Source organism: Phragmites australis, chromosome 9 (genome assembly GCF_958298935.1).
Source record: "Phragmites australis chromosome 9, lpPhrAust1.1, whole genome shotgun sequence".
Lineage (NCBI taxonomy): Eukaryota > Viridiplantae > Streptophyta > Magnoliopsida > Poales > Poaceae > Phragmites > Phragmites australis.
This window is the reverse complement of record NC_084929.1, coordinates 36,062,191-36,336,043: the sequence shown is the minus strand read 5'-3', so window position 1 is coordinate 36,336,043 and position 273,853 is coordinate 36,062,191. Positions and strand designations below refer to the sequence as shown.

The 273,853-nt window shown below is 43.2% G+C and overlaps 33 protein-coding genes, 3 long non-coding RNA genes and 1 pseudogene across 62 annotated transcripts in view; 20 read left to right on the top strand and 17 right to left on the bottom strand.

Moving 5' to 3' along the window:
• Positions 1 to 3,856: 3,856 nt before the first annotated feature.
• Positions 3,857 to 8,360, top strand: LOC133929566 (nucleoside diphosphate kinase IV, chloroplastic/mitochondrial-like; annotated as a pseudogene).
• A 462-nt stretch (positions 8,361 to 8,822) lies between these two features.
• LOC133929563 (uncharacterized) lies at positions 8,823 to 12,649 on the bottom strand. The gene is made up of 4 exons (XM_062376370.1): positions 11,992 to 12,649; positions 10,091 to 10,609; positions 9,307 to 9,468; positions 8,823 to 9,206 (listed from the first exon to the last, which is right to left on the bottom strand). The coding sequence occupies exons 1-4, from the start codon at positions 12,202 to 12,204 to the stop codon at positions 9,111 to 9,113; spliced, it is 990 nt and encodes a 329-aa protein (XP_062232354.1). The 5' UTR covers positions 12,205 to 12,649; the 3' UTR covers positions 8,823 to 9,110.
• A 7,857-nt stretch (positions 12,650 to 20,506) lies between these two features.
• On the top strand, positions 20,507 to 21,282 carry LOC133929564 (pathogenesis-related protein PRB1-3-like). The gene has a single exon (XM_062376371.1). The coding sequence runs from the start codon at positions 20,589 to 20,591 to the stop codon at positions 21,183 to 21,185; it is 597 nt and encodes a 198-aa protein (XP_062232355.1). The 5' UTR covers positions 20,507 to 20,588; the 3' UTR covers positions 21,186 to 21,282.
• A 1,635-nt stretch (positions 21,283 to 22,917) lies between these two features.
• On the bottom strand, positions 22,918 to 26,751 carry LOC133929561 (UDP-glucose 4-epimerase 1-like). Its single transcript, XM_062376369.1, has 9 exons — positions 26,464 to 26,751; positions 25,633 to 25,682; positions 24,984 to 25,119; positions 24,457 to 24,558; positions 24,100 to 24,327; positions 23,898 to 23,982; positions 23,659 to 23,741; positions 23,427 to 23,518; positions 22,918 to 23,314 (listed from the first exon to the last, which is right to left on the bottom strand). Exons 1-9 carry the CDS (start codon positions 26,656 to 26,658, stop codon positions 23,221 to 23,223), a joined length of 1,065 nt encoding a protein of 354 aa, XP_062232353.1. The 5' UTR covers positions 26,659 to 26,751; the 3' UTR covers positions 22,918 to 23,220.
• An 18,821-nt stretch (positions 26,752 to 45,572) lies between these two features.
• LOC133929559 (uncharacterized) lies at positions 45,573 to 46,885 on the top strand. Its single transcript, XM_062376367.1, has one exon. The coding sequence runs from the start codon at positions 45,802 to 45,804 to the stop codon at positions 46,576 to 46,578; it is 777 nt and encodes a 258-aa protein (XP_062232351.1). The 5' UTR covers positions 45,573 to 45,801; the 3' UTR covers positions 46,579 to 46,885.
• Positions 46,886 to 46,914: 29 nt separating this feature from the next.
• On the bottom strand, positions 46,915 to 49,429 carry LOC133929560 (sm-like protein LSM8). Its single transcript, XM_062376368.1, has 5 exons — positions 49,268 to 49,429; positions 49,129 to 49,169; positions 48,971 to 49,045; positions 47,352 to 47,404; positions 46,915 to 47,170 (listed from the first exon to the last, which is right to left on the bottom strand). Exons 1-5 carry the CDS (start codon positions 49,305 to 49,307, stop codon positions 47,080 to 47,082), a joined length of 300 nt encoding a protein of 99 aa, XP_062232352.1. The 5' UTR covers positions 49,308 to 49,429; the 3' UTR covers positions 46,915 to 47,079.
• A 1,896-nt stretch (positions 49,430 to 51,325) lies between these two features.
• On the bottom strand, positions 51,326 to 60,257 carry LOC133929557 (notchless protein homolog). Its single transcript, XM_062376365.1, has 14 exons — positions 60,099 to 60,257; positions 59,817 to 60,008; positions 59,506 to 59,587; positions 59,321 to 59,410; positions 58,549 to 58,674; positions 57,689 to 57,816; positions 57,180 to 57,379; positions 54,644 to 54,707; positions 53,040 to 53,150; positions 52,753 to 52,890; positions 52,306 to 52,448; positions 52,166 to 52,220; positions 51,714 to 51,770; positions 51,326 to 51,620 (listed from the first exon to the last, which is right to left on the bottom strand). The coding sequence occupies exons 2-14, from the start codon at positions 59,979 to 59,981 to the stop codon at positions 51,537 to 51,539; spliced, it is 1,443 nt and encodes a 480-aa protein (XP_062232349.1). The 5' UTR covers positions 59,982 to 60,008; positions 60,099 to 60,257; the 3' UTR covers positions 51,326 to 51,536.
• A 45-nt stretch (positions 60,258 to 60,302) lies between these two features.
• Positions 60,303 to 65,612, top strand: LOC133929558 (26S proteasome regulatory subunit RPN13). The gene is made up of 14 exons (XM_062376366.1): positions 60,303 to 60,453; positions 61,446 to 61,504; positions 62,634 to 62,726; positions 62,859 to 62,918; positions 63,203 to 63,241; positions 63,337 to 63,411; positions 63,510 to 63,576; positions 63,657 to 63,732; positions 64,080 to 64,198; positions 64,293 to 64,316; positions 64,391 to 64,482; positions 64,564 to 64,641; positions 64,734 to 64,788; positions 65,305 to 65,612. Exons 2-14 carry the CDS (start codon positions 61,481 to 61,483, stop codon positions 65,427 to 65,429), a joined length of 927 nt encoding a protein of 308 aa, XP_062232350.1. The 5' UTR covers positions 60,303 to 60,453; positions 61,446 to 61,480; the 3' UTR covers positions 65,430 to 65,612.
• Positions 65,613 to 66,460: 848 nt separating this feature from the next.
• On the bottom strand, positions 66,461 to 74,113 carry LOC133929555 (CSC1-like protein At3g21620). Of its 2 annotated transcripts, none has more exons than XM_062376361.1 (12): positions 73,479 to 74,113; positions 72,225 to 72,570; positions 71,410 to 71,556; positions 71,156 to 71,291; positions 70,603 to 70,704; positions 70,044 to 70,163; positions 69,832 to 69,912; positions 68,741 to 69,081; positions 68,345 to 68,590; positions 67,484 to 67,808; positions 67,151 to 67,384; positions 66,461 to 67,080 (listed from the first exon to the last, which is right to left on the bottom strand). In XM_062376361.1, exons 2-12 carry the CDS (start codon positions 72,536 to 72,538, stop codon positions 66,823 to 66,825), a joined length of 2,304 nt encoding a protein of 767 aa, XP_062232345.1. In that variant the 5' UTR covers positions 72,539 to 72,570; positions 73,479 to 74,113; the 3' UTR covers positions 66,461 to 66,822. The 2 variants fall into 2 exon arrangements, with proteins under 2 accessions (XP_062232345.1, XP_062232347.1); XM_062376363.1 differs by lacking the exon at positions 73,479 to 74,113 and adding an exon at positions 72,780 to 72,942.
• A 1,405-nt stretch (positions 74,114 to 75,518) lies between these two features.
• On the top strand, positions 75,519 to 76,819 carry LOC133929556 (G-type lectin S-receptor-like serine/threonine-protein kinase LECRK4). The gene is made up of 2 exons (XM_062376364.1): positions 75,519 to 75,732; positions 75,820 to 76,819. Exon 2 carries the CDS (start codon positions 75,950 to 75,952, stop codon positions 76,457 to 76,459), a length of 510 nt encoding a protein of 169 aa, XP_062232348.1. The 5' UTR covers positions 75,519 to 75,732; positions 75,820 to 75,949; the 3' UTR covers positions 76,460 to 76,819.
• Positions 76,820 to 84,030: 7,211 nt separating this feature from the next.
• LOC133929552 (uncharacterized) lies at positions 84,031 to 89,484 on the top strand. Of its 4 annotated transcripts, none has more exons than XM_062376357.1 (14): positions 84,031 to 84,278; positions 84,421 to 84,634; positions 85,076 to 85,280; positions 85,379 to 85,512; positions 85,603 to 85,804; positions 85,882 to 86,120; positions 86,213 to 86,324; positions 86,436 to 86,577; positions 86,655 to 86,797; positions 86,899 to 87,068; positions 87,155 to 87,535; positions 87,623 to 87,678; positions 87,781 to 87,995; positions 88,100 to 89,484. In XM_062376357.1, exons 2-14 carry the CDS (start codon positions 84,428 to 84,430, stop codon positions 89,290 to 89,292), a joined length of 3,399 nt encoding a protein of 1,132 aa, XP_062232341.1. In that variant the 5' UTR covers positions 84,031 to 84,278; positions 84,421 to 84,427; the 3' UTR covers positions 89,293 to 89,484. The 4 variants fall into 4 exon arrangements, with proteins under 4 accessions (XP_062232341.1, XP_062232340.1, XP_062232342.1 ...); XM_062376356.1 differs by having other exon boundaries at positions 84,387 to 84,634; XM_062376358.1 differs by having other exon boundaries at positions 84,031 to 84,634; positions 85,076 to 85,199; positions 85,230 to 85,280.
• Positions 89,485 to 89,637: 153 nt separating this feature from the next.
• LOC133929554 (uncharacterized) lies at positions 89,638 to 91,763 on the bottom strand. Its single transcript, XR_009911627.1, has 2 exons — positions 91,052 to 91,763; positions 89,638 to 89,945 (listed from the first exon to the last, which is right to left on the bottom strand). It is a non-coding gene; the product is annotated as an uncharacterized LOC133929554 (long non-coding RNA).
• A 389-nt stretch (positions 91,764 to 92,152) lies between these two features.
• On the top strand, positions 92,153 to 95,968 carry LOC133929553 (vacuolar cation/proton exchanger 1b-like). Its single transcript, XM_062376360.1, has 11 exons — positions 92,153 to 92,575; positions 93,768 to 93,835; positions 93,926 to 93,954; positions 94,032 to 94,228; positions 94,324 to 94,545; positions 94,645 to 94,776; positions 94,887 to 95,003; positions 95,086 to 95,139; positions 95,226 to 95,342; positions 95,489 to 95,579; positions 95,666 to 95,968. Exons 1-11 carry the CDS (start codon positions 92,315 to 92,317, stop codon positions 95,719 to 95,721), a joined length of 1,344 nt encoding a protein of 447 aa, XP_062232344.1. The 5' UTR covers positions 92,153 to 92,314; the 3' UTR covers positions 95,722 to 95,968.
• An 11,005-nt stretch (positions 95,969 to 106,973) lies between these two features.
• LOC133929551 (B2 protein-like) lies at positions 106,974 to 109,989 on the top strand. Its single transcript, XM_062376355.1, has 5 exons — positions 106,974 to 107,872; positions 108,023 to 108,123; positions 108,246 to 108,329; positions 109,456 to 109,566; positions 109,655 to 109,989. The coding sequence occupies exons 1-5, from the start codon at positions 107,197 to 107,199 to the stop codon at positions 109,697 to 109,699; spliced, it is 1,017 nt and encodes a 338-aa protein (XP_062232339.1). The 5' UTR covers positions 106,974 to 107,196; the 3' UTR covers positions 109,700 to 109,989.
• Positions 109,990 to 110,497: 508 nt separating this feature from the next.
• Positions 110,498 to 115,290, bottom strand: LOC133929550 (DEAD-box ATP-dependent RNA helicase 15-like). Of its 2 annotated transcripts, XM_062376353.1 has the most exons (13): positions 115,212 to 115,289; positions 115,078 to 115,140; positions 114,839 to 114,955; positions 114,616 to 114,716; positions 113,405 to 113,577; positions 113,088 to 113,319; positions 112,860 to 112,978; positions 112,143 to 112,199; positions 111,880 to 112,064; positions 111,207 to 111,351; positions 111,035 to 111,118; positions 110,892 to 110,955; positions 110,498 to 110,791 (listed from the first exon to the last, which is right to left on the bottom strand). In XM_062376353.1, coding segments are annotated over exons 2-13 (1,290 nt in total). In that variant the 5' UTR covers positions 115,080 to 115,140; positions 115,212 to 115,289; the 3' UTR covers positions 110,498 to 110,780. The 2 variants fall into 2 exon arrangements, with proteins under 2 accessions (XP_062232337.1, XP_062232336.1); XM_062376352.1 differs by having other exon boundaries at positions 115,078 to 115,290.
• Positions 115,291 to 115,354: 64 nt separating this feature from the next.
• On the top strand, positions 115,355 to 118,812 carry LOC133929547 (uncharacterized protein At1g51745-like). 3 transcript variants are annotated; one of them, XM_062376350.1, is made up of 5 exons: positions 115,355 to 115,761; positions 115,874 to 116,769; positions 117,428 to 117,549; positions 117,773 to 117,929; positions 118,003 to 118,197. In XM_062376350.1, the coding sequence occupies exons 1-5, from the start codon at positions 115,355 to 115,357 to the stop codon at positions 118,050 to 118,052; spliced, it is 1,632 nt and encodes a 543-aa protein (XP_062232334.1). In that variant the 3' UTR covers positions 118,053 to 118,197. The 3 variants fall into 3 exon arrangements, with proteins under 3 accessions (XP_062232334.1, XP_062232333.1, XP_062232332.1); XM_062376349.1 differs by having other exon boundaries at positions 117,428 to 117,929; positions 118,003 to 118,190; XM_062376348.1 differs by having other exon boundaries at positions 117,428 to 118,812.
• A 209-nt stretch (positions 118,813 to 119,021) lies between these two features.
• On the bottom strand, positions 119,022 to 123,729 carry LOC133929549 (ELF3-like protein 2). Its single transcript, XM_062376351.1, has 4 exons — positions 122,989 to 123,729; positions 120,918 to 121,852; positions 120,395 to 120,446; positions 119,022 to 120,277 (listed from the first exon to the last, which is right to left on the bottom strand). Exons 1-4 carry the CDS (start codon positions 123,250 to 123,252, stop codon positions 119,273 to 119,275), a joined length of 2,256 nt encoding a protein of 751 aa, XP_062232335.1. The 5' UTR covers positions 123,253 to 123,729; the 3' UTR covers positions 119,022 to 119,272.
• Positions 123,730 to 134,051: 10,322 nt separating this feature from the next.
• Positions 134,052 to 138,680, top strand: LOC133929545 (casein kinase 1-like protein 2). Of its 2 annotated transcripts, none has more exons than XM_062376346.1 (14): positions 134,052 to 134,454; positions 134,569 to 134,609; positions 135,246 to 135,315; positions 135,410 to 135,558; positions 135,717 to 135,812; positions 135,898 to 135,968; positions 136,248 to 136,309; positions 136,467 to 136,530; positions 136,617 to 136,701; positions 136,775 to 136,901; positions 137,020 to 137,102; positions 137,172 to 137,232; positions 137,756 to 137,898; positions 138,029 to 138,237. In XM_062376346.1, the coding sequence occupies exons 1-14, from the start codon at positions 134,379 to 134,381 to the stop codon at positions 138,080 to 138,082; spliced, it is 1,182 nt and encodes a 393-aa protein (XP_062232330.1). In that variant the 5' UTR covers positions 134,052 to 134,378; the 3' UTR covers positions 138,083 to 138,237. The 2 variants fall into 2 exon arrangements, with proteins under 2 accessions (XP_062232330.1, XP_062232329.1); XM_062376345.1 differs by having other exon boundaries at positions 134,055 to 134,454; positions 138,021 to 138,680.
• Positions 138,681 to 138,831: 151 nt separating this feature from the next.
• On the bottom strand, positions 138,832 to 139,263 carry LOC133929546 (IQ domain-containing protein IQM4-like). Its single transcript, XM_062376347.1, has one exon. The coding sequence runs from the start codon at positions 139,250 to 139,252 to the stop codon at positions 138,869 to 138,871; it is 384 nt and encodes a 127-aa protein (XP_062232331.1). The 5' UTR covers positions 139,253 to 139,263; the 3' UTR covers positions 138,832 to 138,868.
• A 1,043-nt stretch (positions 139,264 to 140,306) lies between these two features.
• On the top strand, positions 140,307 to 145,271 carry LOC133929544 (ATP-dependent zinc metalloprotease FTSH 5, mitochondrial-like). Its single transcript, XM_062376344.1, has 7 exons — positions 140,307 to 140,466; positions 141,256 to 141,343; positions 141,617 to 141,880; positions 142,276 to 142,512; positions 142,598 to 142,722; positions 143,308 to 143,784; positions 143,879 to 145,271. The coding sequence occupies exons 1-7, from the start codon at positions 140,440 to 140,442 to the stop codon at positions 144,776 to 144,778; spliced, it is 2,118 nt and encodes a 705-aa protein (XP_062232328.1). The 5' UTR covers positions 140,307 to 140,439; the 3' UTR covers positions 144,779 to 145,271.
• Positions 145,272 to 151,247: 5,976 nt separating this feature from the next.
• LOC133929540 (TATA-binding protein-associated factor BTAF1-like) lies at positions 151,248 to 174,827 on the top strand. 8 transcript variants are annotated; one of them, XM_062376338.1, is made up of 29 exons: positions 151,248 to 151,369; positions 151,675 to 151,769; positions 152,659 to 152,876; positions 152,992 to 153,049; positions 153,756 to 153,837; positions 155,427 to 155,767; positions 156,173 to 156,281; positions 156,376 to 156,958; positions 157,501 to 157,633; positions 157,722 to 157,790; positions 158,072 to 158,283; positions 158,549 to 158,789; positions 159,078 to 159,251; positions 159,363 to 159,788; positions 159,868 to 160,305; positions 160,463 to 160,582; positions 160,664 to 161,152; positions 161,353 to 161,464; positions 170,217 to 170,643; positions 170,863 to 171,352; positions 171,480 to 171,548; positions 172,119 to 172,223; positions 172,307 to 172,525; positions 172,627 to 172,881; positions 173,012 to 173,061; positions 173,355 to 173,464; positions 173,545 to 173,627; positions 174,020 to 174,232; positions 174,347 to 174,827. In XM_062376338.1, exons 1-29 carry the CDS (start codon positions 151,324 to 151,326, stop codon positions 174,515 to 174,517), a joined length of 6,138 nt encoding a protein of 2,045 aa, XP_062232322.1. In that variant the 5' UTR covers positions 151,248 to 151,323; the 3' UTR covers positions 174,518 to 174,827. The 8 variants fall into 8 exon arrangements, 4 of the variants coding, with proteins under 4 accessions (XP_062232322.1, XP_062232323.1, XP_062232324.1 ...); XR_009911621.1 differs by lacking the exons at positions 174,020 to 174,232; positions 174,347 to 174,827 and adding an exon at positions 173,157 to 173,184; XR_009911624.1 differs by lacking the exons at positions 174,020 to 174,232; positions 174,347 to 174,827 and adding an exon at positions 173,157 to 173,240 and having other exon boundaries at positions 173,545 to 173,574.
• On the bottom strand, positions 161,684 to 162,588 carry LOC133929543 (uncharacterized). The gene is made up of 2 exons (XR_009911626.1): positions 162,206 to 162,588; positions 161,684 to 161,765 (listed from the first exon to the last, which is right to left on the bottom strand). It is a non-coding gene; the product is annotated as an uncharacterized LOC133929543 (long non-coding RNA).
• LOC133929542 (uncharacterized) lies at positions 168,208 to 169,112 on the bottom strand. The gene is made up of 2 exons (XR_009911625.1): positions 168,730 to 169,112; positions 168,208 to 168,289 (listed from the first exon to the last, which is right to left on the bottom strand). It is a non-coding gene; the product is annotated as an uncharacterized LOC133929542 (long non-coding RNA).
• Positions 174,828 to 175,259: 432 nt separating the features above from the next.
• On the top strand, positions 175,260 to 189,603 carry LOC133929541 (chromatin modification-related protein EAF1 B-like). The gene is made up of 24 exons (XM_062376342.1): positions 175,260 to 175,520; positions 175,979 to 176,167; positions 176,239 to 176,293; positions 176,369 to 176,466; positions 176,543 to 177,899; positions 179,213 to 179,332; positions 179,510 to 179,764; positions 180,033 to 180,218; positions 180,296 to 180,376; positions 180,863 to 180,923; positions 181,012 to 181,583; positions 181,664 to 181,723; positions 181,800 to 181,857; positions 181,989 to 182,161; positions 182,401 to 182,511; positions 182,974 to 183,012; positions 183,087 to 183,167; positions 183,457 to 183,594; positions 183,827 to 183,943; positions 185,617 to 185,717; positions 185,844 to 186,056; positions 186,149 to 186,548; positions 187,205 to 188,630; positions 189,257 to 189,603. The coding sequence occupies exons 2-23, from the start codon at positions 176,055 to 176,057 to the stop codon at positions 187,889 to 187,891; spliced, it is 5,076 nt and encodes a 1,691-aa protein (XP_062232326.1). The 5' UTR covers positions 175,260 to 175,520; positions 175,979 to 176,054; the 3' UTR covers positions 187,892 to 188,630; positions 189,257 to 189,603.
• A 2,981-nt stretch (positions 189,604 to 192,584) lies between these two features.
• Positions 192,585 to 194,378, top strand: LOC133929539 (uncharacterized). Of its 2 annotated transcripts, none has more exons than XM_062376336.1 (2): positions 192,585 to 192,758; positions 193,857 to 194,378. In XM_062376336.1, the coding sequence occupies exons 1-2, from the start codon at positions 192,602 to 192,604 to the stop codon at positions 194,156 to 194,158; spliced, it is 459 nt and encodes a 152-aa protein (XP_062232320.1). In that variant the 5' UTR covers positions 192,585 to 192,601; the 3' UTR covers positions 194,159 to 194,378. The 2 variants fall into 2 exon arrangements, with proteins under 2 accessions (XP_062232320.1, XP_062232321.1); XM_062376337.1 differs by lacking the exon at positions 192,585 to 192,758 and adding an exon at positions 192,775 to 193,040.
• A 1,385-nt stretch (positions 194,379 to 195,763) lies between these two features.
• LOC133929538 (V-type proton ATPase subunit C-like) lies at positions 195,764 to 203,571 on the top strand. The gene is made up of 11 exons (XM_062376334.1): positions 195,764 to 196,032; positions 196,107 to 196,175; positions 196,265 to 196,392; positions 196,475 to 196,574; positions 197,267 to 197,334; positions 197,529 to 197,670; positions 200,849 to 200,965; positions 201,116 to 201,241; positions 202,983 to 203,066; positions 203,154 to 203,233; positions 203,312 to 203,571. The coding sequence occupies exons 1-11, from the start codon at positions 195,910 to 195,912 to the stop codon at positions 203,406 to 203,408; spliced, it is 1,134 nt and encodes a 377-aa protein (XP_062232318.1). The 5' UTR covers positions 195,764 to 195,909; the 3' UTR covers positions 203,409 to 203,571.
• Positions 203,497 to 205,746, top strand: LOC133929536 (protein ANTAGONIST OF LIKE HETEROCHROMATIN PROTEIN 1-like). The gene is made up of 2 exons (XM_062376332.1): positions 203,497 to 203,620; positions 203,757 to 205,746. The coding sequence occupies exon 2, from the start codon at positions 204,144 to 204,146 to the stop codon at positions 205,458 to 205,460; it is 1,317 nt and encodes a 438-aa protein (XP_062232316.1). The 5' UTR covers positions 203,497 to 203,620; positions 203,757 to 204,143; the 3' UTR covers positions 205,461 to 205,746.
• Positions 205,747 to 206,231: 485 nt separating this feature from the next.
• On the top strand, positions 206,232 to 209,050 carry LOC133929537 (protein phosphatase 2C 53-like). Its single transcript, XM_062376333.1, has 4 exons — positions 206,232 to 206,859; positions 206,981 to 207,307; positions 207,424 to 207,529; positions 208,392 to 209,050. Exons 1-4 carry the CDS (start codon positions 206,365 to 206,367, stop codon positions 208,730 to 208,732), a joined length of 1,269 nt encoding a protein of 422 aa, XP_062232317.1. The 5' UTR covers positions 206,232 to 206,364; the 3' UTR covers positions 208,733 to 209,050.
• A 1,069-nt stretch (positions 209,051 to 210,119) lies between these two features.
• LOC133929535 (eukaryotic translation initiation factor 5B-like) lies at positions 210,120 to 216,688 on the top strand. The gene is made up of 11 exons (XM_062376331.1): positions 210,120 to 212,827; positions 212,923 to 213,030; positions 213,142 to 213,242; positions 213,349 to 213,439; positions 213,519 to 213,629; positions 213,718 to 213,783; positions 214,260 to 214,319; positions 214,386 to 214,943; positions 215,753 to 215,872; positions 215,956 to 216,075; positions 216,167 to 216,688. The coding sequence occupies exons 1-11, from the start codon at positions 210,347 to 210,349 to the stop codon at positions 216,230 to 216,232; spliced, it is 3,882 nt and encodes a 1,293-aa protein (XP_062232315.1). The 5' UTR covers positions 210,120 to 210,346; the 3' UTR covers positions 216,233 to 216,688.
• A 2,347-nt stretch (positions 216,689 to 219,035) lies between these two features.
• On the bottom strand, positions 219,036 to 226,417 carry LOC133929534 (uncharacterized). Of its 6 annotated transcripts, none has more exons than XM_062376328.1 (19): positions 226,211 to 226,415; positions 225,351 to 225,454; positions 224,459 to 224,545; positions 224,289 to 224,364; positions 224,108 to 224,182; positions 223,850 to 223,903; positions 223,238 to 223,297; positions 223,038 to 223,154; positions 222,748 to 222,842; positions 222,435 to 222,637; positions 222,145 to 222,242; positions 221,712 to 221,815; positions 221,465 to 221,630; positions 221,248 to 221,370; positions 221,079 to 221,161; positions 220,800 to 220,941; positions 220,570 to 220,599; positions 220,308 to 220,378; positions 219,036 to 220,232 (listed from the first exon to the last, which is right to left on the bottom strand). In XM_062376328.1, exons 1-19 carry the CDS (start codon positions 226,247 to 226,249, stop codon positions 219,623 to 219,625), a joined length of 2,337 nt encoding a protein of 778 aa, XP_062232312.1. In that variant the 5' UTR covers positions 226,250 to 226,415; the 3' UTR covers positions 219,036 to 219,622. The 6 variants fall into 6 exon arrangements, 3 of the variants coding, with proteins under 3 accessions (XP_062232312.1, XP_062232313.1, XP_062232314.1); XM_062376329.1 differs by having other exon boundaries at positions 219,036 to 220,229; XM_062376330.1 differs by having other exon boundaries at positions 219,036 to 220,184.
• Positions 226,418 to 226,592: 175 nt separating this feature from the next.
• LOC133929533 (DNA damage-binding protein 1-like) lies at positions 226,593 to 236,935 on the bottom strand. 2 transcript variants are annotated; one of them, XM_062376327.1, is made up of 19 exons: positions 236,657 to 236,928; positions 235,886 to 235,934; positions 235,744 to 235,803; positions 235,558 to 235,649; positions 235,339 to 235,390; positions 235,070 to 235,132; positions 234,853 to 234,902; positions 234,249 to 234,324; positions 233,890 to 234,102; positions 233,674 to 233,780; positions 233,477 to 233,585; positions 233,147 to 233,347; positions 232,851 to 233,066; positions 232,462 to 232,572; positions 229,309 to 229,584; positions 228,959 to 229,233; positions 227,887 to 228,238; positions 227,449 to 227,733; positions 226,593 to 227,352 (listed from the first exon to the last, which is right to left on the bottom strand). In XM_062376327.1, exons 1-19 carry the CDS (start codon positions 236,887 to 236,889, stop codon positions 226,771 to 226,773), a joined length of 3,402 nt encoding a protein of 1,133 aa, XP_062232311.1. In that variant the 5' UTR covers positions 236,890 to 236,928; the 3' UTR covers positions 226,593 to 226,770. The 2 variants fall into 2 exon arrangements, with proteins under 2 accessions (XP_062232311.1, XP_062232310.1); XM_062376326.1 differs by having other exon boundaries at positions 226,593 to 227,733; positions 236,657 to 236,935.
• Positions 236,936 to 238,192: 1,257 nt separating this feature from the next.
• Positions 238,193 to 241,025, bottom strand: LOC133929532 (plant cysteine oxidase 2-like). Of its 2 annotated transcripts, XM_062376325.1 has the most exons (6): positions 240,755 to 240,985; positions 240,365 to 240,623; positions 239,595 to 239,713; positions 239,311 to 239,473; positions 238,995 to 239,195; positions 238,193 to 238,804 (listed from the first exon to the last, which is right to left on the bottom strand). In XM_062376325.1, the coding sequence occupies exons 2-6, from the start codon at positions 240,462 to 240,464 to the stop codon at positions 238,716 to 238,718; spliced, it is 672 nt and encodes a 223-aa protein (XP_062232309.1). In that variant the 5' UTR covers positions 240,465 to 240,623; positions 240,755 to 240,985; the 3' UTR covers positions 238,193 to 238,715. The 2 variants fall into 2 exon arrangements, with proteins under 2 accessions (XP_062232309.1, XP_062232307.1); XM_062376323.1 differs by having other exon boundaries at positions 240,365 to 241,025.
• A 5,795-nt stretch (positions 241,026 to 246,820) lies between these two features.
• On the top strand, positions 246,821 to 248,362 carry LOC133929932 (ATP-dependent Clp protease proteolytic subunit-related protein 1, chloroplastic-like). Its single transcript, XM_062376690.1, has 3 exons — positions 246,821 to 247,617; positions 247,729 to 247,790; positions 247,889 to 248,362. The coding sequence occupies exons 1-3, from the start codon at positions 247,542 to 247,544 to the stop codon at positions 247,994 to 247,996; spliced, it is 246 nt and encodes an 81-aa protein (XP_062232674.1). The 5' UTR covers positions 246,821 to 247,541; the 3' UTR covers positions 247,997 to 248,362.
• Positions 248,363 to 248,534: 172 nt separating this feature from the next.
• Positions 248,535 to 250,701, bottom strand: LOC133929931 (inactive protein RESTRICTED TEV MOVEMENT 2-like). The gene is made up of 2 exons (XM_062376689.1): positions 250,282 to 250,701; positions 248,535 to 249,515 (listed from the first exon to the last, which is right to left on the bottom strand). The coding sequence occupies exons 1-2, from the start codon at positions 250,403 to 250,405 to the stop codon at positions 248,758 to 248,760; spliced, it is 882 nt and encodes a 293-aa protein (XP_062232673.1). The 5' UTR covers positions 250,406 to 250,701; the 3' UTR covers positions 248,535 to 248,757.
• A 200-nt stretch (positions 250,702 to 250,901) lies between these two features.
• Positions 250,902 to 254,547, top strand: LOC133929530 (hypersensitive-induced response protein-like protein 1). Of its 4 annotated transcripts, none has more exons than XM_062376319.1 (5): positions 250,902 to 251,038; positions 252,543 to 252,771; positions 253,379 to 253,499; positions 253,700 to 253,888; positions 253,951 to 254,547. In XM_062376319.1, the coding sequence occupies exons 2-5, from the start codon at positions 252,583 to 252,585 to the stop codon at positions 254,310 to 254,312; spliced, it is 861 nt and encodes a 286-aa protein (XP_062232303.1). In that variant the 5' UTR covers positions 250,902 to 251,038; positions 252,543 to 252,582; the 3' UTR covers positions 254,313 to 254,547. The 4 variants fall into 4 exon arrangements, with proteins under 4 accessions (XP_062232303.1, XP_062232305.1, XP_062232304.1 ...); XM_062376321.1 differs by lacking the exon at positions 250,902 to 251,038 and adding an exon at positions 251,728 to 251,804; XM_062376320.1 differs by lacking the exon at positions 250,902 to 251,038 and adding an exon at positions 251,830 to 251,932.
• Positions 254,548 to 259,973: 5,426 nt separating this feature from the next.
• On the bottom strand, positions 259,974 to 263,884 carry LOC133929529 (probable cytokinin riboside 5'-monophosphate phosphoribohydrolase LOGL8). Its single transcript, XM_062376318.1, has 7 exons — positions 263,560 to 263,884; positions 262,863 to 262,960; positions 262,326 to 262,356; positions 261,656 to 261,755; positions 261,496 to 261,566; positions 260,645 to 260,788; positions 259,974 to 260,499 (listed from the first exon to the last, which is right to left on the bottom strand). The coding sequence occupies exons 1-7, from the start codon at positions 263,782 to 263,784 to the stop codon at positions 260,404 to 260,406; spliced, it is 765 nt and encodes a 254-aa protein (XP_062232302.1). The 5' UTR covers positions 263,785 to 263,884; the 3' UTR covers positions 259,974 to 260,403.
• Positions 263,885 to 272,937: 9,053 nt separating this feature from the next.
• LOC133929528 (uncharacterized) overlaps positions 272,938 to 273,853 on the bottom strand; it is a 1,934-nt gene continuing 1,018 nt past the window's right edge. Inside the window, exon 3 of the mRNA XM_062376317.1 lies at positions 272,938 to 273,592. Coding sequence (XP_062232301.1) covers positions 273,227 to 273,592 — 366 coding nt within the window. The 3' untranslated portion in view covers positions 272,938 to 273,226. The remainder of the gene's footprint in view (positions 273,593 to 273,853) is intronic.

Sequence of the window (273,853 nt, the reverse complement as noted above, 5' to 3'; positions counted from 1 at the left end):
TAATCCCTTTGATGGAAGTGATGACGAGGATGCCAAACCTGACAGTGCTCTACTCGCTCGCTTGGTTAAGGATGTGTCGTAGGTAGATTATGATGAGGCGGAACTAGGCACAATTTTTTTTTTGACCTTATGGATACTGCTAGAAAATCTAAATCATCCTCTAAGACAAAATGACGAAAAATCCCAAACAAAGGTCTCTCCGACTTGGTTAAATATCGGTACGTTGCTGATGGTATTAGGGAACATAATTTGGATTTTGTGGCCTTATTAGAGACAGGGAAGAGTGACTTGTCAAGAACGAATCAGGCTCGCCTTTCAGGTGGCGCTGATTTTGTTTCGCATTGCCTTCCTCCTCACGGGAGGTCTGGCGGCATACTACTCGGGATTAATGCATCCACTTTAGATTTGTCTCTAATTGTGGAAGGGGAATTTTTGTCAAATTACATCTAAGCAACAAGATAGATAAATTTAAATGGATTGTTATGGCGGTCTACAGTCCGGCGCGGGACGATTTCAAATATAGCTTCCTAGCGGAGCTAGTGTGGGCCTGCCAGCATAATCACTTACCAAATCTGGTTAGCGGGGATTTCAATATCTTGAGGAATAGTACCAAGAAGAATAATAACAGATATAATGATTGTTGGCCTTTTTTGTTAAATGTTGTCATTGTTGGCTTCGATCTTAGAGAAATTGACCTAACAGGTTGACAATTTACTTGGGAAAATTCCCTTCCTAATCCAACTTTTGAAAAGTTAGATAGATTTCTAACAACTACAGAATGGGAGTCCAAATATCCATTAGTCTCTGTACACGCTCTGGATAGAGATGTTTCGGACCACACACCCTTGTTGCTAGATACCAGAATAGCGGCCTTCCTAGGGAACTGGAAGCAGTTCAAATTAGAGTTTCGCTGGTTCACTCAGGATGATTTTCATGACCGGGTGGTGGAAATCTGGAATAAGCCGGTAAAAGGACGTAACCATACCCAACGTTGGAATAACAAGATGAGGGTCTTGCACAGACATCTCAGGGGATGGGCAGCCCACACCAGTGGTACTTACAAACAAGAAAAGTGCAACCTTCAGTCCACCATAGATGAACTGGATATTGCCGCCGAGGTACGTGATCTGACCGACGTTGAGAGAGAGCAGTTGACTCAATCTAGAGATCGGTTGCTGAGACTTCTTCGTGAAGAAGAACTCAAGGTGTACCAGAGGGCAAAGATGACGGATGTCTTACTTGGTGATAATAACACCAAGTACTTCCAGATGGTTGCAAATAGAAAATATAGGAAGAAATAGATCTTTTGCCTAGATCAAGAGGAAGGTAAAATCGAAGGCGAGACCGCACTAAAAGCCTATATTACTAATTATTATGAGTCTTTGTTTGGGCCGCCTAAGGACAATTCATTCTCACTTGATGAGTCCAGAAAAGAGGATGTCCCTCAGATCTCAGAGGCGTAGAATGATTTTCTCACAGCTCCATTTTCGGAGAAGGAGGTTCAAGATGTTGTGTTTGATATGGAACACAATAAAGCAGCCGACCTAGATGGATTTCTAGCATAATTTTACCAAAAGTTATGGGATGTCATTAAGTTTGACTTGACTAATTTATTCCAAGAATTATATGTGGGCAAACTACTTTTATTTAGCCTTAATTTTTGGGTGATAACTCTACTGCCGAAAATCAAAGAGGCAAACTGGATCCAATAATATAGACCTATTTGTTTGTTGAATGTAAGCTTCAAGATCTTCATAAAGGTGGCCACAGATCGGATTAATTCCATTGCTGACCATGCTGTTAGTCCAACTCAAACTGCGTTCATGCGAGGGCAAAATATCATAGAGGGAGTCATCATCTTACATGAAACAGTTCACGAATTGCACAGAAAGAAATCGAGTGAGGTTATTTTTAAGGTAGACTTTGAAAAAGCCTATAATAAAGTCAAATGGCCTTTTCTACTACAGACTCTTCGGATGAAAGGATTCTCATCCAAGTGGATCTCTTGGATTGAGTCCTTCATTCGGGGGTAGTGTAGAAATTAAAGTGAATGATGACGTCGGACCTTTCTTTCAAACAAAAAGGTACTCCAGTAGGGAGACCCGCTTTCCCCGATGTTGTTCAGTGTTGTAGCTGACATGCTAGCTGTTCTTATCAAAAGGGCCAAAGCAGACAGGATAATAGGTGGAGTGGTGCCCCATCTTATAGATGATGGTATCTTTATTCTACAATATTCTAATGACACGATACTCTTTATGGATCATGACCTTGAGAAAGCTCGCAATATAAAGCTATTGCTTTGTACTTTTGAGTAACTATCGGGTCTTAAGATCAATTTTTATAAGAGTGAACTGTTTTGCTTCGGTGACGCCTAAGCCATGGCTGAGCAATACACCAAGCTTTTCAGTTGTGGTACTAGTAAACTCCCGTAGCGATATTAGGCATTCCAATTTATTATAGAAAGTTGAGGAATGTTGATTGGAAAGGGGTCGAGAAGCGGTTGGAGAATAGACTCAGTAGTTGGAAAGGAAAACACCTATCAATTAGTGGGCGACTGACATTGATAAATTCAGTGCTTAGCAGTCTGCCTATGTACATGATGTCTTTCTTTGCTATACCAAAGGGGTGCTTAAAAAACTTGATTATTTTTGCTCCAGGTTCTACTAACAAAGCAATGATCAAAAGAAAAAAAAATACCACCTTACTAAATGGAATATTTTGTGCCAACCCAGAGATCAAGGGGGTTTAGGGATTCAGGATCTAGATACTAAAAATATTGTCTTATTCAGCGAATGGCTTTTTAAGTTGCTCACAGCTGATGGAATGTAGCAACAAATGATTCGTACTAAGTACCTAGGTTCTAAACCATTATCGTAGGTCCAATGAAAAGCAGGGGATTCAAATTTTTGGGCCTATCTTATGAAGGTGAAGCAAGATTTTCTACGCTTCGTAACTTTCACTATCAAAGATGGCACCCAGATCAGGTTTTGGGAAGACCAGTGGTTGGAAAATTCACCTCTGCGAGAACAGTATCCATGCTTATACAATATAGTAAGGAACAAACATGATATTGTGGCAGAAGTCCTCTGAACCTTTCCTCCAAATGTTTCTTTTAGAAGGGACCTTACAGAGCCAAAATTAATTATGTGGAATGTCCTTACGCATGAGCAAGATGAGTTCCGCTGGAACTTAACCCCGAATAGGTAGTTCTCGGTGAAATCTCACTATCTTGCCTTAGTACATAGTGATGTTCCCAATCTTAATAAACGCCTTTAGAAACTAAAGGTGCCTATCAATGTTAAAATTTTCCTTTAGTACCTACGCCAAGGTGTAGTTTTGATAAAGGATAATCTGGCTAAACACAATTGGTAAGGAAATATGAAATATTGTTGTTGTCATCATGAAGAGACAATTAAATATCTTTTCTTTGAATGTTATTTTGCCCACGCTGTGTGGTCTATAATTCAAGCGACTTCAGGACTCTTTAGGCCTCATAGTGTATCATATATGTTCAGTACTGAGTTACGGGCATTAAGAGAGACTTGATATGGTGCTTGATAAAAGAAATATTTCATCTTATTTGCAGATTATCTATCTTTGTACTCACTGGCTCCATACTTGGGCCATATTACAGAATTCAGATTCTCGAGATATAGTTACAGTTGCATGTCAGTATTTGGAGAGAGTGGTGAGTGTTTTACCCAGGTGTATGGGTGGTGACCTAGTCGGAGGATCGTAGCGCCTTAGCATCTCCCTCTTTCACCTTTGTTAAATTATACTAGTGTTTTTTTCTTTTAGCTTGTGTGCATCTTGGTTATACAGAGAACGGAAGTATTTTCAGTGCGATTTTATCACTTAATGTAATTGACTGAGTTCAATAAAAACTTACTTTGTCAGAAAAAAAAATCCATCCTCAGTTTACATGCTCCAGGACCAGGAGGCTCATGCTGCTGAGGTACCCAACCCCTGCCCTGCTTCTCTTTTTTTTTATTTTCGTCTCATGTGCGTTCTTTCTTAGGTGTGGTCCCCTAATCACTTATGCTTTCTTTCCTCTCAACAATTACTACGTAACAGCACGACGATGCTATATGTCAGAGCAAGTAATTGACTGGGCGGAGCTCCCTGCTAGTAATGTCATGTTATTTTGTCATCCTCTCCTGTACCGTGGTTACCGATGGAGCGCACCTTCATCGCCATCAAGCCTGACGGCGTCCAAAGAGGCCTGGTCGGTACCACTTGTAACAGTAACAACACCCTCCCTCTCTGTGCATTTCTGGATCCTAATAACCTACTAGATCCATACTGCTTGTGCCATGCCACCACAATTGGCACAGATTTCACTACTTTAAGGCCTTGTCTCTGTTCTTGGCCATATAAATAATCAATTGCTGCTTTCAACACTCGACATGTTGACATACTTTTATTTCGCGAGAAGCGATCTTGTCCTCATGATCGACCTAGAGGTTCGCATTAACAACTGGACTAATCCATATACTGGTTACCATATGGATGCATATTAATCAATAGACCTAGGACAAGGCCAACATTTTTAAAGAGAAAGAATCCCCGTATGTCTTCTATATATTTAACTCTTCCTCTTCCAAATGGGTTGGGCCTTTCCTGAATTCTGTGGTATCGACAGTTTGGTCCTCTAGTCCACTATAATGCCTGGTTTATGAAACAAAAATATTGATAATGGTTTTATAGTTTCTATATAGTTATAGGTTTATGAACTTAGTCTAGCTCAATTGGTTAAGAATGTGGATATCTATTTAAACCATCTAAATTTGAGTCATCTTGGATGCGACTTTGTGTGCCATATTTTCAAAAAATGGCTGTGTTCGTCCTGGACTTGTTGGTGCAGAGACTAGAAATTGTACTTTCATCATCTAAAGAGCTTAGCTCAGTTGATTAAGGGTGTGCATATATAACTAGACCACCCAAAATTGACGAATTTGTGTAGTTATTTTCGAAAAAATGGTTATGTGGTGTGTGCATCGTTGATGTCTTGTTGGTGCAGAGGCTAGAAGTTGTATTTTCATTATCTAAATAGCCTAGTTCAGTTGGTTAATGATGTACGCTAAGACTATTTAAGTTTGAGTCCTTTTGGACGCAAATTTGTGTGACTATTTTTAAAAAATAGCTATGTGAATTCTGATTGTTGATGTAGAGTGCAGATGACAGAAGTTATATTTTCATCATCTAAAAAAAATATAGGTATAGGTAGGCTGACATGTAAACCATTTCAGTTATTCAGCCCATCACACGCGATTTCTCTGTTTAGTCATGTCTCTGTACGTTGGTGGTAATGGTTGTTTCCTCCAGGGCTATGATGCATCTCTTTTTTATAAATAATAGGAAACAATCTTGCAACAGATTTCTGAGATCGTGTTCCGATTTAAGAGAAAAGGATACAAGCTTGTTGCCATCAAGCTGATCGTTCCATCCAAAGAATTGGCCGAGAAGCACTATCATGATCTGAAAGAAAGACCTTTCTTCAATGGATTGTGCGACTTCCTCAGCTCTGGCCCTGTACTTGCTATGGTAAGCGGATCCCTCGTCTCTGCAGAAATTGTGCCTGCGTAAACGGTGAATGATATATAGGTTTATGTAGGTTTGGGAAGGAGAGGGTGTTATCAAGAATGGAAGATAACTAATTGGTGCTACAGACCCACAGAAATCTGAACCAGGAACCATCAGGTGTGATCTTGCCGTCGTTGTAGGAAGGTATTGTAATACCCCATAATAATAATAATGTGATTTTTTAAACCATTGCTCGGTTGGACGATCGGAGACCGTGGATGCGTAGATCTCGTCAAGACGAATCCGTTTTGCTATCTACTGTTGCGTTTGGGCACTTTGTGAATTCGTAATGAGTCCAATAAATTTAGACCGTTGGTTAAAAAAAAAGATAAGGTTCGGTGGGATCGGCTCCCACCCGATCCCACCCGCACTCGCCGCCCACGCTTCGTGGGCAGCCGCCGCCGCCTCCAGCCACTCGCCCGCCTCTGGCCGCCGCTGCAGCCATCCCGAGCCCCCCCCCCCCGGTCGCCGCGCTCCGCTGCCTCCCGCCGCCGCCGCGCCCAGCCGTCGGCTGCTGGCCGGAGCATGGTCGGTCGGTTGTGGGGAGGGAGGGGAGCAGGGGGCGTGGTGGGGAGGAAGGAGCAGGGAGGGGGGCCGGCTGGCCGGTCGGCCAGAGAAGAAAGAAGGAAGGAAAGGAGAGGAAAAGAAGAAAAGAAGAAGGGAGGAGGAGGCCGTCCGCGGGTTCGCTGTTTTTTTCTCGCCGGTTTGCGGTTCCGCTCCAAATGTGACTCCTCCGTAGTCCTTAGATGCTTGTAGGTGATTGAGTTTAGTGGTCCGCGTTATCGGTTAAGTGTATTGTTGGCCCAGTTAATGAGTAGTGCGTCATTTAAATTTGAGGTCTAACCGGTGTTGGTCGCGAGTGTATGTCTATAATGGAAGTTGTAGTTCACGTTATAGGCGTACCGATGGCGTGGGCGTTGTTCTTTTTGGGTAAGTGGTTTAGGTGCTTTTGGCTATTTGGGGTCGGTGTCCGGCGAGGTTTAGCCGTACGTTGTGGCTTATTTTTTGCTCTTTGTCTGAGCCAGGGGGGTCTTACTTGGCGTCTAGCAAGCTAGTTGGTAGATGTCTTTTTGAAGCCTTCGGTTGTCGAACGCTGGGTTTTGGCTTATTAGCATGCGTCCTCTTTTACTTCGTCGTTGCAGCGTCGTTGTGCTAATGGTGTGTTTGTTCAAGTGGTGCCACCTCACGTCACGACTAGTGCCCGGCTTCATCGTCGGTGAAAGCAAGTGAATGTAGCGAATGACTACGCTTTAACCTATTATTGGGTTGCCTATATTCTTTTAATTACAATGCATTCATCTAACCTGAATAACTGATTATGAGCTGGTTACTATGTTGTTTATTTTTCCAGAAGTTTACTCGATTATTGATTTATGAAGTGCAGTAAGCACGATATGCCATTCTGCAGTTGTTCATTGTATTATGTAATGTTTTTTTTTTTGAAGTCTCAAGCATATTCTGGGAGTTATGTTGTTGGTTATGCTTGAAGCACGTCATACATATACATCTCATGCATTGGAAGTTTGTCGTCGTCTTCTGGCCGCGACCATACCGGTACAGCACCGTATGTTACCCGAGGAGGGGTACAGTGCACACCCTTACGTTACCTGAGGAGGGGTAAGGATGAGGAGAGCATGTCATGTGCATGGTTATGTATTCTTATGAAATTCAATGAGTTATTCGCATCAAGATTTTATTTCCTTTAGTTGGCTTGTATTTATATATATATATATATATCAACCGAATGTTAAAATGATTAATGTTACCGTTGGACTTGCTTAGTCATAGTTGTTTCTTCTAATGTTGGCAGTCTGTTTCACTACTAGTTTCTATTTATAAATGTTTGCATATTCAACTGTGGCTAAATAGCTTTTTTTAAGTACCATTCACTTGCTGAGATTTTTGAATCTCAGCCATGCTTTCTTTCCAGGTTCTTTTTGAGGTGTCAATCGCTTGCGGGATGGGTAGCTACACGTCGTCTGCACGTTCACCTTCTCTCTTGGGCTAAACTTGATGTCTTGCATATATTGTCTTTTGTCCTGTAATGTATATAGTGAGTCTGTGGTGGTTAAATTGTATGGTCGAGGCATGTACCTCATTTGCTAGGATCTTTATATTGCTAGTATGATATTCTATATCTGTTTTGTTTGGATTGTTGTTGTCTGTTATACCTCCACTTTCAGATGAGGTGCTGCTAAAATTTTCCTTTACCTTTCAGCAGATATGTAGGTTGGTCTAAGTGACCTTCCAAATTTGTTTTGGTCGCCGGGGCGTTACAGGTATGCACCCATGCATCTAATCATCAGAATACCTTTTCATCGCTGCTTACCCGTAGATTAGGAAGCTGGAAATAGGATTTGATGCGCTATACTACTCAGCTTCCATTTTCGTTTCTAGCTGCACAGTCACAAAGAGAACTCAATTCTGTATTTCTTTGATATCATCATTCGCACTTAGAAGTTAGGATTCCTTTGTACTCACGTTCCATCACTTGAACATCAGAAACGTCATTCATGGAAGTGATGGCCTGGAGACGGCAAGGCTAAGATTGCTCTCTGGTTTGAAACCAGGGAGCTGGTCTCTTGCACCAGCAACGCGGAGACGTGGATCTACGGGGTGAATTAACCTTAACCGGTGAATCATTTTGTTTTTCTTTTCCTCTCCCTTCCCATAACTGCCGATAGGATAGACCAAGGCAAGATGTAATAATAAAGTCGTGACCGTCACTTTCGAGTTCGATCGTGACCATCTAGTGCAATAAGGCACTACGAGGAAATGTACCTTCAAATGTAGAGCGTTCACTGAGTAATCGTGCTGTTCTAATCAAACTATCATCTTTGGCCATGTGATCCAAGATGGCGATGCAGATGTTTCCTTGGATCTATTCTCCAAATCCCTATCATCATGATGGCTGAGTGTCTATTTTTCTGTCCTTTCATTTTTGGGTGTGTGAGTACGAGATGCTTTCTGGAGCTATGGGATTGGACCTTGTGGTGAGACTAGAACAAACAAATAGAATGGTGATCATGATTCCAAGCTCTTTCTATATACGTACCCTCCCCTCGATGGGTCGAGTTGGGTTCTGTGACAGCCATCAACACAAGACTGCAATCTTGAAACTCGATGATGGTTAGAAAATGAGCTGTTAGCCTGGACCTGGTTCCACATGTGAAGGCAATAGGCACTGAAACTTGATGATGGTTAGAAGAGTGCAATGCTGATAGCAGGTAGATATGATACATGCCAAACAAGAAGGGAGCTGAATTTTATTGTCATCTTCAAGCCTTTGTACAGGAGACTTCAGCTCTTCACTCCCTCGCGGCGAACGATATTATTACACAGGGCAGGGGAAATAGAATGCAGCCCGGAGGGAGGAGATTGGTTCAACAACTAAATTAATTCCGACGGGCAACACAGTGCCTCTCCACCTCCGTCGCCGAAGGTGGTGCAGTGCACCTTGATCTCCAGAAGCCGAAGCTCCGTCAAGCCCTCGAGTGGATTCCTTGCAAGCTTTGCCACTTTGCCATCTACTTCCTTGGCTTCAGCAGGACGCATTCTTCAATCTTGGCAAATCTCCCTCGCACTCTTGGCTGGCTGTCTGCTAGAGCTTTCCTGCAAGCATACTGCAAACCAAAAACATTCTGTCACTTATCCTGCATTCAGAAGCCCAGAAACTCTTATTTCTTCGTTGAGGAAAAGAGATTGCGAGCTACGGGCTTGTACCTTGATCTTCCTACCAAAGTCTCGCTTGATCTTCTTCTTTCTGTACCTCGAAAGCTTTTGCTGTCTTTCTTCGGTCTTCAGGTCACTGATGGTCACAAGCCTCTCACAAGATGTCTGAACATTTGCTGCATTCGCTGGTCGAGGGGTGTTGGCTCCAAGACTCTGTCAAAAGTGAAAATCGTAAGCCCAGTCTTACAAGAATCTGTAGAGCTTGCATGGTTCCCTCTTTTATAATAGCTATTCAGGATAAGTGTTATAGTTCACAGTTTGGCATGCATGCACCTAGTAAAAAAATTCTCCTTGCTAACATATATGCCAAGCAATTTGCCACATGAGCATCTAACATATTTTCTATTTGCACATTTCTTGATCATAGAATCGCGATAACTGATGGATCTGGAATACTAATAGCTTGCACACAAAAGTAGCTTCCAAGAAAACAGAATACTGTGCAGAATAGGTTTGTCTTGGATCAGTTAAAGTAATGACCAAATCACTAAGAAAAAGTTTGCTTTGAGCAGAAATAGTAACATGTGAAATTGGTGTCACAGCTTTAACGGCCTTTAAGCAAAGCAACGCTGTAAGCATGCCCGATGCAAGGGAAAAAGCAATGCTTTTGGTTTTGGTTTCTACCTCACCGATTCTATTCTCAGAAGCTGTGTTTTAAAAAAAGCTTTATGGTGTCAGTGCTTTCTTTTCCTCATAATAATTCCATATTTGAGTCTTCAAAAAAATATAATTCCTTATTTGTATAGTACAAGAGAAAAGGAGCTACTTATGAAACCTGAATGTCTCCTTCACTGTAAGTTCTCCTCAACCCAAATGCTGCCTCAAAGTCCAGCTCTTGGAAGTCCAGAAAGTTTGGCCTGACAGGTCCACTGATCCAATCTGATGAGTTCAGGCATCCAGAACTAACACTTTTCTGGAGTGAGCATTCAGGAATGGATGATTTCTCTTTGTCCATGGTCGGGAGTTCGACCTGTATATCTTCGACTTGCAGCATGGGAATCTTAACATCTAGCAGTTCAGAAATTGTCTCTTCGATTGCAGATTTCTCCATGAGTTCCTTCTCGCACTCATATAACACTTCACTTAGAAGAGGACCATTTTGAATGGTGCCAATGCCTGCAGTCTCGATAGTTTCATCCATTGCACTTTCGCTACCAGACATCATTGAAATGGCAGCTGCAACTGGATCAAGGCTAAGCAACCATTCCTGGATGATGGGTTCTGGAGCTTTGAACAGGTCCCCTTCTCCTCCAAGGTCATATTCTGATACCAAGGATGGATGCACCATGTTTCCCTGTTCAAAAAAATAGAGATGAGAACAATTTCCAATCTACTAAATACCTCATAGTAATACCAGGCTTTGAAACCGTGCCTAGGGGGTCCATATATGATTGAAACCGGACAAATTCGTAAGAATCAGGCAGTATATATGTCTAACTAAAATGGTAGTAGGACAAACAGAAGCGTCGAAATTTTCTTGCTAAAATGCTATCTGTAGGCCAGCCAATAAGGATATATTTTGTGGTGGGTACAATGGATCACCACTGCCGATGTTTTGTTTGTATTCATCTGCTGAACAGTCTAGCGCAATTCAGTATATAAAAAATTGGTCTCAAGGGCCAGGGTGTGAAGTTAGAGTAATAGACAACTCTTGTTGAGGGGGTGGACGTGTAAAAGCCATATTTGCAAGTGGTTAGCTGTTCTGTTCATGCACATGTCAACTTACAAGTCCCTATCATGCTCCCCGAGCGGATACTGGCGGGCAGCGGGCACTTGATCAGCATCTCAGAAGAGATAGCATCATAAATCCTGGCCAAAAACTGAACCTAATTTGATCCCTTGGCTCTCTGCTCCCTGAGCAGCAAAGTACACTAAATATCTCAACCCGTGTGGCCTTTGTGTGACTAGAAAGATGTGAATGAGAAGATTCAAAACAGAAAGCAAGGAACATGAAAAGTTGCAGCCAACATGACCGATTCTTATTCAGAATTGTGGATGTGCCTCTTACATATATCATTTGAAATGAAAATAAGATGGGCATGAGTATAAAATCAGTTCCAAATTTACCTATTTGACGCAATAAATAAACCACAAGTGACATTAGCAGTTAGGAAGCAGAGCATTTGAAGACAGACGCCAGCAGCAAGTAGTGTTGTAATTTGGTCAAGTATAAAGGCTGCAGCATCAGTCATCAGAAAAATCTCACTCTTCCATCGTCGATCGGACAGGGTGTACAGCTCACAAGATTGTTTATTTGTTAAGCTGGAGTTTCGATTAGGTGACCATCTACTGGGCAGTGCCAATTTTTTATGTAGCAGGGGGGCAGCAGCAGTCATCTTTAATTTGTCTGAAAAAGTTAAACCTGTGGTGATGATGGTAAATGAGTTGCAAGAAGAAGAGAAATCTGTTACTAAGAAATTTGATTCGCCTCGACGAGCTACCTATATCAAAGTGGGGGCGGGAAAACAGTTAAAAAGAAAGAAGGAAAAAAGCGAGTTTTTTTTTCTGGAGACGGCGGCAATTGAACAGAAATTCCTCCTCGAAGCCTTTGGAAATTGCATTAAACAAAAGGGACCGGAAAACTTGGAGGGTTTTCAATCAGAGGGGAGGATGGGGCCCAATCCAAGAAACAAATGTCAGATTGCAAGCGGAAATCACAATGAAGAAGTAGCTCACCAGGTGGGCGGCGGTGATCTCCGACGTGTCGGCGATGAGCGGCATGGCGGCGTAGTTGTCGTCCATGTAGATGGAGATGCAGGCGTCGGAGAGCAGAGGAGGGGCGGGTAGCGCGGAGGGGAAGGAGAAGTCGAGGGGTGGGGGCTGTGAAGAAGAGAGGAGCGGGGCCGGAGAGTAGGCGGCGGCGAAGCCGAAGCCGGCGTCGGCATACATGGCGGGCTTTCTCTTGTTGTGCTGTGGGTGAGATCTCACTTCTCGGTCGATCTTGTCTTGGAGCGGTTGGTGACTGCTGTGTGTCTTTACCTCGCTGGGATGGGCTCGGCGTTGTTGCGCGCGCACTAGAGTCGTCTAGATCAGTAGCTAGCCAGGGAGGAGGGAGCCGCCCCACTCTAACAGTACCAGTACCAGTACCAGTACCACTACCACTACCACTACCACTATCGGAGCAGGAGCAGGAGAAGCAGCAGCATGCCGAGCATCAAAGTAGACTCCGAACCGAGGAGAGGAGAGGAGAGGAGTGGAGTGGAGTGGAGTGGAGGCGGCGTCCGCTCGGCCGTGGGGTTTATGGCCGCTTTATAGCAAGCCAGGCCTTGCCTTGGAAGGCGAGGAAGAGGAAGAAGAGTGACAAAAGTGTTGCAGTCGCGAGCGAGCAGTGAGTGACGCATGCCATGCCAAGGCTGACTGCTTTGCCCGGCCTCCCAGTCGGCCAGTCCCCCAACCACCACCACCATGGCGATGCCGCCTCCCCCTCGCTCCCTCCCTCCCTGAATTTACCTGCGGCTGAAATGAACTTGTTACCGCCTTTCAGTAAGTGATTCTGATCATTACCATGAGTCCACACAACAGTGTGCATAATACGATTAGTAAGCAAATGGCAGCACGTACTGCAAATTCCTCCATTTGGCACGATTACATGATATTATATGGCAGATGTTGTCCTGATCTTGGGGAGATTTTGGAACCAGATAAAAATGCCCGTGAAATGAATTACCAATTAACTCTACCAGATGATAGGGACGGCAGGACTGAGCCGCCATGAGCAGAGCAGATGCGGACACGGGACGCCGATGATATTTTCATACCATCGATCAATAAGTACAAATTAATCATGGAAATCACCCTTTCAACTGAAGCCACTCTCGGTCGAGTTTGTTTAGTTTTTAGTGCTAATCAACATCTCGCTATCATCATCTGCTAGACTACATGGTGTGTTTCTTTTTTCTACATGTACCATGTATAAAGAAGACAGGACATGTGCTCCTCCTTCCTTCCTAGCCCTTGATCAGTAACCAACAAAATTAAGGTAAACCACGAGGAGCTATGTATGGCTTTCCAATCACAGCAGACACAGATTCTAGATAAAATAAATAACAGATCGAGCGTCAATCATCAGCACCAGACACTACTAGTCTATTACTACATGCAATCATGCATATACCAATTGATAAAAACCGACCGAATTCATATCAACTGCACAGTCAGGTGAACACTAAGTGATTTCATTTGCTCATTTTGTTGGACAAACAAAACTGTGATCCCAAACAAATTAATTAAGCTTCATCCTTGCAAGTTGTAGGAAACAGATTAATAGGTATGTATGTGATACCAATCCAATTAGTTGTAGCCAGCACTACTAGTAGATGCATGCATGTTGGAACAAGTCATCCGATATATAGCTTTTGGTTAGACTACTTTATAGGAATGAATGTACAGTATATATATTGTCTAAGACTATCATCATTTTGTTGGCCAAAATAACATGTCACAATGGTCGAAATGACTAGAGATATATTAAAATAAAGCATGATTGGCAACCAACGGCTTGCTTGTACTAATATCCGCATTACCACGGAAAAGTTTATCACCGCTGGTTAAAAAACGGGTAGTAGCGTAGGTAAGTGGTAGTGATACTACCCGGTAGTGCACTCGAGGAACGCCTGTAGCTTTTTTGATTTGTCACGGATTCTCGCAGCTTTTGTAGAGTTATTTTACCGTATATAGCAAATTACATGTCCGAGTAATTTATAGGAGTCGAACCTATAACCTCATCTCTCGCGCAAAGCTTCTTTGTCATCTCATCTTATAGTTTTACCTGATAGTTATGTTGTAATTTATTATTTTAACATTTACTGCTCAAATCTTTACACAATTATATGGATGTTTAGCTTCGAATGAAAATATTGTCAATTACAAAGTTGTACATCTCGTCGAGTGCAACAATTTTATATAAAATTTGTTTCCATCCAACTCCGTATGAAAAAGATATAAATTTGAGATTACCAATCCATGCGATGTCCGTATGAAAAAGATATAAATTTGAGATTACCAATCTATGCAATATTCGGTAAAATAATCATAACTTTTGCACACGGAGTTAGATTTCGATGTTTTTCCTCTATTTTCGAAGCTAATGAAGAGGCGTATTTGAAAAAAAAAATGCATGTGCTTATAAATGTACCTTTCTTGAAAAAAAAAAGCTTTAAACACTTTCGACAGGACATCTGAAGTTTTTAGTCGAAAATTAATCTTCTCTAATTTGTCTAAAAAAATTTAAGAGATGTACTGTTGCATCTAAAAGTCAGTCGTGCACATAAGTTTCATCAATCTGAGTTACAAAACTCGTGATAAAATTTTTAAGTAGCAGTTTTCAACTTTATAGCCATGTATGTAGTTTTTTCAATCATTCCTACTAGTGTTACATTATATACAATAATTTACTTTGTGATCTAGTATGTAGCTAAAGCTGATGGAATTGATCTTGTGCGCCAGGGTTCCTCTTTCTCGGCAGCCGTGAGCCTAGCTAATGCTAATGTCGACCGGCACACCGGATTCTTGCGCGCCAGCCAGCTAGGTAGCCTGATGTCGATCGATTGTTCGGTTCTGTTGGCTTTGCAACACAGCTTCTCTTGCAAATGGCGATAGATGCACGAGAGACAGACGACAGGGAGTCCAAATTAAAGTACACATGTTCAGAGGGAGAAAAAAAAAGCTAAGTACTTGGAACATCACACCTTACAATTTGTTGAGATTCCCAACACTGAAAAGGGAGCCAATAAGATGGTGCATGTCTTCCTAGCTATCCTCCATCTTGTGGCCAGGAAAAAGGACTGAGTATAGATGTGCTTTCCCTTACTAAATGGGGTGAGCAAGAAGCAATAAACAAATTAAATTAAATGGAGTACTCCTCTCCTATCAGCTCGATGGAATCAGCAAGGCCTCATGCATGGCTCATATATAGTCGATCACGTTGTGTTCTTTAGTTAGGTTGGGTCAATAGCTAGTCAGTAGCTAGAGATAGACTCGATCTATGAATCTAACTATCCATCACTTGCTCATGATTGTGCTGTGCAGCTTGTCTTGGAGGAGGATGCTGATGGATTCTCCTCCTTGGCAGCGAATGACAAGAGTTGGATGGAAAGGCGAAGGAAGGCCTGGGTGCTGCTGCTGCAGGGGTGAGGAGGGAAGGAGATGAACGAAGCTAGTAGTCATGAGTGGGAAATGGGAATCTTTCTCTTTCTTACAGCTAGCTCCAAACTCTATCGAGGCAGTGGGAATTTCTCATTGTCTCACATCGATCAAATTCTGCGCAAAAAAGGACCGTTTGCTTGTCCACTCCCAACTTGTGAATTGTCCGTCATGGATTGCTCATGGCCTCGTTTTCATACTTACACCTGATGGTGTTGATGCCCGGTCACGCTCACACCAACAATGGGCCCGCACACATGCCGTTCCTTCTATATATTTAATTATGCTCCCTCATATCATTCATCAATACTTGATATTTTGCATAATACCTGGCCAAGCTTTTAAAATTTTGACCTTCAATAACTTTTAAAATGTTTAGTTTGGAAACATATAAATCATATGTGCATATTTATCTTGAAAAATTCTTTTATAATCCCATAAATTTATTGGATTATATACATATATCCTAAAAGAAAATAGTGATCAAAGAATCCAAAACGTCATGTGTTTTTGTTTAAAGGGAGTAGGAGTATTATATATATACTCTTACGTGCCTAGGTCTCTAGCTTATGAATTATTTTGAAATGAAATTATGAGTGGATGGATATATGGCCGGACCAGTAACAGCTTGTAGTATCTCAGGCATTAGCTGTTTTGGGAATGAAGTGCTGCTGGTGATAGCTAGCTAATTATAGTGTTATAGAGCGGTGGCATCTCCTTACCTTGTGAAAGTTGCACCAAGCATGCACGCATGCATGCATATCACCCCAGAAATAAACAAGTGCAAATTTGATGCACAAGTTGCTACTACGGTTGGTGCTCTCCATATGCCATAAAGAGGAGAATTAAAGAAAGAAAGAAATGATGCACCCAGTTTCCTACAAGTGGAGAGCCAGAGACACCCTTTTCGTGTTGTGGCACTAGACCTTTTTTGTGGGCTAACGAGAAATTCTTTCTTCACCGGCAAGGGTTTTCTCTCTGTCAACGTCTCTCTCTCTCTCACCTTCTCTTCTGGTTTGGATTGGCTACCACTGTGGAGTATAACACAAACCACTTGATAAAATAGCTTTTTCCTTCTTTTGGTATGAGAGGCTTTAGTGAAGTCATATATAGGTCATCTATCACTCACTGTTCACCATTGAGTTAATTTTCTATCGAGTATTGTTGCCCAAAACATTGAGTGTTTACGCGCGACTGTGTTATAATTTATTGGCAACTAATTAACGGGTGCGTTTTCCTTCTAATTTTTTGAGAAATATAATAAGCATATATGCATGCACATGCGTTTAAATTTGTGAAAATCGTATGGTTGGGCAATGAGAATGAGCATGCCTAAATAGGAGAGGAGGACATGTTGGTACATCCATATATGGTGCACGCCAACAGAATCCATCTAATCAACCTCACTTGGTCTCTGATGGCTATGGCAACAATGGGTAGCTGAACACAAGAATTATTGGATCAGGTCGGACATCCCGTCCCGTGCTATGGCACCGATAGACTTTTCTTTGCAGCTTGCACAAAAATAACTGTCGGCAACGAAAGAAAAGTCTCATTTTGGCACTCAGCATGGCATCAAGGCAAACAACCAAAGGACATTGCGTCAAAGGTCTTTCAAGCATCCAAAGTTAAACGTCGCACTTTGAGCCAAGCCATCAGAAACAATACTTGGATTGCGACTTGGTTGTGGGCCTAGGGATAACGGCCCACTTCTTTGCATATTTTGTACACCTCTTCTTCGTCCTTGCTACGAGCCATCATTCACTTACAACGCGACGCTCAACATAGCATAACTTGGAAATTCACAACACAGCGACTACACAACAGCTTTGGCATACAAGCCTCAGTTCCTTGGCTCTATCGACACGATTTTCCAAAGCCTAAATCTAAGCTTTTTGCCTGCCTGGCAATATTCTAGAACACACTATTCACTGGGCCACCATCTCTCATAATCCTAGGTTCTTGGAAACCTAGAAGGAGAGTAACAACAAAATCTTTAACCAGACTTATCAATCCACTCCGAGGACCAGTTTGGGAACTTGCGTGAGCGTCACGCTTTGACTATTCTCAAACGAGTATTTTTAGCGTTCCAACGATTCTCCTTTACGGTTTTCGTTCTCGTCATAAATAAATTTCTATGAATATTTCCTTTTAGATGAGATTTTTTAATTTTTCTTCACAAATCTCTTCGAATAAAAACCGTTAAAGATGAGAGAAAATAAAAGAAACAAAAAACGAAAAGAGAAATAAAATAAAAGGAATATAATTGGAATGGTTGCATCTCTTTTGGAGAGAGTAGGCTTTCGTTGTATTTGGGGGCTACGGCTTCTTTTTTTGTACGGCCATTACTCTGTAATATCCTAACCCATTGGGACATTTCTTTATTAATATACAACGCAGCTCTCCTGTCTAAGTTTCAAAGAAAACATAATCCAGTATTTCCGTATATATTCTCTTGTATCGGTCATTTTAGATATGGATGCAGTCTACAATACACAGGTGTATATATATCCTATTTGACACCTAGTGCGTTAAATAGAGATTTTCCGTTTGTCAGTTTTCGGTTTCAGAATGAGTGTTTTTCTATTTTGTAATAGGGATGATGCGGTCATTAGTTTTTCTGTTTTATAATGTGTGATTTTCTGTTTTTATTAAGGATTTTACTATTTTTAGTTTTTCTATTTTTATAATGTGCGATTTTCAGTTTTGTAAAAGAGATTTTTCGATTGTGAGCTGATTCGAAGAGATTGGAATAACCGATGTGTTAAATACTTATTTAAGGTGTAGCACGTTTTTTATATATACCCCCACATATATACATATATATGTTTGTATATATACACGATAAGTCTATTTTACGCTTTGATGCAGAATAAACTTGTGATGCGCCACTGCGATGACTTATGCACCATGCTCTTCCACGGCAACGTCACAGTGCCACTCTCCATTGACCACAAGGTATTGATCTTTGTCTGGACAACGACATCTACTCAACCACTTAAATTATTATTTAATAAGTACATAGATTAATATCTAGTGCTGGACTGCAAGTATCTCCACATAAGATTAGTACTCTCCTGCCTTGAGTTGTTGTTTAATTCTGATGGATAGGATCGTTATACAATTACAATATGATAGATATTTAATTTTAATTTGTATTGTACTGTAGTTACAACTTGAGCCTAGCGTAATTGCAGTCACTTTTGTACCACGCCCAAGTTACGATAAAGAAAAATAATCAGTTACGACAGTACAAATAGTTGAATTACGATCACATGACAGAAAATACATAATTACGACTAGAAAATATATTAAATTACGACCATATATATTTATAGTAATTGATCTATCTTATGAATCATAACTATAATGTTCTTAAGATCATGACTAGAGGTATGCGCGGAGGTGAACAAATTATAATCACATGGTAAAAAATATATAATTGTAACTATAGAAGGTACTGAGTTACGATCATATATATTTGTAGTAACTGATCTGTAATAACTGAGAAGTGATGTAATAATAAACTACAGTATATCTAGACACATTATAGATATACTTATATATACAAAATGGTACAATTATATGTCAGGAGAGTAACAAAATCCATAACTAAGTACAGAGAAATGCTTCTGACAGAAACATGCTAAGTATCATCTGCATTTAATTAATTTGATAGTCTCCAACATGCTAAAAAACAATTAATTCTTGTATATATGTATGCAAGTGATGATCGTTTCCATGGGAATGTATCGTGTGCATTCCGCGGCGACAAGGCATGACGAAGAGGGAGAAAATTGGAGTGTTGCTAAAAGTAGTTGCATGAAAACAAGGCCTGTCGCTTTTTCATTGGATCAGATAAGCAAGTAGAGACGATAGCGTGGCTTGAGAGGAAGCAAGAAAATACTGATATAATGATCTGACGGGAAGAGATAAAGCAGGGGTCAATTGGGAAGCGTTTGTTTGTTCATATCCGGAGCTAGCTAAGCTAGCTAGTTTAAGTAGTAGTAGTCCTCCAATGGCAGAGTTTAGTTGTTACGAGCACTACTAGAAGCTGCTGCTGCTGCCAAAAACAGAGCAGCTGGATGCAGAGCACTTGACTCTATCAGATGGGTCATTGTCGCGACCCTTTACAGCTGTCAAGTGCAGTGCATCGGACCCGACGATGGATGCTTCCAGGGAAAGAAGAGAGTGCTTGGTGTATCTCTCACACGTCAAACACACACAAGGCCAACGTTCTCTAATCTCTAGCGAGTGACTGTAATGTTGTCTGAGCGCCCTGCTGCTGCCGCCTGCCGGTGGTGCATCTCTAATTCCTCTGCAGCTGGATCTGTTGATGGGAGCACGGAGTGACGGGGAGTGAAGTCAGGGCAGAGGATCCTCGTCCGTTGGTGGTGTTCTGGCCCGCCATTCCTGGCCTCATCTCACGATGCCACGGAGAGATAGCGAGCGCGGCACGGGCTCTTGGCCGCTTTTCACATCCAATGGCAACTTGACTCATCACCTCTTTTTTTGTCCTCGACCATGCAAACGAAACCAAGCCAAATGGGAATCATGCACTCACTACCAAATTTAGTAGCTTCTTGCTCCATCCACTGCTCATCAATGGATGGATGGATGGATGGATGGATGGATGGACACATGCAGCAGCTGGCCAGAAAAAGGAAATACTCCTCCTCCTCTACTGTCTACTCCACTCCAGTCCTTGGTATTTACATTTGGGTACAGGCGAGGCGTGGAGGTCAAAGCATGCATGGTCGTCGTCGACCTCTAGCTGTGTGGCTGGGAGGCCGGCCGGGACGACCATGCATCCATCCATGCATGGAATGGAAGATTTTTTTTTTTTTTTTAGATAATGGAACAAAGTGGAATGGAAGATGGAGCAAAGAAAAGAAAGAAATCAAGCAACGTACACACAGCGCCAATTAAATTAGTAACAACGAACAGATCGCAGCAGGTCAACGATAGATCGTCAGGTTCACCTCTCTTGTCGCTCCCAACCAGCTAGCTGTTCGATTCCCACGCTACATCGAGGAGAGCTAGCTGCTTAATCAAGACAAGAGCCTCCAAGTTTAATTAATTTAGAGGACTCACTAGTTATTCACCGAGATCATATCGGAGCAAGGGAGGGAATGGTGGGACTCACCCCGCTTCTCCTCCTCGCCGTCGACGTCGTGGTCCTGGCATGCGCCACCCTGCTCACCTCCTCCGCCACTGCCAAGTTCCACCCGCACTTGCTGGATGACCTCATCCCCTCCTTCTCCTCCGGCAACGGCAACGGCGACCACCACCCGCCGGCCGACGGGCCCGGGGTGGCCCACGAGTTCCTTGAGGCGCACAACCGGGTGCGCGCCAAGTACGGGGTGCCGCCGCTGCGGTGGAGCAGCAAGCTGGCCCGGTACGCGCGGCGGTGGTCGTCGCTGCGCCGGTTCGACTGCGTGCCTATGCACTCCCCCAACTCGCCCTACGGCGAGAACGTCTTCTGGGGCACCGGCACGGACTGGCGCGCCACCGACGCCGTCACCAGCTGGGCCAGCGAGGGCTCCTTCTACGACTGGCGATCCCAGGCGTGTCACCCGGGCCAGCTCTGCGGACACTTCACGCAGCTCGTGTGGAACGACACGGAGTTCGTTGGCTGTGGCCGAGCCGAGTGCTTCGCCGGCGGCGTCTTCATCACCTGCTCCTACGACCCGCCGGGGAACTGGAAGGACGAGGTGCCGCTCACTTAATTAGCGATCCACCCGGCCGTGTCGTTCATGCATGCTTGAGATCGATCGAGTAGATCTGCGTCCGTCCGCTCGTGTACGTACATGCATGCATGTTATTTATTAGCCTCGAATTTTTATACATATATATTTCAGTTAATAAATCATTGTTGTTCCTATGCATGGCCTGGTTTGAAATATAATATAATTTGTTTGAATATACCAACCTAATCTGAGAAAGATTATATATGCAATCTCAAATGTGCTTGAACCTTCAGTTTTTTCTTTTTCAATTTATCTTTTTTTTAAGAAATGGATGAAATTATATTAAAACAGTAGCACAGTACATCCCCACGTTACAACAAAGACTGTGAAAAAAAAACTTACATCCAAGTTCCCCAGAGTCATCTTCAGGAGGGTCTACAAGGCTGTCATCGCCGCCGCCGGTTGGAACCACCGCCTGTTGACGTCCCGCAGCACCAAAGATTGGTTGGAGGCCGAAGACAAATCTCACCCCGACGAAGGAGCATCAAAGTTTTTCGCCAACAAGTGCATCACGTCAAACAATCGACGCAATCTTGAAACGATGAACGCACCGGCATCGCTACACGACCGATAACCGTAACTTCGTCCTTGTGGATTGGATGGAACATCGAGCTCCAACACAAATCCGTTGCCACCGCTGAAAGCATATGGCCGGAAGCAGGAATCGCGACCGCCGGCATAATCGACGACCCGATAAGCAAGATCCACGGTCGTTAAAGAACTCACCGGCAAGGAAAAGGGACCCAGCACAGGGGCATCACAAATCTCCATCCCATCCACAAAAAGGAATAGAGAAACTAAACGCATCCGACCTTCACGGATCTAGCACCGCCAAGGAAGTCGTCTCCGGAGGAGTTGATGAGGAAAGAGACCGTGAGCAGCTAGGATCCGACGCCATTGCGGCTGCCAAAACCAGAACCAACACCATAGGACAAAAACTCCTCCATGCCTTCACCAAAAATAGCACCACCACCAGTGATACGCTCAGAGACGACCAAAAGAAAACAAAAGGGATCAAACACGCTACACCCCATAGCCAAATCTTGATCTAACCCAGCAAACTACCCTATACTAGGCTAAAGCTAGATATCTACAACCGACACTAGATCTTACTTCCCCTCCCCCTTCACCGGCCATAGAGGCCCTTTGAGAGGAGGGAGGAGCGAGGAGCCGGCGCTGGATCGGATTTCGATTGCTAGTCTCTATTGTAGCAGCAAGGGAAAAAGAGGAGAAGAGTTAGAGACAAATCGTCTCTCTTTTTCAATTTGTCTGTCCTGGAGTCCGTCTTGGAACGTGTTTGATGGGCCGGCTCTTTGTTCCTCCTTTTCTCTGCGATGGATCATGCCTTGTCTTGTTTGGGCCAGAGAGAGTAATCCACCATGCATTGGAGGGAGGTAACACTATTTCTGCTGAGGCTACAATTTTGGCTCCAGAGCCTGCAAGAAAGATCCAGAAGCCCCTGGTCTGGTCTGGTTTGTTCCGGGACACGAATCACATAACAAGCTACACGTAGGTCACAAACAGACAGCTCAAAACATGACACGAATCACATAACGAGCTACACGTAAGTCACAAACAGACAGCTCAAAATATGACTTTTTTCCTTAGCGACCATCCACAACGTTCTAGTAATCACCATAGCCACCATAGCCCTGTCTTCTCATGAAAATGTTTGGCGATAACACTAAAGCACAAGGACACAGTGATCCGATGCATCAAGGAAAAATTGATATAAACATATATGATTGTTATTCCACGGTTGGCAGCACAATATCAATGACACGGGGTTTATTTCTACCATGGAGATTAGACAGAAGCTAATTAAGGCTACTTACTACTAATAAGCTTGGCTCGGCCCCCTCTATACAATGAGGCTCATCCGTCGAATTAGTATACTAGTACTCAAGATTTGTTTTTTCTCTCTTCTTTTTAATGATAAATTACTGCTATTGCCCTGACCCAAAAAAAAAGTTACTGCTATTGGAGGATGGATGCACGTCCTTCAGTTTCAGTTTCAATTGGCGTCCTCGCGTGCTCCATACCCATACGGGTTCTTGCTTGCCCAGTTCCATAGATCTCTGCACATCTCCTCGATCCCGTACTTCGCCCTGCGTAAGTCAAAGCAAATCAAAGAAAGTTTTTGTTTGTTTATTACTACTAGGATCGATACCAAATCAATCACCAGCATATTCATCATATTCTCGGGAAACGACCACTTACTTCCATTTCAGTTCTTTCTCGGCCTTGGCAGTTGCAGCATAAACAATCTCTGCATCTCCAGCTCTTCGTCCAGCAAACACCAGCGGGATTTTCTGTACATTTTTCATCCATTAGCAAACACCAGCGCATGCATGGTCCTATCTGTAACGCTTTTGAAGTGACTTTCTTTTTTCTTTTTAACGAACTGCAGGGAGAATTTTGAAGTGACTTTCGTTCTGAAATTACTAGCTACCTTTCCAGAAACCTTCTCGAATGCAGCTACCATTTCCAGGACTGATGTCCCCTTTCCTGTGCCCAGATTGTATACTTCACACCCTGGAGATTATTCAATTCATTACAACAGATGAGCACATTAGCTTTAGGTGCTGGTTGAACAGAACAGAACAGCTGTTCTGTCGTCGACGTAATTTAGAATTAAACAAAAACCATGGGAGCTGCTCGTAGCAGCAAGGCTGTCAGGTTGGTCTTTACCTATTCTGTCAGAGTCTTCATAGAGCTTCCTCAGGGCTGCTATGTGGCCATCAGCCAGGTCAACAACATGGATATAATCGCGGACCTGCCAGGTGTTTAATTTACACAAATACGGGAATGAGCACTGCTCTGAAATATTCGTTTCGTTTTGGAACTAGAAATGCAAACGATGTCAGTCCAAGAACAGAGCAGATATACTCACCCCAGTTCCATCACTCGTGTTGTAGTCAGTTCCATAGACTGTAAGATGAGGTCTCCTCCCAACAGCAACTTGCTGAACATAGGGCATCAGGTTGTTTGGGATTCCGCAGGGGTCTTCGCCAATGTATCCACTTGGATGAGCACCAACAGGGTTGAAGTACCTAAGTAGTACAATCTTCCAATCAGGGTCTGAGCGATGGACATCGCGGCAGATGTCTTCAATGACAAGCTGCACAACAATATCATACAAAGGCGTTCAGTGACGAGCTGCATAATATAATAGGGAGACATTGTTTGTTTGTTTTTTTTTCTCTTTCTTTTGGGCAGAGTATTCTATCTAAGGAGACAAGGATGGAACCTTGGTTCGGCCATAGGGGTTCATGGCGCAAAGGGGGAATTCTTCAGTGCATGGCACCTCCTTGGGCCACCCATAGACGGTTGCTGACGAAGAGAACACCAGCTGCAAATTAAAGACGACAAAAACAAGTTCAGCTAGCATCCAGACTCTCTTACAGCATCTATGCAAGATAATGAACTTGGACATAGCACTGGAGACTGAAGTGTACAAGCAAAACTTGTTGAGATGAATGATTATTGCAGTTCCTGGTCCATATGTCACCAGAAAATTAAAATATCGTCCAGTCCTGGATATATATCCAAGAGCTAGCGCTATGAGTACGAAATAGAAACGCAGCCAGCAAAGCAATGGCTGGGACCATAACAGTTAAGATGAGCCCAGCCCTGTCACGGATGGCATTGCTTTGCTTTGCTCCGTGTCCGTGACACAAATTTACAACTTGGCACGATAAAGGGCAGGACTCCTGTCCCAGGAGCAAACACTGGTATCCTGTGAGCCAGCAAGCAAAGCAATGCAATGCAAAGTACCTTCTTGCAGCCATGTGCAGCCATCACCTCCAGCAGGGTGATTGTTCCGATGAGGTTGTTGTCGTAGTAGAGAAGGGGCTTCTGCACGCTCTCGCCAACAGCTTTCAGCCCAGCAAAGTGAATCACCGCCTCAAACCTGCACTTGTGTCAAGATCGATATCGATCAGAACCGAATCAATGATCAGAACCTCCTTTTAAATGGAAAACAGTGAGTGAATCATAACCTAACCTAACCTAACCACTAGAAAGAATAAACAGCTGCAATTTCCAGGCAAGCTCTCCAGAAACCAATTCAATCATTTGACAACCCAAGGAAATAAACGCCTGGTTGCAAACCAGATTCGGCTGGCAGTTTGATTTCCCACCAACCACAGCTCCAGACTAGTACTGATTTCTAGTAAGGATTATGTATGAAAATAAGAAGAAGCCTTTCAATTAGATTGATGGTCCTAAGCACAAGTACAAGTGGTGTTCTTGTGTTCTGACAACTAAAACTGCTACCCTGCTAGTCTACCTAGTATATTAGTACAAATGACTAGTGATCCAAAGGCCAAGAGCGAGCGAGCAGGGTCGGTCAACCACGAGTCCTTTTTATTATCATTTTAATTGTTACGTAGGGTAGGGTAGGACTGACTATGTTTGTTGTTACCTCTGCGAAGAGAAGATCTCCTCCAGCGCGTGCCTGTCGCGAAGATCAACCTGCAGCAGCATTGTTCAGATAAGAGAATAAGAAAATACTCATACTGACTCCATGAAGTAATTGCCGAGCCTTCTTCTTCTTCTTCTTCTTAATCAGTTGACTAAAATTGTGTAGGAAAGTTTAAGAATCAATTTCCGGTAGAATGGAAGCAAACAGCGTATGTATAGTTCCAGATTGGACGGGGCTATTGGATTGGAGCTGGGCCAAACCAAGGCAGGTTGTGCCTTGTGCGCGGCCGGTAGTGGCTGATAGCAGACCGAGGCAGGCAACAACGCGTTTTCCAACGCAACGCAGCCGCGTCGTTGTCATCCCATTCCTCGACGAGCGGCGCACGCATCCGTCGCATGGCATGGCATGGCATGGCATGGCATGGCATGGCAGGCCGCGTCAACGATGCCTGCCAGCCGCCTTGGACTCTAGTTGAGCCACGACGATGGCGTGACCCAACCGCCGGCCCAACAGTGCCGGCGCAGGAGGGAGGGAGATCCGAATATTCTTCTTTTTTACAGCAGTCTATTTCTTTTTTACTACTATACTATTGTAACCGCCATCCGAAGAAGAGGAGGAGGAGGAGAAGCCAAGTAAAGAAACCGCCCCGCGATCTAATGAAAATGAGAGAGGCGGTTTCCTTTTCCAATCAAATCAAATAGTAAAATCAAATCGATGAAAAGAAGCTTCCTGAACTCTGTTGGTGGCAACTGGAAGGAAGAAGAATCGGCCGCCCGGCGGCGAAGACCAAGAGAAAGAAGAGAACGAGTTGGAGGTACCACTACCACCTACCTTGTGGAAGACGAGGTTGGTGCCGTTGTGTCCGGCGAGCTCGGCGACGCGGATGAGGGCGACCTCGGAGGCGTTGTCGAGGTTGTCGACGACGACAACGCGGAAGCCCTGCTGGAGTAGCGGTAGCACGGTGTGGCTGCCGATGTAGCCGGCGCCGCCCGTCACCAGGATGGTCCTCAGCACAGCGGAAACCATCTGCTCGGCTCCTCTCCTCTCCTCTCTCTCTCTCTCTGTCTCTCTCGGTCTCGCTCGCTCTCTGCGTTTGTGCTGTCCGGGGAACAGAACACGGAGGCCGTTGGCTTCGCAGCATCTGATCTGCATATATAGACAAGACGGACCGGACCGGACCGGACCGCCCGTCGAACCGTGCCCATCCATCCCTGCGCCAAGGCGAGCCCGAGGATTCGGGAATCGAACCGTGTTAACGCGATGGCCGCCACGTCACTCCCGCCCCCGCGTCCTCGGCCGTCCAAGTGTCCAGGATGGATGCATGCCCACGTCATTATTTATTCCTTAATAACCACTCCTTTCTTTTCCTTAATAACTCGATCGGAGCAAATCAAGCAAGGCCCAAAATAATCCATCTCTCCAACGGAAGCAAGGAAGGAGGGAAGATCTAATCATCTATTTACTAGTCGATTTCACCACCCAATGCCATATAATCAATCCATCCTCGTTTTCACTCCATATTTGATTTGTTACTTTTATAAAATGCACGAGTTATAATAGATTCGATCGATCTCCACCGTCCACCCACGTTGATCGATCAAACGGTCATCAAGTAAAGTTGGATCTTATTTCTCCTTCCAAAAATATATTTAATCTCTCATTATTTACATTTCATATCTAGAAATCCAATATTTATCTTCTATATATTCAAAAATACATTCAATCTCATATTATTTGTCTTCTATACTTAGACGTCCAATATTTGAATTCTATACATTCATCACTGGGTTTCTCCGTCGCCTCCCACACTTTGCCTACAGCGTTGGCTTTCTAGAGAGAGTGCGCCGCCGCCCGCACTTCGTCTACTTCGAAGGTCGCTTCCGTCGTGCTATGTTTACACCAAGTTACTATACGAGAATTATTTTTATCTCATTACAAATCGTAAGCATCTTAATCCTCCTCACAACATTGCTACGAATGTAAACTTTAGATATACGGTTCTCTCCACCTCCTATCTAGTTACTTGCTATTCTCGTCCCTTGTAAAATTATATAGTTATGTTGTGAAGTTCATGTATGTGAATCTCAATTTTGTTATGCTATGTTTTATTTATTTATTTAGATTATTATATTTTAGATTGATTTTATGTGTACGAAATAAGTATGTAGATGCTAATCTTATATAGATACAACTCTTGCACACAACCTAACATTTTGGGTCCATCATCGTAGACACAACACATATATCAATTAATTGTTTTGGGAGTCTCTTAGAAACAACAATATGATACTTGCATTGAAGGGTTGTTTATACACATCAATTTAATGTTATTCCCGTAACGTGACACTATTGGATATAACAGTTGTTCGCCTAAACAACCATTGCTTGATTAAACTAATACAATAAACACCGATTAGAATAAAGCAGTGAAAGTCATTGACCTCGATTAGAAGAAGCCATTAGTCTTGATGGGTCGGTGAAGATCACGTCGAAGTCGCATTAGATCGCCGTGATGTTGCCTCGCGAATCGCGATGGTCGTCGGTCGTCAACCACCTCAACATTGCTGTTTGATCAGGATTTGGCAGGGTATAATGTGCACAGGAGCAAAGAAGTCAGTCAGTCTGTAACATCTCGAGTTTCGCATATTACTCAACTACGAATTTTACTCTAAATTAAAAAAAAATATGATTAATTTATCTAACTAAAATTAATAAAATATGTATATGAATGCATATATACCAGTATATATATATTCATATGTATTAAATGTGTTAAGTTGAGTAGGTATTCTAAAATACACTAGAATTGTTTTCAAAATAATTACTATATCAAATTGGTTCCTGTGTATTGGTTTATGATTTTTTTTAATTTATGTAGAGATATAAAATTGAATGTCTCTTAATTTTAAATCTACCCTCAGCTCAACACTAATTTGAATTCAAATCTCTTTGGTGCAAAATATCTTCCAAATCTCATAGCATTACCTCCAAATCCAAATTCAAATGTCTCCATTTGAATTTATGCTAAGACCAAAATCGAATCCAAATTCAAAAACCCCCCTTTTAAATTCATTTCACAACCCTACCTATTTTTCTTTTTCCTTTTCTCTCTCACAGGGCTGAATTTCCCCTCCCTCCCTCTCACTCGTGCGGCCCACGGTGGACAGCCCGGCCTCCTTTCCCCTTTACCCCGCACGCGTCGGCCGTCGCAACCTCGCGCGGCCCAGCTCCCGTGTTCCCAGCCCGCTCTCACGCGCGTCGGTCTACCGATCGTCACTCGCTTGCGCATGAGCTGCGTCGTACGCGTGTCGTGCATCCACCGCTCACCCACGCCTTCTCCCTCTCCTCCACCTCACCAACGCGACGCCGGCCGCCATTCCCCTCTGGGAAATATCATCGCGACCGTCCTCCGCTCCCTCACTCTCTCTCTTCTCTCTCTGCCAATGCCTGCGCACCGCCCATACCGTCTAGCACCGTGACTTTCTCGCCCCCGCACGCTCATGGCCGGCGCAGTGCACCCATGCCCTGGGAAAAGAGGTGGACGCTACCCCACCACCTCACCACTGTGCTGCCGCTGACGATAGTGTGATGCAACGACTGCACCGCCTCGTTACTCCCTTCTCGCTCTATAAATAAAGTGCCCCAGTCTCCCTCCCTCTCGGTTTCCCCATTTTGCCACCACCACAGCGCCGCCGCCGCACCATTCTTCTCCACTGCAGCTCGCCATCACCAATCTACCACCACGTGCTGCCGAGGGGCTCCAGGGCCTCACCACCGTCCCTATGCTGCTCTTCGACGACCGGGAGCCTGAAGGGAGGCTGTCCGAGCTAAAGACCGAGCAGTCCGCCACCGCCTCTTCAACGCATCGCCGATCGCTGCCCTGTCTAATGTCATTCCTGCTCTCGATGAGCATTCCCATCCCCTCACTCTCCCTCCTAGGTAGCTGGTAGCCGTCCCTATGCTTCTTCTCGCGCATAGCCACACGTAGCCGCGTGTTTTTCCTTCCGCTATCGTGTTGTGGTTACCACCTGTGTGTTGTGCCTCTGTGGTGCTCCGACCGGGGAGCCTTAGGCCCCTTTTTCATGCAAGGAGCGCGCGAGTAGCCTAGGTGATGCCCAAATTTCATGCACCGCTGCCCTCTCCTCCTACTGCCATCTAGTATCGTTTTCGCCGCCAGCAACCATCGATGAGCTCCTAGCCAAATCTGTCATATCGTGTAGATGCCTGACGTCCTTTCATCTTCGTGAAACTCTAGCAAAAACCCCGCTCCGACAAGATCCTCAGCGACGCACCACCGTGAATCACTTTTCGTCGCACGCTTTTCCCCCGTAGCCGCCCTACTCCGCTAGCTCACGCACACGCATGCACTAGCCACAGGCTGTGGCTCAGCCTGGCCGAGTGGGCCACGGCTTGGCCCACATGTCGTTGGCCTACCAGGCCAGCCTAGATCGCAACGGGCCTCACCCTAATGGGTTGGCCCAGGTCCGCTACCTTCTAAGCCACCAGCCCAAACTCAAGCAGGTTGGCACTGTGCAGCCCAAGCTTGACCTAGTCCAATTAGGCCCGAGCATGGTCCAATCCGAGCCCATCTCATCCCAGATAATACTGTTCATGTGGGTCCAAACTACTATTTAGTGGGTCCCACTTATGAATAGTGCAATTTTGTAATTTTCTGATTTAATTTAGATTAAATCTTCCGAGGGTCATAACTTCTTCGTTCTAACTCTGATTTTGGCTATTCTTTCACTGAAATTCATCTAAATTCGTGATCTACCCATCTATCACAGTGTGATATCCATTAGGATTCATTTGGCTTTCTATTTGATGTTAATTTGATTCTTCTTTAGTATAACTCATTACTGATTGTAGTCACAATTACAGAACCACCAGAATTCTACAAGTGCTGCGCATAAAGCATCAGGAGCGAGAAAAATTCTGACTACAACCAAGACTTTGAAGAAAACTCCGAAGAAGGCAAGTCATATCTCCTTGATCATACTGAACCAATATTTTCAAATAATCTACATGATCAATTAAAACTGAATTTATTATCGCATGTGATATGTATTGCGCTTTTACAAACTACTTGTAATAGTTAAATCCTATAAAACACATGTCATGCCTTGAATATTATCATCAAGAATACCTATCACCTTAAGATTACCTGTTGTTATCTATATTAACGACGGACAACACCTTAATATATAGCATGCTTAGGTTTAAATACGTCTCATCAGAGACGCCGCTTTTAAAATGCCTCTGTTCATAGAGAAGATTTACTGTTAACAATGTTAAACTCATAAACCATGGATCCTTGATGGTTGTGAATTCCATGATGGTTGTGAAATCCTTGATTTCAGGTGGGATATGGAGAGTTATATGTAAAAATGGTGAAAACTATTTTGACGGGGGCAGGTGGAGCAATACTCTAGATGAGGATGCTTCTGGGGCTTGAGTCACCTCTGTAGTGTTCATTGCCGGAAGATACCTGCCCCAGCCGTTTAAGGATCGAGTCATTGCGCCATCATGCTTAGCCACCGCATGCAACCATACGTCTTGAATGAGCAGGACTTTATTTTCCTTCACCAGACTGGGTTAGATATCATACTAGAAGGCTGATAGCAACGAGTAGTCTAATGGCCATCTATCCCTCTATTTGGAGGTTTCTAGAATCGGCCTAGGCTTAAAAAGGAGTTGGCCTTTAGTACATGGACTCTGACTCTTAGGAGTAAATCTCGTAGAAAAGCTTGATAAGAAAGGTGATTGAAGTGTCTAAGTATGATTCGCTCCTCCGCTTGCAACGGTTGGAGGCTGAGCATATCGCTGGGTAAAGCTGCACAGCCTCTACAAAATGTAAATCTATTCGAATAGCCGTGTACACAGGCTTGAAAATGCAGCATCAGTAACCGTTTTGACTAGACTCTGGGTGCATGTGTCTTGATGAGTGGTGTGTGGACTAGATACCCGTGTGATGAGGTTCCTAGCTCCATCCGCTAGAAGCTATGTAATACTAGAGGTACACCAGATGTGATGATAGGACTACGGAGTGAGGTGTAGCCCCTTCTAGGACCAAAAACCCTAGATATAGCTTGTTATCTAGTTTTAAACTGTTTAAACTGATTTAAAGTCAATCATAGATAATACAATTGAATACCTGCATAAAATTGCTTGTGTATATTTATTTTCTAAAAACTATGTTATCAAAACTACTTCCGTACTTACCTTATGTCTTTTTACTTTTGAAACCTCTTCTATTGTTGGTTCTAAGCTATCCATATTTACCCAGTAGATGGAAGACGAGGATTGGAACACGAAACATTGTCTGCGAGTGAAGGGCTTTCCCAAATTACTGTGAGAAGCTTGTTGCTACCAGGGTACAACCAGCGTCCAGAGTACACCGGACATGAGTACGACGAGAATGGATCCCATAAGTGCCAGGTTCTTTTGCAGATCTTCGACTACCCAAGGCACCCTAGCTGGCGGCTATGCACATCAACACCATCAGAGTTCGATACCTTGACACGTACCAGTTGGCAGCTTACGAGACACTTCAGCACCTGTGCGGGAGGCGTGCTAGAGAGGTGGCACACACTCCCATAAGTCACTTTCCAGCTGTCGCGGTCCAGCGAACTGCTTGGTGCACACGCTTAATTGCCATGGAGGATGCAAGACAGGAGGAAGAGGAGGACAACACCATCGTAAAAGTCACAGCGCAATACCTCCATGCCTTAGAACACATGCATGATGAGAGCTACCAGCTATTTCTGGAGAGTTGCCAGAGGGCAGAGGAGTTAGAGACGTGGGAGAGAGCCCTCTTGATGTTGGATCAGACCAGAGTCTAGGCTGCAGTTGCTGAAGACACCGCTGTAAGGAACCGCCGAGGATGACAGAGAGCAATATAGGCGCATCTCAGGGATCTCAATAAACAGAATGCCTTGAATGGCTCTCGAGTTAGGCGGACTGCCAGGAAAAGTACCTTCAGGATACCCACGAGTCAGAACCGCCACATCGTCTTGGTGAGTGTTCCTCTCCTCCCAACACATATTGCAGCATCCATAGCAGATGGAAGGATTGGCCCCTCACCAGTTCCAACGACCGGAGGAGGTTTAGTGTCCGCCAAGCCGATCCAGAAGGGAGATATAATGATACCCATTGACTACTCAGAGGAGGAGGATCCCAACGAGTGTGAGGTCATTAGTGACTACGACGGCGACAGTGGCGCCGATAGGATCTCCAACCCCACTTCTACCCTGACACCAGCCGGGACCCTCTCACCGGTTGAGTCAGCTGCTGACAATGTCGCTGACAGGTCCGCAGACGACACGTCGTGGAGAGCTAGTGGTAGGAGTATGTTCTTTAGTAACTTTTGTGTAGATAACCCTGTAGTCTAATGATTTGTGAGCATACTTTTTTCATTTGTATACCGAGAACTTTTGTACTAGTGACCTAGAAAGATGATCCTAGGTTTGTTTAATACATATTACTTGTGTTTATGTGTGGTTTTACTTCTTATTGACTCTTAATTGCATGATTGGCAAGGATTGTCCTTGCTTATATCTTGGTTGCTTCTCATCTTATAGTTGTATCTCAGCTCTTGCTTCCTCTCTTATCTACAGAAAATAGATGAAGTCATCCAGGTAGTCGTCTTGCCTATAGCAACAATGCGAGTGGGCCCTTGTCGTCATGGACCATAAGAGTGGATCTGAAATAGGAAGCGCAAGGGAATCCAGAGGGAGGGACGCTATGGGCCAAGGTAGATGCAGAGGCAAAGACAGGGTCATCAACTCTCAACCCAGCCAGGATGTCCACCAAAGCTGCCACAACAGTCAAGGGACCCCACTGCCCTCACCACCGAAGAATGACCTGGTGGCAGTAATGGCCAATCAAACCCGCCTATAAGGGGCCATAGCACAAGTAGGAAACAACAACTGAGGTTATGGACCTCGGAACAAGATATCAGAGTTCATGAGGATCAAACCTTCAACTTTCGATAGTACCGAAGACCCCTTAGAGGCTGATGACTGGCTTAGGGCCATCATCAGAAAGCTCAAAGTCATCAACTATGAGGGTCAAGAAAGGGTGAATTTGGTAGCCCATCAACTCATCGGATCAGCAGCAGAATGATGGGAGAACTATTGCGAGGCATTAGTAGATGTTGATGCCATCACTTGGGAGGAATTCTGTGAAGAGTTTCGGAAGTACCATGTGTCAGAAGGGATTATGGAAATGAAGGCTAACGAATTTTGTAGCCTAAAGCAAGGATTAATGACAGTAAATCAGTACATCTAGAAGTTCATCCGTCTTTCCCGCTATGTCCAAGAAGACGTATCAACAGACAAGAAGAAGCAGGATCATTTCAAAAAGGGACTGTAGCGCAGCTTGTAGGTCCAACTCGTACCTGTCATCTATCCTAACTTCGACACTATAATGAACAGGACCATCCTTCTAGAGGAGATCTCGAGATGAGGATCTTACACAATCCAAGCTGCAAGCTGCCCTTTTTAATATTGCGCTGGTGGACGTGACAACAACCAACCGATTTGGTTAGGCCACCGATCATGGTGTGGATGTGGGGTTATCGGTTCCCCTTAGGGCCCGGTCAAGGTTGTTAGAGCCATTGTCGAGATCACAACTAACAACAACATGATACTATGCTCAAGTCTTAATCTAAAACTTAATTAGAGCTCCAATCGATCCATGTTGAGAGCACGCACAAAGCGGTGATGTCAGCTATATGTAAGAGTCGCCACGTAAGATTTCTGGTGATGTGAAAGAGTCTTAATAAAGAGAGGGAAGAATGCCATCTCTTAAACAAAAGACATTGTAGCACACGAAAGAAACCAAATATCCCTTGTACTGCATTTATTATAGGACAATACTAATAGACTACAGATTGTACAAGTTTTTTCTCAAATACGCAGGAGAGCTACGCATAATTATATTAAGAAAGAAGAGAAAATCCCAAAGTGGACCGAGTACAAAAGAAGACACACACACTTAACCCAAGATGCACCAACACCTAGAAATCGAGAGTGCCCCCTACTATGGGTTACAATGAACTGATCTGAGCATCAAACCAAAGTGAGAACACGATCACAACGACTATGGCAATGCATCAAGGCTAGATATTGCTCAGCCCCTTTGCACCAGCCATACACCACATCTTGGTCTCATCCTCAACATCTTGCCAGATGGAACATGTGTTAGGCGAAGCTCCCTCAAAAACACATCCGTTCCTATGTTTCCACAACCACCAGGCAACCAAGATGACTAGAGAATTAAAACCCTTTTGATGTTTTTTGGGTACTTCATGTTGGGCTCTAATCCACCAATCTTGAAAAGGATGATCTTCCTGGCTGGAAGTAACATGCTGCAATCCAACAAGTGAAAGCACTGAGAACCAAACTCCCTTAGTAAACACACATGAAATTAGGAGATGTTGAATTGTTTCATCATCTTGATCACAAAGCGGATAGCGATCGAGATGGTCGAGCCCCCGGCGTGCCAACCTATCAGCCGTCCAGCAATGATTCAAGATCACCAGCCACATGAAGAATTTACACCTTGTTGGAGCCCAAGTCTTCCAAATTTCCTTCCATGGTTCAAACCTCATGGTTCCAACGAAGAAACAACCATATGTAGACTTGGATGAAAATTCACCAGAGGTCGAGGGCGTCCAACGGTGCTGATCATCCACTTCGGGAGTAAGCTGAACCTCTCCTACAATATCCCATGTTGGAGGTATTCCAACCATGCCTCAATTGACATAGCGCCCTTAATGTTCCGGACCCAATCATTGTTCGACAATACCTCCTGGACTATCTATCGCTTGCTGATCTACTTCGGGACCAACACAACTAACGAAGGTGCAAGGTTGCATATAGCTTTTCAATGTAACCACCGATCAGTCAAAAAATGCGCCCTCTCCCCACTACCAACAATGGAGATTGCTAATGAATTGGGGCGCACCTGCAGGCTGCAGCTCGAAACCGGCCAAACGCCTGTCTAGTTGAGTTTTCTTCAACCACAACCACTTCATGTATAATGCCAATACGAGAGCTTCCAGATCATATAAACCGAGCCATCCCAGCTCAATGGACATGAACTCTTGAAGCCAAGCAACCAAATAATGTCCCTCGTTCACTTCTTTTCGACCCTTTCATAAGAAAGCTCATCTTATATTATGAATTGTCTTGATTACCCAAAAACGATAAGCTGATATACAGGTATGGTTGTGAGCACTGCTTTAACAAGCGTAGTTCTCCCAGCCGGGTGCATCATGGCTGCCTTCCATCCCGTTAATTGGTCAGCAATCTTGCCAATTAGTAGGTAAAAAACTGCTTTAGTGAGCTTTATACATTATACAGGTTGTCAATAGCGTTGTCTTTAAATTACATGGAGGATGATATATACAACAACTGTCTGTAATTTTATACATTCCATAATTATATTTGAGTAGTAGTCTAGTAATTTTGGTGGAGGTAGCTAGGGGACCGGCTGCCTGCTCATCTGTTTGCAGAAGCTGTTTGATCCTCCCGGCGAGCTCCATCTTTTGGCTCTTTTAACCTGGCTAATTTGATTGCGTCAACAGAATAAACCGTCGTTAAGTCTTTATGGGGCATCTGGACAGGTGCCGCTCGCTTCCTTCTCCGTGCATGTACACCGAACAGGACGACGATATTGCATGGGCCTTCTTTTCTTTTCTTCTTTTCTTTCTTTCTCCATCGATCCATGGATTGTTTCATCAGAAAGAAAGAAATTGAAACGAGTAACCAGAAACTTCCCTCCCTCTATTTTTCCTTCTCTTCGTTTCTCCTTAATTTGTTTGGGATTAATCGTTCTCGTGGCATCTCGATAGATGAAGAGATATCTGCACTTTTCCTTTTTCTTCTATTTGCAAGAGAAACAGATGTCTGTTTCCACGAGCTACTTGGAATAAAAATACTCGTGTTCACGTTCAGTTGAGTGGTGCGCTCAAAGTAGACTAGTTTTCCTTTTCTTTTTCCTTTTCGCCGCTGCAAGCATCTGTTCTGTTGTAGCGATTTTCAGGCAGGCATCTCGCTAAATGTTCTGACTTTTTCTGGATGGCGCGTTGGAAGCAAGCTAGGGAGCCAACGTAAGAAAGCGGCCGGTTTGGAACAAGGACCGAGCGGACCAGTAAGCAAGCACCACGCACGCACCTACCTGGCTAGCTTTGCATTGTTCCCTTCATCCACCGGCGCCGACCACCATGAATCATCCATCCATCCATCACCGTCAAATTAGTACACCTAAACAAGTCACTAGTAACTCTTTTGGGATACTCTACAGCCCCTGTGATGTGAAGGCCGTGCTGTACATATGATCCGAGGAGACACTGCATACCATACTCTCGATCCCCCACAAAGAAACCGTAAAAGTTCTGAACAAATAAACAAATTATAAAGATAATATAAACAGGTCCATGTCTTCGTCTCGCGTTCTTCATATTTCTATACAGTAGCTAAGCGAAGTAGAACAAGTATTTTTTAGCCGTCGATTTCTATAATAAATACAATAGTGATATTATTATCCTGGTTGATTTTCGAACCGACAGTGATACTCAACAATTTTAATGATGCTAGTAGTTATAAACCGATAATAGTATATATTTTTTTTAAGTAGCGAGATCACCTATGTTGAAACTTGTCTATATAATTCTTAAATTTTCCATGGGAGCACTATGTAATAGCTAGTATTCTATTTGGGAGCAATATATGAGGGGACGGATATGTATGGACCGATGGAGGGATGGAATGGATGATCCGAATAGCGCGCACTTGGTGGTGTTAATCTTATGGGAAAAATGTAAAAACCCTTCCAAAAGTCACTTGGACTTTGATTTTCCCCCTCAAAAATTGTTTTGTTGCAAAAAACCCCCCAAAAATTTGATTTTGTTGAAAAAATTCCCAATAATTCAAAAAATCAAAAAAATTCTAAAAAAACTAGAGACAATTCTAAGACCTTCTGTGGAATTTTTTTTTTCAAAAATAATATCCTTTGCATCATATTTAATGGAGAGGAAGTTTGAAAAGGAAAAGAAAAATGTGCAGCTCATTTATTAACTCATGTTATTTTAACTTTGTTATGTCTACCATTATTTTTCCTACATAAATAATTATTTAAGTAAACTAATAAAAGTGGTTTCACTAATTTTGGGGTGTTATGGATTAGTTATAAATTAATCTATCTGCAACATATTTACTCAATCCTGCATGTTACAATAACTATTTCAAGATTCCATGTATTTTTAGAAGATAGAAGATCATGTAAGAAGATTTAAAAAATTTGTTTCATGATATTTGGATTAGTAAATAATTAACTATGCATTTAACTCAAATTAATAAATGAGCTACACGTTTTTCTTTTTTTTAAACTTCTTCTCCATGAAATATGATACATAGGATATTATTTTTGAAAAAAATTCACAAAAGATCTTAGAATTGTCTCTAGTTTTTTAGAATTTTTTTATATTTTTTATTTTTTTGGAATTTTTAGGGTGTTTTTCAACAAAACTAAACTTTTGGGGGTTTTTCAACAAAACAAATTTTGGTCAAAATCCAAGTGACTTAGGGTTTTTTTTTTTTTCATTTTTCCCTAATCTCATCCGATCCGGTGGTGTTGCGCATGCGTCATACGCATATCTGGATCGTAAATATATATATATAGAGAGAGGGGTAGCTATCTATATATCTATCTATGTACTGAAGAATGGATAGAGATATATACGACAGCAGGAAGGAAGCGTGATGGATGGAGGCGTGTGAGGCTTGCTCTTCGTTTCGTTGAGACCGACCTGAGCATGTATCTAGCTACCTTTCCAAGGTCGATCATATCGCCACGTCCACACTAATCGATCCGATGGATGGATAATGATACATGGACGCATCAATCTTTGATTCTCGATCTCGTGTCGCAAAACAGCTGCTGCTGCCCGCAACGGAGCGAGTAGTAACTAAAAAGAAAGGGAAAAGGGGAGGTCCCTTCTCGTGTTCCTTCCGCTTCTTTTACCTTTCCTCTTGTCGCCGGCGACCGAGTAGAAACTTCTACTTTCCTCGGGATCAGCATGTCTATACGTACTCCATGAGCATACTTTATTTTTTTCTTCTCATCGGTCACCACATGTAGTATTATGTTGGGCCACGCTAGCTAAACCTTGTCCTTTTCTTTTCTTTCCTCACTTGATACTCCATACTCCTACGTAGTCAAGTTGTTGCTTGATTTTGCATATATCCATGCATATATGTTTCAAATAATGAATGAATGGCTAAACAATATATAGAGGTAGCCACATTATTTTCAATGGAGATCCAAGCTAGCTTCATATGTCTCAACGCATACACGTGGACGCGCCGGACCTCACGGCCGATGCGTGCCCGCCCACCTTTGAGGACTACACACGCCCGCTACTCGACCTGCTCTGCGCGCTCCTGTTGGGGGAGAGGGCAGTCCCGGTCGGCCACAGCTTCGACAGCATGAGCGTCACGCTGGCCACGGAGGTGTTCCCGGAGAAGGTCGCGGCTGCGGTCTTCGTCACCGTGTTCATGCCGGACTGCACCAACACGCGCTCACATCTTCTCGACTATATGTTGGTTATCGAGCTAGCTGAAGATAGCAGACATGATGCCTGTTTTCCCCTGCTGTCGTCTTTGTGAAAGCTTCCCCCATTGGACTGGATGGACAGCGTGACGGACACAGACTTCTTCCATTTGTGTAGCTGAATTGTGGAGTGTTAGTTCGATTTTTTTTAAATTCTTATTATCAACACGAATTGATTCTAGTTGCAGTGCATGCATACTTTCATAGTGGCAGCCGAATAAGTACTAGGTACCCACGCCGGCGATCAAGCTGCTCCAGCCATCCATTTGATTCCTTATTTCTTTCTTTTCCACGGATCGATAATGTTCGCAATACTAGATCATGACGAATATTTTATATTGTTCAACCTCTTTCCGCCGCACCTCGGTTTACCGCCCAACTAGAGACGGCAGAAAACCGGCATTCCTCAATGAGATTAAAAACACAAAACCACCCGGGGACAAAAATGGCCTATTATTCTCGGTGATGTTTACCAAATCTACAAAGCAAGTGACAAAAACAACATGAATCTTAACTACAGCCTACTGGGGCAAATCTAGAAGATTGAGAACTGGAGGAAATACACCTTCAAAACCACAAATATACATGGAGCAATGAGAGACAAGATCCTCGCCTAGACAGAGTGTTGTGCAATCCCGAATGGAATACTTCCTTCAACAAACAAGTACTACATGGTCTCGAATCATTCATTGCCCACAGCGACCCAAAACACCCTAGAACCGTTAATTTCTAGATCGGGATCCCGGGATTCGTGGAAGTGGTCTCCTCTGCTTGGAATCGACCTTCCTTCCGCTCAGGAACATGGCGAAGGAAGAAGAGAGTAAAGGCATTATTGCGAATACCAAAATGCAGCTCCTCATGGCCCTCCCTATACGTCGTCCTTCGCTTGAGAGTTGAGACACCGCCCAGGGAAACAGATCGCTCTCGCTCCAAGAACGTTGCCTTCGCACCAAGCTGAAGAAAAGAATAATGGGCCTTGCAGTTATCGAGAGGGACAGAAAAAGGCAAGCGTCACGTACAACTTATCTCGAGAAAGGGGACGCAAACACCCCATTTTTTCACCTAAAGATCACTGCAAAAACAAGAAACGACCTCATCCAAAGGCTCCAAAACAACCAAGGCTGGGCCGTAACGCCATGAACACTTTAGTGGGATTATGGGTCGCCCTCCACGCCGCAGCATTGACCTCAATTCGGAGTCTTCAAACCTATCAAATGTCGACCTCCAACACTTAGCCAATTCGTAAGTCGAGGACGAAAATTAGTATGCCATCAACCAAATGGCATCCGAGAAGACGCCAAGACTGGAAGCCTCTTCTTCAAGGAGTGTTGGACTGGTATCACGTAGGACATCACGACGGCTATCATGGCTTTCCATGGGTTGCCGAGCGTTGGCTTACACTTGCTAACACACAGTGAACATCATCCTTGTGCCCAAAAAGAAGGGTAGGAGAAAATCACGGACTTCAGACCAAGTAGCATCATTCACTCTTTAGCTAAAATCATTTTCAAAATCCTTGCTATTCGGCTAGCACCTCACATGGACTCGCTGGTTTCATGTTTCTAGAGTACCTTCATTAGCTGCGCGGCATCCATGGACTTCCAACTTTCTGTGGATAAGGCGACTGTCACACTCCCAACACTTTCACAGAAACATCCTTCTTTACCCCCTATCACCGTCGGTTCAGATATAACCGGTAATGATAGTGTATTACTATCGGGTCTTATTAAAAACCGACACTAAAAACCCATTCAAAAAAGAACCGACGGTGAAAATAATTATCAATACCGGTACTTGTCAAGAATAGATACTAATACTATTATTGTTGGTTCTTGATATGAATCGGCAATGCAAAGAGATTTTTTTATATGAACTGGCAATAATAGTAGAGGGAATATTACTGTCGGTTTTTGTTATGAACCGCCAATGATAATGGTAGATATCAAGTTTTTGAAAATTAATAACTTTTTCATATATAGTTAGATAGAGATATACATTATATGAAAATTATAGTTTTCGATGAGATGTATAATTTTATAGTTGAAAATGTTATCATTTGAAGCCATATAAATTCCCAAATTGGAAAGGGGAAATCTTAGACCCTATTGGAAGGTTGACCCTCGTCAAGTCAGTACTTACTTGCAGTCTTCTTCCTGACCACACTCAAGGTTCAAAGCGGATCCCTTGGGTTGGCTCGGATCTCCCATGCTCCGCTACCGATAAGACTTTTATTCGTAGCATGTACCTCCATTGAGATCGGTAATCTGTCTGGCTTCAAAAAGAGTAGTCCAAAGACCTTGCCCCACTCATCTACTTGGCGTCTAAGGCTAAACGATGTACCGTACATGCAGCTGCCAGAGGAAATCAATGGCGGCATACTGTCACCTTCATAGCTAACATCATTGCCCAATTCCTTGATCAATTTGTCTGCCTCTGGATCACCGTTCAACGATTGGAACTATGACCGCATTCTTAGGATGATATCACCTAGAAATTCAGAGCAAACAGGGAGTACACGACAACGTCAGCTTAAGAAGCCCCATTCTTGTGTTCTTGGGAGACAGACTTTAGATCACTTATTTGGAAGGCTTGGGCTTGGAAAGCACTCTAGAATAGATTTCTGGACCTCAGATAGACTTGCTAATAGAGGGTGGCCGCACACCCCTTTATGTTCGCTTTGTAGATGGGAGCAGGAGACAGCACACCACCTCTTTGCAGGTGTTGTTCCGTCCGGCGCTTGCACCGTGACCGCGTGAAATACAGGTGTGTTGCGCCAGCGTTGAGATGATATTAGCCCGTACTTCGTGCCGTTGTGCTTTTGATTGTGCTCTGGTCGGTCTTGTTGTTGTTGTCGTCGAGATGTTTCGATTCTCTGGCCTTCGTGCCGTGGTCATCGAATTGGGTCCCGGCCGGCGCTCGTGCCGTGGCCGTGGAGCTCGTGCCGCTGTTGTGCGGACAACATTTGGTTCCTTTTGGTTTGGTTCTCCTCCGACCGTGTGCCCCTGTCGTTGTGCGACGCCCGTTGAGTTGTGGCTGTGCATCCTTTGTTTTAACTGGCTTGCGTGCTGTGCTTTGAAAGCTGGGTGGGTTGTGCCACCGGATGGTGAATCACACCACCGGTTGGGAGAGCTGTGCCACAATTGCGCGCGGCTGGTGCTTAGCTAAGATGCGTATCTGTTACCTTATCGTTGTTCTAATATTTGGGTGGGCACCTGACGTGTTGCCCCCCTTGATTACTTGATGGAGAATTGCCCTGATATGATGAGATGACAGCTTATACTTGTTGTTAGGTTTTTATGGTCTCAGTTCCCTTTTTGTAAGTTGATGGCATGGCTGTAATGTTTGTGCTCTTATGTGGATCAATGGCTCGGCTAGTGAATTGTTGGCCGGCTGTATAAAGCTATTGCAGGGACTCTATCATCATCTCTGCTATTGTGGCCTCTCATTTTGTAGCTTGTGGTCTCGCTGTGGACTCTGTGATGTGATTATTTGTCAACTTGAGGCTCTTTGTCAGTAGTTTGATGATCATGTTATTAGAGGGCCAATGATGATTAACGGGCTCGTTGTCCAGGAGTTTGATATTGTGTCATGGTTGATGATGTGCATTGAGGCCCGACAAATCTGTTGCCTCTGTGGCTTGACGCCATTGTGGCTCAGCTGCTACTACGGTTTGTTGCTACTTGCCTTCTCTTATCCGCTGACTTGGTGGCTCCCTCAGATTGAGCCCATCCGATTCTGAATGATCTACAATATTTGAAAGTCAATGGCTCTGTTATCAAGCGATTTTGTTGGCTTGTGAGTGACTGTTGTCGGCTGGGAAATACTATCTAACATACTTGTTGAAGCTATTTGTCATCTGTTGGGATACTGTTAGTCATCGTTCTGATTGACAATGTGGACTAGAAGTGTAATTTTTCACTTGTTAGCAGTTGAGGCTGGTAGTGCTTGAGACTTGGCTAATGTCCATTTGTGGCTTGCTGTTGTCTGCCCTCTGCTGTTATTATTACCCTTGTTGCATGCGTGGCCTTCACTGCCTTTGTGGCTTGTGTCTCTATGGCCTGCTGCCTTCATGGTTGAGTTGTCTATTGCCTGTGGGACAGTGCTGAGGTCGTAGATAGGAGTTTAGAAACATTGCGTAGTTCACCAGGCTCTCGCTAGATTGTAGCTGGTGAACTACCGTGTAACTAGACTCTCTCTCCCTCTACTTTTTTATATCACATGAGGCCAAGGCCGATGATGAGGGATTATATATTCTGAGGCTCTTTAGTCAATGATGATACGAGATACATAAACAGTCCATAAAGCTCATGCTAGACTATTATCCTATTTTCTTTACTGTTGTTTTGATTTCTGACGCAATCACTTTGCTTGGTCCGTGTTTCTTGTGACTACAGCCTTGCAGACTCGGAGACGACCTGAATATGATGACCAACAGTGCAGTTAAATCGGAGGTTGCCCGAGAGACAGACGTAATTAACTAGAGGTGTCCCAATGCCATGGGAACCAGGAAGACACAATCGCTAGACTGCCAGTTTTAGTCAAATAGCGGTGCATATGTGTGGAGCAAAGTGTTGTAATCCATGAAACTTGTACTTTATGAGTTCAATAATGAATGGATAAAGTTCAATGTTTATGTTACATTGCTCTGTTGTTTCTTTCGTATACATTGTGTATATTGGCACACCTGCATACATTCATATTCAAAGTTGGACGATATACACCAATTTGAAAGTCGAGTTTCGGATCCGCGAAACAGGTTTCGAATGAGCGAAACACATGTATTGCATATATAAGATCTACTAAAGCATATACTTGATACATATGTTAGTCTCATTGACTATATTGTCATTAATCACCAAAATCACATATATAACTAAAGTAAATACTATAATTTTCCTAAGGGCATATTTCCTACCGTAGACTTTGCTGAGGGCCTTTTGTATTTTTGCCTATCGGCCTCCCCTTTCTAATTAATACAATAAACAACTCTCCTACTGAATCTATTGTCTTTTTTGCGCTAATATTAATAATGAATGAATCAATCATATGTTATTTGAATGTTGGTCATGAATCGATCGATCGAGACCTGAAAAGTTTTGTTTTATTTTGAGAGTGCTCTGCATCCTCATGCAATAGGATACTTCTCAAGTTTTGTTGGTTTTTTTGTCGTGCGGTTTTGATATGGTACTTGATTGTATGAGCTAAACTTGTAGTAAACTTGTTTCATTTTGATGGAACTGAAAAAATAATAATTCAGGGGCAAGATTGATTATGGGTTACGGTGTATGTATGTACAGACCGTAATACAGACAATTATCTAGTTGGATGGAGCATCTCTTATTTCATAGCTTCTCTGCAGTAGTATACTCTCTCTAGCTCTGCATTCTTGTGCTGGAATGTACTCCATAACAAGCTATAGCTCAGCATGCCTGTATATATGTAGACCATACCAATCATGAATGGACATGTCTGGCCCAATGCGATGTTAACGGTGAGACAAAGATTAAGGCTGCATGGTTAACTGATGCATTCCCTTGAGATGATGATGATGATTCCCATATACTAAGTAATGTACGTATGATTGATCAATCCATATATAATTCCTTGGCATACCTGCCCAACTCACATACCGGACGAGCTCAAGTTGCTAGCGAACATATTAAACAGGGCCCAACTTCCTAACCTCGTTTAGGTAAGGTGGAGCAGCCGAATGAAGAACATTCTTCCATCTCCATCTCCATGGAAGAATGAATGAATGATTGCATTGCATTGCATTGCATTGCATTCAGAAACAGCCGGTACAGGAGGTTCTGACCTGTAAGGGGCCGGTACAGGAGCAGCCCAACTGATTCGATCGATCATTTGCAGCTAAGAAACCGTTCTTAATTTCCTGCGATGCTTTACAGTGCTATCTGTTTGGATCCATGCGTCGTCAGCTAATCATACATATATTGGAGAATCTGAATTCTAAATGTCTCGGCAGAGACAACACCAGATCATCTGTACATGCATCAAATCAGCACGTCCATATTACATTTCAGCATGATCAATAACAAGATCGCAGCCCACAGCAGCAGCTGATGCAACGCCATATATAGCTCAAATTGTAGCACGAGCAGAATGGAGCTCAGATGATGGCATTTTCCTCTCTCTCTCTCTCTCTTTTATTATCGAAGTGCATGGCTGGCTACGACCTACGGGGGCCATGAACCGTAGAATTGAAGCAGCAGGAAAGCATCCAAAATAAGGCGGCCGGTGTTCCTGCTTTGTCTCGGCTTCTCTTCCTCCTCCATTGGCTGGCATGCGCATGCAGAATTGCCTGGAGATGGAGCAGAGCCAAGAATGGCAACCAGCGAGGCATGGCATAAAAGGCCCGGTCGGTGAGCCGGGGCCTCATCACTCCCGGCCGGCCACCCTCGCGATCGCATCATCACATAACCCCCGGCGGGCAGTCGATCGGTCACCGGCCGCCGGCCGCACCCTCCTCTCCTTTCCAACTCCACGTTGGCAAGAGAGGAGGGCGTTGAATCGCCGGTCGAGCCAACCCAACCAATGGCCATGGCGCGACACCCCGCGCTCCTCGCGCCGCTACTGCTCCTCCTCGTTGTCTCCCACCTCCCTTCCTCCGCCCCCGCCACCACCGGCCCCACGGGCAACCTGCTCGCCAAAGCGGACGACAACGCCACCTCCTCCTCGTCACCGTTAACGCTTGCACCATCTGTCCGCCGCGACGACGAAAAGACCAAAAATGCCGCATCAAAAGAGGACAAGGAGGAGGACGATGATGACGACAAGGGCGACGACCGCGAGAAGAAGGACAAGGAGGAGAAGGAGAAAGAGAAAGAGGAGGAGGAGAAGAAGAAGGAGAAAGAGGAGGAGAATGGTCTGGTGTCGTTCACCAACGGCACGGGGTCGTACAAAGGCATGGCCCGCGAGTTCGTGAACGGGCACAACAAGCTGCGCGCGCGCTACGGCGTGCCGCCGATGAAGTGGGACAACAAGCTGGCGCGCCACGCACGGCGGTGGTCCAACGCGATGCGCAAGGACTGCGTGCTCAAGCACTCTGGCAGCAACTACGGCGAGAGCGTGTACGCGAGCAAGAACGGCTGGAACGCCACCGCCAAGGACGCCCTATGGAGTTGGAGCGACGAGGAGCCCCTCTACGACAAGCTCACCGGCAACTGCACCGGCGGCCGCCACTTCCGGGAGTGCGGCCACTTCGCGCTCATGGTCCGCGAGAAGAACCGGAAGATCGGCTGCGGCCGCGCCGAGTGCTACAAAGGCGGCGTCTTCATCACCTGCAACTACTACCTCCTCGACCACGACTGACTTTTGTGATTCACAGCCCCAAGCTCAGGCCTTTGCTTGTACTACCTACCAAAATTAAGCGATCCTTTTCTTCCTTAGCCACGTACAATTTACTTTACATCACCATCCTTTTCACCCAGTGAGCTGCTCTTCTTCGCCGCCTTTGCTTGCCTCCAACGGACAAGATGAAGGTGGTTGTTTTTTTCTTCTCCCCTTTGGGACGAATTAAGCAGATTGTATCTAGTTCACTCCCCTTGCTCTAGTTGCTATGCTTCCTTCCGTGATGCCATGGCATGGAGGATTCAAAACTTTTAATACCAGGGAAAACAGCAACACCTTGGCTTGCAATGTCCAGAATGATTCGTGCAACTCAACACACATCACTGATTCGCAATTTGCAAGATAACCACGATACATGGTCATGTTCAGTCACCTCACGCATGATGCTACACCCTGAAATTCAACAATCAGGAAACTAACTGGTCCAGTGCACGAAAAGAAGTACATTTCATCTCACAACGGTCAGTGGATGACAGGCTTGAGCGGGTGAGCTCTTAGCTTTGACAGATCCAACCTTGCATCCAGGTCTTCGTCCACCTCACCCACGACACTTCTGCAAATATCACACAAGGCCAACATGCATGAGATCGAGAATGGGATAAACTTATAAAAAATTCAGCTTCAGTTAGGTACAATACGGAACAGATCTGAAAAAGAATGCAGGCAGTACTTGACAACTCTTGAGAAACGAAGCGAGTAATAAAAATCTCAAGGACAAGGAGGAAATAACATACATGTTGTCACCCCTGATAATGTACAAACCAAGAACAAGCTGTTGAACTCCCTCCTGCAAGTACAATAACGAATCTCATGAGGCTGAATGTTTCAAATGTACTGCTAAATTCTCATGCACAGCAGAAACTAGAGAATAATGAGAATATGCAAGTACACGAGAACAATTGGGTGTCTGCTTGTGGTTTCAACCCAGTTGTGCAATCAATAATACTAGATAATTGGTTGATGACACTATCACAACCTACGAGAGAACCATCATCATCAACAGCCTACAGATCGCTCGTGCCATGATTGTGCACTGTTGAACAGAGAGGCATTTAAAAATCAGGCTTATAAGACATAAGTTGTATCATCGAAACATGTGCTGAACCAACCGTTTCTAAGAGAGCAATTCCTCCAGAATTCCCAAGGAATACATTTATTCCAAACAGGGCCAAGGCCCTTTAAAGGAAATGTCTTAAAAGATCGCTATATGAGGGTCACTGCCGCAAACAAAGGAAAAATGGAATGGGCATCTAATGAGGCAGAAACATGATTTGGTAAAGTGGCATGGTAACAGGCATATAACAGAGTAGCTAATAGTATGATGATAAGATATCTTCGGAAATGTTGAAGGTAATTACTTGAAACTTGACCAAGCGCAGCATAACGTATCAAACCATCAGACGGTATACAGTATCATTCTTAAGCATTTTAAGCAAACTTGGCACTATATAATGTTGATCAGAATAGTTGAACCAATCATTCATCAACATATCTTTTTTTAAACTAAATTCATCAACATATCTAGTTTAAGGATTCAAATGCAGGCTAACACATGGTTCACTATAAACTAATTCTGCAGGAAACTAGTGTCCAGCCTTAAGGTAACAAAATTGTGTCATTTCTTGTTTGTAACTTTTCAAGCATCATATGAAGTAAACCGGTTTACAGTACCATGAAAGAGAACTAGAGGTGCCTTGATCGGGGTTGCACAAGAGTGGTGCCTTGAGTTTGATCTGAAGCCATGCAAGGGTGAAAGCATCCTAGATCTCAAAAGAGGGGACTAAAAGGGAACCGGTGCAAAATTCTGCCTAATGAAAGCATTTCAAAACCAAAGCAAAGACAAATTTTGCAGTGTAAAATATGTACTGAACCAGCCATATTTCTCAAGCTATCCTGACAACAAAGAGTCCAGTTCTTAGGGAAATTCCAGAACAGAGCGCTTCAAACCAGAGCGCCAGTGGCACATAGCAAGGAAAAAGAATGGTTGAATGCCTAGTCAACTAGTGCTAGAGAAGTTGCCCTATTTGACGCCACAAATACAGAAGACGAATTATTAGAATGACCAAAGGACAACTCGGTAAAATTACAAGGCAATGATTTCATTAGCTAGAGAAGCGCAACAACACTTACCAGACTATCGCTGAAGGAAACCTTTGTGTAGATGAAATGGCAGTACTTGGAACTCATTGAAACAAACATTTAAATCAAGTTTTCTAATACAGAATATCGTCGCAAGGAATTTGGTGATGTTTTGAGATTATTCCTTGATATATAAAAAAAATCATAGGCTCTGGAGCAAATTTAATGTGAGTGCGTAAAGAGGTGAGTGAGTGAGCTGATTGGGGAAGCTAGCCTTTGTAGAGTAGACCCTCTCATGGGACTCGTCGAGGATAATGTTGGTGGCCTGATCGAATCCTCTCAACGTGCCCTGCATGAAGAAGGAAGCAGAAGGCGCGAATTAGCATGAACATGAGACGGCACAAGGAACACGGGAGGGTCGATTGGGGCTACCACTATGTTGCGGCCATCGTTGGTGATGACGGAGATCACCTCTGGCAACAAAGAGAAGAGCACCCATTCCATCCATCAGTAAATAAGAGGATCGGGAAGAAGAAATCATGGTAGGTCGTCGCTTGTGGTAGGTACTCACGGTCGACGAGCGACTCGAGCGCCGGACCTCCGGATGCCATCCGCCTACCTGCGAGCTCTTACTTTCCCGATGGAGTTGGATGCGGCGACGGTGGGTGCGAATGGGGACGCCTAAACCCTACTCTTAGCTGGTCTCTCTCTTCTCTTCTTCTTCTTTCGATTCCCCCCCGCCCTCCTCCTCCTCCTCCTCCTCCTCCTCCTCTTGATGGGCCGGGCCGGGCTGGGCTGGGCCGAGATTAAAATATCTAGTCCTAGATTTTTTGTTTATACATATATTTTTCCTTTAATATTTTCAAAAATACAAACCTATTTAAAAAATAGTAGTTATAACTATCGTCGTCTGTTCATCGGGTGGGACCTTATGGGCTTCGATGGTCAGTACATTAAATAACCGGAGAAAACAACATCTCACACGTTGAATGGGCGAAAACTTCATCTCATCCGTTGAGCGGGCGCGATCTCGCACGATGAACGTGTGACATGTTGTGCTTCTGCGGTGATCCTTGTAGACATCGCAAGTCTCAAGATATCTTCTACACTTATGACAAACGTTTCTTCATATGTACCAACTACTAGTACGACTCATCTCGATATGGACCGCATGAGTACACACCGGTATAGTGATATAGAACACTTTTGTGGAACTTTTCATATAATTTCATGTACTGTCTTACTAATCTTCACTCTTATTTTATTTGTTCAGACTCTTTCACCTATGTATGACTTCATAAAATGATAAGACATGGAGCATAATAAGCACCAAATACGGTGGTCGATATAGAGATACGGTGGAGGAGGAAAACTTACGAACATCAAGAGTACGAGCAATAACAAGAGGCACTACAGTTGAAGCGTCAGAAGGAGTAGCGCATAAAGAAGGCAGCAAAGGAGCACGCCGCAGCTGAAGCACGTAAAGCAGAAAGGAAGCGTCAGAGGACCCATCGCACTAAGATAGAGGACCTGTTGCACTAATAAAGATCTCACCCGTTCAACCGACGAGATGAAGATCTCACCCATTTATTGAGCGAGATCAAGTTCTCGACTAGTGAACAGGCCAAACATTGCTTTCTCTACTTATTTAATGCACTGACCGTTAGAATGCATAAAATCTCACCCATTCAACGGACGACGTAACATATACCACCTTTTTTTTCGAAAATGAGCATGTATTCTTGAAAATAATAAAAAAATTATATATATATATATATATATAAACATACACACACATATAGATCTAGTGATGGGCCCAATTCTACAGACCTAAAGGAATGAGGCCTCCATGGCTCCAATGGAAGGCCTATCACTCCGAGTGTTCCCTTTTCAAGAAAGAAAATCCTCTCCAAAAAGTAAAAATTAAAAAGGAGTGCGCATGTGCGTTTCTTACCCCCCCCCCCACCCCCTAAAAAATCCCCTTTTTCTTCGCTCTTCCGGAACCGGTACAGAAATTGGTGCCTTTTCTACTTTGTTTACGTTAGTGACTGAGGTCTATGTGGGGTACCTTTCGGGTGTGGGATGCTCGTTTAACTTCTGTATTCATCTTGTTCCTTATTTACATGGGTGCACTACGTTTTCAAAAGCTTCCCACTTAAGTTTTTTTTTCTATAGTTTTTATAAAAACCCGCTATGAGAGGTCCCTACCTATGGTGTTTGCCATGTAACTTAGAGTTGTGTATTTCAACTCTACTTGTCTCGCACCCTCCGTGTTGTTGTTCAACACAGAGAACGACCTTTTATCCCCATGTTGGAACCTTATAGAACTCGAACCGCTGACATCCGTCACAAGGTAAACCACCGCCTCTCAAACCTCCCCAACGGGTTCTACCTCCCCAACGGGTTCTACCATAGAGGCCAACGATAGACAATAACTCCCCTCCAACACAGCTTACAACTTTCATCGTACTGTGCTCTCCGAAGGTTGTTCGTCCCTTTTTAATCTTCCTCACCATATTACCCCTTGTTGCTAATTAATTAATTAATACTCATAGATGATTCTCTGCATGCCTGCCTGTGTAAACGAATGTTGTCCATGATTCGAACTGGTGTGTGATAAGGCTCCCAATACAAGCAAGACAAATCCATTCTGATTTCTGAATGGACGTGTTACATCTCTCGGAACAAAGTTTCTAACATAGCTTTAAATGTAACTACATTGGTTAAACAAGATTACACAGTGCCTTCTCCTGTCGGGAGCTTAATTTCTTCTTTTCAAAATATAGCAGCAATCCAGGAACACACAGTGTGTAGCATTGTGCAATAGAGTTGGACCTTACTCAATTCATCCATAACTTGAGGGCCCTATCCTTTCCACCAGATGCAACCTTTTCGCCATCAGGGCTCCAATCCACAGCGTAGACCTTACAATGTTCACATGTATCATGCTAACTGATCTCTAACCTTTTCTTTCTTTTTTGGCTTATGAACCCAATTAGATCAAAGAAACGACGTACCTCATCTGCGTGACCTGGTAAGTCTTGTTTCAACTTGTGTGTTCGAATATCCCAAACCTGGAATGTAGAAACAGACATTCACATGAACAAGAGATATGTCACTCTGAATTCTAACAGACAAACATGCGTAGCCAAGCATCTCGTGATACTGTGTTATCCCCATGCAAGGAGTTTCCAGAATGGAGCACAATACCTGCTGAAGGCATGCGTACAAAAACTATGGCACCCAATGGTTGGCAACTGCAACTAACATTCATGTTCGACTTCATAGTTTGGGATTACTACCCAAGCAAGATAATAAACTCCTCAAAGGCAAATTCTTTAACAGAAAATGGAAACATGAAATGCATTTTAAGTGATTGGTCGATACAATAAAGATAGAACTGAATAAAAAGTTGGTGTCAAATCAAACACAGTATTAAGCCAAGTCAGGCGGAAACATATATAGATACCTTTAGGGTGGAATCCTTGCTTCCGCTTAGAAGAAGCCTACTGTCGGCAGACCAGCTACAAAGAAACAATGTTGTCAAGGATGAAATGACCAAAAGCTGGGGATTTTTTTTTTAAAAAAAAACCAAGGACAAAATCTCACCTGATCTGGTAGACATCTGCGACATGCCCTCTGAAAGCTGCAATAAATTTACCTGTGATACCATTCCATAACTTAACAGATTTGTCAAAGGAGGCACTTGCCAACCATTGCCCATCAGGAGAAAAGTATACATGGTTTACGAGCTGCAAACAGAAATACAATGAAGGGTCATTTATAAGCATGGCTGCAACCAAAGAACTAACTCCAATTTGCTTGAAGGTACAATCTTCAAAAAAAGAAAAAAAAATTACTTGATCAAGCCATCTGGTAATTTATGGACAACTTATACAAAGTCCTAATTATTTCAAAATCTACCGTGAATTGAGTGTGGATAGAATCACCCTATTAAGTCAATGGAGGTGATTCATCATGACTTTTAGCTGTCAAGCTAATGGAAAATGAACATAAAAGATTTTTTTAATCTGTCCACACTATGAGACACTATACCTTCTGATGACCAGTCATGCGAGCTTTGGATTGTTTACTGATTGTTGGTTCCCAAAGAAACATTGTAAAATCATCAGAACCAGAAACTAGTCTCTCAGGAGCATTACCCCTCATCTTCTTGTATCTCGCAAGAGCTGCCTAAATATAAAAGGATGTCAAGCGAAAGAATAAACATTTCGAATATTTTATTTATACTTGTATCTTAAACTAAATCTAATTTGCCATTTGGATGGGCAACAAATTAAAAGAAAATACTAGCAGTAAGTCAAGAGCCATCAAGAATATACCTCTTTCATTTCCTCTGCAGTTGAATATATCTTGCCAGTATGGTCATATGCCCCAGTGCGAAGAACATATTCTGTGCTCAAGGCAAGAGAATTCACCCAGTGCCCATGACCCTGAATATGTAAACAATAATTACCTTTAGAAAACATAAGGTAAATGCCAACATGCGATATATGATTTGATACATGTGATAAAATTTCAGAAAACAATTAAGTAAACTACATGTTAAAATCACTGTGAAATTAAAAAATAATAATCAAGTGCATTATCCAGGCACATGAGCATCACAGCATGTCATGTTGATGGCAAGGATGACTAGAATCTTGTACTATGGATTGCTTGTATATAACCCTTAATACAGTGAATGCATCTTAGAAACATAAAAGCTGTTACTTATTTGGAAGTGTCATCGTATTGAAATAATCATGGTAGATCAGATATATTACGCAGACAGCATACAGATGCAGATCACATGTTGATGATAAGGATGACTAGAATCTTGTACTATGGATTGCTTGTATATAACCCTTAATACAGTAAATGCATCTTAGAAACATAAAAGCTGTTGCTTCTTTGGAAGTGTCATCATATCGAAATAATCATGGCAGATCAGATATACTACGCAGACAACATACAGATCCAGATCACATGAACATATTTGTTGTCTTGTTGATGACAAGGATGTCTAGAATCTAATGCACTTAGGTCAGTCTCCTGAATTGTTTCGCTCCTGGCACAGAAGCCAGAATGTTTAGCAGGGTAAGTTTAGTGGCTATTTGACTTGAAATCCTAAAGCTTGAGATGACAATCGATAGGAATACAGTGCTGATTCCTGTTGACAAATCCTTCTTTAAACAGTGCCGACATCATATAAACGCATAGGCAAATCCCGTATCATGATGAATAATCAGACATTTTAAAACATGCCCCACAAAGCATCACATCTTTTCCTGTCATATCTATTTGTATGAATATACCAACCCTTTAACGTTTTATACTCCAATGAGTAACGAAAAATTGACAGAATAAATGGTTAAACAGTTTCATCTAGTGATACTGTCATAAGGTAGTACATTATCAGACTTTTTTAGTACATATGCATCTACGGAACAATCAAGAAGACTACAGAAACGGGTAAAAAGTTGTCCCTGCAATTCCTTGTGAGCTTTTAGTACCTAAGCTATAACTCAATAACATAAATTAACATGTGACTGGGTAATTGAATAAACAAAGTTTTAGGGGACTCTCTGATCCAACTCAAAATCCCAACAAAATTGAACTTAATACGCAGACAGATCAATTAACAGATCAATTAAAAAGGGTAAATTGGATTGATTAGTCAGGAAGTTGAGCAAACACAAGTTGCTGGCCCTTTGCAGTATCACATGTTGGAGAATTAGGCCACTTTTAGTTTGACATTGACCTGCTCATAACTTTTCGAGGGAAAAAAAGGAAAGAGATATTCTGTGTTCAAAATATAAACCATGCATCTCAAATAGTTTACATGAGGCCATATAGACAATGGCTACTGAACAAATGTTTAACTTCGTTATGAGAACATTAACACTGCATAATTTTGCAAATATATGATGGATTGATACACTACCTGCAGTGTTTTGACCAACTTTCCCTGAGAAGTTTCCCATACTTTGATTAAACAATCTTCAGAACTGCAGTACAGGATGATCTTTAAAGAATTGTATATGTAGAAATATAACTTGAAGTAAAGAAATCCATGAAGTATGTCATCAAATACACATTCTTTTTTTTTTTCTCGAATACGCAGGAGGATTGCGTATCTTTGTATTAAGTAGGAAGGAAGAGAGTGAAGTCTTTTACAACGACCAAGATTTGGTCGGAGACAGACGCCTTCTTGGCGGTAAGCCTGAGCGATCCATACCACTGGGAAGTTCTCCGTCAAGGCCGCCGCCCCCATCGCCGGAGGAGGTTGCACCCTCGCTGCTGGGGGAAGAAGGGTTGCGATATTCCGCCAAGAAGGTGAGACAGATGGAGATCGTGTAGCGCGGAGTCCACTTCTCCACGAGGAGCGGCGGAATGTTGCCAAAGAGCTGTTGCACGGTAGGGTCTTCGTAGCGAACGGTTAGCACAAGTTCCACCACCTCCATTACGACATTGCTAGGGCAGTAGAGATGCTCCACGTGTGTGAAGGCACGCTGTGAAGGAGATGACAACGCGGTAGGCTAAGACACCACCGTCTGCATAAGCGAGCCTTGTCCATGGTAAAAAAAACCACGAGATGCGAGCTGCAGAGGGGTTGCCACTAGCCGCGAGGATGATGTCACGCACGGCTTGGGATCGGCAGACGACGAGAAAGTTGTCGGGGGCGAAGGCAACATCGTTGAACTCAATTGAGGAGACACTAAGAGCGCCGGAGATGAAAGTGGACAACTCATGAGCCTCCAGGTCATGACGAGCACGATTGGCATATGCTAGCAACGACCAGCGAAGGCGATGTTCCTCCGCGGCAAAAGAATCAGACCAAGGCACAATGCAACGATCGGGAGTTGTGCCAGGCCGAGGAACAACATCACAGATGGATGTCAAGGGCGAGGCACGGACAGCAGAAGCCGATGGAGAGCCAGGAGGGGTTGACCCCATAGCAGCAGATCTTGAAGGGGTAGAACCAACGGGTGAACGCAGCGTGATGGTTCTACTAGAGTTTGGCGGGATGCCCGCACCGGCAGCCGAGCCAACTGCAATGGAGGCGGAAGGGGAGGCACAGCGAAAGACTCGGCGGCGACCCGATGTCTCTAAACCACAAGAGGAGCTCCAAGGCCTTTTACACTCCTTGGCTTGGTGACGGAAGCCTTTGCAGCGGAAACATATTGGAGGGAGGCGACAGTCGGCACGTCAGTGCGTCCATGACAGACAATTGAGGCACCGGCCGTCAAGAGCAGCTGGCAAGCTGTGCTTACGAGGGGCAGAGGAACAACGGCCACTGCAGACCTTGCCGGCCTTAGGAGGTTGGGGGCGCCAATGGGTGACCACAGTCCATCCACCACCATCCGCCTGTGGGACCTTTGGTGGCACAGAAGGAAGTCGAGCAGGAGAGCCTACAAGGGCCCCTCACGGTGGGGAGCCCTCCTTGCAGCGGCCAAGAGGCCAGTGGTGGGGTGTCAAGGAAGAGGGGAGCGTTGCTCAGCACCGTAGAGGATGGATTTCCCTTTTTGCTCAACGGACAACTGCGCAGCGAAGGGGGCCGGAGTTGCAAATGGAGTAGTCGGCAGAGGCGAGCGCTCTGCCGAGGAGGCGAAAGCTGGGGTGTCATGAAGCCACCGCTGGACCTTCGAACGTCCGGTGGAGGCAACGATCAGGCGAAACAAGGTGGCAAAAGGGGAGAGCAAGGAGTTGGGGCCAACGGTCGCTGGCTGGGGGCAGCCGGCGAGGTGAGGTGGGTGGATGCTGAGCTCAGAGTGAGCGGCAGCGAAGAAGGAGAAGGAGGAGGAGAGCCAGGGGAAGAGGCCATCGATTCAGATTTTTTCTTCCACTACTGACCAAATACGAATTCTTATTGTGTATCATTTGCAGTGACAATAGAAGCACCTATGGTCAATAAAAAAAATATTAAGCATATGAACTGCAGCTATAAGAGATGAATAAAGTACCAAGGAACATATAAAGTAAAAAGAAAACAAATATAGGCAAACAGTTTTTTTTTCTGGTTGACAAAACTTCAACATGTTACCATCTGGTAGTAGTTACAACATCAGTAAATCTAGAAAATTATCAAACTGACACCAGGAGAGGGCTTTGGTTTCTGTAGTTGAGAACTATCTTGCTATTGTCCACAATTCTCGAAAGAAAAACCACTAATAAAGTAAGAATTGGTACACAGACAGACTTCACCTTACATTCATAGAAAAATGGAAACCCATGAGAAGAATATGCAATGAATCTATGATGAACACACAATTTGTTCCAAATCATGAAAAGACAAAGGCAGATTTTTTGCATATCATGTATCAACAAGTCCAACTGTTATTTTGCTCATACTCTATAAAATTGTATGTAGTATAGTACTGAACCATGATAGCATCATCGTATTTGTTACTAAACATCAAGCTTTGTAAACAAGTGCACTCATATTTAGGAATAGTTATTCAGTGGTGTTCCGGTCTTACCCTGTATAAATCAAACCATCTCCACCCCACTTGACGCAGGTCACTGAATTAGTGTGACCTGTAAGGGAAATAACACACTTCCTTGTGGTAATGTCCCAAATGCGTGCATCACCATCCTTGCTTGCACTTACAAAGCGGCGGCATGGAGCTTGCAAATGAACTGGCTCCCAAGATACAGCAGTAATCCATTTCCTGTGTCCCTATTTCGTAATAGGCCATGATAAATGAGTACTGGAACATAACGAAAAACATCTGAAAGATGTGAATTATGATATGACTATGTTTCTTTTATATCAAACTGAGTATACAAAATTTACAAAGAAAGAAAAAAGTTTGTGGTAGTTCTCTTCAACTATCATCTATTTCCAAGAGTGGTTAAAAAAACATGCTTGGCAATAGGCGCATAAGGCAGCCTGGACTAGCAGTTCAGAAACAAAAGGTTGACATAAATGCTGAATTCATTGTTCATCAGGCATAGAGGTCAACAGATAAAGAATGCATAATCTTACCGTAAGTGGAGAGCCCAATTGCTTCCCAGTTTTTGGGTCCCACAATATAAGTTCTCCTGACTTGCTTCCACTAACAAGATGTTTTCCATCAGGTGACCATGCAATGCAGAGAACCCAATTTTTGTGGCCTGGAATAAGCAGGGTTACAGACAACATAAGAAAAATGCGCTGTGCAGACATGCAACTGGAACTACCCAAGAGTCTCACAAGTTAAACTCTCAGGTAATGAAAGCACAAGTGAATAACACAAATTTCATGATAGTGTCACAACAGAAACTGCATACAAAAGATAAAGTTCCAATGAGTTTGAATGTAGATATAGCCATATAGGCTTAAAAATGGTTCATGTAGTGTGCTAATTACAAGACTTTACAGTTCCAAAGCACAAAGTGTGTCACAACAGAAACTACATACAGACGATACAATGGGTTTAAATGTTGATATAGCCATACAGGCTTCAAAACTGGTTCATACAAGGAATGGGATGAGCGTTCGATGTAGGATGAAAAAAATGTTCTGTGCGATGTGTTAATTACAAGGAATGTGGTCTCCAATCCTTAATTTGGAAGTTCCAAATCGTCTAATTCACATATTTGTCCCGCAAAACTAATATAAAAGGACCATCAGTGTATTCTATGATACTAATACTCACTTTGTCCATGTCCTGTTATATATTGGACATGTCATTTACTCTGCAATTAGAAAAGTTTAGTTCTGAAGGTAATTTATAAGTTTGCTGTGCAACCAAGAAGATTATATTGACCAACTTGGCTGTGGGCAATTTTATCAAAAGACCACAATTTTAGGTATGAGCAACATGATAAACAAAGCACCAATAAGCAAGGATACTAAGCATTCACCTTTACATGTGAACAATGGAGTCTGTGTGTTCAGGTCCCAAAACCGGACAGTGGTGTCACCTGAACCACTAGCCAAACATTTTCCATCAGGGCTAAAAGAAACAGCTAGTACAGCTTCTGTGTGTCCTGCATAAAAAGAAGATTATGTGAATATCACCCAGCAGTGTCTACGCAAATGTAAGATGATATAAGAGATTATTGATTAATTGACCAGTACTAAACAAACAATTGTGCTCATGAGCCACCGACCCTTAAAGATACCTTTACATGTTCTCATGTCCATCATTCAAAAGTAGATAGATAATGAACTGCTGAAATTATGGGGATGTGGTCTAACAAGTATTGATATACCAAATCAATTCTTCAATCATCCAACATGCATATTAACCATTAGAATTTTAATGCCAACAGGAAAAGTCGCGGTCATCCTTAGTTCGTTTACATTCACATTTGCCCATTGGATTATACATGCCACCATTATGCAAATACCAACGTTGCAAGTCCCTTGTAATACTAAGCTTGTTCAGATAAGCAGATGGCAATAAATAGAGAACAAAAGGCAGAACTTGGAAAGCCAAGGCCACTGATTCAAAGCACAATTATCATATGATGTAGATGTGATATCCCTTTGCTTTCCTATCAAAGAACAGTTGTAAGCTTGCAATGCTACACATGAAGCCATACTTTCATAAAGCATTAGCTATGTTCTTTCTTTCTCAACAAAAGAATGGCATTAGCTACAGATAATGAACAGAATACCAGACAGACATACCAGCAATTGTAGCGGAACATCGGTTGACTGGTCTGATCCGGAAAAGTGCTTGCGGTTGATATACTATGCGCAGAGTAACCTCAACATTGGCTTCATTTATGGAAAGGAGGGATGGAAACAGAAATTAGATGCCACCACAGCCTATATGGCTTGCCTTCGAAAAGAAGAAAACAAAGGTTTCTCACCGTCCTTTTGCTGCATGTAAGTGCCAAGCTGAACAGAGAGCTCTTCATCTCCAATGTAAAATGCATAGGGCAACTTGTCCTCCTGAATTAAAAGCTTTGCCAACATTAGCTCGTAGCATTAGTTTGTAGGATCACTGGAAATAAAATGTCTAGATGACAAGAATATTTCATGATTAATTATGCGTTCCAGTTGTGGAGTAACATGCCACTCCAGCATGCGTGTGCTCCTGTTACGTATTGTTTCTTGGACGAGTGTACCCAATTCAGTATAATGGGTAGGAGAAAGTACTGAACAAATATGCATGCCATACATTGTGTAGGAGATGATTGACAATCTCCTGGAGCTGCGGCGGGCCGACGTTCTGCGGAAGATATAGCGCTGCACCGAGATGGTCTCCTTCGGGACTCAGCAGCTGGCACATGACGCTGGTGTCGGTGCTGGAAGCAGGTGGGGCTTGGTGATTTTGGTTGTCCATCCGAAATTCGAAGTAAGCGAAGTGCACCTGTTTATTGAACATAATCGCACAATGGATTAGACTAGTCCGCAACAAACTGAATGGAAAGAAAGAAAAAGATTTGGAGCTGAGGGCTACCAGTACAAACAGAAGAAATCAATGAAGCCCGGATGGATCACCACCAGTACCAGTGGAGGCCGGGGAGGAGGAGGAAGAGGGCGGCGGCGGTGGACTGACAGAGAGAGAGAGGGAGCAGGAGAGGAAGGAAAACCCTGCCGCCGCCTGCCTTGCCCTCAATTTTGCAGCTTTCCAGTTTTACCCCTGGCCTAGACCCCACCAGAGAATACAACTGACTGCCCTAGGTTTCCTTCCATAATCCCCAGCCTCTTCGTCTTCCCCAATCCTCTTCTCCTCTGCTGGAGCTGGGCTGCCGTGGAGTGGAGATCCCTCCCTCCGGACTTGGGACAAATTTCTTCTTCTTTTCTCTTCCTTGGTAAGCACGCCCTAGCTTTCCGCGGGGTCTTTACTTTCTTCACTGCGACCAAACAAATCCAAATCCGAATCCATCCAGTTTATTGCGGATTTGTTGGCTGCGTGGAACAGGGGTAGTAGTAGCATCCTGTGTTGTCCAAAATTTTTTTTGTAGGGTTTAGTCGGCCCCTGACGCGATCGAAGCAAACGAATATGATTTGTCTTCTCCAAGCTGACCACAAGATTTTGGAATGCAACATTGTAAAGCCGCCGAGCTCATGGTCCTAAGCGATCTAGGGCTGACTCGCAAGTGAGCTAAGCAATGCCGATTTTTATAGGTCATATCTCTGACGGTGGCGAGCTTCATACAGTCTTTTAGTAGCGCATCAATCTGCTGGCCTCCTTGATTTTGTATTATGCCAAATAAAAGTCTGCGTGATCCTAAGACTAGGAAAACATCAGTGATCATCGCTGCCTTAGAGAAGTATGTATAATGTCAAGAGCAAAACTCATAGCAAAAAGGAAACATCAAAAGTAGAAAAACCGCTCATAATTTGATTCAATGAACGGGTTCATAAGTTATCTGGACTAATTAGTTGCCTTGCTTTCCTGAAGGAGGCATAAAACTTTTTAAAGCATCTTGACAACTCTGGAAGAAAAAGAGGGATTTGTGGACATGCAGGGAATTTTGTAGATATATTGACTATTGGGAAATCGATGATGGGAGAACCACAGAATATCCCTATCTTCTTTAAGCTGTTCACAAGTGCATATTTCTGTATTCCAGGAGCACATGCAGTCATGCACCCAAATTGTTTCATTGGATATGTACAGAGTTCCATCAGTAGTTACTTCGGGTCTATAGTATCTTTTACTGATCTTAGCTGTGAGGCAGGGAACAAATGCTCTTCTAAATGCCTGACCCTGACAGCTATTTATGCAACATCTCACTTGCCTAATCTAGCTCAGTGCCAGAGATTATACTGATCTGTATTAATCCTTTGCACCTTCTAGGGCCTACACTTTTGTGGTGATCACTATTTTCATCAATGGAGAGCACTGAACCCCTACAGGTAAAGCTGTCACTTTGCCTCTTGTTGTTTTTGCAGATACTGGTTTTTAAATTATAGCTTTCCTATTGTCTTTAATTGTGATGATTAATTGGCACGGGATTGAGATTGAATCTGGAAGGTTTTCAAGCCTATATTTGTTCCACCTGGAGTGGCAACTTTATGGTTCGTGTCATGATTTTCATATTGCTTGTGTACCTTTTTTGTCCTTTTACGAACATCTCTAGCACACTAGATTTGGCAGCAGTATGTTAGCAGACTGTTTTTGTGATCTTCTAGTCCTCAACTCTATGCAGACAAGTTTGTCATTATGCCAACCCCCAAGCAAAGCTGTTTCTGTTTATTTCATTTACATGATTGGCACTTGTGTTCTTTGTTTACTGTTTATTTTGGCGGTTTCCACTTCACATTGATTTTTGGGCATGTTCTCTCCAGAGAACTGATACAAGCAATATGTTGACCTTTAATTGCATTTTTAATAGGTCCAACTTTTTAAATAGTGATTGGTACCAGGTGCATTGCTTTTCCTTCAAAAGAGCAAGCATGTTTTCCCCATCCAATTTCTCTAATAGGCACATGTGCTTGTGATCAATAGAAGTAGTATTTGTCTCCGATGCTGATTTTATGTTACTATTCAAATTTAGAACCCGTAGTTGCTGCCGCCGCCTGCGGTGCTTAAACATGTGAATACGTGATGAATGTTGGTTGCTTTCATTTTGGTCTGGTGACATATCATTGAAACGTTACAAGATGATGTGCAAATAAGTGCACAATGAAAATGATAGCGAGCTTTTTGTTGTTATACGAGCTGAGTTATTATCCCTGCATCTGAATAGTCTTGTATTTTCTTTTGGTAGATAGTACTTTGAGTTCTATCTTCAGTGTCAGAGCACTGAAATCTTCTTCCAGTAGTCAGAATCTGAATGCTCTCCGTATTTCTCTGTTGTACAGGTCACTTTCTTTTTAATATATTTTCTGCAATAGGGGCTTCCCCTAGTGTTTTCCCTGTTAAAAAAAAAGAATCTGAATGCTCTCCATATTTACTTTTTTTCATCTCATTTGCTCTGTTCTTACATAACAAGTTGTTGAATCCCTAGATAATATTAATGTATTTCGTTGATGTATTTCTCAGGATATCATGTGTGAGTTTCGTGCCGGTAAGATGTCCCTTGAGCGAACACAAGTGGTTCCAGACACACGCAAAGGGCTTGTCCGTATTGGAAGGGTATGCGCACCCAAGTTTATACAAAACTCTAGTGCAAGTTTCATATCTGTCGAAAAAACTTGTAATTTCTAAGGTATTTATGTTATTTATATCTTGGAATTTCACTACAACTATTTATAAACCTTTTTGTAGGGCGAAGAAGGCTTAGTTCATTTTCAGTGGCTTGATCGCGGACAGAACATAGTTGAAGATGTATCCCCTTGCACGTGTATTTTGTAGGCATTTCCAGTACTATATTATTATCTTTCTCTTTGGTTCATGTGACTCTTGTTGGGTTTCATCTTTGGCCTACCCCAACTTAAAAGGAATTCTTATTCGCTCGAAATTTTAGTTTGCATAAAGTGCCTGTTATCACTTGTATGGTCCTTTTGTGGACTTGAAAGTTTGAATGTGAAAGTGCCTCCACTATTCCCTGCTTTTAGTCCATATCAGAACATTACTGTAGCTTTGTCTATCCTTGATTCTATCTTTCACAGGATCAAATTGTCTTCCCTGATGAGGCTGTCTTCGAGAAGGTATTGAGTAATACTAATTCAAGTTTGATATGTTCTCAAAGTTCATTTTAGTGAACTCTTATACTTCAGTGATCAACCCAAGCTCACCTCAATAGGTAACAGAATCTTCTGGAAGGGTTTACATCTTGAAGTTCAGGCATGACAACAGAAAATTCTTCTTCTGGATGCAGGTCAGTTATGTGTGAAACAGTGAAATATTCTTTTGTGAACACTGTAACTCTTTCCACATTCTCAATGATTGACTATCATTGTGCTGTTTCTTTTGCAGGAGCCAAATGTTGATGGGGACTCACAGATTTGCATCCAAGTTAATGCCTACATAAATCGACCATTTGGTATGCTCTGAATGTTAGGCATCTCAGCTATGCACTCATTTGGTTCCCGGTCAATGGTCTTAAGTTGTATTGCTGTGCAGATGGTGAGGCAGATCTTCCAGTACCTATCGAAGCAGAAATGTCCGAAGATACAGCTGATGATGATATCTCTTCCAGGTATGTAAATTGAATGTTAGATCCAATACATCCTACCAACCTGTGGATATATGGCCATTAGAAACTGCATATATATGCCCAACGCAGTGTTAGAAACAAAGTTTTAGCGTCATCTTCATCTTGCTGCATTTTATTGCCCCTTGCGCTTCCACTGCCCTTATTTGCATCGTGATATCTTTGCAGCTGTTATGCTGTATCGACGAAAGCATTACATTTTTTTACATGTTGCTTTTGCAACTATATGAACGAAAGCTTTTACCTTTTTACATGTTGTATGCAATGGATTCTACCATCTCACCTGGTAACTTTATTTGGTTCCCTTTTCCCTTCTTTTATGTATATGTCAGAGCTGGGAATTTAGTTGATCAGAGCATGACTGCTGATTTGGCTGGTGAAGTGACATCTGCTGCTGGACCTGTACGATTGGAAGACCTGCAGAGAATATTGAGTGCAATACAGCCATCAGGTATCAGCTGAAAATCATTTCCTTTTGGGCAAGTTCTTCCTTTCAATATGTTTTTTTTCTCAAACTTTTACTTACATTCTCCTGGTCATACCAGATGCTGTGGCAGACCCTGATGCTGGTAAGTGCCATACTGAACTGATGTACTTTTGTAAATGACCAACTTTCTTTATAATTATATGGTTGGTGTTGCAGGACTAGGATTAGGAGACATCTTGAAGCCTGATTTGGTCTTGCCATTAATTGAAAACTTGCCCGTTGAACAATTGGCATCACATCTTCCAGAGGTTTGTATTGTTATGATGTTATCCTGGCTTTCAGTTCAGCTGATCCTTCCGCTCAATTTTCTGGTAATTTCTCAATTCCAGGGTTCATGGACTCCCGGGGATATTCTTGAGCTACTCCAGAGTCCTCCTTTGCGTCAACAAGTAGATGCATTCACTCATGTTAGTTACTCATCCTTTCCATTTTACATGTATGTGATCATGTTGTGAGTTCACAGTGCATTGCTAATTTTGATGTTTTGTCTGTGTGACAGGTGCTACGGACTGGGCAAATAGATCTTGTTCAATTTGGAGTTGACCCGAGTAAATGTAATCCTTTTCATTCCCCCTTTATGGACTCCAATTTTGCACTTAAAACAGATTCGGTATATGTAGCATGCTTCTGATATCTAAAGAAACTTAGAAGAGATGAAAAGGATAGATCATGCAGCAATTGTATATGGTTCAATCCCGTTGTATCTCGAAAGAGGGATAATTGTTGCAACAACTTCCTCAATGACTAGTAGTGATGATACCCATATTGTGGGCAAGGTCACCTCCACCTAAGCCCTAGACAGCAAAAGCTAAATGCCAACCATCCATGATGTTTGTAGCTGAATTTTTATCCATGTAAGTTTTGCAATTGGAGTGAGATCTCTGATATCCGGGTGCAAGCTTCTTAATCTTTGTGCTTATTGGGAATGTGGCTGGGGTCTTGGAGGATGGTATACCAGTCATTACCTGTTGAAGCTACTAAATCTGTTGTGATCTTCTCCAACAATTATATGTTCAACTAGGCATTTAATTTGATACCTGAAAACTAATCTTTCGGTGTCTTTATGGCAGATAAGTTGACAGTTGCTTCATTCCTGGAGGCTTTGGAAGACTCTGTTGCAAAAGCTTCTACATCTGGAGACAAGGATCTACAGTCCCAGAGAGGCAGTGGAAATGATCCCATGGACGAGAGTTGATAACGCAGCATATGTAGGTGTTTCAATGCGAATAGCTCGTGAATGGGAATTATTCTGTTTGCAAACTGCGTGAAACACTCATGGCAGGACATGTTATTTGGCACACTGCAGGTTTCTAGATAAAATTTGTGAAAAATCTTTTCTGAACTTGCTATCAATTCATCAGATGGTTTTGACACTGAAGTTCGGAATGTGGTACCATTCTGCTTCACCCACCATATAGTACATAGTAACGCATACGGTCCTATCTTCAGGACCAGGATCCTCTTTGCAGACACTATCGTATTATTTTGATATTATCCACGGTTACGCAGATTTATCATTTCAGGTCATCAAGAATTTGATAAGTTTTCCATTAAAATTAAGGCCCCAAGTTTTCGGGCTTTTTGGTGGGCTTTTGTTTCTTTAATGGGTGATAGTTCAGAATGCAGGACCCAAAAAAATATGTTATTATCTATTTATCTCTCAAAAAACAATTGATTGTTTCGCCGTCAAAGATATGGTGGATTGAGTGCAGATGTAATGTTTCTACCTGAGCTAGCATCGAGTAACTAATTAGCGTTTTTTTTCTTCTTCTTTGTTCGGTCGAAATATGCACCGAAGTGTACCCTTTGATGTATGCCTGGATGATCTGTATGAAATTTTGCAATGGCGTGATCTGTATCAAATTCTGCAATGACAACGATTTTTTCTTGGGGCTGTGTGGTGGGCTTTTGATGGCGTGATCTGTGTTAAATTTGATGGTTAGTTTTTACAGTAAATTTTTAGCTTCTCAGCACTAAAAAGCTAAAAAAACTCCTTTTAACCTCTTTCTTAGCTTCCAATTCATTTCAATCACGACCAAAAGTTAACCCTTCTAATAGTTTCTGACTTTTTTCAAGAGAAAATCCAGAAAAAATATCTATATAGCCAGGACTAGCCTGTCATCGTCTACCCTTGCTTCATTCATTCATTCATTCATTCATTATGCTTGTATAGTAATCAATCGGGTGGAGACTGGAGAGGAAGCTCACATGCTGCATGGTTGAGCAGGACGAGGAATCGTGGAGGTTTTCACTCCCATGTCTGATCAGATGGTGCAGCAACAAACTTCATACAGTACCATATATACAGTATGATGCAGCCTGCAAGTGGCTAGCTGCATGATCAGACAAGGTAATATTCTGGGAGGACTACGATCTACTATTCTGAGCTTGGGAGCCAGGCATGGATCTCTCACGGAGCAGAGATGGTCATTCGATGCTTGTCAGGTGGCATGCCATGACTGAAGATCATCCGGTGATCAAAGTTTTGGCTTTCAGTCTGTACACCGACTAGTCGAGTAGAAATATTCATCTCTCTTCCCTGTATCAGTCTGTATGTATGACCTCGTCTAGCTGAGCTGCTACTGCTATCATCGTCGTTCATGCACAGTCTCCGGCACAGACAGCGAGTCCTGCTTGCTCTGGGCGGGCGTGGTCCGCCGGGAATGCCGCTTGGTCGGCACCATCACCTCCTCATCCATCCAGGCATCGTCGTCATCCACCACCGAGTAGTTGTGATCCTCCTCGTCGGCCTTGAACACCGGGTTCCGGTACGCCTTCGCCAGGTACGCCTTCACATCCAAGTTGGGCTCCCGAGCACGTTCCAGGGTGTCCTTCCGCATTGCTTCCTGCATCAAACATGTTCAGCATCACCCACCTATACCGAGCATGCATGTTGAGCAACAAGCACACAACCACCTGTAGGGGGTTCCTCACAAAAGCAGGCTCATAGCGGTGCTTGCAGTACTTGTAAAACCAAAAGGTCAACACAGGAAGAACAAGCAGCGCAGGCGTCGACTCCTCCGAATCTTTCGTGCCCAATAGTCCAAGGAGCAGCAGTTGTGATATGATCAACGCTGTGATTATACGACCATGGACGCTTGGCCAGAACTGTGCGCCGCTCTCATATTGCTGATTGTACACATTTATTATCTAAAACAATGCAACACCAAAGCAAACAAAAGTAAATTAAGAAAAAGTAAGCAGAATTAAGCAACTTTGACGATCCATACTCTCTTAGAGGGCCCCTACCTGGTGGCGGTAAACAACATATGCGAACCCAAAGAATACCAATATGAACGGAAGCAAGAATGGTGTCACTGCAGCATAAACAAGGCCAAGCAAGAAGTATAGCTGTATTCGAGGTTCACTTGAGTCGAAGCAGATACTACCAGGATCCATTGCCTCTTCTCTGTCCTTTTCAGTTTTTACCAAGAAAAAGTTCTTCAAATGGAAGAATATCAGTGGCCTCAATCTCAATATTTCACCAGCTATACCAGTCCAACCATCAACCATTACATACGTTATGAAAAAAGTTGCCTTCATTGGAATGGATACACCGATGATCATCGCTATGCTGCAAAACAAGCAATTTGGACACTCATGAGTCATGACCACCATTTGGTTTCAGTAAGAGAATGCAAGGAATAGATTCTTAGAAACATATGAAATAATGAAAACAAACATGAGTTGGCTCCAACATTAACCTGTTTTAAAAAGGCTCCAATAATTAATAGTATGTAATGGCGATGATGTAATGGCCATTCTAGTTCAAGAGTCAGGTCTTACTGCCAAATTTATTGAGTACGAAACAATCAGTCTATCCTCTATATTAAGCTTAATTATCACATTGACCGCATTAATCGCCTGACCTTTTTTTCTTCTAGAATGGACGCTATTGCTTGAAGTCTAGAACCTTGAATCCTTGATTAATATTAGAAGGCACCACCATTACTACTACCGTTTGTTGGACCTGTACCAAGGACTATGTTTTGTATTTTCCCCAAGATTAATCGGTAAAGTGAAATTATCATTGAAACAAAAAGACTCAACTACCTCTACAAACAAAGTGACCAAATATATATTCAGTAGATGTGATGGCACAGGACATACTCATTCGCTGACTTATGGAGGTAGGTTTTAAGCTGCTCCAAAGCAGATCCTGTAATAACGCTCCCCAAAAATACATTGAAGAACAAGAATATATAATACTTAGATGCAGATCGGCGCTCCAGTGATGACTGTGATATCAGTCCTTCAAACTTAGACATAAACATCAGTATAGTTGGAAGCAGTATAAGAAAGACCCTCAAAGCAATTCCAGGAAGAAACCCTTGGATGAATGATTTAATGAATGGTCTGCATAATAGTTGACAAGCAGAAATCAGGGGATATCATCAAAAGAACATGCAAAATACTACCATCTAAGCAATCAAACTACAGCTATGCTGAAAAGTAATGGAAATGCCATAAACACACTGAATGATCAACTTGTGGAAGTAGACTTACACTTCAATCAAGGGTTTTAGAAATGGAAGTGCCTTCTCTATTCCTTCAAGGTTTGCAAGAGACTGTACCATTGCTATTGGGATGACAAAAAAGAAGTTCAGGAAGAAGAATGCCACAGCAATTATCAACCTCCTAACTGTGAGGGAAACAAATGGGATAGATAAATTATTCCAGTACACATCACGAGGTTCTGGAGCCCATTCGGTCAACCAGACTGTTGGATTGCTGGTTTGTTGGGTCTGAGCACAAACTGCTGCACCCCACCGAGAGCGAAACGAAACAAAGGCTGCTGGCACAACTGACTTTGGATCCTTCATGACCTTTTTACGCTCTTCAGCTTCCTGTGTATTGTGAAGCATTATTTTCAAAGTTATTATCTGCATGTTAACTGTAAACAAATCTAATGCACAAAAAAAAAAATACAAAACCTGGAAACACAAAAAAGGAACCAAAAACTTCTGGTGGTCCTTTTAAAAATATATATATATCTCGAGGCAAAGTTTGTTGTTGACAAGTAGGGGTAAATCCGTACAATAGTTAATGTGTTTAATTTAACAACACCCGTCCAAAATCTATGACATGAAATCTGCCTCTGCCTTTCCTGATGATCATGTATGTTCAAGTGTTGGAGGAGATAGTGTGATAGTTGCAGTCGCCGTAAAGCCAAAATCTGAAGAACATGGCTGCCAGTGCTTGAGGCCTGCCACATATGGTTGGATGACACTTATAGCGTTCACAAATTACAAGTTAATATTGATGACCCTCATGATCACATTGCTGCAACACCTCATATGATTCTCTCATGTCCATGTTCTTCAGTGTTTTGTTAGGATTATGTTCTTCAGTGTTTAGTTAGGATCTGTTTTGATAGGAAAATCAAGATGATCAGTATTGATAACTATTGCATATTAATTTTCCTCTAGTTAGTAGTAACTAACTTTGCTTTGATATTCATAATCGTTTTAGAAAAGGGACCACTGGAGCAGCGCCCGTATATAAATCCTATCAAAATAAGTATATATGTAAACAAGTACACAGAAAAAAGCATTGATGCAAGGGATGGTTATATTAGTTCAGATGCTACAACTTACTTCCTTCCCTATCTTCTCAATCTCTGATTTGTAGTAGTCAATAGCATCCACCTTGGAACCAAAACATCCAAGAAATCCATTCTGTAACAAAGTCCAGGGAAAGGACAAGGAATTAAAACAAAGGATACCGATACAACATTCCAATTTAGAGATGAACAAATCAAAAATTATATGGACAGTAAATGGCCAGCTAATTACTCTTGCAGACTAACCTTGGTGGTGGGCCTTTCTGATGGATTCCGCTCATACTTGAGTCGGTAGTAATCGAGCCAATTCTGCATCTTCTTCTTCTCTTCAACCAGATCGGCAAGTTTATTTGCATTGTAAACGACCTACAGAGCAACAAGACATATAAAGATTATTGCCCTAGTATAAAATACTGATACTTTAGATAAGACCTCTGGGACAAAAGAAGATTCGTGAAGATAAGGCACAAAGACAGAAGTTAGTATAAGGAACAAAAAAAACTGTGGTTTTCTAATGAAGTAGTGAAATAAAATTGGCCTGATGCATATGATATTCTAAATCTTTTTTGCATCATATGATCAACATGAAACTGGAGCTACTTTCACCAGTTCTGTTTGAAACCACTCATAATTTGCAGAAACAAGAGTTCTAACAAAAAGAGCAGCTATATTTTACATTATACCAATCTACAAAGCCACAAAGCAGGTTGATAACAGGTAGAAAAGAAATTACAAAAAGCAAAGACACCTAATGCAGGGGCCAGTAACCATCTGAGCATAGTTATCCACAATTTAGTAAGGATACCTGGTGTCTTAGATAATGATCAGGATGGTTGACGAGGAAGAAATGTTCCACAAACTCACTGATTGATTCATCAGGATCTGGTGGTATATTCCGCACAAGAACCTAACAAATCCATTGGCGACTTACAGTTAACAAACTCATCAAAGGCACATCAACTTATCAAGACAATTCTGCTGAGATGATTCCCAGCTGAAAAAAGTTGACTCTCAAAAAGGGATATAAACTAAGCTCATGTGGAATTTGCAGTCACATCCTGTATATCTAATGTGGGACAAAAATGTTTGCAGAAGTAGCTTCTTGCTTGTAAAACCCATAGATCGAAGTCTTAGACCAAGTAATAGTTGGATCTGAACATAAATTTGGTTTGTCATATGATGATGGGAAATTGCAATATTTCAATCGTTTACTACACAAAGTTGGTGAATTTATTAACTAAAAGTTTGTGCCAGTGTCTTTCGACTTATCCAATTATTCGATGATATATACAACACAAACTAAACATATTTATCAAGCCATACTAAACAAGAACAGAATAGCAGGGTTAAAATCATACAGTGAACTGGTCTGGTCGGCGTTTCTCTGAAGCAAGAAAGCGCAACCTCATGTTTGCAATAATTTCATACTCCCGCAATAATACATAGCAGGTCCAAAATGTGATGGCATAAGCCATGGTCAAGTGAGCTATAAACCTGTACAAAACATGGAGAGTATGAAAATATGTGCCACACCTCTGCCGTTGGAGCTTAGTTAAAGCCTAAAAAAGGTGCATACAAGTTGGAAACAATTAATTTACGATCTATTGCTCACCTCTTTGACCCATTAGGTATATTGGATATTGAAAGTTTGTCGATATCACTGTAGATTACGTTCATGCGTTCTAGGGTGTCATTGGTCCAGTTCACTGGGACCAGGACAAGAAACGCCAAAATTGTAATTGGAACAAATATCTTGAGCCTGCAGTACTTAGTAAAAAAATCTATTAATGCAGAGACATTGGAAGACATGAATAATGGCGATGAAGGACATTAATCACACATAAATTAAATTATAACTCTGTATAAGTTGCCCAACTATCTGTTCCACACGCAATGCTAAATCATTGAGAGAGAGAGAGTCAACAGTAAAAACGTGCTTGGTTCATAAAATGGAAGGATATAAGTACAAAACTCAACTGATAATGTGTGGTCTCATTCAGAGGACCCTGTAGCTATAGTGTTATGTGCAAATAATACGATCTGACTTACATATGTGACACCTTACCAAGACAAAATAAGTAAATCCTACCTACGAAACATGCATATTTCCCACAAAATGCATGTACAGAGAACTGAATTTGGTGGTTGTTCCTCCCCTGATTTATGCCCTAGAAATTCAAAATTATCAAAAGGTCCATTGTACATAAACACTCGTGCAATAATAACCTCCCTCTAGTCCAACATGCAGATCAAAAAGTTATGATGTCCTTCCATCACCACAAATAAAACACAGTATCATAAACTTGTAAACTAAATGCCCATCGACCAACTGGCATTCTTCCGGAATTATCGAGTGACAACTGAAAATGCAATGACAAAGGCAAATGGTTCATAATAGGCGGAGTATAAAAAAGGCGCCTAGCATACCCTGTTAGGTATATCCGTAGATAGACAACAGAATCAAGCCCTGCATGGCTTATCAACTCATCCTGGGGCATCTTGAGAGCAGCCGGCATCCAATTTAAAAATTTCAAGTACGATCTGGCGTCTAAATTGACAAATTTCTGCACAGCTACACCAGAGAAAATTGGGCTGTCTCTCATCCCCCTGAGGTACCATTTTGGAAAGTAGACCCTGTCGTTGATCGGCTGCAACCGTAGGAATGCAAATGCCAGCAAGAACGCAATAGCAGTCAATACGTTGAAAGCCGCGGAGACGCCAATGTCAGTGATCGTAGCCATGTTTGCCCTCTAAATAACTTGCCAGCGAACTCCTGCACGTGTAAATGGTACAATGTAAGGGTGACTAGAACCATACGGCGCGAAAACAAGGTAGTGCCCCAAGATAAAGCATATCTGCGAGAAAAACTTGTATCACAATCACATGAATTTGTGTTTGCTTAGATCCCCACATTCAGTTGAAACATGATCAATTATGAGGGCCAATATCAAAGTTGTGAGCATGTGCAAGAGAATCTGATACCCGATTGTATGACATTATACATTAAAATTTGATAATCGAAGGTGCTGGATGACACTGACACATTCTCAATTACACTGGAAGGGAGAACGTGACAGCAACCAATGAATGGATGGCGATGGAGATTGCAACCCTACTTATGAACAGTGCACTCAATGACTGGAAGGAACAGGTAACAGAATACAGAAGTGAAAGGCCAGGCCGGCGGTTTTTTGATTGAACTGCAGCAGTTCACGCGTTTCGGACGCGGAATAGGCCATGTGAATGCTCGAAAGCTGGTAACTTTGCACATATTCCGCCCATCCCGAAGCGTGTGACTGCAGATTTGACCAAAGGAATTTGCTCGCCGACATGATATAAGTTTTGTTTTAAAAAGAGGGGAAGCTTAAAATAAGTAGGTGCTATTATCTGGTCCTTTTTCGTCTTTTGAGTCCTTATACCATATCATATCCTAAGAATGCTAGACTGCAGATACATAACAACTAAGGCATAAGATTAGCGAAAAATCTAGGATTTTTGGCGAATTGGAGCCATGCACCTCGAAAAGAGGGTAAGTAAAGTTGCGATTAAGCAGCGAAAAGAAAGATGAGGTGATCCAATCCAATCCAACAGCAACAGGGGAAAGAACGTAGCGGGTGAACAAATCTCATCTGAATGGGGAGAAGAAGAAAAAAAAGAGGATAAAAGAAGAAACATATGTACCTGCCCTTGGTTGGTTGGATTAAGCGAGGGGGGAGAAGCAATCAAAGCAAGCAAGACTCGAGGAAGGGGGAGGAGCTTGCAATCTGCTTCCTCCTCCTCCTCCTCCTTGATAGCCGGCGGCCTCCCTTGCTTCCTTGGGCCGGCTGCTGCAAATAATCTGGTCTGCTCTGGTAGCTTCCTCCGCCCAGCCCGGTTTAGGCAACCGCAGCAGCAGCGAAACTGATTTTGATGAGATGATACTCCCATCTGTCGAGTGAGTATGTATGCTGCTGCCGTTTTCTTGCCACCTCGGGAATTCAATTCAGTGAAAAAAGGTCGGTGTGTCGGGGAGCGCAACGGTCACCTTGGAAAAGAATCAATCAGCTCGCTATTTGGCATAATTATAATCAGTGACGAGCCACGGTTATCGAGACGGAGACGGTGCTGCATAAAGCGCGTATATAGATTTTTGTTCCCGTGGATGCAAATGCAACACAGCAAAGCGTCAAATTGCTGGACTGGAATGTTTCTTCTCCATCCACATTGCTGGACTGGAATCCTCTCGTCGTCGGCCACGGCGCTCTATCTGTCGGACGCCCTGCTGCGGTGCGTGGACATCTATCTGGCTGGCCGCGTGTCGGCGGCGACACCATTCCAGCAGCCAACCGGGCCGGGATGTTCCCTCGGTTTCTGGCCGGGAGTACTTATTTTGCTTCGCCACTGGTACGGGCCGACAAGACAAGAACACAACCCTCCCTCCTCACTTCCTGCGCCCGAGTAACGTCATTATCTCGCATCTACTGTTCTTCCTTTGAAGTTCTTTTCTTCTTATGCGATTCACTCTGAATCTGGGGTAGTCTCACTAGAAATATCTTCTGCGAATAGGTCACATGAAAAGCATGCAGATTTTTCAGTGTTAACCCATACTGTTTGGTAAGATGACCAATTTGTTTTATGTTTTCTTTTCTATAAAAAAGCTTTAAACCATGCGTGGGTTGACTGGTTTTTGGCCTGGTTTCACATGACAAAGTCACATGATTTGGTTCTAGGCTTCTATGAGGTTTTGTTTTTGTTATTTAGTCGTGCTATCTCCTCAACACTTGAGACGTAAGAGGATCTACATGACTTGTTGAGAACAACTCTTTATCATTAAGATTGGTCCGAGACTGGACATGAAGAACTTCCTTATTCACATGGCCTAGTTATTACCAGATAGTAATTGTTTCACCCAACAATTCTGCAAGTCCTATACTCCTATTTCCTATTCGGTTATTGTCGTTCAACTGCAATTGTGTCACCCAACCCCAGCCAGTCGTGGACTAGGTGCTAGTGCAGAGTTGCCACTGTGCCCAAACATCCGAACTGTACTCTACACTTGAGGATTTATGGCGCTCCAGAAAATTGGACCTTTCCTCTTGCTTTTTCCTTCTTTTTTGTTGGCGAAACTAATTTCCACCTTTTGTGCCTGCCACTCTCATTACATCTTGAGTGCACTACAACTTCCTCCTCCTTTGAGAACCAATCGGTTCATTCTGCAGAGGCCAAGGAACAATACTCCTACGCCCAAAAAAAATGCCACCCGATATTCTCTCTCTGTCTATGATTCTGTTCTTCAGCCGAGCTATTCCTGCTGTGGCAGATCAGGCCAACGCGACTTACATTCCTTTGGGGTCCAAAATCGATGCAGGTGGTGTGCAAAGTTGGGTCTCAGCTTCAGGGCGCTTTGCTTTTGGTTTCTATGCCGATGATGAAGGCTTCTCCATCGGAGTGTGGCTTATCGTCGGTGCATCCAGAAATATTGTGTGGACTGCCAACCGGGATGATCCCCCCCGTTTCTGGTGGCTCAGTTCAATTAACGTATGGTGGTCTTCAATGGATTCCAGCTAATGAGGGCAGCCAAGTGAAGTTCATAATCACCACCTCTACTCAGCCTGCCTCTGCCGCGATGTGAAAGGCGTTTGTGGTCCGAATAGCTTCTGTCAGGTCAGTTCTAATGGGGAAACTAGCTGCTCTTGCCTCCCTGGCTTTGAATTCTCAAGTGCTAACCAAAGCATGCAGGGTTGCTGGAGGGTGTGGACTAACGGTTGAACCCAAAAGTGTTTTCAGAAATACTGGAAGTGCTGTCTCAATTGCCATGTTGATATCAGGTGCTGCATTGGCCATTTTGTCACTTGTGCTCATAGCAGCCACACTACTCTGCAAGCATCGGATGTCATTGAGGTACACAAGGGCTCCACAACAGCAGGACTCAGAATTTGACGACGAGAGCATTTCGGTAGGTGTGCTTCCAGATATAAACCAAGTTATAGACTTTTGAAATGAAGATGAAACCTACCTAGTTATTCGATCATATTCATTCCAGGATCTGGAGTTGTCCACAGATGCATTTGCTGAAGAGCTAGGAAGGGGCGAATATGGTACGGTGTTCAAAGGTGTACTGATCAACAGCAACAAGGACATTGCCGTGAAGAGGCTTGAGAGGATGGCGGAAAATGGGGAGAGAGAGAGAGTTCCAAAGGGAAGTGCGGGCAATTGCACGAACGCACCACCGGAACCTGGTGTGCTTGCCGGGATTCTGCAATGAAGGAATGCACTGCCTAGTTGGAGCAACAGGGTTGCGATTAGATGCACTGCCTAGTTGGAGCAACAGGGTTGCGATTGCGCTGGATGTTGCAAGGGGTTTACAGTACCTTCATGAAGAGATAGAGGGCCCTATGATTCACTGTGATATTAAGCCAGAGAACATACTCATTGACAGCGTAGGGATGGCAAAGATAGCAGACTTTGGCCTGGCGAAGCTGCTAATAGGGAACCAGACAAAGACTTTCACTGGCGTCCGAGGCACGCGTGGATATCTTGCACCAGAATGGAGCAAGAACATGACAATCACTGTGAAGGCAGATGTTTACAGCTATGGTGTCATGCTTCTTGAGATAATAAGCTGCAAGAAGAGCATGGAACTGAAGCTGGCTGGTGAGGAATGCAGGCCTACGAGCATGTGATATCTGGTGACTTAAAGAAAGTGGCAGCCGGCGAATGTGTCAATGAGGTCGAGTTGGAAAGGATGGTGAGGATCGGCATTTGGTGCACACAGAATCAACCAGTGACACGGCCTACTATGAAGAGCGTTGTTCAGATGATGGAAGGAGGCGCTCAAGTTCAGCGGCCTCCGCCACCTGCATCATTTTCACAGTCACTGATGCGATCTGGAGGCAGCTGATAACTCTGACTGTCACTACAAAGGTAAGCTTCCCGTCCGGCAATCACTAGAAAGGAAGAATGGAGTGAGGAAGAGGTAATTAGCAGATGCATGTAATTTAGCAAATAGATGTTCACGAGTGCTATTGTCCTGATTTAGTTGTATGGAGATCATTTGGTAATTTGCATCACAAAATGGTATGTATCCACGTAACACCCCGAGGACCAAAACAAGTCCGAAAGATCACTCAAACCAACCTACATATCTGCCAAAAGTTAAAGAAAAATTTCGGCAGCACCTCCCCTAAAAGTGGAGGTATAACAGGCAACAACACACACAGAACAGATTATAGAATATCACACTAGCAATATGAAGATCCTAGCAAACGAGGTACAATCTTCGACCATACAACTTAACCACCACAGATTCACTATATACAATACAGGGCAAAAGACATTATCTAACCATACATTAAGTTTAGCTCAAAAGCGAAGGTGAACGCGTAGGCGACGTGTAGCTACCCATCTCGCATGCGATTGACACCTAAAAAGAACCTGGAAAGAAAACACGTGTGAGATTCAAAAATCTCAGCAAGTGAATTGTACTTTAAGGAGCTATTTAGCTACGGTTAAATATGCAAATATTTCTAAATAGAAACTAGTAATGAAACAGACTGCCAACATCAAGAGAAATGACTATGACTAAGCAAGTCCAACGGCAACATTAACCATTTTAACATTCGGTTGGTATAAACCTTCACAGCCGCATCATATATACAAGCCAACTAAAGGAAATAAGATCTTGATGCGAATAACTCATTGAACTTCATAAGAATACATAACCATGCACATGACATGTTCTTCCTCACCCTTACCCCTCCTCAGGTAACGTAAGGGTGTGCACCGTACCTCTCATCGGGTAACATACGGTGTTGTACCGGTACGGTCACGGCCAGAAGACGACGACAAACTTTCAATGCATGAGATGTATATGTATGACGTGCTTCAAGCATAACCAATAACATAACTTCCAGAATATGCTTGAGACTTAAAAAAAACATTGCATAATACAATAATGAACAACTATAGAATGGCATATCATGCTTACTGCACTTCGTAAATCAATAATCGAGTAAACTTCTGAAAAGTAAACAACATAGTAATCAGCTCATAATCAGTTATTCATGTTAGATGAATGCATTGTATTTAAAAGAATGTAGGCAACCAAATAATATGTTAAAGCATAGTCATTCGCTACATTCACTTGCCTTCACCGACGATGAAACCGGGCACTAGTCGCGACGTGAAGTGGCACCACCTGAACAAACACACAATTAGCACAACGACGCTGCAACGACGAAGTAAAAGAAGACGTACGCTAAAACACCAAAACCCAGCATTCGACAACCGAAGGCTTCAAAAAGACATCTACCAGCTAGCTTGCTAGACGCCGAGTAAGACCCCCCCCCCTCTAGCTCAGTCAAAGACCGAAGAATAAGCCACAACGTACGACTAAACCTTACCGGACACCGACCCCAAATAGCCAAAAGCACCTAAACCACTTACCCAAAAAGAACAACGCCAACGCCATCGATACGCCTATAACATAAACTACAACTTTCATTATAGACATACACTCGCGACCAACACCGGTTAGACCTCAAATTTAAATGACGCGCTACTCACTAACTGGACCAATAATACACTTAATCGACAACACAGATGACTAAACTCAATCACCTACAAGCATCTAAGGACTACATAGGAGTCACCTTTGGAGCGGAACCGCAAACCGCGAGGAAAAACCAGCGAACCCGCGGACGGCCTCCTCCTCCTCCTCCTCCTCCTCCCTTTCTCTTCTTCCCCTCCTTTCCTTCCTTCTTTTCTTCTCTGGCCGACCGGCCAGCCGGCCCCCCTCCCTGCTTCTTCCTCCCCACCACGCCCCCCCTACTCCCCTCCCTCCCCACCACCGACCGGCAGCCGACGGTTGGGCGCAACGGCGGCAGGATATCGAGCAAGCGGCGGCGGGAGGCGGGGTGCGCGGCAACCCGGGGGGGGGGGGGGGGGGGGGACGGTGGCAGGGATTGGGCGAGCGGCGGCGTCAGCCCAGGAAGCGAGGGCGTGGTGAGTGCGGGTGGGATCGGGTGGGAGCCGATCCCACCGAGCCTTATCTTTTTTTTTTGTTTTAACCAATGGTCTAAATTTATTGAGCTCATCACGAATTCACTAAGTGCCCAAACGCGATAGTAGATAGCAAAACAGATTCATCTTGACGAGATCTACGCATCCACGGTCTCCGATCGTCCAACCGAGCAACGGTTTAGAAGATCACATTGTTATTATTATTATCGGTTATTACAATCCAACAGGTGAAATCTGTTGTTGTTACATCAATTTTTTCGTTCTGGGACACATAGGCATATTATAAGCAGGCTATTACTCAAAGGGGAACAAGAAATTAAATAGAGATGTTCTATAGATATTTGAACTTGTGGGTGTGTTTTACATCTGTCTGCTCTAGTCATTGAACCTTGTTTGGCTTATTAGTTTGCCGTGGTGTGTTATACCTGGTTATTATGCGTCACCGAACTAGTTTGTATCTTAGCTTGAGAGGTAAATAGAGAGAAGAGAACAAGGGATGGTTGAATTTGAATGATTCTCCTTATTTTAGTAATTTTCTGCTGGACCTATGTGCGGTGCAAGCTTACGTTTTCTATGAGCTCAGTTTTTCGAGAAGTGATAGTAGATGGGCTCAGCAAGTCAGTAGTGGTAGTATAATTCTAGCTGCCTGTGACGCCCGTTTAAAAGCCTCGGCCCAGCCCAAATCTCCGCATGATTTCGGCCCAACCCGTGCGCCGCTGACCAGAGGGACCCGCCTGTCAGCGCTATCTTCTCCACCGCTGCGCCGCGCCCGCGCCCGTATCCAAACCAATCCCGCAGCTGCTGCGCGCCGAGTCCGATTTTGCCGGCACGTCCGCCCTACGCGTTGCTCCTGCGCAACCACCCGCGCCCGCCCTCGCCTATTTAGCCGCAGCAGTCGCCATTCCGTTCCCATCCTGCGCACGCACCGAGAAAGCCCGAGCCGCTGCCGCCATCGCCGAGCAAATTCCGCCGCGCCGAGCCTTCTCTCTTCGCATCCGAGCTCGCCGGCAGCTTCGTAGTAGCGGGAGGAGCCCGTTTCGCTGCTCGCCGACGCATCTCCGCCGCCAGACCGAGCCGTCATCGCTCACCGGTAAGCTCCGCCGCCCTCCTCCGTCGCTAGCAGCACCCGAAGACTCCCACGGCGAGCTAACCCTCCTCTCCGGCACCGCTGGTCTCCCAGGAAGCTTCCGCGCCCGCTGATTTTGCCTCTCCGCCGTCGCAGCCGGGTCCCCGTCGATTTCCGAGCGCCGCCGTTCGCCGTTGTCATCGCCGACCGCCGCCAAGACCTCCCCGGCCGTCGACAAGCCTCCGGTGAGTTTCCCCGTGCCCTCCCCGTTCGGTTGCACATTTTCCCGAAGAGTTTGGCGGCCGGCAACGTTAGTTAGCGGGTCTCCGGCGAAGTCCGAGGCGGCGCTGCCGATTACTGATCGCCGCCGGCCTGTCCCCCCCCCCCCCCCCCAATCAACCTCAGCCGTCGGATCTTTGTTGAACGCTCCCGATTAGATCGCAGAATACCCTTTCGCAGACCGGTAGAAAGCCGCCACGTGTCCTCTTTAATCCAGTCAGCAGCCGAGCCACGTCAGCGCGCCACGTGGATGTTCCTGTCCTGCGTGGCAGAGCCAAGTCAGCCCTGGATGCCCAGTCAGCTGCCCAGTCAGCCAGTGACGTCAGCCTTGCGCATTAATTAAGATTTTCAGTATAAAAATAATTCAATCTATTCTCTGAAATTAGGGAAATTTATAGATAGACCCCTAGGCTTCACTGTTTTTACATAAAGGCCCTTAGATAGTTCTGGATAATTGCAATTAGGCCCCTGGACTTTAGGATAATTGCATTTAGACCCCTGAGCTTTAGGATAATTATGTTTAGGTCCTTGAACTTTGCACATAAGCCCCTAGAACTTTCTATTTTTACAATTTAGTCCATGCAATTTTTCAGAAAAGCCCCTGTAGAGTAGAATTAGTGTAACTTTTCCATACGAACTCCGATTTAGGTGATTTTTGCGCTCCCGAGACCGTAGCAGCGTGTACTTTCCGTTCATAGCCTTTTTAGAGTTAGTTTCTCCTGTTTGGTGTGATGTATTTAGCTGTTTTGTTATTGCTTTCTGGTGTGTGCTTCGGCTTTAGGAGGAGAGCAGAGTGCCAGTATTCAGGATCAAGTTTTTGAAGATTTTGAGCAGCCAACTTACGAAAGCAAGTGTCCTTGATCACCTTGATTTCACCATATATCATTATAGTTTACTTTTCCTTAGTTGCATGCTTGTCTAATTTTGAAATCCCATGAATAGGGTTTACTAGAATTTGTATGGCCATTCCTTGTAGCCTCTTTTGGGGTCTTGGGACATGTAAAGGGTAGTCATGCTAGTGCAGTCAGGGTTTAGAATTGTTATGAAATTTGATTAATAACTATGAAACAAGTACTTGGGAGAAATGATAATCTTGTAGTCACTTGAACTTAGGGATCCCAACTGGATGGCTAGTATGTGGTGGAGCTACACAGCAGGGTTTGTGTACGTTCCTGTGTGGGATCCTAAGGACCGGTTCTTGGAGCCTGTAACCTGGCATAACAGCACAACCATGAGGCCTATATGGGTACGACCTGGCTAAGTAATTAGTGTTCTTCACATTCTGTACGCACCAATAGTTGGTTCAGTGGCACAAGAGGGGGCCTCTGCAGTGGATGGAATCCCTGTTAGCGGTGAAACCTCAGTGGGTGCTTATAGATGTGGAGATACTTTGTAACAGCCTTGTAGTGAGACCCCGGCCATACACCCCGGAAGTGTAAGGCAAAAAGGGAATCACGACTCGTGGGTAAAGTGTGCAAACTCTGCAGAGTAAATAAACTGATCGATCAGCCGTGCTCACGATCAAGAGCGGCTTGGACTTCTTCAGGATTAGATGGGAACCTTAAGGGTTGGTTTTGGGTAGTCGGGTGGTGGTACTCCCGATAAGTCGGTAGCCAGATATGGGATATCTGGTGAGTTTGGTAGTCGGATGAAATCTGATGAGTTATGTTCTTAAATTGTTGGAATAAAAATCTAGTAAATAGGTTGCTAGGTTGTTTGAGTCTGGTTTAGCTGAGCATAGTCGCAGTAACCCCCAAGTTGACTTTTCCTTGTCAATAGCCTGCATGTCATATTTTTCCTCCACTTGCTGAGTACTTTATGTACTCATGCTTGCCTTTTCCCTACCCTCGGATGCTGCTCAGAAGGTGAAGTCTTCGAGAAAGTCCCGGGCGAGGACGCTGAATTCTAGAAGGAAGAAGGCGTTGATTGAAGACTATGTCCTAGGCTGGTGTTTCCCCCGGACAACGCCTGTGGATGGATGGACGCTTCGCTGCCGTTTGAAGATTTCTTAGTATTTTTCTTTCAGACATTCGGGTTCTTTTGTAAGGAATGTTTACGTTATTTAAGACACAGTTTATGTTATCACTAATGATGTCGCTGCATCTTGATTCTAACATACATGTGGAATACATCTGTTTGTTTTCTTTAAAACCGGGTGTGACACTGCCCACCCCACCCCATGAAGAAAATGGCTTGCTCAAGGACCCGAAAAGGTTTAGTTGACATGGTAAAGACGATGACACTCGTCTAGTGCTAGTATGTTTGTTATATGATGGTGACCATTCCACTCGCGTAGCAACTTGAAAACTGGAAGCACATGAAACTTCTTCTTTCTTTCTTTTTTTGAGAGCTTGCATGAATCCGATCTGAGGTTTGAGGCCATGCATATGAGTATGAAAAACAAATTACCACTAGGTTTGGCATTACATTTTGTTGTTAATTAATCCTGGTTCCTGCAAGATCTGAATCATGCCAGTAGTTTTGTGAGAGCATCGTCCTTGTTTTGTTTTCCAGCTTCCCGCCATGTGTCTGGTATATCACTGTAACAATAGCACTAGTATAATGGAAATGTTGGCGCTGTTGCATTGGTAAAAATAGGTGACGGAGAATAATACAAAAATGGAAATGAGCTCACCTGCAATGTGGCGGCGGCTTCTGCATGTGCATTCATATCACTCCCCAGCGCCAGCGCCAGAGGGGAAGCAGATCAGTCAGTTAATTCCCATTCCTTTTTTATTTTATTTTCAGTTCATATGTTATGCTTCAGAAAAGTGTACTTGTTACAGTTTAGCTCAAAGAACACGGGGATGTGGTGTGAAATTACAGCAGAGTTTGTGGCTCACTGCTACTTATTCCTTCCATCAAAAAGCCCAGGCCCACCCCAGCTTGCAATGCATACATACACTCACTCCGGCTGGCATCCATTATTTGCTGTAGTGATTGACTCAGCTGGGATCACAGAAACTACTCCTGTCAGTAGCACTAGCTAGCTCTGTAAAAATGTTGCCTTGCCCGAGCTGTAAAAGATACAGTAGATAGTTGCATGCACAGTGCAGGGATCTGCCTTACCTAGCTGTATGACAAGACACAAGACTATGTATGTGGTCACGACTCACGAGTACCAGCTGACACTGAAATTAAGATTGGTCATGCTGGAGATAAGAATAAGATGATCCACGTTTAATATGGAGCTTAGGAGAGAAACTCTTGTGGGGGCTATAATTTTTAATAATACAAACATTGAATCATTTTTGCATGTGATCTTTAGGGATATATTGGATTCATTCTTAGGTTTTGCTTCAAAAGGAGAAAGAATACAAAATATGAAAGCTGCATATAGTCTTTTGGAGACCATAATAATAAAGATATTTGCCAAATATAGATGGAAGTTTAGTAATCGTATTTGTGTCTAGTTTTTTTTCCAGCCATGTGTAATAGCAATGTTGGATCTTTTGTTGAACAAAGTATGGTTGTTTGTTTGGTTGAGCTATATAATAAATATCGGTCACATACATCTATGAATACAGAGGCTAAGATATTTTCATTGTTTTGATAAAATAAAACTCCCTTTTATCTTAAAAAAAAACTGCTGCACAAGTCAGAGAAGCTAATCGTCATCACGTTATCCTCAATCACTGGCTCGGAGGAGAGCCGAAAGAAAAATTTAGTAACAAACGGCGGTAGCTGAGGACTGAAAGGATAGCTGCAGATTTGACGGAGCTAGCTCGTAATTGAACACAATGATCGGCACTTGAGATTGTTGTTTTGTTCTTGTCCGTCTAAGGCCTCAAGGTTGATGGTGAAAGGAAGAGAGAATACAAAGGGTCAGGAAAGGGAAGGGAGAAGAAAGTAGAAACAAAAGACAGTTTGGCTGCTCTAGTCCTCACACGCATCATCTCCACTCCAGCACAGCTCTGCATCACATGCAGCCATTGCCGTCCTCTTCCTCCTCTTCTCTTCCCCATCCCAATGGGGGTAGGGAGTTCTTTAACCTTTCACTTGCCTGCCTCTTCAGCCTCCATTTTTACCTCACTGCTACTGCTCAGGAGGAGCCTTAATAATACTAGTACTAGTTACTAGTGAGCAGTCGGCACGGCTGTGCAGCATTGCATTCACTTCCCTGTCGCACTCGCAGGGTATGTATCCCCTGCCCTCCCTGCGACCCAACGCATTCAGTAGCAGAGATGCCCTTCTCTTCCTGCAACATTGCAACTGTAGAATCTGACTCGCTTGCTAGCTCATAGATAGGCCCATCTCACATCTAGTCCAGTACCTCAGAAGAAGGATGGTGTGGAAGAGGCTGGGTGGCCTGCTGAGCATTGCTCTGCTCCTTGTGGCGTCGTTTGCCCCACTCTGCTCCGGCGCCGGTGATGTCGCCGTCAGCTTTTCCAACGCCCCGCGGCGCGTATCCAAGTCGGCGTCCGCCATCTTCGCCTTCCGAGCTGTGCTGAGAGGAGGCGGGCCTTGCGGGGACTGCACCATCACCTGCCAGGTTAGTCCTCTCCTCTCCTCGACTCCTCGTGCAGCATGCCCGCTCCCTACTGTATTACGAGTACCCGGCCGGTACCATGTATGCACACTGCAAATTCTAGCTTAAAATGGTGCACGCAATGTGCTGCTGCGTGCTCGTCACTCAAGCATGGATAGCTGCTGCTCTTCCTGGAAATGGAACCACAGGCATGTTAAAAATATGAAGTGATTTATCTTTTTATAGCATAGGTAGGCGCGCGTCTGGTCCCCTAAAAAGAAGAGAACAATTAGTCAATAATGCAGCATCTCTGTGGCAGCAGTGTTAAGGATGTATGTCGGTCAGTTAGAAAGAGCCTAAGTAAGACTCAAGGCTGTCCGTGTTCGGCAATCGAAATATATTTTGATTTTTCTTTTCTCTTGAAGGAGTTGATTAACATTAGCTGTGTGAACTGATGTCATGCAGTTGGACGGTGAAAGGGCGTCGGACTGCGGGGGATCTGCTGGGAATGGCATTGGAACGGAGAGGGTGAGCTACGCAGGACTCGAGGACGGGAACCACACCTTGGCAGTGTGCGCCAGCCGCCGCCGCCGAGGAGGAGGAGGAGGAGGAGGAGGAGGAGGAGGAGGAAGTCCAGCTCCCACCTGCGCCACCTACGCTTGGGATGTTGGTTAAGTAACAGCCTCCCCTCCCCACGCTCCATTTGCTTGCTTAGACGTACTCACATCTGATTGCTCCTTTCGATTCCTGCGTACCTGCACCGTGCAGACACTGTTCCCCCCACGGCGTCCGTCACGGCGGGGTCGCCATTCACCAGCGCGTCCAATGTGACGGCGCTCATCTCCTTCAGCGAGCCGTGCCTCGGCGGTGGTGGATTCGCCTGCAACCGCACTTACTGCGATGTACTCTTTATTACCATCTGCACTGCACTATCCTATTTTCCTATCCACACCTCAAGGCTGAAACAGCACATGCATTGTTGCCGGTTGCAGCTCATCGTGTACGGCCCCGGTCGAGTGGAGCCGTCCACTCTCGAGGTTCTCCGCCCCGGCCTTCGCTACTCCGTCGCCGTAACCATATCTTCCGACGCGCAGTACGGGCGATTGATTCTGGTGATGGGCAGGGGGTTCTGCACCGATGCCGCCGGGCACCGCTTCACAAGGACGTCCAACTCCACTTTCACCCTCCATTTCGGTTGGTTACTGCTAGATTAAGATTACTGGCTGCTAACTAAGGCTGATGCTATCTGACCACTCGCTAAAACATTTCAGACAGAAGGAATGATTCTATGAGCATCACCACTAGCATTCCTGAGAAGCTGCTTCAGATACAGGGCGCCGCAAGGGTTGTTGAAGCTACCAATGATGAAAAGGGCATAAGAATATACCTCTCTTTCGCTCAACCAGTGCTCAATTCGTCTGCACAAATTCTAACCGTCCTTAAGGCAACTGATGCCGTACTAACACCCACCAACAGAAGCACCCTCGGAAATCGCCGGTTTGGCTACGTTGTAAGCTCGAATTCTTCAGTCCTAGCAGCGTGATTTGCTATTTTGCTCCATATTTTTCAAGTGTCTGATTAAGTTTCTCGATCACTTTCTAGGTGAACAAGATATCAGACACCGCTATTGTGACTGTTGCCTGCAATACAAGTTCTATAATCAGCAGACAGGGGACTCCAGTTTATTCAGCAGAGCCATTTACATTTCTTTATGGTTAGCCACTATCTGTTCCAGCCAATATACTCAGAACCCATTTCTGAGTTTTGGGCCCTATGGTTAAATTTACCTTTTTCATCTTCCGTGTTGGGTGTCTGTCCTTGATAGATACACAAAGACCTTCGGTTAAACTCGGCACGTCAACTTGGAGGACTAGTTCTCACGACATCCCGGTTTTGATAAAGTTTGCAAAGCCTGTGTTTAACTTCAGCTCCTCAGCAGTGCAGGTTTCAGGGGGCAATCTGTTGAGGTAAGATATCCCAATATCCGGATAAATTACTTTTTTTCACCTTAAAGATAATGTCCCATGGTTAATTTTTCTTTCAGCTTTCATGAAGCTAGTAAGAGTATATACACGCTGCAGATACAAGCAGTCGAGAAGCTGGTTTCCGTTCAGGTCGCTGAAAATGCAGCCCAGGACGTGGCTGGAAACCCGAACCTAGCATCAGACCGTCTTGAAGTGAGGCACTGTATGAACGAACATTCTTTGCTTTCTAGTTACGAGATATATGACAATGAATTTCGATTTATAAACTCATTAGGTGGTACACTTGTTTTACTGCATCTGCAGATTCTGTTCCCGCATCGTCATCATCAATTGCGACACTCACCACTGTCGTATTTGTGGTAACTGCTGTTGTTGCTACGCTCCTCACTGTCTCGACATCGTCGCTCCTCGCGTCTGGAGCTATCTCAAGGCCCTCTTCTTATATGATCTCGGAGCCATCAAGAAATCTTTTGGTACGTACGTCGACATGAGCTTTTCATGCATGGTTACAGATCGAGCATAGGCTGATCCACCGACCATTTGATGTTGTGAATTTCAGAGAATGGCGTGCCACATCCAAATCTTTGCTCTGTCGAGATGGCTGTCCGTTAATTTGCCGATCGAGTACTATGAGTTTGCAAGGGGGATAGAATGGACCATCCCTTACATGCACCTCCCATGGGAAGGTCCAGCTGCAGATCCATTTCTGGGGTACTCCACAATGCCTGCCATTGCATACTCGGAGCTACTAGACAGGAGTGCTGTAGGAGCTGACATCTCCTATCCTCGTGCACAAGGTCAGCCGGCGATGCCAACGCAAATCCCAGGAGAGTCGATAATACCAATGGAAATCCCGGGAGACGGGGAGCCGACGATGCCAATACAGATCCCGTTGGATGGGAAGCCGCTGACTGCAATGGAGTACCGGTCTTTCTTTGAGGTGACATTTCATTGTTGTTTACCCTCCTTTTGTTTCAGATGCTAGCCAGAAGCAATTACTTTCGAGTAAAACATGGATGACTTGCAGAGCCCGGACATGAAGCCTGAAGCACAGATTATCATGAAGCTACAAGATTTGGACGGGTAATATGTAATCCCACTGCTGTTTTCTTTGCACAATTCAATGGCATAACAAGAACCTGGAGAGACTAATGAATTGAAGCCTTGTTATGTGCCTGGATGTAGGTGGAAATACTTCGGCAGGAACATGCTCTGGCTGGGTGTGATCGGGGGCGGTCTGATCCTTGTGCACGCTCTCACCCTTGTGTACTTGAGACTACGATACAAAGACAAGGAGCAGCGGCATGGTTACGGAGCACTAGTGCTCCCCAGGTTCGAGATCATGCTCGTTATCCTTGCAATGCCGTGCATCTCTCAAGCGGCCGCAGCACTCATCAGAGGTAGTAAGATCAGATCATCGTCCAGCTGGAGCTGCAACTGAAGGCTGAGCTCAAATTAAAAGGGAAGGGAATAAAGATATGATGCTGGGTCTGCATGCATGCAGGCGGGACGACGGGAGGGCTGGTGGTGGGGATCGCGCTGACCGGCATCCTGACGTCGTTCCTGGTGGGTCTGCTGCTGTTCCTGTCGCTGGGCATCACCATGGGCAGGCTGCTGCAGTACAAGGAGGTGCACCAGGAGGGGCAGGAGTACCACTGGTACCAGGAGCTCATCCGCCGCACGCTGGGCCCCGGCAAGCGCGGCCAGTGGACGTGGAAGGACCCGCGCCGCACCGCCTGCCTCGCCAAGCTCGGCCCGCTCTTCGAGGACCTGCGCGGCCCGCCCAAGTACATGGTCACGCAGATCGGCGGCAGAGCTGGGAAGCGCGCGGGAGCTGGAGAGCGGATCATGGCGTCAGAGGACGAGAACGAGGACGCGGAGGCGCCCTTGATCCAGAAGGTGTTCGGAGTGCTTCGGATCTACTTCACGCTCCTGGAGTCGGTGAAGCGCGTGGCGGTGGGCATCGTGGCCGGCGCGCACGCGTCGTCGGACCGGTCGTCGCGGGCGCACGCGTTGGTGGTGCTGTCGATCGCGTCGTTCCAGCTCTTCTTCATGGTGCTGAAGAAGCCCTTCATCAAGAAGCGGGTGCAGCTGGTGGAGATCGTGTCTGTGGCCAGCGAGGTGTTGGTGTTCGCGGCCTGCCTCGTGCTTATCGACAGGAGCAACAGTAGTAACGGAGGGTGGCTGCCCGACGGCGAGGAGCGCGGCGTGGGGCTGGCGATGCTGGGCGTGTTCGTGTTGGGATTCGCGGCGCAGGTTTGCAACGAGTGGAACTCGCTGTACCAGCAGCTGCGGTGCCTGAGCGCGGACCGGAGCTCGTTCCTGGAAGGCGCCAAGGCGGCGTCCGCCGGGCTGCTGCTGCTGGTGCTGCCGTCGTCGGTGCTGGGCGACCGGGTGATGATGATGAGGCAGCAGCAGGAGCAGGAGCAGGAGCAGGCGCCTCCGCCTTCTGACGGCGCGGGCGGGGTGAGGGCCGCGGCGGCGTCCCAGGGGAGCAGGGGAGGGAGCGAGGGCGTGGAGAGGGTGTCCAACGAGCGGTGGTGGCTTCGGCAGCTGCAGGAGATGGCAAGGGCGAGCTTCAGCAAGGAGGGCGGCGGGTTGGCGTTGGCGGGCGAGGCGTCGTGCAGCGGGACGAAGGCGAAGCCCAGGTCGAGGGGCCTGTACAACGATCTGGAGGCCATCTTCTCCAACAGGTGAGGAGAGGTTCATCGTTGAGGCCAGGGCGCCTCCAAAAACCCAAATGGAGCGAGCTCCAGCTCCTAGCTGAGCTTAGCCAGAGAAGAAGCACCGCCCGTTCCGTACAGGATTGGGATTATATTGCATGCATGCGTTGTATGTACGGGATTACTATGCAATGCGAATGCGATGTACATGTATTCTTTTGGTTCATGGAGATTGTTCTTTAATTTTGCACGCTTCCAATGCTTCAAATGCCTGAAATCGAGAAAGCTTTCCGGCGACGTTCACCTCCCACCAAAGTCGAGTTTAGGAATATTTCTTGGATTCGAGTTTTGGAAGAAACTCCAGGAGAGGTGGGTGAGGCTGTAACACCCTACTTTACAACCAAGCCTATTTATATATAAAAAAGGAAATTTTGGCAGTATTTCCTCTATAGAGAGGTATAACTGACCAAAAGAAATATCACAGGCAGGCAGAAACAGATATAACCAGCATATATATAGAGTCCGTCATGACGCTACCAGCGTCGTACCACAACATAAACAAAAACAAACGACGGACCATCAGACACACCACTTGTATACACCGGTTGAGCTATCGACATCGTGATAAGTTAGTGTGTGCAGCTACCGAGATCCATCCCCAAAATGCACGTCAACATCTAAACATACCTGTAAAGAAAACACGGGTGAGATTCGAAAATCTCAGCAAGTGAAAGGTACTTTAACAAAAAACTATTTAGCCACAGTTGAATATGCTAACAATTCTAAATAGAAACTAGTAATGAAACAGACCGCCAACACCAGGAGAAACAGTTATGACTAAGCAAATCCAACGATAACATTAAACATTTTAACATTCGGTTGGTATAAGCCTTCAGAGCCGCATATATATCTATATACACGCTAATTAAAGGAAATAAGATTTGATATGAATAATTCATTGAATTTCACAAGAAGACATAACCATGCACATGACATGCTCTTCTCACCCTTACCCCTCCTCGGGTAACGTAAGGGTGTGCACCGTACCCCTTCTCGGGTGACATACGGTACTGTACCGGTACGGTCGCGGCCAGAAGACGACGACAAACTTCCAATGCATGAGACATATATGTATGACGTGCTTCAAGCATAACCAACATAACTTCCGAAATATGCTTGAGACTTCAAAAAAAACATCGCATACAACACTAATGAACAACTGCAGAATGGCATATTGTGCCTACTGCACTTCATAAATCAATCATCGAGTAAACTTCTGGAAACGTAAACAACATAGTACTCAGTCCAGAATCAGTCATTCAGATTAGATGAATGCACTGTAATTAAACAATGTAGGCAACCCAATATTAGGTTAAAGCATAGTCATACAATACATTCACTTGCCTTTACCGACGATGAAGAAAATTCGATCAAGAACGTCCGGAAATAGTATCACCTGTACAGGCATACTATCAGAACTAAAACACATTTAAAACACATAAAATATGAAGCGTCAATTCTACGTCTGAAAACGTCACGTATACGCCTACATTCCGAAAAACTGAACAGACAATTGTATCACATGAAATGATACACTATTTTCAATCCAGAGTCGAACTAAAATCTCACTAATTAGACTTCGCTTCGATGAACGAAAAGAATAATTCGACTCGGATGTCGTATCTTCGAATCAATAATGATTATCGAAACGAAACAGACTATTAATCACATGAAATAATACGACAGGAATTGATTGATTTGATTTAATCAAACCACAGTCGTCCAGAAATTACCGAAAATTCGCCTTCGAAAGTTTGACGAAGAATTCGACGAAATTTTGAAAATTTCCAACTTTTTCCCCTTTTCTTTTTTTTTTCCTTTTCTTCTTCTTTTTTCTTTTCTCTTTCTTTTCTTCCTTCTTCTTCTCCTGGCTTCTTCTTCCGTGTTGCACTGGTTTTCTTCGGCCGGTTGCTGCTGGCTTGCCTATACGGCGACGCACGGCGGCGCACAGCGGCCAGCAGCGGTGCACGGCAGTGGCGGCGCGCAGTCCGGCGATGCAGGCTGCGCTAGCCGGCGGACGGCGACAGCGTCGTGTGCGGGAGCGACGGCGTCCGGTGCTCGGCGCGACGTGGCGGCGACCGGCGGCTCGACGCAGCGGCGGCCGGCGGCGGCGTGTTGGCGCAAGCAAGCAGCGGCGCCGCGGCAGGAGCAGCGCAGCGGCGGCAAAGCAACAGGAGAAAGAGAGTTCGCGAGAGAGAGAGAGAGAAACACACGACGTGAAGAGTCTGGATGGATCGATCCAGTATTTATCCTTTCTTTTATTTTATTTTTTTTAAAACAACGAACGGTCTGAATTTATTGGGCTCGCTACGGGTTTCAAAGTGCCCGGAATGGACGTATGAATAGCAAAATGGGTTCGTCTCGACGAGATGAACGCAACCACGGTCTCCGATCGTCGATACGAGCCACGGATCAAAAAGTCAAAATTTGGTCAACTCTCTCTTTTTTTTTCCCAAACAATTCAGTATTACAGAGGCGTTCTTGTCGCCTGAGATGGATGGGGTGAGGGTCAACGCGTGAGAAAGAACAATGGCGAGGAAGAAAGACAAAAAGTCACACGATTTGGTCTGATGTTGAAGATAACGTATCGTTTGTCCGATCTACATCCAATTTTATGTCTTATTTAAAATAATATGTATTTATAATCGGAGTGAGTAGTAGCAAGTAGGTAATATGGTCTGGGTTAGTCTGGAGAAAGAAAGAAAGAAACTGAGAGCCCTGTGCTGTGGCAGGCAGGCAGGCCAAACCGAGAGGCCGTGCCGTTCTTTCATCCCGCATCCAAAATAACACAACTCAACACATACAATCGACTCCAATGCCGGCAGATACGTACGAGCGAGCAAGGTCAAGGTGTGCATGCCTGAGCCGATTGGTGTGACGCTCCAACGCACTCGGCACCACAGCGATAGCAACACTAGAGGAGAGGAGAGGAGAGGAGAGGAGAGCCTCACACCATCCACTCCGACGCTCTTGGCAGTGAAGACAGGAGGTGGCGCATGGATTCCGCCGCCACCCTCCTCGACTCGGGCGCCGGCACCAAGGAGATGGCCCCTCGCCACCTCGGCCGCACCGCCCACAACATGTCCTCCTCCTCGCTCCGCAAGAAGTCCGACGTCGCCCTCCTCCGCAAGGTCCCCTGTGCCGCTCTCCGACACCTCCTCGCCAACCTCCAGGAGGTCCTCCTCGCCACCAAGCTCGTCCTCCTCTTCCCCGCCGTCATCCTCGCACTCGCCGCCCGCATCTTCCACTTCGGACAGGTTCTCTTCTCACGACTCCCTCCCATCATCTCTGCGCGCGCATCTGCTTCTTCTTTCTTCCTTCTCACGATTCCTTCCTGTCAAGACTGCATTTGCTTTGCGAGCATTGCTAATTTTGGGCATCTTCGATCCATGTTCTCAGCATCAACTCGCAGACAGAGAAAAAAAATTGCATTTTGATCACGCCTGGGGACATGATTGCATCACTTCATGTGCGGCCTTAGTTGAGTGCTCTGCATCTGAATTTTGCAAATAAATCTCTGCCACTTCCCAGCACATTGCAGTTTGATGAAAGAATAAACAAATCTCAACATACTGTGGGCGCAATTCTTAGCTAACTGTTATTACCTTGCACAAACGAGCCATCCGAGTCAAAGAAAATACAACAACGCGTGAAGAGAGCTGGGGATTTCAACTAGGAAAATTCTACAATATAAGCTCCGGCGATGATTAGATTCGCAGTATTTACATGTGACCATGTGGCCTAGCCTGTAGTTGCAGTGTCAAATTCTATTCAACCTGACACAGATGGAATCATGGAATGAAATATCAATATTAATGTTCCCCCTTTTAGTTCACTATATATTATGCAACAAATAATACGGTTACCACTGGAATGGAATGCCCTCCAGTTACCGTCAGTCACATTAACCATGTACTAAGATGTATGTTGTCACCAGATAGGCTTCAACTTTTAGCTACAGTTCACAACATGTTGGAATCATACGCCAGCATTAGGCGCAACAGCTATATTCCTCCGGCCAAAGTAGAATTTTGCAAGTTTTTTTTTTCGTCTTTTAGCACGGTCCTGTTCGGCATGTGAACTAGCTTGCACGCTTACCATGTTCTCATTTGGCGTCTCGTCCAAACACATGACATACAAACTAAAGCACACGTTGCAGTACCAGAAACAAGCTGTTGCTGAAGGACAGCTATGATTGTTCTAGTCCTCCAGATGTGGCTCGCATGTTTTGTTCCATTGGCAGTTCACCTGCACAACTCGTCAAGATGTTCTTAATTTTGACATGAGAAGAGAACTCTAGAATTCCATCTCTGTAGTGCTTTCCAACAAAACTGAGCTCATCTAAAAAAACAGCTGAAGAAAAGTATGAAAATAAATTATTTGTGGCCAATGTATGATTTTGTCGTTCCCTCTTTTCTAATGCATGCTTTCTTATTGAAACCTAAACAGGAGTGGGTCTTTGTGCTTAGCTTAATCGGCCTCATTCCTCTTGCTGAGCGACTCAGCTTCCTGACCGAGTGAGTTTCTTTTGCTGATTCATATCACGTTTTGTTCATGTTACCTGTGTGTTGTTAAATATCTTTCTGTTTTCGCTGAATTGGTTGCAGGCAGGTTGCATTTTACACAGGACCTACTGGTAATGCTGTCGATCTCAATCTTGGTATCCGGACCACAACTTAACATTGTAGTTAAACTTACCCAAGTTTGTTGCAGTGGGTGGACTGTTGAATGCAACATTTGGAAATGTTACGGAGGTCATAATTGCGCTCTTTGCGCTTCATGAAGGCAAGGTAGTGGTGGTGAAATGCTCCCTGCTCGGCTCCATCTTGTCCAACATGTTGCTTGTCCTTGGAACCTCCCTCTTCTTTGGTGGCTTGGCAAACCTTGGAACCGAGCAGCCATACGACAGGGTAACCAACTCAGCTATTTTCGGCCTATTAGACTGTCGTTTAGAACCTGAATTTATTATGTCTTACAAAAAACAGTATGGTTTTGTCCCGTACAGATGCAAGTAGATGTCAGCACAGGACTTCTGATTCTTGGTGTGCTATGCCATTCTCTTCCACTGATGCTGAGGTATGCTGTGAGCTCTGGGGAGCATGCGGTGGTCTCTTGGGACGCAGGATTGGAGCTGTCCCGAGCATGCAGTGTTGTCATGCTCCTGGCCTATGTAGCCTACCTTTTCTTCCAGCTGAAGACCCATCACCAACTCTTTGAGCCCCAAGAGGTGTGTACTGTATTAATATTGTTAGTTAGTAGCCAGCAGGAGCTGCTAGCATAGGACCAGTTGGTTAATAAGAGTATGGGATCCAACCCAAATGAATAGGTTGAAGATGATGGTGATGATTTGATCTCTCAAGATGAGGTGGTGCTGGGATTTTCTAGTGCAATGATTTGGCTGGGAGTCATGACTCTGATGACAGCAGTACTATCAGAGTTTGTTGTGACCACAATTGAGGTATGTACCTAATGCCATGTTTATACTGCCCATTTTCAATCGGCATACATATAATGTGGTAAGCTATAGTACAGCTAGCAATTTGCTGACAGTGAAAGTCATATCATCAGGCGGCTTCAAAATCATGGGAACTATCTGTCAGCTTCATTAGCATCATCTTGATCCCAATAGTTGGCAATGCGGCAGAGCATGCTGGTGCAGTCATATTTGCTTTAAAGAACAAATTGGTAGGCTACGTCAGGAATTCCTGCGTACTCTTGGAAATTTTGAGGGGGGCAACTACTGACAGAAAATTATTGGTTGTAACAGGACATCACCCTCGGAGTATCTTTGGGGTCTGCTACGCAGATTTCCATGTTTGTGGTGTGTATTACGATTAACTAGACCTGTAGACTTAGCTCCATACACTCTTTTCATTAATCATTGATGATGGAATTGAACTGTGCCAGGTGCCATTGAGTGTCCTAGTAGGTTGGATCATGGGAGTCCCTATGGATCTTGATTTCAACTTGATTGAGACTGGTTCTTTGTTGCTTGCAATATTAGTAACGACCTTCACCCTCCAGGTAAAATCTTTCTTTTGCACCCTCCACGTATCTTGATCTTGATAGCACGGAATTTTTCTCCAGGAATCAAGCCATTCTTTGATTACTTAGGGGCCATAGTACTGCTGTCACGTTGTGGTACCAGCACTGAAAGGTGTGTTTTGCAGGACGGATCGTCGCATTATCTGAAGGGACTGCTTCTTCTCTTTTGCTACGTTGTCATGGCCGTATGCTTTTTCGTTTTGAGACGGCGTGGAAGTATGTGGATTTTCCAGTCTCAACATTTTTCAGTTTTGGTCCTTAATAGTTTGATATGTTATAATCATAATATGTTGTGATGGTAGATGGCAATAGTGACGGCGTCCATCAGGGTGTAGCAAGCAACACATGGAAGATTTAGGCGGCCTGACAGGTTGGGTGCATTCTCCAGTGAGTTTTTGAATGAATGGCATGCCCTTCGTTTGCAATTTTGCATGCAGAACTGGAGAAGCTAACGCTGTGAAGCCTGACTAAAATATACCAGATGTATGAAATTGTTTGGATCATTCTTTTTCTCACAGCAAAGCATTTAGTATATATATTAACTGAAGTATGATACACCTACAGATATTGCATGAGGTGAGTGTACATTATGTTTTTTTGTTTCCTTCCGAAGGTGTCATTACTCATTATGTACGTGGATTTGCTAGGACTTTGTTTTTTCCGAAACAAACCGACAGAAAAGTTGTCCTTATTATATTAATAAGGAGAAGCAAAATTTACAGAACCGTGAGAAAAAAAATAACAAAAAATCCTACCGGAAACACCGGTCAGATAAGCTAGGACTTTGAGCAGAGAGGCAACTAATTAAGCTACCAAAATTCAATTGAGTTGTTTGAAATCGTGTCATGTAAAACAGCGGCATGTATACTGAGACATGCGAGCGATTTGCAAGTGCAGATTGTGGAGTGTGTATTAAGGTGCCTGCTGCTGTCATGTGACTTTTGGGTTTTATGGTTGGATTGGAAGTAATGCCCAACTATGCAAGCCTCTACGAGTATAGCTCTATTTGGTGGGAGGAAATTCTTGAATTTTTTAATAATAAAATAAAATATTCTGGCCTTTAGCATTAGAGTGGCCGGTCCAGCCACTGTTATTATTACAAAATTACAACACTTACGTTGCTATATCACATATCGTGATAGTGGAATAACTTAAACCAATAAATACCAACATAGTTTGGATATTGAGAATTTATTAAGCAGGAATTTTAGATACTTATTTCTCAGGAGTTTTTGCCATAAACCATCTTTATTAATTAACTCGAACAACCATTTACTTAATAAACATTGATTTTGTAAATCAATATTATGAATACCTAACCTCCTTGGTCTTTTGGCTAACAAAGGATATCCTATTTAGCTAACCTATAATTTTTTTTAGCCATCACTTTGCCAGAAGAACTTTGATCTATGTCACGTTCTAAAATGCTAATTACGGGACTAAGCATGTACAATCATCACAGCGGTATGTTTTATACGATAGTTATTATTTTGGATATTTCGGGAGTGAAAATGGTATAGTAAGAGATAGGAGACATTAAATACCTTAGAGAAAGAAGAAAGAAAAGATGGGAAATTAGAACAAAATTCAACAAAAATCCTTCTCGGTCTGATCAGGCTCAACCGTGGTCTGACTACCAGGTGGACAGCCACGTGGGTTTCTCGTAGTCTGACCGACCCTTCCCACTGTCTGACCGCTAGCGCACAGAGGCTCCCTTAAATGGTCGATCGCCTCTCTCACTCCTCTCTCATTTGCATCTCCCTCTCCCTCTCGTTCACTCTCTCATTCTCTCACTCCAACAAACCCTAGAGAGAAAGAGAGCTCCAAGTCGATGTGTCGATGGCCAGAGATGGGAGTTAGGGACTCCCACAAGCTTTCTGGAGGACTTTCCTGAGATTCTTCCCTTTTTCCTCCCCGTCGAAGGGGCTTTCTCATTGTTTCTTCCTCCACGAGTTCATTTACCCTTCAGCAGTCAAATCAGTGGATCTAAGCTTCCCTGGAGGATTTTGATCCAATACAAAATTTCTCTACGCCGAGGTAAATACCCCTTACCGTTTTCCTGTCGTTTACTAGCCCTATGCGATCTTTGATTTTTGCCACGAAACCATAGTGAATACTAGGTCTAGATATCATTTTTGGAGTTTTACGTGTTCAGATTGTGCATGTCATCCGAACAATCATAGAATATGTTTCCTTAGTCCTATGGAGTACTTGGGCGCCTTTCGTCATCAAAGGTTTCATTGGAGTCCTCGCCGGTGACTCCGCGAAGGTGCTGCCAGCAGGATCTGACGGTCTCACTATCACTAGGGCCGGTCTAACCGTCAGTAGGTCGGTTCAAAATATCTGAATTTAGGAGTCAGACCACTGTTAGGGCCGATCTGACCGTTGGTCGACGGTCTAACCGCCACCATCCCTTCGGTCTGATTGCTAGTGCCCTAAACTCTCGACACGCTTGCGGTCTGACCGTCACTTGCATGTCGGTCTGACCATCACTTGCATGTCGGTCTGACCGTCAGCTCTTCAAGGCTTTGTGCACTTAGGTTATCTCTTCCGGGGTTTCAAACTTCGGAACCTAAATCATTTGGCGGTCTTTTACAAACATTTTTGAAACACAATATTCTATTATTATCCAAGCATGTATCATTTACATATTTTTTTTATCGTTCATTTGTTTATGCAATGCGTTCTTGATTCTTTTAGAAAGTGTTGCGACGACGGTCCAAACGAGTGAAGGTAACGCTAAGCTACCGGAGTTTTGTAAGTGTTATGTGGGTGGTATCAGGCAACCATTAGAGCAGTAAGGCAAGCATCTAAGTATATTGTATCTTTGTTTGAACTGAATGAAGTCTAAATTGATATTTTGTCGCTTATGTACCTTTGCATGGTTAGTGAGTCGATATCGGGTTCATATGGATAGAACCTATATTGAATTTCATTACCTCTACCTTGAATTGTTGATTATTCATATACTTATAGCCTTGTTAACTTTGTCGATGTCTAATTAAGAGTTATTCGAAATGCTTAGTAATGCATAGGTCCTTGGTAGAAGTTGAGCGACGGTGCAATCATTGTTCGCAAGATTAGGACTTACTTATTGTTTACAAATGCAATGATAATGATGTGATTTGTATGAGTTGTGGGTATGAGATGAGATATGAGCGGTTTTAGGGGTATCTTCTTCACTGGAGGAGTTCCTCGGTGTAGTTCAGGAGAGGAACCCGGATGCTATAAATCGCTTACGTCGTTTAAGCATCGTCCGTTATTGCAGTTGGCTCTAGCACTTTCCGTATTAACCACATATTGATCTAATGGTAAGACAAGCTGATTACCATACGTTGTACTGACGCTTGCCGTGCGTCCCTATGCCGTATAAGAGAAAAAAGACTGAGAAGCAAGGTGGCAGGGAGCCGGAGGTGTCCGGAACACGCTTGTGGTAATCCTAGCGCCATAGGGGTATGTGAAAGTTGTCACGCCCGGTTTTTCAAAAGAACAACCAGGTGTATTCCACATGTATGCCAGGATCAGATTCATCATACATGCGGTGACATATCAGTGATATACAGTTCTATATCGAACAAAAACAACTTTATTGAAACAATTACCAGAGTTTTGAACAGCAGCGAAGGAACTCGAGAAAACTCCAACGAAAGTTTTAGGGCACACCACAGGCAATCGACTGGGGGCAACGTGACCTAGGACACTCCATCTTCACTGTAGTCTTCAGCTTCATTGATCTCTGTGTAGTCTTCTCCCACTGAGCATCATTTATTTTTGGAAATAGCAAGTGTGAGTACATATCGTACTCCGCAAGTGTAGGAAAATATGACATGAGGGTTTAAGTCAAGAAAATATTAGACACTGGTTTACTGCACTAAGCAACATTAACCTACAACTCCCAGAATCAGGCATCCTATTTACTAGGTGTGAAGACACAACTTAAACAAGAAGAACAGCTCATCGGATTCCATCCGACTACCAAACTCACCAGATGTCACATATCCAGCTACTAACTCATCGGGAGTTCCACCACCCGACTACCCAAACCAACCCTTAAGATTCCCATCTAATCATGAAGAAGTCCAAGCCGCTCTTGACCGTGAGCACGGCTGATCGATCAGTTTTATTACTCTGCAGAGTTTGCACACTTTACCCACGAGTCGTGATTCCTGTTTTGCTTCACACTTCCGGGGTGTAGAGCCGGGGTCTCACTACAAGGCTGTTACAAAGCGCCTCCAAATCTATAAGCGCCCACTAAGGTTTCACCGCTAACAGGGATTTCATCCACTGCAGAGGCCCCCTCTTGTGCCACTTAACCGTCCATTGGTGCGTACAGAATATGAAGGACACTAATTATTTAGCCAGGCCGTACCCATATAGGCCTCATGGTTGTGCTGTTATGCCGGATTACAGGCTTCAAGAACCGGTCCTTAGGACCCCACACAGGAACAGACACATTCCCAACGTGCGGCACAACACATGCGCCTTTATGCACCATCCACATAACAATCATCCTGTTAGTATCCCTATTCCATGTTGCTACGAAAGATTACCATACCCAATTCATGTTGCATAATCGTTAGTCATGTTTAACTTCTAACCCAACCAGGACAGCGACTAGCATATCTACCATTTTCTTCCCATGACTCATTAATGGCGACAAGGATATTCAGACAAAAGCTAGTAAACCCTATTCATAGGTTTCCAATTTAGACAAGCATGCAATGAAGGATAAACAACTAACATAAATTCCTAAAAATAGGTGCAAGATGTTCAAGGACACTTGCCTCCTTCCGAAGTGCTGCTCAGTGTTGTCGAAATCTTGATCTTGAAGTCACTCGAACTGTTCCAGAACGTCATCGACTAACCGCAGGAATTTCCGACAAACAACACAAAGGAAACACTAAGAACAGTGTACCAAACAGAAGCAAGGCGCTATAAAAAGCCTACTAACGGAAAGTACTCGCTGCTACGATCGCGGGAGCGCGAGAATCGCCTAAATCAGAGCTCGTATGGAAAAGTTACACTAATTCTACTCTACAGGGGCTTTTCTGAAAGATTGCATAGACTAAATTGTAAAAAAAACAGAAAGTTCTAGGGGCTTAATTGCAATTATCCTAAAGTCCAGGGGCCTAATTGCAATTTTCCAGAACTATCTGAGGGCCTTTATGCAAAAACAGTGAAGCCTAGGGGTCTATCTATAAATTTCCCTAATTTCAGAGAATAGGTGGAATTATTTTTATACTGAAAATCCTAATTAATGCGCAAGGCTGACGTCACAGGTTGACTGGGCATCCAGGGCTGACTTGGCTCTGCCACGCAGGACAGGAACATCCACGTGGCGCGCTGACGTGTCTTGACTGCTGACTGGATTAAAGAGGACACGTGGCGGCTTTCTACTGGTTTGCGAAAGGGTATTCTGCGATCTAATCAGGAGCGTTCAAAGGGGATCCGACGGCTAACCTTGAATCTTCCTCCTCGGGTCGGCGGCGCGAGCTCAGGGCGGCGGTACTTGACCGGAGAGTCGCCGGAGTTGAGCTCCGGTGGCCGGACTTCGACGGCGAGCGGTGGAATACGGAGAGGAGACGACGGCGAACCTGATTGAGCAACACGTTCACGTCGGGGCGGCTTCCAACGGCTCGGCGACGGTGAGAGGCGGCGGTGGGATCGGAGCTCGGTGAAGGTGCCGCTGCGACGACGAAGCGGCTCAATCGGCGGTCGGGAAAGCTTCTAGGGAGGCATGTGAAGACGGAGGAGGCATCAATTGACCGTAATATGGCTCGGGGAGCGCTGACGACGGAGAGAGGCGGCGGCGCTTACCAGTGTGCGATGACGGCTCGGTCTGGCGGCGGAGATGCGTCGGCAAGCAGCGAAACGGGCTCCTCCCGCTACTGCGAAGCTGCCGGCGCGCTTGGTCGCGAGAGAGAGGAGGGGAAAAGCTCGGCGCGGCAGCGGCTGCTCGGTCTTTCTCGGTGCGGTGAAGGGGGGGGGGGGAAGCGGCGCTGCAGGGCTTTATAGGCGAGGGCGGGCGCGGGTGGTTGCGCAGGAGCAGCGCGTAGGGCGGACGGTTGCGCGGGCGCGGATTCGGCGCGGACTTGGCGCGGGCGATGCGGCGCGGCGGGGACGACGGAGCTGACGGGCGGGCCCCTCTGGTCAGCAGTGCGCGCGCGGGTGGGCCGAAAGCAGGCGAAGGCTGGGCTGGGCCGCGGCAATAAAATGGGCGTCACAAAAGTGGTTAGTTCCGGCTATGACAAAGGTTGACACGAGTACCCCTTGTGTGGGCCTATGTGGCCACTTAAGCCGAATTATTCTCGAGTTGTGTGGGTAAAGTTGTACCCCTCTGCAAGGTGTAAGAACAATTTGAATTACCGTGCTTTGACCCGACCCGCCCTGCTCTGATTAAAATTGTTAAAAGCTCTAGATCAAGTTTAATTAGGAGATAATAGCTACCACAACATATAAATCAATAAAAAAACTGCATCTAAAATTCACGAGACCTAACAAAATATGACAATAGTTACATACATGTATTAGTTTACTAAAAATTTTATTACAAAAGGATAATAAACTTTTTAATAAACACGCTAAATATGCATGTAACATATACTTCGGAACAACGGGGCAAGGTGGGGTGAGTTAGAACTTGACTCACTCTCGCCCCGCCTCGACTGGTGCCCCTCCCCGTCTTGCCCCACCCTGACTGGTGCCTCGCCCTATCTTGCTCCAACCGGGGCGGGGCGGGGGATGGAGATCCAACGGGTCGGATGGGGACTTAGTCCTATAGTGTTCATATGTGTTATCATTCACTGTGTAGTTTCTAGCTTTGGTTAGAAGGTGATATGTTTTTACCCTCCTAACTTTCTTGTGTTGTAAATTATGTAAATAGTTAAGTGTTTAAAAACTTATAATATAATTTTAATTACTTGTTCTTTCTTAAGGTTTGTTGTGATGTTATATATTAGAAAGATATGTATTCCGATCTTAGACACAAAATACGTATCGAGACTATTGAAATTGGATTCTAGTTAATCGTTATGGAAGTGATTATGTTATAGATCATTTCTGATGATTAATTAGAATACAATTTAGACGTTTTCTTACAATCTATAATACTCTAATTTTTATAGGACACCCTTATAGACTAAAAAAAAAGAGCATAGACATTTTCAAACTAGTTAAAATTGCGTTTATTAAAATTAGTCTTCCCCATCTGACATATATTTACTTTTTCAGCTACTTAATTTTTTCTCAAAGTTATCTTTATTGATCCTCTAATCATTGTTGCATAACTTCTTATGATACATCGAAATATCTAAATATCTGAAAGGATAGGTACCCATATAGGAACCAAACAACCGAGAATATTATTTCTCGTATTTCTTATCTAGCCTATAATAGAAAATTTTGTTCTTGTTGAAATTTATTTTTAAGATCTGATAATTGTTGGAAAACACAAAGCAATAATTTTATATTTTGGCATATTCTTAACTATGATTTATAAAGATAATTGTATCATCTCTATACTGTAAGATGAACTAACCTCCTTCAACTAAATGAGATACAACCTCAAAGGAAATTTTTTATTAGAAAAAGGTTTTTATTCAGTTAGAGATGATTCTGACTACTAGTGGCTACTTGTTCGTACGTAGCGTATGGCGCCGGTCAATAGCGACGGCCTTCTAGAAAGCCTCTGCGAGTAGTTAGTTAATTGTTGAATATGTTGCAAGTTTGTTGTGAATTGTGTGAGCGTAAGGTTCGATGATGCATGGAGCTTGCAGCTGGTCGATTCCATGATGGTAGATTTGTTAGAGATCGTAGGTAGCAAGAAGCAGACACTTGAGCGGTTCTGGACGCTCCTTCCTTCGTATTAGCTTTTATCTTGGTCTCTCAACTCTTAGTTCTTGAACGGTCTACTTCTGGATGTAGAAACAATTATGTTATGTCATCCGATAATGAAAAAAATTACGTATGTTGTACGTAGCTCTCACGTCACCTTAAAAGTAGCCTAGCCTGCTGCTTTTGTTCTGTTAATATATATAATAATAATTACTATAATGTTGGCCATCTCTGCTCCAGACATCCAACCAAAAGCGTATCTGACAGGTCAAGAGGAAATAAAGGAATCGTTCAAGGACACATGGTGTAAGATGATAGAACCATTCCTCACATAGGTCGTAGGGCTGGTTTGACTGAGCTTGAGTAGTTTTTTCCGTCAAATAGTAATTTTTAGTTTCTATATAATTTCTGAGAATGATTCTCTAAAATAAATTAGATATTAAAATTAAAAATACTTTTTTTATTTTTTTTCTCTATATAGAAAATCATTTTCAACCGTATAAGTATCATTTCCTTCAATATATTTAGATTAAAAAACTACCAAACAGATCCCTAGCATCGCATCAACTAATGTTGTGTTTAGTTGTTTTAACAGGATTCCATACAGGATGAGCTCATATAGCTTCAAAAGACATGCACGTTTGATTACTTGAACTGGACCAACTCATACGTGATAAGCTTGTTAAGATTCCTAAAATATACTTGATAGATGCTGAATGAATGATACCGGAAAATCCATCGAACCATATCATACAGGACCAAACAGTAGACCTGTTGAACAATACTGAAAAATTCAAATCAAAATAATGGTCTTTTGTTACTTAAAAATCCTAAAAAAAATTATGTGATGGACTAATTTTTAAATTTATTTTTAGCCCTAAGTTATAAGTTGAAAAGACGAGTTTAGTTATAACACTCCCTTTATATGCTTTTTTATCATTTCACGTGATAATAATAAATAAAAGTTATTATTTCTATAAAATAATTAAGTTATACATAAATATAATACACGACTTTTAATAACTAAACATGTTCTCGTACCATCTCATTCATCCAATCAAATATATTCTCATACCATTCCGTATCATACTATATATTCAACCAAACACATTTTTTACCATCACATACATATAACCAAATAACCTATTTATACCACTTATTCCATATCATCCTATCCAAAACCATCACATTCAGTATATCACATCCTATTTAATTTCATTCAACCAAACAAACCAACCAAACGCTATCTAACTGCCCATTTCCATTCCACTGTATGTTGATATTGCAGCACCAACCGTTCTTGAGTCTGAAGAGATGAGAGATAGTAGCTCTTATCTGAGCCAGCTCCAGCTGGGTGGGTGGTGAAAGCTCCGCATCGCACGCGCTTTCATCGTTCTGTCTTCCCTTCCCCGTTAAGCAAAGCAAAGCAGACTAGTAAAAGCAGCAAAGGCTTCATTTAATTAGCATAGACTAACCCTTGTCCTGTTATTTGTGGTTAATCTCATTTGTTAGGCCATGACAAAACTAGGGTCGACCGCTACTGCTGCTGGTGGAATCCAACCACAAATTCAATAAAGTTACAGAAATACTCTTCTGAGCAACACAACTTCATTAGTACTCTAGAGACTGTCTAGTTATCCGTCAATAATTTAGAGGACAAAGTATATCGAATTTTTAGTCTTTGGATAAGAATCCAACTACCTAGATTCCACACCTCTTTAATTCCTCCTCCCGAGAGCCCAACTCCCTAACCTCATCCACTTCGCCCCGCCGCCGCTTCTAACGCTCTGCCCCTGCGTGCCACCACCCAGCCACCTCACTGGCTCTGTCCCTGGTGTCAGCGCGGCCCTCCCACATCCCCCTCCCCTCCCCCTCCGACGCACTTAGGGATAGTAACAGGTCTGTCCCATCAGGTTTTGCTGGAACAGACCTCACTCGAAACTCGATTCGTCAAACTCGACCCGGCCCTGAACTCAGTACTGAGCGCAAAATTAGCACCACCCCTCGCGCCAATAGGGACCCAAAACCCGATAGGGCAACCCGAAACCCGATCGGCTCGTCTTCCCCGAGTAGCCACGCGACGAGGCAACTCCCTCGCCGTTGGTCTGTCTCCCTCCGTTGTCGTGTGCATATGCCTCCCGCACCGTTTAGCAATCCTGCGCCGCTCCCTCACCGCACCGTAGCCCTCCCGTTCCACGTCTCTTGCTTTGACTGTCACGGCACGAAGGCCGGCCAGAGCACATCCGCTTCAATGGCCACAACACGAAGGCAACTCGACGACGTGATGACCGAAGACATCTCAACACCGGCACAACAGCTCGATGACCGGACAACACCCATGGCGGAGCCCACAATCGCAGATCAACAGGGGGGATAACATACCTCATTACCTTTAGAGGGAGGGGAGGAGATGGAGGAGTCGAGGAGGATGGCGACGCCTCCAGATCTACTGCCATGGAGGTGGTGGAGCCAAGGTCGCGCCGTGGCAAGATCCACCGCTTCATCGTGCCAGTGACGAAGAACCAAGGAGGTAGAGGAGAAGGGGAGAAGGAGCCTAGGGATTAGGAGGAGAAGGGGGGAACATCTTCTCCCCGGTTGGTTTCTTCTCCCCAATCGCCCCAATCTAGCTTTTGTCACATCCGCTCTCCACCTACACCATCGGACTCTACGCGCTCGACCCTGGGCCGCTATCGGCCAGCCTGTGGCACCCGTTTCTCGCCGTGTCGCAACCGTCTCGCTTGCAATTGTCACTCACCCATCTTCGTCGGCCGAAAACGCTGCTCCCTCACGTTCATCGCGCCCCCACGTCTTGGCAACCACCGCCCACGGCTATAAAACCCGAATCAAACACCCGACCGAGGTTCCTTTCGTCTCACCGCGCTCAAACCCCCTCATTCCCTCATTTTTTCTTCACCCGAGAGCTTCTACGCTGCCGCCGAAGCTTCATCGCATCCTATCACCACCGTCGTGCCGCTCAAGCCTTCCCCGACACCGATCGAGTGTACGCCTGTGGTTGTCATTTGCATCTCGATGTCCCCGACCGATCCCCATCGAGTTTCGATCGCTGCATGAAGCTCCAGCCGTCGCTGAGCCTTCATCTCCTCCCTCCACTGTCGCCGAGCCATTGGAGACCACCCCGACGCCAATGTGACCCCCAGGGAGGTTTGTCGTTGTCCCCACACCCTCTTCTGCCGCTCATCTTCGCAAATCGCCTGCCGAAGTGTGATTCTGTTGACCCTCCCGAGCCACGCCGCCATGCTCGCCCATCGTCGATGACCCCGATCGTCGAAACCAAGGTAGGCGCCTCTCCGACCGTCCGATCGTTGATGAACGGCCGAGATTAGACCCAACTCGTATCCCTTTGCTAACTAATCAGAGGATGCCACGTGTCACCTTAACTCCAATTAGCTTTGAGGGGCAGCTCGAACTCGATTCATTTGGTCTCCAAACCGAGCCTTTTTCGAGCCTGATCTAACTCGCCAGCCTTGAGTTTTATCTACTCTGCAAGCTGAGCTGAGACTGAGACCTGCTTCCCTCCTCCACTATAATAGATAATACTACTCTCCTAGTAGTAGTAAACACTGCTCCTGCCATGACGTGACGAGGGAGATGAGTTGTAGTCAAACCCAACACAATCTGATGGATCCGCTGATTCTTCTAGAAGCTGGCCGAAGACGCGTTCCAAGCCCACTTTGGACGGGAGTAGCATTTCGTCTTCCTGGAAATTTCCTTTGTGGCGTGGCCAGCTAAAAGGTTTTTACTTGGTCGCAGAGCACTCCAACTAGTCCATCCGCGTGTCCCCTCCGTGCTGCCATTGAAAAGAAAAAGAAAAGCAAACCAAAGCAAAGCAAGGCAAAGCTTGGACTCATACGAAGCTCCCATCTCCCACCCCTTTCTCTCTCCCATCAAGCTATCAAGGAAGGAGGAAGGAGCACAGAGAGAGACAGTGAGAGAGAGAGAGCACTAGAAGAGCTCAGGAGATCGAATAACCCCTATCAACATGGGGAGCTACGACCGCGAATTCTGGCAGTTCAGCGACCAGCTGCGCCTGCAGAACAACTTCTCCAACCTCTCCATCGCCGACTCCATCTGGTCCAACTCCGACTCCTTCGCCGACCGCCGCAACGCCGCCGATCCTCTCCTCTACCCTCACCAGACCAACTCCTCCTCCTCATGGAAGAACAACAACACCAACACCAGCATCGCCAGCCCCGGCCTGGTCGGCTCCGGCAAGCTCGCCTTCGGCAGCGCCACCACCACCAACGCCGACCGCTACAACTACTTCCCCAGCAACGCCGCCGCAGACACCAAGAGCAACAGCGACAACTTCAACAAGAGCAGCCCCGGTGCCGTCGGCAACGACTACTACTTCAATAAGAACGCCAGCGCCTTCAACACCAACAACAACGCCGGCGGCGACCTCGTCAAGAGCTACTTCAACAAGTCCGTCGGCAGGCCGGCCAACAACAACAGTAACAACAGCAACATCGCCAAGAAGAACGCCGTCCACGACAAGAGGAAGAACGGTAGCGCCAACAGCAGCAACGGCGGCGTGGACAAGAGGTTCAAGAGCCTGCCGGCGTCGGAGGCGCTGCCCAGGGGCGAGGCCGTCGGCGGGTACATCTTCGTCTGCAACAACGACACCATGGAGGAGAACCTCAAGAGGCAGCTTTTCGGTACGTACCGTATTCCATTTCCCCGAGAGGATTAATTCCACCAAATCCCGCATCGAATCCAAGAACACATTAAAGCTTGGGTTTTTTCTTTCTTTCTTGGATGAGAGAGCACGGAACAAACCAATCAACTGATGGATTGATTGCTTGCAGGCCTGCCGTCGAGGTACAGGGACTCGGTGAGGGCCATCAGGCCAGGCCTGCCCCTCTTCCTCTACAACTACTCCACCCACCAGCTCCACGGCATCTTCGAGGTAGGAGTAGGACACTCTTTCCTTTCCCTTCCTTTTTTCGATTCGTGCTACTCTAGTCATCTACCGTTTCCACGTCGTCTTTCATGTTGTAATCGGAGTGGTTGTGATTTCATCGCATGCAGGCTACAAGCTTCGGCGGATCAAACATCGATCCAACAGCTTGGGAGGACAAGAAGTGCACCGGCGAGTCCCGCTTCCCTGCGCAGGTATCCATCATATGGATGAATGAATATACAGGCCTCATCCTTCACCCACTAGATTCATATCTCCATGTAGAAAAATTGTTCATCATTTTTCTTGTTCTGGAAAAGCAATCATCCTTGTTTATTTATTTATTAAAAAAAGCATAGATTAGCTTGCGCAAGAAAGTAGAAAGTAAGATCAATCAGTGAAGGTAGTTGGCCGACCTTGTCAATCAAGTTGGATTGGTTGGTCGATGTGACCTTGTCATGGAAAAAAAAACAAAAGCCAAAAGAAAAGTAGCACTGCCTTGAGCTGCCAGTCGTTGATTTAGTATTTATAAGAGCAACTTCATCCAGACTGGTAAAAAAACCTCATAAATCGTTTTCCATGCAACCCTCTATTTTTAAGCTACTTATTTATCCTCTCTTACTCTCCATATTTAGTAAATAAAAGAGGTCCTTTATCCATCTATTGTTGTTCTTGTCCAAGTGCGGAGAATAACACGTGTTATAAGAGTAGTTATCATATAAATATATACGTTTTATAAGCATATGTATCTCAAGAATTTTTAAGAGCAGTTGTCACATAAATACATATGTTTAAAAGCAGTTGTCATATAATTACACGTGTTGTAAGAATAGTTTCTACATAAATACACGTATTGTAAGAGTAGTTATCGCATAAGTACATACGTTGTAAGAATTTATAAAAGCAGTTGTCACATAAATATATGTATTGTAAGAGCTATTATCATATAAGTACACGTGTTGTAAGATAAAGTTACTTACATCAGCATATATATCTTAAGAATTTATAAGAGCAGTTGTCATATAAGAACACGTGTTGTAAGAGTAGTTACCACGTAAGCATATGTTTTGTAAAAATTTGTAAGAGCATTTATCATATAAGCACACTGTTGTAAGCAGTAAAAAATAGTCATTAAAAATAATACTATTTAAATATGAAATAGTTATTAATAAAATAGTGGTGAGTGGATTATAGAGAAAGCGTGCTGAAAAGTAGGAAAGAAAATTTGGATTGGGAATTTTATATTCAGGGAATAAGGAAATAGAAATAGGAAATGGGTTAGAGTTGATCCAAGTTAATGTTACCAAATCTAATCCGTGCACTGGCCGACGATGTGGACAGGTGAGGGTTGCGACGAGGAAGATCTGTGACCCGCTGGAGGAGGACGCCTTCCGCCCTGTCCTCCACCACTACGACGGCCCCAAGTTCAGGCTCGAGCTCAGTGTCCCAGAGGTCAGACATCCAGATAGATATTTCGTGCGGCAGTCATGAAAATTTAACCAAAATAAAATGCTAATTCAGATTCTTGATGTGGTTGCAGGCGCTGTCGCTCCTTGATATCTTCGCGGAGAAGATTTTTGCCTGACGACGGCCCGTATGTATCTGCTTCCTGAGGGTCGCACTCGCACAGGGAAAAAGAATAAGATCAACCTATGTATGATGTTAACCATATGCTGCTAATTACTAGCATCTGATTATCTCGTTATAAGTTATACTCTCAGATTTTTGCCCTTTGGGCTTTCAGGGGTAGGAGCAGGGTATCCTTGCATCAGAAATTCAACTCTGCCGCCCCTCATATGTAAAACATACAGAAATCGGCTATATGTTTCTTCTTGTTTATTATGAATCACAGATAAGCTGGTTGAGAAGAGGCAATCTTGGTTTAAATAATGATTCGTCTCTTCGCACATGTCAACATGAAAATTCATCTCAGGAATGGCCTGAGATTTGAAACTGTCGACACAGGCAATTCTAACGTCATATAGCAATTTAATTGAAATGTTCCAACTCGAATTCAATTGAAAGGGGAACGAGTTCCAACGCGAATTTGATAACCACTTAGTCATGGCAGTTCAAAAAGGAGACACAATACATACTAGTGAGCTATCAGGCCCACCGCGTTAAGGAAGAAGATGGCACCATCGAGCATACCCTTTTTTTCGTAAGACTAACGCCTGGCACCTATCACTTCCTCCCTGAAGAAAGATATCAGATGACAAATTGATTTATGTTGCAATTGCAGCACAACATCAGCAATACCCTGCAGCCAAATAAGCTTTTGTTGACTAGCACGAAGCTACAGTAGCACTAGCTCAATTCGACCGCCGCTAGCACCAGCAGGCATATGAATAAGCACAATCTCAGAAACAACAAACAGAGGAAATAGGTCACTAATACAGTAAGCAAACTTGAGACAGCAAAATCCTAACAGAACGGCTTTAAAGACATATCCGCCTACAAGCACTCAAACAGACATAGAGTACAGATTGTCCCGACTGACTTTTACGTTACACGAGGCAAACAAATCCTCCATAACAGTTACTTCCAAAAGTATTTGACTAATCATCTCAAGACGACATACTTAGCAGCAGCACGCTCTCCTCTCCTGCTCTCCTCTTCCCAGTTGCAGCGATGTGAGAACGTGTTGTGGTGGAAACGAACATCACTTACGATGGCACTGGTAGTAATCATAACACAAACAGATCAGGGCACATAATAATAGGGTCACTGAACTGCAACAAATTATCCATCTACATTATCAATATGGCAGCACTTACTGTATGTGGAAGTGTCAATTTGCTCAGGCAGTTCCTTTATGTCCACCTCGAACCTTTCTTGCACCTTTACACATAGGAAAGCATAGTTAGGCAGAATTCATTGAGATACACAACATCCAAACCAGGGGGCAGAGAAAACGGACTTGGTTAAGAACATCAGAATCTGACGCAGAGGAAACAAAGGTAATTGCAAGTCCCTTTGTACCAAAACGCCCAGCCCTTCCAACCTGCAAAGATAATTATGAACAGTGCATCAGGAACAATAATACTAGCACCCCTCAATATATAGTGGTAGCAAACGGAGTTGGAGGTTACCCTGTGCAAATATGTATCAGCTGAGTCTGGCATGTCATAGTTTATCACAATGTTGACACGCTCAATGTCAATGCCCCTGCCAACTAAATCTGTAGCCACCAAAATTCTCTTGTGTCCTTCCTTGAAGTTCTTGTATCGGGTTAACCTGACAAAGCATTAAACGTTGCACATGAATATAATCAAGCAGGAACATTTTGTTTCCATTTTCCCAAAAAAAGAAGGCATGTCATAAATAAATTGTCTAAACATCAATTCATAAAGAGAGCATAGCAGGAGAAGTACATGGGAAAACAGGCAGGCAAGTACTTAACTAGCTTTACAATACTAACTACAAAAAAACACATAATCAGATGTGGGTACCATTGTACAATCATGATCCAATAAGTACAAGCAAAAGCTGAGAAATGTACACAGGTACACAGTACAGGGTAATAAAAGGACCCCATTAGCAGGAACACAATTGGATGAACAAGCCAGCCCATTAAGGGTTGGATCACACAAAACCCACTGAATCACCAAAACATAGCATAATGGAAATTGGAAGTCACATCACCACCAATTCCTTAGGTAGAAGGTACATGATTAACCAAGGACATACACAAAGTAGCAAACTAGACCATTTTACTACAAATGCCAACAGTAACAGATGAACAGAAGGGAAGAGAGTAGATACCTTTCTTCCTGGGTCATCCCAGAATGGATGCAGATTGAAGGGAAGTTGCATTCACAAAGCAACTTATTCAGTTCTGCAGCTCTGCTTACACTCTTCACAAATATGACAACTTGGTTGAAATCAAGAGCATCTAAGAGATCATTCAATTTTCGGTTCTTCTCCGCCTCGCTCAGTTTTATGTAGTGCTGCAAAAGTTGATTGGAATTATAAAGAGACACCAAAGGGGGGAAAGTGTGCCTCATGAGTAAAGACTTCAATGTTACCTGTACAAGACCATGGAGGGTCAACTTTGCCTCATCATCAACATAAATTTCCATCGGCTGTAAGGGAACAAATGGTAGATGAAAGAAATTAGCATTCCAGCGTCAATCTTGCAGTATATACCAAAACAATGGTATATAAATTCCTCTGCCATAATACGCAGCCTCCATATGGAAGTTGAGTTATGCACTGTTGCACACTGGAATTCACCAACATGCTCAATTTTTGCAGCAGTGATTCCCAATACAATTCCAGCAAAAGAAAGCTGCTTTGTCCACCAGCCCAAGATATATGGAGAACCAGAAGCAGAAGCAGTTGACTCCAATGAAGCAAAACCAAGTGAACATGGAGTGTGCAGCAAACTGGAGAAATATTGCCTATGAGTACGTGATTGTATCTTTTTGGAACAGGCACCCTCCTGTATCTGCCCCCAGTTGCCAACACATTGCCAAAGGTTCACAATTTGGACAGAAGACGCCTCTTTCCCTCTCCACCTTAGATGGTATTGGCGAAGTAAAATGAAAAGGAGAGGACAACTCACTCTATACTACACATGCAAGACACAACTCTCTATGCTACACAGCAGTCGAAACAACTACAACTCTCATGTTGGTAAATGAGAAGCAGCTACCAGAGGACCATCACGGGCGCATATCTGCATATGAGACTTAAACGACTGACTGTGGAAAGGAGAGCTGGAGAAGGCTGCAGGAAATTACATCTTGCATAAATTTCTTGCATACAGGACGAATGTCCTTGCTGAGTGTTGCTGAAAACATCATGACCTGCTTATCATGAGGTGTCATTTTAAAAATCTCCTGGACATCTCTCCGCATGTCTGCATGATACATAGTTGTCAGGGACATCATGGAAAAAATAGGCACCAATCATCATTTATCACTGACACCATATAACAAATAGGCTGACAACAGGGGAAGGCAAATTACCAAGTGATTCAAGCATCTTGTCACATTCATCTAGAATGAAATGCCTCACATTCTTCAAGGAGAGATCCTTTTCTCTGGCAAGAGCAAGTATCCTTCCCGGTGTGCCGACCACAATATGAGGGCATTCATTCTTCAACAAATCTTTATGCTTTCTGATGTGAACTCCTCCATAGAAGACTGCAACTTTTAATTCGGGCAGATATTTGCTGAACCTCTCAAATTCATGACATATCTACACAATATAAGGGCAGCAGATAATTAAAATCTAATGCAGAGTGATCCAGAAAACTGAAAATGCACAGGCAGTGTCTAGAAACCTGGTAAGCCAGTTCCCTTGTGTGGCACAATACAAGCGCTGCTACCTGACCAGCTACAGGGTCAATTTGCTGGAGGGATGAAAGGACAAAAACAGCAGTCTTCCCCATCCCAGATTTTGCTTGACAGATGACATCCATTCCAAGAATTGCTTGAGGGATGCACTCGTGTTGCACTGATGTGGAACCAAAAGAAATTGGAGCAGCACCCCAGTGAGTAAAAGTTTAACCTTCTGGGTCCGTGTTAATGGAAAGTTTTACCATAATCTCCTCCAACAGGAAGTATCAGAAGAAACTGTACCTGTAAACAGTTAAGGCAAGAATGTTATTTCCAATGTAGCAAATGCAAAAGATGAAAAAAAAACTCAGAGAACAAAAGCATCAGACTATATTTCATAAATTTGCCTGTTACATAGCACCAGGTCAAGCACAGCGACATGTTAATAATACTTGTTCACACTTCCTCTGGTCATAAAAAGGTACCACTTCAGCCATTGATATCTAAAACGCAATGTTGGCCACTAATTTAATGCAATATATTCATAGAGCGTAATTTACTCAAACCATTACAATAATATGGAACTCCTTTTCAATATGAATCTACTCACACCATTTTCATAGAACATTAGCACTAAAATTATAATCGTATGATTAAAAGATGGATATACTCACACCATATTTAAATGTCAGTACACAAAACTCAAAAAGATATCAATGTCTGAAGTTTAAATAGATGAATGCATGCAGTCCAAAAGGGGCATTTTTAGTGACTAGAAGGGTTAAGGAATTTTTAAAATAAGTAGATTAAATTTGACCAAAAAGCTATAAAGTGCACAGCAGATATCAAGTGCATACAGTTGAGTAACAAAAACCATGACTAGTTTTTACTTGTACAACTCCTCAAGCCTTATGCACGAGAATTGGGCCTCCTAACATCAAGGCAGAGCCGCAGAGGATGGAAACGATAATTAATTGCTATCTTGATACTCCGCAAGCATGTCCTATATAATTATCAGAACCAAACAGCTGCATACCGTACAAGTCTGCCATCCTATAAATAAGAATTTCAATTATTAATCTTCTCCACACATCCTCATTGCCCAACTAACAAATGTGCACTCAATTTTGTGGTTTCCTAGCAAGGGAGTAAGGTGGTTAATGCTGATTATAGTACAAGAGTGAAGGATGGAGAGAAAAAAAAAGGAGCAACTTGCCTTCGGAAGGATGCTCAAAACCGCAGTCCTGGATAGCACGAAGCAGCTCTGGCTTGAGCAGGAAGTCTCTGAACCCGGAACTGTGGATCCCGACATAGCCCCTGGTTGGTCCAACGCAAGTAAGCGATTTGAGTACAGTTGAAATCGATACGAGACCCCTTTGCTGCAATAATTGACTAGAATCTAATAAAGCAGAAAGAAAGTAGGGTGTAACAGCACGTACTTCTTGGCGACCTCTCCGGTGGGCTTGGCGGCGGAGCCATCAACGGCCTTGTCGTCGTCTTCCTCGTAGTCCAGGAGCTCCTCCTCGTAGACGTCGTTCTCCTTGGCCTCTCCCATCCTAAGCAACACCAACACCAACCAATCAGCACCGCAAACCCTAGAACCCACAGGGGGCAGAAGAGATCTCGCGATTCGCACGGACTCAAAAGGTCAAATTCAAATCCAAGGGAAGCTACTCACATGTAGATCTAGCGAGCCGAGCAGGGGGGGGGGGGGGGTAGGGATGGGAGCGGAGATAGGCGGCTGCAAAGAAAGAATCGATTAGAGTCTCTGTTTTGGGGTGGGGGAGGCGCGGGGAGGATAGAGCTGAGCACCGGCTGCTCGCTGCGGTGTGGATTTGGGGGCTAGGGTTTCGAGGGCGATAGAGCTGTTCTTGTTCTATTTCGGCGCTGGGAGGATAGAGCTGTTCTCTCTATTTATAGCCCATGAAGTGGGCTTTGCGTGGGCTTGAGGGCCCATGAAGCCCAAGAGGAGCACTCTCTCTCTCATCACCACTTCACTCCACTCCGCGGTGGAGTCCATTTCCGTCCTACCAACGCCTCGCCTTCATCCCCTCCCCTCCCCTCCCCTACCTCGCGGCCGCGGCCCGGCCTACCTGCCCCTGCCTGGCTCCAGGCTCCGAGACGGGGAGATCAAATTGTCGGAGAGCGGTAGCGGAATGGGGGGCTTGGCCACGGAGGCGGAGGCGCCGGCGCTGGATGTGTCGGCTGAGGGCACCCTGCTCTGGCTGCGCCGCCCCAACGGCTCCTGGTGGCCCAGCATCGTGATCTCGCCGCTCGACGTCCCCGACGGCTGCGCCGCTCCGCCGCGCTGCCCCGCCACCCCCATCATGCTCCTCGGCCGCCGCGACGGCGCCACCTTCGTGTACGCACTACGCTCTCCCTCCTGCCTCTCTTCTTCCTCCCTGCTCCGTTCGTGCTCGGTTTCCCACCTCCTGCTTCTTGTTAAAAAAGGAGTTTTGAATTGATTGCGACAGCGAATGGTGTAACCTCGACAAGTGCAAGCGCGTCAAGCCCTTCCGCTGCGGGGAGCTCGACTTCGACCAACGCATCACCAACGCCCAGGCCCTGGCTGCTGCCCGCATTCGCGGCAGCACCACCAAGACCTACAACAAGTGCAGGTACGCCCGCATGGAGGACGCCATTATCCAGGCGCTTCAGATCGAGAGAGCTCGCGCTCTGGAGGCAGAGAGTAAGTCCCGCCACGGGGACACCTGCTCTGCCAAGCCAAACAAGGGGAATGGTGTCACCACAAAGTCTTGTTCGCCTCATGCTGCGGCAAGGGACTCTTCTACTGTGGTTCAACCGCCCTTGCCCAAGAGGAAGCGCAAGACGCCCTATGATTCCGAGGATGATGCGCCTACTGGGTCCCGCCGTATGAGGGACCTCAGCGATATCGGATCCAAGACTGTCCCAATGGAATTGTCCAATGCTGGCACCATCTCTGTTCTAAATCATGATCTGCCTAGTGTTAGTCAGGTGAAAAGGAGTAAGCAGTCTCCTCATTCTACCGCAAAGAGGAGGCATGCCACTGCTGACCAGGACCAACCTTGTGGAGGTTCCAGGAAGAAGGATAGGTCCCGTCCGCTATCAGAGCTGTGCAATGGAGACATGTGGAATGGGTTTAGATCAAATGGCCAAAAGGCTGATGAACAAATCATGGGTGTGGGTACTTGTCCGACCAGTTCCTCTGGCACTTCGAGCTTGGGTACCTCATTGGACAAGACCAGCTCTCATCACTGCGGTGCATTCAAGACAGATGAAGCAAAAGGCACTGAAATCTCCTGCATGACTGGGTTACTCAAGGATGACTTCCGCCATGGGGATGATGCTGTAGAAACTCCCCGCACTGCAGGAAGTATCTTGGAAGCAGGTAAGCCTGCAATAATATTTCATATGTTTCAGTAGCAAAATCTTTTCATAATACCGTATCTTTCAACAATGGCAGTCTTCATTTAGGCTAGCTAGGAGCTAGCTAGACGCATGGACAATGTTGATTACTTGTTTCTGTTTAGCTGCAACAGTTTCTGGAACTGTGGAACATGCACAGCATCGTATACTTAGCCACTGATTTTTTTTGTATTCCTGCTGCTGTTGCCTTCAGCCTCTCTATTTTGTCACCAAGTAGTCATGATGACCGTTTGGCCATTTTCTTATATCCAAAATCTCACTGAACTAAGTACAGGGGCTGGGGAAACCATAAGTTTTTCCATAACTTTCCCTGAGCTGATGGACGATATTGCTCTCGGTTGATCGCAGTATTTTTTTTGTTATGTCTCTGTTGGGAAGTACACAGTTCTTGAAGTACTGACATGTAGTTATGTATAGAATTTAGTTAATATTTTTGTGGAATAGGTGGATTATTGCTTTCGCAGCTTTCAAAATGCTATGCTGTGTCTTATGTGCTCTTAGCTAGATGCACTTGTAATATCGATGACATCTTATCCTCTGACTATCTGACATATGCACTGTTCTGTTCCCATTTCTGAACTTCTGAAGAATACATGACTTATCAACTGTATTTTCACCAGATCATTTGCGGACATATCAACCTTTTGTGTTAACAAAGTATCCTACCTGGAAACACAATAAGAAGTCTACTGACTACAGCAAAGCCGACAAATCTTCCCAATGCAAGAGCGGAAATTTTAAGGTAAAAACTATAATCACTGTTGATCAGGAGGGCAACAACGGGACAAGAGATGCACTAGAGCATGAACACCACGAAACAAGGGCGGTAAAGCACAAGGCACTAAGTACTGGGGTTGTCCTTTTGGAAAAAAAGCCGGCCAAGCATTCTTTGAACAAACCCGCTGAACCTGGTGTTAATATGCATCTTGCAGTATTTCCTGCTGATTCGGATTGTGTTGGTGCAGTTCAGCAGCAACGTTCTGAAAGAAATCGTGATCGTGAAGAGTCATCAGAAACCAAAAGTAATGGTTCAAATTTTGAGAATGGTTCAAGACCAAATCTGGTCTTTGAGTTGCCACTTCAAGTATTGCGACCCCAACAGAGAGCACTCGATCTTGAAAGGTGCCGTGCAGTAAAGCCAATGAAGACTCTGCAATTGAATTCTACCCTTTATGATGTGGAGTTATGTGTGCAGGGGAGCAGCAACAAGGCGCGTCGTGTACCTCTTGTTTCTCTAATGAGTAAATGGAATCGTAGACCCGTTGTGGGATATCCAGTCTCCGTGGAGGTCTCAGATGATGTATTCTGCCATCCTTTATCAAATACAAATGGTCACCACCCAGCTACGAGCGGTGCAGATAGATTACTGAAGGACAAAGCTGAAGGCCTGCAATGCCTTATGCCATCATCACACACATACCGAGCGAAACCCAAAAGCCACAGAAAGACTTCAGGGAAAGAGGTAGACAAGTTATGGCAGCCGCATACTAAAAAACCAGCATCTTCTCCAAGAAAAATGCGGAGGCTTTCCTCCTTTGCTTCGAGCCATAGAGATGGCGACAAGAGAAAGCCAGCTGTGGGGAAAGTTTCTGGACCAACCATTGCGTGCATCCCGCTTCGAGTTGTTTTCAGTAGAATCAATGAAGCGCTAAGCTTTCCAGTGAAATGAGGATACGCATGTCCTAGCTGAGTGGGCTGCTTAGGGGGGGGGGGGGGATGCTTTGCGTTGCCTTGCCTGGGATAAGTTTAGCCAGCCAGGGCACCCCTTTGGTAGCTCCTGTTGTATGTACATCTTTTGCTGTAGCGTTGGGAAATGCTTAGTGCGGCCTAGCATGTTGATGATAGATGTATCGTGTGGCTGTTTGTGATTCATAGCTGTGGTAGATGGGTATCTCCTTTCAAAAGCTAAATTCACTTCATTGTGATATCTAGTGTTTGGTGATGCTATCTATATATAATTTGGGCAGGTGAGGTGCTGCTACCCGCCCAGCCCTCTTCCTCTGTAGGTTACTATTTGCCTTCGGCTGACGACTGGGGGGCCTTGTATCCTTGGCCTGTTGGTCAACATCTGCAGCGCTGGCGTCCGTGAGGGATCGCCTCCGTGGTGTAGGGGAGGGAAGGTAGTGATGCTGCTGCGGCGCCCTAATGGGAGGTGGTGGCGGAGGCACAAGAGGGAGAAAGCAATTGCAGGTCAAGAAAATACTCCCGTTAAACGCAGCCAGCATAAAGAAGAACATTTCATAAGTACAAAATCCCAGTTTCTGTATACAGCATAAACCAACATAGCTACAGACAGATACAAGGCCATGATTCTGACAGAGCCTTTGTGCGCATATTTACAGTTAATGCCGATAATATGTAACTGCTATTACTGGTACTAAATAATACAGAAACTAGCACTAATTGTCTAAGCTCTCGGCTAAGTCTACCAAATCAAGTAATCACATACAGGATACAGTTGTGGGTTACAAGTCATTTTGTTGTCTCTCCATCTGTATTGACTGGAAAATCCGCGCTGCTGATTCTGAGGCAGTACGGGCAGTGTGTGGAACAACCCTAATGATGCGGCCGGTATTGTCCCTGCTCCCAGAGGAGGGTTCAGGTTGCCCGTTTCCAGCTGAAGATGCAGGAAAGGGTGGCGCAGGACCAGACCTCCCTTCACCTTGCAGCCTGCCCAAAGGACTGCTAGCACTACTGCCTTGCAGCTCACTGTCTCTTGATGCGTGGAATCTCCAAATGCCAGCTGACACTGCTTCGCTCCTCAAGTGAGACATGCTACACGAGCTTATTGAATGCTGTTCTTTGTGTCCATTAGGCTGTGAGGCAGCAACATGCCTCGCTTGCTCAACTGCAGAGGCTGAGGCTGCCGGGTTCATCACCGGCATGCTAAAAGGTGGGAAGTACATCGGTGGCATGGGTGGAGGAACAGGAACACCCATGTGTTGCGGCTGATGCGGCATAGGAATACCGTATGGCGAATTCATGAAATCTCCAGCTGTGGATGGGAGGCTTACAGGAGTGCAGCTGGCATAAAATGGGGCCAAGAAACTTCCTGCCGGAAGGCAGGGCCCGGTATAAGGTTTGTAGACAAGTCCTTCAGACGGAGACATGACAGGAACAAGCCACTGATTCGGAGGTGGTGGAGGAATGCACCAACTGGTCTGCTTGTTGTCAGAGGTAGGCATTGCGGGAGGATTACTGCTATTGACACCATTTGTAGCAGCTTGATTATCATGTTGGACTCCAGCTACATCATCTTGAGATGGTGAAGGCTGGTTCCCATCGGTGTTATCCTTTGAGTACTCTAGCTGCTGCAGCGTTGGTTGTACATCATTGTTGTTTTTAGCAGATGGAAGCTGCTTTTCCACATCTCCTCCAGCCAGCTTTTTCTTGCTCGCCACCAAGGCTTTGCCAAGGCATGGATCTCCCTCGATAAGTAGATGTGGAGATGCCGCAATCATCTTCTGCACCTGCTTGCAAGTCAACACAAACAATGGTTATATCAAATTTCCAACACAAAACTATATCCATAAGTTAACCTGCCCATAAGCATGAGCCAGAAGAAGTTATTTATTTGCCAGACTCACTTTGATCAACCTATGCAGCTCGAATACTTGGACAGCAAAAATCCTCTGTTGACTGTATAGAGTTCAAAGAAAAGCAAGTGTAAACAACAAATGAAGGAATTCATACAGTGATTAATAAATTAATACTCCAAGCACGCATCTGACAAAAAGAAAGAGAGGCATGATATGGCATTACATAAAGTACACCAATTGGCATCATCTTTTCTTGTCTAGATTTTTATTTTCTTGGTTCATGAATGTGTGTTGGGAGTGTTTTAAAATGAAATGGGATTTACAAGAAGGGGAGGAGGTCTAATCTATACAGCTTCATGAGTGGTTATCAGAGAACAAAGCTTGAAAACAGTGATAATTTGTGCGATAGACACAGTTGAAAAGCCCGGTGAGGACGTGATGGAACTAAACTATTTGGTCCAGTCAGCAAAACACAAACTGGTACAGGGGCCACCAAGATAGTGTGTGCTCACAGACCTTTCAAGAATACTAAAACAGCAAAATAACATGGACTCAGGTTTTAGAAACTTACTTGACAATAGCTCTCCTAGCTTTCCAAAATTGCTTTGGACCAATAGCACTGACAACATCATCTGGAGAAATCTCCATTCCAGGTAGAGATTCTACTGAGGAATCAGACAAATCATCCCTTTGCTCCACATCGTGATGTGACCTTTTCCTCTTCTCACCTGTCTCTTTTAAGCCATGGTCCAATAGATTAGAATTACCATTCAATTCCATATCAGTATATGATTTAGAGGATGGCAGAGTTCCATTTTTTGGAGGGTTCTGGGTCTCAACAGCATTCTCCCCACTTCTCACCTGATAACCTTCAATTTCAGAATGTTGCTTATCAGCACCATCAAAATTGCTCAACCTGTCCCTATATGAAGATACCTCTGGGTCTGGTCTCCCCAACTTCTCTTTACATGTTTGAAATGATGAAGTTCTCTCTTCGATTTCCAAGTCTATCACCGTTTTTGCTGGTTCTTTCTCCTTAATACTTGGGGACTCCCTCGATTTCGCATCAGAAACATTGATTCCTTCCAAGTGTCTCTTGTCAGCATTCAAACCCTTTGCAGACGATTTAGACATTGTAGGCCCAGTCTTATATGGACTTGTGGTGGGGAAGGGTGTGAACTTTTCTTGGGTAACCACTTTTTCTCGAGTGGAATGTGGAGGTATTCCAGAATATAAGACAGAAGGAACTGTGAAATCATCATCGTTAGTCAACTTCTTCCTGGAAGAATTCTTATTGTTCTCTTTATGTTGTGAACTACACTCCGCAACTGATCCTGCAGCATATGTATCCTTGCTCTTAAGCTGTGTGGATTGCCTCCCAGATTCTGCTCTTGTAGCGTTGCCAGCCAGCCTATTGGAGTTGGTATTCATATGATCTGAAGAACGAACAGGTTCAGTTGAAGGCACACAAAATGATGGGAAGAGGGGTCTATCGTCCCCGCCAACCTACAAGCAAACGTTCAGGGCAGTACTTCATAAGATATAGCAGAAAATATGAATGAAATATAAACTTCACTGATTCATATGTCACCATAAGTTATCCAAGAAAGCACTTCAGGCCAAAGAGGAAAAAAGAGGACCATAGTCCTGTAAACTGTATTAGGTAAGGGGTATCCTATTCCTACCACCATCTCCAAGTTCTATATTGAGTGCAGCTGTGCACACGGATAGGGAGAGCACAAACCACCTGAAAAGAGAAGCTAAAAATAGTAACTGGATTCTGGAAGATGCTTACCTCGATCCACGTCCTCTTTTTTGTGGGTAGAAGTTGCTATTCTTTCAATACAGCGTGGAAAATAAACAAAGAAAATAGCTAGATCATTACTTTCTATTTATCGGTCCAATCATCCTATAAATTTATGTTTTCTACTCATCACTTTCTGCAACCGCTTACAGCGTGATCCAACTGTGGCATGTGCCAAATGGTAACTTGCCCAGCTACTTACCAAAGAAAAAGGTCTTGTGCCATTACTTTAGGCAGCTCTACCCTAACTACATTTTGCACTAGTAACAACCCTTGATTTTTAATGTGTACAGATAAAACTAACTATTGAAATAATGAGTATCCTTTTTCACTTGCCTCTGCTCGACTCTCACACCCCTCACTCCGGAATTAACAGTACGTGAGCATCTGGCAGCACTTGTTGGAAACCATCAAATGGAGAACATCATCGGCAATAAAGTGTGTTTCATTTGTGAAATGGTTCTCGCCTCAACAAGCTGCAGAACATCGAGCCTGTCAATAGAGCGATTATTGATCCTACAGGCCACAGTAGGTCATACACTTGCTTCGGCAATTTCGACAAGCCAGAAAAGCCCTGACAGAATCTGTGCAAGTCGTGGTATGTATCTAACAGATGACACTCTGGCGGCCAAGCTCCTCTCCTAAACGTACGATACTGATATACTCGAAAATGCTTCACATGGAAACCGAAATGAATTCGAAAATGCTTCCTAATATAGTATAGTCCCTGATTCATAATGGACCATTTAATCGACCTAAAAAACCAGCTAGACTGCTAGCGCCAAGCAACCACGCATACAGCAACACATGGAAACCGAAATGAATTCAACGGGCTCACCTGGCTGGGCAACGTGGATGGCACAGTGGAGGTCGCCGCGCCGCCAGAGCCACCGGCAGGGCGGTGCGCTTGCCATGGCGGCGCGGGCGCTGTGGCGTTGGTGGCGAAGCGGTGTGAGGGGACGCTGAAGTGCTCGTAGAGCGCCATCTTGTTCCTGGGCGGCGCGCGGGGGCCGCCCTTGATGGTGTCGTTGACGTGGAGGCGAGGGAAGAGAGGCCCCATCACCTTCTCCGCCGCCTCATCCTTGCCGCCTCCCCGCCTCATCTCGCAATCCGTCGCTAGTAGCACTCAAGCAGCAGCACGGCACCGGCCATGGCCATGGACAAGTTTAGAAGAAGACGACGACGATGACGAGGACTCGATGGCCTGATCCTGTCGGGCCCCCGCGCGCGCACCTCGCGGAGAAGACCCACCACGAATCCCGATCGACCTCCGAATTAAATCCCCGAGCTTTGCGGCAAAAATCCGAGCTTTGCGCGAAAACCGGGGCCGAGGCCGAGGCCGACCGCAAGAGCGCTCAGCGAGACAGGAGGAGATTTCGAGAGCGAAGAAAATTTGGGGGGAGAAATATCTGATGAGTGCAGTACAGCTGATCCGGGGAAGGGGAGGGGAGGGGAGGGGAAAGGAGGCGGAGGAAAGGGAGAGGAGGGGAGGAGGAGGAGGAGGTTGCCACATGGGAACCTCATCCACAGCAAACAGCACACAGCAGACAGCACACAGACTTGCAGAAACCAAAGGGGGACCTCCCGCTCCCGGATTCTTTGTCACTATGAGCTTCCAAATTAAGGCTCCATTGGCGGTCGGAATCGTTTCGGAATATCGGTCATTTTAACAGATCCAGCAGCAAAATGTTTGACGGAGAAATGTTTTTGGACGGATCGCTCCTGGAATCGGCGAAACGGCCTAGGGGTCGTTTCCCTGGTTTCTGATTCTGGGTGATTCTCCATAATCTCTACTAGACATATCAAAACGTGAAAGTTTCAATTTAAATTATTAAAATGTTTCTCATTTTAACACTACGAGAAGAATTATTTAAAATGATGTTTCACCTTTTTCAATTCACTTTCAGATCATTTTCCTTTAAAAATCTAGATCTAAATCCTGCCAAATCATACCTCTTGTATTTTTAAATGGAGAGGATACTTGTTTACTAAGTAAAATAAAATAGGATACCCGTGGGCATCGGTAAGACCACGTCGGACGGACGGAAGCAACTCCAGCGCGCCGGGGCCCACGGTGCTGGAGAACAGCAAGCGAAGGAAAGAAAACTGCTGGTTGCCACTTGCATAAATAAATAAATACCTGTTTATTTATTTATTTATGCTCACGAGACAGCACTTGTGTATATATATGGAAAAACTAATTTTTAAATTTTAAAGGACATATTGCCAACTTCATTCATATATTACAATTAAAGTATATATTACTTTTGATATATGTATATTATTTTTAAATGTATATATTTTTTATAAGTGAAATATATTTTCCGTGAGATATATATACTATATTTTAAAATTTACATATTCCTTTCTAAACACCTATTAAGGGGAGTATGTACACCCGGTGTACAAAGAAAACTATATAGTATATATATTCTGCAAGTACACGTAGCATATCTGCAAAATGCGCATAGGCCAAGCGCGCGCCAGACCGAGCAGCTAACGAGGCTTTGATACGCACGCTAGCCCCACGAATCTGAGTGTGCGCCCACCCACCGCCCCGCATGCCCATTGGAGACCAAACAACAATTACAACCAGTTGCAATTTCGTGCACAGAGGAGTTACAACTATAAGCATATAGTGGTTGCAACTACATGTTACAACTACAAGCATAGAACACAGTTCCACCCACCAACCCCACGAGCTCACTGGATTACTTAGCGAGTTCTCACCTTGTGAGCAGTAATTGTAACTACGTATATAGAGAAGTTATAATATATAATGTAGAGTGATAGTAACTATTAGTTGAAACTACAGATATAGAGTCGTTACACGTATATGTATAGTGAGATTACAACTCGCCAAGATGATTCACTGTAACTAATTGCGACTGTCGGTGTATTCGGAACCAGGGGTCCCTAAGTCCCGAGACCAGGCCGGCCATCCGCCACATGTCACCACCCTGCAAGGTAAGAAGAAGCTAAGTCCCGGGAGAAGGTGCTCGGGGCCGCCGCCTCTGGTCCCCGAGCACCCCAGTTCCCCGATGATCCGCAGAGCCCAAATATCGGGAAAGAAGTGCTCGGGAGAGAGTGCTCGGGGCTGCACGTGGCAGCCCCCGAAGACTCGGTTCCCCGAAGGTCTCACCCAAGTGCTCGGGAGAGAGTGCTCGGGGCTGCACGTGGCAGCCCCCGAAGACTCGGTTCCCCGAAGGTCTCACCCAAGTGCTCCGGAGAGAGTGCTCGGGGCTGCACGTGGCAGCCCCTGAGGACTCGGTTCCCCGAAGGTCTCACCGAAGTGCTCGGGAGAGAGTGCTCGGGGCTGCACGTGGCAGCCCCCGAGGACTCGGTTCCCTAAAGGTCCCACCGAAGTGCTCGGGAGAGAGTGCTCGGGGCTGCACGTGGCAGCCCCCGAGGACTCGGTTCCCCGAAGGTCTCACCGAAGTGCTCGGGAGAGAGTGCTCGGGGCTGCGCGTGGCGGCCCCCGAGGACTCGGTTCCCCGAAGGTTCGCGCAAGATCCTTCGACGATCCGAATGGTCCCATCGTCGGGGTGTCAGCCAGTCAAAAGCCCAATGCCACATTTAATAGGCACGCGCGGCCTGACATCCTGACATTCTCAGCTGCCCACGCCCCAGTGTCAGACCCTGCCATGCCCTGGCAGGGGGGCGTGGGTCCATTAAATGCACGGGTCCCGTCCCGTTTCATCCGAGTGCCTCGGGATAACGTTGCCAGAATCGAAGCGCTCCGCCCGCCACCCTGCCCTGGCAGAAAAACAAGACAGGGTGGGCGCACCGGGCATCTCTGAGGCTGCCCGGTGGGCCCCCTTTATGGCGCCCGAGGGCTTCCACAGTGGCGGGTGGTCGGATGCGCGCCGCATTTCTCCACCGCTCCTGTCACTTCGCCAAGACGAAATGATTACGCCTTTCTCCGTGGCACCTTGGCATTCGCATCCCCTCTTTCCCATTCAGGATATGTCGAGATCGGCGCGCCTATAAAAGGAAAGGATAGAGAACACGTAAAAGGTGTGTGAAGAAGAGGACGCAGATGCTCAAACCAGCTCAAGCCAAGCTAGAACACGAGAGCCTCAAGCTCTCAGTAAGTGGCTCTCTCTTGTAACCAGATACATCCTTAAAGAATTCCCTTCAAAGGTAGATATAACACTCACACAGGAGTAGGGTGTTACGCCCCCGTGCGGCCCGAACCTGTCTAAACCCCGGTGCACCCATCTTTCTCGCACTAGGACGATCATCCCCCACCAGCCACTGCATTTATTTCCGTTTCCCGCTTATTTCCCAAAACAAGCTCGTTCAGGATCATCCCCTCGGCCGAATCTCTAAAAGGGGGTCTCTCGGGATCCCTGCGACAGGAGCTCACCCTCCGACAGCGACCATTTGTATTGTTCAGTATGTTGTAACTAGATTGTCTAATATGTTATAAATGTATTGGTCAGCATGTTATGAATAGAGTGTCTATCATCTTATGACTAGTCCACACTCAAAATTGCATGTGGTAACTAGAGCGTCTATCATTTTATAACTATAGTGTCTACCATTTTGTAATTGTAATGTTCACTATATTATAACTAAAGTGTCCATCATATTATAATTAGTACTCATTCGACAATGCATATCGTAACTAGAGTGTCTACTATGGTGTAACTATATTATCGAGCATGTTGTATTTGGGGAACCGTCTAAATTATATTCTAATTAATTATTAGAGCGATCATTTACACGATCACGATCATGATGATTAACAAGAATCTAATTCCGATAGTCCTGATATGTGTTTTATGCCAAGATTGAAACATATACATTTACACCATGATTCACCATATCAAGACATAATAACAAGAGAGTAATAAAATTAGATTAGAAGTCTTTAAGTAATTATTTCATAATAATTTATACAATGAACACTGGGAAGATAAAAGATAGTTTCATCTTCTAATGGGTTAAAATCACGAAGCAGCAGAAAACACATTAACGACAAAAGATGGGTCGTGCTATGTGCCCATAAGCACCACCCCAAAAGACATCTCCCGATTAGGTAGCACTACTCTTGCCCTTCGCCAACGTCGACGGACGTGAAGTAGCCAAACACTAATTTTTCCTCACCTAAAAAGCAAAGCTACATGAGTACGAAGGTACTGGAAAAACTTATTTCATAATGTGTACTTAATAATAACTCAACTCTAAGGAGATTACATTTGAATATGTGTAGCAAAGAATCGACCACAAAGGTTAAATAGACTTCGTATGCAAAACAGAATTTAACTTAAGGTGTGAGCATCTACACCTAACCATAAGCAACATTCTATCCTGAGATCATTGACATAACACATCTATCATTGGAACCATCTCAACTCGTCATCAACATCACCATCCATTCCCAACATACCATGACAACATCCAAATATCAAAACTCTACAATTGATGTAAATGGACAAAAACATGCTTGTAACCGAGAGTGCAATAATTCGAATTGACCTTACACCCTGCAGGGGTATATCCTTACCCACACGATACTGAATGTATGTGATGTCGTCTAGAGGGGGTGAATAGATATTTCCTAAAAATTAAAACTTCGCAGTGGATTAATAGAATCCAGACACACTAGTTCAATCCGAAGAATATGGGGTCCAAAGACTCCAAGCTAACCCGGATAGTCCGGCATGTGCAGGAAATTAATAAGTGAGCAAAATTAAGCGAGTCTAGTTGGATATAAAGGTTACCATATGTTCTAATTGATGTAAGAGCTTCTTTTAATTAACCACCTGCAATTACAACCACACAAACAAGTAGATCGAGGCAAACCTAAAAAAACAACTAGAACAAGGAAAATATACAAGAATGTATAAGAGGTAAGAATTTGTTTTCCGAAGTTCGGATCAAACAACCCTACGTCTTCGTTGAGGTGCTCATAAAGACCCGTGTCTCTTTCAACTATTGTCCTCATCAAGCGACCATGAAGATCAAGCTTGGGCTTACTCAAGAGTTCTTCTTCGCTTACGGAGACGAGAAGAACCTTTGCAAACTTCCTAGGATACTCCACAAGCTTATATACTCTCCGGGTGATACCCAACCGTAACAGAGCTCTAAGCTCCAAGAGTAAAGAACGTGAATCGATGGCTTGACGATGAGCTCAAATGCTAAATGAATGGATTTAAGCTCACTAGCACTTAATCTTACTCTCCCAACTTAACTCTCAAAATCTAGCAAGATTTAAAGCACTAGAGGAGTTAGAGGGGCTATTGAATGGTTATGAATGAGTTTGTCTCGAGTTGGTTTAGCAGCTCAGTAGCAAATAAAGGAGTGTGTGAGATGGGTATTTAAACCCAGCCTCCAAAACTAGAAGTTATAGTACTTTTTTTACTGATCGGAGTATCCAGGTTCACCCGGAGACTCCGGATTGGGCACTAATGCCCAAACCGAGAGCCCGGCGTGAAGTCTAACTCGGAGACTCTAGACTACTGTCCATAATTTGGAGTATCCACGTTAACCCGGAGACTCTGGGTTGGGCACTCAAGCCCAAACTGAGAGCTCGACTCAGAGTCTAGCTCAGAGACTCCAGGCTACTGTCCAGAATCTGGAGTATCTGTGCTAACCTAGAGACTCTGGGTTCAGACAACTTTGCAACTATCCCGGTGTTTGTGGGTGATTGTATCTATCAACTTTTAGGTCTAAAAGGGTATTTTGAGCACTAAAACACCATCAAGACTAGCAACATGCATCCCTCTTGATAGTATGACATTTCTAAACTCAAATTTGAAAATTAAACAAATTTAAATTTATGAGTAACTACATGTCGCATCTTTTTTTTTGGGACATCAACGTCTTTTAACTTTATTGATGGGACTAAAACATGTTCATAACCTCAATAAAACTCATTAGTTTCTTGATCGTTTGTCATCAATTATTTAACATCCACATAGGGGATCTAGATGCACTTTCAATCTCTCTTTTTTAGTGATTGATGACAACATGATGAACGCTTACAAAAAATATTTAAAATAAAGATTTTGAATTCTGAGATATATGAGCTCCCCTAAATGTGTGCATTAAATAAATTTAAAATTGAGATCAAATGCACATATTTAAAAGAATTATTGCGAGAGCTCCCCCTGTATCTTAGTATCCGTGAGGTGCAAAGAGTGTGAGCGAATATAATAATACGTGATGCGTATAGCCTAATATATCACATAATAAAAGAAAATAGAGAAACAAATATTATACCAAACATCTCATAACATCAGACTAACATACTTAAGTTCTTACAAATTAAAGTTTAATAATAAACACACCATATGGTTCATCACACTTTATTACAGTAGTCTTACATATCCAACATAAATGATAAAAAGTTTGAATAGATAAAAGAGACAAGACACTGCCCAACTCAGAAACTCTAGGTCAACATAAAGACTCCGGGTTGGGGCATAACAGAACAGACAGTTGACACAGGATTTTTCTCGCTCTTTTGCATCAAGCACAAAAAAGAAAAAGAGGAGCAAAGATATAGATCTACTCGTTGTCCTCTTCATAGTCTTCATCTTTGTCTACATCTTCGTTGTCATCATCATCTTCCAGAGGCTTTCTTTGATACCACCCATGTCTTATTCCTCTTCCTCTGTCTCTTATTCCTCATCTTGAGCATGAGAGGTTTCAACACACCCTACAACAGCTTGGGCCTCATTATACCAAGTGCACATGTTCTCAAACACTTCAAACTCGCTTACTTCTTCTTCGGAGGTAATTGGAGAGCAAGGAGGCTCAATCCTCAAATGAGTATGAATGACTTTTTGCCTCTTCTTAATCTCAAATTTATCTTATCTTTGTGTTCCTCTATCTTCATAGCATTGTGGGTGCAAATATTGTAAATAGCCTTGAGGATGCTCTTAATAAAGGATGGTGAGACATGAGAGAAAGATTCACGCTTCGGTGTTTTCCTTTGTGCTTCACTAGGAGCTGAAGATGGAGGAAAAGGTGGCATAGAAGTAAATTATTTTGAGCTTACCAAACTTATCCTATAGGGTCCATGCTTCATTTTCTTAAAGAAAATTTTCTTCGTGACCTTCTCAATCATATACATAATATACGGAGCATAGACACAGCTTCTATTAGGTGTATGGGAAGTAGTATGTATTTCTTTCCAAAGAAAATCCACTACCTTGAAAGGTTCACTCTCATTGGACATTCTACCAAGCAGGTTCCTTGTTATTCTTTGAACAGTATTGATATCGCCGCTTTCAGAGCTAGAGTGAGGCCGATTAAGGAATTAAGACACTTATAAAACATTCTTATGCCTCTAGTTATGTCATAATGGAATATGATAGTTTGTATTTCAGGGATTGTACATGTTTGCTTTTGGTTTGAGATGACAACCTTAGTGTTTCTAGACTACACTGAATTTGAAAAAATAATCCAAACAAAAAGTGGACAACGCCTACTTTAGGAAGAGAATCCATTGTTTAGTGCGCTTTTGCTGACACCTGTTGTTTGCACTTTTATTTACCAACAGGAAATGGAACTGAATTGCATGCATATTTGGAAGATGAAATAGATGAATGAACAACGCATGCTAGGAATGGAAGAATGTAAAACGAAGGAATGGGAGAAAAACATGAATACGGTAGGAATGAATGTGTAAAACAGAAGATTGGAAAAAACACATGAATTTTTTACGTACACAGGAATTAGAATAGCATATTAATTTGATTCTCCCTCTGTTTCACGCTGTCTAATGGAGATGGTCAAGCAGCAGCAAATTCCCAACTTCTGCATCGGATTGTTGTTCTCAGAATCCTTCTTTTGATCTTTCCTATCCCTGAGTCTTGCAATGTCCTCCTCCAGATCTTCTTGAAGGCTATGAGCGAGCTGCTGTGGTGGTGCCTGAGCAACCCCGTGTTGTCACAGCAGGGCGAGATGCAGGCGGGCTCCTTAGCAGCTGGGCAACCTCGAGTTGCGGCTGGGGGAAGGATGCAAGCGAGCTCCTCAGCAGCAGGGCAAGCTCGAGCTGTGATCAAGGGCAACCTTGTCGGAGTGGATTTGATGAGACGTGACATGGAAGATGGCTCTAACAACTCGAGTAGGCAGTGTTAATGTGGCACCATGTTGCGATTAGCAAAGTGGTTAGCTCCTTCAGTCTTCACACACATGAACGTGATTTTTCCAAGAATGAGCTTGGAGCAGATGTTTCCTTTCCTCCATTTTGTACAAAAAAGTAAGCCTTTTCACATCAATTGGGAGATTCATTCATAAGTTCAAAATGCTACATGATGGAATTCCAATCCAAATGAGGAATGGTGGTTAGACAGTGACACACACTAGCAAATTAAAGACAATTTGCGTGAACGGGGCCCAGAGCAATCAGATTGCTCCACAAAAAGATTAGGCTCGATTCCCAGATTTGCATTAGCAGATGTCATTAGATTTGCTATAGCAAAGCAAATAAAGCAAAACATATCTCATATGGGGGGAGGGATGTGGCTGCAAAAGAGAGTGAAAACTAGCTAAGGTGGTTAGCTGGCAGGCTTAGCTAATTATACATCTGTTGTGCCTTACCTCTGTGTGCGGGGACTAGAAGAAACTCGAATTGTCACGGCTACCTTGCCATTGCCATAGGTCCATAGGTGTATCAGAGCAGCTCCAACTATTATTGTCTCTTATTTGCTATGTCATCTCCACATCACATAAAAGATAGTGTAAAAACTAGCTCCTCAACTAGCTAGTTGTAGCACAATCTCCAAAGAAATTGTGGGTCCTATGTGTCCATCCCTCATGCGCTAGCTCAGGTGGTCACAGATTGCTCAGATACTGGTGAATATATTTTCCCAAATATTAACAACAATCACTAAAATAATTTATAGAAATAAATGCAATCACTCCAAACAACTAAGGACATTATGGACATTGCACACTTCATTCAACTCAAAAGGCATCAGTCAAGCCATTCAAAAACAGGGTTACCAAGTGGACACAACTTTTAGAAAAACATCTTCTCCAGAGTCATTAGCCAAAATAGTTTTTGGAAAAGTCACAACCCAAACAAAAAAAATCCTTAAGCTCATCCTGCAAAGAGTGTGCGTCTCATGTATACACCATTCAAGCAAATAACAGCATGTGCTCTATTTCACTCCAAAAGAACGAAATAAAAAACTGCTCTAGGTACCCAACTTGTTGCTCAATAGCCTGGACTTTTGCTATACTTTGAATTAGGAAAATTTGTCTGGCTTAGACGTATGTGCTAATATTTCTTATCAGCAAACTAGTTTCCACATGTTGATGAATGAAAAGGTGCAACAAAATTGCCTTTAGGCTAACCAAAATGTGTGCCAATCTTCATTGTAAAACTATATGAAACATTGGCAATCTACTAAACAAACAATCCTTAATATTTTTAGCATTCACAAAATGCATACACTATAACCTAAGCAACCCCTCTAGTATAATCTAAGCTAGAGCGGTGTCCTCACTTCACCTCCCACCTCATCCTCGGTCACCATCACCCGAACCATTGCCCTTGGCACGTCACCTCCTAACCCACCCTTACTTGTTGCTCACATCGCATGTCACATCCCATGCCCTCCTTCATGCATGCAATTGAGGTTGTGCTATTGCTGCCTTCTATGTGCCTTTGCTGACTCCATTCCTTTATACCTAGATAAATTTGTCCCTAACCTTATTCCTAAGCTCATAGAAAGAAGATGCTACCATCACCGAAGAAAAATCCAACATGGGGTGGGCACATGAAAATGACTCATAGCACGGGTCTTAAAAGCTAACATAGAATTGCATGACTCGACTATTTTTATGTAAAAAAGCCCTGATGTTTGTGTTAGCAAATTTTATCCTCGAAAGCTTGTAGTTAATTATTGAACTCGTGTAGTCTCATTATGTACCTGCCCCGGTGGTGGAAGGCATCCCTCTCTCAACACAACCTACTTAATATGACCCAAAACCATGGTTGAGAGGCCGGCAATAAATCAAGAGCCCATTAGTAACATCAATGATAGTTGGAGTTTGGCATACAAAAGAATTCAAGGTAGATACGAATTAGCATTTGTCTTCCCCTCTCTCCTTTTTCCACTTTTCTAAGACTGGAGTAGACCATATAGTCTATTCATATCTAAATATATCAACTATATTAACTAAATATCCTGAGAAAAATATAATCTTTTTCAATTGTACTATTTTATTTTGTCTAAGTATCTTGTTGTTGTGGCGCCACTTCATATAACTACTGCCAAGAGATGTCTCTTGAAAAAGCATTTGAAAGTATAAATAGTGCATCGTAATAGAGTTACATTGATGATCTAGCAGTTTAAAAGACAAAGATATGCTGCCTTTGAATGTAATGTCACTTGGAGCCTCGGAAAGAAGCATGTCGCCTAAGTCCTCACTATACATGATCTTATTCACTTCCTTGCTCCTAGATGACAAGGGTGCCATTGTTTCAGATTTTCTCCTCTCGACCATCAATAACACTTCGATCTTGCTATGGATACAACACTCAAAGATCACACTATACATCGAATGACTTGATACCACATTGTTGACAACAACACATCCGCCCATCTCTTCCACCACCGTTGTGTTAAATTGCCGTCCCTCCTACCCTTTAGTATTGTTCGCTGCTTTGGAGAACTATTCTGACAAATCTTTCTCATTGTCCTACCATTAGAGTTGATGTGCTAGATCAAGTCGCAACGGAATATCTTGGTAAGTGGCTTTAAGAAACTTCGATGGATAATCTAAGTACAAATGCACAATAGTGTTTTCATGCATCCGAATTTCACTAGTTACTCGAATTGTTTATTAGATAAGCGATTTCCCAATTTAATATTGGGACCATAAAGAGTGGCAAGGGAGGAACAGATCAGCAGCAGGTCAGGCGAGGTTTGGCAGGAAGGGAAGGTACTGGAAAACGGGGCACCAAACCGCGACGCCATTCCATTCGCTGTCCACATCCCCATCTTACTATCCGACACCTCGATTTCTCAGTAATTTTCTCCTTTTAGCCGAGCTGCCGGGCCGTGCTCGGGAAAATAAGATCAGCAGGGAAAAAGAGAAAAGAAATCCCCAATCCCCCCCCCCCCCCCACTTCGATCCGCTCGAGCCCTAGCCCCGATTCCCCCCAAGGCAGCAACTGAATCGATTCGATTCCCACGTGGCAGGGTCCGTCTGCTTCAGCTGGTTCCTGGGATTGTCTTGACCGACGCGCTGCGCGCAGTGATGGAGCCGCGCATCGGCAACAAGTTCCGCGTCGGCCGCAAGCTGGGGAGCGGCTCCTTCGGGGAGATCTACCTCGGTTCGTCCGCAATTCTGCTCAAAGATGGCGTTTTGATTCCAAGTTCCCGTCTTTACGAGTTGCTGATAAGTTTTTTCCTCCCCTCGGCCTGGGTCTCTCTGTGTGGCTGTACAGGTACCAACGTGCAGACCAACGAGGAGGTCGCAATTAAGCTCGTGAGTTGCTCAGTATTTTTTTCTTTTTCTCCGATTTAGGTTGTGATCTGTGATGTCCCAGTTGCCTCGATAAATAAGGTTCACAAAGCTGTAGGGATCTAGGATGTGCAGGTCGAATTATATGTTCCATACAGGGAATAATTATATTTTACGAACCCGGTAATGCAGGTGACTAATAACTGACTGTGTTATTGCTTGTTTCATGTTTGTGAAAATAACTGTTCGGTTTGGGCTTACTAGCAGCTATGCCAGCTTACCTCACTTGTTAATGTATTTCTCTAACACACTTGGTTTGGTAATATATAACAAAAAAAAAGCAGATTGAGAACGTGTTCTGTGGAGGGTATGTTTCTGGGAAAACTTCTGTTTAGTTGTTCGAATTAAATTCTTGCTGTCTAAATATCAGATTTGGTGATGAGTTTTTGAGACATGGAAGAATCAATGATGTTCTAGATAGAATTCATTGTTTGACTTCTAACTATAACTTTTAACTGCGCTGCAGTTATGAGCTTTATGTGATGTCATGCGATGCTATGAAATTCATGTTAGGTTCTTTTTGGTATCTTTGTATTGTTCCACCTGTCAGCCTCATGCGTGCATGGTTAACAACCTTGTTGTCTCTAATGTTTCTTCCAGGAAAATGTCAAGACAAAGCATCCTCAATTGCTGTATGAGTCGAAATTATACAGAATACTTCAAGGAGGAAGTAATACACACACCTCGTTTTATTTTCCTTGTCACTTTATTCACTCTCTTTGTTTGGACTGAGGCATTGACTCACATTTCCTTTGCTTCTGCAGCTGGAATTCCAAATGTTAAGTGGTTCGGTGTTGAGGGTGATTACAATGTTTTGGTAATGGACTTACTGGGACCAAGCCTTGAAGATCTTTTCAGTTTTTGTAACAGGAAGCTGTCCCTCAAAACTGTTCTGATGCTTGCTGATCAAATGGTATGCTGCATCATTAAGATAGAGATATATTTGTGTTCTGTTTGCTTACTTCCTATATTTGTGTTCAAATTGCTCCATGGAAGCATTATTTCTGTCCAACTTTATGTCAACTGCTTTCATTTAATTGTGTGTGGTATTAACATCCTTTATTTTCTTAGATCAACCGAGTTGAGTTTGCCCATTCCAAGTCTTTCTTGCATAGAGATATCAAGCCAGACAATTTTCTGATGGGTCTTGGTAAAAGGGCAAATCAGGTGATTAGTTATGTTCCCTCAATCTGCCTTTACTCACGGGATTAATAGGACGTGCACTTATTAATTACTTTCAATTTCTGTGTAGGTTTACATTATAGATTTTGGACTTGCAAAGAAGTACAGGGATACATCGACACACCAGCACATTCCATATAGGTAAGCATGCTATGACTGATGTACTTGAAATAGTTTGTAACTTTTTATTCCACATTTAAAGGAATCAACTTAACTGCACAATATTCTCCACAATATATTTCACAATTGTGGCTGTAGTTCTGATGCTGCTACACTGAGTGCCTTAATTATTTTCTTGTCATTTGTGAGCTTCGCTCCATGTAACAATAGATACTGAAATGACTGGGCAATCTTTTCTTAGTGTAATTTTATACATCCCTTCCATTTAAAACATATGGAACTTGGTCTATTTAATTGCAGAGAGAACAAGAACTTGACTGGAACAGCAAGATATGCGAGTGTAAACACCCATCTTGGAATTGGTAAATTTTATGTTAATTTTTAATGTGAACTCCTTTATTTGGTGGTACCTAGATTCTGTGCATGGAGTTTATTCATTCCTAGCATCCTATTCCTACTTTTCTGTAAACCTCCTCGTTTAAATATCATAATTGAGTATTGATGTTTTACTTCTCACAGAACAAAGCAGGAGGGATGACATGGAATCTCTTGGATATGTACTGATGTACTTCTTGAGAGGAAGGTTGTTTAACATAACCTGATTAGTTGTTGCATGTCTGACTTTATGGTATTATTCTCTGGATTAATACATGGTTTTGCTGCTGCCAGTCTTCCATGGCAGGGTCTAAAAGCTGGGAACAAGAAACAGAAGTATGAGAAAATCAGTGAAAGGAAAATTGCTACTTCAACTGAGGTAACACATTGTTCTCTGGTAACTGCATTTACTGTCTGGCGTGTTGGTTTTTATTGTGTTTCCTCAATTGTAGGCCCTCTGCCGCGGGTATCCTACTGAATTTGCTTCTTACTTCCATTACTGCCGCTCACTACGTTTTGAAGATGCACCGGACTATCAATATCTGAAGAGATTGTTCAGAGACCTTTTTATTCGAGAAGGTTGGTTTACTGTTATACTATTGTTAATATGTTCAAGATCTAATTTAATGACTAAACAATGTATATACTTCTCAGTTTTGCAAACTGCTAACTTTGAGTTATGCTTTCCATTGGGTAGGCTTTCAGTTTGATTATGTTTTCGACTGGACCATTCTAAAGTATCAACAGTCGCAGATGACCAGTGCTGCCCCACGTGCAATTGTCAGTATAACAAATACTCACCCTCTTGGGGATTTTTGTCTGACTGTTTGCTCATGCCCTCTTATTTAGGCTCCAGCAGTAGGACAAAGCTCTGGGATGGCTCCTGTGGCAAACAATAATAGACATTCAGGTCCGGCACTCAAGAATTCTTAATTAGGCAGTCTATACCATCCATACGTAGTGCTGCTCAAGTGTCGAGCGTACGTCCATTTCATGGTGGATGCTATCTTGCAGCATGTTTCTTTTGTACAAAGATAAATCTCAAGCAGCCTTTCAATAATTTATCTTTTTTTACCGTACAAATATTCAGTGAATTAGCCTTTAGGATAATTGAATACTGGACTCTTTGAGAAAGCTAAATATATTTCTTCTTAGAACTAAAAAGGTTTTCAATTACAAAATTACTGTAATCACAGGAAGTTCGAATGAAGCATGTTGCCTGGTCCTTTCTTCTTTAGCTGCAAGTTACATAACTACAATATCCTTATACGTGTTAAACATTTAAGCTGTAATAAAATGAAAAGAATATTCCTGTAGGTGCCCATTCTATTGTATTATCAACCTATGAGATTGTTTGATTCGATGTATTTTTTCTGTTGTCAATTTGCAAGTTGGCTAGGTCATTTTTTTTGCCTGACTGTTGATTTATGTAGCCACTGAAGAGGGAAGGAGAAGTGGCTGGTCAGACATGGACCCAATGCGACGTCAGGCTCCACCACCAGCTATAAATGCAGGCAGCCTAGCCAAGCAGAAGTCCCCTGTTTGGCGTGAGCAATCCACATCGAAAGATGCTGTGGTGAGTTCTTAAGATTTGTTCATGTTGTTTGATGTTGCTAATGTGCTAGCAAGAAGTGGATCCCTGGAGTGTTTCTGTATGTACATTTGCTATGTATTGTCTGACCTTTAATCGACATGTAGTTCTCCAGTTCGACTTTTCTGGGACGTTCAAACGGATCCTCAAGGCGACCTGCTGTCTCTAGCAGCCGAGAACCAAGCACTGAAGTGGACCAAGTGCGTAGTTGTACAACTGATGCAAGCCCAGGGGCATTCCAGAGATCTGGAGCTCCACGGTGGAGCCCGCAGATGCCTGACTCCTCAGACGGACGGTGTTCGTCTTCTGGCAGGCACCAGTCATCTAACCCTAAGAACTATGAGTCCACCATCAGGGGCATCCAGGGCCTAAAATTCGACGGTGATGACAGGGTTCACTTCTAGCATCTCTCGGAACCTAACAGGGTGTATCATCAGCACGCCTCCCCTATGATGCTCCCATGTATCACCTCCTGCTGAAATGGAAGCACTGAAGACTGGCGAATAAGATGTTTTGGCTGGGTATGTCTAAGCGGCTCTGGCTCCTAGGAACCGAGGCAATGGATATGCTTAGCCTCGCTGTACAGGTTCCCAATCGTTTTATTGTGCGGGCATGAGTCCCTTGAATCATGCTGTAACGTTTGGAGAGAGTTTTCTGCAGGTTCGCATTCATGTGCTTATTTGGCTCAAATGCCGCTTGGGGAAGTTGTGAACGAATGCTTTAAACATTTGGGAGAGGTTTATGCTGCCTGCTCTCTTGTAACTCTAGCTTCCGAGACTGCTGTGTTGATTTGCCTACGAGAAGTTATGCTGCTTGTGACTAATCTGAAAAAAGAAAGTGTTCTTGTGATGTTGTTAGCATAGAGGGGAGCAGTGTAATGTGACAATAGTCTTAAACTTGGCCTATTGCAACAGGCGCGTCAGCTAATAACCGTCTTTGCTGAGTGACAATGTACCTATTTAGACTGAAACTTTTTTTTTTGGCTTCTTTGAAACGATATGTGTACCTTTCCTAGATTGGATCGTAGGTTCAATCTGATCCGCGGGCTCGGCCGTGGCGACGTGATCGGCACCTTGCTCAACGACGCCGCCACTCTGGGTGACGAGTTCACCTGCTCCAGCGCCCTGCTCTGCAGCTCGGCCGGGTAGTCCCGGGCGCACGCGCGGCTCACCTCGGGAGCCTCAGTTTCTTCTGACATTGCGTCGCCCTGCGCTGCTGCTGCTGCTGCTGAGGGCTTGTCGTCAGCTTCTTCTTCTTGTTTCGACGGCTTGGACGACGGGTACTCCTCGTCGTCGACAGAGCATCTCTGGAGAATGAAGAAGATACACGGGGCAAGCATTTCGTCAGACCAACACGCCACACGAATTGTCTCTGTTTTAATTTGCAGCTGGGTTCTTCAGTCGTCACTGCAGCTTTGAGAGGCAACAGCGCACCATTCCGAGGTACACAATCAGCTGTGAGTTGAGCTTGCTTCTCGGGCAGTTGGGGTGATGGATCTCCAATGTCAGCCTGACGGAATCACATGCCAACGATCAATAATATAATTCTCGAAAGAAGAAAAAAGAGGAGAGAGAGCTTTCAGCTCTGGCACATTGCTTGTAGATATATCATGTAGTAATTACCAGTAGAAGAATGGCTCTGTGCTGGAGCTCTGGAACCAGATGTCGTAGAAGAGCTGCAGGTTGTGCCCGTACCGATGGCGCGGGTCGATCTGTCGCACAAGGTACATAAGTCTGCAGCATCAGGATCAATGATGGAGCTAGCAGCTAGCTAGTATGAATGTGGAGTAGCAAATTAAAATGTCTGTCGGAGCGCGAGCTGCTGCGCCTTGTCGTCCTTGCAGAGAGGCCTTTTCCGACCTTGGACTCCCTCGCCTCGCCTCGACTCGACTGCTCTGCTTTGCTGTCGTCGAATGAATCCTCCCTCTGCTGTGCCCTCCGGAGACGTCCATCTTATCTTAGGGAATTCTTGCAACATGGATTCCCTTGAGCTCATGCGAATCCATGTGAGCACAACATGGATTCGCCCTTTTGCTCTATCTTTTTTCTTTTTTGTTTGCTGAGGAAATGAAATTGCTCCGGATGTTCTAATGTTGAGCTAAAAGCTAAGCATGCATGCTTCAGCCGGATCAAAGGCCCTTTTCATTTGGCCGGGTCAAACTACTTTAATAGTAGTATAGGAATACGTACTCTGGGTCTGGGCGCAAACGAACGACCGACCGGGTCGGGTCCAAACTTAACAGGAAGTAAATTCTATATATTATTCAGAAAAAAATTTCATAAAATTTTATTTATATTATTTATCTCATGATTTAATGATTAAATTGAAAAATAATAAATAAACATGTATCAATTTAAAGAAAATAGTCTTTTATCGAACCGGATTAGAATTTGGTTGCAACGCAACGAGCCTCTTCCTCTTTCTTCTTCTTGCGCCGGCCGCCCCGGTTTTTTCTTTTATCCCCTCCCCGGCCGCCTCCGATCACCACTGTCCTCGCGTTTCTTGGGGATCTCGTCGTCGCTGCTCATGGCCTGGCGCCTCGCCATCTCTAAGGTCCTCATGCCCTTCCTCTTCTCTTTTCTCTTCTCCCCCCTCCCCCCTCCCCCCCTGTGGATGTGGATGCGTGTGTCCTTCGGTTCGTGCTGCGGTCTTCCATCCTCGAGGTTCAGGACCTCGATTAGGCGTGCTTCGGGGACGGCCCGGGGAGACGATGCGCGTTTCCGAGTGAATCTTGACAGTCCAAGGGAGATTGCGCGTTAAAGCTAGGGTTTATCAGGGTTTTAGGCTCCCAAGTATCTGCCCTAGGTCTTACTGGAAATGGGCCTTCTTATTAATCACATGCTACATTACTGGAAGTTCCTCTTTTTTTTAAAAAAAAAATATATATATATATCGTTACATTGTTAGTGCAATCCAGCACGAAGCCGGGATTTGGGTCCTAGTCTGGAGCCAAACACCTGAGTAGCTTACGGGAGAGGGTGTACTTCGCGTTCTTGCACCTACCGGGTTGTCTTAGTTTACTAGTATATGTCCCTAATTATAATCCTTGTGACAGCCGATTGTTTCAAATGACTCGTGTTGTAAAAGTCCTTTGTACTTTTCACCTACTTAATGCAAAGACCCACAGTTCTCCTGCGTATTCTGGAAAAAAAAACCACATTATCTAATGGAGCTCCAACTGCAAATGGGAAACACTACTAGTTTGTGGTTATGTTGTTGCAGTAGGAGCTTTATGTCTTTATCTGTCGAAATATTTGGACCTCTATTCTAACTTACTTTCATACCACCGTACTTAGCTCAACCTAATGCGTGCGTGCGTGCTGCGGGTGTTCTGTGTCACAGGCTGCAAGGCATCGGTCAACAAATGCGATTTACAATGAGCTAGCGGCTTCCTTTCCTTTCAGGGCACCTAGAAGCGATACTGGTGCAGGTATGGTTGCTTCTCTACGCAGAGTATGTATTCCAAATGTAAATTAATGTCCTTATGTGCCAGCCAGTGCCTCGTTTTAATCGTGTGATGTTGTTTTCCTTAGACATACATATGCTATTTCTTGTCTTTACTGTTCTATAGACTATCTGATTCATTGATGTATAGTATGTTCTTATTCTTGCCTTTGTGGTTTCAATGTTACTGTTCATCTTATGGCGGAGGATCATTTGTTTTTCTTGTTCTTTTCTAAGTTGTGTCAGGTTCTTAACGCAGGTAACGTGCTTAGAAATTTGCACAAGAGGTACAGGTCAAGCTATGTTGGTAGCTTCGCTGCACGCAGGATACGGGACCTGGACACACCGAGTGAATCTTCTCTGCTTAAAGATATTTACAGTAGCAATCCAGAAAGAGTTATACAAATCTTTGAAAGCCAGCCTTCACTACATTCTAACAATTCAGCTCTTTCTGAGTACATAAAAGCTCTTGTTAGTGTTGACAGGCTGGAGGATAGCCCCCTGCTTAAAACATTGCAAAGAGGTATCTGTTCTACCGCTTTGGCCATCATTTGAACATTGCAATTAACTGTTATGTGTAAAAACCCTAGTTTCATCACATTGTTTTGCGGGACCCTGATGTTTTGGATTTCTATCAAGTACTTCCTCCCAGTTATTTTTCAATCTCCAACAAGTTGTACCAGGATATTTCATGTTTAATCGCAGTTTACAAATTATCTCCTTTTGTGATAAGAATGTTGGAAACCTCTGTAACGTTTGTGCTGTAGCTTTCTGTTCCGATCCATTGATTTTATTGTTCTATGTGAACCGTAGTGCTCATGCCCTTGCTACTTTGCATTTTGTTCTGTTACTTCTGCATGTAAATATTCTTATCCACAAAGTAAGTGCATGGATCATCAGATGAACCTTTCTATGCAGGATTTGCTAGTTCAGCAATGGCGGAAGAAATCCATACTGGTATTCCTGCATTCCAGAGTGTTGGTCAGCTGACTAAAGATGGAGCTCTTGGTACCGCTAGTGCGCCAATTCACATGGTTACCGCAGAAACTGGTCAATTTAAGGAGCAGCTTTGGAAAACCTTCCGAAGCATTGCACTTACTTTCCTCGTAATCTCCGGCATTGGGGCTCTCATTGAAGATAGAGGAATTAGCAAAGGTTTGTTATTGTTGTATAGGATGACCCTCTATTGGTCCTGAACCAGTTTCAGCAGTAATTCTAATTGACCTTTGATTATCTACAGGCCTTGGTTTGAACGAAGAGGTTCAGCCGAGCATGGATTCAAGCACAAAGTTCAGTGATGTCAAGGGAGTTGATGAAGCTAAAGCTGAACTTGAGGAAATTGTTCACTACCTACGAGATCCCAAGGTGAAGTTCTATTAGTCAGGCATTTGCATTTCAATTCGTCAGTGATTACTGATTAGGTAAAACAACTAGCTAATCTAATGTAACATTCTATCTAGCCCATCATGTCTGCTAGGAATAAAGAGTTGTGTTGTACTGAAATTTCAACACAGCGAAGGCCAAATAATTTTATCTATCAGTATTCTAATTGTTCCTTTTTGTGCCCTCTATTTTGTTGGGGCTTTGTTTGGAACTGAGGAATTGCAGGTTCCATCGAATCTTCTCACCCTGTTTTTCTAGCAATCCTTTGTGGGCTCATTGTTCTACTTCACTTGTGGGCTCATTGCTCTACTTCACTTCCAGGCTCCTGATCCCATCCTAAACCTTTCGGACACTCTATATCCGTATTTGTTGTTAGTCTCATACAAAATTAAATAGACTATTTCTTTGTCATGGCTTTCTGCTTTTGCACTGCATTCCTAAGGATGCATTAGTAATCTAGAGTTGACAACTTGTAAAAAGATGTGTCGAATTACTCCATTTTGTGTTGTGATGTTGTGTATTCATGTTTCAATTTTTATACTCATGAGCACCTTTCATGCTTTCCAGCGTTTTACACGCCTTGGTGGCAAGCTTCCTAAAGGGGTTTTGCTGGTCGGCCCACCTGGAACGGGAAAAACCATGCTGGCAAGGGCTATCGCTGGGGAAGCTGGTGTTCCTTTCTTTTCATGCAGTGGTAGTGAATTTGAGGAGATGTTTGTGGGTGTTGGGGCCAGAAGAGTGAGAGACCTCTTCAACGCAGCAAAGAAGCGATCTCCTTGCATAATATTCATTGATGAAATCGACGCGATTGGTGGGAGTAGAAATCCAAAGGATCAACAGTATATGAAGATGACCTTGAACCAGTTGCTTGTTGAGCTGGATGGCTTTAAGCAGAATGATGGAATAATTGTAATTGCAGCAACTAACTTCCCTCAGTCACTAGATAAAGCACTTGTTAGGCCTGGGCGTTTTGACCGTCACATTGTGGTTCCTAATCCAGATGTTGAGGGCCGACGGCAGATCCTGGAGACTCATATGTCAAAGGTAAATCCTACTATATCGCAAACATTTATGTTGTAATGGTGGACAGGTTCTCTTGTTTTGACAGCTCACCTAACCTTTGCTCCCTAAATTTCAGGTCTTAAAAGCTGATGATGTGAATCTGATGACCATTGCAAGGGGCACACCTGGATTCTCAGGTGCAGACCTTGCGAACTTGGTGAATGTAGCTGCCCTGAAGGCAGCTATGGATGGGGCAAAAGCAGTTACAATGCACGACCTTGAATATGCGAAGGACAGGATCATGATGGGCAGCGAGCGCAAATCAGCAGTGATATCTGATGAGTGCAGGAAAATGACGGCGTACCATGAGGGAGGGCATGCCCTGGTTGCTATTCACACGGAGGGTGCTCACCCTGTTCACAAGGCTACTATTGTTCCCAGGGGAACGGCTCTTGGCATGGTTACACAGCTGCCGGAGAAGGATCAGAACAGTGTTTCAAGAAAGCAGATGCTGGCAAGATTGGATGTCTGCATGGGAGGAAGGGTGGCCGAGGAGCTTATATTTGGGGAAAGTGAGGTAACCTCTGGGGCTTCATCTGATCTAAGGCAAGCGACCTGGCTGGCACGAGCGATGGTCACCAAGTATGGTATGAGTGAGCGAGTGGGCCTTGTTTCCTACAACTACGATGATAATGGGAATACTATGAGCACACAAACAAGAGGTCTGATTGAGCAGGAGGTGAAGGAAATTTTGGAGAGGGCGTACAATAACGCAAAAACGATTCTCACAACACACGATAAGGAGCTTCACATGCTAGCAAACGCCCTTCTTGAGCAGGAAACCCTCTCTGGAGCCCAGATCAAGAAATTACTGGCACAGGTAAACAAGAAGAGAAAGCAGCAGAAGGCTGCTGAAGTGCCGCAGAAAACGCCGACTGCCCCCCAATCACCAGCTGCAGCAGCTCAAGAAGCAGCCACGGGAGTTGTGGGTGCAGCGGCGGCGGAAGCCAAGGGGGTTGCGGGTATTGGATCATAGTGGAGCCGGGACAGGCAGGGTTGGCATTTTTTCCACTCACCAAATTAGCAGGTTGTGTGGCATAATCTGATGGGCCAAGAAGGCTATGATATAAGCTGGAGTCTCTATGATGAGCAGGGTTTTAGTCCCAACAATTGTTGTTCCAGGAGCCTCAAGATGTCGCTAATATTGAAGCAGGGACCTGGATGTAGGACGGTGTTGCATATGTGAATCATGACCCCTCTTATTCAATCCTAGCACATGCTAGCATAACCCCTCTTATTCAATCGTAGCACATGCTAGCATAAGTTTATATTGTTTGACGCGCAGCAGTAGGCGCTCCTGCGATGATGTTGGTATTCTCTAATACCTGAAGCGTACGTCATGTAAATTGGGAGGACGAGAGCATGAAAGCTTGGATTGGATACAGCATGAACATGAAACGGATTATTTTTTACATTTTCTAACATTAATATTTAAATAAATATATCTTTGATAAAAAGAATTATAAGAATAGACGTCTATCATTCTTTATAAGGTATTTTTATTCAGAGGACGGTAATGGTAAGTATGTTAGGGTGGTACGAGTATTTTTTACTGTCTTCTGAGTAGGTGGTTAGAGCTTATTGCCCTCCGAGAAGGCGAGTAGGCTCTATCCTAGGCGTATCATCCTGTCCTTTGAGAAAACGGTTAGGCCTCTTGCCGTTATCTCTACGGTGGTTAGTCCCCTTGTCATGCCCTTTACGCTATAAAAAGATTGAAATTCAATCAAAATAGTCATTTTAATCTAGAAAAAAAAAAGAAAGAGGAGGAGATGATAGGGAGGAAGAGAGGGGGAGGAGAGGAGAGGGAGGCAACACGGTGAATTTCGATGATGGGCTGATGGTTGCCTAACCAAACATAATTGTTGATACAGATGTGGTTATTCGAGACTTTCACACCATTATGAAAGAGGTAGTGGTTCAAGCCACCATGAAAGAGGTGGTCATTCAATAGCCACCATAAGTGGACGTGCTTCTACTACGTTTGTCACAACCGAATGGGTTGGTTCCGATGATGATGACTTCGTGCTTACTTCTCAGAGAATTTCACATCGTTGCGAATTCTCTGACGACAGGGCAGATGTATGGGATCGTAACTTTGACTATTTTATGTATGCACTGGTACCACATACACCAAAATCCCCAAAATATGATCACTATTGGATGGCCCGGGAGATAAGACACAGACAACTTCAAGGGCTATTTCGTCTGTAATGTTGTTACTAATTGTGTACTTGTTGAATTTAAGGTGGTTTTATCATTTTTAATATATTAACTAGTCGTGTATCTATCTTAGATATAGCCTACATGCTATTAGTAATATTTAAATTTCATATATTCATCTCATGTACATATTCTATCTAACATTCAATGTGGTTTTATCATTTCACTTACATATATTTGTTCTATCTTCACTTAAAGTTGGATTTTAATTATTTTTATCTTACATAACTTTTGGTACTTTTGTTATTTTTATAAAAAAAATTGGGCTAACCGTCCCCTCAAAGGGCGGTAGGGGCGCTAACCGTCCTTCGAGAGGGCGGTAAGGAGAGTGTGCGTGATAGGGGTTAACTGCCCCTTCAAAGGGTGGTAGGGCGCTAACCGCCCTCCGAGAGGGCGATAAGGCAGCGGTGGGGTCGAACCGCCCTCTTAGAGGGTGGTAAGGGATACCCGTGCCACCGTAGCATGCTTACCGCTCTCTGAAAGGGCAGCCCTTTCGAGGGTGGTAGGCGTATATTCCTACAATTCTTTCCATTAAAAGTCTATGTATTTAAATATTAATTAGAAAATGTAAAAATAAAAAATTCGTCAGGTCCTCTGTTGACCAAAAACCATGGATTGTGAATGAATTCTGAAGAAGGAAATAGCCGAATCATATAATCCTACCTCAATTCAGGAATTTGAAGCCAACTTGGATCACTTTCCATGATGACTCTAAGCCAACTCCAACTCATCCATTAGCGAAAGCATCATTTGTACAAGATCAACTGCAATTCATAGAGATGTGGCATCAAAACGTTAGAAGAACAAGCAACAGGTAAATCTTATTGTGCAAAAGCAAAACTAACTAGGGATGGCAATGGATCCAGACCCATCGGGTAATACCACCCATACCTGTACCCATTTCAAACACACGCCCGCTACAATTTTTACCTATACACACCCCTGCGGGTAATGGGTACCCGACAGTCTACCCACATCAAGCATACCACAAAAGTTATGGGTGTTGCAGTGCTGTCAGGTGGAGGTGCTCTCCCATGCCATTGTGGGTGACTTCTTTGACGCACTGTGATTGGAACTCCATCCTAGAGAGCGTGTGGGCGGGTGTGCCTATGCCGTGCTTCCTGCTACTCATCGACCAGTTCACCAACCACCGACTTATCGCGTGGGAGTGGTGTAACGACGCGGTGCACATAGACGAGGTGAGGGCGTAAATCGAGGGGTTGATGGGCGGGGAGGTGGGTGCGGAGCTCCGAGAGCAGGTGAGGAAGCTAAGGGGCACGATCGAGGCCACCATGCAACTTCGATGAGTTCGTCGGTGAGCTCAAGCGCTGGTGCGGCGGCTGGGTGGGGAATGACGACCAGGAAGGGATTTGGCGGCAGCAGACAGGAGGGGAACGACATCCAGGAAGGGATGTAGCGGTGGTGACGGTTGGGAGGGGAACAACAACCATGAAGGGATATGTGAAAGTGCATATAGCCCCTATGTGTGATTTTGGTAATTAATGATAATACCTATTGACTAACAATTGTGTTGAGTTTGTTAGTAGGTTGTTCCATAGGTGATGCATAGATGAGAGATATACATGAGTTCTATGTGAATGGGGAGATTGAAAATGCATCGAGATGAATGAGCTCTAGGTGATGCTCGGGTAAGTGATGACAATACCTATAGACTAACAATCATATTGAGAACTGCTATTAGGTTATTCCATAGGAGATGTATAAATGATGAAGCATGAATTCTTTGAGAAATGCCATGAGTTCAAAGAATTGCATCAAAAGTCATTAAGATTTTAGCGATGCTCATAAGAAGAAGAAAAGTTCAATAAGATTAGCAATAAGCTTGAAGGCTATGTTACTTGTGAAGATCAAGTAATTAAATGTATGACTTGTTAATAGAGTTTTATGTACTAACCCGTGTGCTATGTGTTTAAGAATGAGTGGGGTTAGATTTTATATGAAGATTGCCAATATGCATGAAGGCTAATAAGTTACTTGTGGAGATCAAGTAACTTAAGGTAAAAATATTGCCATTTAGGTTTTATAGACTAACACATGTGTTTTGTGCTTGAGAGTGAGTTGGGGTTAGGATCCATAAGAAGGCATAAGTTGAATTGAAATCATATATACCAAGAGTGAAGAACAAGAATGGACTCCATATTTGATAAAATGAATTCCTTGAAGATGTCGAATACAAAGTGGTTTTCTATGGCAAGACGGTGAAGGGCAAGCAAGACTCGGCTGCGATGGAACATCCGTGGTGAAGGGCAAGTAAATGGCTTGGCGCCGAATGACCAAGGCGGTGGTGAAGAGTGAGTGATGGCTTTGCGCTGATGGACCGTGCGAGGCTATAAGAAGCTATGGATGATTCACATCAATCATATGAAGAATAAAGAAGAGATGGAGTGAAGAATATATGGAAATTGGCAACCCTCAAGGTTTGAAAGAAAGAAGCGGTACTTGAAAGTTTTCAAATGCTCAAAGTGGTTTAAACGAGTTTTATCTTTGAATTTGAGTATAGGTATGCCACACTATTAAGATGGATGCAACATGAGCTAATTGTTGTGTCTCAGTGCTCAAGAGTCTCTAACCAAACCCATGTGAGAGTTTCTTTGTAGAAATCCCGGTGTGAAAAGTGTGGAAGTGTCTGAATTAGGTTTCAGAGTGTTCCTAATTTGATCTCATGTGTTTTAGATTATGAATTCAGTTGGGGTGTGTAGCTCTATGAATAAGCTTTCTATAGAGTCAAAAATCGTCAAAATCGGACTCCGGAATCAAAAGTTATCGTCGTTTTTAAGAGGTCAGCTGTGCTGAACCCGGATACTCTGGGGTAGGCCGGAGTCTCCGGGTGAGACTCCATCAGAGAGTCTCGGTTTGGGCTGTTTTAGTTGACCCGGATACTCCGATGTACCCTGGAGACTCCGGGTAAGATCAGAAAAGTTGAGTAACGGCTAATTTTTTGAAGTGGGCTATTTATATCCCCTCACCCCCATCCTTTGGGGCTGCTGCAAAGGCATGAAAGAAACACATTTTAGAGAAAAAAAACTCCCTCCCACTCCATTATAGTGTGTGATTTAATAAGAAAAGTGAGTTGAGTTGTGAGATTGGAAGATTGAGTGCAAGTGAGTTAAATTCAATCTTGAGCACTCGAGTTCATCGGTAAGAAGTTCGATTGCGTTTGTTACTCTTGGATGTGAAGCCTCCTAGCCGGCTGGGTGTTGCCTGGCGAGCTCCCGCGCGTGTGGTGAGCCGCGGGAAAGTCTGTGAAGGTCGATCTCGCATTCGAAAGGGAAGAGATAAAGCTAGTGGATCAAGAAAAACAGTTGAAAGAGACTCGGCTCGTTGGAGCTTCCTCAACAGAGACGTAGGATTCACGGTGGTGAAACCGAACTTCGGGAAACATATTTTATGTCTCCTCTTTTGTTCCTATACTTTTGAGTTCTTGCTCAATCTTTGTGCATATTGCTCGATCTACTTGTTTGTATTTGAGTGTAGATTCTCCGTGAATCTATTTGGGATCATCTTTGGGAACACACGACATCACTTTGTTTGAGCTAGAACTCTCTACCGATCCTTTATATTTAGTTTCGGGCTCAGTTTTGTACAGAACTCGGAGAATCCGGACTTTACCAGAGATTTTGGACCTGTACAACCCGGAGTATCCGGACTACCCCGGATACTCCGGATGAACAGTGATTTCAGGCATGCGAACAGTGCTTTTAGCATTTTTCATCTAATGTTTTCTTGCATATTTTTTGTTAGAATCGAATAATTTTTGTCACATTAGGATTGTAACTTTCACACTTATTTAGGGTGATTGTGCACTAGTTGAGCCTAGCATATTTAGTTTTTTCACTTATGGAAAATCCGTTAATTTATATTCCGCTGCAAGTTTAGGCCAATGGTAAAAGGGGATAAATTTTTGTAAAAACGCATATTCACCCTCTCTCTAGGCGACATCACTGTCATTTCAATATGGCGACGATGACCGAGAGGGGAACAATGGCCAGGAGGGGATCTGGTGGCAGCAGTCGGGAGGGGAACATAGGTCAGGTGGGGTTCTGACGGTGACGGTGGCCAAGAGGGGATATGGCGGCGGCGGTGGCCAGGAGGGGAACGACGGGCGAGTGGCAATTTGGCGATGCGAGTTGGCGATCAGGGTGACTAGGTGAGCGGTTAAGCGATGGCAAGGACATTTTATTTATGTGGTAAGGGCTGCGTTTACTAGTCTAAGCAGTGTAGGCTGCTTGAGCTACATAGACCAAATCTGCAACATAGTATAAGGAGTTAGGAGACCCTATGGATAAACAGGTTTAGATAAGGGGAGCGTGACGGGGGCTAGCATGGGCGCTAACCGTTCTCTGAGAGGGCGGTAAGGGGTACGGGGCGGTAAGGAATACCTATATCATCGTGATATACTTATCAGCCTTTTCAGAGAGCGGCAGACACTTATTCCTGTAATTTTTTCCATCGAAGGTCTAAATAGTTAAATATTAATGTTAGAAAATGTAAAATAAAAATTCCATTAAACGTTCTACTTCTGGGCCCAAGCCCAAATCCATAGACGGGGAGAGTCCAGTTAGATCCATTGACATCCAATAAGAAAAAAAATCCAAATTTTAAAATACCTATATAAATAGAGTAACACCTCAGGCCAGGCCACACAAAGAGGCAGCCAGCCAGCCAGCCTGACCCGGCCCCGTCTCTTCTTCTTGTTAGACTCGATCCAACCCGGGCGCGCGCGTGGATTGGGCTCGCCCGCCACCCCGACCCCTCCCTTCCCTCCCCTCCCCGCGAGGGCTCTTCGCGCGACCCCCTTCGCCGCCGTGGCTCCACGAGGAGAAGAGAAGGTGCCTCTACCCTCCACTCCACTCCACTCCACTCCCCGCCGGTTCGTCTCTCCTCCCTCTCTCTGGGGTAGGTTTTGCTTTGGATGCATGGGGTTTCGTGCACGGGCGATTTCATCGCTTGGATTTCAAATCCAATTTGGATTTGAGTTCGAACCGGGCGTTTTGTTATTCCAATGACATGTTCCAAAACTTTGGGCACTGTAACATCTCACGGGCAAATTACTTCGTCGTGCCGCCTGCATGTCGGTTCCGCCTGACATGTTGCGTCGTTTCTCCCTTTTTGGGACGGATTTTCCATTTGATTATCACTATATTATTCTGCTAGCGAGTGTGGGGTAGCAGTGAGTTTAATTTCTGCTATATTTGAACTTCTCTTTTATCAACCTACTGCTATCTAAAAGTGGTGAAGTATACCTTCCTCGGATGAAACGTCTGCCAGTCTGCATCATATATGGCTCAGTCGTCCCGTCTTCACCGCCTGCTAACATTACTAGACAGTATCCTTGAACTGCCTTGTTTTTCTTCTCTTCAGAGAATCTATTACATGTGCGATTTTTTTATCGCTTTTTGCAAATATATTTCTTAATACGGTTAGAGTTTACAGTGAGTAACTGTATTGTAACTCCTAGTTTGTACTGATCCTCTACAAATGTGAACGAAACTACACCTCTGTTTGGTAAAAATACGCTAAAACATACTGGCTCAATGTCTATGGTAAGTTGTTCAAATGATTGTGGAGGGAATCATTTAGGTATTCCTGTTGGTTTATCATTCCCTGCCAAATTTCTTTAACATCAACCAGCTGGTTCGACACAAGCTACAAGGTTTGCAGCTGCACGCCAAATTGGAGAAATCGCCAAGTCCCATCCCCAGGAGCTAAATGCGTTGCTAAAAAAGGTATATGGACAGCACTGCTGTTGTTAGTTTTTCAATTCTTCAAACTTGGAACCTAGTGTTTGCTTGATATGTTGTGGTGTGTAAGATCTGATGTATGGATAGCTGAAATACCTAACTATTTTAGTCGCTTAAACTCATACCTGTATGATAGTGCAAAACTGCACCGAGCTGTTTTGTTGTTCTGCACTTCTGCTACATTTGCAATTATGTATTAGATGATGGATTAAATAGCAAATCTTGACGATTGTATGATTCATGTATTTCCTCTTTGAAATATTGATGGCTTGATGAATAATTGGGGACTCATCCATGTAACCTTTTCTTCTTCCTTCCATTTACAAAATGAGCCGCCTCTCAAATCAGGAAGTGCCCGAAGGGCTGAATAGACACGAGGGAGGGACATTTACACAGAGCACCCTAACAATATATGAGAGTACAATATGCTGAAACACACTCTTGAACACGCCCTCATTCACCCTCTCAAACTCATGGGGAAGTGCTGTGTGGAAGGGGAAGATGCTGTGGCCAGGGGTGGCTAGGTTTGGGATCAAGAGCAACTATGCTCTGATGCCATATGAAATGAACTTCCCAAATTGAATATAGCTCAATAGACTCAATATACATGAGCGATATTTACACAATGCACCTTACACTGGATAAGAATACAATATGCACAAATATACCCTAACAATGTTGGCATGTGATGTCATCTCATGTATTGAATCGAGGTGTTCATTCAAGGACAAGTAACAACTGCTTGCTCTTCTATATCTATGATATAAACATGTTGTCAAGTGAAATTTTCTGTAAATATTTTGCCAGGAAGTCAGTGAGTTTTCATTTATATGCGTCCTTGGCTGAAATTTATGTTATTGCGTGCCAATTGTAGGTTTCTCAATACACTCGTAGTAAAAATTGGGACACAAGGATTGCGGCAGCCCATGCGATTGGTGTGATAGCAGAGAATGTCAAGCACACATCATTAAAGGACCTGTTTGCATCTGTGGAAGCAGAAAAACAAGCTTCTGGGCTGTCTGGAACTGATGATACTGGGTCAGCATTGCCATGTACTGATACTACAGCAACATCCGATCTTGCTTTTGGAAGGTTTTGATGGAATTATATTTGAATATTTCCTAATATTTAGTATACTTTCCTCCTTTTTTCTGTTCCCTCACTAAAATGGACAAACTAATGCTATTTTCTTTCTATTTAATTGCAGCTTTGACATAAATAGGGTATTGGAATTTGGATCTCCTTTATTGGCATCGGGTGGACAGGTTTATTCTTTGTGCCATTATTTTTTACCCTCTAGGTTTTTGAGTACATACTACATGGTTTGAGTTTCTTTAGGGACCCAGCTATTTAAATATTTGGGACAATTGTAAATTTGCCACTGTTTTGAACCGTTATTGCAAATTTGCCACTAAAAAATTGCAAAAATGCCACCAGAACTGTCATTCGAGTGGCATTCTTGCAAAAAATAAAAAACCAGTGGCAAATTTGCAAAAGCCCCTAAATATTTAATTCAGCTTTCCGTTTTGGGCGGGCTATACACCCTTAATTCATTCTTCCCTAATGTGCCACCACCTTTTACTATTAGTTTTCCCCAATTTTTTGTTATAATATTGTAAATAGAAAGCAATTGACTTTAAATACTAAAATAGATTTGATCTCTTTCCCAGCATTTTCATTAGGTTGTACAGTTATTTCCTGGTAATTTAAACGGGGAAAAAGGTGGACGGTGGATAAATGTGGCAACATGATCTGCAGATTCTCATAATAACAATATGTTTAATATTTCAATTGGAGCTACACACAAAAGAAGCTCAATTTTTCTCAAATGGTCTGTTTCAACATGCATTTTATCAAGTTTCTCATAAGGGTAAAACTGACTGTTCCATTTCAATTCTTGTCTGTTTCTTGTTTTTCTGTTACGGCAACATGTGAAATTGCTAACATATTTACTGCTTTTTTGACTGCTAGGAATATGACGTTGCAAATGACAATGGCAAGAATCCAGCTGAGCGTCTAGCTCTCCAAAAGCAAAATCTTCGGCGTCGTTTAGGTTAGTTTTCCTTACTTTAGAGAGGTTAAAGTTATATTTTTAGCTCCGGAAGTGATGGAATGGAAAACCAATCGAAATGACTATAGATAAGATTTCGGTCCCTTTATCAGGTTGGTTGTAACATCCACGTTGGTTGGCTATTGTTGAAAAAAAAAGTGAGTAAGGTTAAAAACATTCTCTTGAATGAGCATCGGTTCTTTTATTCTTGCATCTCTGATTGGGCAGATCTGATTTTATGTTAGCTTTTTAAAAGTATTTCCAGTTTCGTTACTTTTGTTAAGTCACCTGCCCAGTGCTTTAATTGATAGAGAAATCCAGAAACAGCCAAAATTCAGGTCCAAATTACAATCCTTGGTTAGGAGTAGGGCCTACTAAAGTCTTGTGTTATGTAGGACATTAACTCTTTGAAAAGGCACATGCACATCAATCTGGATGGAGGCTGCTAAGGTTGGGAACAGAGCCAATTAAGGTGCTACATCTGGCTAAATACTGCCTGTATGTGTACCCGTAGTGCCTCTTCCTTTGCTTAGTGCACTCACACCAGAGCTTCAATGTTGATATGGTTTTTCAAATCTCTATAGCTTGTTTCATACTCCCTCCGTTTCACAATATAAGTTAACAGCCGTCATGCTCATAGACGAAGGAGGCACTGAGTGTCTTAACTCTAAAGAAAAGTAAATAGAAATGACCATGTGTGCCCCTTTTAAGTTCCATGCTACAATCACTAAACCTCTTGCACATCATTAAATTAGGGGTAGGTGGTGGAAATATTGCAATAACTACATTCTTGTTTTCCTCAATGGATATATATTTTTAAACGGCAACTCCCGAGTAAAATGACGTTGTGTGAAACGGAGGGAGTATTTTGGTTGTTCAGAATCCCCAGACTTTGAATTACATATTGCCGATCTGTTGCTTAAAAAGATTGATTTGCTTCTTGGCAGTTGTTGTGATCTGAATCTTGCAATCTACTTGTAGGTAGTACTCCCTCTGTTACAAAAGGTTGACATTCCTACCCCTGTTAAAGAGAAATTTGGAATAGGTAGTAGTGCTTTCAGAAGGGGTATAAGGTGGGAACACATCTTTAACTACGCGCTTGATGTTTGTTGGGTCTTTTATTTTGAAACATTCAAACAAGTCTAGAGGGGTAGGGGCCCCTATATTACAAAATGGAGGTAGTACACTGCAATTTCCACCGACCCATTTAAAAATATATCTTAGGGATTGCTAAAAATCTAGCAGCTGAACTTTTAAGCAAGTATCTTGCAGTGCTGACATCTGTTGGATTTTCTGAGATTGGGAGGTGCGGCTGGGGTTTAAGAATGAAATACTAAATAAAGGAAAGGTAGTATATGACTAGTTGCCCAATGCCTCTTTAAATTTTGGATTAGCACCAAAAAGTTATAAAGTCATTATAGTTTGCCAGTCCTTTTCTTTGCTGAATTATGCCCCGCAAAGTATGAATTATTCCCATATTGAATTGTCGATGTGCTGTTTCCATCATGTTTTGATGATCATGCAAGGCTATGTATCTTTGCATATACCCATTAGCGTTTTGGAATGCTTACATTTTTTTTGTTATAGTTCAGGACTGGATGTATGTGAGCAGTTTATGGATGTTAATGATGTTATAAAAGATGAGGATCTTCTTACCCAAAAAAATTACTGGGGTTCAAATGTACAGAATAATGGATTTCATTCGTACAATACTGGCCATAATATTCAGCAGTTAGTTGCCACCATGGTTCCTATGTATCCCAGACAGTCTAGTTTTTGTTCGAGGCGATTAAGTGCCAGGGAGCTCAATATGCTGAAGCGTAAAGCAAAGAGTAATGCAAAAGATCATACAAAGGCTGAGGATGATGAGGTTGCACTAAAAAGTTCTGCATCATCCAATGGAGCTTCTTCTGACCAAGTTGGTGCACATAATGTATGATTTTGTCTAAGATCCTGCGAATCTCCTATTAATTGTTTTCTTACATAGAAATTATGATCACGAGATATCATTATTTATTGTTAGAATAGATTTCTGAACTAATCGAAAGGCTCACTGAAGCTATTTTCTTCTCACTTCGACATTTCTAAGCCTATGAATGTAGAATCTGTAAACCTTCCGGTTCTCAACTTCTCACTATGCAATTGCTAGCACAAGCTTGTACTCATGTGGCAGTGTGCAAGTGCATGAGTGGGAGTGTGCATCCGCGCAAGCGCTAGTGTATTCACTTGTTGCTCTTGTTCTGTTTGGGAATTCATGTTAGTTGGCCAGTGCATTCTTTGGTGGGGTGATGTTCTCTTCATCTGTGCTTATTTAATCATTTCTATTCCCTGATTTCAGGATGCATTTGATGCAACTGTGGATGAAGACAATCTGGAGTATAGTGAAAATGGGAGATGGCCTTTTGAACAATTTGTGGATCAGCTTATTCATGATATGTTTGACCCTAGTAAGTTCATCTGACCCCCAAATATGTCTCATACTGTCTTTCTTTTTCTCACGCTGTCTTGCTTACAATCTTTTAACTGGGTGTTGCACATTAGTTTGGGAAGTTCGCCATGGCAGCATTATGGCTTTAAGGGAAATTTTTACACATCAAGGTGCTTGTGCTGGAGTATATTTTCCTGGTCCAAGCTTTCCTTCTGCTGATTTGGATGATAAAACCAACTTTGGTTCCCGTAAAAGGCCACATGGTATTGATCTAAATGAAGACGTTGATGTGGAACACCTCGAACCGGTTTTGAAGAGGCATAAGGAAGAGCCAAATCCTTCTGAAATTACATGTATGGACTACGGTAAGGAGCTGTTTAATGGTGATCAATTAAAAACAGAGGCAGGTCTGAGCATGGTGCTTACTGTATCAAGTGGTGAACCAAATTCTGCTCACATAAAAGTTGAGCCAGAGTCCTGTGTTGATGGTTCAATTGATCCCTCTAAGGGGGATACAACATGTGCAACGTTACACAAAACCCTCAACTCCGTATCAAATCCGAGTTCTCTTATACATGCTCCAGGAAATTTGAAATTTTCCAAATTGATGAAGTTGGCCAAGTATTCATATATGAAGAATTGGGAATTTCATCAAGATTGTGCAATCCGCTTCCTTTGTGTACTTTCATTGGATCGGTATGTGTTTTTGGATAGAGACACACACATATTTGCGTCTAGGCGCACTGTAGTTTACTGTTGCGTCACTCCCCAATTATAATTCAGAAAATTGTCAGTTTCAATCTGCGAGACAGGGAGTTATAACCAGACGTAAATAAAAAAGAGAGTTGCAATTGCGTTATGGATAAACGTAACTCGTGTTGCAATTATGTACTTCTGGACGTGCGGTTGTAATTGGTCTACCTAGCGAATTGTAATTAACACTTTTCTGAGTTGTAATTGGGGGTGGCACAACAGTAAACTATAGTGCATCTAAAATGTAACTCGGTAACTTCTTGTGTTGCAATTATGTACTTCTGTACGCACAGTTGTAACTGACAGTTTTTTGAGTTGTAACTGGGGGGTGGCGCAACAGTAAACTACAGTGCGCCTAGGCGCATAATAGATTCGCCGTGTGTGTATATATATATATCTTCATGGCTCATCATTTAATATATATATATATATTCTTCTGCTGGTTCTTTATCTTATTTTTTTTCCCTGTCTTGTTCTGTTTTTAGCTTTGGTGATTATGTATCGGATCAAGTGGTTGCCCCTGCTCGTGAAACTTGTGCTCAAGCACTTGGTGCTGTGATGAAGTACATGCACCCTTCTTTAGTATGTCATACCCTGAATACCTTGCTGCAAATGCAGGTGTGTGTTGTAGTAATCATTTGTCTCATGCTCCCAATCTTGATAATTTGTCTCATGCTGCCTGTCTTTCTGTTCTTTGTTCTTTCAGCGCAGACAAGAGTGGGAAGTTCGTCATGGGAGCCTCCTCGGAATTAAGTACTTAGTCGCTGTTCGCCAAGTAATTGCTAATCAAGATTCAATGAACTGATAATCTAGTGCAACAGTTCGATTCTGTTGTTGTAATCCCTTGTGCATATATAGTCATATACCCTGTTAAACCATGATAGATAATATCAGAGTGGCAATACCAGTCGGGTTTGTTGTCAAGCCAAACATAGCTCTGATGTGCATTAAAAATTCAACAATGTGTTTTCGTCTCCTATACTTTTCATGGCTCATCATTTAATATTATTGAACAAATATGTGCGATCATAACAATACCGTTTCTTGCCTGACCAGGAAATGCTTAAAGATTTGCTTGACTATGTCCTTCATGCTTGTAAAGCTGGTCTGGAGGATCCGGATGATGATGTCCGAGCAGTGGCTGCAGAAGCCCTGATCCCAGCTACCGCTTCTTTGGTTAGACTAAATGATCAAATGCTGCATTCAATTGTGATGTTGCTTTGGGATATATTGTTTGACCTTGATGATCTGAGCCCATCTACAAGCAGGTATTACTTCAATCATGTTTTCCTCATCTGGCAAATATCGATGTTTGAAGAAAGTTGAGGACAGGCTAAAGATCAAGTGGCCCATTTACTTTTTAACTGTTGTTTTGTCTTCTGAAACTGGCCACCTATTACCATTAGTTTTATTAAAGTTATGGAATTTTTTCTTTGGTTGTTTGTTGCCATTTTATTCCTTTTAGTGCACTCTATTCATGTCACTGGAAATGTTTTGTTTAGCTCATGTCCAAATTTCTTTTTCTTTTTTCAGTGTAATGAATTTGCTAGCAGAGATATATTCTCAACCAGAGATGGTCCCAAAGATGCTTGGAACAGCAGCCTTAGGGGAAGGGAGAGAATTTGATTTAAACAAAGTGACACAGATTGCTGAGCAAGAAGACAGATTGGCATCTAGTGAGAACCCTTATGGTCTAGCCACACTGACACCCCGACTATGGCCCTTTATGAGACATAGTATCACTTCAGTCCGGCGTTCTGCCATATGCACACTGGTACGAGTTACTAGGATTCAATTTGGTTTAATTGTGCTGTTGTATCACGTATTCACCCCATCTTGCAAATTAACCGGATAATCAATAAAATATCTCTACATGCTGTAGCAGTTTTGAACAATTTGGTTAATGAATTGCACTATCTTTTTTGTTTTGACAAAAGAAAGTCAAACCTCAAGGACGGAAAACTGCAGTTTTGCTGTTAGCATGAGTAATGATGTTTATCACAGGCTTCTCCATATCTCTTATTGGGCTTTCCTAGTTAACTGTGAAGTTTCATTTTTTTAGGAGAGGCTTCTTGAGGTTGGCAATACTAGGAGTTCAGATGGAATCACCCCATCTAAATTCTGGCCTACATCAATATTAGGTGATGCACTGCAGGTTGTCTTCCAGAACCTACTTTTGGAGTCAAATTATGAGATTCTTCAGTCGTCTGAAAGGGCTTGGAAACTTCTACTTCAGGTTATTGATGTTGTATTGCTAATTTACTAAATGCACATCAGCTTAGCAATCTGGTCTACATACAATGAGTCAATGACATTATAACAAACAAAATCGTCTCAATTATTGTAGTGCCCTGAGAAGGACCTTGAGTCAGCTGCGAGGTCATATTTTAGTAATTGGGTACAACTTGCTACTACTCCATATGGCTCAATTTTGGATTCTACAAAAATGTTTTTACCAGTTGCCCTTCCACGAGGAAGTCGTTCAAGAGTTGCTGCAAAGATCAGATCTGCAAGGCTAGAACATGAAAATTCAAGAATGATATCTTTTGTTTCTACAGGGGAAAGTACTTCACATGAAAAACATTTCGATTGTCCCTCAAGTGTTTCAAAGATCATTGTTGGGGCTGATTCTGAAAAATCTGTTACTCATACACGGGTGCTTACGTCAATGGCCCTTGGGCTTTTTGCCTCTAAGTTGCCAGTAGGCTCATGGCAAGTTATTCTTACTCCACTAGCGAATGATCTCATGTCTCTCTCAGGTGTTCAGAGACAGGTATGAGATGCCCCAATCATGGAAGGATATTAATGTGTTCAATTGCTTGAGTTGTAAGCTTATGTTTCTGTTGTTCCAGGTGGCTTCTATGGTTATCGTTTCTTGGTTTAAAGGTCTGAGAAGCAGAGATCCTGTCTTGGTTGGTACATTGCTAGCTTTCTTATCTTCTGTGAAAGAGTGGCTGCTGGACTTATTGACTTGCTCTGGCCCTGCATTTCCTACAAAAGATTCTGTGCTTCCATATACTGAACTTGCAAGAACATACACAAAGATGCGCAATGAAGCCAATAATTTGCTCCAGTCAATTGATTCTTGTGCTACTTTCAGAGATTATGTCAGCAGCTTAAACCTTAATGTTGATGTGTTGAGTGTCGATGATGCTATTAACTTTGCTTCAAATCTTTTGTTACCTTCTGAATCTGATCTTCCTTCAGAAAGTGAGAAAATTGTCCTGAATAACATAGAATCAGCAAAACAAGGTCTGTTGGCCACATCAGGCTATTTGAAATGTGTTCAGGTATGTGGTATTTTCAATCTATTGTTTCTCTCAAATTTGTATTACAATGCTAAACTGCTTAGTGTTGCATATTTCTAGCCATGATATTTACAGTTTCCTGATAAATTTATTACCAACATGTTTACATAAGCTTTTGTTATTTGCTGTTATTGTGCAGAATAATTTGCATGTGACAGTTTCTTCTTTAGTGGCTTCTGCTGTAGTCTGGATGTCGGGTTTGCCTAGCAAGTTGAACCCAGTCATTTTGCCTTTAATGGCTGCCATAAAAAGAGAACAGGTAAATCATTTAGCTTTTCTTGTGATCATTTACATATTTTCTGCCTTAGCCTTTATGCTCAGATGATTCTGTATTATCCAGGAAGAAGTACTTCAAGATAAAGCTGCTGATGCACTTGCTGAGCTCATTTTTAGTTGTGTTGGCCGCAAGCCTGGTCCAAATGACAAACTAATGAAGAATCTCTGCACATTGATATGCACTGATGCCAGTGAGACACCTCAAGCTGCAGTTATCAACTCAATGCAGGTTATTGAGGACCAGAATTTGCTGTCAATTGGAAAGCGTTTTACAAGTCACAAATCCAGGGGTCATATGACTTCTGGGAGTGAAGAAAGGTTAAAAATGGAAGGTTTTATAAGCCGACGAGGATCAGAATTAGCTTTCAAGCATCTCTGTGAGAAATTTGGATCATCATTGTTTGAAAAACTTCCCAAACTATGGGGTTGCCTTACTGAGTTTCTTAAGCCTGTAAAAACCAAAGATGGCACTCTGAAAGATGATCTAAGTATTGCACAGCTAGGCAGATCGTGTGAGGATAAGGACCCACAGTCGCTCATAAATAATATCCAGGTTTGTTCCATTTGGAATTAATTTGAATCGAGTGTCTTGGTGATCTATATAGAACTACCATATTGTCTATGCTTATATTGTCTTACCAAATCAAACTAATATGCTACATTAACTTGTATGTTGCTATTATTTACTGTAGGCTGGCTTAGTAGCCTTTTCTGTTTTCTGCCCACATTTTGAATTTCTGGCTCTTCTTGCAGATTGTTCGTTCAATTACACCTTATTTGTCCGAGCCCTTAAAGCCTCAACTGCTAAGTTTCCTTCCCTGTATTCTTGGGTGTGTGCGTCATCCTCATGTAGCTGTTAGATTATGTAACACCCTACTTTACAACTAAGCCTATTTATATGAAAAATAGGACATTTTGGCAGCATTTCCTCTATAAAGAGGTATAACTGACCAAAAGAAATATCACAAACAGGCAGAAACAGATATAACCAGCATATATATAACCTTCATGACGCTACCAGCGTCTCACCACAACATGAACCAAGCAAACGACAGACCACCAAAAACACCATTTATAACACCGGTTGAGCTATCAACATGGTGATGAGGTAGTGTGTGCAGCTACCAAGATCCATCCCCAAAATGCACGTCAACATCTAAACATACCTGTAAAGAAAGCACGGGTGAGATTCGAAAATCTCAGCAAGTGAAAGGTACTTTAACAAAAAGCTATTTAGCCACAGTTGAATGTGCTAACAATTCTAAATAGAAACTAGTAATGAAACAGACCGCCACCACTAGGAGAAATAATTCTGACTAAGCAAGTCCAACAATAACATTAAATATTTTAACAATCGATTGGTATAAGCCTTCAGAGCCGCATATATATCTATATACAAGCTAACTTAAAGGAAATAAAATTTGATGCGAAGGATTCATTGAATTCCATAAGAAGACATAACCATGTACATGATATGCTCTCCTTACCCTTACCCCTCCTCGGGTAACGTAAGGGTGTGCACCATACCCTAAGAAGACATAACCATGCATATGATATGATCTTCTCACCCTTACCCCTCCTCGGGTAACGTAAGGGTCACCCTTACCCCTCCTCGGGTAACGTAAGGGTGTGCACCGTACCCCTCCTCGGGTGACATACGGTACTGTACCGGTACGGTCGCGGCCAGAAGACGACGACAAACTTCCAATGCATGAGATATATATGTATGACGTGCTTCAAGCATAACCGACATAACTCCCGAAAAATGCTTGAGACTTAAAACAACATTGCATAAAACAATAATGAACAACTGCAGAATGGCATATCGTACTTACTGCACTTCATAGATCAATCATCGAGTAAACTTCTGGAAAAGTAAACAGCATAGTAACCAGCTCATAATCAGTTATTCAGATCAGATGAATGCATTGTAATTAAAGAATGTAGGTAACCCAATAACAGGTTAAAGCGTAGTCATACAATACATTCACTTGCCTTTACCGACGATGAAGAAAATTTCGATCAAGAACGTCCAGAAATAGTACCACCTGGACAGGCATACTATTAGAACTAAAACACATAAAATATGAAGCGTCAATTCTACGTCTGAAAACGTCGCGTATACGCCTACATTCAAAAAAACTGAACAGACAATTGTATCACATGAAATGATACATTATTTTCAATTCAGAGTCGAACTAAAATCTCACTAATTAGACTTCGCTCTGATGATCGAAATAAATACTTCGACTCGGATATCGTATCTTCGAATCAATAATGATTATCGAAACGAAACAGACTATTGATCACATGAAATAATACGACAGGAATTGATTGATTTGATTTAATCCAACCACAAATGTTCAGAAATTACCGAGAAATCGCCTTCGAAAAATTGACGACGAATCCGACGAAAATCCGAAATTTCCAACTTTCCCCTTTTTCTTCTTTTTTCTCTTTTTCTCTTCTTCTTTTTTTCCTCTTTCTTCCTTTCTCTTTCCTGGCTTCTTCTTCCTGCGCTGGCTCTGTGGCTTGCTTCTTCCTTCTCTCACGGCGGCCAGCACAAAACACAGCAGCCGGCACAAAGCACGGCGGCAAGTGGCGCGCAGCTGCATGCGGCGCGCGCGCGGCAGGCGGACAGCACGAGGCGCGGTGGCGTAGGCACGCGGTGAGCAGGACGGCGACGGCAGGCCAGGCTCGGTCGGCGGACGGCGCGGCGGCAGCAGCGCGCGGCGCACGGCGGCTCACGCGGGCGACGGCAGGAGCAGCGGCAAGCGACGTGCTCAGCAACGAGAAGAGAGAGCAAACGCGAACGTGAGCGAAGAGTCTGGATGGATCGAGTGACGACCGGAGCTTTATCTCTTCTTTTTTTTTATTTTTTTTTTTAAAACAACGAATGGTCTAAATTTATTGGGCTCGCTACGGGTCTCAAAGTGCCCGGAACGGACGTATGAATAGCAAAATGGGTTCGTCTCGACGAGATGAACGCAACCACGGTCTCCGATCGTCCACACGAGCAATGGATCAAAAAGTCAACTTTTTGTCAAATCTCTCTTTTTTCCTTAAAAAAAAAAATTTAGTATTACATTCTCCCCACCTTAAAGGAATTCGTCCCCGAATTCTGCCGCTTCCATGGCAACTATAGAATAAAGGTGAAATATTTCAAAACTTATGACTCACCAGTCTCAAAGAGCTTAGGGTACTCTTTGCGTATTTGTTCTTTAAGTTCCCAAATTGCTTCTCGTTCTGATTGATTTGTCCAAAGGACTCTCACAAACTTGATAGTCCTCCTTCTCATAACTCGCTCTAAGGAATCCAGAATACGTACTGGGTGGCACTTTACGGTCAAATCTTTCTCTATCGTGATCGATTCAACATCAATTTTATGCTCAGGGTCTCTCAGATATTTTCTTAGCATAGAAACATGGGAGACATAGATACTCCACTCATCGAGCCTGGTTATTCAAGATAGTAAAACCAACCGCTTACTCGGGTTGTGATTAGAAATGGTCCAATGTACCTCGGGCTAAATTTCCCAGAGGTACCAAAACGTACAATACTTTTGGTTGGCGACACCCCGAGAAGAACATGGTCGCCAACTGCAAATACTAAGTCTCGTCTCCGGACAACTACATAGCTCTTTTGTCGACTCTGAGCAGTCAACAAGTTATGATGTATTTTGGTATACCTTTTCTGATGTTTGCTGAACCAAATCCAGACCAAGTAGTGATCTCTCTCCAACAAAATCCCAACACAAAGGAGAAACACACCTTCGGCCATACAAGGTCTCAAAAGGAGCCATCTGAATACTAGCTTGATAGCTATTATTATAAGCAAACTCTGCTAAAACTGGGATACAAATTTAGAATTCCAATCTGAAATGATCGATTTTGACACATCATGCAACCTCACTATTTCCTTGATATACAGGGGAGCCAAAATATGTGCCGAACTGGTTATCTTCATTGGGATGAAATATGCGGATTTTGTAAACCTATCCACAACATCCCAAATAGCATCTCTGCTCGAGGTGAACGAGGCAATCCAACAATAAAGTCCACAGCGATATGTTCCCATTTCCATTCTGGAATTTCTAAGGGTTGCATTAATCCTGCAGGTCTTTTATGTTCAGCCTTTACTTGTTGGCAGACACCACAAGCTGCAACATACTTAGCAATATCCACTTTCATCCTTTTCCACCAAAAATTTTGCTTTAGATCTCGATACATTTTGGTTTCACCTGGATAAATAGTATAAAGAGTCCGATGAGCTACTCTCAATATATCCATTTTCATATCTGCCTTCTGTAGTACACAGAGACAGCCTCTAAAGCGTATTGCACCATACTCATCAATACTAAACTCTTTTGATTTTCCTGTTAAAATTCTCTTTCGAACTTCTTAAAGAAGACAATCATGCTGTTGAGCTTCACGAATATGCTCATGTATAGTAGACTAAATAAGCATTTGAGTCCCCTTCTGTATTGTACTAGTAAAACAAAAAGAAATCTTCATTCGACTCAAATCCAACAATATAGACATTACTGTTTTAGGAACACCTGTCCTGTTAAAAGCATCTGCTACCACATTCGTCTTCCCTAGATGATACTGAATTGTCAGATCATAGTCTTTAATTAATTCTAACCATCTTCATTGTCTCAAATTCAGATCTCTTGAGTGAAAATATACTTGAGACTCTTATGATCAGAGAAAATATCACATGACTCGCCATACAGGTAATGCCTCCAACTCTTCAAGGCAAAAACTACTGCAGCCAATTCTAAGTCATGAGTTGGATAATTCTGTTCATAAGTTTTCAATTGTCTGAAAGTATATGCAATTACTTGACCTCCTTGCATAAGCACACAGTCAAGTCCAATTCGGACAATATCGGTGTAGACTGCGAAACGCTTGCCACTCTCGGGCAAAGCCAGAAAAGGAGCGTTCACTGACTTATTCTTCAAAGTTTGAAAATTTATCTCACATTCATCAGTCCATACAAATGGAACACACGTCTCAGTAAGTCTAATCATAGGCTTTACAATAAAGGAAGAACCTTGTATAAAATGTCAGTAATGGCCAGCGAATCCAAGAAAACTTCGAATCTCGGTTACATTGGACGGTCTTTACCATTTCGTTGCCTTCTCACTCTTAGAAGGAAAAATGAATCCAAGAACACACAATATTTCTGTTAATACTATACCAGCCAATTATGAGACACTCTCATCGACTAGTTCTAAAACCAAGGCATTAGTTGCCCAGAAACATCCTTTTTGGTGGATGCAATCACACCAAAAAATATTGTTTGGCTAACTCCACAGACTCGGGTCGAAACCCCCCAATAAGAAATATAAACCTTCTTTGCTTCAACTTCAACTCTTTCACAGGGAGGATCAATTTCTAAACCTTTATGGTTCAAGATTTAAAGAAACACCAACACTTCACTTCTTCTACAAACATCACTAACTCCAAAAAAATACGAGTGTGGATAGATCTACACAAGAGACAGTCACAACGTTAAGATATAAACCTCCAGTTGGTCAATCTCATCTCGATATGTCACCAAGTCTAGAACGGGTGATCAGGAGATTACAACCACGTGCCTAATTCAATCCTTCTAAACATCTAACGACTCGTCCTTCATGGTACTAGTTTAGACTTGCACCTTCCAACTTGAATACCATAACACTCCCATCCAAAGGCAGTTGGACCAATAGATAAATTGTGTTGACTGGTACGTTCAAAACATGCCAAACTGGCATACTAAAGAACTTCACATCTTGCTCACATTCCCAGGCCAGTCACACTATCGGTAACCACACCACAACTTCTTCAAAGTAGAATTGCATGCAAAGACACATCCCTCCTCGAAAGTTGAAAAGACATTAGTTAATCTAGCCGACAAGATAATCACTACGGAATGCTCATGGAGAAGGTTGAAAATATGACCTTTACAAACTCAACCTTGTTAATCCAACTCCAATTTAGTTTAGAAAACACCATTTGCAACACCAGTTTACCGTCAATGGGTTGAGCGTTAGTATACAATGCTTCTCTCCGGGTCCTTAGAAGACATACCCTCTCCTAAACAGCAACAAAACTACAAAGATACACCCCAATGGTTCATCATCTTTCACAACACTCCTTTAAACAGGAGAGCAACCCTTAGCTCCCAAACATAACTTTAATCTCAGCACTTAAATTCTGGAATAAACTCCACTATTTACAATGCTCTTCCCTCAAACCAGAGTTTAGATAAAACCGATTTTAAGCTATTCTCACAACACGTATTGACATCTTAGCGACCAAGTACGTAGAATATCACTTTATGTAACAGCAGATAATTACTCCCAATAGGAACAAACTTCCAGTATGCAAACCTACCCAGACACTTCCTGGCGAAAACTTCAGCTTAGAGAATAAACTGGAGCAACAAACATAAACCTGCTCCATTGCGGGAAAATCTTAAGCCAGGATCTAGCCACTTCTTCAGATCCACTCAATTCATGAAATCTAAGAAAGAAAGTCTCAAAGCAAACCATATACCAAGAACCACTCGAAGAATTGCTACAACAGACTCTAGTGATACCTCCGGTTACTTAGCCAGGAAAGATTCAAATAACCCTTATCTTCGGAATCTACTCGGCGAGTAGAATTTATCAAACTCAACTACCAACTCCCATAACGATACGCCAACAAAGCACCTCATAATGATGTTATAGGCCACAATTTTTCTGACAACCTCTAAACAACACCAACGCCCTAGGCATCACTCCACTAGCGTCACTATGACGCGAATCAGTCGCTGCAACGCAATCGATGATTTCAACTCCCATAGCCAGTGGACTCTTCCACAAAGGCTAACTTAACAAAATAACTACCTCAAATAATCATTTCAAAACATGCATAGATATTCCAACCATAAAAGATTATTCTCAGATATTAAAGAAACTGACACATAAGGTATATAAACATTTCAACTTAAACACGAGGGGTTAACTAATCCTCAAAACATCAACAACTAGGGTACAAGTCTAGCAAAAGATTAGAAAAACTCCCAGAACCCTATTAGGATCTCACTATCAATACATTTTCACACAATCGGCAAAAAGATTGCCCCGACTCCATGGGGAAAAGAAATCCTACACCATTCTAATGGAACTGACTGCAACAACTTAACAATATAGATCAACGATAAAACACTAAAGATTAGGTGAAGAATCAAACAAGTGACTTCAATAATACTTATTTGAGATAGTAAACATAAGCAAACAAAGATAAGCAAGACGTAGGAAATGCAATGCATCCCATACCCATTCTATTCGTGCAAGTGTGTCAGGTTCATCATTCAATTACCTAGGACCTAAAGCCTAGGCTCTGATACCAAGCTGTAACACCCTACTTTACAACTAAGCCTATTTATATGAAAAATAGGACATTTTGGCAGCATTTCCTCTATAAAGAGGTATAACTGACCAAAAGAAATATCACAAACAGGCAGAAACAGATATAACCAGCATATATATAACCTTCATGACGCTACCAGCGTCTCACCACAACATGAACCAAGCAAACGACAGACCACCAAAAACACCATTTATAACACCGGTTGAGCTATCAACATGGTGATGAGGTAGTGTGTGCAGCTACCAAGATCCATCCCCAAAATGCACGTCAACATCTAAACATACCTGTAAAGAAAGCACGGGTGAGATTCGAAAATCTCAGCAAGTGAAAGGTACTTTAACAAAAAGCTATTTAGCCACAGTTGAATGTGCTAACAATTCTAAATAGAAACTAGTAATGAAACAGACCGCCACCACTAGGAGAAATAATTCTGACTAAGCAAGTCCAACAATAACATTAAATATTTTAACAATCGATTGGTATAAGCCTTCAGAGCCGCATATATATCTATATACAAGCTAACTTAAAGGAAATAAAATTTGATGCGAAGGATTCATTGAATTCCATAAGAAGACATAACCATGTACATGATATGCTCTCCTTACCCTTACCCCTCCTCGGGTAACGTAAGGGTGTGCACCATACCCTAAGAAGACATAACCATGCATATGATATGATCTTCTCACCCTTACCCCTCCTCGGGTAACGTAAGGGTCACCCTTACCCCTCCTCGGGTAACGTAAGGGTGTGCACCGTACCCCTCCTCGGGTGACATACGGTACTGTACCGGTACGGTCGCGGCCAGAAGACGACGACAAACTTCCAATGCATGAGATATATATGTATGACGTGCTTCAAGCATAACCGACATAACTCCCGAAAAATGCTTGAGACTTAAAACAACATTGCATAAAACAATAATGAACAACTGCAGAATGGCATATCGTACTTACTGCACTTCATAGATCAATCATCGAGTAAACTTCTGGAAAAGTAAACAGCATAGTAACCAGCTCATAATCAGTTATTCAGATCAGATGAATGCATTGTAATTAAAGAATGTAGGTAACCCAATAACAGGTTAAAGCGTAGTCATACAATACATTCACTTGCCTTTACCGACGATGAAGAAAATTTCGATCAAGAACGTCCAGAAATAGTACCACCTGGACAGGCATACTATTAGAACTAAAACACATAAAATATGAAGCGTCAATTCTACGTCTGAAAACGTCGCGTATACGCCTACATTCAAAAAAACTGAACAGACAATTGTATCACATGAAATGATACATTATTTTCAATTCAGAGTCGAACTAAAATCTCACTAATTAGACTTCGCTCTGATGATCGAAATAAATACTTCGACTCGGATATCGTATCTTCGAATCAATAATGATTATCGAAACGAAACAGACTATTGATCACATGAAATAATACGACAGGAATTGATTGATTTGATTTAATCCAACCACAAATGTTCAGAAATTACCGAGAAATCGCCTTCGAAAAATTGACGACGAATCCGACGAAAATCCGAAATTTCCAACTTTCCCCTTTTTCTTCTTTTTTCTCTTTTTCTCTTCTTCTTTTTTTCCTCTTTCTTCCTTTCTCTTTCCTGGCTTCTTCTTCCTGCGCTGGCTCTGTGGCTTGCTTCTTCCTTCTCTCACGGCGGCCAGCACAAAACACAGCAGCCGGCACAAAGCACGGCGGCAAGTGGCGCGCAGCTGCATGCGGCGCGCGCGCGGCAGGCGGACAGCACGAGGCGCGGTGGCGTAGGCACGCGGTGAGCAGGACGGCGACGGCAGGCCAGGCTCGGTCGGCGGACGGCGCGGCGGCAGCAGCGCGCGGCGCACGGCGGCTCACGCGGGCGACGGCAGGAGCAGCGGCAAGCGACGTGCTCAGCAACGAGAAGAGAGAGCAAACGCGAACGTGAGCGAAGAGTCTGGATGGATCGAGTGACGACCGGAGCTTTATCTCTTCTTTTTTTTTATTTTTTTTTTTAAAACAACGAATGGTCTAAATTTATTGGGCTCGCTACGGGTCTCAAAGTGCCCGGAACGGACGTATGAATAGCAAAATGGGTTCGTCTCGACGAGATGAACGCAACCACGGTCTCCGATCGTCCACACGAGCAATGGATCAAAAAGTCAACTTTTTGTCAAATCTCTCTTTTTTCCTTAAAAAAAAAAATTTAGTATTACAGATTAGCTGCTGCAAGGTGCATCACATCAATGGCAAAGTCATTGACTGACGAAGTGATGGCAATCGTGATAGAGAATGTTATTCCGATGCTGTCTGATTTATCTTCTGTCTGTGCACGACAAGGAGCTGGGATGCTTTTGAGCCTTCTTGTTCAAGGTTTGGCTGTGGAGTTGGTTCCTTATGCTCCTTTCCTCGTTGTTCCTCTTCTGAGGTGTATGAGTGACCCTGATGGTTCTGTTAGGCAGACTGTGACTCACAGTTTTGCTGCTCTGGTTCCTTTGCTGCCATTATCGAAGGGTGTTTCATTACCAGGTGGACTAAGTGAACGCTTATCTAGCAGCACGGAAGATGTGCAGTTTCTGGAACAGCTCCTTGACAACTCCCAAATCAATGATTTCAAGCTCAACATTGATCTTAGTGTTGAATTGCGAAGGTATCTGTCATAAAAAGATTTTTCATCATAATATGGCTTCATGATGGCATTATATAATCTGATATAGACAATAGTATACTTTAGAGAATCTCTATAATGAATTGAGAGCTTAGTTTGTTTCATACGTTGTAATATACTGTGCTACATATTTGCAATCTCACAGTCTTTGCATTGATGCTTATTTTCGCCTATTTAGTAATGTATGGCTGGTCATTGCAGGTATCAGCAAGAAGGTATCAACTGGCTAGCATTCCTGAAACGGTTTAAGTTACATGGAATCTTATGTGATGACATGGGGCTTGGTAAGACGCTCCAAGCATCTGCTATTGTAGCAAGTGACATTGCTGAATCACGTGCACGGAATGATGACCACGATCCAACATCTTTGATTATCTGCCCTTCTACTTTAGTGGCCCACTGGGAATACGAAATAGAAAAGTACATAGACAGCTCTGTCATGAAGGCTCTCCAGTACATTGGTTCATCACAGGACAGAGTCATGCTCCGTAGTCAATTTGATAAGTTTAACGTAGTTATAACATCATATGATATTATACGCAAGGATATTGATTTTCTTGGGAATATCTCTTGGAACTACTGTGTTCTGGATGAAGGGCACATAATAAAAAACTCAAGGTCTAAAATAACTTCTGCTGTGAAACAGCTGAAAGCTGATCACCGCCTTATCTTGAGTGGCACTCCTATTCAGGTAAACTTTACTTACAACTGCAACTCTTGTTGATACACGTTCTCACCATTTCATTCCTCTTTCTAACGCTGTCTTGATTTTACTGTCTACCTTGTCTTGATTTTGACACATTACACTGTAATTGCAGAACAATGTATTGGAGTTATGGTCTTTATTTGACTTCCTGATGCCTGGGTTTCTCGGGACAGAAAAACAAGTAAGTTATGTTTTGTATACAAGTTGCGACATGAATTCATTCTTCCTCACAGAACGGAAAGCTAAGAAATTTGTACCTTAAGCAAGCACCTTATTTTATTCAAGAACACAATTACTGGCATCTTTGTCAGTTTACTCTAGCTTCCTAGTTAGTTTGTTGGGGGAATGCTCATCTGATTTTCAATCTGTTTTTTTTTTTGCTCCAGAGATTATAATTCTTTATCACTTTGAACCTGTTTGATATGTGAGACATTACCCTATTTTTACATTAAATACCCTCTAATGTCTATGTTTTAATTCTGTTAAATGCACTAGGCTGCATGGTAGGATCAATTATTCAAACTAGTGTTGGACAGAGAAACCTGGAACCCATACAAAACTAAAGAAAATGGCTCCATCGAGTAGTTTCTTATAAACCAGGTGAACATAAGATAATTTAAGCCAAGTGAAAATATACTGATTTGCGTTTACTTCTCTCGGACAAAGTACATGTTCTCTCTTTGCATCTACCTTTGTCTATTCTGGTCCAAAGTATTTATGTGGAAGCCTAAACTAACATTGTTCTGCACAGTTCCAAGCTACATATGGAAAACCATTGCTAGCAGCTAAAGATTCAAAATGTTCAGCAAAGGATGCTGAAGCTGGTATTCTTGCAATGGAGGCGCTGCATAAGCAGGTTTTTATTCTTTTCAATAGATTTTATAGATAACCATATGCTGTGACCTTTATTGATAAATAAAGTCAACCCTCCTATACCAGGTCATGCCATTTCTACTCAGAAGAACAAAGGATGAAGTTTTATCTGATCTTCCAGAGAAGATTATCCAGGATAGATACTGCAATCTCAGTTTGTTGCAGCTCAAACTTTACGACAAATTCTCCAGCTCCAATGCAAAAGAGGAGATTTCAACTATAGTTAAAGCAAAAGAATTGGAGGAATCTGCTTCTCAACCAAAGGCAACTCGTCACGTGTTTCAGGTGCTGCAGTTGACTATCACTTTCTTGTTATTTATTTGCATTTTTTAGTTTTCATGGCAGTATGGCACTACCTTTTGACTAAATTTGCTCTTGTAACACAGGCATTGCAGTACCTACTGAAACTCTGCAGCCATCCTTTACTTGTAACTGGGGAGAACCCCTCGGATCATCTTGTGGATATTTTAAAAGAAATAGGTGTGGGGTCTGGTGGTGAGCTTCATGAGCTTCACCACTCACCTAAGCTTGTTGCTCTTCAAGAGATACTTCATGAGTGTGGTATAGGGTCAGAAATATCAAGTCCTGATGCTTCGGCAGCTGTTGGGCAACATAGAGTTTTGATTTTTGCTCAGCATAAGGTATTTAGCCTGTCAAAATTGTGGATGTCCATTTTGTTATGCTTGGCCTTTCACTCTTTTTTTGCTCTTTCATCCATCCTGTATGAATAAAAAAAAATCAAGTCTTATGATCCATCTTTCTTTCCTTCAGGCTTTTCTTGACATCATTGAGAAGGATCTGTTTCAATCTCATATGAGAAGGTGAGTTCTATGATATTTTCTTTCATATGTTGGATGCAACTTGATCTTGCTGTATACTGTGTTCTTCATCCTTTGCTCTTCCTGTTTAATCTAAGGTTCGGCTGGTCGTCAGTGATATCTCCAGTTTGCACCCCCCCCCCCCTTTTTGGCTGAATTGGCAATTTTTGATGTGTGCTCACGTATCATCATATTCTCTTTTGCCACCTGATAGATGTCCACATTCCTACGACAGTTCTTCTGCTTGCGCTTTTTTGGTCAAATCATCTCATTAAGGAAACGCTGATGTTTTGCAGTGTCACATATTTGCGGCTGGATGGCTCTGTTGAACTAGAGAAGAGATTTGAAATTGTCAAAGCGTTCAATTCAGATCCAACCATTGATGTGCTTCTATTAACAACTCATGGTAGGTTTAGAGTACTAGCCTACTGGGGCATCGCTCCTTGGTATGTTGGGAAAGCTTGCTATGATTCTGTCTTGTTGCAGTTGGTGGACTTGGCTTGAATTTGACATCTGCTGATACATTGGTCTTCATGGAGCATGATTGGAACCCAATGAAGGATCTTCAGGTTAGTTTTGCATCTTTTTCATCAGGATATGATCTTCTATTCGTATTAGATTTTTGCTATGCTATTTGTCTTGATGTTCTTTTGTGGCATTGTCCTCTATGAAATTAGTTCTTAATCCGTTTCACAATCTAAATCAATTTTCTTGGGAATTGCCGTTTCATGACCAAGTGTATTGAGAAAATGAAGGTATAGTTATTGCAGTATTTGCAGTCTTTATCCTAGTTTGATGCTGTAAAGAGGTTGTCTAGGTGTAATATGTTAGTTAATGAAAGTATGTACAATCCAGTGTCATTAACCATTGCTTAGATTCAGTGCATCCTTTGTCCGTATGCATGATTTTTTTGGTTTACTGTTATATTCTGAAATGGAGTAATATCATTCTGCTCTTATAGGCGATGGACAGAGCACACCGTTTGGGTCAAAGGGAAGTGGTGAATGTTCACCGTCTCATCATGCGTGGAACCCTTGAGGAGAAGGTGATGAGTCTTCAGAGGTTCAAGGTGTCAGTTGCCAATGCTGTCATTAATGCTGAGAACTCCAGCTTGGAAACAATGAACACTGACCAGCTACTTGATCTGTTCACATCTACCCCCGCTTCGAGAAAAGTAAACTCTTGGGGCAGTTTATTTTTGCTAGTTAGAGAAACTTGTGGAGCTGACTTGTTTCTGATCCTCTCTCTCTCTCTCTCTCTCTCTCTCTCTCTCTTCCCCCGTATGCAGGCGTCGGTTCTCAGAAGCAGTTCGAGTGATGACCACAGTAAAAATTCCAAGAGGAAATCTGGTAGCAAGGGCTTGAAGTCCATTCTGAATGGGCTGGATGAGCTTTGGGATCAGTCGCAGTACGCCGATGAGTATGATCTCAATCAGTTCCTGGCGAAGCTCAACGGCTGAACACAGGATCACCAGCTCGTGTACAGTGCAAAGTAAATTGGGACGTGTGATCTAGGTTCGCAGATTTTGTTGGCAACCCCAGGAGATTTTTTTGTTGTTTCATAGTGAAGGAAAAGGGAAGGTCGCAAGATCAAATGCGACATGGCTAATTTGTAGGTGGCTGAGATTACGATCTCAATTTTTGTTTTCATCTTTTGTTAGGAGGTTTAGGGCTGGTCGTCAGAGGCTGTAAAGTCTTTGAGGAGTTGTATATACTCTCGGCCTATCTATAATCAATGCTGCAGCTCCTTACACATAAATTCCTTGTTTATTCGTGTCTTCTTTAATCCTTAGCTTGTCTCCTGATGAAGCCTGATCGATGCTGTAATGTTTCTACCGGTTTCTACGAGATAATGAGGATCATGGAAAACCTTGGCTTTTCACATATAATGAAGAGAGGGTTGTGCGTTTGGCGTTTGCTGTGGAGAATGGCGTGGGTGTGAAATGTTTGGTCTTTTGAGCCTGTTTGGCAGGTAGAAGGTAGGGTAGTGTTTGACTGGCTTTGGTTTGGATTCAAGCTAGTTTCTGTAAGCCTTCTATTTTTGTGATGAATTAAATTAAATAAACCAACGGTAAAGATTAGAGTACTTAATTCTGCAAGTATTGGATTTTGGGTATTATCTTTACAAATTTTCAATAAAATAATAATATATTATTTTTAAAAAAATCTAGAAGCATCACCGCAGGACGATCGGGTCAGACCGGACCGCGAGACGAGACGGACCCACGGACAACAACGCAACGCGCGCACAGGCGTGAACTGCTTCCCTGTCCTCGCGCTCCTTGCCGCTTCCGCGCCCCGCCCCGACCCCCGCCGGCAGCCCCCTCTCGAACCGCCTCCGCTGCACAATCCTCCGGAGGACTCTCTCGGTTTCCCTATGAACCCCTCCGACCCCGCTCCGCAGCTGCCCGGCCTCCTCTGCTTCAAACCCTAACCCTAGCTCCGCGCGCCGGGTCTCCCGAGGTACGTGACATCCTCCTTTCCATGTTCGGTTAGGTCGCATTCGGCATCGCGTAGGTGCCCCAGGGCTACCTGGGCGTTGGGTGCTGTGGGCAATGGTTATAGGAGGCTCGGGCCTGGGCACCCAGTGTCAGGGGAGGCTCTGGCGCCTGCTTCCCAAGATGGCTTCTAATGCATTTTGCGTCGTTTTGATGCTAATGGGATGAACTGCGGTGCTCTGTTTTCGAGCTACAGACAAATGCGCTCAGCGCTCTTATATACTGTCCACATGCCCAAGTGTAGTGTAACATTGATCGAATAGGATACTGCTGGCAGCATTGGCTGTTTTCTGCTTGGATATAGATAGTCGAATTTCACTACCTGTGAATGTGCCACACCATTTCTGTGGTTCTTTCATCTTCTCTTCTCATGGTTTATTCACGCTATCTTTTCTGTGTTGTTTTGTGGGATTTTGCTTGTAGTGATTAGTTGGTGTCGTCAGCAATGAACTTCTGCTTTCAGTGATGTGCAGGCAATGCCTGCTTTCGCATTTGTTAAATGGTGAATGCTGAGCCCTGCTCTATGGCTGGAATTGTTGATTATGGTGTTGGGGTTGGTACCAAATCTTCACCCCGCAGTCTGGCCATTGAGAAAGTTCAGGAAGAGCTCAGGTACGTCCGATCATTTTGTCTGATGATTTGTACGGAGCTGGAGGGCTTATATTATGATTCATGAACTTCAGGCAGGAGCATGATGTTCGTGAAGAACGGAGGAGAGAGTTGGAATTTCTACAGAAAGTATGCTTGCATCATGTTATCCTTCAGATTGCATTTTCTTCTTTCGGTTTACCTACTTACTCCTGTTTATTGCAGGGAGGCAACCCATTGGATTTGAAATTTGTTCATGTAGCAACAGTCAGTGTTCACTCCACTTCTCTCACAAATCAAATAGCCAAACAAAATGTGATAAGGTAATGATTGCTTCCTGATGTAGCATCAAGTTAGCATTATCATAATTTCACTTAGGAGCCTTTTGTTTGCCTCCAGTTGCAGTGAAGCTAAAGGTAGTTTTACTGCATCACCTCATGGAGATTCAGTTGACAGTAGCGACAAACCAGGAAGTTCACTGTGCCGCGAAACCAACACAGCAGACAATCTTATGGTTTTAGGTGGAGATAACAATGACATTGTAGAGGAGAAAATTGTAAATAGAGGGACCAAAAGATTAAATGCAGCTCAACCCAAGCAGTCCTTGCCCACTGATGGTCACAAAAATGCAAAAAAATCTGAAGGTTCTGGTTTGTCACGCCTTGGAGTGAAGAGCCAGGCATATGTTCGGCGCAACAGGTCAAAGGCAAGTAGGGAGAGTGCAAACGTAGCTTCTACTAAATCTTCTGTGACTCCTGAAGGTTCTGAACCAAAAGAAGAAAAAGTTTTAGTACAGAAAAAGCATGCAGATGATCATGGTGTATTATCTGTTTCAGGTATAAAACAGGCTGGATCAAACTGTGACAATGCACCAAAGAATACAGCTTTTGATTATCAGGCAGCAATGGAGTTGGATGGGATTCAAACTATTCATGAAAGTGACTGTGTGGTGAAGAATGAAGTAAAGCAAGGTGACAATAATAGTAAAGGTAAAGAAGTGTCATTAAATGATGCAAATCGCAACCGTCTGCTTGTTGGGTGTGGTGAGATCTCTGTGGAAGCTGCATCTGTGGAAGTTGTTATAAGGCCATGTTATTCTAGTGCATCTACACATGATGAGAGAGAGTCATGTGCTGGTGATGAGAAGGCTGACAATGGTCACTTGGATAAACGTTTGGCCCATATTCCTGTCTGCGCTGTAGAAGCTTCTAATATACACAAATATGTGGTGGATCCACCTGGTGAAGGAAGGATGAGTATTGTTGATGATCATGCAGATGGGGACATTAATCTGGTTGCAACGAAGATTGATGGAGAGTCTCATGAAGACCTAGACAGTGTTAGACATTCTGACAAGGCTCTCAAGCTTAGCAGGCCTACTTCTTTGAAGGAAAAATCTGATCCTGTACAACCTGAAGCCAGTAATATTCTTCATGCAAAAGATGAAATGAAAGTTTGTGACAGTGCAATAGTTGCACAGAATGATACAGGGTGCCCGTCTTCTGACCGCAATATGAATGTTGAGGAACATCCAGCTTTGGATAGGAAAAACAGTTTTCTTGGGGATTCTAACTCCACACATCCTATTGCTGTAGGTGCTGATTTACCTAAAAGTCATTTGCCTGGTGTTATGCCTTCATTGAAAAATGATGAATCTAACACAGAGAGTGAGATTAAAAATTCTGAGGAGAACTTGAACAAGATGGCAAAGAAGGCTTATGAAGAATCTATTCTTAGAAATGCTCGTGTTATAGAGGTATGGTTAGTATATATATATATGTATATATGTGTGTGTTAAGCGCACTGTAGTTCACTATTGCACTACTCCTAGTTACAACTCAAAAAACTATCAGTTGCGACTAAGAAAATAGTCAGTTACGATCACAACTATACTGACCTATCTTATGGATAGTTACGATCACAACTATATTGTCCTATCTATCAATTATGACTAAGAAAATAGTTAGTTATGACGATCACAACTATATAGACCGCAACTGACATATCTTGTGAATCGTAACTATACTGTTTTTAAGATCGTAACTAGGGTGTGCGCAGAGGTAAACAAGTTAGGATCACATGACAAAAAGTACATAATTATGACGGAAGAAGGTACCGAGTTATGACCATATATATTTATAGTAACTGACATATCTTGTGGATCGCAGCTATACTGCTTTTAGGATTGTAACATGGGGCGACGCAACAGTGAACTACAATGCGCATAGGCACATAATAGACAATAAGTCTATTCTGCGTCTAGGCGGAACAGACTTGTGTTACGCCACTACAGCCGATCAAGCCAGCTGAGCCTTCCGTGAGCCAACAAACCAAGAGAGCAAATCTGCTAATGCCACGTACACATCAAATACCACCCATCAGAGCATGCAACAAAGATTCTTTTTATTGATTTGAATCGTTGAAATGCAATATCTCTAGAACCACATATCCAATTTTTGATCTGTTTGATGCATATTGTTGAAAAAATACGCTTAACAAAATAAGATCCATGAAGATTATTTTGATAAAGTTTTAGGATCGTTATATAGTTACAACATGATACTGCTTTTGTAGGAACTGACTTATCTTATGGATCGCAGCTATACTACTTTTGGGATTGTAACTGACCTATCGTATGAATCGCAACTATATTGCTTTTGGGATCGTAATTGACCCAAAAACAGTATAGTTACGATCCCAAAAACAGTATAGTTGCGATCCACAAGATAAATCAGTTACTACAAATATATATGGTCGTAGCTATACTGTTTGTGAGATCGTAACTGAGGGTGGACATAGAGGTGAGCAAGTTACGATCATATGAAAAAAAATCACATAATTACGACTGTAGAAGGTAACAAGTTACGATCATATATTTGTAGTAACTGACATATCTTGTGGATCGTAACTATACTGCTTTTGAGATCGTAACTAGAGGGTGTTGTAACAGTGAACTACAGTGCATCTGGGTATATAATAGATACACAATGTGTGTGTAATATATATGTATATATATATGTTCTCTGGTATAATCATGTTTCTGAAAAGAAGGAAAATAATTTTTCTTAGGCGAATGTGAAGAGAGCTGGTGAACAGCCCCTGTGTAATATTTCTTTAGAGAAGAGGAGAAAGGGTCACTGGGATTTTGTCCTTGAGGAAATGGCTTGGATGGCGAATGATTTCATGCAGGTACTTTCTCAAGTTATCTCCATATTTCTTCCTCATGCTCGCATGGGATGTTACATACATTCTTTTTTGAGGGAAATGATGTTACATACGTTATTCGATTGCTATCCTTGGCTAATGGGCAGTCTTTTTATAACACTTACGTGGATGCTTTGTGATTTGATGGTTTCTGTTTAATAGGAGCGTCTTTGGAAAAGTGTGGCTGTGGCTCAAGTGTGCCACTGGATCGCCTCTGATGGTCGGGCCAAATTTGAAGAAGCAAGCATTCAGAGAAAGCAGAAAACTATCATGAAAAGCCTTGCAAAGGGTATCATGAGTTTCTGGCTTTCAGCTGAGGCTTTACAAACTGCTGGCAGGAGAGCTAAAATGATGCAAGAACACAATTCAACTATGCTGGAGACAAAGCCTCTTGGAATCAAAGCTGAAAAAAAACATGTAAGTTGAAGTGTGAAACTAGTCTCACATAACCTTTTCTCATGGGCCATGCTGCATTTGTGTTCATATTTTGTAGTGCCAATGTATTGAATGAAGGGTTTCGGCACTTAGGCTGTTAGGCATCATTAGAAAATCGAGAATTGAGTAAAATACTCTTCAGTAACCATCTTGCCCTCCCAAAATCATGTTTTAGCAGTTTAACTGGTACACAATTTTTTTTGTTCGATTTTGATGTGTAATGTGTTAATGGTCTGTATTTGTTGTATAGGGCAACGAATCACTGGAAGCCGAAGAGTTCAGGCAGCCTCAGCAGTCACAGATTCAGGATTATGCAGTTCGATTTCTTGAATATAACAGTAGAACAGCTGATTCTCTTGTGTTGGCTGAAGCACCACCTACCCCTGACAGGCTGAATGACTTTGGCATCTTGAAAGTGTCTGATCAACTTTCAGAAGTAAATCATCCTAACATTATGTATTTTTATGAATATTAGCTACAATATTGTTTTCTGATTCTTTTCTTAATTTTCAGGAAAGTCTCTTCTATACAGTAGCGCCTGGGGCAATGCTGGCATACAGGGAGTCAGTGGAATCCCTTTTTGAGTATCATAAGGTGAAGAGAAGCTTTATGTACACTTCCCAAGATCTACTGATCATAGTTTATTTCTTCCTTTTAGTTTTTTTCCTTATAGGAGTTCTGTTAAAGTGTTGAACCACTAGATGGACAGGCAGTTATATGTGTGAGCATCATGCAAAGGACTTAAATGCAATTAATCTCAAACCCTTTACTTCCTTTGAGGTCTTTAGTTGTTTCTGATGTTATATAAAAAATAATCCTGAGCTGCTGCATTCTTTGTTTTGCTATCATATTCCGTGCTTTTTTGGGCATTGTACGGCATGAATGCTGAACGAAAGATTCCTGACCTTCGTTACTTTTTAGTTTTAGCCATTGCCTTCATCAGTGTTGGGGCACTTCTTTACTTTTTAGTTAGTAGTTTAGTACCTTCAACAGCATTGGAGCATTGCTTTACTTTTCTATTCACCGCTTTGACATTTTCTTTTGTTAAACATATTTACTTACCAAAGTTACTAATTTCAGAAGATTGGCAATTCTGAACTCAAGGATGACTATGAGGCGGCTGTGTGTGCTTCTGCTGCAGGTATAATTTATCAGTACCTTAAAAATGATGTTGTTACCAGACTGTTATGCACTTCATACTCTTGCTAAGGCCTTTACTGTTTGTTCAGATTTCCCGGGGGATAATACATATGAGGATGAAGGTGAGACATGTGCTTATGTATCGCCTGAAGCATATGATGGGGGTTTCTTATCAAAAATGAGTCACAAGGAGAAACACCTAATGCATCAGAGGATTATCAGCGCAAGGCCATATGAAATAGGTACCGATGTGCCTTATGAACCATGCTTGGAAAGCAAGTCAGGGAACCGGCCATTGTTATCGAACGGCAAAAGATCTAGTTCCTTCCTTATGATTCCTACAAAGCGCATCCGCACAGCCGCTAGGCAACGAGTTGTAAGCCCATTTCATGCTGGTGCTGGTGTATCACCCCAAGTCACAAGTAAGACAGATGTTTCAAGTGGAGACACAAACTCCTACCAAGACGATCAAAGTTCATTGCATGGAGGGTCCTTGCCGTGGAGAAACATGGATTTTGAATCCACAGTTGATTTTGACAGACAATTACCCTATGATGGTGTTGAAGTGTGCAGTAAAGCCAACAAGAAGAAAAAGCTTAAGAAACCGGGATACAAGACTGCTCAAAATGCAGCCAATTCCTGTTCCCCAGCTGCTGTAATGGTTAATTCCTTAAGCTTCCTGGGTGCTCCCCATTATTGCTGTTTGCATTATTTTCTCAAAGTAAATTTATTCTCCTAAAGTTTCAGGGCCGGATGTACGAGCAGAGACTGCAAGTTAATTTGATTACCAAATATGAGCAGGTCTCAATCACTCCCCACCCCCACCCTTGCACCCTCCATTTGTTCTCATTGATATATATTAAAAATTTCTTTTCAGAAGAATTATCTGAAGAAGAGATCAGAGATCCAGCATTGTGATTCAAATGGAAACAGTGGTAATTTCATCATCTTTGTTTATATAGAGTGCACACAGTCAATGTCATACTAGAATCAACTAGTTGCTCTTGTTGTTATTTGGGAGACCACAAATAGCTCGTAACATCTTATGTATTGATTTTACCCGTAGCTGCAAATGGTGGTCAACATGCTTCTAAGAAGCTTAAAATGATGAAGCAAGGGATAGATATTTCACAGGAAGCTTCTCCTTTCGCATCACAGATGAGCAACATGGCAAGTCCTGCTAGATTTATAAAGATAATTGCTAATAGGGATCGTGGCAGAACATGCAAAGCACCAAAGGTATTATCATTTCTCTACATTACAATCATATGCTTTTCTCTTTGTTGGCATCGACATTACCTTTGCAACCCTGTCATGTAGACTGAATTGAACCTTTGATCAGCTGTGTTGCCCGTTTATTTGTTCCTTATACCAACATCATGGAAATTAGATGTTCCATTTGCTGTAGTCCTCTTACTACTACTATACACCAGTAAGCTACTCCTGTTGATGTGTGTGTTCTTGGCCGGTCTAGTCAGGCTCAACTCAGGTTAATCAGGAAGGAAGAGGCAGTAGCTTATAGTTGTGTTATGAGAAAACAAGGAACCATTTGGAAAAGAATTGGTAAGGAAACCAGTGGATTGTCTAGGGTAAGACTATATTATGTTTGGAAATTTTACTTCCACCTTGACTTACTTTTTATGGCTCCTTATTGGTGGAATTGGTGCATTTTATCGAGCAAAGCAGGTTCATAACACCCTCATCTGTGGTCTAAAGTTAGGGACTTTTCTTTTTTAACAGCTGATGATCCATAATTTTCTATTTATATATGGGGAGCACCAGATAGATGCTACTTAACACATTTCATATAGTCATACTTCAGAGCGTAGTGTAATCGGTCCTGGAAGTGTTGGTGGATGAATTTTGGACACATTCTTGAGACTTTTCTTTTTCTCCCTTTTGTTTTGTTTTCGTTTGTGGGTGTGTGGCTGGATTATAGCATCAGAGTGATTGGAATTGCTTCTATTAAAGTTGTGCTGATATTTTATACATTCAAGCATCATATATTATGGACAGCACATGCTTATCAAAATGTTTTATGCTTATGGCAGATGGCTTCTGCTGGTGGATGGTCAAGATTCGAGGATCAGGTTCCTCTGTGCTTGAAGTGATATATTAGTTCTCAACTATGATTTGTGGTAATGACATAAATGTAATATTTCAGGCTCTTGTTGTCCTTGTTCATGACATGGGTCAAAACTGGGAGCTAATTAGCGATGCAATTAATAGCATTGTGCAGTTCAAGGTATTTTTTATGTCTGTAATAAAATCGTTTGCTATACAATATGTTCTCTCATATCTTTTAAACATGCAGTGTGAACTTGATTTCTTTCCAATGCCTGGGTTCAGGATATTTTTTTGTTGTAGGTATATAGCATGCTTAGTATGTTTCGTTCTGTTATATGGCCCCTGTTTGCTACTTTTTTTGGTACTTTAATGTTTTCCTGTGGTATTAATTTTTCATAATAATCTCGGTTACTATTTGTCTTTTCCCAAATTGAATTTGAGCTTGCTTTTTATTTTTATGTATGCAGTCTGTACATAGGCAACCTAAAGAATGCAAGGAGCGCCACAAGGTTCTCGTAGATAGAAATTCTGGTGACGGTGCTGACAGTGCAGAAGACTCTGGTTCATCTCAGCACTATCATAACTCATTACCGGGCATCCCAAAGGCATGCTCTCCCACTACCTTGTTTTATGGGTATCTTTTACTGTGTGGCATGCGTGCGGGGTGCAACTCACACAAATGTGATGTTGAGCCTTCCATTTAGCCCCTGCTATACTTTCATTTTTAATCGAATGCTGTTTCATTTCATCAACACCATTGCAGTAGAGGACACTTATTTGGAGAATACACATTGGACACTTTGAATCTCTTAACATCGGTATACATATGTCTATCAGGGTAGTGCAAGGCAATTATTTGAGCGACTGCAAGGGCCATTCAAGGAAGAGAACCTTAAGGCACATTTTGAAAAAATTATACTACTCATGCAACAAGTGCATTCCAGACGTAGACAGGTTATTTTTTTTCTCTTATTTTGCAAGATCTTTTGTTGACTTGATTTGTTGGTAGTATATAATGTAACTGCTTTGTAACTTTCACATTATATTTATAATGGAGGATTTGTGAATCTTGCTGCACATTTGTTTTTAGTATGGCCCAACAACAACAACTACTACAACAACAACAACAAAGTCTTTTAGTCCCAAACAAGTTAGGGTAGGCTAGAGATGAAACCCAACAAGACCCAACAAAAAGGATGAAAAAAAGAAAATTAAAAAGAAACTAAAAAGGTATTATTAATAGTAAATATAGTAATAGTAATAACGGTAAAATGTGACATATAGCCTAAGTCATGGTTCTGGCTTATAGATGCTCACTTCCACGCGCTCCTATTCATGGATAGTTTTGTGGGAATTTTTTAGTATGGCTCGCAAGATTTTTTTTTGGGGTGAAATTTACTGCTTATTACACACTCGATTATATCAATTTTTAGAGCCATGCATGTCTATGTACCTTGGTGTTTCAAGGTTCAAGTAGCTATTTATGCATGTGCAATTCTTATGCTATATAATTTCTTCAGAACAAGGTTTCTACCTGCCTTTACTGAAGGGTAATAAGGTTTTTTACCAGTACATAGAACTGCTGGGGATACCAGCTCGCTACACTGAGTCAAACACAGTTCTACTTGCACCACACGGGGCACGAATAAAATTACGACGAACTTTAAGAAATAGTCTTGATAGGCAATGGGAAAAGTTTGCAGAAAGCCATGAACCCAGGTCCTTATCCTTGCAACCACAACCTCGATCTTCCTTCTGTCACTCTTAGGGGTGTAATTGGATCGGATACGGACGGATATCACTATATCCTTTTTCATCGGAGTCGAAGCCGGACACGGATGGTGTCAGATGTAGATACAGATGCGGATAGTTTCAGTCATGAATATGGATCGATACGGATCAAATATGTGACAAGTCAGATGCAGACAATGTCGGTCACGATTATTTCTTCAGACATTGAGTAAAAGCAACAATCATATATATTGCATATGTTATGATTGTTCGATCATTCCACGTGTCTAAAACTCAACTACATTAGAGGTCCAACAAGCAAATCAACAATATACTCCTATGGAAGGAGTTATGTTAGAGCAAAATCGGAGAAGTTACGTGTGCCTAATATACTGACTGATTTAATTATTTGGATATATTAACAACCTCAAATGAAAAAAAAAAATCAACTATAAACTTGTAGATCTCGTCGAGAGCTACAATTTTCATATTAAGATTGTCTCCATTCGACTCCGTATGATAAAGTTACAAGCTCCAGAAGATAGGCTCGAATAGTCGTTGGATGTATCCTATTTTATTCTTAGATATCCGATATCTGACAGATATTTGGCTCCCTACATCCAAATCCGATACAACTATCCAACTCCGATATCTGAAAAGATTCCTGGATATCTGATTTTTCGCTCGAACATGCTATCTGAACCCCTTCGGGTGGGCGGGCGGGCAGGAAATATCTGACCCGTTTTCACCCCTTCGGGTGCTACTGCAAACCAGTTCTTTTTTCTTTTGCTTCTTTTAGCTATATTGCTAGTTTGCAGCAAAATGGGAAGAATACTTTTTTTCTTTTCCTACTATATCTTACAGTTATGTCTTTCTTGCATTTTCTTGTCATGAAGGGTAATAGCCAGGAGCTCAAGCCTATCATACAACCGCACAGTTCTCATGTTATCACACTTTCACAAGCATGTACGAACAACTTACCTGGGGGCGCTTTGACGTATGTGATTACCGCTTTGAACTATTTTACCTTCATATATGATGTTTAGTTAGTTCCTGTTATTACCCTGCACCCATTAACCAGCATCTAACCCTCGTATTTATGTTGATGTCTAAACTTTAATAGGCCACTTGATCTTTGTGATGCAATAAGTCCAAACCTGGATGCAATTACACCTGGTAGTGTGTATCCGGGTTCTCATACAAATGGGTTAACGCTGCCAAACCATCAGGGTTCTGTTGGTCCTACTACTACAAATCTGAATTCCAGGTTACCAGGGTCTCCTGGTATGATTCTGGGCAGCAATTTGCCGTCACCTTCAACATTGAAGACTCCTAGGTAAATGATCAAGTATTCTTCCTAGAGGTGTTAAATGGACTACGTTGTAAAGTTCATCTATAATGTTGTTCTATGTGTCATTTCTCCTATAGGGATGCTCAGAAATGTGGTGTTCCTAGACCTACCTCTTTACAGGGTGATGAGCAAACGAAGATTCAGTATAACCAGATGGTCAACGGCAAAAATCTTCAGCAACCTGGAGGTTCTGTTCCTGGAGTGTTTCCTGGTGGGGTTGATCGTGGTCCTCGTATGATGCCTGGTGCCCATGGTATGGGAATAATGGCAGGACTAAATCGAGGTATGCCTGCTGCCAAGGCAGGCTTTCCAAGGATTAGTTCCCCAGGAATGCTAAATGTGGTTTCATCTGGAAATCTGTTACTCCACGGTGAGCAAGGTGTGCCAAGTGCAGTAGATGTCCATCCTGGAGCCATACCTAGCCCTGGAAATTCAATCTTGAAGCCACATGATCCTATGCAGAGACTTCGCGTGACTGTGAGTTCCTGTTTACCTTTCATATATTTCTAAAAATTGCCCAAAATGCATGAAACTGGTGATACTTTTAAGTTGTACTTTTAACTACTGTCTTCACTGGCATCTGCAAGCAATGGGTGTGTCATTTTATGTTCAGGTTCAAGGGTGTGACTTGTTATTTATTATTGCACAAAATTTACTGGCTGTATGTATACAAACCAAAAAGTTGCTTATGTCTTTCTAATATTTTTCGGAGGAAACAAGTGGTTGGTAGTGATGTAATATGCAACGCAACCAAAAGGATGTTGGAGAGCATGTTGGTTTGCAAGCTATGTGGTTTCTCTAGCAATTTACTCTTCCTGTTCTTTTGAGATAACATTGTTGTTCACTTTCTCTGTTTGAGGTTTCGTTTCCTGATTTTATTTCATTCGAACAATCTTCTAATTATTTTTGTGTGTATTAGTCATCAAAGTTTTAAAAGTATGCCCACATTCTGAAATGGCATCTAACGTTTCTAGAGACGGATTAGTTTCGTTTGTTGTGCCACTTGAACTCATGAACTCAACTATGGTTCATGTGAGTCTGGTTTCAAATCATAACAACTACTATGCTTAAAGAGCATCAGTCCTTAATGAAAAATTAGTGGTGTTGCTGATGGTATATTTTCTTTCTTGTAGCCTGGTCAGAGTATGGAAGAGCATAGGCGGATGCCAGATTTCCACATGCAGGGTTCATTGGGAAGTAGCGAAGCCATCCATTTTAGCAGCATGAATCCATCATTCTCCAACGTTGCAGCTTCACCTGTTCAGCAACCCCAAAGGCGACATCAGATGCCACAATCATCGCACATGTTTGGAAATTCGGACCATTCTCAGATTCAAGGAACCAGTTCGAGCCCACAACAGCAGGCATGTGCTATGAGCTTGGCTAAAGAAAGACAAATGCAACAACATATGGTGCCTCAACAGCATAGTGATCTTTCTGGAGCAAGTGCAGTACCCAGTGTGCAGAGTGGTTCACAGATTCTGCAGCATAACCAAGCCTCTGCAGTCAATCCAGTCCCTTGTTCACAACCACAGCATCAGCGACAGCAAGCTGCACAAAATACACCAGCTAGCTCTTCATCTCCTAATCAACCTGCCAGTACTACACTACAGAAGCAGAAGAAACAACAAGGTCAACATCAGTCTAGACAAAATCAACAACAAAGGTATCAAGGTAGTCAACAAGCTAAGCTTATGAAGAGCTTAGGACGAGGAAACATGCTAATGCCTCAGACTCCTCCAGTTGACAGCACGCCAACCAATGCTGTTTCGACGCCTTCAAAGAAACACATGCCTGACAAAAAAACTGATGCAACATGACAAAGGATTCCCCCCTGCTAATTCAGTACCAACTCCGTCAATGCCTCAACCTGTGAATCAACCTAAAGTATACACATCATTTCCTCAGTCACCAAATCAGTTGCCAGATATTGGTAACCAAGGCTTGATGTCAGGTTCTTCGAGTCCAACCCTGTTAGCTTCGCAACAACCTCCACTTCATTCTAAGTTGACATTGACCTCACAGCAGCAGCAAAGGCAGATCAATCCGTCACAGAACAGCACCCAAAGAACAATGATGCAACAAAACCGCCAAATGAACTCTGAATGTAGGACAGACTCACATATCGACCAGGTCCAACACAATCTGATGGTTCCAACAACATCTATTCCACGGAGTACAGATTCAGGCAGCCCTGTACTTTCATCTCTGAACCAGCAGAAGCGTGAAACATCACATAATCTGGCTTCAGTTACCTGATCATCTAAGGTGTTTAGCTCTCCTAAAGATACTTTTGGGAATGAAACATTATTGCCATCATCTAGCCAAGATGTGCTGCAAAGGCAAATTTCAGGTGCTTTTCCTATGCATGGCCAAGGTGTTGGTGTCCAGTGGAACCAGCAAGCTAGGCAGCAATTGCAGTCTCAGCATCAGCAGAGACCAGTTGTTCAAGGCAGTGTATATGCTCCTTCAAATTCTGGGCCAGGCTGATCATTAATTAATCTGGATTGGTCGTTTTCAGATAGCAACCCTTCGTTCCAGTGTAAACTTACTGTACAGGTATTCACTTTCCTGACTTGTTGGCAACAGTTTTTATTTCTTTTAGCTGTAATTTGGTATGTCCATTTAGAGAGAAGGTTCCAAGATAAAAGGTAAATTTTGAGACCGTTTATTTTTTCTGTCTTACTCGGACATCAAGGTCTGCTGTTTATCAGTTGAAAGTAGAGGGTTATATCAGGGTTTGTAGATATAGGTTAAAATTTTGAAACCATTATGATTTTCCATTATTTACTTGTGCATTAAGGCACTATTGTTCTTCATTGCGTAGAGGGGCATGTTAGGATTTGGAGCCGTAAATTTGAAATATTGAAACCATTTGTAGTTTTCCTTCAATCTGCTCAGACATCAAGGTACTGTTGTAATGTTGTTTTCTGTCATAGTCAAGCGTCATGTAAATTTAAGGGATGGGTCTAATACCTCATTTGGGCAAAAGGCGGAGGGCTTTCTGCTATGCAAGTTGGCTAAATAGCTGACCCCGCCTAGAAACATGTTTGGACTTTGGAGCTTGATGAGTATGTAGGAACTAGGAACATGGGGCGTGTCATTAGCTATTATATTCATTGCAGCAAGAGCTGATGTGAGGGGTATTTCGTTTGCTGATCTTTTGATCTTTCATCTCTTGCTAGGTGTCCTTGCTATGGAAGCTGTGGACGATAGTGCTCTTAATTTAACTTGGAACTAATTGTACTCACCTTAATGTCAGGTAGATATTTTTTCTGTGCCATTTTAGGTCCCAACTTAATTTTGAAGTTGGGATATGTTGCATTCTAAAATATAGATAGCTGGAGGTGGTTCTTGCAACGGCAAACTTTTTTTCTTGTTGGATTGTAACCCAAAAACCTGGGCCCGGCTGTATATTTTTGGTAGGAGATCCGTGCTTCTAGATTCAGAAACTCAGGATTATTTATCTTTTGTATAGTCCTGTATGTTTAACTTCAAGTTAGTGAATGCAAAAATGCGTCTTTACATTTTAGTACTTCGTTATCTTCATCTCAATCTCCTCGGTGCGGCCCACCTTGCAAGAGCAAGTGTTATGTCTGGGACAACGAAGTAAAAGCAAATCTTGGTACTTGATTAAATTTTTTTGTTGCTCTACTATATATTACTGGACAATTTACCATCGTCACTCGACTACCTGGATCGCTTCTGCACTTCTGCTGACCTGGAAACTCATGCCGCAGCATATGATTTCTTCTTTTGTATGATTAAAAACAAAACATGTTACCTGTGTCCATCCAGGTGCTTACAGCAATATGTGAAAAGTAAGTTTACCTTCTCTTTTTTGTGATAGATTTTGCAGCCAATAATGGCAGCGGCAACTGGCAACAATGTCATGCTTGACGATGGTAGGTCGTCAAGTTATTTATGTGTGATGAGAATTTTATCTCGTTAAAATTGGGTTTCGACCTTGTGAACAGGCTGGTTTTTCTCTTTTCTCTGAATAAATTTTTAAAAAACTGCAGTTCTCTGAAACTGTTATTTAAAGGTATAGTTTTGTGATAGTCTTGATTTACTTCTGGGAATAGTCACCGTGACAGCGTAGTCACGCAATTGTGCGCCAACAAAGGTTCAAAGGCTTATTTGTAAGACTTTTTTTTTCTCTTCCCTTGATCGTAGAAGAATAGGGCAGCAGGTAGGCTCGATGGTGCCGAGGAAGAAGTTTTTTTAAAAAAAAAAAACTGCCGAGGAAGATTTTTTTTTGAAGATGTTTTATTTTTTAGTGAAATACTAAGACTTTATTACTCAACATTTCGACGTTACAATACCAGCTATGGAAGCTGGTACACTACTATTCCAACAATATGGGGAATTAACATCTACCTGACGGATTTTTAAATTCGAAAATTACAAATATATGCAGGCGACAGGAGTATAGAGTTGCAAGGTTTTAAAATGAATATATTTATTTATGATTATCGGATTTAAAAAATAAAAAGTTCTCCACCTGAGGGTCGAGGCCCAATTACATTCCCAATCCATGGCTCCCCAACAAATCCACCATTCTCTTATTGCTCGTTTCTGGTGGTGCCAACAAGAGGAGGATAGAAACATTTATTGGGTGAGCTGGAGAAAAATGACACTTGGTCTAAAAAGAAGGGAGGCTTGGGTTTTAGGGATTTGCACATTTTTAATCAAGCTATGCTGGTCAAACAGTTCTAGCGCCTTTTAGTTGATCCAGAATCCCTGTGCGCAAAAATTTTAAAGGCTCGGTATTCCCAAATGGATGTGTCCTCAATGCAGTTTCAAGGCCGGGAATATCTTACACATGGCGTAGTATCCTAAAGGCAGCTTTCCTGGTTAAAAAAGGCTTGATATGGCGAGTTGGAAATGGGGACAATATTGATATTTGGAATGATCCATGGTTACTGAGAGGAACAACTCGAAGACCAGCAACACATAGAGGCCAATGTATCCTTCAGCGTGTTTCTAAACTTATCAATCCAGACATTATGGAATGGGATACGGACCTTGTTAACATGATTTTCTGCCAAGAAGATGCACAATGTATCTTATCGATTCCACTAAAAGAAAATTTTGAAGATTGCCGGCTTGGCACTTTGATCACAAGGGGATCTTCTCTGTCAAATCTGCATACAAATTGGGTGTGCAATTAAGGGATCAAAATCTGAACAGAGATGTTGCAAATTTAGAGAATGGAGAGCCCATGAACCAAATTTGGGAGAAAATCTGGAAACTCCCAATACCAAATAAGATTAAAGCTTTTTAATAGCCTACCCTTACGTACTAGTTTGGCTCGTAGAGGGGTTGATAATGAAACAAGTTGCCCAGTTTATTGTAGAATGGATGAAGATGGGGTCACCTTTTCCTAAAATGTAAATGGGTCAAGAAAATTTGGAGAAGAGCAGATATGGAAGCTATTCGTCTGAGATTGATTGAATGCATATCGGCAAAAGACATTTTTAGAACTTTATGGACTTTGGAACCAGAAAAACAGATCAAGACATGTGTGCTGCTATGGATATGGTGGTCGGCAAGAAATAAAATTAATGCAGGGGAGAGTAGCAGGAATCCTGATGATGTCTTTCATCAATTATCATTATGATCAAACCTTGAACAGCTGAAAAAAGAGTCCCACAACCGAACTGACAGAGCTCAGGTAAAATGGAAACCTCCTCCAAGTGAAATTCTCAAAGTGAACATAGACGGTTCTTTTTCTGACACCAACAAAGCCGTTAGTTGGGGGTTTGTAATTCGTGATAACTCAAGAGAACTTCTTGCTGCAGGAGCTGAACATGTTGCAAGGGCAAATAACGCTTTCCATGCAAAACTGAAAGCAGCTGTGGCTGTCCTTAGCCAGGCAAGAGAATGGGGCATGACAAATATCATTATTGAAACAGATGCTTCAAACTTGGTGGCTGCCTTATCCGGAAAATGGTATGATCTCTCCCCAGTTAGAGTGTTAGTAATGAAAGCTCGTAATCTGCTGTCGATGCAGTTCAATGAAGCTGGGGTCATCCACTGTTTCAAAGAATGTAATACGGTCGCGGATGTATTAGCAAATTATGATTCTAAACTTGTTAAGCCATCTTCAACAGAAACTCTAAAAATCCACACCCTATAACACTATTACAGCATCCCCTAACACTATTACAATATCTCTTATTTTTTTCATCTCCAACAGACACCATATTTTCTATCTTTCATTACTCTTCTCCTGCTCTGGATCCATGTGCATACTCAGTACACAGTGATGAGGCATGCTACAGTATGTAGCAAATTTGTCAGCTACTCCGTCCCGGCCGTATTACTGTAGCAACAGAAAAGTTGATTTGAAACATCTGTTGGAGAAGAATATGGTATAAAAAAAGAGACATTTTACTATAATAAAAAAATACAGATACTATGACTGTTAGAGTTGACCTTAAAGAAGCTTCTCAACCTTTGGCTTGAGAATTTCCCGGTCGTCGTAACAGCTTGTGTGACCAGCGACTCAGCTGTGCTTTGTGTTAATGGAAGCTGTTTCCAATAAAAAAAAACAAATCCACCACTTGTCCCACGTCGAGAGCGAGATGGCCGGACCCCCACCTCCGCCACCGCCCGAGGCGAGGAAGGGCTTCATGCGCCGCATGTTCCCCTTTCTCCTGGCCGCCAACCTCTTCGTCGGAGGTCAGCTCACCTCGACTCCCCCCTCCCTCTCTAATCGGTTCGCTTTGGGAGCAGATTTGCGCGAGAGCTCGCGTCCTGCGGTCTTGCTCCTCTCTCATCAGTTTTTTTTTTTTTAACGGCGCTTCCCCACGGCGCGGTTTTCGTTGAAGACCTGGGGATGCCTCCATCCGGAAGCGTTGCCGCCGAGCTCCATGCTCGTCCGCAATCTCATCAGTTTGTTACTCGTCAGATGGCGTGTTTGGAACCGTGGTTCACTGTTCAACCCAGCAGTTTGGCGTATCAGTGAGTGCTCGTGCCAGCCTAACTAGGTTTAGTGCTGTTGCTTAATTTTGCTCAGAGAGGAAACTTCAAAATCTTCTCCGGAAATCTTATTCCGGTTCCAACAAGCTCAAGAACTGGCCACTCTTGAGCTTAGGTGACAAATGATTTGGAAAGGAACCTTATGCTCATTGAAGTTCATGTATGATGTACTGCTGTCTTATTACTTGCTGGTACTAGTGTCTGATTCTAGGTTCTAAGCCAGTACTTTTCTGTTAGAGACTTGATTTTTGTATGTGGCGGCCACTCTGCACAATTACTTGTGCTTGTAAATGTTATACATAGATCGGTTTTTCAAGTTAGTTGGCTTCAGAAACGGTAGTTTGTTACTGGCTGAATTCCGACATATGGTTTGGTCTGGGTATTCTTCTTGCTGCTTAGAGTATAGAAAACAATAAGATGTAAAAGTGAATTGGAACCAAAATTGTTCGGGCCATCTTTATAGCAATGTAGATAGTGAGCCGATCATAGTCGTGTTCGTGTCATCCTGTGCTCAAAATGTGGCTCAGTAGTTATGCCATGCTGTCACTAACTCTGCGAGGTATGGGATAAACACGACTAAATTCTTGGAGTACACTCGCAAATTATGAATGCACATATGCATCTGTTCATGATTGTCTCCGCATGCTTGTTGTATTAAGCAGATAAATGTACATGGAGTGTATGCGCTGATGTTTCCAGTTCTGAAGGCTGTTACCTTTGCACTTCTGCGTGCCCTTTCTGCTTACTTAAGTCAAAACCTTTAGATGGGTTTAATAATCGCCTTTCTATAACATGCAGTTTATGTACTCGTGCGGACCTACCGAAAGGACTCGGGAAAGAAGGAAGCTGCGACTGATCCGGCTGCTGCTACCGCGTCAACCTCATCTGCTGCAACTGCTGAGAAGCCTGCCGAACCAATCGCTGTGCCCAGAGAGCAGCTCCCACCAATCCCTGAAGACGAGCAGCACCAAGTCTACAAATGGATGCTGGAGGAGAAGCGGAAGATCAAGCCACGCAATGCTGCAGAGAAGAAGAAACTCAACGAGGAGAAGGCCCTTCTTAAGGAGTTCATCCGGATGGGATCCCTCCCCAGCTTATGAGCTTACCAGTTGTCATTTGGAACTCTTGTGTCTGGTGTGTCATCAGTAATGTGGTTTGGGCCTGATTGGATAATTTACAAGCACAGTACTGTACTAGCTTGTAGGTTGATGTCTCCATGATTTGACCTCTGAAGTCCAAATGTTGTGTGGATGCAAACTAGTGTTGGCTGCATTGGTTTTAGAAATTCTTCAGGACAGAAGAGAAGCTCCTGTGTGCAAACTTGTTCTGTTCCATTCGTGAGTTGCTCTGTGAATGATTTCTGTTACGTGGCTTTCCTTTGATGTTGGATCCCATCAATTGCCATACCAACAAGATGTAGATCTCACTTATTATCTGCTTAGCAACTAACAAATTGTTGAGACTGCATCAGGGACCCAACCCTATTCAGAATATTCTTTCAGCAGTATGGCTGTAACCACTTAGACCTGTTTGTTTTTGCTAAGTATTGTCACAATCTAGATTCTGTAGATAAACTACCTCTCTTCGGATTGTGGATTGTGGAATTTCATACTATAATTTGATTTGTGTATTGTGAGAATCAGTTTTTTAATTAGAACCGTTTGTTTTTGCTTTTGATGCTAGAATTCATATTCAGAATAAAAAACAAACACGAACTTAATGCAGTCCCAGTTCTCTTCATAATTTGTGGGTGTAGGTCTGTGAATTGTGATAGCAGTAGGATCCAAACTTGAACTCTTCCAGTGGTCCCAGGAGGCCCGGTGGTTACAGATGGATCGGGATCCTCTGCAGTTGCTGCTGGCAACTGCAGAGAGGCTACTGTAGTACAGTAGAATACATTTAGGTCTGATCTGCGCCGTTGATTTCAGGGGATGCATCAGATTCGTATGCTACAGTACCTCGCTGCAGTACCGGAACGACTGCGCAGAGAACCAGATACTGTTGGTACAGTAATATATGATTAACTACTGCATATCACTGTAGCATCAGACTCGTTTTACTGTACAAACAGTGATTCTCTGCATTAATGATGTATTAATGCAGAGAATCCGGGTCCGTTACAGATAGCCACAAGTCCAAATCACATCCACTAGCTGGTGCACGGTGCTCTGAGTTTCTGACTACAGATTTGAAGAAATTGAGACTTAGATGGTACATACATTAATGGGCAATGGCTATCCACAATAGCAAGTCAAGAATGACATGAGAACGTCTCTGAAATCTTGATCAGTGTTATCTCGGCTACCGCCGTTACCGACAGCCCTGTCCACCACGCCGCTCACGACGGCACCGACGCCGGCATCCATGGTGCGGATGCGTCCGGGAGGCGATGGCCAGGAATGATATCGGAGTGTTTCACACACCTAAAGGTTATGAGTTTTTTTATTGAAAAACTGTTTATCAACTTATTAGCTTTTAGTTTAGTTTATCAAAACTAACTTATCAGTTTTTTAAAAAGCAACATAAACTCTATTTATTTGGCACAACTAAAAGTTATAAGCTTTGGTTAAAAAGCTATTTATGACTTTTGAAAAAAAGCTTATATTTTAAGACCTTAGCTTTTAAGTTTTTTGCACGCAGCTTTTCATTAAACCCACTCTTAATCAATTTAATTTATTTTATCAAAAACCAATTTACCAGCTTTTCAAAAGAATTCTAAGTGAGCAGCGGGATTGAACACGTCTCCAGGCCAGTGCAGATCCATCGTCTATCTCTCTCTCGTCTGAATTGCCCTTCCCCACAGATTCGATCAGAAGCAATCGATTAATCCTCCACGAGCTCACCGCCGGCGATGGCCACGCGCTACTGGATCGCCTCTCTCCCGGTGCAGTCCCCCGGCACCACCGCCACCTCGCTCTGGTCCCGCCTGCAGGACTCCATCTCCCGCCACTCCTTCGACACGCCGCTCTACCGCGTAAGCTTCCTCCTCTCCGCGTAAGCTTCCCCTTCGCCTCTGCAAAACTAGCCTCACCCCCTTCCCCGCCGCAGTTCAACGTCCCAGATCTCCGCGTCGGCACACTCGACTCCCTCCTCGCCCTCAGCGACGACCTCGTCAAGGTCCCCTCTCATTCGCTTCCATCCCGATATCGATCTCTTCTGCCGCTGCCAGCGCAAGGGTTCGATTCCGTGTGCTGCTGTATCCGCAGTCCAACGTCTTCGTCGAGGGCGTCTCGCACAAGATCCGGAGGCAGATCGAGGACCTCGAGCGCGCCGGAGGGGTCGACAGCGGGACGCTCACCGTTGACGGCGTCCCCGTCGACACCTACCTTACCAGGTATGCCGTTCTGCCTGCTCCTTACATTCTGCAGCCCGTCGATCGGATGGTTTCTTCAAGCTGCTTTGGACTGCGCGTGTAGGTTCGTGTGGGATGAGGGCAAGTACCCAACAATGTCGCCGCTCAAGGAGATCGTCGGCAGCATCCAGTCACAGGTAGCCAAGATCGAGGATGACATGAAGGTGATACACAACTCTGCTTCTCTTTGCTCACCAGTTTCTCTTCACATGGCCTGGCCTCACCTAATCTGTTGCCGGATCGTAATGTGCTGTAAAGACTTACCGACATCAATTAATCGTGGATATTGTATTTAGTATGGGGTTGGTTAGGAACTAAGGTTGTTGTTCAGACTTCACCAGTCAATTGGGTAAATTTGAATTTTAACCTAGTCGCCTGAAATTATAAAGTTCAAATGAGCTCAGTACTGTCGCTATAGGGGGATGTGGCTTACTTTGGTGTCTGTTTTACTGTTTCAATGTGCCCCATAGGTACCTACATGCACCACTAATGTAGCTGTTTGATCTGCGGATCCTTTTTCTAATAGTGAGTTGTTGTCACATGCTGTTTGCCCAAATTTACAGAACCACTAGGATACAAATTAATGAGAAATTATTGATGCCAGATTTTGTCAGGATAAAGCAAAATCATGTATTTCACAACGAAAATACCATTTGGATCTTTGCCAGTGTTCTCTTCCCTTCGGGGAACTCTGTCTGCAATCTTTATCTTCTGCTCCTCATCAGCTGTATTCACGTTTTTTTTTCAAGTTTATGAGTCTCATTTTGTTGCAGTGGCACATGTAAATGGTTTATTTTATTTTATTTTTTGGTTGGATGCTGAGTTTACAATGACTAAAAAATGTATTCTTCCCCAGGTTCGAGCTGCGGAATATAATAATGTGAGGAGCCAGCTCAGTGCAATCAACAGAAAGCAAAGTGGGAGGTAAACTGTGATGCCATACTTGTGCGACTAGACTCTAGATGAAGTGTTTGGTGATAATGTTATGCAGCTGAGTTCCTGACCATCTATTCCATTCCTTTCTTGTTTTATGTAAAATGATGGGAAAGCAGAACGAGGCGCTCATTTGATATGATGTTTTTCATACACTAATTAGCTTGTTTTTTCTTGTGTGGCAGCTTAGCAGTTCGTGATCTTTCCAATCTTGTAAAACCGGAGGATATGGTCACCTCAGAACATCTAGTAACACTTCTTGCTATTGTTCCAAAGTACTCTCAAAAAGACTGGTTATCAAGCTATGAGTTGCTCGACACATTTGTGGTAAGTTTGTAAATTTTGACGTGCACTTGATTGGTGACTTTTTTTTAGGGGAAAACAGCAAGGGGATTCCCTACTTCGGTAATTTATATTAATAAGTGAGGAAAACAAAGTATGTGAGAGTAGGACTACTCAGACAAAGCAAAAGGAATATATACAAACCCTTAACGGGCAAAGCTATAGAAATTGTGCAATTTAGCTAGAGTTGATCCAAGCTAAGATTGGAGTTGTGAGAGATTCTTTCACCCTGTGCAAATGCAGGGTTACTTCATCTAAAACACCATAACAGACAATTCTTGATTAGTGACATTAATTTTTAAAGGATTGATTAGCGACATTATTAGCAATAAACTGTTTTTCCAACTCTTCATTTATAGTGCTTATTTTCAGCATGTTGTTAAAACCACCCTGATGAAGATTTGAGTCATTTCCTATTTATAAGAAAGAGAGGTTTGACTATTGTTCCGAACAGATGTCGGCGTTACCGTGTCAGTTCACGGCGTCCTTGTTGTTTCTGAATGTCATGATTGTTTCAACTCCCCTCAAAAGTTGTGAGCATTTAATGCAATATTCCCTGAGGTCGCAGAAAAATAGAAGGTGACCCTTGAGCTTCTGCGGTCAGAAATAATTCCCAACTAGATAGGTCTCTACGAATTGAAAGTGCCTAGAGGGGGGGGGGGGGGCGGTGAATAGGCTTTTCTGAAAATTAAAACTAAAAACAGCGGATTAAACTGCCGGATATTCCGGTGAAGTCCGAATACTCCGGTATGGTCCGGAGTATCCGGTCTAGTCCGGAGTCTCCGGCCTAACACGAAATTTCAGAATAAATGTGAACTAAAGATAACAGCTAGAGTCTAAGAATTACACTAGGTCTACTAGATATCACAAGGTTAGAATAACACTTAATACTAGCAAGATTGTCACTAAAACAATTTAAATGGCAAATTACCAAATTCACACGATAAAGTAAATTTCGCAAATAAGAACACGTGAATTTATCCCGGAGTTCTGCCACCTCACAAAGAAGTACCTACGTCTCCGTTGAGGAGCTCACAAAGAGCCGGGTCTTCTTCAACCCTATCCTCTTCTAGCGACCACCAAGATCAAGATAGAAATTCTTACTCAATATGAAGATGCTTACAAACTTTCCGAGGCACACCACAAGTTTTGGGTGCTCTTCGGGCGACTCCTTTCCTTATAGAAGACCAAAGCTTCAAGAGAGATGATCGCAGTAGATGCTCGATGAAGAACTCAATGCTCAAGTGGCTTGAACCCTCTCCAAACACACACTCTCAAATTTGTGCAAACTTTGCTCTAGAGATGATCGGAGGGGCTTTGAATGCTCTTAAAGTGCTCAAGAGGTCTCAAGAATACCAGCCACAGCAAGCTCTAAATACTATGGAGAGAGAGGGCATTTATAGCACTCTCTCACAGACTAGCCGTTACTGTTTTTGTCAGAGCTTACCGGAGTATCCGGTGTACACCGGAGTCTCCGGTCCTAATTTCAAAAACGGCGTCAGAACGGTCACGAACGTGTCAGAACTAGCCGTTACAGTTCTGTTTAATTACCGGAGTCTCCGGTAAACACCGGAGTCTCCGGTCCTGACAGATTTTCCAAAAAAGACTAAGTCCGGAGACTAGACGGACCCTCCGGTACCGGAGTATCCGGTGAACACCGGAGACTCCGGTCTTTATTTTCTTTTATCAAAAAGATTAAATGCTAACCGAAAGCCTCTGCCGGAGTCTACCTCGGAGACTCCGGCTGCACACTAAACATTTTACCGGAGTGTCCGGTGAACACCGGAGACTCCGGCCTTTTTTTTAAAAAAAAGAATAAACCGTAACCGAGACTCTCTGCCGGAGGTTATCTCGGAGACTCCGGCCGAACACTGAGTACTGGAGTATCCGGTGAACACCAGAGACTCCGGACTCTGAAGATTTTCAGAAAGAGTTTCGTGTCCATGAGTGAATGTGTCTCTTAACTGGGTGGTTCTAAAGTATCTCTTGAGCATTGAGACACTAATCAAGCAATCAAATCCATCCATCTAAAAATATGTCTATCCTAGACTCAATTTCAAAAATAAAATGAATGTAAACCCTATCTAGTACCCTTCGTTGATTCTTCATTTGTTTCGGCGGGCGTCAAACGTCATTTACCTTCACAACTAATGCTTAAACCTGTTCAATACTCAAAAAGCATGTTAGTTCTTTAATCGTTTTGTCATCAATAAGCCAAAACCCACTTAAGGGGCCTAGATGCACTTTCACGAATAGAACTCATATTCGGTTGGAGGTTTTCGACAAGAAAAAGTTCCTTCCAGTTGGAGATAATTCCCAACTAGGAAGAACATTATTTGGTCAAGGACTATTCTCGATTAGGTGAGTTCTAGTACGGTCGGATTCCCAACTATATATAATTCAGTCGTCCTCTTCTGAGTAGAGTTAGGGGGCTAGCTAATGAAGATTACATAATTAATGGATTTACTAGAAATATGGTATATCCTAGAGATCCACCTTACACGTGTCCTTAATATAATACGGTAGGTTTTTATAACCGCAATAAGGTAAATAAAGCATGTGCCAATATAATATTCCAGGCAGTTCAACATGTTCTGCACGGAAATAAATCCCTGGATTAGGAAAGGGTCTTCTAGATATACGGAAGTAATACAATCAGGGAAAGTTACACTCAGAGATTCTGAGTATGGTAAGTTTCTCTGACCCGACTATATAATGAGGGGAGGAGGTACGCCCAGGAGGGGGAGCCAAGGGGATCAAAAGAAGCCAGGAGTCGGACAAGCAATAGAGAGCAAGCCTAGTTAGATAGGAGCAGAAACAACCCATTGAGATCCACAACAGGGTCGTGCCACGATTAGATTCATCCGACAAGTGCTTTAGGAATTAGAACACGAGAGAACTCGCCGAGATTGTTGATGACAAGGTATCCCTACTTTAAATAAGTATTTGCATAATCGATTTTACCAATCGTCGAGACTCAAATTGGCACGTCTTGTAACTTCTTTTAAAACGAAACAATCGAATGTTGTTTTACCTTTTCCTTACGAGGATGCTACTTCTTTTGTAATAAAAGTTGCCAAGTTGGTCTGAATCGTACCCCATTCCCTGCCATATATTTGTGTTTAGCCGCTCCTTCCTTTTGAACTAATTGATGATTCTATAGGTACCGAGGTCATCTAAAAAGCTTTACGAGGACAACGAGTATGCTCTCTACACTGTAACACTATTTGCTAAGGTTGTTGACAACTTTAAGGTTCGTGCTCGTGAGAAAGGTTTCCAGGTAAGGTTTCCTCAGACGCCTTATGTTTACACTTTACATTAATCTGGCAAGATAGTGTTAATTCCAAGAGCCTTCTGTGTGGCTTCTGTGTGGCTTCAAATAACCTGAGCAGAAATTTCATCCATTAAGTTATGTTTCACTTGATTCCAGGTCCGCGATTTTGAGTATAGTCCTGAAGCACAAGAAAGTCGGAAACAAGAGATGGAAAAGCTACTGCAAGACCAGGAAACTATGAGAACCTCTCTTCTGCAATGGTGCTATGCCAGCTACAGCGAGGTACTTGTCTTTACCAACATATTCCAGTGATCCTATCGGTGACAGCATTTATTTCCTTAAGAAAAATGCAATTTGTTATGTTTCCACTGTGAGTGACTGAGTGTCAGTTATGTTGCATGGCAATTTAAGCCATGCTGCTATGGAAAACCATTAGGTCTTTACTGTTTGGCATCATTATTGTCTTCATTTTCATTAGAATTGGGAAAGCTTTAGTTTAATCGTTGAAGCTATAAGGTGCCCCTGGGTGCTGAATTCAACCACATATGCGGTAGGTACTCAACAATTAAGCTGTTCTGTCTTTTTCATTCGATGCCATTCATGACTTCATTTTGCATTTAAATTGTGCAAGTTTAATTTCATCAATGAATTCATAAAGTTCCTAGGTAATGAGTTCACCCGTTATGAGCCTATGAACAATAACTACTGTCCAATTCTTGGTTGCATCTGCTGTTCTAGTTCTCTCTTCTGTTCGTTTTGTTATCCTCCATAAGTTTTGGACTTTTTCTCTTACTTTTTCATCTAATTTAGTAGTCTGAAGAACTTCATTATTGTGACAGGATCGATCATATACTGAATCTAAATTAGTAATCAGATAATGCTTGTTATCAGTTGCCAACCTAACATAGAGTTCACCTCGATAGGTTTCTCTTATTTGAACTTTAAATAAGGACATTCATTGTGACTTCAGACACCATGGCATGTTGGAATTGCTTTTTTATGGATGCTGTTATTATCTCACTAGCACAATCTTGTTATTTTAGAATATGAAATTCGAATTCTCAGAAAACCGTAATAAAGAAGCAAAACTGTTGTTCTTCTGTATCCATGGAAGCCATTTTTTGCCGGCTTAGGGAGGTTAAACCCCTCATTGCCATCACAAAAGAAGTTTATTTTACAGAGCCAAGTCACATGTCTTTTTTTTCTCGAACGCACAGGAGAGTTGCGTGTCATTTCGTTCAAAAAGAAGAAAAGAGAAACAAAATACAAAGAGCATAGTACAAAAACACCACTCAACCCACACCCACACGAGAAAAGAACATAAGACCATCTCCAACCATATTCCCTTCATTTCGTTCCCTTTCCCATTCCTATTCCCTTTATTTTCTCTCATCTTCAACAGCTTCCCTTCGAGGGGAATCGTGAAGGAAAAGAAGAGAGAATCTCGTCACGAAGGGAATGACCTTGGGAATCCCTTCATGATAGGAACTGTGAAGGGAAACTGTTGGAGCGTTGAAGGGAACGAAAATTTCTTCACGATGGGATTTTAGCCCCCAAAGGGAAACCGTTGGACGTAGTCTAAGTGCCATGACAAATACGGAAGAAAACGACCAATTAAATGAACCGAGGATTCCCTGCAAACTACCCAGCTAGCAAATACCGAATGTCTCGAGCCTCGGCAGTGATCCAAAGCGAGCTCTCATCAGCCACCATGCGCACCACCAAGCTCACACTCGGAGTTGCACCGTTGAAGACACAATCATTGCGATGTTTTCACAACTCCCAAGCCACCAGAATTATTGGTGGCCAAGTCAGTTGTCTAGCTTTAGATATTGCTAGTGCACACGATTGTTGGTGGTTGCTTTGATAAACATGATCGGAATATTGGAGTTTTGTTGCTTATTGTTGTGGCATTATGGTCTTGCTAGGTTTGCTTTTCTCTCTTTCTCAAGCATATCTGTTTTCCAGCTTGCTCGATTGTAATTATTATTTTTGAGGGGGAATTGTAATTATTATTGTACAGGTATTCAGTTCCTGGATGCACTTCTGTGCTGTGCGTGTCTTTGTAGAGAGCATTCTTAGATATGGTCTGCCACCATCATTCTTGGTAATTTGCTCTACTGTTCCTTATGATGGGTGGACTTTATGCTTCCATGTCTTGTCTGATCTATAAGAGTGTTCTTTCTCTTGTTAGTCTGCCGTTTTAGCGCCATCGACAAAGGGTGAGAAGAAAGTAAGGAGCATATTAGAGGAGCTTTGTGGCAATGCCCATAGGTAATTCAACATTTGGGTCGCAGTCCATGACATTTTTTAGTCACAGTGGTTTTTACTAATGCAACATCTGCAATGCAGTATTTATTGGAAATCCGAAGAGGAGGTAGGCATTGCCGGTCTGGGAGGTGAAACAGAGGCCCATCCTTACGTCTCCTTCACCATAAATTTTGTCTGAGCTCAGAATGTTTTCATGCAATTTGAGTAATGCAAACCAACAATTGCTCGTGCATATTACTTTTGATACACCAATTCTTTCTGGATTTATCGGTTTGTCTGATCCTGTAATTTATATCCTAGAGATCAGCCGATCAATAAGATAGTTTTTGGGGAACCTGAAATATTTCCTGGCACAAGAGGCTGACTCTGTGGACTTACAATATTGCACCGGTTAGTCGTCTTCTCCCCCAGCCTCTTTCTAAGCCCAGAGCACAATGGAGCTCCGGCCCCAAAACCCTAAATGCTCGTCAGAGGCTGTATGAACGCACGATCGACTGAAATGGAGTAAATACGTTTTTTCATGTAGAATCCTGTAGCAAGCTTTGAATCTGCGTGCGAAATGGGAAGAAGGGATACTAGTTGCCAAATCGGCAAACGCGCCCATCAAAATTGGGCAACCATCGTCGTCTCCATTGCGGGCGGCCGTCGTCTCAGCTTCCTTCCACACCAGTCTCGTTCGGACCGACAGTGATGTCTCCGTGCTTCTCCTCCTCCCCCTTGCCTCCTGCTGCTGCTGCGCTCACACCCACCTAACCGGCTGGCCTGCTCCCAGCCGAGGTCACCAGTCCTCTCCTCCTACTTACCCTACCACACCACACCAAATCCAAATCCAAATCCAATCCAATCCGATCCCTTCTCTTCTTCTCTTCCTCCCCGGCTGGGTACGATCCGATAGCCTCCGGGACAGGACGCGATGCCCAAGCCCAACCGGCGGCGCAAGCGCGGCGCCGCCGACGAGGACGCCGCCGATGGCAACAGCAGCAGCAACAACAAGAGGCTCGTCGCCAGCGTCCTCACCTCCCTGGACGTCAACGACGACCCACGCCTCTTCCAGCTCAGCGGCGCCCGGCGCCACTCGGTGGAGGTGGAGGAGGACGAGGACGAGGACGAGGAGGTGACTGGAGGAGGGTCGACCGCGGCGGCGCCCAGCGGTCAAAGCCCGCACCAGCAGCGCCGGCTGTGGGTCAAGGACCGGTCGCGCGCCTGGTGGGAGCAGTGCAGCAGCGCCGACTACCCGGAGGCCGACTTCCGCGCCGCCTTCCGCATGGGCCGCGCCACCTTCGCCATGCTCTGCGACGCGCTCGGCGCCGCAGTCGCTAAGGAGGACACCGCGCTCCGCGCCGCCATCCCCGTCCGCCAGCGGGTCGCCGTCTGCGTCTGGCGCCTCGCCACGGGGGAGCCGCTCCGCCTCGTCTCCAAGCGCTTCGGCCTCGGCATCTCCACCTGCCACAAGCTCGTCCTCGAAGTCTGCGCCGCCATCCGCAACCTCCTCATGCCGCGCTTCCTCCGCTGGCCCGACACCGACGCCGCCGCGGACTTCAAGGCCCGCTTCGAGGCAGACTCCGCCATCCCCGGCGTCGTCGGTGCCATCTACACCACGCACATCCCCATCATCGCTCCCAAGGTCTCCGTCGCCGCATACTTCAACCGCCGCCACACGGAGCGCAACCACAAGAGCTCCTACTCCATCACCCTCCAGGGGGTCGTCGGCCCCGACGGCGCCTTCACCGACGTCTGCATCGGCTGGCCGGGCTCCATGCCCGACGACCAGGTCCTCGACCGGTCCGCGCTGCAGCAGCGCGCCGCCGCCGGCATGATGGCCGGTTCCTGGATCGTCGGCGGCGCCAGCTTCCCGCTCACCGACTGGGTGCTCGCCCCCTACGCGCAGCCGAACCTCACGTGGGCGCAGCACGCCTTCAACGAGAAGGTCGCGGAGCTCCGGGGCGTCGGCGTGGAAGCCTTCGCGCGGCTCAAGGGGCGGTGGGCGTGCCTGCAGAAGCGCACCGAGGTGAAGCTGCAGGAGCTCCCCGTGGTGCTCGGCGCCTGCTGCGTGCTGCACAACATCTGCGAGTCTCGCGGGGAGGTGATGGACCCGGGCCTACGGTGCGAGCTCGGCGACGACGAGACGGTGCCGGAGAACCCGGTGCGGTCCGAGAGCGCCAGCAAGGCCAGGGACGACATCGCCCACAACCTCCTCCACAGCGGCCTCGCCGGCACCAAATTCTTCTGAATTCCGATTGATGCGTCACTGCATCCATTCCTGCAGATAATTATGTCCTCAATTCGTCGGTGCGATCGACTCGCTGCTCTATAATTATGTTCATTTCCATTGGATCAAACAGGATTCTTTAGTTGGGGAGATCATCCTCGGATTTTTGGCAGGATTAGTTTAGGTGCCCAACGAAGAGGAAACACATGTGATTTGTGATTTGCTTGCTGGTGTAGCTTCTGAGTGGATTGATGTTCAAGTTGGGTTCTTGAAAATAATTTCTGTGGCTGGAGTGCTTTCCGTGCTCTCCCCTGTGGACGTGTCGTGTCATTTTTGTGGCCGAGGAAAAGATGCATGGAAATCACGACACGAGAAGGAGGAGGAGGAGAAGAAGAAGAAGCAATCCAATCCAGTGACGAGATGATTGATTGCCGGAGAAAAGGGATGAGGGTCCAAAAGAAAAAGGATGGAAAAAGGAAAGGAAAGGAAAGGAAAGGCGGCGGCGGCTGCGTCCGTCACCTCAACCAAGACCAAGGGAAATCGGGTTGCAGTACTGAGTTCCCTTGACCTACCCCTGGATTCCGTCGTGCCCAGGGCACCCGCCCGTGAGCCGTGATCTCCCCTCACCTACCCCTAGATTCGATCCCACCCAACCCCGCCGTGCCGTCCCCTTCAGATCTGCCTGCCCGTGCCGCACTGCACTTCACTGCACTGCCTCACCCTCACCGGACCCCATGACCAGTAGGGCCCGACGCCCACGCGAGGGGAGCAGGACCACCACCTCCACGTCCACCGCCTGCCTTCTCGACTGCGCCGCCGCCCATGGCTCCGTCCCGCTGCGCTAACACCACCTGCTGCCCGCGCGCACATGGATTAGCTGACCGTTAGCTCCGCCGCCGCGGGCCTCACTCTCTTCGCCGAGGTCATGGAGGAGGCTGCCGCCGCGGCAATCGGGATCGGCGCCGCGCTACCCCTGCCGCCGATCAGGACGGCGGGAGGAGGGGATGGGGGTGCGGCCGACGCGTCCGCGGCCGGGAGCCCGTGCTCCGTCGCCAGCGACTGCAGCAGCGTCGCCACCGCAGACTTCGAGGGGTTCGCCGAGCTGGGCTCCGCGCTGTTGCTCGAAGACCTCACTGCCGCAACGGCGGCGTCGTTCCCCGTTGCCGAGGCCGCTGAGCCGAGGGTCGCGGGGGCGGCTGCCAGGAGCGTCTTCGCCCTGGACTGCGTGCCGCTCTGGGGGCTCGAGTCCATACGCGGCCGCCGCCCCGAGATGGAGGACGCCGCCATCGTGGTGCCGCGCTTCTTCGACGTCCCGCTCTGGATGGTTGCCGGCGATGCGCCAATCGACGGCCTCGACCGGGCATCGTTCCGCCTCCCCGCACACTTCTTCGGCGTCTACGACGGCCACGGTGGTGTTCAGGTGCGTAACCCCCCATCGTTCCCAGCCACCCCCAAAACACACTCAACGATTTCAGCACCGCCCACACGCATTCTGCATATCAATCAATTCCAACCCATGACTCTTTGGTGTCCCGTTGCAGGTTGCCAATTACTGCCGGGAGAGAATGCATTCGGTACTGGTAGAGGAGCTGGGTAGAGCAGAGGAGGCCGTGCGTGCTACTGACTTAAGCACCCTGGAGTCCAAGAAGCAGTGGGAGAAGGCCTTTGTGGACTGCTTCAGTCGTGTTGATGCAGAAGTGGGAGGGAATGCGACGACCGCAGCCCAGCCTGTGGCTCCAGATACTGTGGGGTCAACAGCGGTGGCCGCAGTTGTTTGCTCGTCACATGTCATTGTTGCCAACTGCGGGGATTCACGTGCGGTGCTCTGCCGGGGCAAGCAGCCCTTGCCGCTATCAGTGGACCATAAAGTAAGTCATCAACTCTTGTTCGATCTACTATTGTACTTGTTTCACCAAATCGTAATGGATTCTGAATTACTGGTCTATTTGTATGCATTGTTAATTTGCCGTTCTTGTTGCTTTAGCCAAATAGGGAAGATGAGTATGCGAGGATAGAGGCGCAGGGTGGCAAGGTCATCCAGTGGAATGGCTATCGTGTTCTTGGTGTTCTTGCCATGTCACGGTCAATTGGTATGCATCCTTGCCCTCCTGATATTATGAAGCAACCTCAGTTTACAATACTGTACACATGCGCACATTAAAGTTACGAAAGAGCTAGTTGATCTGAATGTTTACCAACGAGAGTACAATTTGTAGCTACCATCACTCGGGAAGTTGTTGACTGGTCCATTCTATTCTTGAACAAATTAATGGTGATTCGGTTTGTGGTAACCTGATTCAGGGATAAAAACCTTTCATCCACTGGAGTTAGAATTTAGTCTCCGTGATGGAAACCTAATGAGTTCTAACTTGACTGGGCCACTGGTCAAAATGGCAGAAGTTCAAAATAGATATTTCTGTTGGATGACATACAGTTGTCCGCTTTGGAATGTTAATTAACTATGCAGCAGACTGTAAGCCTCAGTAATGAACAACTGTAGTGCATCCAGGATTGTGAGGAATTTATGTTATGTGCATCTGTTAAGCTTTGCACAATTTGTCTTTCACCCATAGGAGTTCACAGATTCAGACATTGTCAGGCTTCGTTACTTTGACATATGACCTATTAGCCTTATGTTGTTATTGTCTTACAGGAGAGAGTCAGGCCCAATCATCTTCGTTTTTATTGAACTTTCAAAGCCTTATGCAGTGTCTTGGTGTATTATATGCCTTTGTTTATGTGTTCTAATCTACCTCACTTTTATTTTACCATGATTAGATATGTGGCATGACCATGAAAAATCCGGTCTTCAGCCAACCTGCTCTTTCAGTTGTTTATTTCTGTCAACACTAGATAAGTAAATGATAAATGTGCTTGTACATAATGATGTGTTGTTGATTGATCGCCAAAAAAATTGAAAATAAAATTGATCTATTGCTGATCTATTTGCAGGGGACAGATACCTGAAGCCATATATAATCCCAGTCCCTGAGGTCACAATTGTCGCCCGCGCAAAAGATGATGAGTGCCTTATTCTTGCAAGTGATGGCCTCTGGGATGTAATGTCAAATGAAGAGGTATGTGATGCTGCTCGCAAGCGGATACTACTGTGGCACAAGAAGAATGCAGATGCCTCATCGTCAGCCCAAAGAAGCGGTGATTCACCGGATCACGCAGCTGAAGCAGCCGCTGAATATTTGTCGAAGCTGGCTCTCCAGAAAGGGAGCAAGGACAACATTACCGTCATTGTAATTGACCTCAAGTCACAAAGGAAGTTCAAGAGCAAAACTTAACCATGGCTTCAGAAAGACATGGACAATAACAATAATTACTAGGAAACTAGAAATGTGGAAAATCCAGACATAAAATGTTTAGTCTGCTGCGCAGGTACATTCGTTAGCCCAGCATTTCTTTTCTTTTTTTTCCCCTCACCATTCGTGCTGCCAAAGGATGTGCTCATCTACAGAGTACAGAGTACAGAATCTTGTTTAGGGGTTGGGCCGACCGGGTAATTCTTGGGTCTGAATCTAAAACACAAAATCTGTAGAGATAGCTATTTCAGATTGGGTATCTGGCATTATTTTTATTAACCGTGAAGGTACGTTTGGAAATTTTAATTCTAGCACTTAACTTACACAATTGGACTAGTCCAATTGCTAATTTCATGCTGTTTATGTAGCGCGCAATAATGTACTTATTTTGGTAGTGACAGTGTAAGAAATATGCTACGATTTTCTGCAAGAAGGATGATGTCTATATAGACTGGTTTGGCTGTGACTAAAGAATGAATTTGATGCCTGAGCGAGGGTATTTGGTCAAACGAAATGGTTTTACTTTACGATCAGTTTGGCTGAGATGTATTTGGCTTGCCAACCGATCAATCAGGTTGAGCAAACAAACAACATGTAAACACGGCACCTTGCATTGGCTTTAAGTTCCTTGTCAGTGTCCAAGAGCATAACATGCCATGCCATTCCAACAGAAGTAACGTCCAGCCTTTTGAACTTGCGTTTCGACGTGCCGTGGCAAGGTCTACAATATCATTTGGACCTGGAAACCGGTCCCCAATGATAATAGGAAATTCATGGTTATCATGAAAACCGTTTAAAATTTAATAAGAATTCGTTTAAAATTCACTCGATCAGATAAGAAAATCGAAAAAAAATAAATCGAATTGACATTTGGTAATCGATCAAATTGCACCGATAACCCAGCGAATTCACCGATTTATTGATTGATTTTTTTTCATATTTTTTTATTGACCGTATTTTTTTAACCGTTCGGTTCTCCCGATTTATCGAGCGATTATTTAGAATTTTAGTAAAATTAAAAAAACAAAAATAACTCAATCTTGTAAAATCAATAACTAATTCAAGTTTGAAACTCAGATGAATTAGTTTCAAATTATTTGAAACAAATTCTATTAGTTTCCTTGTAACTTGATCGGTATAATAAAAGTATTTATACTCATAAAAATCCGAATATTTTCTATAAGAAAATATATTTGCTAAATCTAATTAAATGTATGGTTAATTCTTTACTAATCTAAAAATCATAAAACCAATTTTATTAGTCTTCTTACATGATCCTATATCTTTTAAAAATATATATAAACTCGTAAAATAGTTATTGTAAATTCAACAACAATTACCATTTTTTAAAATAACAACTAAGCAATTATCCTTGCTACTATACGGATTGCGGGAGGCGGCGGACCGCCGACTGCGAAAAGAAAAGGAAAAGGAGAAGAGGTGTGTAAAAAAGTCTCCATCCTTGATTGTTTGGTTGTGTGTCAAAATTCCCGACCCGACCCGACCCAATTCGCTCTCTGGCTAGTAGGGTTTTCTTCCCCCTTCGTCTCCATCTCCGTCTGCCGCATTACACCCTAGCCTCCAACCGCGCCGGCCATGGGGCGCAAGAAGAGCGTCGCCATCGACGACGACGAGTACTCCTTCCCGCAGGACGACGCCGCCGACCCTGCGCCGCCGCCGCCCGCCGCGGAGAAGGAGAAGCCCAAGAAGGGCGGCAAGAAGGGCAAGAAGGGAGGCAAGGCTGCCGTGCCCGACGACGACGACTACGAGCCCCCTCCGCCGTCGCTGCCCGCCGCGGATGAGGACGACGACGAGCCGGTCAACCTCGTCTTCACCGGCAAGAAGAAGAAGAAGAAGGGCGGCGGCGCCGCCGTCAGCTCCTTCAGCGCCTTCAACGCTCTCGAGGAGGCCGACGAGGACAAGGACGAGGAGGAACCCACCCCCGCCTCCGCCGAGCCGGAGGCCGATAACGACCCTGCCGACGCCGAGGACGACGACCTCGATTTCGATTTCAGCAAGGCCAAGAAGAAGAAAAAGAAGAAGGACAAAGGAGCTCGCCCAGCACCCGATAAAGACGAGGATCTCGACCTTGATGAGCCTGCTCCACCGCCCCCAGCCGTGGCTGAGATGGAAGAGGAGGATGCTGCGCCCCCTGCTGCAAAGAAATCGCAGAAGAAGAAGAAAAAAAAGGGTGCATTTACCACGGACGATGAGGACATCGTCAAGCTCCTCGCTGAGATCGAGGAACCTCCTCAGCCTGCGGATGAAGCCGGGCCTGAGGAGGTGAAAGGTGATGATACCGTGGCTGCCCCTGATGTGGTTGACGCCGCAGGAAAGAAATCAAAGAAGAAGAAAAACAAGGCAGGGTTTACCGTGGATGGTGAGGATATAGGCAAGATCACTGCAGAGATTGAGGACCACCCGCCTCCTGCTGAGGAGTCTGAGCCCACGGTAGTGAAGGATGAGGGCTCCGTGGCTGCTGCACTCACTGTAGATGATGCTGAAGGGAAGAAATCAAAGAAGAAAAAGAAGAAGAGTGGTAGGACAGCAGAGGAAGAGGAGGAGTTGGATAAGCTTCTTGCTGTGCTTGGTGAAGCCCCACCTGCAGAGAAGGAGGAGAAGCCAGCGCAGGCAACACATTCTGCTGCAGTGGCTAAGGAGGACGTGGAAGCTGCAGAGGATGGTAATGCGGAGGAGAAGGTTGGGGAAGGAGATGTGGAATCCGCTGCAGCCAAGAAGAAGAAGAAGAAGAAGGAGAAGGAGAAGGAAAAGAAGGCAGCAGCAAAGGGGGCAGAGGCTAAGAAAGAGGAGGAGAAGGAGCAAGAGGCGCCTAAAGGGAAGGTTGACATGAAGAAGCTCCCAAAGCATGTTCGGGAGATGCAGGAGGCACTCGCGAAGAGGAAGGAAGCTGAGGAGCGGCAGAAGAAGGAGGAGGAAGAGCGATTGAGGAAGGAGGAGGAAGAGCGATTGAGGAAGGAGGAGGAAGAGAGGAAAGCGGAGGAAGCAAAGAGGAGGAAGAAGGAGAGGGAAAAGGAGAAGCTGCTGAAGAAGAAGCAGGAGGGTAAGCTCTTGACTGGGAAGCAGAAGGAGGAGGCAAAGAGGTTAGAAGCCATGAGGAGACAGTTCCTGGAGCAGAGTGAACTCCAAAAGGCTGAGGGTGCTGCCCCCGAGACAAAGAAGAGGCCTATATATGTTTCCAAGAAGAAGAAAGCTCAATCAAAGACCACAGAGACTGCAAAGGTAGTTGAAGAACAACAGCAAGAGGTCAATGAAGCTAACAATGACGACGAAGAAGAATATGTGTTGGTGGATCAGGAATCTCAGTCTCAGGTGGAAGAATCTGAAGAGAAAACTGAACCTGATCAGGAGATTGAAGAGCCACAACCAGAAGAAGAGGAAGATGAGGATGAATGGGATGCAAAGAGCTGGGATGATATTGATGTGAATTTGCCCAAAACAAGTGCTTTTGATGAGGAAGAGGCGAAACCCATTGTCAAGAAGGTTGCTGAGCCTGCCCAGAAGCAGGAAACTTCTAAAACACAACCTGTGATACCTGCTGTCATTCCTCCTGTTGCAAACTCTAAGAAGAGTGAAATGGGTGATGGGGGTGCCAATAATGGAAATATTAAGAGGAATAGAGGTGCTGCCTCAAAGAAAGGACCTGTTAAAGAGGATATCACTAAGAATGGTAGTGACCTCAGATCACCAATCTGTTGCATCCTTGGTCATGTCGATACTGGCAAGACAAAGCTGCTAGATTGTATTAGACACACTAACGTACAAGAAGGAGAAGCTGGGGGTATTACCCAGCAGATCGGAGCAACATACTTCCCTACCGAAAACATTAGAGAGAGAACCAAGGAGTTGAAAGCTGATGCTACACTTAAGGTTCCAGGCCTACTTGTTATTGATACCCCTGGGCACGAGTCCTTCAGTAATCTGCGTTCTAGAGGTTCAAGTTTGTGTGATATTGCTATTTTGGTTGTTGACATCATGCATGGGCTTGAACCTCAGACAATTGAATCCCTGAATCTTTTGAAGAGTCGAGATGCAGTATTTATTGTTGCTTTAAATAAGGTATATGTTCCGGAGTTCTGTCCTTTGACCTTTGGCTTCCTTACTGTTCTGTTATTTACTCATTACTTTAATTTGTTTGTTTTCACTCTATGAAGGTTGATCGTCTTTATGGTTGGAAGAAATGTCCAAATGCTCCTATTGTGAAGGCTTTAAAACAACAAAATGAAGATGTTAAGAGGGAGTTCAATATGAGAGTTACCGATGTGAGTAGCATCACATCTTGCTTCTCCTCCCCCCCCCCCCCCCCATCACCAAAAAAAACTATTATATATTGGCTTTTCCGTGATAAATAATATTCTTGTTTTGTCTAACAGATTGTGACACAATTCAAGATGCAAGGAGTGAATACTGCTTTGTACTACAAGAACAAGGAGATGGAAGATACCTTTAACATAGTGCCTACAAGTGCAATAAGGTTTGATGTACCATTGAACTTACTGCTTCATGCGTTTAGAATTGTGGCAGCAGCCATGATATTATTGGCACATCTTTCTTGACGTGTAATGCACTGCTCGTATCAGTGGTGAAGGCATTCCCGATTTGCTTCTACTATTGGTTCAATGGGCACAGAAGACAATGGAAGAAAAGCTTACCTTTGTTGATGAAGTCCAGGTAATGTACATTAATTTTCATGCCATTACAGGAAAAATGCATTCTTAAATTTCTTATCAATTATCTTGTTGTGTTTCAGTGTACTGTGCTGGAAGTCAAGGTCGTGGAAGGTCATGGTACTACAATTGATGTTGTGTTGGTCAATGGTATACTGCATGAAGGAGATCAAATAGTTGTTTGTGGCATGCAGGTAGAGATCATTTTGCTTTATAGTTCAATTGCTGCAATAACAGCAGCATGTTTAAGATGCCTAATGTTCTTGTTGTGTTTTTATATAGGGACCCATTGTGACAACAATCAGAGCTTTGTTAACACCACATCCGATGAGAGAGCTTAGAGTTAAGGTGAGTAGCTGATAATGTTGTAACTTTTTTTTATTGCTTAATGCGCACCCAGCAAGATACTCCTGGATTAAGAAGCAATCTAGATTGTTCAATCACTTTCTGTGATTTGATTTATGGGGATTATTTATTCATACTGATGATTAAAACAATCATTATTCTGGGAGGATTAAGATGGTTTTGGTTCAGATTTACGTCACCCAATGCCCCTTTCTTTCATCAGCATGAAATTGTTTACCTCAGTATATTATGTATACCTACAGCAGTATCAGTATTTTAGTCTTATTTCACATTGCCATGCTTAGTCCTACCTAGAAGCTTAAACGCTTGCCACCTCTCATTCCATTTTTTTAATTTATTTTTGCACTAGATGGTTATGGTTTAAGTTTATGTCACTTGAATGCCATTCATTTCTTTCACCAGCGTCAGATTGTTCTTAGTTCAAGTTGGAGTAATACACCCAAAACTCCTATTTTCAGGGCACCTACCTACATCACAAGGTGATTAGAGCTGCACAAGGAATAAAAATATCAGCGCAGGTGGGTACAGTTTCAATTGGGCATTTCAGAGTTCTATGGCAGTGTATTAATGATTGCTTTCTTCAGGGTCTCGAACATGCAATCGCAGGGACCGCTCTTTACTTGTTAGGACCTGAGGATGATTTAGACAAACTAAATGACGCTGTTATGGAAGAGATGACACGGGTTAGGAGCCGGATTGATAAGAGTGGCGAGGGTGTCTATGTACAGGCATCAACACTTGGGTCTTTGGAAGCTCTCACTGAGTTCTTGAAGAGCCCTGCTGTGAATATTCCCTTCTGTGATTTCAGTATAGGGCCAGTCCACAAGAAGGATGTTATGAAGGCTAGTGTGATGCTTGAGAGAAAGAAAGAATATGCAACTATCTTGGCCTTTGATGTCAAAGTGATGCCTGATGCCCGTGATCTTGCAGAAGAGTCTGGTGTGAGGATCTTTGTGGCAGATATAATATACCACCTTTTTGATCAATTTACAGCATACATTAAGAATCTCAAGGAAGAAAAGAAGAAGGAAAGTGCTGAAGAAGCTGTGTTCCCTTGTGTTCTTAAGATCATGCCGAACTGTGTCTTTAACAAGAAGGATCCAATTGTTTTGGGTGTCGATGTCCTTGAAGGAATAGCTAAGGTATTTTGGTTGATCACTGGCATTTTACTCTCTCTCTCTCTCTCTCTCTCTCTCTCTCTCTCTCTCTCTCTCTCTCTCTCTCTCTCTCTCTCTCTACTGTTGTGTTTCCATGTTGCCTTATTCAGTAGTTAGAGACCTAACTAGCAACCTCTACATGAACAAATACCAATAGGCTCATCATGTAGGAACTATCATATAAAAATTCAGAGGCTTGAATGTTATGTTCACTGTTAAAAACAAAATCGGCTGCCTAGACTGCCAAGTTAGACTGATAACCAATTAGTCACTACATGCCACTCGAGCGCCTGTGTAGTGCTTAGTCTCTATTATATAAAACACGAGTTGATTCCCGTGTCACCGCTTTCCCCATTCTCCTGTCATCTAATAAAAACTCCTAAAATTCGAATAATTTACCCACTTTTGCCCTCCACCCTCATTCTCTAGCCTCCCCATCTCGTTACCGGCTACGGATATATGACACATTTTACTAATAAAAATAAATGAAGAAATTATGAGAAAAATTAGCGGATAATCTTCTTTTTTGGATCCTATTAAAATCAAACTACAGTATCACTTCTGACGTATTCGTTCGGCGGTGCTCCTACGACGCATTCACATCTTCCTATCTTGAGTTTGTGCTTAATGTTACCGCGTTCAATATTTGTGTTTTCGTTGCAACGCACACAGATACTTAGCTAGTGCTGTTTTAACCACTTGTTTTGTTATGGCTTTCCTATATCAAGTTATGACTTCTGAACATGTTCAGATATGTGTGTTGTTCTGATTTCTTGTTTTCCCTTGCCATCTAGGTGGGGACTCCTCTCTGCATACCCACTAAAGAATTTATTGATATTGGGAAGATTGCCTCCATTGAAATTAATCATAAGCAAGTTGATATGGCCACGAAAGGGCAAAAGGTGGCTATAAAGGTTTGTACTATCATCTGCAGCTCTACCCCTTACTTTTATTATTCCGGGTTCTGTTTACTATATGTTTGTTGGGTTGTGAACAGGTTATTGCAAACAATTCTGATGAGCAGCAGAGGAGTTTCGGCAGACACTTTGATATGGAAGATGAGCTTGTCAGCCACATCACAAGGCGATCTATTGATATTCTGAAACAAAACTACAGGGCAAGTCCTGTATTTCTCTTTATTTTTCATGCACATTGTGTAGATCGGTACCGGTAACTGAATTTTCTTTTCCAAAAAAATATCAATGCAGGAGGATTTGTCTGTGGATGATTGGAAACTTGTGGTTAAGTTGAAGGCCATCTTGAAGATACAATGAGGGGACAACGGTTTCTAATTTCAGGGAGGCCCCTTTGAAACCTGTCCATGGATTGGCATGTGGCACAAATGTTTGTGGGAGCAATACTAAAGTTTACTGACAATGGTGGTTTTGTGCTGCTGGGCAATCTGAATATAGTTGCAGCAATACTAAGGAGTTGCAAAGATTGTGAAGTTCAGTTGCACCACATCTTTACACTGGAGTTTTCCCAGGGAGGGGATTCAGTTTTGATACGGTTTGATTTTTCAAATTTTCTCGGAGTGCCCTTCGTTTTACAAATACATTCTGTAATAACACGAGATGTTGAGCCGTACCTTCAGCAATGAGCTGCTGTTTTTCATCGCTTGAAATGGACTGTCGAGGCCTTGCTGGTGGACTATAATTCTTGTAATCAATCACGCTGTTAAACCATCTTCAACCATATTCTTGTTATTTTATTTATCTTCTCTTATCTTATTTTATTTATTTTCTCTTCTCCATTCTAACTTTGTTGGGCCTCAATCAAAGAGAGTGGCAGGCCGTAAGTGGCCCTGAGACCATGGCCTTAGGTCCTATATTCTGGGCCAAACATTGATTTTCAAGCTGCAATTGGGCCGAGCGTACGTTTTGGGCCCAAAATGGCCCTGTATAGACAGTTGCTGGTCGTTAATGGGCCTTGCGTGGATGGTTACGTGCCGGACATGGGCCTTAGCCCATGGACCTTTATGGGCGTAAATGCGCCTTTGCTTCGATATTTTTTTCTCAAATTAGCGAGTTTTTTATTTTTATATTTTCTAACATTAATATTTAAATAAATAGATTTTGATAAATAAAAAAAAAAAAAATAAACGTCTACCGTACTCTGATCAGGAGGTTAGGCCCTAAACGCCCGATCAAAGGATGGTAAAAAGTCCGACGGGGCTAACTTGTTGAAATCACTATTCACAGTAATATTTTTCCTTGCCATCTTCTTTTACATAAAATTATGGCCTTCTGCTGCTCCTAAAATACTAAAAACTTTTTTACGTATTTTATAATTCATGTGCAACATATTTTAATTAGATTAACTTAAAAAACATGTGTAGAGTTTAAACTAAAATTCTCCATAACATACTACTTTTATAACTTTTAACAATTGTTAGGGCTCAAATAAATTTCCAAAAATCTAATAAAATTCACTAATATTAATATTATGTGATGGAATAATTTCTAAAATTATTTCTACCCTAAGCTATATGGTGAAAAAGTGAGTTCCTTTGTAATGCTCTATTCACATAAAATAATAAAAATGCATATGAATAAAGCATTACAGAGGAACTCACTTTTTGACTATATATACTAGGGCTGAAATAGTCTGTGTCCACGGTAATGGACATGTGAAGGCATGGTCACGCTTGAATAGACTCCAGGTGCGTGCGTCTTGATGAGTGAGTGTGTGAACTAGATGTCCATATAATGTGTTTCCTAGCTCAATTCGTCAGAAGTTGTGTGATACTAGAGATATAACAGATGTGATAAAAGGGACTGCGGAGTGAGGTGTAACCCCTCGTAGGACTGAAAACCCTCAGATATAACTTGTACCCTGGTTCTGGTTTTAAAACCGTTTTAACAGTTTTGTTACCAGGTCAACTTCTAATACGTTGGGGACTTGAGATATACTCAATATCAACAGAAGATACCTGCAGTTGCTTTCAAAAGCTTTGTTACATTTATTTAAAAAGGATAACAGTGGAGAATATAACTGGATACTTGCATAAAAACTGTTTTACACTTAAAACTATAACGTAAGATCTTATTTTTGAAATATCCATTATGCATTTATCAACCCTTTGAAGTAGTATAGGACTTATTGAGTACCTTCTGTATTTAGTCTTGTTGCTTTCAAATTGTTGAGTTAGAGATCAAACTCAACCTAGATGAAGTCAAAGAGAAGATGTCTAAGGTCACGTCTGCACCCAAGTTGCTTATGGTATTGGGTTGCATCGTCGTTCCTCTATGCTGTGCGATAGCCTCTTCTGCCTGGTTAGTCTGCTGTGGATTCTTGTCTACTAAACCATCTTTTCTCTTTTCAAGTATTTATTTTACTTATTTATATTCGAAGTATGTATTTGATATCATTCTGTTGAATTCTGTGCGTATTAGCTACTGGATTCAGGGACTGATACAGGAGGCACAGGAAAACCCAAGTTCAAGGTCCTGACAGTGGAGGTTGATGCTACCGATTTCTAGCTCCAACCACCGTCCATCCCATCCGACCCCACGGTGAGCTCCGTCATCCTCCACTCTATCTCCTTAGTTCCTTCTTTTACTCTATCCATGCTCCAATCAAGCCATCGTAACCTCATTCTACACTGCCACTGCTCGTCGCTAACAGTCACATCCAGTGCTTCACCAGCCGAGTCGAGCAAAACCATCCACAACGATCCACTGCTACTATATGTTGCGCAAAACCCAAGATGAGACCGATTCCCATCGAGCACCTCTTTCGGCTTCATCCCTGACAAGGTCGCACTAGCGATCCAGCCATCTTCCAACGACAGACCCTACCAACGCAATCACCATATCCCATAGGTGCCCCATGCGTTGCAGAGACCGCCACCTTTTTACCATTTCTGGTCAAGCTCTGACAAGAGCACCACCACCGTCACGGTGTTAGTGCCCCTCCATCACACTCTTCTCTCTACCTCTACCTCTCTCTGTTGTGCGATCGCTGCCAATATGACATGTTGAGTTGTCCCCAAATAGGATAAAACAACCATTAAAACCAATTAAGAAGGTAAATTATATCAGTTTAAATAGTTAAAAAAAGAGATATTGATTCGAGTAATAGTTAAAGAAGACAATATGGATTTTTTTCGACTGAAAATGACGACCTTCGGCATCCAATTTTTACCGCCGACTCTAAATGTATCATTAGATGGCACAAGACCAGATCAAATTACAAGAGCATCTATTCCAAAAGGAACAAAAATAGCTTGGGGAAAAACTCACTGCCTATATTACAGTTCGAGTACCCGAGCGAAAGAAAGAAACCACCATACCCGAGATCAAGAACCACCTGACGAATTTCTCTCCTCATTGCATGCATCAACCAGTAAGGCAGTGCTACCACCAAATGACACCGACAAAGAACTAATTGTCCCACCATTACGGGGTGAGGAAAAGCTTGTGGGGATGAGGCGAGGCAGTCCGATGATAAGCAGGGCATGCGCAGCAGTACGAACGTGCTCATTGATACGTTACCAATCAACTAGCAGCATCTTTCTAATTGCGCGGCATCCTTTGTTCCGAATGATTGTCCGTTGTTCCCAAACATGTGGTGCCAGACAAATTGGCATTGTTCGCCTGCAAAAGAATCTGGCTGCCAATAACTGCTCTGGTCTGTGGTACAATTCCAGCCCATATACTTCACTAATTTGTTGTAGCAACCACAGATGTCTTTTCATCATCGACCTCAGTTGAATCTCCCTCCACATGCGACCCTGAGCCTGAATCATGGGCAAGATCATTTGAGCCTGCTAAGTCGGCAGACTGATTATCAATGTCACCAGAATCCGTCGAGGCTCCAGGCAATGCTTCGACAGGCTCAGATGTGCTGGCAGTTTCATCCACCGTTCTCTCTGTACCCATCTCTCCACATGATGCTTCAGCTTCATCTACCACTTGTGTGTCAGCCTGGCCACCTTGAACATCTGCAGGTCGCTCCGATGCTTCAGCTTCTTTGGGTGCATTTTCCTCTCCTGTGCACAACAGTTTCTCATCATCCGTACTGGCATCTGTGTGTTTAGCAACTTCTGCTAATTCCTCAGTCTCCTCAACAGGGCCATTTTCAAGAGATACACTTTCCATTTGTGATCCGGTGCCACTGGCTTCACCAGTTAGCACCTCATCACTTTCCTCTGTGTTTAGGGAAGCCTCTTCAGAATTGGGAGATGATAAAGGAACAGGGGCAGCAAAACGGTCATTGATTCCTCTATCACCATCAAACGTAAACCAGTTTGAATTCGTAAAGAGGGAGCTGCTGTAGAATACATGCTCTATAAGCTACTTCAATTATACTGAGAATGATGTAGGTCACGAAAAGATCACAAATTACCTGTCCTGATCATCCCCCAAACGCAATGAAGATATTACCACTTCAGCTGATTCATCGTCAAAGTAGACATCCTGAGACAGATACACACAATTCAGGCTGCAGAAAATCCATTACTTTGCTAGCAGGACACAGTATTTCGAAACTGTCAAATTAAATATACTGACCTTACATTATCTTAAGGACAAACTATGAGACTATATTGAGCACAATCTAATGACAAAAAGAGCAAACAAATGTAACATAAATAGTACTGCTAACATACCTCGTCGTCACGTTCATGTGATCCTTGCGCCTGCAATCATTGACATAAAATACATTAGTCATAGGAAGCACTAGAATCTGTGAGGATCTCTAGTTTTTACATTAAATAGAATGTTTGCAATGTTAAATTGTAAAACTGTTTCACGAACTCATTTCAGTTCCATTAAATACCAGTAAAAAATTTATAGCATGCTGCCAAAACTCACAATGTTGCAAATCCAGAAAAATCACCTCTTCAATGTCATCGTTACTGTATATCCCATATCGAAATGCATGGCTCAGATTATTAGCAAGTGCTGCCACATCATAGTCCCTGTCTCGGAAGTCATCGTCATCACTATCCCTACCACGATCATGAAGAGAAGTTGGACGCCTGCAGTATAAACGTGGATAGCCAACAGTCAGGAAAGAAATATAAAATCCCCCACAACAAGAAATCACCATGGGTGTTTCAACAATGTACAAAACAATCAGACACAAAGCAGAAAAAAGGATGGTTAAAGAACCTACCCACATGCCCAATGATAAACGTTCTCCACCTCATTGCGTTTGACCAGGACATCTGTTTGCCATTCGGCCCACTCACTATTCTCCTATGAAGACAAATTTCATCAATGCGATGCTAACAAACAACAGTTTCAAATTGCTGGGCTAACAAAAAAACAGAAACTCGAATTACCTGCAACTGGCTCTGGATTACACTGTTACTATTTCCCAATTGAATGAACTTATTTGCTATTCGAGTTATGTGCCCAATGTTCCCAATTCTTGGGGGTTCTTTCGCTTCTGACGGTAATGTTGGCTGTAAATAAAAGATATAATCATGATACAGGATCCTATGTCAATGTAGTATGGCAAGGAGAATACGCGGTGACAAGAATCAAGTAATAGATTACCCCATTGGAGTCTGCTAACAGAGAAGAATTTTTTTCTGCGACAAGTACTTTACCAACAAGGTCACAGTCACTAAGAACATGGTCAATCAGCTGATTTCTTTTAACTTCAAGGCAAGAAATGATAATGTTCTCAACATGATGATGCAAGAAGTTATTATAAGGGTACCTGCAGTACCAACCAATGTGTGAATATTTTCCTTTAGCAATGATAATTGATAGGCACATAAACACACAATAGCCCACTTACTGAAAAAACAAATCGATGGAATGCTTTATTGCAGATTGGCTTATTAGCTCCTTTTCAGCAATTTCACTACCAATTGTCAGCAAAACAGAGATGAACTCTACAATCTGAAAGAAACAGAAATACCATCAATTAAAACAAAAACAAGAAATGTAAGAGCTCTGAAGTGGGCATGTCGAAAGAAGGAAACGACTAACAAGCCTGGCCAAGTGGCCTAACTGCAGAGAGTTTGCGATGTGAACAGTAGTTGAGGCCATCAGGACTCATAATACTAGAAAAGTCTAGGTAGCCCTAAGCAGCAGCATTAAATATTAGTGTTTCCATCAAATAACTAAAAGCTTAAGTGAAATCCATTCAGGTTAAAAATAGATTGGCTTAAGCAAAAGATTCACATATACTCAAACTAATTAAGAGCATTCACATCATCAGAGCGTACCTTCAAACGGTGTTTTCCAAGAGGGGGGCACAAGCATCCATATGTTGTAGGCAAAACATATTCTGAAGAAGTAATGTCCAATAACTTCAGCAAATCACCTAAGATGTGAGTTTGGGTACATCGGTAAGAAACCTCAAAAGGGCAATCATGCACGTTAGTAAAAACATCTAGTGTATCATGGCACACATGATAAGGATAATGCATGTGATAAAAAGAATCAAGATCAAAAGTGAACAATTCAAATAACGCAAGTAGCATTAACTTGATAGAATCAAATACAGAGCACTCACCTAGACTCTCCAGCATACCATCAACTGTCTCTGGACTGGCAGTGACCAGTGTCCCGTGACTTAAGTTACTTCTAAATGCTTGGTATGAGGCTGATGCTAGTCTTTTTGGGTCCAAAAGAGATATGCATACTGACAGCGAATGAACCAGGACAGATTTTGGCCTTGATTCCTCAAGAGCATGACGAAACAGCCTACCAACAAAACTGAAATAACATGGAACAGACAAAGAAAAAGTGAACACAATGATAGTTGACATGTGAGTCAAAATTTATACTTTTCTGATTGCACAACAAGTTAAACAAAAAGGAGAAACCTTGGGCTGCATATTTTTGCAGCAAGAGCAGGAGGGGCACATCGAGTCACTGCAGAAAGGATTTCTGCAGCATTTGCATGTACTTCAGGGGAGTCCTGCTTGGTCATATTAGGTACATGAGCTCTGTACTAGCAAATACTAGCAACAACAACAAAGCCTTTGACCCTATCTCTAGCTCTGTACTAGCAAAATATGATTTTTTTTTTAAAGCAGAAAAAAACCTATTCTACTGAGAAAATATATATTTTGTATAGCACTATGTTACTGAATGATCAAGCGTCAGCACTTACAGATGAGCTAAATTTATCCACAATCAGTTCCAAGACATCTGTATTCTCTAACCACTGCAATGTGTCGGCAAAATTCGAGTATATGGTTTCGTCAGCACCAATCAATCTTATCAACACCTGTTTTACAGTCAGTTCATGAACAGCATCAACCAAATGTTACTCACCAAAATAGATGGGGAATTAATTCAGTAACTGTTTACCTCCATTATTGATGTGATGCCAATGAGATCAACAAGTTGGACAACAATATCTGGATGCTCCTAAAGAAGGTAGCAAAGAAAAGCAAACATAAATTGGAATATGCACAAACGATTCCAAGTTTACGGTGTGTACAGAACTTTACAAGTAAAAAATTTGGTCAAATTCAAATGTTTAAAGAAAGGAGACAATCGAATGTATGAAAGGAAAACACATGTGGGTAATGAGCAGAACTGAGATTTCCATTGCAAAAAGGAACCAAGGAACTCAATATTTATTGACCATAAATCATTTTCTATTCATGCACCCTTACGAAATCAAGAACAAAAAGTATTGCAGATTTACAACTCCAGTCAGCAAGGCAAGCACATGCACATGGATACGGAAGCACGTAAGCAAAACTAGATTTACAGCAGGAACTTAGAGAGGAGCAAACAATCTATCAGCCATTATAGCATTAGACTTCTAATTTAGGTTTCTTTGGTTAGCAAAACAAAATATGAATGCACACTCAAAGCAGGTAAAACAAGTCAAGCTCAAGGTTAAGTAGTAATTGCCAACAACAAGGACAAAGTAGCAACAATCTATGTTTCTATAGAACAGATCAGCAATACCTGAACATAACTCATAAGAGGAGCAGTCTTCTGCAGCATCAAACATATTACCACCTAGAACAAATAGGTAGCCAAACTGAGCTCCATAACTCATCACAATGCAACAGAGGGACAGCGTGAAGCTCAATGTCTAAATTACGCTAAGACAGTTAAGAAGTTATAGACATTGCAGACTTAAGAAGTTAAAGACATTGCAGAGGTGTTGAAGATAAGTTGAGCCATGATTAGGGGTCCCAGAATAAAAGGGGGAAAGAGTACCTTACTGAAGTAACCAGCTAATAAAGTGCTATGTGGATGATCAGGTTTAACAAATGAGAAAAGCAAATCCATTAACTGCATCATGTAACAAAAGGGATGGATATGGTTAGCTGGAATGAAGTTTATCAACCTGTGAAGTAGCATGTTCCAGAGAAATGTATTAACAAGTGAATATATTTACCTCAGCATCCTCTACCAAGGTCCTCAAGATAATGTCAATTTCACAAGTAAATATCTCGCAAGCAATAAATGGAAACCTGCCAGAGGTAGACAAGTGAAGTTTGACAAAGCTCATTAGCGAGCTAGATTTACATATAGCATGGTAGTAAATAACAATAATCCATAGCATACTTGAAAGACCGCTTCTTCTCTGAATCATCTGGAACTTCTTCCACGATGTAACGAAGTAATTGCTCCACTTGGGCCTTATCTCGCAAACTAGATACAACATTCAAGCATGTTAGGCACGAAAACAAAACTAGAATCAGGTAAAAGAAACAATTTGCAGTGTAATTGTCAAAAACAATGAAGACTGATGGAAAGATATACAGTATGCTGGCACTAATTACTAAACTATTAACATATAAAGCTACTTCCTTGTTTTGAGATCGAGCATAGTAAAAGCAAGTCAAACTTGAATAAGCACTCTTTAGTTCGCTAGAGAGACACGATCCTCATTTATCAGCAGGTGACACAACCGAAACAGATGAAAACTGAAAGCAAATTCAAATAAATGACCTTTAAGTATAACCTGCTCTGCAGAAGCTTACAAAATGGGGAAAGAGAATGAGTTCAGATGTTTTTCTCTTAGAAAATCAAGGAACAAGTTCGGCATACATTGCTGCTAGCTTAATTACATACCATATGCCAAAAGTAAAATGCAAGGGGATTTTAAACAGGAAATAAAAACAAGTTGTGCGCGCATATGAATTGCAATTAGAGCTGCTTCTTAATTCTCTACGATAGAACCTTATAGGCAGTGCCGATGCATAAAACAGTGGCAGAAAAGGATGTACGTGTATAATAAATATGGCCTTTATTATCTAATTTATTCATAAAGGATTCCTTTTCCTGTCGACCACAGTGGGAAACACCTATCAGCAATAATATTAGATAATGCAACAAGTCTTTAATTACTGTTTTACAAGCGAAAAAAGCTCAGTAACTGATAAAGGTTCAATGGTTAGTTGGGCATGCTGAAAAGTGAAAATTGTAACAGCTTGAAAACAGCTCAAGGGCTTACAAATTTATGAGTCGAGTATTCAGCGCTTTGCACTCCTGAATAATTTCATCCTCATCAAGCAGCTCTTCTAATGTGAAGTTCTCCTTGTCTAGAATTGTGTCCACCTGAACAACAGGATACAAAGTTAGGCAAGTGAGGTGGAGATTACCCAGGGTGTAGTAACAAATGTTCACACGGGCCTTGCAACGGTAGGAAAAAGAACAATTCAAACGATTAGCACATAACAGTAATCATGTTCAATTAATAGGCATTCAGTTATTAATAAATGAGTACGGAAGATAAAACCAACAAGTGTAGCATACATGATACCAGTTCAGCATTCGTATATAAGTGTAGTAAATTGAAATGCAATCAAAACAGAAAATGCATTCGACCAAGGCAGTAATTAGACCGCAGAAGATTGTCTGTGACGCATAATAAACAGTTACCAACCTAATCCAATCGATTCAGCAAAACTGTTGCAACTAGCTCCTGCCTTACTTATCCCATTTCTTGAGACAACGACGGAAAGTGTGCATCCATCAGCAACAAAAAACTTTTCCGTCTCCTTTGATCATACCACTAGCAAGATACGGCGAGCGCAGCAGTTAGGTTCCCCCTAATTCGTTGGGACGCGCACAGGGAGCTCCCGCGTGCACGCGCCTGACTAACTCTTAGGGGCGTCTTCGTGCAGAGGTGTAATCCCAAGGCAGCAACAAACCCTAAGCGCGCGCGACGGATGGGGATCGGGAAGAGCAGCATGCATCAGGGAACCTAAACCACCCGCGATCCGATTGGCAAGACCAGTCGCAGCTAGATTCAACGACGAACAAGCATTGAAGCAGTCCCGTAAGCAAGCGCAGGGAGGGAAGGGTACTCACGGGCGAGGCCGCGGAGAGGCCGGTCATGCGCCAGAACATGGCGGCGAGGCTCGGGATCCGCAGCAGATCTAGGGTTCGGGGAGGCCGAATCGGCGAGAGGGAAGGCAGAGAGAAGAGACGGGATGAGACGGGAGCGAAATGAAAAGGAGGCGCTTCCCTTGTGCTTGTGTGGTTCGAATCGATTTGGTCGCGCTGCGCTGCCCTGCCGGATGGAGAAATACTGAGTAATTAATTGCAGTGAGTAATTAATTGCAGTTTGAAAAGGTGGTCGGCTACTGGACGGACTCGGATCAACTGCCGGCCGATCCGGTTTGGTTCCTACTGCAAGTCGGATGGATTCACCACCACATTTTTGTTTCAGCCTAAAGAAAAACGAACCCCATTCAAACCGACACCTCAAATGCTATTGGGTCATCCAAGCAACAAAATAGGGTCAATCTTGCGAGTTGCAGAGGAGGCACCTCACTGCGATTAAACTACATGCGACTACGACACTGAAAATTTAAAAAGTTGCCACGGACATACATGGAATAAGTGGCAGCAAACTTCTACTCATTCATCTAGTGAAGTCTCGTCAGCTCTTCCACCCTCCTGGACAGCTCCTCCACAGATACACCCACGACCTTGGCCACCTCCTCCATCTTGCTTCTGCTAAGGTCAAGGAATGACTCGATCAGGTCACCATCCAGGAAGTTCCGAGCCTCCACCGTCTTCTTGTCGTTATGGAACGACCGCCATTGCTCATGGCTGAGGTTTCCAACACCCTTTATGAACTTTACAAGACTGGACTGGAGCTTCTCCAGAAACACATATTGGTCGTGTGGAAGGGAGGCAATAATGCCAATGACCCCATTGATTGTGCCAAAGATCACTGTGGGAATCTGGCCCATCTCTGAGTCTGGAAGGCGCATTACAAGTGAACCATGGCGGAATTTGTTCACAAACTCCCCAAGATGGTACTCCCCAACAACCTCAAGCCTGGCCCTTTCATCATCTGTGGCTGCATCACTGTTCTTGCGCACAGTGAGTAGGTTATAGCTATTCTCTGCACCAATATAGATTTCATCATCAAGCATCTCAACTGCAGTCATCCAGTTCGCATTGTAATCCCTAGCACGCTCTTCGATCGCACTTTCCTCATGCTGCCCAAAAGAAAAACAATGGTAATTGGCCCAATGAAGAGATTGGAATAAAAAATAGAATTGTTGCAATGTGTCAAGCAAAGAGTTAAAGGCTACCTTGTAGACCAGCAAGGATATTGATTTCATCAGATCACCAACTACAATGAAGTCACCACGGGTTTGCGTATACAAGGCCAGTATGTGCCCATGGTGGCCACACTCAGATTGCAGCTCATGTGAACCATCCTCACGTAGCATCCACTTATACAATTGAATCTTCTGGTTGATAGCAGCCAACAATTTTCCATTGAATGCATTCAACGAGTAAACAGCTCCTTTGGTTTCTTTCTCTACAATTAATTGCAACCTTCCATCTTCAACTGCAAATACAAGGATTCGCCCCTACACCAAGATGCATCGATGTATAAGCTTTTGTGCAAGAGAACCCAATAACAAAATTCTTACAGAGAATTAAGGTACAAGGAGCAGTAAACTGAACAAGTATTAAAAAGGAATGCACAGCATTACGAAACATCAAAATCTCAGACAAGTTACCTTTGTTGGTTCATTTTCCTCAGGTAAAACATATGCAGTTCCCACACAGTAGTAAACGTTATTATCATCTGAGAATGAGCAGCTAATGATGGAGCAGCCGCATTCATATTGATCTAGAGGATATGTAGACAGGAACTCAAAAGTTTGATGATCTAACAGACGAATAAAATGCGTCTCACTTTCCTCCATACTAGTCTGGTTGTACTTGAAACTGCAGAATGCTAGTGTCTTTGATTGCTCCTGGTGGCAAATGCGTCGTGCTTGTTCATTAAGGGGGATTGTGCGGATATGAAGCTTTTGGATATCATCAATGGTTCCAATTGAAAGTTCACTTTCTTTCGCAATTGCAAGGCTGTGATAATAAAAAAGGAGTAAATTATAGCAAACTTAAGACAGTGATATTGTTTCCAAATAACTACTAAGAAACTAATGAGATAATGGCATAAATACATTGTTAGCTCAAAGCATCAAGTAGAATGGCACTAGCTACAATCAAGAATCAAATGAACACGTTAGGAGACATAACTAGCAGGTTATAAACCTTTTCTCTTCTCTAATTTTGTATCCGTGCCACGGGGCATGGTATGTAAGAAACTAACATGCCGATTTGACTGTTAATGATAGATGTAGTCTATACACATTAAAAGGAGGTTGCTTGATGAAGTCCAAAGAAACAGGTATATGAAAGAATGAGAAGGTAATTATCAACACCATCGCGTCAAGGATAGGCTGTCAAGTTTCATCAGATTGTAAACAAAGCTGATTCAAATAAATTGCTACTGCTAGTATCAATTTTACTTCTAAAAGAGCATATTCCCTAATCCAGGCAATGCACAAATATCTGATGGTTATACAAATTGACTCGTGACAGCATTTTAACCACTAGTATAAAGTTTTACTTTTAAAAGAACATATTCCCCAATCCAGGCTATGCACAAAGATCTCATGGTTATGCAAATTGACTTGTGACAGTATTTCAACCAAATAGATACAAGAATTCACAACTATATACAGGAGGCAGTGAACTCAAAGATCAAGTAATTTCATGGCACAAAATCTACAGAGAAAGAACCTGTCTGGAAAAGCAGCTGTATTAAAACGACACATATGATTAACTTCTTTCAAATTGACATTGCTATAGAGCAGCTTCTTATTGCTGCTGTAGATGACAGTCGGTCTATCTGATGAAGCAAACACGTGGGTTGTACCCTTCGATGAGAATGTACGAAGGCTAATTGGTTGGGTCCCAAGGGACACCTTCTTTCTATCAGTCAGTTCACCTGTACATGCATTCAACAGAAAACTGAACAGGTTACCATCTCCAAGAGCACAGAGCAAATACATAACCTGAAAAGAAAAGCAAGTATATGTTACTTGAAGTAGCCATTTTTGTTTTCAAAGAAAGTGAGGTCAAGAACATACCCCCTCCAAGGTGCACAGCAGAACAGACCGAGGAACAATTTCTCCACCTAGATTTTCCTTCCTTATTAATTCAAGGTCTGGAAGTGAAAATATTCTAACACTTATATCAGTCCACATCCCAACAGCAGCTAGGGAACTAAAGTGTGGATTCTCCCCGATTGGGTTCAAATCAAGACAAGAAATCTCGTGTTCTAGCTGTGCATGCTTCACTTCAACAAGCTTAGCCTCCTTGATTTCTAGGTAAACAAGATGGCCACCACCCGTTGCCAACAGAACCTGCAATGCATAATGTGCAAATTAAAATTATTATTGTAAACAAAGTAGCTTAGGGATTCAATCATTCAAATCCATTTTACTAGGGCTTTTCAGGAAAATATTGCTAGACTTTATAATGGCTACTGATGATTAGTGTCTCCAATAAATGACAGTCATACATATTTCTTTACTGTGGGTAAAAAGAAATGACACGGCATGATTTTGGATAACCAACATAAAGTAGCGAAGACAGCTGATCCATTTTGCATTGGGAAGGTTTTTCAAATAGCACTTTTTTCCCTAGTTTTGGATGCAGCAATTGCTTTGAGCACCTTCCTGGAGCCCTAACAACAAAACCTTACTAGAATAAGTAAAGGTCCCCATAACTAGCTGGATACCCCAGCATAGCAACCACAAACTGGCCATAAGACTCAAGAAAAGTGATTAACAAATAAAGTGGGTATAGCAGTCTATAAGTGTTTCTTTGGATCGTGCCCCAACTTACCTTGAAACTTTTTGGTCATGACCAAATCATGGCATAGCCAAAAACTTTGGTTCCAAACCAAACACTAGCCAAAGCATGGGTGAGCCCAAATTTGGCTTGCCAATGATGGGCCTACATGTGAGGGAGAGAATTGCCTTACCAAAATGTGGTCTTCAATTTTGCCACACATGCCTTTGCCATAAACTTGGCTAGAATCTTGCCAAATCTTGGGTCATTAGGGATGGCAATTGAACCCGTGGGTCCGGGTACCTGCGGGTTCTGCACCCGACGGGTCCAGGTTCAGGTCTAGATTTTCACCCTCAGGTCTGGCGGGTTGGGTACCCGAAATGGACCAGGTCGGATTTGGGTTTTTAATTTCACCCGCAGGTGCCCATGGGTCCCCCATCAGCTCAGCTCGCCTCGCCCGTCAGCCAACCTCGGGCCTCCCGGTTTCCCCGCCTGGCCTCCCCGTCCCCGATGCCCTCACGCAATCACGCCTGGCCTCTCCGCTTGTATGCCGCCATCGTGCACGGTCTCCCCGCTTGGCCTCCCAGACCGTCAGCGCACCGTCCAGCCTCCCTGTCACCTGACCTCCCCGCCTCCCCTCCCTGTCACCTGACCTCCCCGCCTCCCCTCCCAGCCCCCACCCAGCCCCGCCTCCCCGCCTAGATCCAATGGATCTACCGCCGACGGTGTGGATCTCCCTAGCCGGAGGACCTCCTCCCACCGACGGCCTCCTCAATGGCGACTCAACGGTGGTCTGCCCGATGGTAGCCAACATGAGCCGACCCGACAGCAAGAGCAAGCTGGTGTTGCTCGGCGGCTGACCTGAATAGCCCGCCCGGTGGCGACTGGTGCAGCCCGAACGGCGATCGGCACATCCCGATCTCTGCGCACTCCTCTGTTAATAAACACCCGATGGGTCCCCACCGGGTTTCGAGTCCCCGTCAGGTTTGGGTGCGGGGGCACATTTTGACCCGATTAGCACTTCGGGTGTGGTTTTGCTCCACCCGACCCCGACCCGACCGGTTGCCATCCCTATGGGCCATGCCTAAATTTGGCACCAATCCAAATGGTGGCCAAATTGCATTGGCATTACCAAGTTTTGGTAGGGTTGGCTTTGGCACCGAACCAAACAAGCCCTAAGTACAAAGCGAAGGCATGAATTGAAAGCCATATATGGATTTAAAATGGACAGGTAATCTTAAATTGGAATTGCATGTGCGCAACAAATTTGTTGATAAGGTTCCCTTCCTTTCTTGTTTACAATTCTTGTCCCTATACTTCTTCTCTTTTGGATTTATTTGGGTAATTGCAGAGTTGTTGCATGTGCATTGAAAACAAGGCAATAGAGCACTAATGCAGCAAAGCACCCCAAAGTTGTATTATCACACATCTTATGATCAAATCATACTTGGTAACATATCATCACCGACTACAAAAAAAAATCCAAAAGAGAAAAGATGAAACTTCCCATGAAAAAAAAACAAGGGTGAAATCAGTCGAATGGCACTGCAAAGTTTCAGGTTTTGGAAAAGTGCAATTGGTTGTCTCACTGAAACAAGGGGGAAATTTGGGAATTAGCATATACCAAATTTCAATAGTTGTTATGGCAGCATGGCAAGGCGCAGCAACCCACCACCTTCACAACTTAACAGTGCCTATAGCGTGCAGCGTGGAGACACTATGCACATTTCGATACTTTTTCCTAATACACACATTATGTCTCAAAGTATATATAAACAGGAAAAAAAAGTAGAAAGGGAAAAGGTGAATGCACAAATAAAATGGGTTACCAGCCAGCCCAACCCACTAATTCGACCGATGTAATAGTACATGCCCCTTCTACTTACCCTAACCGTCACTCTGCTCCCTCCGCCCTCCCCGCGCCGCCCTGCTCCCTCCACATCCACATCCGCCTCCCCACGTCGCCTTGCTCCCTCTGCATTCGCCTCCCAGCGCGCACCGCCACCTTTTCCTTCCACCCACCGATCTGCGCCGAGCACATGCAGCGGACAAGGGTGGCCAACTCGGGAGATTCAGGCAAGAGAGGCCGAAGCAGACGTCGGACGGAGATCCAAATGAGAGACCAAGGCGGACGGAGATCCAAGCGGGGGCGGGCGGAGGGTGACCGTCCCAGTGGCAGCTCGAGCTAGGGTTCCTTGCGCTTGCGTCTCGAGCGTCTTGTCTTAAGGCCTTGCGGGTTCCAGTAGGGAGTCGGCTTTGATTATACAAGTACCCCTCTCCCTCTCCCTTTATTGCGCCTGCCACAACGCACACAGTCTTGGCATCCCCGTAGCGAGAGACCATTTTCCGCCACACCGATATATCGGCATTATGGCAACGAGATATTGGTGTCGTGACAACTATGCAAAATTCTCAAAAAAGACAGGGCAGCACAAAAGGAAATGCACCTGACTGGCATTAGCTGATGCAACATTGACTGAAAATCCTGCTGGTGCATTCCATCGATCCACTAGCTCTCGAGAGGTGCAACTAACTAACCGGACAGAATTAGCGGTAACCTGTCATTGGAAGCAACAAACAAAATATTGATAATTGATTAAAGATAACGTATAAGACATAATCACGCAACTGCTAAAATGATGAATACTGAAATCATAGGAAACCAAGTTGCCAAACACACACAAAAAATACTCTTTTTCTTTCAAATATCCATAAAATTTCTACGACACTTTCTCACTAACTACTCCATCTTTTCCGTTTCCATATAATGTTTCGTTAATCTGCTACCGTGCAAAATGCAAGAAAGAACAGATGAAATGTTCATTAGAAAAGGCACCTGTATAAGAAGATCATTGATGGCATTTTGACAAAACAAGGTCTGGGTTTGTGCATCAAACCCCTCTATCTCGGTTTCTTCTAATTCATCTTCCATGTTCATAGCCAAGAACCGTGTCTCACTTATAAAGCTCACGACTAGGTACATGTCGTAAGGATCATTGAAGGAAGATTTCAGTGACCATAATCCCTTGATACCTTGGAGTTCTACTGAAGCCTAATTAAACAAGAGAAGATAAACAGCTCAACTCTCCAAATTAAGAAGTTGGCAATAACAGTCTACTCTTAACTGAATACCTGCTCATTAATCCCTATACCATTCCGAACCACCCGAAGGGAACCATCTTTAAATGCCCCAGAACAAGTGACCACCTGACCCTGCCCCTGCCTATCAAGGTCAACCACGCAGAAGTCCACAATAGGTCCAAGATTCACATACCGCTCAAGAAGTTCAACAAATGAACCACTTGCGTCAGCTTGAAGGTTCAGCTTTATCAGCTGTTAAGAAAAATAAATTGTTCAATACAGGTATGTATATTCCAAAAGAACAACATAAATGAGGACATGTAATACTTTCTTTTCATCTAGCATGGAGAAATGAAAGAAACTAAAAAGCATTTGACCCACCTGTGAATCACCAAATCGTGAACCAACATAGACAACACCGTTATCAAGATATGAAATTGATGATGCAATTGAAGTCTCTCCCAAGTACTCAACTTTCAAACCAGTAACCCTAAAATGTAAGTAAAACATGAAACCAGAAAATATGTAAGCAATAGGTTAAGAGCCTTTTAGTTCCAACATAGCTCACAAGCTGTTACCTTTCTCGCTCATGGGTAAGGACAAGTAAATGCAGAGTTCCTGTATTATCACCAAGTAAATAACGAGAACCATCTGGGTCAACCCGTCCATATGCTCTTATGATGGACTGAAAAATCAAGTGCAAAAAAAATTACAGAATTTAAACATGATACCTACCAACATGTAGTTGGCACCACGAAGAAAATTGAATAGCTATATAGAGAAGAATTTGTTACTTGTTTGATTGGTATAGCTTTAAATGTAGCATTGGCATTGCAGTAAACTATTGTCTCCTCGCCGATAATTATCACACCACCAAGTGGAGCTGGTACTGGTATTAACAGACCAGCACCATTGTCTAAATTATTCTGCGACCAAGGACCTTCAACAAAGTCTTTGTCTTTCAATGCAACTTCATATGTCTTAACATGCCTCGCATCTTTATTATCCTGAAGTAGTAGCATGGAGCATGCATCATATAAAAAAAAACAACTATTATAACTAACTCAGTTCAACTGTTCAAAACTTTGTAGCTTGTACCGATGGATTAGACTTTCATCGTTGCAATGTAAAAAAATGTGAAGTTTAAACAAACCTGGTAGAGGACAACAATAGTAGGTTTAACACAACCATGCAGAAACTTGATGTCCAATACTTGAAGTTCTTCGAGTCTAACATAAGAAAAAGCTAACTATTAGAGAGTCTGAATAAGATAATACTAATTATTAGACAACATACTCAAAAAAATCTGAGTTAATCAGCTCATATATTTGGACAAAGTTGATCATCAATAATGAAAAATCAAGATCTGTCATGAACTTCCAGCTATAAGTGTGCTATTACAACTTGTGGTTGCAATAGCACAGGAAAAAGTGCTAAAACATTAGTATGCTCACGAGATGCCATGAGAAATTGTACATGTGAAGCCGAAGTAGTAAAATAGCCCCAACAATTTTATGCTAATGAACAGAAGAACAAGCAACAGAAAGAAAAATTGAGAAATCACAAGGCGGCTCTACTTTGTGCACATTATGGTTGTCTCTAACAAAATCCAAATCTGCAAAGGTTGCAAAAAAGAACATCCACACATTGACACTCTCCAATATTTCTAGTTACAGACCACACTACCACATACTTTTGCAGCCCACATGAATATTTTGTCAGCAAAGGAATTCAATTATAAAGTGTCAAACTCATACCTGATATTGAAAGCTTCCTTCAGCTGTCCTTTGTTGTCAAATGGTATAACCTGCAAAGCAAGGATTCCAAAGGAAATAAGAGCTGCACATAATATTTCTTTTTAATTAAAAAAAGAGCTGCATATAAATTTCCCTCCTTGAAGATACAAAAGTACAACTTGACAATAGGGGCAAATCTGAATTCACAAAAATCTAAAGAAGCAGGCAGTAGGCTTACCTTAAATAAGCCGTCGTAAAGGTGAAGACCAATAAGTCTACAGTCAGGGTCGATAATTCCGATCTGCATAATAAATGGAAGGGCCACCCAATAGTATTATTGTTCCAGGTTAAATATAGATATAAGAGAGATACTCTCTCTATATACACACAAGACACTGTAAAATGCTGGGAAATGAAGAGTCCAAATTGAGTTCAAATCAAGGAATAAATTCATAAAATTTCAACAAGCCAAAAGAAGGGGTTGAAACTAGGCAGAGATGACCGCACCTGTCCATTGTCTGTAGGGCGGCCAATGCGATCAGAAACATCTCCCATGGCTCTACATATTACAAATAAACAATTATTTCCATACAAAAATAAGCAGCGCCGGTGCTTCTCGAAAGACAGGAGTGACAATATACTTTTGTTCTCCTACAATATTATGTGGGACTCGGAACATCGATCATTGCTTTCTTAAAGTAAAGCCAGGAGAGTAAGCGTCCAAACCTGGTGAGAAGCTCTGATTTTTCTGCATCCCACTGCAGGACACAGAATTTGTACCTTTCCGTAGCAATGAAAAGGAAATCCTGAGTCTCATTCTGACGAGAAGAAAAAATAGCAAACTAATTTTACAAAAACACTTCACAACTACAAATACAGTATTTCAGGTGAAGGAACAGAAGATTAACTCACATGAGGTTGGAAGAGCTCAATCGTTGCAATTCTTCCATATATAGGTACATCAAGCATAGGCTGCTTGCGAAACAAAATTGTTATGGTTGCAAGGTAGCAGATTGTAATGAAAACTACTCTGTCAATGCTATAAATCACCAACCTGAAGGCCCTGAGGAGTAAGCAAATGGATCTCGATGCGGGTGCATTTCCTGAAAGTTTGATACTCATGTGCCTTAGTGAAAGATTTAACAGGAAGAGATGCCCAAATAACATAGAGAACACTGCAATCCATTGAACTGCAACCCACGAAAGAGTTTCCTAGCCGCATTAATACATTTCAATCACTAGGTGGCAAACTCGCCACAAATGCCTCAGAAAGTGTTACTATGATGCTGTGGAACACAACGGTATTTGATTACTGCATCCTGATATTATATATTTATATTAGTTGCAGTTTTCCTTTCATAGATCAGGCTATGAATTACTTATACAGAGAGACCTACAGTTGCATCTGCCTATGTGCCATTTTATTTTAGCCCAACATCCTAGAGAATGTAAAAGTGGAGGCAAGGGTTTTACCGTGCTAAGCTCAGATCCCACATAACTAATGGTCAAAATCAGCCAGTAGTCTTCACAATAGAAAAAAAAAATAGGGAGGGAAACAGACGCATCCCGCTTCCCTGTCTCCTCCCGCACTGAATAAAGCCGGAGCATGCCAGATGAATTGGGGAAATTGCACATCTCGCAGCGTTCCAGCTTAGAGCACACCCTAGTGTGCGCCCCTACGCCAACCCAAAACCCTAGAAGATGTCACCGTGCTCCCAATCCCAAGGACACCGCCAATGGGAAGCAGCCCGTGGAGCTAAACCCTACGTGGAGAGTCGAGAGGGAGAAGACAGGGGATGGAGTGGGGACTAGTGCGATTACTTACGCGATGATGAGGTTGAGCTGGTTGGGGCTGGTGAAGTTGCCGATGCAGGAGTGGCTGACGCTGGTCGGCTTGTGCGCCGTCACGACGTAGTTCCACACGCTCATCTCCGCCGCCGCCGTGTGCCACTGTGAGGAGGGCTCTACAAGGTGAGAGAAGGAGGGAGACGGCGGTCGGAGACGAAAGAGCGGCAGAGCTTGGCTCCCTCCGTTCTTCTTTTCTATTCTATCGGCCATCGGAGGTAAGAAAATGGGCCCTGTTGGTCTCTTTTTGGGCCGGGCCGGACCTTTCTTACGATCCTCCTCTATTTCCCTAGCTCCGCGCTCTGACAACCAGGTCCCACTTGCAGTGTAAAAGCTGGCCAGTTAATAAGTTCCCTCGACATGGCATCTTCAACAGATACTCTAAAAATTTATCCACTATAACACTATTATAGTATTTTTTATTTTTCTCATCTCTAACGGCTACCATATTTTCTACCTTCTATTACTCATCTCCTCCTTCCAAACTCACAATCATACACTATAAACAGTGTTACAGATCCTTAAAATAATCGGTAAATTTGGTGTTGTCCTCGTGCTACAGTATTGCGGACCGCACCACTGTAGCACTAGAAACAGGATCCGCTGGAGAGAGCAGCAGCCGGCAAAACGAGCTGTACAGGAATAAGGCTGAGTTTTACGGAACATCGATGGCAATGGCTTGCGCATTGAATGAATGAAAAACATAGGAGTTCCGAGAGAGATACAGGCACAGTGCAAAGTTTCCATCATGTCAGCCTCACGTTAGATTTCCTCCAAAACTTTTATAGATTCATCATACACCCGATAGGAATTTCATATGGTACATTTCTCTGTTCCAAAAAGAGATTTCTCCGTTCCAAAAGAAGAGTCGAAAGAAGATTGTTTGTTAATTTCTTTTCTAATTTTTTTTATTTATTTTTATGATTATAGCGAAACGTGTGCCGGATAAATGGAAAGATGAAAAAATAGATAAATTATTTAAATATTAGTAATTTTTATTAGATTGAGAAAAAAGTAACACGAAAACCACGTAGATATTTGAATCGACCAGTAATGGAATCCCCTCCTTAAACTGGAGCGAGTTTCCACTATTTTTTTTCGTCTCCTTTCTTTCTGACGGTAGCTACAACAAACTGGAGTTATCCATGTCCAAATCCAAGCTACCAAACCAAGATTGACAATGCGAAAAACTTCCTTTTTTTTTACTTGTTCGTTGATTCGAAGGAAGAATTGACACAGGACAAGTACAATTCAATTGCTGACGGTTCCTAGTCCTTCCTACGTCGCAAGCAACTCCTTATCTGGAGAGCAGTCTGGACCATATCATATTCATTTGGCGCCTCCTGTAGAGTTTGTTTCTCGACGTACGACGACTGGACCATATCCATTTGGTGCATCAAAACAGTCTTCCATCTTCAAACGCAGTGCAAAGATTAAGCAACTGGGACGGCAAAAAAAAAAAAAAACCGAGTCGCAGCTTTGCATTGCACACAAGACGAGCAAAAGGGCAATCAGGTGAGCTAAAAAAAGGTCATCTCACAGATAGATACTGTATGACACTGTGACAAGACATTTCTTTGTTCATGAAACAAAAGATAAACCCTTGAAGCACGAACAAGAGATGCCGCTAACAAGCAGGCAAAAAAGGACTACCCTCCCTGCTCATAAAACAAAGTAAACTACCCACAGAATTTGGTCCATGATCACATCCAAAAACACCTGCGTACACTTGTACTGGGCAAACAAAAGGTGATCATGTCCCAAAAAGTCCTGCGGGCAGTACACCCAAATTGAATCACGCTATTAGGTAACATAAGAGAAGCAGAGTCATCCGAAAATCACAAGAGACTGTTTCAACCCGGACCAAATAAGCCAAAGGAATGTCAAGTGTGTCGCTTGTCGACTTTCCTAGCGCAGTCTTTCCCTTGTACCATCTGTCTGTCTTCGCAGTTACAGATATCTACATCAAGCTAAAGGCATTCGCATGATCCTCATCGCAAGTGGTTTCAAGTGTTTGCCACAACTTCAGCAAGTCTTGTCTAGACAGTAAACTTTCGCACCATCTGTATACCTTTCATTTCGAACGTGCTAGGAATCCCTTTGAGCCAAGAATATTGTTCATCTCCGCCTGAAATCAGATGACATTTTCCTCAGCTAACAGTTTACGGAGCAAGAACAATGCTATTTGATTTGAAGTTAACATCTCTTTCCAGATTAGTTTGTTGTACTTTATCCTATTTCATAGTGAAGACTGCATTTGCCTTCTTCTACATGGGATTCAACAACCACAGAAGATTATATTAGAAAAGGAAACTCACCCCATGAACTCGGGGACTCATCGTAATACGCGCAATCCCTTCCGTCAGCACAGTTGTACGGGGGGCCCATCACATCAAGTACAGCACAAGGGGTCAACGCAGTAAAACAGTGCAAGTTCCCTCCATTTTCTGGGTATAGAACTACGGTCTCAGCTGAAGCATCGAAAACAGCATCTGTATTTACCTTGGCTAAACGAGCTCCTGTGGTTTGGACAAGAAACAGATGCGCAAATGAACAGTTAGCAACATATCTCCCTAGCATAGGATCGTTTTCCAAGAAATGAAGAGAAGGAAAGAAAGTCATCCATCCACTAACCATCTGAGGTCTCAAGTGTACTATTATTACTATCCGGAGGACTTCTCGCCCAGTCATATGACTTCAGGTGCATGGAACCAAATAGTATCTTGCTAAAGACTGTCATCCCGGGATGGTTGTGGAGGGGAATGACAGCTGATTTCGGTAAACAGAAGATACCAAACTGCACAAAGCATGCAAAGCTTCAGTAGGACACTCGCTAGCCAGTTCTTTAAAAGAGTATCACACACATGTTCTGATATACGCAAAAAAGCGATACACGAAAATGGAGAATGTTGAATTACCGAAAACTTCGGGCAATCGTAGAAATGTAAGTAAGTAACTTGAGGCGGCCCTTTAGAATTGACGTGCTTGAAATATGGCATACTAGAGTTTATCCCAACATCATGCGGCTTTAAATCATCTGCATTAAAAAGCATTGATATTAGACAAATGGCAGTAGAAATTTCCATTAGGCTTAGAAGAACTATATACTTATAGACTTATAGTCATCAGCATAGCATTAGCTGTGACTGTTCTAATACTCAGAAGCAAGCAACAAAGAGCAAAATGATCTCCTTACTGTTGTAATACTCAGAAGCCAAATGCTGAGGTAGCACTATAGCATTTTTTCCCCCAGCAATACTTGATACTCAGGTTGATACGAACTTACAGCGAGCAGGTGTATACTGAGAAGTGCAAAGTTTACGTTACCAGTGTTCGTAACCGTTTGTCAGGCTGGGTAATACTAACATATCACTCTTACGGGGCACTGTTGAAATGCCATGGCATAGCAAGCTGAACCTGCTGGTGGTACATGCATAGCAAAAGCACAGGTCACAAGCTGCGCTGAATGAGGTATGGTCCCAAAGCGAGCCCGGGAGTTTACCATACAAAAATAGACGCCTCACGAGATGAAATGAAAAGGAACAACAAAGATGCCGATAACTCGGGGTAGAAGTTCATCCTTGTGATCCATGGATACTGACATACTGTGATCGCTGTCGGTAGATCCTAAGCGCTCGGCAAAAAGACGGTAGCTTTACTCTTACTGAAGGCGAGGCGCGATACATACTGAGGAGGCCCGAGAGGCGCGCCACGGCGTCCGGTGGCGGCACGAAGCCCGGCGAGGAGTCTGCGAAGACTTCCCTGCTGGTGTCGAACAGCCTCTGCATCGCGGCCACCGGCGCGGGCGAGAAAGAAGGCGCCGCGGCGGACGACGCCTTCTTCTGCCGGCGGCGGTTCCTCTTGGACGAGGCGCGGCCCTTGTCAGCGACGGCGGTGGGCGACAGCTCCACCTTCCCTCTGGGCTCCGTCGCCTTCCCCCCTCCGACCTGCACCGGCATGACAAGGCGAGACCGCTCAGGATTCACGAACCGGTAGCGCCGCCGAGCCCAGGAACCGTTGCCAAAGCGGGATCTTGGTTCGCTTTAGCAGCCGGTGAAAGGGCGGAAGGCAGACGTACGGTCCGGAAGATGCGAGACAGGTTGGCTCCGGCGGGGCGGTGACGACGTGGGCGAGGGAAGGGATCGGAGGTGGGTATAAATCGGGAGGAGAAAGTGGATTGATATTTCCGTCCATCACTCCATACATGTAGTAGAGGAAGGCAAACCCAAACCAACCGCGGCGAGGGAGGGAGGAACCAAAACCGGGGGCGACGAGAGGAGGGAGGACACCGCCGTCCTTTCCTGTGGGCTCAAACCCATACTGCTTCCGGTTTCTCCGCGCCTCTCTCTCTCTCTCTCTCTCTCTCTCTCTCTCTCTCTCTCTCTCTCTCTCTCTCTCTCTCTCTCTCTATTATATAAATAAACAAGATTAGCTTATTTATTTATTTATTATTATTATCCCTCCTCTCCTCTCCTCTCCTCCCCTGCTTATATTTATCTCTCTCTGTAGCCCCCGTTCCGTGTGAACTCTGCTCGGAGGTTTGCCACGTCAGCCTACGACACTAGGGGACAAATAAACCACGTGGACATGCTTGCCACCGTGGAGACACCTATTGATATCCACCACGTCCGTGATCGTCAGTGACAGGTTTTATCCACCTCGTGAGCGAATAATTCGCGGGAGCAACTAAGCTAACATTCCAATAACTTTTGTGACTGACCAAAACCATACGTTTCCCCGTTGTGGCACGTGGCTGTCCACGTAGAATCCGATGCACAGTAGTGAACCCGCCATGCATTTCATTTCTATGGGTACTTCACCTCGAATTTGCAAAACCGCACGTTATGTCCATATCTATGATGGATTGATGCCCTCGATCACGCACTAGTAGATCGAATGGCTCCCTCAATAGAGAATCTTTTTGTTTAATAATATATTTTTATTAAAAAATTAAAAAAATAATAGCTAAATTTAAAAAACTGCAAGAATACATCGGCACGCAAAATGCCTATAAGGATCCTATTGGCATTCCTAATACCGACAGTCTACGGCCCGAAGCTCTGTCGGTACGCAAAAACCGGACAAAAAAACATGTCAGTATTTCGCGTGCCGATAGGACCCCGAATAGACATCGATAGAAGTGTCGTGTAAGCAAAGAGCCGATATAATTGTCGACAAACGAAATGCCGATATGTCTGCTACTTTCATGTACCTTGCAATACACAGAACACCTATTTCTTGTATGTATGCTAAATTCCAAATTAGCTAGATTTTTTCTACTCCAGATCTTGATCAGTATTTTGCTAAGATATGTTCAGTTAGGGCACTGTTGCCATCTATAACACATACACATATTCTCAATTACTCTCACTAATTCCACTTTTAACTTCAGAATTTTAGAAAGGACGAGAGGAATAAGTTAGCAAGGAGATGGTACAACGCAGCATCCACTGAGCATAATAGGTGAGACGAATTTTATTTATTTTTTGCATTTTTATTTTCCCAATGATCTACACTTTGCCTATGAACTGCTCTGATTATGTCATCTATATGCATGTGATGGTGTGGTATGTTTGGATTCAACATTTGCTTTGAGAAGTACCAGTTTAGCTTTAGGCCCTTCTATGTTGTTTCTGTTTAAAATTAAGTAAATTACGTTAATTCTTAGAAGGGACGTTTTGGTAGGGAGGAGGGCACATCTATGTTTATAGGGATAAATGCAAAAACCCCCCCAAAAGTCACTTGAATTTTGACTTTCCCCCCCAAAAGTTGTTTTGTTGCAAAAAACCCCCAAATGTTTGATTTTGTTCCAAAAACACCCCCAAAAATTCAAAAAAAAATTAAAAAAATCACAAAAAATTCTTAAAAAAACTAGAGACAATTATAAGACCTTTTGTGCAATTTGTTTTCAAAAATAATATCCTTTGCATCATATTTCATGGAGAGTAAGTTTGAAAAAAAAGAAAAACGTGCAACTCATTTGTTAATTCGTGTTAAATGCATAGTTAATTATTTACTAATCCAAAAATCATGAAACAAAATTTTTTAGTCTTCTTAGATGATCCTCTATCTTGTAAAAATATATGAAATCTTGAAATAGTTATTGTAACGTGCAGGATTGAGTAAATGTGTTGCAGATAGATTAATTCATAACTAATCCATAACACCCCCAAAATTAGTGAAACCACTTTTATTAGTTTACTTAAACAATTATTTGTGTAGAAAAAATAATGGTAGACATGACAAAGTTAAAATAACATGAGTTAATAAATGAGCTACACATTTTTCTTTTTTTTCCAAACTTCCTCTCCATTAAATATGATGCAAAGGATATTATTTTTGAAAACAAATTTCACAGAAGGTCTTAGAATTGTCTCTAGTTTTTTTTTAGATTTTTTTATGATTTTTTTATTCTTTTGAATTTTTAGGGGGTTTTTTGCAACAAAGTCAAACTTTTGGGGGGTTTTTTGCAACAAAACAACTTTTGGGGGGGAAAGTCAAAATTCAAGTGACTTTTGGGGGGGTTTTTGCAGTTTTCCCATGTTTATATGTGCTGCAGTAAGCATGATGTGATTGGACACATGCTCTTGTTCTGACAGACTCCCATGCTTGTCGACAGACCACCCTCCATAGCCTACACTGGCAACTTGGACGCCCTTGATCAGGCGAGCATCATCTTTCAACTCCAAATCCGTTCTATTTTTCCTGCATTTGACTCCCTCGATCTCGTCAACCGGCCCGTCCATCTTTGCTTTGACATTGGCCATGCAGATCACCCGCCAAAACACCGCAGGTGGTGCACTGCTCGGGAGGCGCTGAGGCGCACGTCACGAATAAATACCAAATAAAGAGCTAGGCCCTTGGTGCATTTTTTCAAAATGGATTCTTATTCCCCTGCTCACTGAAGACATGGCTAGATTTTTTTTTTCTTCTTATGAGAATGACAAGAGGTTAGATTGACTGTTTCATGTTCTGTGTCAATTTTAGTATCACTTGGTGCTAGCCGTCCCATAAAGTCCTTGGCATTGATTTTGCTCAAATTTCTTCATTAGTTTTTAAGAGCTTATGATGTTCCTTTTTGGTATTTAGATGGTTGTCGCGTCTTTTGTGTTTTGCTTCTGATTTTGCCTAGCATAATCAATGATTCAGAAGCTTCACTCATTTAGTTCTTCAAGCGTCACGTTGGGTTCTAATAGAGCTGACGTGTGACGGTCACTATCTTCATGTATGATAAGAGTTTATTTTTCCTCTCATACACAGATGTGGTACTTTGTATTAGCTTTATCCAGTCAACTATATATTTGATAAAAGAATTTTTATTTCCGTTGCAGTGTACAAGCATTCAACTATCTCATTAAAAAAACAATATTATCTTATACAAATTTTTAGTTACACAGTTACAGCATGGATATTCAACTAGTATTAATTATATACGGCCCGGTGGTCAACCTTGATGCATGCACGTCGATCAGCTATACGAAGCTAGCTAAAAGGCCGGTGCAAGTGCATGCAAAGGAAAGAACAATGCATGCATGATTCTGATTCAGCTAGCTATATGTAGCAAATGATCGAAATGAAAGCAGCAACGTTGTCTTGGCTCCTCCGTGGAATCGTCGAGCTTGGAAAGCCAGTCATCGCTCCGTCGAGCGATCGATCGATGCACTGCGGGAAAAGAAAAAGCTCTAGCTTAGGCACATCCATCTCAACTTCACAGCATGCATGCATCAGTATATATATCGACTTTTCAGTTGAGAGAGAGAGAGAGGCCGGCCACGATACATCAAAGACGACGACGGCACCAAGCTAATATAATATAATTAAACAATTTCCTTTTCCTTTCCTTGCCTGCAACAGCGACGAATGGTCGATCACTAGTTTGAGGATCGGACCTGCTAGCCGCAACCAATTTGAATTCATTTCCTTTCTTTCCATTCCCGTTGGCGCCGACCTGCTTGCTGTATACCGCCTTAGCTATATACTGTTAGTGTGTGAGAGTGCGTGTCTATCTATCTTTCTCTCTATATATACACCCCCACTTAGCTAACCCTACATGCATGCATGGATGCAGATATATGCATGCAGCAGCGGCACCTACGCTACACGACGCCCCTGACCTAGCTACATGCCTTTTGCGTCGTCACGTAGAAATAGAACACTACTCCCACTTGGCAAGCTAGATTTGCAACTCCTGCACGCTATGGGTTCTCCACGTCGATCGCCATCGGACACGTGGAGGTGAAGTACTTGCGTCATTCTTGTAATCGGAAACAAATATATAAACTATTTTTTTACACATTTAAAACAGTAGAGAAATGATTGAGTTCGGAATGAATATTTACATCAATTGAGAAAGTTAAGCTACTATGCACCTACATATGGCTCGCTAACAATATTAGCTAGATACTTGTAACACATATTTTTGCTAATATAAACCAACACTTACGTCATCCCTCCTCTAATCTCCTCCTACTTAATAAAAAAATTAAATAAAAACTTGATAAGACCCTTATCTAGTACTTAAAAAATATATATAATGATTTTCATACCCTCCACGTTCTCCCCTCCCCACCCCTCGCGCCCACATCTGCACTTCCACCCCTCCTAACATTCAACTTCCGTTATAGCGAAAAACATTTAACTAGTATTAAATAACAGCAGAAAACCACCCACACTATCCAGCCATGCCGCAGAAAACCGCCGTGGAGGGTAGTTATTGGGCCTGATGGGCTTTATTAGGTCCAATTGGGTCTGGTGGGCTTTATTGGGAAAATGGGCTTTCTTGGGCTTGGGCTAATACTTAAAAGTCAAAAGTAATTGGCAAAAAAGGGACCGGGGGGGGGGGGGCGATTTTCCATTCTACCCAGCCGTTATCGATAAGATCTTGCTAGGTGACGCGATTTACCGTTCGTGCCCTCCTCAGAAGGCTTACTAAGGCATTTCTGTGTACCGTCAAAATATCTACTCAAGTGAATGAACAACGTGCAACTTTGGTTATGGATCAGGCTGAAAAGGCCGAACATTTTGTTTGCCCTTGGGTCTTGTAGCAGATTTTTGATGATCTTTGAGCTACCAGCCCACCACATTTGCTACAGCACTGTACTGAGCACAACTTAATCGAGCCATCCACCGTTGATGAATAATGATGTACTGTTTGAACTTGAAGTTAACAATGACATGTTTGGGTCAAGGATATTAATTAGTCTGGCTCAAGTTCAATATTCATACATGAATGGACCTGTGCGTAAAATTCTTTAAAATGATGTTAAAGAAGAACTTCAAATAAGCCTTGTGTACTAGCCTACTAGGGAGAGTTTCAGAAATTACAGTGACTTTAATTATGAGATAGAAATAATTTATTGAGCTTGTGATGGTCGATGGCAAATATTAGTAAAATTCCCTTATGTGCAATTGCTATCTGTATTTTAGCTTTTGGCAATTGCATGTCGCAGAATTTGTAGTCACATGATGCTATATTTTTTTTTTTTGACTGGGGTCAACTTTACTAGCTGATTAGGGATGCAAGCTTTCCTTTTTTAGTCACTGGATCGACCCAAAACTCACTCACTTGCTTGGTCGTCCTGTCCCATCTGTTGCGTGACGTAAGTCGGTTCGTAACATCTCACTCCGTAGCAATTAGTACTATGAGATAGGGCGTTGCTCATCTGCACCATCCACGACTTTGTTCGCTGGAGGAGGTGCTTCGGGAAGGAAAATAATTGAGTAGACACTAATAAATACGATTTGATAGGTTAGGTATGGGCATCCCGTGACCAGTAAGAGCTGATCGCGGGATCATATTATATCGTAAGGAGGCTGGTAGCGTAAGCCTTGCTCTGTTCGTGCAAGTCAAGGGCTGATCACTCGATGGGTTAGGGTTCAGGAAAAATCTCCCGCTGATCGTCACATTCCTCATGGTACCAGTTAGCCAGGATATCCCCTTACTCAGTACTTCGACAGTTACACTGTTTCTATTGCCATGTCCATGACTCGGTTCATCTATGGATATAATATTAGAAAGTTTGTGAGCATACCGTTGCATGGAACATTTTCAACTGTGGTTGATCACTACTCAAGTCAACTCAAGTGCCGATGGAGCATATTCAACTGTTTGCATGTTCAATAATCTTCTTCTTCTTGATTTTTTTTAACAAAAATCCGAAGCAAGCTAAATCGTTTGCCATCAGATATGCTATAGCTTATATCTATAATTTTTAGGTTCTGGCCTTCGTCTTACAAAATTTTCATTCAATGGGCACTTGAGAGTAGCGATCAATGAACCATGAAAGATTCAATCTGCAGAAGAAGATGATTGCTTTGACCTTTCACGGAACATTTACACACTAACAAAGTTCTTTTCATGAATATAAGCACATGAGATGAAGTTAAAATGGCAGAACCAATATCTATGTGTGAAGGAGCTCTTATATTGAACCAGGCACAATTTATACAATTTGAGCGAGGTGCAGTGACAATTGCTGGTAGAGAGTAGTAGCTTAGATCTTATGAATTATTGCTGGACTTGTGGTACAGTCAGGGAATACCATACCTCGAAGTCACACGACCAGGACAATATCTGCAAGGGACTGAAGATTAAATGTAATTAACAATCGGGAAGTAACTTATCTTCCTTTTTTTCTTTGAGTGCTAGCTGTGCTGAATCATGGCATGGAAATTAGAAATAAGACATTTTAGGAAATAGGACATGCATAAATATAATTCGTTCATACATTGTGCTCAGTTTATTTGCTTTGACTCAATATTGAAGTTTTTCTTTTAAAAAAGAATAATGCTTACTCTGACTTTTGTATTTGTATTTTCTTGGTTTTGTAGCGAAGCAAATCTAAGGTTATACAATCAATCTGAGCATGGCATATGGTCAGGCTGCAATGCTTCTTTCCCTTGGTGTCAAGGTCAAAAGAGGAGTGCTGCCAGATTCAATCAGTATGTTACATTTCCATGTTTCCTTACTCCCATTGCACGCATGTCTGCATTCATGTATAACAGTGGTATGGTGGTCCTGAAAGATCTCTGACGTGTGTCACTGAAACGCAGCAAAACTGCACCTGCCTAAGGTCCACAAATCTGGTGGAGCTGCCATTGATATGTGGATTAAGGTCACACTCAAGTCTTCTTTTCAGTATCTCAACATCCGACTCACTCCCTGTTATGCTTCTGCCTGTACTATGCCCTGAACATTTTATTTTGCACTCAGGCAAAAGAATTAGATACAAACACAGATTACTACCTTGATCTTTTGTCTAAAGGAGTTGGTAAACCGAAGGAAGAGTTAGCAGAGTTTCTATTGGTAGCTTTCTGCTGACTATTTCTGCTTGTGGATTAGGATCTGACCGCCCAGCTGGCCAAAGCTCAGGAGATGCGGCAATGGGGTAAGCGTGCAGCAGCTGGAGCTGGGCGATGGACAGCTCCAGCTGCACCCATATAGATTAGAATGCTACATGAAAACGTATGGCCATCTTGATGACGATGTGGTTCTCCTATACAAAGAAGTCTTCCTCTTGTATGCTTGCAAAGAACTGCATGAAGCTCAGGATAGATGCTGGTTAATGAAATGTTGTAAACCGTAGCCTACTAGCTTCAGTTGTGCTCTGTATCATGTATGTGTAATTTTTGCCACCCTCGGGCCGCAGCTGTATTCTCTGAGATTTCACCAGTTGAAATGATAGCATATACTGTATAAATTATTATAACCAAGTATCAAATTCAGCAGATGTTCTGGAGTGCTGCTGATCGATGGTTCTTCCCACGCCTTGCTGTATATTTTTTTTTTTTGTGATTACTGATGATCAGCGCTGAGAGTCTCGAACTCTGTTGGACCATGTGACGACGTTCACCCTTATTTCACTGATGTTCCAATGCTTCAATCCATCTGTTGAAGACTATAGGTTTTTCCGATTTTGTTTGGAGTTTAGAGCATGATTTTCTGTAATCTGAATAATTAATATTCAAGTTTGTTTTTTTAGATCACTGCATAAGTATAAGCATGTTTACATTTCACATTTCGGTTCTATATATAAGTGTGTGTATATCCACATGGAGTGACGCGGCCGCTGCACGATCAATTCAGTTCCTGGAGAAGAGCCTGCTGGAGATGAAGAGGCCAAGCGAGAAGGCGGCGACTGCCGCGATCACCTCCTTGTTTTTCGTCACTGTCTCCATGAAACCCTCCGCCCACTCCGAGCCGGCGAGCCCCTCCAGCTCCACTTTCCAGCAACAGCGCGCCGCCGTCCTCTCGCGCTCTGCTTCCTCTGCCGCAGCCGCTGCCTTGGCGCTTTCTTCCTCGGCGCGGCGCCTCACTCTCTCGGCCGGGCTGTCCCGATGAACCGCCTCAGTCGCCCTCTTACCGTCAGCCTGCTTCTTCTCGGTTGTTGGTGCGGCTGCAGCCTCGGGCTTTGGCTTAACATCTTCCTTCCTGACGGCTGGTGGCACCGTCGTCGTCTTCTGATCTTGCTCTGGTTTGCTTCTCTTGGCCTCCACCTCGTCCTTGACCTGCTCAGCCTTGTTGCCCTGCTCCTTAGGCTCGGCATCGTCCTTCGGCTTCTTGGTCTCTTCCTTGTGCTCCGCCTCGTCCTTCTCGGTCTCCGCCTCCTTGGGCTTCTTGATCTCCTTTATGGTGAGGTGCAGCGTGGTGGGGCGCTTGGGCACGGTGAGGGTGAGGACGCTGCCGTCGAAGCGGCCGCTGATGTCGTCGAGGTTGGAGGTGTCGGGCAGAAGGAAAACCTTGTGGAATTGGGTGTTCTTGCCGCCGTCCACGCGCTGGCTGCGGACGGTGAGGCGCCCAGCGCCGTCGACTTGCACCTTGAAATCTTCTTTGCTGAAGCCTTTTTTTTACCATCAACACGTACGTACGAATTAAACAACCAGTATAGTATGATCCTGTAGCCATGCATTCATGGGCACACATTCGTACTAGTAATTTGTAAGTGCACATTAACGAGTGAAGAAAGTGTATTATCGTACTTGGGATAAATAAATGACGAGACTAGAGATAAGACAGGCCATGCCGGCACAGTCTGTTTTTATCGTGTCTCGTATCACGTCGTGTCATACTCACTAGGTACGATATCGTGCTATGTAGACACGAGTCAATTCTAGAAAGATCTAAGTATGATCCTCAGTATGTTATGGCGTCGTCGTGCTATATCGATCCAAGCACGATCCTGCTTTATATTATTTAACAATATTTATATATTTATCTCTTATTATCTCATATTTATACCTTTTATGTTCACACATCTCTTTCATACTCCATATCATCTAACAATACTTACATATTTATCTCTTACCATCTTTTACCAAACAAATCAAGTTTTAGTATGTCAATTTTATATCAGAGATTAGAGAATATACTTAAAAAATAATAATCATACAGATTATACCGTATCGGTACAGGTATAACCCAAACCATCGTATCTTGCAGCACCTATTGTGTCAAGATTCTAGTCACGACGCCATCTTCGTACCGTGCTAACATATTTTATACCGTACGGTGCTGTAGGCCATATCAAAACATGGGTGGCTCAGAAATTACACGGCCTAGCTCTCGGCTCTAGATGAGACGATGAAGATTATTAATTATTATCGTACCTGAGAGGTGGACGCGTAGGATGAAGTCAATGTCATTCTGTAGCCACTCGTACTTGGGATCCAGCTCCTGAACAGCCTGCTGCTTGCCATTGGTTGCTTGCCTGCTGCTGCTGCTGCTTGCCATCTCAGGGACGACTAAGGATGTGTGTATTGTATTGCTCAGGAACAAGAGCTGCGCTGCAGTCAAAATGATATCGCGGCTACTGCTAGAAATAGCTAGCTTGTGTCAAACGATGGTGAGATGAGAGGGAGCATCGATGGGTAGCGTGTATATATATATAGGTGTCGATCAATCGATGATTCCATACTTTGCTTGAGGGCATGAAAGAAACTTCAGTTCCGATGGAATTCTCCATTCACCTCCTCACGAGCCGAAGCATACATGAGGAGAGGTTAGGGATCTACATGTCGTGGCGTTGCTCAACTGGGAAGGAGGGAGGGAGGGAGGGAGAAGGAAGACGATGTCCACTACCTGAGTGCTTCCAATGTCATCGCCGCAAGTAATGTAAAACCGCCTTGCTCTACGTGCACTCGGGTAGGGTGGTTGGTCGTGTGGGCCCGTCAAGCAACATGGCCATCCAGCCCAGCCCAGCCCAGCCAATAAAGGAGGAAGACGACTGTGCTTTGCTCTTTCTTTCTTTTTTTGATAAGAACTTTGCGCTGTTCTTCGGCCGGGTGCAAACAAAAGCCAGGATGCGCCTGCAAGGGAAAGCTCCATTGTCTTCTTCCTCTCCTCTTCTCCAATCGGATCCGCAAGGTAAAGCTCGCAGCCGACGCGTTTACTTTTTCTTTCTTGTTAGGGACCCAGCAATTGAACTGGATCCACGCTGCGATTCCGCCTGGTTTCTTTCTTCTTGTTCTCAGCTTAGTTTCGGCGAGATTTCACTCCGCGTCTTTACCTCACCCTGCGTCTCCCTCGCGTCCTTCCCTGCTTCTTTCTTTGTTCTTGTACTATCTGTCGCCTTTTCTTTTCTTGTTAATTTAGACCGAAAATATCCTACTCTGGTTTTACCCTCTCCACATATTCTTTCCTTCGCTGTCGTCTGCTGCGATGGCTCCGAAGTCTAGTGTGCACAACCCAATCTTTATCCACTGCAACCAAGTTACTAATAATTCTTAAACCAAAAAGAATCGGCAACAATGTCATTGTTTGTGCCTTTCTGATTTGGACGCCAGCCAATCATGTGTCTGATTTTTTTCCTGTGCTATTTGTTCTTTCTCTGAAAGATGTGTAGGTGCCTGCAATTGTAATTGCTTCCCGGATATCTTTCTCCAAGTTGGAACCTAGCACGGAATTTTTCTTCTACTCTGACACTTGCATACCGAAAATTCCAGTTTTTTTTGTCTAGTAGAATCGCCGGATGACTTGCCCCCGGATATTGTCAAATGTCAACGACTAGGCTGATCATTTCGTACGCAATTGCTTGTCAATTTATTATCGGCAAGTTGGGATTCTTTTTGTGTTAATCCATGGTGGAGACTGGTAATGAGGTGATATTTGAGGAGGCTGTACTCTATTTAAGGTGCAGAATGCAGATGCCTTCCCTGCCTCAACAACCCCCCTCCCCCCCCCCCCCCCCCCCGGGTCGTTTAGTCCTTACCCTGATACTAGCTTAGAGTTCTCTCCTGCTCTGCCATTTCTTTAGCCCAGGCAAGTTCTGTTGTTACATTCTTCCATTGTTTTGTAGTAAATCTTGTAAGTGGTGTCAATTACCTTGGGCTGGCTATCCTGTTTTCCCGAGTTTTACAGAAGTCTCCTTATCTGTTAATCCCTAGAGTAAATAGTTGATTTTACTCAGGAATTTCTTAATTTCTTTTGTTCTATATGCTCGTAATCTTTACAAGCAATTTAAAGTGTCTTCCTTTCCAAGAAGATTTTGGTTTTGTAAAAAACACCCTTATGGAGATGGAATCATTATGGTCGCAGATACCGTTACGTGCTGCATCAGTTTGGCTGAAATATAGAATAAATAGTTTATTTTGTGTAGATTCCTAAATATTTGGTGAGGCATAATTGTTTGATTTTCTTAGCCATCATGATCATGATGCAAGTTTGGAAGCACAAGTTCAGTTGGCGTTCGATTCTGTACTTATCTTGAGTATAGGAATGCATGTTGACAGAATGATGCACTTAAGTGGAAATTGAAGCGTCCCTCATCGCATAGTTGCTAACTTGCTATAGGCGATTATTAATGCCATCGCTGTGCTTATTCACACCATTCTCAGTACTAAGTTGGCTTTATGATATATGAAACATTCAGGTGCTGCCAGAGGTGATCCGTGGACTGCAGGTCTGCCGCTATGGGCAATTTGTGCTGCTGTGTTCAAGTTGATCAGTCTACCGTGGCCATCAGGGAGCAGTTCGGGAAGTTTGACAATGTGCTTGAGCCAGGATGCCACTGCCTGCCTTGGTTCCTTGGGAAACGTGTAGCTGGTCATCTCACACTCAGGCTGCAGCAACTGGATGTGCGCTGTGAAACTAAGACAAAGGTTTGTCCTAAACACTGTTGAATTAAATGGATGCACAGCTGCTTTTTTAGAGAATAAAGAGGGATAACTATCATTTTGTTCGAGCATATGTTCCAAACTATGAATTGATGATTTTCTAGTTCTTTCTGGGTTATAAAGTTTAGGAAAATTGAGATCAAAGTAACATAAGGCACCGTTCAACGACAAGCTGGCTGCATATTCTTTAGTGAAACTAGATGACGCTGAAAGCTATGTGTTCTGTTGATATGATAAGTTCTTTCAATTTCTAGATCAGATGCACACTGATTGCCTTGAGGATACAGCACTAAAATGACTAATAAATATGCAGAAAATTTTCTATGTAACCTTTTTTTGGGAATCCTTGTCGGCATCTAGTTAATCTGAATAACACCTGACGCTCTGCAGGACAATGTTTTTGTCAATGTTGTCATTGTTGTGTTTGTGTTTTCTATTTTTGCTTTGATTTGCCAATTACCTTGATGCTGCCAACACCTGACGCTCTGCAGGACAATGTGTTTGTCAATGTTGTCATTGTTGTGTTTGTGTTTTCTATTTTTGCTTTGATTTGCCAATTACCTTGATGCTGCTAACACCTGACGCTCTGCAGGACAATGTGTTTGTCAATGTTGTCGCATCTATTCAGTATCGAGCTCTGGCTGGCAAAGCAAGTGACGCGTTCTACAAACTGAGCAACACAAGGTCCCAGATTCAAGCTTATGTCTTTGACGGTAGGAATTCTTAGAACAATTGAAGATTTATCATATCAGATACCATTCTCTCTCTCTATGTCCTGTTTCTGTTATTAGTTTCTGAGTGTATTTTGCTTCCTTTTTTTATATGAGAATGTGATGTGGATTCGCCTACAGCTATAATTGTTGTTATCCTTGTCCTTTACTGATGTATGCCTGTCTGTGTTTGGTACCAACAGTGATCAGAGCAAGTGTCCCAAAGCTCATCCTGGATGATGCTTTCGAGCAAAAAAATGAGATAGCCAGGGCTGTGGAGGATGAACTTGAGAAGGCCATGTCGGCTTACGGCTTTGAGATCGTGCAGACCCTCATTGTCGACATCGAACCAGACGAGCACGTGAAGCGTGCAATGAACGAGATCAATGCAGGTTAGCCAACAATCAAGCTCCGACATGATGAGAAGAAACAGTCACTGACATGCTCTTTGCAGCTGCGAGGCTGAGGATGGCCGCGAACGAGAAGGCAGAGGCGGAGAAGATCGTGCAGATCAAGCGTGCCGAGGGTGAGGCGGAGGCCAAGTACCTGTCCGGCCTCGGCATCGCTCGGCAGCGGCAGGCGATCGTGGACGGGCTGCGGGACAGCGTGCTGGGGTTCTCCGTGAACGTGCCCGGGACCACGGCCAAGGACGTGATGGACATGGTGCTCATCACCCAGTACTTCGACACCATGAAGGAGATCGGCGCGTCGTCCAAGGCCTCGTCGGTGTTCATCCCGCACGGCCCCGGTGCGGTGCGCGACATCACCACGCAGATCCGCGACGGCCTCCTCCAGGGCGCGGCCACCCAGCACTAGCCTCACCCTCACTGGACTGGAGCAGCTTGGAGTGGACTCAATCACAGCCGGTTTTTTACCAGCTACCGTATTATAGAGTTCCATATGATATGATGCATGTCTATATTGTCGCGTTTTCTTTCCATCTGGATCATGTGTGGAATGCTATGCTTTACAATGGTGATGCGTGCTGACAACTTTGTTGTAAACTTTTAGAAACTGAAAACTGGTGGGATTGCAGCATGAGTTTGCAGTATGTTATATTGTCTTCTGAATTCGGTCAGTCTGCAATTCAATACATGTGGTGCCCTCGAGTAAAAATAATGGAGGCTATCGCATATCATGAAATGGTGATGATTCTGATGATTGCAGTCTCTTCTGTTGCTTTAGCTTAGTTTTTACACTCCTTTTTTTTTTCCTTTTGTCTAACTAGCCTAATGGTAACAATTACTTTTTCTCAAAAGAGAGAAGCTCACATGGGAGGCGAGTCCGTATACGTATGGTACATCTCTTACAATTTTATCATTACTTCGTGTAAAAAGAATAACCTGAAAGTGCTATATTTAGAGTAGAAGGTTTATAAGCTAATCCCTAACTTATTTAAACTATCAAAATAATACTAAACCTATCACACCAGAAAGCCACACGACCCAAACCTGGAAACACTAATGAACCGGGTATTACAATTTTTCTTTTTTCCTTATCAAGGGACTGCATAATTAAGGACTTAAACACCCACAAACAGCCCTGTCATCTGTCAAGCTAGCACATGATCAATCATGTGTGCGCAAGTATGCAATCACAACTGGAGCTCATGTCACACCCCAAAATTTCAATTTTAGGATGTGAATATTTTTAAAATAATAGAATAGCATTTTTTATTTATCTAAAAGTCTTTTCTAATTTTTGGCATTTTAAAAAAGGAGAGTTTATTTCCTGTGATAAAATATTTTATTTGGGTTCAAAGCTTTCCAAAATGCCTCTCTAAAATTTTTGGGATTCTATTTGAGTGTATTTGCTATTTATTTGAATTTTATGTTGTACTTTTATTGTTTTTCTCAAAATGCTCTAATTTCTAAAACCTGAAAATCCTCTTAGGCTGAATCTTAACCAAACCTCGACCCAAATCCTAATCTAAACCCAGCCCCATTCTTCACCCCCCCCCACCTTGGCCGAGGCCCATTTTTCCGATCTTGGACCAAGCCGGCCGAAGCCTAGCCTCTTTTCCGTTCTTGGGCCAAGCCGGCCGAAGCCTAGCCTCTCTCCCGGCCCACACTCCCTCCCTCCTCTTTCTGCCGTGCTGGGCCCACCCATCATCCCCCACCTCCCGATCTCACTTCCCAACCGCTGCTGCCGCATGATCTCGACCTGCGCCCCTCGTTGCCCGCTCCCTCTCCCCTCTATTTAGGTCGGCCTCGCACATATCCCTGCAGGTCCACACCTCATCCTGTCACTCTCATTGTCCCTCCAAATCCGGAGCGCCGCTCCCGTGCCCGTGCGGTAGCGAGGTGCCTCCCCCCAGACAACCCCGACCACCGTGGCGCCATCCCACTCATCTCCGGCGTCTGCGTCACCGCACACAAGGCGTGCCGCCATGCTCGATGTCTGCCCTTGGTGAGCCCGGGGCATGACCTCATGCGTGGAGCACAGCACCACCGCCAGGAACACACCTGCGACCTTGCCTTCGGCCCCCGTCCACTTCAACAATGCCGCGACAAGCCTCTTCACCAGCGGCCACATCTCAATGTCGCCCTGCCTCTCCGCGCCATCTCCACCCAAGTTGAGCCCGACTACGACTTCCTCAAGGCCGTATTGTGCCGTAACACCCCTTCTCTGTCACGCTCGCCTGCGGAGTTGCCACCTTCGCCATCGACCGAGCTGCCTCCTTGCTGATTCCCCTCTACCGTGCGCACACCTCGCCGTGATACTGGCCGAGCCAAGCAGCCCCATAGTCTCACCACGACGCGGTGACCTCACCTGCACCACTCCTCACTGCTCCACGAGTCTCCGTCGCTGATGATCGTCGCCAGGGAGAGCGCGGCCTCCCAACTCTGCTCTCTCTTATCCCCTCTCTCTAGGTGAGAATCACAAAGAACCCCCTCCATTTCTCTCTTTTATCCCTACTGTCGGAGGATTAACTCCTGTCGCAGGGATCCCGAGAGACCCCTTTTTAGAGATTCGGCTGGGGGGATGATCCTGAATAAGTTCATCGGAGAAATGAATGAGAGTAAATGCAACGGTCGGTGGTGGGGGATGACTTAGTGCAAAAAGAAGTAAATGCACCGGAGTTTAGACAGGTTCGGGCCGCACGGGGGTGTAACACCATACTCCTGTATGGATGCAATAACTGTCCCGGGAGAGATCCCTCAGGGATGTCGCTGGTTCCGAGAAATATGATCTATCTAAGAGCTTGAGGCTCCTTGTTCTTCGGCTGGAGCTATGCTCAAGCTTGCTCACAATGTCTCTGTCTGTTGGCTGGGTTCGTCGTGGGTTGGTCTTCTTCGTCAGTCAACTCGTGTCCAGCCCAGAGCTCTCTCCCTTTTGTTTCTGTGTTGCCGACCCTTTTAAGCACTTGCTGGCTACGCCATGCCCCGAATGGGAAGGAGGGGGGCACAAGTTCCAAGGCGCCTTCACTGGGAAAGGCATCATCATTTCTCTTGACGAAGTGACCGGAGGGTGAAAAAAATACCGCCCGCCCGGTCACCTGTCACTGCGGACGCCCTGGCAACGGGCGCCATGGAGGGAGGCCCATCGGGCAGCCGCAGAGCAACCCGGCGTGCCCGCCCTGTCTTGTTCCTCTGCCACAGTAGGGCGGCAGACGGAACACAATCTTCGCGATGAAAACGGCGATACGGGACGGGACCCGTGCAATTAATAGCCCCACGCGCCCCCTGCCAAAGCATGGCAGGGACTGACGCTGCGGCGGGAGCAGTTGGATGTGTCAGACCACGCACGCTCATTAAATGCGGCTTCGGCCTCTGACTGGCGGACACCTCATCGGTAGGCCCCTCGGGGGCCTTTCTGGGTCGTCGGGAAAACGAGTGCTCGAGGGTACTGTTCACCTCCCCGAGCACTCTCTTTCGAGCACTCTTGCTCGATCCTTCGGGGAACCGAACGCTCGGGGGCCACTACGTGCAGCCCCGAGCATTCTCTCCCGAGCACTTTTTATGTGGAGCCTTCAGGGAACCGAGCGCTCGGGGGCTGCTGCTCGCAGCCCCGAGCACTCTCTCCCGGAACTTTAGCTCTTCTGGTCATCGGGGAACTAGGGTGCTCGGGGATGACCTGGCACCGACTGAGCACTTTTCTTTCCGGTACCTAGACTTCGCGGATCATCGGGGAACTGGGGTGCTCGGGAACCAAAGACTGTGGCCCCGAGCACATTTTCCCGGGACTCGAACTCTCCTTACCCCGCGGGAGAGACCTCGCGGGATGGCGATACGTGGCGGATAGCTGGCCTGACCTCGGGACTCATGGACCCCCGATTCCTGATACACCGACACCTACCTTTATTGCATGTTTAGAATGCTTACAAGTTAGCCCCTACAGTCTAGGTTTAATTATGTTTCCAGCTCATTCAATCCAAATACAAATTCATCTTCAATACTTTTCGGCGAATTTCATCCTAATTCAAACACCACTCCAGATATTCATCATATTTCAGCAGTACATACTCTTTCATGTCCTATAATTAAATTTTGTCGCATAGCACTATATAATTTCTAAGTATTATTTTAATAAGTTGGATGCATTTCATATGACTGTGATATGTAAGAGCTTATATATCGTTGCACATCAGATATAAATTTAATATTAAAATAATATTTATAAAATTATATAAGATCTCACTTGTCAACAGTATGAAACACCATTGTACGATCGTCTCCAATAAAACCCAACTTTCCATCGTATTCATGCTAAGTCTAGTCAACCCAGTTCGTCCTTCATCGAAAATCCCAACTTTTTTTTTGTTCTTTCCCATTTTTAATTGCAAATTAGGTTTTATTTTGTATTTATTTAGTTTTGCTCTTATTTGCATGATTTCACGAGTAGAGTACGACATGTCTAGAAGAATCGATGAGCATTGAGGACATTAGGATATCCTAAGACCTAGTTCATAAAGATCATTGAGCAACATTCATGCAAGTGTCATTGATCACACTGACGCTAATGTAGAAAAATGTGTATTTTACTTTCTAAATACATACTTGTCAATATGAATCACATATTTAGGGTTTATTAGTATTTTTCATGATTACCTTTGCTTGTGTTGCAGTTAGGATTCAGCTTACCGATCGTAGCTTGGTTACCGAGCTCCGACGGTAATCGAAAAGTCGTGGTAACTGGTCGAAATTTATAAAAAATTCGGACAAAATTCATTTAGGAAAATTTGAAATTTGAGGAAAAAATTGCAATTTTAGCCGCTCGGTAACTGGTTGAATTGGACCGATTACCGAGTGATTTTTGCGATTTATCAAGCGATTTTCTCGAATATACAGTAATCGTTCAGTTTTCTCGATTTATCGAGCGATTTTCTCGATTTTCAGTGAAGTTAAAAAAAAATCCAAAAATTATCTCAATCTTGTAAAATCAATAACTAATTCATCTGAGTTTCAAATGAAGTGAAATAAATTTTGTTGATTTCCTTGTAATATGATTTACATGATAAAAGTATTTATACTCATAAAAAAGTTCAAAATTTTCTGTGAGAAAATATATTTGTTAAACCAAGTTAAATGTATAGTTTACTCTTTGCTAATCAAAAATCATAAAACTAATTTTGTTAATCTTCTTATATGGTCGTGTCTTTTAAAAATATATGAAATAATAAATTAGTTATTGTAACATGCAGTATTGTATAAGTGTGTTGCGACTAGATTAATTTATAACTAATCCATCACACCTCAAAAATTAGTGAATATGTGTAGAAGAGTTAATCATAACTAATGGTTAATGTGTGCAAACTCTGCAGAGTATAAAACTGATTAATTAGCTATGTTCACAGGCAAGAGCGAGTTTAGACTTTTTTATGATTAATAAGAATCTTGGATGGTTAATTTTAAATGATCAGGAGATGGTAACCCGATGAGTTGGTAGTTGAGTGTGAAATATATAATGAGTTAGTAGTCGAATAAAATCTGATTTGAGCATATAGTGAATAAAACTGCTATATCTTCTTGAGTTCCATATTGTTATAGCTTAGTTATAGTAAACCTGAGTCAAACGATTCTTATCTTAATAATATATAATATTACTTGCTATCTCTAATAATAAATATTACTTAGTTAAAAAACTACAAAAAAATCAATAAAACTGAAGACTACAGAAAAGACTGCTATATCTTCTTTGTGTTCCATATTGTTATAGCTTAGTTACAGTAAACCAGAGTCAAACAATTCTTATCTTAATAATATATAATATTACTTGCTATCTCTAATAATAAATATTACTTAGTTAAAAAAACTACACAAAAATCAATAAAACTGAAGACTACAGAAAAAACAAAGCATCTAAGTCGTATTTCCCTCGGTCGACTGTCTATAATGTGTTTTTATTAGAGTTCTTGTTCTTCTAGTGCTGTTTAAAAACTCTAATATTTCTTTTAATATATAAAACCGTATATCACTTATATTATCACCTCATATGATAAATCTGATTCTAACATACATATAGAATACACTGAATACAATGATTATTCTTTTAAAAAATCGAACGTGACAGCTCGTTAGAAACCGTTGTGCACCACCAGAGGATTCAGAATGGTCACGCACGCAGCGTAACATGGGCAATACAAAATCCAGAACCTGCAACATACCACTACCTAGCTTGGATGATAATAATATGTACTATATTCCTTCCACGATCACCATAAGATCTCTAAAGCACTGGAATGCTAATCATGTATGTTATGCAAGATCTACAGCACTGGACTGCTTGCTAGTCATGTTATGCCACCAAACAGCCATTAATAGTGCCAGCACATTGAGATCACCAACCCAATGGTCTGGTGTCCCCTTGATCCCTTCCATTACACTTTGATCAGGACAAGAACAAAATATTTGCAGCTTCGTCACCGATTAGTTAGTGTAACACTAGGCATGCAGAGGCTGGAAGATCAGGATGAAGTGATCCCAGACTCCAGCCCAGGGACCAGGTTATTCTGCTTCTGGTCCTCCCAAACCAAGCCAACATCATACTCGGGGACGTAGTCCTGCGGTAGGTAAAACAGATTGATCGAATATTCAGGGAATTAAGTCATTCCATACAAACATGGAGCTCAAACATTAAAATTAACCTCCAACTTCGTATAGCTGTATAAAGGAACACTAGAGATATGTGCAGGGTAGGGGTTTGACCTCCAATTTCAAAACTAGCTCCTTGGCTGTCGGAGCCCATATGATGATGCGCCTCGCCTCCTCCGTGATGAAGCCTTCATTAACAGCCAAGTCGATGAACGATAGAAGAGGATCATAGAATCCGTCAACGTTCAAAAGGCCAACCTGGTAATATATATTTTCAAGCAGTTACATGAAAGCTACCATGAAGCGGTAGCAATGGTAATGTGAAGTCATCAATATGATTACTGAATGATCCATTTACAACCACAGAATCGTATCTGATATCACCTCACAAATAAATAGCAATTTAGCAGGGCTATCAAACTCATAATAGTGACAGATAAGGGAGAGAAGAGAAACATATACTTGACTGTTCTTGTCCTTCGCAACTTCACAATTATATATCTGGCTAAGCAATTATCCAACATACGCAGACCAATACATTTCCTTGTGCATGCAACGCGTCATGCAGTATAAGACCCTTCAACCACCATTCCATTAGCTGTGTGGGACTATTCTTTAAGTATGGAGTATATCTTATTAGAGCCAGATATAAAAGATACGTGACCTACGGTCTCAACAATGTTCTGATGCTGTGATGTCGACAACATGTTTGACTAAACCATCCTTTCAATAATTTGTTGCTGTGAGGGTGAAACTTTTTGTCACATATGAACAAGGCAATGCGGTAGCATCAGATCACAACGGCTCTAACGAAATTTTAATAAACAAATCAGCACTAATACATCTACTTAAGCAAAGTGGGTTGACAACACATGCAAAAAAGTGCATGGCACCACCTTCAGATTATTAAGAAGCTATGATTATTGTGTGAGAAGCACATAGAACAAATGGAATCTAGTTTTTACCGGCTTCTTATGGATTCCTAGCTGTGCCCAAGTGATGACCTCAAGCAACTCCTCCAGGGTTCCGTAGCCACCTACCAGTTTATTTGAATAGAAAGATTAGAAACACATAATTTATTTCCGAAATCTTGCTTACAGAATAATTGAGTAGGCTATATTATACCTGGTAAAGCAATAAAAGCATCAGCAAACCGAGCCATCTCGGCCTTCCTCTCATGCATGCCAGAAACAGCTCTAACTTCCCCGACAGGCTCTCCGGTTACCTGCAGAAGCATATGAACTTTGTAAGAACCCAATAGCTTCTAAACAACAGATACAACTAGTTACATACTCCAGGAGACCAGGACAGGAGCAGTGGCCTGAAACGTCAAAAGCTAATGGTCACAGCATATCTCATCTAGCATTTAGAATTGCAACGTCAAAGCTAGTGTCACAAGTCACAACTACGAAGTACAAACTGATGTGTATCTTTTCGACATGTACAAGTTAAAATGCTATAAAAGGAATGAAGAATATCTACTGGACAAGGTATGAAGAATATCTACTGGACAAGGTATATATGAGCTTATCGACCGCTTGCAATTCAATATTATATAATTAACACTAAAGGGTTATGTCATTAGACAGGAATACTGCGTTCATTATTCATTCGTTCAAACAAAGGCAGATCAGCTCTTGTGTTATGACAATGACACATGGAAAATTGTATGAAGAATACAATTAACCATGGAAAATTGTGTTATATCTAACTTCGGTTGTACACCGAGCCTAACCATGTGAACTAAAGTATCATGGAATAGCAACAAAATACAATGTCACAGCCTTTGACTCACCTCTCTTGGCATGAGTGATTTTGGAATTATCCTGCCAAAAAGAATAGTGGAAACAAGAAAAAAAAAAAGGCATATTAATTTGAGGCTAAAGCAGTCAAACAAGTACCAGGGCGACAAGCTGATCTTTTCCCATGCAAAGATACTGGCAAGCCTAGAGACAGCTAGAGGAGGCATGCAGGTCTTTCAAGAACTGGACTAGATGCACAATAGTTTACTACTCAGCTAGTCAGCTTGCACCCTAACCGCCCATTGTGAGCATGGAAACAACTAGCCTTTCGAAAAGAAGACCGAAAAGTCGCTCTGAAACCGAATGCAATCGGCATGGCTTGCCCCCCGCTGCCCAACGGTCCCAGCCGCAGTCTGCACAAGGCTGCCATCTCTGTACCCAAGGCTGCCGTTTTGGTGCAGGGAGTAGCTGGAAACAAAGCACCCAGAGCAAGAACACCGCAAAAACACCCAGCAAAGAAGAATCGCATGGGGGCAGCCAGGTAAGTAGAAATGGGAGGGATGGCGATAGCGATAGCGATGGATACTAACCCAATGACATGGCCACCTCCAGCATGAACTGCATGGGAGACCAAGCCCATGAGGCCGATGGACCCACCTCCGTAGACCAGGTCTATGCCCCTCTCCACCTGCACGGCCATAGACAAGAGGGCGAAAAATGCTCAGAAAACTCTAGTAGAGTAGTACTAGTCTAGTCCATTCACATCACCTGATCAGAGAAAACCAAATGGAATTGAAAGTCATCGATGCATGCAAATGCAAGCAAGGGGGAAGGGAAATGTTTGTGCGTTCGGGCAAGCAAGTGAGGTGACAGGGTCATGATGCCAAGGGGCAAATGCAAATGGCATTTCGGCCTCATGCATGATGGTGGGGGTGGAGCAGCAATTCTTCTTCTTCTTCTTGCAGTGGGTGCATACGAGATGCGGTGCTGCACGATTCCATCACCACAACTCTCCCCTCTGATACAGCTAGCTCATCATGATACAGCAGGTCATCAGTCATGAGCATCAACATCCCAAACAAATCAGTAAGCGCGCGCAAGGGGGAAGAGACCAATGAATGAGACCGAAGTTAATTTGAAGGATTTCCCGTTTTATTCTACTGAAATAATGTACCCGCAACTCTCCCATGAATTAAACCCTCAAAACATGGTGTGGGTGTGCAAAAAGGAGTATTTGTGTAAACGAGACGGCACGGAGCTAGGACCGATCGATCCATCATTCGTTACCAGCTGGTTGCCGAGGTCGACGGCGGCGTCCTGGTAGCTGGCCTTCTTCCCCTTGGCGCTGCCGCAGTAGACGCAGATCCGCCGGAACCGGGACCGCCGCTCCGGCGCGCCATCTCCTCCTCCTCCGCCGCCGCTGCTAGACTCCTCTGTCGGTGCCGCGTCCTCGATGATCATCGCGGGCGGCGGAGCCTCCAATGCAAGCGCAAGCGCCGTCGTCGGGGTCATGGCGACGGGACGATCGAGCAGTCCCTCTCTCTGGTAACTGCGCGGGCGGTGGGTGGGGACGAGGGCTCCGGTAAGAGAGGCGAGGCGAGGCGAGAGAGGGTGAGCGAGCCTTCGTGAGAAGAGAAGGGGTCTCATCCCATCCGATTTATAGGGTTCGTGGGACACGCTTTCTTTTTTTTTATACGGTAATTCCTGTGTTCAGAAATAATACATGTATTTTTTAAAGTTTAAATTTTATATATTTTAATTAATATTTAGTTAACTTATAACAATATCTAATATATAAAAATTATATAACTAGATTCACAATTCAAAATAATTTCACATTATATAGTTTTTTTTATAAATGATAGATTTTGTGAAAAAAATCTTAATTAAAATTTAATTGAATGATGAAGTTATATATGAATCATATGAGATGTTTTCTTTGAAATTATCATCGTTGTTTCGTAGCTCAAACTAACCGTAATAAGAGTATATTGTCGGTTTTATATGGTGTCAGTTTACTAATGATGGTTTTTGAGTCGTTATTGATATCGGTTTTTTTAAATAGTGATAATCAATAAACTAACTAAAATGCTGCAGGCGTGTTATATGTGTATGCATGTGCGCCATTAATTAGTCAAGAAACACGGCACTACTCGCCCATACGGATGCTAGTTTAGTAAGTATACTGGTGGCTTGCGTGAGCGAAATTCTTTTGGCTGGGCAGGGGCGCACCGGAAAGACACATTTGTATCTATGGTAAGGGTAAAGATCTTGTGAACAATTATACATTAAATCTACTACCAAGTCATTCCTTCTAACCCAGCAAGGTATCTAAGGGCAGCTCCAGCAGCTCCCGTAAAGTACAGTTCTAGAGGTACTGTAGCACTTTTTTTTCCCTGTCGAGTAGCATCAACTGTCTCCAGCAGAATCGGCAACGGTGTACAGTGAAGTCGATCGGTGATAGATGGTGGCAAATTTGCGGAGGGAAGTAGCACCTGGTAACATTATTTATAGAGGTTATGCTGTGGGTCAAAAAAAAAAAAAAAAAAAAAAAAAGAAGAAGAAGAAGAGTAATAAAATGTAAAAAATAGAGTAGCTACTGAAGATGAAAAAATAGAAGATACTATAATAGTATTATGTATGATGTAATAGTATTATAGATAATGAATTTTTAAGTATCTGTTGAAAATTAACTAAGATATCTAATTTGAGATGAATAAGGCAAAAGGAACACGCTTGGCTGAACTCATTTCAGCGAAGATGTCAATAGCAACCCCTAAAACTCACATTGCTTAAAAATTAGTTGAAACTTACACTACTCAAGAATGGCAAATATGAATGATTAGAAACCATCTATGCCCGAAACCAGCTAAAACATAAGTGCATTGTCGTAACACTACTACAGAATAATACATCACTGCCGGCTCTAAAACCCCCTTCGCTACCGGTTTTGGAGTCGACTCTGTGTATCGGTAATCAATGTGGTTATCACTACCGGGTGGAGAATTCGGCCGACAATGATTCCTTGGGTACCACTGCCGGTTGGTGGCTTCAGCCAGTAGTGATTCCCAAACCATCTCTGTTGGCTGAAAGTTTCAGTCGGCAGTGTTGTGCCTCCCCCTTCTACTCCGGTCCTGTCCTCCCTCCTCGATTTCTCCGTCTCTCTCTCACTCATACATGCATACAATGAGACATATGTAATGCAAATCAATAATAAAGATACCTTTATTAATAGATAGTAATTCATGTCACACACATATATATATATATATATATATAATAGTTATCACATATACTATTATAAATAAGTATGTTACGACTGCATTTAACAAAAAAAAATCACATCTTACATAACAAAATAGGCATAAAGTTACTGACAGTTGACATATTGATCTTACAAGTCACGTCATCTTACATAGCAAAATAATAATGATTACAACTAGAATTAGGATTATGACATCTTTACACGTAAAATCACACTTCTTCTTATTTTTGAAGTTAGACAATTTTAACTCGACTTAGATAACTTGACTATTGTATGCCGCATGATTGGATTTGTATCCTTTATAACATGCTCCTTTGAATCCATTAACTTGTGCGTGGCATTTCTCTCAACTGGAGAACACTCCACTTTGCCGACCACAATGAACAACATACCATATCATAGCAGTCCTAAATTTCAGAGAATATGCAAAAATAATATACTACAAACCACACTAACACTAAAGAATATTCTTGCATAAAACTATTAGGCACAGTGGCTCTAGCAAATGGTTTTATTAGGACTTCAATACTGATTACATGTTTAGAGAAAAAATATTCTTCTCAAGTCAATATTCATGTGTCAGTCCTACTAGTTCAGAGAGCAGCTTCTTTCAAGACGAATTGGACACCCTATCTAAGGTTGACCTCAAAAGTTTTCTTTAATACATAGTAATTCATATCACACATATATACATAGTAATTAATACAAATTAGCTACTTTGTCTTAACGATTCGCCCTTCATAATGATCACGGGGTACATAGGGAAGTTCATCGGTGTCTTCCATGAGACTTAGGTCGACGTTTTCTCTAATAGGAGGTAGCGCGTTGAATTGATTGTAGTCTTCCTCGTCAACAACATTCTTCACTCCGACAATACTTCTTTTTCCTTGAAGAACCACATGACGTTTATCCTTGTTAGTCAGGTCCGGGTCCTTTACATAGAAGACTTGTATAACATTATTCGCAAGTACGAATGGTTCTTCTCTATATCCAACAAGTTTTTAGTCTACTGTAGTCATACACTCATACTGTACTTGTGAGGGAGAAAGTTCTGAAATGGCTCTGTTAGCTCGAGGTAGAATACGTTGGGAAAGAGGAGGACATCACTGTAGACTCATATAATCCACCGATAGTGATGTACATATATCACTGCTGGTCAGTGAATTAAGCCGGCAGTGATACCCTCATCACTGCCGGCTTAATACACTGATCGGTAGTGATAAGGGGTTCATAAGTCACGATAGCTGATTCTTCCCACGCGACTAATGAACCGACAATAATGCCTCATCACTGTCGGTCTATGAAAAACTGACAGTGATAGGCCGGTATATAAGCCCAGTTCTGTAGTAGTGTAAGAATTATATTTCAATAGAAATAGCAAAGATATATTATAGATTTATTCGTAAAAGTAAATAGATCATGCACAACCACCTATATTATCTACAATCAAGTTACAAGAGTTCTGAATACACAGCTATGCGAAGAAAATTTACATAAGGATATGGTGGAGCATTGCAATAATAATTAGAGCATGTCTTTATTCTAAAATTGCAGATCCGCTGTACCTAACTCTTTTTTAATATTACTAGAATTGCAGTTCCTCTTAGCTAATTCTTTATATACCATCCTCGTACAGATTTTAATTACTGCCCTCATAACCTCCTTCAAAACTAATCATTTTCTATGCAACCAAAACAATCCTCTAGCTGACCTGCACATTGCAGATATGAAATGGCATTGGTCTATAGGCTACCACCGAAATATACATGCTGAAATGGGCAAAAGAACTAACAGAAGCATATGAACTTGGCCATGCATGTCATACTCTTGGTAGTTAGAAATTTTCAAATTTTGCATATAGATTTGGTTGTACAGAGTTACAAGGTTATACCATATATGCACACTTGATCTATATAAGTAGCATGTCTCAATAGAATTAAATGCTCCAGCAACAAAAGGGAAATATTTTGTTTTTTTAATCTGAAACAAACAATGGTGGACAACACAATGTCATAGGTTTTCACAAAGCTGTTGGGCGTCACTAAACAAAGGGAAATATGTAAGTTGATGCATGATAAATCATTAAAATATTCAAAACCCTTGCTTATAAACATACCATTCCTGTAAGGTAAAAACGAACTATATCTCAACAAAGCTTGAAATTTTGGGATGCCACCAGATAAGTAGTTGGAACTTAATGAAGCCTGACGTATTCAGAGAGCACACTCATGTCAGATTTGTTAACTAGATTATAATTAAATGGCACCCAAAAGAAGATGTGCAAAAGTCTATGTCTGCCATAATTAGTAGTATAAGAATTGAAGGCTCATGATCCTAGCAAAGGCAATACTTATAAAACACCCCCATAGATTTACAATTAGTTTTAGATCAAATTGAAAGCTTATTATTGTTGTACAAAAATATCACATTTAAGTCTAGCGATATAGCACAAACTTGAAACTAGAGTATTTAAGTCTAAAAAGCCTTATAGTTATTTTGCGGTAGCGATTAGCTATTTGGCTAACAACAAATCTTTATAGCTGTTTATCTGTCATGCACTGAGGATATGCATTGTGACATAGGAGAAAAAGAGTACTTAACTGCATAGAAGAATTGCAAAAGCACATTGTCATTTCTTTCCATCCAGCAGCACTAGCAGTGTGTTGCGAATTGACTTTCAGCTACATGAAAATTCGAACCAATCAATATTACAGAAACTTTGGGCCAAGACTACTTACCTAAAGCAAAAATACTAAAGCACTAAATGAATCGAATATCTTTCTGCATGATCTCACTCAATATCATCCTAATTTTTTGACATACTTTTTGGTTGCCCATGTGTGTCCTTCATTGCAGGAAATTAAAATAGAGATAGTATGTAAAGGCAGTTAGTGAAATCAACAATTGAAAAGCCATGTATGGCTAAATCTAAACATTTGGAAAGGATGCAATCAGAAAGCTATGGTTTTCAACCAATCAGGCCTACATAAATAACAAACTAATAAAAAAAGAGTAGAAATTGTAATCTACACCTAGCGGTCATGTTTTTTCACAATTTGATCAGAAATGAATACTGAAGGAGGACCTCGCATTATAATTTCCCAAATAAAATATGCAAGCTTTGAAACCTTATATACTCCAAGTTATTTTTTAGGTAAGGAACCTATAACTGAGATGCGAAACCTTGGTGTCTCATATAAGGCCACGCCTAACAGATTTCCCTCGCGGACAAAATTTCCGTCGTGAAGGGATTTTCGTTCCCTTCAGCGCTCCAACGGTTTTCCTTCACGGTTCCCTTCACGACGGGATTCCCAGGGTCATTCCCTTCAGGACGCGATTCTCTCTCCTTTTCCTTCGCGATTCCCCTCGAAGGAAAGCTGTTGGAGATGATAGGAAATAAAAGGAATGAGAATAGTGAAGGGAGTCGGGAAGGGAATGAAATGAAGGGAATATGGTTGGGGATAGTCTAACTACATAAATATCGCTTCCCTGGATCACAATGCCTAGACAAGAGAACCACGTACAAAGATTTTGTAACTTCATCTACGCGGCTATAGCTAAGAATATGTGGGGGCACCTTGAGAAAAAAATAAAATAGAGAAAATAAACAAATCTGTAATTCAATGAAACAAAAACTTCAAAGCTTATTCAGGGACACAATTCCATACTAAGTGATTGAGGAGTCTGGCAACAGGGAATCAAGCAAGTTTGCTAATTTCTGGAAGCTTAGAACAACCATCATGTTCTTAGATTACCAATGTTAACATGACCATAAAGGGATTTATTGCATCCGCATAGGGAGGGATATAGCTCATCATACTTCCCATGCAAGTGATGAAATTAACTAATAAAAACCAACAATCGCTTTGAATTTGTCGGATAATGATCTAATGAATTAAAAGAACAATATCACAATGCACTATGGTATCGCCTGCTTAGTTTGTATTAACTCATAAAACAGGCTTCTTCTAATGTAGCATGCTCATCCGTTGTCTTAATGCCTTCGATGATATAATTCTCTAAGGTTGAAAGTGGATTTTGCTTTACAGAAGAAAATATACTACATGTATCTGTACTAAAATTTGCTGCTAGTATCCAAAAGCATATTTTAAACTTCAAGGATGTCTTGGATTTTGAAAATAGATTACATAGCTCCACAGAAAATACAACAAACTGCAAAACTCAGGAAAAAAATATATTAAGGAAGAACCAAAAACCTACATTAGAATGTCAATCTTACTTCAAAATTTCACAGCTTACATGACTTGTAATGATCCACCGTTGACCAAATATAAGAAAATAATTAGTCATATTCTAACATCATCTCTAACAGATACTCTAAAAATTCATCCCTTAAAACACTATCAGTATCCTCTAATATTATTAAAGTACTCTTTATTTTTTCTTCAACAACTTCCCTATTTTCTACTTATATTACTCTCTTCTTTTCTTTAGAACCACATTTATTTTCTATAAATAGTGTTACAGCTTCCTCCTATTGTCCACAAATTACAGCTCACTCCCGTTGGCTGCATCACAATCGTTACACTGTAGCACTAGATAGCCTAACACTCACCCATCAACCTCGTCTCTTCCAAGACGGTCTCTTCAACAGAAAGAACCTTATCCTATTCTTCTTCCTCCTCCATAAAATAGAAAAGCAATAAAAAAAATTAAGCCAAGCTTTTAGAATAAAAAACTATATGTACAGGTAATATAGTTTGTTGGAGTGTCCCAAAGTATATCTTGAGATGAAGACACGATATTTTCCTCCTTTGGGCAACGGCGCTGGGAGCAACAGCGGCAGATGGGGGAGGGGGTGGCGTGGAGGCTGAGGAGCAGCGAACAGGTGTGGAGGCGGCGAGGCGTTAGGAGAAGGGTAGCCACGGCGCTGGTAGATGGGATGAGAGGAGAGGAAGGCGACTGGGCACTGTAGAGGCGAGGACACATGGCTGGGCACGGTCGGAGGCGTGTCTGCCGGAGCCGGCCCGGGAACATACCCATACCGCGCGCACAGAGAGGTCGGACTGCCGCCGATGGAGGCCCTGAAGCTAGCTCGTGTCCGGCCGGTGAACGCCCAGCTGTGTGCTTGATGTCTCTCCACGAGTTGAGCAACCGGAACAAAATCGAGGAATAATTTATGTCCTATCCTATCCGATGCTATGCTATTGGAACACATGGAATGGATGATAGTTAGTACTCCTATACTATGAATTACTCTTTTCCTAAAAAACAAGACTAGTCTTGAGCTTTCACACGTGCAAGCAGGGGATTTCTTATTGCCTTTTTAGATGGTGCAAGCTGCAAGGGGGTTCGAGCAGTAGAGACGAGTAGCTACTACTAGTCTCGTGTTGCTCGTGGAGTATGCTGTGTCTTTTCACATTGAATTGAATTGCTACGCGTGCAGTGCAGCCAGACATACTGTACTACTGGCAGAGGCTTGCTGCTACTGCTGCCGACTCCATTTCCCAAGAAGAGACAGACACGACGCAAGGCAAGGGAAGCCATGGCAGCACAACTCGAACATGCATGCATGATGCATGCAAGATCAAAGTTGTAATCATTAGGTATGCTTTGGGAAGGGAAGGCAGGGCAAGCAACTCCTCCATTACCACATAGGAGTACTCCTATCTCTCTGTCTCCATCAATCACTGGAGTCTGGAGCCTCTCTTTCTGTCTAGGCATGTCATAGCTAGCTGATCGACGACTGTTGACCTAACACGCCACACCTATGCTGCTCTAAGCATCGATCGAGTAGGCTGTGTAGGAGTACTGGTAACGGTGAGGCTACTTAGGGTATTTTGGGTGTGATCGATGGTCAGCACGAGAGTAATCTGGCTGGACGGATGAGTTCATATATACTGTTTTAGTTTAGATGAGTTCATATATACTGTTTTAGTTTAGTCTAGTAAATATAAATGTATGTTTGTAGCTCGATTCGGTAGTAAACTTCGATTCAAGTTGCTGCATCCGTTTATACATACGAGTTTATTTTGTCAGTGTTAGAAAATTATTTTTATACGAACAACCAATCACAGTCTCAATTTTTATATTTACTCATACAGTCTCAGATTCGATTAACTAAATAAAAACTCGGTTTAATTTATCCAAACTGATATAAACAATAAAATATTCTTTTTTTAATATAAAATTCTACTCAATATACATATAGGATACAGAACAAACAATCATACCTTACTGCATGCGCACAACCTTAGTTAAGTCGGTACACGCTGCAATGCAAATGATGCAATCAGCAATGACTACAGCGGGTCCACAGCATACTCCACTACCAAGAGAAGAGAGAATCGATCCGATCCGATCCGATACGATCTGCAGAGGATACAGCGTTGCATTTCATGAACACGGCGCAGTTTACACTTGTTTTCCATCTGCCTCGTGCGTGCGTGCGTGCTCGCTCCTTCATGAATCGTGCAAAGACAAGGCTGCATGCGTCGTCGACTCATCGTGTTCGTCTACTCACTCACCTCCTCTGTTTGCTTCGCCTTGCGCTGCAGTGCAGGTACGAGTCGCCTCTGTCTCTGCCTCTGTGGAAAAATGGAAATCCATCAGTCAAGTCATGTCCCAGTCGGCCGGCCGCTTGTCGCTCCATCTGCCTGCACTTCTTCTGCCTCTCCTCCGGCTTCTCCTGCGTGTCTGCTCATCGTCCGGCGACAAGACACAAAGAGATTAAGGATCATCAACTGGCCTGTCCTATCAGCTGGAGAAGCCATACAAGGACGGACGGTCGTGGATGCAAAGCGTAAGGACAGGACAGGACAGGACAGGACAGGACACGATCAGGCTACCTTCAGACTGCATGCAAACCGAATTTCCTATTAGTACATCTGAGTCACCAGATCGGACAATGTTGGAGATTCATGTCCGTCATGAGTGTGGCTGCGATGCAACTAATATAACAAAATGAGATCCATACTCAATTCTTAATATACTATTTCAACAGTTTATATCAACAATTCACACAAAAAATCGAATTAGTTTTTTTTTTCTTTTCAAATTGTGGAATTAGGTTATGCAAAATATTGGGTCAAGTTATTTATTTTTTCGATTGCTATACTGCTATGTAATGACAATTCCATTGATTTTTTTAAAGAAAACTAGTCCTTATTTGAGGACTGAAAAACCTTTTGCTTAAAGAATCAAAGGAAAAACGAAAGGAAAAAAAAAGAAGTGGAAGATTTTATGGGCTGCCTGCCTGGAACCTGTGATTTCGCATGTCCCGCATACAGGCCCACGCCGAGTTTATGGGAGCCCACTTACAAAGAACCAGAACAACAACGATCTTAGAGTTTCCAGGTTCGTACCTGCATCTATTCTGGTAGTTTTCTCGAATATATATAGATTTTCTCTGCTAGTACCTCTACCAGTCAAAAGAACAATTCGCAAGAAACATAAATAGCACTACTGCACAATGCAATTTTGATACACATCCATACATATGTTCAACACAAACGCATCGCATATGTGTATATATTTGTCTGCAGCAGCAGGTGCTGAGACGGGTTTGAACAAACACCAATCGCACACAATACACGAGAACCCTCAACCTGGATACTTTTATGACGCAAAGATGGTGCGGTGCGATTTAGGGAAAGGAAAAAAAATCAAACATGCAGCACCGCAATTCACAGATAGAGTATAGGGCGCCAGTTGCCATCATCCACCATCTCAGTAGTACTCATCAGCAGCAGTGTCTGAGATCATGTCCATTGTGGTGTCATTGGAGCCTGCTAAGTTGGCCTCCCTGTTTTGATCTCCAGAGTTTGTTTCGGTGGTGGTCTGCCCACCATTGCCTGCTCCTTGACCTTGAGTTAGGTGATAGCTCTGAAGGCTCTGTCGGACAGGACTAGACAGGGCATTCGAGAATATGGTGTTCTTAGACTGTTCGTTGCTGACGGCCCGAGGAGTCAGGCCTAATGCCTGAGCAGCTGGGATTTGGCTGCTTGAGTTGCTAAACTGCCCGCCGGCACTTAGAGCATATTGTTGTGCTCTTGGAGCAACATGTGCATCACTGCCTCCGTAGTCCATCTCATGCTGCAGAAGAAAGTTGATGTAAGACTTGGTCACCATTTTACCTGCATGATTAAAGGATAGTAGAGTTTGTGCACTTCCATTAAGAAGTTCAAGAGTTTGTAGTCTTAGTTATCTACCAAAGGTTGTATTTTTTCAAGTTCACAATGCTTCAGAATCATAAGACCCCCTGTACCCAATTCAAGTCATATCCGAATTGCAGAGACATATATTCACAAAGGCACGTAAATCAAATTAACTAGTAAATTGGATGAGTTAAGAGGT

Excerpts from the sequence above, each read along its gene's own strand:
- LOC133929540 (XM_062376338.1), top strand. The coding sequence starts at position 151,324 with ATGGCTCAGTCGTCCCGTCTTCACCGCCTGCTAACATTACTAGACA. Across the intron at positions 151,370-151,674 it reads CCTGCTAACATTACTAGACA|CTGGTTCGACACAAGCTACA; the intron begins GTATCCTTGAAC and ends AACATCAACCAG. Across the intron at positions 156,959-157,500 it reads TGTGTACTTTCATTGGATCG|CTTTGGTGATTATGTATCGG; the intron begins GTATGTGTTTTT and ends TTCTGTTTTTAG.
- LOC133929551 (XM_062376355.1), top strand. The coding sequence starts at position 107,197 with ATGGGGAGCTACGACCGCGAATTCTGGCAGTTCAGCGACCAGCTGCGC. Across the intron at positions 107,873-108,022 it reads CCTCAAGAGGCAGCTTTTCG|GCCTGCCGTCGAGGTACAGG; the intron begins GTACGTACCGTA and ends GATTGCTTGCAG. Across the intron at positions 109,567-109,654 it reads TCGAGCTCAGTGTCCCAGAG|GCGCTGTCGCTCCTTGATAT; the intron begins GTCAGACATCCA and ends ATGTGGTTGCAG.
- LOC133929564 (XM_062376371.1), top strand. The coding sequence starts at position 20,589 with ATGGTGGGACTCACCCCGCTTCTCCTCCTCGCCGTCGACGTCGTGGTC.
- LOC133929537 (XM_062376333.1), top strand. The coding sequence starts at position 206,365 with ATGGAGGAGGCTGCCGCCGCGGCAATCGGGATCGGCGCCGCGCTACCC. Across the intron at positions 207,308-207,423 it reads CGCTATCAGTGGACCATAAA|CCAAATAGGGAAGATGAGTA; the intron begins GTAAGTCATCAA and ends TTGTTGCTTTAG. Across the intron at positions 207,530-208,391 it reads TGCCATGTCACGGTCAATTG|GGGACAGATACCTGAAGCCA; the intron begins GTATGCATCCTT and ends ATCTATTTGCAG.
- LOC133929932 (XM_062376690.1), top strand. The coding sequence starts at position 247,542 with ATGGCATATGGTCAGGCTGCAATGCTTCTTTCCCTTGGTGTCAAGGTC. Across the intron at positions 247,618-247,728 it reads AGTGCTGCCAGATTCAATCA|CAAAACTGCACCTGCCTAAG; the intron begins GTATGTTACATT and ends ACTGAAACGCAG. Across the intron at positions 247,791-247,888 it reads CCATTGATATGTGGATTAAG|GCAAAAGAATTAGATACAAA; the intron begins GTCACACTCAAG and ends TTTTGCACTCAG.
- LOC133929555 (XM_062376361.1), bottom strand. The coding sequence starts at position 72,538 with ATGGCTACGATCACTGACATTGGCGTCTCCGCGGCTTTCAACGTATTG. Across the intron at positions 69,913-70,043 it reads CAGAAAGGCCCACCACCAAG|AATGGATTTCTTGGATGTTT; the intron begins GTTAGTCTGCAA and ends ACTTTGTTACAG. Across the intron at positions 68,591-68,740 it reads CTAAAACCCTTGATTGAAGT|ACCATTCATTAAATCATTCA; the intron begins GTAAGTCTACTT and ends ACTATTATGCAG.
- LOC133929534 (XM_062376328.1), bottom strand. The coding sequence starts at position 226,249 with ATGTTCTGGCGCATGACCGGCCTCTCCGCGGCCTCGCCC. Across the intron at positions 225,455-226,210 it reads GCCTCTCCGCGGCCTCGCCC|GTGGACACAATTCTAGACAA; the intron begins GTGAGTACCCTT and ends CCTGTTGTTCAG. Across the intron at positions 223,155-223,237 it reads GCATCACATCAATAATGGAG|GTGTTGATAAGATTGATTGG; the intron begins GTAAACAGTTAC and ends ACTGTAAAACAG.
- LOC133929561 (XM_062376369.1), bottom strand. The coding sequence starts at position 26,658 with ATGGTTTCCGCTGTGCTGAGGACCATCCTGGTGACGGGCGGCGCCGGC. Across the intron at positions 23,983-24,099 it reads ACACGAGTGATGGAACTGGG|GTCCGCGATTATATCCATGT; the intron begins GTGAGTATATCT and ends AACACCTGGCAG. Across the intron at positions 23,519-23,658 it reads TCGAGAAGGTTTCTGGAAAG|AAAATCCCGCTGGTGTTTGC; the intron begins GTAGCTAGTAAT and ends AAAAATGTACAG.
- LOC133929563 (XM_062376370.1), bottom strand. The coding sequence starts at position 12,204 with ATGTATGCCGACGCCGGCTTCGGCTTCGCCGCCGCCTACTCTCCGGCC. Across the intron at positions 9,469-10,090 it reads ACAGTGAAGGAGACATTCAG|AGTCTTGGAGCCAACACCCC; the intron begins GTTTCATAAGTA and ends CACTTTTGACAG. Across the intron at positions 9,207-9,306 it reads ACTTTGGTAGGAAGATCAAG|TATGCTTGCAGGAAAGCTCT; the intron begins GTACAAGCCCGT and ends TTTGGTTTGCAG.
- LOC133929931 (XM_062376689.1), bottom strand. The coding sequence starts at position 250,405 with ATGGCAAGCAGCAGCAGCAGCAGGCAAGCAACCAATGGCAAGCAGCAG. Across the intron at positions 249,516-250,281 it reads CCTACGCGTCCACCTCTCAG|GCTTCAGCAAAGAAGATTTC; the intron begins GTACGATAATAA and ends GGTAAAAAAAAG.
- LOC133929560 (XM_062376368.1), bottom strand. The coding sequence starts at position 49,307 with ATGGCATCCGGAGGTCCGGCGCTCGAGTCGCTCGTCGACC. Across the intron at positions 49,046-49,128 it reads ACGATGGCCGCAACATAGTG|GGCACGTTGAGAGGATTCGA; the intron begins GTAGCCCCAATC and ends TTCTTCATGCAG. Across the intron at positions 47,171-47,351 it reads ATTATCAGGGGTGACAACAT|AAGTGTCGTGGGTGAGGTGG; the intron begins GTATGTTATTTC and ends TGATATTTGCAG.
- LOC133929535 (XM_062376331.1), top strand. The coding sequence starts at position 210,347 with ATGGGGCGCAAGAAGAGCGTCGCCATCGACGACGACGAGTACTCCTTC. Across the intron at positions 213,784-214,259 it reads TGAGAGAGCTTAGAGTTAAG|GGCACCTACCTACATCACAA; the intron begins GTGAGTAGCTGA and ends TCCTATTTTCAG. Across the intron at positions 215,873-215,955 it reads GGCAAAAGGTGGCTATAAAG|GTTATTGCAAACAATTCTGA; the intron begins GTTTGTACTATC and ends GGTTGTGAACAG.
- LOC133929556 (XM_062376364.1), top strand. The coding sequence starts at position 75,950 with ATGGGGAGAGAGAGAGAGTTCCAAAGGGAAGTGCGGGCAATTGCACGA.
- LOC133929532 (XM_062376323.1), bottom strand. The coding sequence starts at position 240,635 with ATGCCGGTGCAGGTCGGAGGGGGGAAGGCGACGGAGCCCAGAGGGAAG. Across the intron at positions 239,196-239,310 it reads TACACTTGAGACCTCAGATG|GAGCTCGTTTAGCCAAGGTA; the intron begins GTTAGTGGATGG and ends TCCAAACCACAG. Across the intron at positions 238,805-238,994 it reads TGAGTCCCCGAGTTCATGGG|GCGGAGATGAACAATATTCT; the intron begins GTGAGTTTCCTT and ends ATCTGATTTCAG.
- LOC133929547 (XM_062376348.1), top strand. The coding sequence starts at position 115,355 with ATGAAGCCCAAGAGGAGCACTCTCTCTCTCATCACCACTTCACTCCAC. Across the intron at positions 115,762-115,873 it reads CGCGACGGCGCCACCTTCGT|CGAATGGTGTAACCTCGACA; the intron begins GTACGCACTACG and ends TGATTGCGACAG. Across the intron at positions 116,770-117,427 it reads AGGAAGTATCTTGGAAGCAG|ATCATTTGCGGACATATCAA; the intron begins GTAAGCCTGCAA and ends TATTTTCACCAG.
- LOC133929545 (XM_062376345.1), top strand. The coding sequence starts at position 134,379 with ATGGAGCCGCGCATCGGCAACAAGTTCCGCGTCGGCCGCAAGCTGGGG. Across the intron at positions 135,316-135,409 it reads CAGAATACTTCAAGGAGGAA|CTGGAATTCCAAATGTTAAG; the intron begins GTAATACACACA and ends TTGCTTCTGCAG. Across the intron at positions 137,233-137,755 it reads AAACAATAATAGACATTCAG|CCACTGAAGAGGGAAGGAGA; the intron begins GTCCGGCACTCA and ends TGATTTATGTAG.
- LOC133929549 (XM_062376351.1), bottom strand. The coding sequence starts at position 123,252 with ATGAGGCGGGGAGGCGGCAAGGATGAGGCGGCGGAGAAGGTGATGGGG. Across the intron at positions 121,853-122,988 it reads CATCCACGTTGCCCAGCCAG|GTTGGCGGGGACGATAGACC; the intron begins GTGAGCCCGTTG and ends GTTTGCTTGTAG. Across the intron at positions 120,278-120,394 it reads AGCTGCATAGGTTGATCAAA|GTGCAGAAGATGATTGCGGC; the intron begins GTGAGTCTGGCA and ends ACTTGCAAGCAG.
- LOC133929539 (XM_062376336.1), top strand. The coding sequence starts at position 192,602 with ATGGAAGCTGTTTCCAATAAAAAAAAACAAATCCACCACTTGTCCCAC. Across the intron at positions 192,759-193,856 it reads CGCCAACCTCTTCGTCGGAG|TTTATGTACTCGTGCGGACC; the intron begins GTCAGCTCACCT and ends TATAACATGCAG.
- LOC133929557 (XM_062376365.1), bottom strand. The coding sequence starts at position 59,981 with ATGGACAACCAAAATCACCAAGCCCCACCTGCTTCCAGCACCGACACC. Across the intron at positions 52,449-52,752 it reads GCATGACTGGTCATCAGAAG|CTCGTAAACCATGTATACTT; the intron begins GTATAGTGTCTC and ends TTCTGTTTGCAG. Across the intron at positions 51,771-52,165 it reads GCAAGGATTCCACCCTAAAG|GTTTGGGATATTCGAACACA; the intron begins GTATCTATATAT and ends TCTACATTCCAG.
- LOC133929559 (XM_062376367.1), top strand. The coding sequence starts at position 45,802 with ATGGCCATGGCGCGACACCCCGCGCTCCTCGCGCCGCTACTGCTCCTC.
- LOC133929546 (XM_062376347.1), bottom strand. The coding sequence starts at position 139,252 with ATGCTTGCCCCGTGTATCTTCTTCATTCTCCAGAGATGCTCTGTCGAC.
- LOC133929529 (XM_062376318.1), bottom strand. The coding sequence starts at position 263,784 with ATGACCCCGACGACGGCGCTTGCGCTTGCATTGGAGGCTCCGCCGCCC. Across the intron at positions 261,756-262,325 it reads AATCACTCATGCCAAGAGAG|GTAACCGGAGAGCCTGTCGG; the intron begins GTGAGTCAAAGG and ends ATGCTTCTGCAG. Across the intron at positions 260,500-260,644 it reads AGCTAGTTTTGAAATTGGAG|GACTACGTCCCCGAGTATGA; the intron begins GTCAAACCCCTA and ends TACCTACCGCAG.
- LOC133929536 (XM_062376332.1), top strand. The coding sequence starts at position 204,144 with ATGCCCAAGCCCAACCGGCGGCGCAAGCGCGGCGCCGCCGACGAGGAC.
- LOC133929544 (XM_062376344.1), top strand. The coding sequence starts at position 140,440 with ATGGCCTGGCGCCTCGCCATCTCTAAG. Across the intron at positions 141,344-141,616 it reads TAGAAGCGATACTGGTGCAG|GTAACGTGCTTAGAAATTTG; the intron begins GTATGGTTGCTT and ends TTCTTAACGCAG. Across the intron at positions 142,513-142,597 it reads AGATAGAGGAATTAGCAAAG|GCCTTGGTTTGAACGAAGAG; the intron begins GTTTGTTATTGT and ends GATTATCTACAG.
- LOC133929550 (XM_062376352.1), bottom strand. Across the intron at positions 112,065-112,142 it reads CCCTCCATGGTCTTGTACAG|CACTACATAAAACTGAGCGA; the intron begins GTAACATTGAAG and ends CAACTTTTGCAG. Across the intron at positions 111,119-111,206 it reads CTGATACATATTTGCACAGG|GTTGGAAGGGCTGGGCGTTT; the intron begins GTAACCTCCAAC and ends TTATCTTTGCAG.
- LOC133929533 (XM_062376326.1), bottom strand. The coding sequence starts at position 236,889 with ATGGCCGATAGAATAGAAAAGAAGAACGGAGGGAGCCAAGCTCTGCCG. Across the intron at positions 235,391-235,557 it reads AAATCAGAGCTTCTCACCAG|AGCCATGGGAGATGTTTCTG; the intron begins GTTTGGACGCTT and ends TGTAATATGTAG. Across the intron at positions 234,325-234,852 it reads AAGGAAGCTTTCAATATCAG|ACTCGAAGAACTTCAAGTAT; the intron begins GTATGAGTTTGA and ends TTCTTATGTTAG.
- LOC133929552 (XM_062376357.1), top strand. The coding sequence starts at position 84,428 with ATGGTGTGGAAGAGGCTGGGTGGCCTGCTGAGCATTGCTCTGCTCCTT. Across the intron at positions 85,513-85,602 it reads GCAACCGCACTTACTGCGAT|CTCATCGTGTACGGCCCCGG; the intron begins GTACTCTTTATT and ends TGCCGGTTGCAG. Across the intron at positions 86,578-86,654 it reads TCAGGGGGCAATCTGTTGAG|CTTTCATGAAGCTAGTAAGA; the intron begins GTAAGATATCCC and ends TTTTTCTTTCAG.
- LOC133929541 (XM_062376342.1), top strand. The coding sequence starts at position 176,055 with ATGGTGAATGCTGAGCCCTGCTCTATGGCTGGAATTGTTGATTATGGT. Across the intron at positions 176,467-176,542 it reads GCCAAACAAAATGTGATAAG|TTGCAGTGAAGCTAAAGGTA; the intron begins GTAATGATTGCT and ends GTTTGCCTCCAG. Across the intron at positions 185,718-185,843 it reads TTACCTGGGGGCGCTTTGAC|GCCACTTGATCTTTGTGATG; the intron begins GTATGTGATTAC and ends AAACTTTAATAG.
- LOC133929558 (XM_062376366.1), top strand. The coding sequence starts at position 61,481 with ATGGAGAGCACTGAACCCCTACAG. Across the intron at positions 63,577-63,656 it reads CTACATAAATCGACCATTTG|ATGGTGAGGCAGATCTTCCA; the intron begins GTATGCTCTGAA and ends ATTGCTGTGCAG. Across the intron at positions 63,733-64,079 it reads GATGATGATATCTCTTCCAG|AGCTGGGAATTTAGTTGATC; the intron begins GTATGTAAATTG and ends TGTATATGTCAG.
- LOC133929530 (XM_062376319.1), top strand. The coding sequence starts at position 252,583 with ATGGGCAATTTGTGCTGCTGTGTTCAAGTTGATCAGTCTACCGTGGCC. Across the intron at positions 252,772-253,378 it reads GCTGTGAAACTAAGACAAAG|GACAATGTGTTTGTCAATGT; the intron begins GTTTGTCCTAAA and ends GACGCTCTGCAG. Across the intron at positions 253,500-253,699 it reads TCAAGCTTATGTCTTTGACG|TGATCAGAGCAAGTGTCCCA; the intron begins GTAGGAATTCTT and ends TGGTACCAACAG.
- LOC133929538 (XM_062376334.1), top strand. The coding sequence starts at position 195,910 with ATGGCCACGCGCTACTGGATCGCCTCTCTCCCGGTGCAGTCCCCCGGC. Across the intron at positions 196,033-196,106 it reads TCGACACGCCGCTCTACCGC|TTCAACGTCCCAGATCTCCG; the intron begins GTAAGCTTCCTC and ends TCCCCGCCGCAG. Across the intron at positions 196,575-197,266 it reads AGATCGAGGATGACATGAAG|GTTCGAGCTGCGGAATATAA; the intron begins GTGATACACAAC and ends ATTCTTCCCCAG.
- LOC133929553 (XM_062376360.1), top strand. The coding sequence starts at position 92,315 with ATGGATTCCGCCGCCACCCTCCTCGACTCGGGCGCCGGCACCAAGGAG. Across the intron at positions 93,955-94,031 it reads ATTTTACACAGGACCTACTG|TGGGTGGACTGTTGAATGCA; the intron begins GTAATGCTGTCG and ends AGTTTGTTGCAG. Across the intron at positions 95,580-95,665 it reads CGTTTTGAGACGGCGTGGAA|ATGGCAATAGTGACGGCGTC; the intron begins GTATGTGGATTT and ends TTGTGATGGTAG.